General features: G+C 35.5%; 1 protein-coding gene and 2 pseudogenes across 3 annotated transcripts; all 3 read right to left on the bottom strand.

The window, feature by feature from the left end:
• Positions 1–79,915: 79,915 nt before the first annotated feature.
• Positions 79,916–85,883, bottom strand: LOC149542926 (glutamate--tRNA ligase, cytoplasmic-like; annotated as a pseudogene).
• A 3-nt stretch (positions 85,884–85,886) lies between these two features.
• Positions 85,887–116,270, bottom strand: LOC149542925 (glutamate--tRNA ligase, cytoplasmic pseudogene; annotated as a pseudogene).
• LOC149542924 (alpha-(1,6)-fucosyltransferase) lies at positions 116,011–235,606 on the bottom strand. Of its 3 annotated transcripts, XM_089797839.1 has the most exons (9): positions 235,059–235,372; positions 234,637–234,977; positions 183,889–184,138; positions 183,313–183,478; positions 183,041–183,143; positions 161,779–161,907; positions 161,078–161,293; positions 125,785–125,867; positions 116,011–116,573 (listed from the first exon to the last, which is right to left on the bottom strand). In XM_089797839.1, the coding sequence occupies exons 1-9, from the start codon at positions 235,252–235,254 to the stop codon at positions 116,516–116,518; spliced, it is 1,542 nt and encodes a 513-aa protein (XP_089653965.1). In that variant the 5' UTR covers positions 235,255–235,372; the 3' UTR covers positions 116,011–116,515. The 3 variants fall into 3 exon arrangements, with proteins under 3 accessions (XP_089653965.1, XP_089653964.1, XP_089653966.1); XM_089797838.1 differs by lacking the exon at positions 125,785–125,867 and having other exon boundaries at positions 235,059–235,606; XM_089797840.1 differs by lacking the exons at positions 125,785–125,867; positions 161,078–161,293; positions 161,779–161,907 and having other exon boundaries at positions 235,059–235,371.
• Between the last annotated feature and the right edge of the window lie 52,752 nt (positions 235,607–288,358).

Here is a 288,358-nt window from a genome sequence, read left to right as displayed (position 1 = left end):
CCTCAATGATTTTCTCAGTAAATAATGCCATAGGCCTTCCTTCCTAACTCAATACACCCCCTACTACTATATTACTTGAATCACATTCAATGGTGAACAACTTATCAAAAGTAGGTAAGAGTAAGATAGGTTTTGTAGCTACCTCCTGTTTCAATGTTTGAAATGCCTTCTCTGCTACCTCAATCCATTTGAACGTTGTTTTGAATCCTTCTTTGATGGTATCTAGTATGGGTGCACAAATCCCACTAAATTTCCTTACAAAAATTCTATAGAATTGTGCCAAGCCATGAAAACTTCTAACTTCAGTCCCTATTTTAGAGGCAGGCCAATCCAATATTGCTTCCACCTTGCTTGGGTCCACTTTCATATTACCCTTGGATACTAAAAATCCCAAATAAATTAATTCTTGCTACATGAACACACACTTTTCTAGATCAATGGCTAGTTGCTCTTCCTAGATTCTCTTCATGACCAACCTCAAATGTTCAAGTTGCTCTTCTTCTTCTTTTCTATAGATGAGTATGTCATCTTGATACACTACCACAAATCTACCTATGAAGTCCTTCAAGACCTTATTCATCAATCTCATGAAGGTTCTTGGGGCACTGGTAAGACCAAATGGCATTACAAGCCATTCATACAATCCATCTATGGTCTTAAAAGTGGTCTTTCGTTCATCACCCTCCTTGATTCTGATTTGGTGATAACCACTCTTTAAATCCAACTTAGTAAAGTGCATAGCAACTCTTAAAAAATCCATGAAATCTTCTATTCTTTGAATTGGGAATCTCTACATGATGGTGATCATATTAATAGCCCTTAAATCTTTACAAAACCTCCACTTTCCTCCCTTCTTAGATGCTAAGACCACTAGGACTACACATGGACTAATACTCTTCTTAATCAACCCTTGATCCAATAATTCTTACATTTATCTTGCCACTTCCTTATTCTAATTTGGGGTAAGCTTCTAGGCTTCTTTTTTAGGTAGAGAAGCACTAGGTACAAAATCAATTTGATGGTTGATTGCTCTTTTAGGTGGTAGTACTACTGGTGTACCATCTAAAATAATGTCTTTGAAATTATCAAGAATCTGCTGCACTTCAAGAGGTATAGCCTACAACTTATCTTTCTCCTTTGGCTTCACCATAATAGCACATCCTATGGTCTCATTATCATGTAATGCTTGCAAGAACTCTTTACCACTACTAAGTAACATACTAGGTGTCTTAGAAGTTTCCCCTTCATTCTCTATTAAGGACTAAATTTTGAAAGTCCACCCATCCTTCTTGAAAGAAATAGCATTGTCCTCTCCATAATAGATTACCTTCCTATCAAATTTCCATGGTCTTCCAAATAAAAGATGGCATGCATCCATGGGTAAGACATCACAAAGAACTTTGTCTTTATAGGCTCGAATAGAAAATTCCACCCATGTCTACTCATGAACTAGTATACTTTGCTCTTGATTCAACCAAGTCACCTTGTAGGGGTTTGCATAGGGAACCTTTGTAAGTTTCAGATTCTTTACTACTTCCTCTAATATGATGTTATCTATTGACCCTAAATCAACTAAAACCTTGCATACTTTTCCTTGGATTTTGCACCTACCTTTAAAAAGAGCCCTCCTTTGTTTAGGTTCACTTTGATTAGGCTACCTTATTAGTACCTTCCTGATCATTAAGTTCTCACCCATTTCTAATTCTAACTTGCTGACTTCATTAGTGCATGAGTTGTTGCTATCTTCTTGGGCATAGGCTACCCTCTTCTCAATATTTGAGGTTGATGGTTTATCATGACACCTATAGGAAGGGTGTCCAAGCTGTCCAAATTGATAACATTTTATGGTGGCAAAGTAGGAGCTACTTCTTCCTGCTCCTCTTCCTCAATTTCCTTGAGATCCTTTTTCTCTATCAAAAGATCTCCTTGTGCTAATTTCAAAACTTTGTTCTAAAAGTCTACTCTCCCCCTGGTTTCTTGATTCACCACCACTACTAGAACCACCTCTTTGACCTCCTCTAGAGTCTCTACCTCTTCCTCTATTCTTAGAAGTACGGTCCTACTTTCTTTTTTCTTTCTCTTCCACTTTTAGGGTCATTTGATAACATTGATAAACTCTTTTAGCAGTGACAAGGCTCATGTCTTCTTGAATAGACCATTTGAGTCCATTTAAATATCTAGCTAATCTGATGCTTTCATCTTCTACCACCTTAGACCTTAAGCATAGCTTTTGGAACTCTTTAGTATATGAATGCACATCCATATCTTTTTGCCTCAAATTTTGTCTCCTCCTATGCAACTATATTTCATAATCTTTAGGAATGTGGGCTTGTTTTATTTTAGCCACCATTCCTTTCCAAGTGATAGTGGACCTTTTCCTTCTTTTTCCCTCTTTGTTTGAACAAACTTCCACCAGGTTAGAGCAATACCTCTCAACCTTGAGTTTGAAACCATGACCTTTTATGCATTAGATACACCATCACATTCAAAATGGTTCTCCCTTCCTGCAATCCATTCCATGATGAGATCAGGATCCATCTTGCCACTAAATAGAGGGATGTCTTCCAAGGCTTTGTTATTTATTGCCTTGATTGCCTTCAAGAAAGGATCTTCTGGTAAATAGGGTCTGGTATTAGAGTTTCTTCTTCCAACTCAATGTCTTTCTCTTTAGATTCCTTCTCTTCTTTCTGCTCTATCTTGTCCTTGAATTTATCTATTGTGTCTTGGACCTCGTTCAACAACTATTCAAGTTGTTCCAATCTTTCTCTCAAAGACCTGTTGTCTTCCTCTTTCTCTTCTACCTTTCTTTCTTGTTCTTTGACCTTCTTATCTAATTCAGCATTGGTTACCATTGTGTTGGAATCACTAGATTCACTAGGTCATTGTATTCACCTTGCTTTGCATTGCTTTGTCCCACACCTTTGTAGGCTCTAATACTAATCTGATGAGGAAGCTTGGGATAGACTAGCTAGTCTATGCTCCTAATCCTCAAGTGGACCTAAGTGTTCTTTTGACACCTCTAATGGTCTCTAGGATTCCTTCACACTCAAGGATCCCCTAACCTACCCAAACCTACACACTAAGTCAAGAATTTAAGCTCATCAACATTGCAAGTTTGTTCTCTAGAAACCAACTCCTACCTAAAATCTTATAATCATCATTTAGGGTTTCACACTATTACAAGTTCTAACAAGGATTGTGAGGATTTTTATAGAGGTTACAAAACCTATTCCACATGATCAAAGTGATGGAAAAGTTGGGATGATGCCTGTTTGAAGACTTTCTTCATAAAAGGGCTACTAGAGGAGCTCCAATTAGGCCTCCTTAAGGATTTCTATGACTATTACCAACTTTCCCTTAAGGTTTTATCATGACCAGTCTTAAGGAAAATCATTACCATTGACCAACCCTAAAGGATTTTTGGCGTCTTGAGCCACCAAAAGGTCATACAATAAATATGCTAAAAATAAGGGTTTTTAAAGGTTTCAGAGGTCCCCTACTATCTCCACTTTTTAAACACCTTCCAAATCTTATCAAAACTTCTCCTTCACAACATAACACCTCCTAATACTTCTCTTCAATCCCTCCAAATGAATTGGCTTAAAACCCACTCCTCTGCACTCTAGAGCTATTTTGTTGTTGTCCACTCCTAGCTGGATACTATTGTATTCACCTAGGGCAAGCTCAAAGAAATGCTTGCATGTGCATCCAAGGGCCCTACACTTTTTAACAAAGAAAATGGGGTCTACACTTCAAGATTTTGAGGTTCCATGGTTTTCTCATGGCGAAAACCAAAGATATAGCCCCTTATTTACATGATATGCCAAAACTATCAGAATACAACCTATATAGCAAGAATGAATACAAACACTTGTAGAACTTGAAGAAACATAATCTAATGCATGAAAATGAAAGAAAAAACACTATGGACACTATTCCAATTCACAAAGATGACAAACACTTCTCTATTGCCTTCAAGAATTAACAAAAACTAGTAACTATCATTGTTTTCCAATACATAGTCTATTGTATTGTACTTTGGTCGTACAATGGTATTCTCCAACCTTTGCATTAGGGTTCCCCTAGTACTTTTATAGCCTTCCCATTGGTTTTTTTTTATTAATTATTTTTATACTCTTGTAAAAGTTAGAAAAACAAAAAAAAAAGTTGCTAGCAACTTTATCGAAACTTTTTGCTACTTGAGAAACTTTTTCTCACACATTGAAAATAACCTTGTAGGTCCTCCTAAAGTACAAATGTGCTCAAAAAAAAACTAAACACCTATCCCTAAGCTTCTAAAAAATCAATGAACTCATTATGCATTTATGGAGGTATTGTGCCACTTACCAAGAGTAACTATCTGAACTTGAACTTCTAGGACCTAGACACACCAAATGAGATTTTAAGCTCTTATTCTAATTACATACTTATGAGAAGTTCAACACAAAAAAAATTTGTTGATTGGAGCCCTTGGAAGGGTGTTCCTACACCATTCATCCATCTAGATTGGTAGAAGGAATTTCTCTAGTGTGTGGACTTAAAACATATTTTTTTAGATCTCCTCCTAATAGTATACTACTACATTCATGTTGTGTTCCTTTCTCCTTAACTTTTACATTTTCCTTTGTTGTATTTGGCCTCTGTGTTATCTTTTCTTAATTCTCAACTTGACTTTACTATTTGACCTTCTTCATCTCCTTTTTTAAATTACTTTATCTAGATTTCATTTTATTTCTTCATTCTCTCCCAATGTTTGTGCTTTATCTCCCCTTTCCACTCTAAGCGGTGTCTTGCAATCTGTCTCACCCTTCATATTTAATCTCTTCCTTTATTTTATTTCATCTCCCTATTTGTACTACTAACATTCATCTCTACCTTTGGATAATTCCTCTTATCCTTATTCTACACATATATTTATCTCCCCATTTTTGTCATCAATAACAAAGGGTTCTATAGGTTGTTGAATGTGTCCTCGTATTGACATTGTGTGGTTGCAACATGGGATTCACATGATGCCTTTAATTCAATGAGTTCAATTGTTTCACTCCTTATATCATTCAAGAGCTCTTCAAACCATTTAAGTGTACTAATCAATGCTTCTTGTTAGGATTTAACCACAGACATAAATAACAATTACATGCAAATATAAAAAATATCATAAAATAATAGATCACATAGAAAAGAACACAAGACACCAAGATTTAACATGGTTCACCTAATCCCTGGGCTACATCCACCAAACAATAAGTCCAATATTAGTACAATCAAGTGATTACAACTTGATTAGAATATGTAATCCCTTATAGCTCAATACCACCACAAGAATAAATTTCTACATCACACCTTATGAAACAATCCCTAACCCTAAGCCCTTTTATACAAGCATTTTTTCCACTTTAGGGTTAAACATAATTACAACATGTCAGACAAAAATTAGTAAATATAAATAATAGCCAATTGGTGAATAGTATGTATAGTACTTCCTTGATCAATTACCAAAAACTAAAAATCTCCCACTTGGGGACTAATCAGACTCCACACCAGAAAACAATCTCTTGCTTTGAGACTAGTCCTATGGTAATATCGCTAACACATGGGGCTCCCACTAGATTAAATCACCCTGGACTCTATTGTTCTTTTATTCCTATTCAGTCTAGAAGACCAACCAAAGTTGAAGAGGAATTTAGCTTCTCCATTATAACTACTTTTGTAAACATATCTATTGTATTGTCATTTGTATGTATCTTGTCTAGCTTTAATTGTCCATCATCCAAAATTGACTGAATAAAATGGTACTACAGCTAAATAGTTTTTATCTTTGAATGTAGAGATAAATTCTTTGCAAGGTGAATGAAACTCTGACTATGTGTAAACAAAAAATTATCCCTCTAAGGGTGTCCCAATTCTTCCAAGAAGAACTGAAGCCATATCATCTCCTTGGCTACCTTTGTTGTAGTAACATACTCTACCTCTATAGTGGATAAAGCATTAACCTTCTATAACTGAGAAACCTAGCTCATGGTTGCCCCACCAATAGTAAATACATAGCCTGTAGTACTTCACATGGTATAAATATCCCCTACCAAATCTAAGTCAAAATAGCTCTATAAATTAGTAGTAGATCCCCCAAAGTGTAAACACTTATTGGAAGTTCCTCTCAAATATCTAAGAATCCATTTGACTACATTCCAATGCTCAATTCTTGAATGACTCATATACCTACTAACAACTCCCACTTTATGTGTAATATCTTTCTTTTTACATACCATAGCATACATCAAGTTTCCTACAACTAAAGCATAGGGTACCTTGGACATCTTATCTTCCTCTTCTTGTGTCTTGGGACACATCTTCTTAGTCAACTTCAAATGACTAGGTAAAGGTGTGCTAACAGCTTTAGCATTCTCCATAGAGAGATATTGCAACACCTTCTCAACATAATCAGCCTGAGATAGCATCAATTTTCTATTTTTCCTATCTCTACAAATCTTCATACCAAGGATTTGTTTGGCTTCCCCCAAATCCTTCATAGCAAATGCATGTGCTAACTGGCATTTCAGCCCCTTAATGTGATCCATGTTAAACCCAGCTGCAAGCATATCATCAACATATAAACATAAAATAATATAGCTATCATCATCCAACCTATTAAAATAAACACAGTAATGTGAATGACACCTACTCTATCCATGCTCATGCATAAAATTGTCAAATTTCAATTACCATTGTTGAGGTGCTTACTTCAAGCCATATAAACTTTTCTTCAATCTACACACTAAGTTCTCCTTACCTTGGACCTCAAATCCTTGTGGTTGTGCCATATAGATCTCTTCATCCAAATTGCCATGAAGGAAGGTTTTTTTAATATCAAGCTGATCCAAATGTAAATCTTCAGTAACCACAATACTTAAAATAGTGTGAATAGAAGTTATTTTAACATCAGGAGAGAATATCTAATCAAAATCAATGCCTTTTTCTATGCAAATCCATTTACAACTAACCTGACTTTAAATATTTTCTTACCTCCATCCTCTTATTTCAACCTATAAACCCATTCATTCTGTAAAGCCCTTTTACCTATACACAACTTGCATAAACCCCATGTCTTATTTTTTAGCAAAGAGTTTATTTTGTCTTTCATTGAAGACTCCCACTGAATCTTAGTATCCACTTGTATAGCTTCATCATAACATTCAGGTTCACCAGCATCGATTAGTAAAATAGAATACAAAGAAAAAGAAATTTTTTCTAGAGGTTTAATTAGCCTTTTTGACCATCTAGCATTCGTTGGCGTGTGTGATATATGTTTTTGTAGTTGTTGCACATCATGAGGAATTGTTGGAACATCATCTTTTGGAGTATCATCTAGCACTACATAATCATCTTCTTTCTTCTCATGTTGTTGCAACAAATCTTTGTACAACACTTTCTCATTGAATATGACATCCCTACTTCTTATAATTTTACAATTTTCAAAATCCTAAAGCCTATAACCAAATTCATTAATTCCATATCCAAAAAATATACATTTCTTTGACTTGTCTTCCAGCTTGGTTCTATTTTCAAAATCTATATGAGAAAATGCTTCACAATCAAAGGTTTTGAGAAAAAAATAAGTCACCTTCTTACTAGTCCATGCTTCCTCTAGAATACCACAATCAAAAGAAGTAGAGGGACCTCTATTAATCAAATATACAATAGTAGTGATAGCCTCTACCCACATGTTTAAGGGCAACCCAACATGCAACCTCATGCTCCTTGCGCGCTCAATTGTAGTCCTCTTCATGCATTCTGCCACTCCATTTTCCTGTGGAGTCCTTGAAATAGTTTTCTATCTCTAAATACCATTAGTAGAGCAATAATATTCAAATTCATGACTACAATACTCACCACCATTATCAAATCTAAGATATTTTAATTTCTTACCAGTCTCATTTTCAACCAAGCATTTTCATTTCTTAAAAGTTTAAAATACATCAGATTTTTGTCTAAGGAAATAAACCCATAATTTTATAGTTACATCATCAATAAATGTAATATAATAATGAAAGCCACCAAGGAAAGATACTTGAGCTGGTCTCCATACATATGTATGCACAAGATCTAATTTTTCACTTTTATTTTCCTTCCCAATCGTCACAAAACTCACTCTCTTTTGTTTTCCATACACACAACTTTCACAAAAATCTATATTAACACATTTTAGACCTGTTAAAACTTTCTTTGAATGAATTACTTTCATACCTTTCTCGCTCATGTACCCAAGTTAGTTGTACCAAAGTTTTATATCAAAATCTATAGCAGCTATTTGTTCTCCCTATTCAACTACAGCAACTATTCCTAAACATTCACTTTTCTCTGAAACAATTAAAGTAGAAGGAAAAATATGACTTAAACAAAGATATAAGGTACCTACTTTCACACATTTTTCTACTATAAGGGAAACTTTTGAAACTTTTCAATTTTATCATTAAAAGTAGATACACAACCCTCATCACTGAGTTGCCCTATTGAAATTAAATTCTTACTCAGCCTTGGAACATTTTTTATCTCATGTAGTAGCCAGTGATTCCCATTTTGCAACTTAATCTTAAATTTTCCCTTTTCAACAATCTGACAGGGTTCATTATCCCCCAAATGAACAAGCCCAAATTCCCCTTGGACATAATCAATGAAATAACCTCTATGAGGTGTAGCATGAAATGAAGCACCAAAATCTAAAACCCATGAATCATCAACATTTTCTAAAGAAAGAAGCAAAGTATCCTCTTTGGATTTGTTACTTACCACATTTGTCTCCTTGTCTCCATCTTGCTTTTCTCTTTCATTTTTCTTTCCAGTGTAACAATCTTTCTTTTTACGCCCTAGTTTCCCATAGTACCATCAATCATTTGGTCCTCTCGATTGAGACCTCTTCCCTTTTAACTTTCCTCTTGATTTCCCATGATTTCTAGAATTACTTCCTCTCTCTATCATTACACCTTTGCTTTTTGCATTCAAAGCACTTCCTGATGTAAATTCACCTAAAGATTTCCTACCAATTTCCTCACTCAAAATAACACCGATCACATCATCATATTTTAGAGTATTAGATCTAGAAATAGAATTACTCACAGCAATTACCAAACTATTCAAGCTTTCAGGAAAAGAAAACAAAATCAAGAGAGCCTTAATTTCTTCATCGAAAATAATACCCATAAAAAATAATTGACTAGTAATAGTATTAAACTCATTTAAGTGATCCACAACAAACCCACCTTCTGCCATTTTCATATTAAATAAATGCTTGATGAGAAATACCTTGTATGAAGTGGAGGTTTTTTCATACAATTTTGCTAGGTTTTCCATCAACCCTTATGTCATCTTTGCTTTTGTAATATTAACAGCCACCGATGGTGCTAGGCATAATTGAATGATTTGAAGTGTCTTTTTGTCTAAAAGATCCCAATTATCATTTTTCATAGATCCCTAATTCTTTATTTTTCCTTCCAATGGCTTCCATAAGTCCTTTTGATAAAGATAGTCTTCCATTTGCATCTTCCATAACTAAAAGTTTTGCTTGTCAACCCTCAGCCTACCCTCATCTTTCATTGCTCCCACTCAACTATGAGACTTTCTTATAGAAAATAACTAAAAAAAAACCTTTTTCTAATACCACTTAATAGGATTTAACCACGGACAAAAATAAAAATAACATGCAAATATAAATAATATCAAAAAATAATAGATCACATAGAAAGGAACACAAGACACCAAGATTTAACATGGTTCACCCAATCCATAGACTACATCCACCAAATAGTAATTCCAATATGATTATGATCCAATGGTTACAACCTGATTACAATCTGTAATCCATTACAACTCAATATCACCATAAGAACCAATTTTTGCATCACACCTTATGAAACAATCCTTAACCCTAAGCCCATTTATACAAGTGTTTTTGCCACTTTAGTGTTAAAAATAGTTACAACATTTTAGCCATGAATTGGTGAATATAAACAATAGCCAATTAGTGAATATTAGTCATTAGTGAATAGTAGCCCATCATTGGTGAATAGTAGCCCAAAAAAATTTCAAAGAATTTATGAAGTATGTATAGTACTTCCCTAATTAGTCAACACAAACTAACACTTCTACATTATGAATGTATCCTTGTGTTTTAGAAATATAGTCAATTGTAGGATTAGTGACTATGTTGTATGTACTCTTTAATTTATTGAGGTCTTATTGATCTTATTGTAAGGTCTCTAAGTTTGGTGATAGGGAACTTTGATCAAATGCCTTTTGTAAGACTAGTGTTGTGGCCTTTAGTTTTTATACCATTTTATATTTTACTTCCTCGAGAGTGGCCTTCTTGAGTTCCACAAGATTGGCCACTTTTTATATTGCTATTGCTTCCAATATTTTCTCAAATAAATCTTTAGCACTACATAGCTCATCTTTGATAGTATCAACTAGGGTGAGTAGTTGACAGATTAGATCCATATTAGGCATCTAAGCCTAATTCTTCAATTATATCCTTGATCACTACTAGTGTTTTGTCCCTCTACTACTTCTTGCTCACCTTGTATAGATGTTCATGTCTCTAGAAAAGTTGTATATATTCATTGATCTCAATTAGATCATAGTATTCATCTAAGGCTAATTCTTCAATTATATCCTTGCTCACTACTAGTTTTTTGTCCCTCTATTACTTTTTTCTCACCTCGTATAGATGTTCATGTCTCTAAAAAAGTTGTATATATTCATTGATCTTTCTTAGAGACATGTCCTTAATCAATGATTTCTTTTTTTAGTGATAACATCTAGAGCCTTCTTCTCTTCTATTGTATATGTATCTATTATAACCTAAAAATGGTCACTTAGACTATTAGCCCTCTTCTCAGCATTTTGGCTAAATTATTTAATCATTTGCCTAGATCAAATCATTAAAAACTTACTTATTCAAAAATAACCTATGGTTTGACTATAATATCCTAAGTCTATATTTGATTAAAATAACATGTCCCCTTTTAATCAAATAAAAAAAACCCATTCCCAAATATTCCTATGTTACACACATAAGTCATTTCTCCTATTTTCAAATTAAAATAAAATGACTTTGTCTCATATGAAAATTCAACTCATTTTGATTGGACGAGATGAATATACACATGGATCATGTCAGAATTCAATCCCACCCTTGATCATTCACCTCTGATCTTAATCTCAACAGTTTGTACACCCTTAAAAGGGAGAGCACTCTCCTTCTACAAGGATCCCCATTTTGAGCTATTGCTATGTTGCAACTTTACTTACAAGTTTTCTTGAAGCATTTTGTGCAAAACTTCTATTTCTCATCTCATTCTCTCATGATCATGAAAATTTAGATTCATATGTGTTAGCATTAGTTTTCTTTTGCAATAGTATAGCTCATTTAGTTTAATTAGTATAGTTATAACACTTTCATATTCTTATCCCAATTGCATCTTTATATTTCATTATAGTATAGTAGCATTTTCATTGCATTCTTCGAGAATTATTTGACACTAGAATTCTTTCTCTTGTCTAAAGAATCTCCTATTTCATGGTTTACTAGTAAGGGTTGCATCTCTAAGGCTCAACTAAGAGCTATTTTCATGCTTATGCACATGCCTTTGCACTCCATGATTAGGAAGCTCTAAGCCACAATTTAAGCTTTTCAATCCATCAAATACTTTGGATAGAATAGTTTAGAGAAGAGCACAATTCTTGTGTACATTTTTGGCACCCACCATGGGGTAGAACGTTGTTGTTTTGCCTCTCTTATTGTATTTAGTCATTCATTTTATCTTGTTCTTCTATACTTTTTTTTTGTTTTGTAGATGAAATTATCATGTGATATTTTCTTAGTATCTTACAATAGTTTCTTCTACTATGGTGTGACACTTTATGAGTTAAAGTATCATACCCTCTTCAAGAACTATCGCATTGTAGTTTGGAACTCTGTCACATAAGTATTATACATAGTATCACATAGAGAAGAAGTATCACCTATGTCTACTAAAAATTAGTGTATGAAACTCTATCAGCAAAAAGCATCACCCTCTCTAGAATAGTCCACTATTTGGGTTATTTGATCAAATTTTTAATCTTTAACATTCTATTTTTCAAGTTTCCCATAGTTAGTTGTTGTCTAACAGAGGTATTTTACAGTTTGTTGAACTTTTGGCTAACCCCTTAATGGACTGATTCATTTGTTTTGTAGGGCTGCCTAAAAATTGCTTGCAAATTATCATAAAATAATGCATGTCAAAGACCTTCCACTAAAATAGCCACTAACTCTTGTTTGCAGGGATTCCCAAAGCACAACCAAACAACCAAGTGTGTTTGTTGATTATTTCATTTCATGTGCAACATTACACTAGTTGTTTATTTTCCATAGGCACATAAAACATGTGAGTAGGGTTCTTTGGTGGTAGAAAAGTATGTTCTTCACCCTTGAGGTGAATCAAAAATCTTGACATACCCTTAGATCTCAAAAGTGAGTGGTATACTTTTTCTTTTAGCAATTTTAATTAAGCTTCTTAGTGTGTTTTGGGGAAGTTCTTGGAATAGGAGAGTATTCTCTTCACCCTTTGGGTGAGTCAAAAATCTTGACCTCTAAGAGGATCTATTTTGTTGCTATCTCCTAGAGATTTATTACCTTTAGAGGGCCTTCTATTGGTGGAAAGATACCAATAGGAATGACCCAAAGTGGGAACAAGAAAAACCCATCTACCTTGACCCACTATAATCACAAACCCTTTGACAAAGGCCAAAGCCTTGGGAGGTTTAGCACTTGTCTTTGCTTAGTAGAAGTACTTGTGGGATTGGGACCATGAGGAAAATACTAAGAATGAATTCTTAAGGTACTCTTATGGCCATGAGATCCATTAACTACCACAAGGTAGGGTGTCCTATTCATAGGTCCAAGAGGAGTGTTATGAACAGGACCCTATACTATAGGAATAGAAGCTACCTTATTTATCTACTCAACATCTTCGTGAAAAGACCAATCATAGTGGACTACCTAGATCATCCCAAGATTTTACACTCACCATTTGTGTCCCTTTAGTTTTGCCAATGGCACCTCCATGAAAAATCTAACATCTATTGTGGGAAACCACTTTGTGTGAGGAAAAGGGGCATCAAGCATGGACCAAGGTATTGAGTAATGAGTTGTGACCTTAGGTATTTCTTCTTGGAATGTGTTTCCAAATGTGACAAGACCTATGTAAACATTCTCAAACATCAAACATGATGTTAATATGCATAGAGTTTTCTTTTGGATATCACAATTACTTGTGTTGACAAGTTTTCTTTATCCCTTGTTTAAATTCTTGAGACACATGCTTAATTTCCATACTATTTTCAAAACATTAAGTCTATTTATCATAAACAGAAGTTATTTTCATCACTTTTTCATTATGGCTTAAAATACTAGACATTCAAACTGAAACATAGGAGTTTTAGGCATATTTTACACAATTCGCTAGTTCTCTTGCACATCACAGTCCAAAGAAATATTGTGTGATATTTTTGGTTACCAAAAGTATTGAATTGCTTTAGGAAATCTATCACCCATCTGTGTTTGGATCTATCATATTATTTTTTGAAAATTGTCACATGTTGAGAAAGTATTGAATGACTATAGGAAAAATCTTCATGGTTGGTGTTTTCCTAAGTTGAAAAGATGGATCTAGTTTTTTGGATGTGAGATAAAATGTCACTAATGATCACTTTTTGAAATATGGTTACCTTACTATTCTAGGTACTTTCTATTGAGCTTCTTACTCAACTTTTAGTCTATTGGTTAGTGTTTTAAGTTCTTGACCACTCTCAACAAGCCAGTCATTTATTTTATCTTTGACAATAATCATTTTGACCATGTAAACTCTAAATCCAAAAAGATTTTATCTCATCTCATTAAAAACAGATATATCCTTACATGTTAGTTGTGACCAAGCTCCAATTTGGTCAAGGAATTCATCCCTCATTCACTTTTGAATAATTGACAGCTCAAACTAGACATCCTCATAGGAAAACCTATGAGGAAGGACCTATTCCTGATAAGCCAAAAGAGGCTAACACTTGGAATAATCCACTCTATAGTAATGATAACTTCTTTTATACCCCCTTTGACACCCTTAGGGCTATAGACAACATTTCACTCACCATACATCCTGAAGATAGGAATCGTTTCCTAGAGAAACTCTTTACACAAAAAAAAGAACAAACATGTTTAGATAGAGAAAGATTAGAAGAGGTGGGATGCATGGCTTCTAGAGAAATGTCTTATCAACAAACTGAGACTAGCACTCATGCACATGATTTTATGAATTGACATTCACATGGTAACTACAATAATCCTTTCAAGAGAAACCTTGTCAGTAGTAATGATGGAAGAAATATGCCACCTATTTCTATAAGAATACACATAGAAGTATGTTTATCACCACCTAGACCCTCATTATCACATCATGAAATTAAGGCAAATGATGAAATCACTAGTGAAGATCTTATGTGATCCCAACAAGATGATATTTCCCAAAGGCTAATGCTAAAATCCTTAGAATAAAATTATGATCAATACTTCCACTATATGTCTTCTAGGGGATGGAAACCCCCTCATGACTTTGATGTCCAATAAATCATTCAAAAGAGAGAACCCACTAAGGCCAAACCTTGAGGTAAGACATGTAAGAGCTCAAAAACCAACTTTCTCAATTGCAAGTAGCCAAAGAGAAATCAAAGACTTCTTTTATCAACTCTATATGTGCTTTTCCATTTGATAGGAGTCTCTACATGGTCCCATTTCCTAGGGATATGGAGGTTCCTAAATATGATAAATATGATAGAAATTATGATCCCCATTATCATGTATGACACTTTTATGCTCTTAGCCTAGATTTTATGCATGAAGATACTTATATCATGAGGTTTTTTCCTAGAATCTTGATAGGACAAGCTATGTAATGGTTCACTGAGTTGTCACCCCCCTTTAAGTCATTTGATGAACTTGTACAATGCTTTATTAAACAATATTCAACATCCTATCACTATGTTGGACTTGTGCAATATCAAACAAAAGGAGGGTGAACCCTTTGTTATGTACCTACAAAAGTGAAGATCATTGCACTCTAGGTACCCTCACTAGATTCTCAAAACTAAGAAAATTGACATCTTTGTCAACACATTTGTACCTGAACTATGTTATGATCTTAGAAAATAATTATTCAAATCATTCAATGACATGATTAAGAGTTCTTACCATATTGAGGATGTTGTCATCAAGAAGGGTGGCATCATGCTCAATAGAGACAAGAATGGAAATGGAAATGGTAAGGATAAAGGAAAACCTTGAAACAAGAATAAATACATATTCAATGATAGATTCATAGATGCTCCTAAGAAAAAAGAGTCAGCCTTCCATTTGTCTAATGCTATTTATGTTGTTAAGCAACAAGAGATTTCAAAGTCTCAATCCTTTGACAAGAATAAAAATATTCTAAACCAAAATGTATCTACACACTAATGGTTGAATCATATGATGTAGTTTTAGAGACCTTGCTTGCTAACAATCTTATCACATTACCTAATAAATCTAGACCCTATGACCCAACCATCAAGCCTAATTGGTGGAGAGGTGATCATTTTTGCAACTTTCATAGGAGTAAGGGCCACAAAACTAATAATTTTCACAAGCTTAAGGATGTCATCCAAGACCTCATTGATGGAGGAAAGGTTGTTACATATGTCTTAGTCAAGAATTATGATCACAAAGCTTTTAAGAAACCATTACCCAAGTACAAAAAGGGTGGAGTCATCTCATGCTAACAAGAAGAATCATGATGTTAAGATCACCTATGCTTACACTAACATAGACAATGACATAAACATGTTGGAACCCATTGAAAGCATCTATGTGATGGATCCTAAATTCGACAAGGAACCAAACTATGATAATGATGATGAAAATCCTAAAGTAGTCTTGAGAACATGTAACTCTCAAAAAAACTATATAGACACTAGGCCTAGGGTGACTCTTAAAGTGGTAGGATCTTCCTCTTTACATGGTGAGACACTAAATGTTGTCACTAGGGGGGAATCCAAAGTTTTTCTCAAAGTATCAAATGATCCCAAGAATGCCTCTTCTTTCAAATAGGTGGTTGCACTAGCCATATCTAGTTACAATCTTGTTAATCAATTGCAATGAACCCTACATAGATCTATATCTTTGAGTTGCTAGATTTATCTCCTTTTCACAAGGAGATCCTTGAAATGGCTTTTTGAATAGCCAACATTCCTACAAATATTAACACTAAGAAGTTACAAGCTAAGATCAACCACAGCTCCTCACCTCATTATCTCACTTTCTCTAAAGAAGATGAAAAGTCTCTTATTCATCCACACAATCTAGCCCTCCATATTTAAGTCCAAATATTTTGCACTTGAGTTCACTAAGTCCTAATAGAAAATGGTGTTGAGCTAAACATTATTTCTTTCAATGTAATCCAACAACTTGGAATGTCTCAACTTTTCATTGATTCTATAAAAAAAATCACTATCAAGGCATACGATGAAGTTGAATGGTCTTATAAAGGCCTAATTGTGCTACCTATATATGTGGATCCTATAGAGAAGGAATTGGTCTTTCAAGTCCTAGATATCCTGCTTGTATACAATATTTTTCTAGGAAGACCCTAGATCCACAAAATGTAAGTTGTGCCATTAACATACCATCAATGCATAAAGTTCCCATTCAATGGCATAAAGATTATCATTCTAGGAAATAACTCCATGTCCATTAACATGCTTACTACTGTAGAAATAGTAGTACCACATAATTGCTCTTCCTGTGAGATTAGACCATCCCTTATAGGATATGAACAAAAACTAAAAATGATGAGCCTTGGTATGGGAGATAACACTTTAGACTCTATCATTGCATTCCCAATTTCTCCATGATCTTATGGGAAACCCTCTAAGAAAATGAAGCCCTTGGCTTATGCCATAACTATCTTTGGGAAATTTTTTGAGTTATCCATCCCTTTAGAAGAACAAAAGGAAGATCAAGCTATAAGAGACTAGATCTATAGAGAAGAAGATGATGTTGAGAAAGTTATTGTTACTACTCCTATTTCCCCCAAAAAATATGGGAAAGGCTACAAGTTTTTGAATAACATAGGCTATCATAGTCAACTATCCATGAATGGTGACAAAAAGGATCTTGTAGAACCCATAAGTCATACTAAGGGATGAAAAACAAGGATAATGTCAGTCTAGTCTTTGGGTCAGATGATGACTTACCAAAGTTTGATAGAAAGGCCCATGTGGCTAGTGAATCAAAAGATGATGATCAAACCTTTGCTATCTCCACTACACAAGAGGAAGACTTAATGCCTTCTAGTTTCCATATTTAGGAAGAAGAACCAATGATTATCAAAATTTATTTTGAAGCCTCTACATCTAGACAAACTAAATCCAATGAATCTGATTATAAATATCCTAACAAAGGTTGAATAAGAGAAAATATTGCTCATCTACTAGCCTGACAAAGTACCAATTCTAGTGAATATGAATGGAAGTCTCTTTCATATGCCTCTTTTGAATTGGGATTGGATGTAATACATACCTATTTCACCCAACCCAACCTAGTTAACGAGTCTAGTATAGGGCCCAACAAATTTGGCACACAATTTTCTTTAGTGGATCATGTTGATCTCTCTAAGCCTCCTCTTGATTTAGATTCTTTTTGTGTCTTTGAATAACAAAGTAGGGACTAATATGAAAGAGATAGATATCAAGTACCTTAGTTAGAAAATAAAAAGAAAAATGAAAAACAAGCATTCAGGTGGGAAAAACCACTTTTTGCTAGTATCTGAACCTAAAAATAGTAAAAATAAAGACGCGTCCAAGGGTGGAAACCTCTTTGAGGCACCTGAGGATGAGGTTTTTGGTAGTCTTGCAAGATATTTTCAAGATAGTTTATAAAAATTTTATAGAAACAATGTAGCCAATGAATTTAGGTATTGAGGAGTCTCCTAAGATAATTCATGTGACTCAATCCTTATTAACATAAGAGAAGGAAAAATTTAAAAAAAAAATTTAGGAAAAGAAATCAATTTTTCATGTACTTGTGTTGATATGTTGGGTCTAGATATAGAAATCATCATTCACCATCTCTCCATAGCTCCTAGCATCAAACTAGTCAAACAAAATGTAAGGAAAATGTATCCCCATGTGGCATTGTTAGTTAAAGCCAAGCTCAAGAAATTATTAAGTGCCAACTTTATTTGAGCTATTGACTATGTGGAATGGATCTCTAATATTGTGCATGTTACCAGACTCATATTTTTTTCTCCTGTCCTAAGGTAGTTTAGTTGTGAGTTATTTCTTAATCATGAAGTTGAACTTGAAGTTTTAATTAACTTCAAGTTGAAGTTTGCGCTCCCTACTGTCTTTCGTATGACAAATTTCACATTCACTACACAAGTCATTCTTGGTGAAGTCGAAGTCAAAGTTGAAGCCCAATCATCCCAAACTTCAACCTCAACTTCAATATCACTTTTGTTTACTAACATTGTGTTTACATGCAGGCAATTCAATCTTTGAAATAAAAAGGTAGAGTGGGCCCCAATGAAGATATTTTCTAAGGTATGTGACATAATAAATAACAATATTGAGGTGGCACATGTCTTGACATAGCAAGACTTGGAGAAAAGGAAAATTTGTCCTTTCATGATGACATGGAGCATTAATAGGTGTGAAAATTTGATGGGCATTAATTGTTGGAGTTGAGGAAAGCCAACTCTGAAGACGCCAAGATCACCTGCATGTGAAACCTGTCAAAGAGAAGCCATAGAAGGGAAGAGCATGGAGCACGGGCAAAAACCCTAAACGAACATGAGAGACACCATGAATGCAAACACAATGAGAAATGTATTTACAATAAGAAATGATGTTGTTATGATGTTCAATGTGAAAATACAAAGAGGAGAGCTCGAATATAAAGAGCTCATGGAAGCTTGTAGAACAAGCTAGAAGGTGGTAGAAGATAAGTGTGACAACTAGAAGGGAACAAACTCCTGTGTTGTCACCAACTAACCACAACACGCATTAAATATAAAATATTAAATAAATGCATGACCTAAGTAAGCTTAAGCAATAGAATAAATAATTAAATATTAATTATTTACTCTAACACCCCCCCTTAAGTGCAACTTAGGGAAATGCCTTAAGCTCACAAAGCTAAGATGAATGTATAATGGGTCCCGGCAATGAGGCCATTTTAGGTACCCAAGTACAATGCAAGAAGATGAAACCTCTGTAAGCAGGGAAAGAGAGAAAACCACATGGGAAAAACCCTCCCCCAAAAAGAGGTAAGAACCTAGTGAAGAACGGAAGAAGTCTCCAACTAGGGAAATTGTCCCCTAAAATAGGAACTGTAATCACCTAAAAATGGTCATCTAGACTATTAGCCCCCTTCTCAGCATTTTGGCTAAATTAATTTAATCATTTACCTAGACCAAATTGCTAATAATCAATTTATTTGATTATAACCTATAGTTTGACTATGCTATCCTAAGTTCATTATTTGATTAAAAGAACATGTCCCCTTTTAATTAAATAAAAGACCCCATTCTTATAACCCACTTAAAGTGCACACATAAAGTCCTTTTTCTATTTTGCAATTAAAAGAAAAGGCTTTGTGACTTTTGTCTTATATGACAAGTCAACTTATATTCTATTGGTTGATTTGTGTGTGCACATGGATCACTCCTCTTTTCAAATTCCACCGTTGATCATCCACCATCTTCATCTTGATCTCTACCGTCCATACATCTTTAAAAGGGAGAGAGCTTTCCCCTTCAATCCTCATCTTTTGAATATTGTTATGCTGCAGGTTTTCTAACAGGTTTCTTTGGAGCTTTGTGGAGAACTTCTATTTCTTGTCTACATTCTCTCATACCATAGCATTTTAGCTTAGATTCATGTTGCATGTTAGTTTAGCTTCTATTTTGCAATAATCTATCTCACATAGCTTAATATTTGGATTGTAACACTCTCATCCATGCTTAGAATAGCTGCATTTGACATTCTCATTCTAGCTTAATCTTCATTTGCATTGCATTCTTGAGGAACTCCTTGAGACATTTGCATTCTTGCATCTTGTCTTTGGAACCTCCCATTGCATGGTTTACTAGCAAGAAGAGTATATCTAAGGCTCATCTGAGAGCCCTTGAACTTGAAATACACTCTCTTGCACTCTGTGGATAGGGAGCTCTAAGCCGGCATCCAAGCATTCCGAACTCATGGATTCGTTTGGATAGAAGGGTTTAGAGTGGGACACTTTCGAGTGTACATTTTTGGCGCCCACCGTGGGGCTTGAATCAAGTTTCTAGCTCCATTTGCTTTTATTTTTCATCTCTGGTTTTTTATAGTAGCATATTGAATCCAATCAAATGCTTTTGTAGAATTATCACTTGGATTTTAAGGCCAACCCATAAGTAGATTGGTTTGAAGGCCAAAAATCTAGTTGGTTTAAAGATTTGATCATATCTTTTAAACCACTTGGAGTTTGGTTCTGAAATTTTTTTTGTAAGTTGGGTATATGCTCAAAATGTCTCAGCCCAATTTTCAAAGCATTGTGACGTGATTTTAGGGAGTTATGAGTTTTTTTTTATTTTTCATAAAAAAGTCGTTTCTGGTCGCAAATCAGCGTATTTTTCAAAAAAATTTACATTTCTAGAAAGGGCTTTCAATTCTAATAGGGGTTATTTCTTTGTATTTTGAATTTTGAGGTCGTATTAAAGATCAAAAACTCGATTTGAAAAATTTGGCCTGTTTTGACAAAATCAATCTCTAGAGTGCAAATGAAGAGATTTTTTTAAATTTCTTGCATTTTTGGAAAGCTCTCTGATTTTTAACAGGGGTCTCTTCTTTTTATTTTTATTTTTGGATACGAAATCATAGCAAACAAGTCCAATCTTGTTGACTAGGTCAAAATCAAAGAGTAAAAATGAGAGCATTTGTGATTAACTTGCACTTTCTTTGCATGCACTTGGTTGGAAGATAAATTGGATTTTTGAAGAAACTCACCACTTTTTATTGCAGATTTTTATGTTATTTCATACTAAATTTTGGTGCTAACAAGTTGTGATTACAGGTTGCCATCCTTATGAAAAAGAAATTGAAACATTGCATAAAAAGAACGTATGTCAAAGCTTCAAATGCGCAAGGGCTACTAACATTGTTTGCAGGGCTGCCCAAAGCATAAAAACCCAAAATTTCTTGCTTTTTTGTTTTCATGTGTGACATTGACTAATTGTTTATTTTTCATAGGCACATAAAACTTGTGATTGGAGTCTTTTGGTAATAGGAGAGTATGCTCTTCACCCTTGTGGTGAATCAGAAATCTTGACTTGCCATTTGGTTTCAAAAGCAAGGGGTAACTGAATCTTCTTGGCGTGTTTGGGAGAAAATGATTGGAATAGGAGAGTATGCTCTTCACCCTTGTGGTGAACCAGAAATCTTGACTTCCAAAATTTGATCCACTTTGTGTAGTTAGAATCCTTTAGAGGGCCTGCTCTCGGACAACCTGGGAGGAACGACCCAAGTGGGAACAAGCCGATTACCTGGCTCTTCCAACCCACTATAAACTCAAGGCTATCAAGGACACAAAACCTTGGTAGACGTAGTGTTTATCTTCATCTAGTGTGATCGCTTATGGGATTTTGACCATAGGGAGATCACTAGGCAAGAATGCTTAAGGTACTCTTGTGATCGCGAGATCGGTTACTCATCGCAAGGTGAGGTGTCCCGTAATTGGGAGCAAGAGGAACACTATGAACGGAAGCCCGATCTAAAAACTCTAAGTTAGTAACTACCTTTTTTTTAGCCGCTCAACTTCTTGGTGCAAGGATTGATCCTAGTGGACTACCCGGATCACCCCAAGATTTACACTCACCATATGTGTTCCCTTGGTTATGCTTATGGCATTTCCATGACAAAGCCAATATCTCTTGTGGGCAACCACTTGGTGTGAGGCGAAGGAGCATCAAGCGTGGGCTAAGTTGTTGAGTAATGAACCATGACTTCTAGGTAGATATTGCTTAATGTGTTCTCGAATGTGCTATACCTGTGAAAATCTTTTGAACATACACATGACGATAATTCTAGGAAATTCTTTTGAGACGTCACATATGCTTGTATCATGTAAGGTTGCTTTGTCCCTTGCTTGATTGTTTGAAGACTACTCCATGTGTCACTATCTTGCTTGGAAAGAAATTTCTTTTGAACGCCAAATTTACTATGCTATCAATTATTGCCAAACTTTGTCAACCAAGTCAAAATGTCAAGTGCAAAAATTTTCTTGTGTTGCTTGCTAAGGGGAGTCGCATCATTTGATTTTGATTTGCTATGTCTCTAGTTCTTGAACATGCTTAAAATGGCTCTTTGGTCTTAGTGCTCTTGGTCTTTCTATCTTCATGGTCTATGCCTACTTGCTAGTTATCCTTTTGCTGAAATGGTTACCTTGATTTCTTGACTACACTCTTGGGTTGGGAAAGTTGTTCACTTGTCACCCTGCTTGCTCTATGTATTTGGCTATTTGGGCATCTTGCCTAGCTATTGACTTGAGTCATTCATGTCGTAATTTTCTTGGACATATTGTTTGACAAGTCACTTTAATCTCTCTCTACTATCTTGGCAAGTGAACACTCTACCTCCTATAGTTTCAACATCAAGTTATCTTCTAGGCTCTTTTATGCTTGGCTTTGCATCTAAAACTATGGGATCTAAACCTTGTGCTACCAAACTTCAACCAAATCTAGATGATCATGATATCATCCATGTCACTAAAGAGTTTCAAGATCTATATGCACAATACAAAGAACTAGAAGAGACGAATGATCTTTCTTACCTTCATCTCTCTAAGTGCATGATAGAAATGAAGTCTAAACTTGAGAAAAGGTTAGAGGAGAAGATTGCGTCATTACATGAATCTTCCTTAAGGTCTTTACATGCATGTGAGTCACCTTCTTTGAGGTCATCCTCTTCTTCTAGGTCTACATGCTCTACTTCAAGACATCAAATGTCTTCATCTTCTAGATCTAAAGACCTCTTTAGAGGACAAGCAAGTGATACCTACTTTGAGCCTATTCCAAAATTTCATGATGGACCTATCTTTGGCCAAGATAATGATGAAGACATGAATGTATTCTATTCACTTGAGAAACAACAAGAAGATCCTAGACATACTTCTAATAGAACTTTTGCTCCCTTGGAAGATTCTTATGATGACACTTTGCAAAAACTTCTTAGCAATAAGATCATCATGTTACCAAAGTCTAGCTCATATGGAAACCCATTCTTGGATATCTATTGTACTTATCATCAACATAATGAGCATAGTACTTCAAATTGCATTGAGCTAAAACATAAAATCCAAGATCTTATTGATAATGGAATTATTGATACCTCTAATGATTCATGCAGCGAGGATACTTTTCTTGAGCAAGATTACATTAATGAACCTATGTCTAGTAGCGGCTCTATTACATCTTCCACTTCTTCCAACACTCATGCATCTCCCAACACTTCAAATCTTTCCAACATGCCTCCATCAAATAAAGAACCTAATGCTTTCCACATTGACTATGTGTATCCTCAAGGGCTATCTCTAAAAGAAACTCAAGCCAACCTTCACTTGGCTGCAAACCTTTTCCATGCTACTAATCCTAAACATCCTCAACCTTCATGCACTGCTATGCCTAATCCAAGCACTACTCCATTCACTCTTCATTCTCCCTTGTCCTTAGAAGTGGCTCCATGTCAAGAGGACTCTCAAAAAGAAAAAGCTATAAATGTCAAGAAAGATCAAGATCAAGCACCCTTTCATCTCTTTCAAAATTTCACCCCTCCATATCCTATATCTTGTCCACCTCCTAAGTATGATGAAGATACCACTTCCATTATCTCCCTTGAGCTTACTAAAAATTATGAGAAAAGTTCTCTTCATATGCTATCCAAGGCTACTTGGCAAGATCAAAGCAAATTCTCATGTTCTACTTCTCCATATCCACTTCAAAATTATGCTCAAGCTTCAAGTGCTCCTATTAAAAATGGTGTTCCTATCAAAGGTACTCATGAGTCTATTGATGGCTTTGACCACGTTGCTCACTCTAAAGATGTTGATATCCCTTTTCACTATCCATTTGCATCTCCTAAGTCTATCCTTGGTCCTTATCCATCAAAGCTAAAGCCTTCAAACCATCCATCTATATTGGGACCTTATGTTCCTTCATCTCTTACACTTTTCACTCCTAGCTCATTCCCTAGCTCTCTCGTCATACCTCAAGATCAAAAAAGACACTCATCCTTGATGAATTATCACCCATCTATCCACCTAAACCAGTCATATCATCCTTATTCATCCACAAATCCCAAGTCCTTTGGAAGTGAGAATAAACATAAGAATCCATTGAAAAAGAAAGATCACTATGTCCCATCTAATCGATATGTGAATGCTAAGAAGGAGAATGCACAAAAGAGACCGCAAAGGTCCACTATTAAAAGAGCTAAACCAAAGAAAATATGGGTTCCTAAATTCATCATTATACAAATGCACTCTCAAGCACCCAAAGAGCGAGGAAAATCTAAAGCTATGTGGATTCCCAAGTCTCTTTTAAAAGACTTGAATATTGAAAATACTTCAAAGTTGACATTCAAGCTTCCAAAGGCTCCCACTCCATCTTCTTCTAAAATTTTCCTACCACCTCATACATCTAAATCTCAAGCTATTTCATCCATGATTCCTCCATTGTTCCAATACCCTTCAAGGTGTGTGTCAACGTTGATCTTATCCAATATTTCAACTACCCTCATGAAATCCTTTAACGCTTACACTTACTTTCTATACATGAACTCTTATCCTCCATATACTCTTCCTACTACCATTTCTCTTTCATTACCCTATCAACATCTTTGAGCATACCTTTCTATGGTCTTGGCTTATCATGGCTTATCTTTCCTATAAGAGCACTATCTAAATTGATAAAAGCTTGAGCTCTTTCTAAAAATTCAAAAAAAATGAAAAAATGAAAAAAATGAAAATGTGCCTTAGTGAAAACCACATCTTGTGGCACCTTGGTAGCAGAAGTAAAGAGAAATAAATGCATCCTATGGTGAAACTACTTCTTGTGGCACCTTGGATAAGTACCATGATGAAAACCTAGTAAATAGGCATCATGCGTAATTCTTCTATCATCCACCTATCCTCTCTTCTCTCTTTGATCTTGACAATGTTGAGCTATCTTTGCATATTGGCTATCTTATCCACCAGATTTTCTATTGTGCTCTCCCATTCACTCATAGCCTCTATCTTGAGCTTTATTCTTATTTCTCTATCCCATTGCTATACTATCTAGTTGACCCCTTGATCTTGATCATAATAAATGAAACATGGTTCTCATAGGTCTCTTGACATGTCTACTCTTTTGGACTACATGCTTCATGCTATCTCACTTGTTGGCTTCACTGCTTATCCTACATGCTATCTTGCTCATTTCTTCCATTACTTATCCAAAACATGCTTCATATGGCTATCTTTCCCTAGCTTGGGTACTCTTGAGGAGTGTGTCCTTGAGGATTACTTTCACTTGCTTCACATTCCTTTCTTATGCATCTTTGCTTATCTATCGGCTTGTTTCTCCATCGTATCCTATACCTTGCTAGACATTGGGAGAAAATGATGTGATCTTGCTTGAGAACTAGTGATCTCTAAATTATTCTAAAAATTCCAAAAAAAATCATATATGATCCTGAAAAAATCCTAAAAATTAGAAAATGTCCTGAAAAATTTGTCAAGTGGTGAAAATCTGGAAATAGGTGCTACTTGAGACCCTTGCACCTCTATCTATCAGTCTCAATCATCCACTTTGCTACACATTTCCTAGCTTGGAATTGTTTCTTGTCCTCATCTTGAGGGCATAGCTACTTAGCCTATTGAGGTATTCTTGTGCATTAGGGTTTCTTTGACAACTCACAAAATAGTGTTTCTCAACACTTCCCCCACCTTGACATCAAGTGTTTTTCAACACTTTACAGATAGTTTACCTACGGTCTCCGATGTCGCGATATCTCACTATCAGAATCAAGTCTGGAAGAAATGGCCAAGTGACTTACACACACGCACTTTAACACTTAAACGACTGAGCTATGCTGACATTTATCTATTTTGTGTGTTGTCTATGATTATTTCTTTGCTAGGTGTTCCCTCCCTAATAGTCTTTCAAGGATGTCATTGACTAGAAGACTGGGGGCATGGGACATATTTTCTTGATTTTTGCTTGTGGGTATACTTTTGTTTGTCTATAGTGTTGTAAGCATTCATGCTTGTCCTATTCAACACTTTGACTTATAAATGTATCATCCTTGATTGTTTTGCAAGACCGCACTCAGGGTTTATCCTGGCACTTATGCCTTGGTACAGGTGTAATCTTGCTAAATTAAACTTAGGGAATCTAATCGTGTAGTTATCTTGACTTACATGTCTCTGATGCTTAGATTGGATTTTCACATACCTATCTAATATCGATCACATTCATATCCTCATAGTTATACTAGTGATGGTTGTATGATCTCATGATGTCCCTAATAAATGCTCAATGATGAAATTAAGAGTCTAAATGTTATGCACTTCTTGCTGGTAAACCACTTTGCATATTAGCTTGCATTTTAGGTTCATTTTCTAGCTTAGTCTTTCATTCTTGCATATGGGGAGAGCTCTCTTTCTTCATCTTTTTGTGGACATATCGGCTAACTCCTTTCATATATTTATTTACTTTCTTCTTGTTCATGTCTTTTCACCTTCTTAATCTTTCGCTTCATCTCTTTTCTATCTTGTCATCACATTATATAAAGTTTTGACCTCTTAAATAATTTTGACGTCCTAGATTCATTTTCGGGATCAAAATCCAAATTCGAGTTCATCTTGATGGTCAAAATTGTCTTTTAAAATTCTACTTTCTTCTGAGTAGTTAGCTGACCTTTTGAGGTCTAATCTCTGAATCATCACTGGGGCATCTTCATTTCTTCATGTCTTCATCATTTCCATACTTCATATCTACTTCAATTCACTGTTTCACATCTAAATCATCTTTCTACTAGATTTGACCTAATTTTATGCTATATCCTTCAAGGTCAACTCTAGTCAAACTGGGGCATTTTATCAGTTTCTTATAGTCATTCTTGGGTTCTAATCATCTATCTGTCATCTTGGACATTGCTATATTCTATTTTTCTCATTTCTAGTCAATTTTTGCATCCCCTTACCTCATTTCAATTTCGATCCCGAGGGGGCAGAAATACTCTATCACTGCTTAGGAGCATTTGTTTGATCTTCTCACTTGTTCTCAATCTATCTACTTTGCTAAGTGTTAGCATTCTTCTTGAATTCTAACATCATCTTCCTAGTGTTCAGTACTACCGCTATCAGGCTGTACATTTAGGACTTGCTATCTTTTTCTACATTTCGTTCTTCAAAATCAGATATCTATATCTATCATCGCCTACTTGGTTTCAATTTTCTTTGACATAATGTGTTCCCAGATCGATCACGCATTAGTCAAAGAGGGGCAAATGTAATCACCTAAAAATGGTCATCTAGACTATTAGCCCCCTTCTCAGCATTTTGGCTAAATTAATTTAATCATTTACCTAGACCAAATTGCTAATAATCAATTTATTTGATTATAACCTATAGTTTGACTATGCTATCCTAAGTTCATTATTTGATTAAAAGAACATGTCCCCTTTTAATTAAATAAAAGACCCCATTCTTATAACCCACTTAAAGTGCACACATAAAGTCCTTTTTCTATTTTGCAATTAAAAGAAAAGGCTTTGTGACTTTTGTCTTATATGACAAGTCAACTTATATTCTATTGGTTGATTTGTGTGTGCACATGGATCACTCCTCTTTTCAAATTCCACCGTTGATCATCCACCATCTTCATCTTGATCTCTACCGTCCATACATCTTTAAAAGGGAGAGAGCTTTCCCCTTCAATCCTCATCTTTTGAATATTGTTATGCTGCAAGTTTTCTAACAGGTTTCTTTGGAGCTTTGTGGAGAACTTCTATTTCTTGTCTACATTCTCTCATACCATAGCATTTTAGCTTAGATTCATGTTGCATGTTAGTTTAGCTTCTATTTTGCAATAATCTATCTCACATAGCTTAATATTTGGATTGTAACACTCTCATCCATGCTTAGAATAGCTGCATTTGACATTCTCATTCTAGCTTAATCTTCATTTGCATTGCATCCTTGAGGAACTCCTTGGGACATTTGCATTCTTGCATCTTGTCTTTGGAACCTCCCATTGCATGGTTTACTAGCAAGAAGAGTATCTCTAAGGCTCATCTGAGAGCCTTCTTATTCTTAAAATATACTCTCTTGCACTCCGTGGATAGGGAGCTCTAAGCCGGCATCCGAACATTCCAAACTCATGGAATCGTTTGGATAGAAGGGTTTAGAGTGGGACACTTTCGAGTGTACAGGAACAAGAAGTGATCATGAAGAAGCAGCATCATTGAAGCATGAAGAAGCCGCAAATCTGCCAAACTGCTGATCTGAAGTAACCTCCATGGAAGAAGAAGGCACGAACTGAGCATGTCTATATGGTAGATGATCCATCTCACCGAAATGCATAGGTAGCCAGCCACTGCAATCGCCTTGTACATAGGATCAACCACTGAATACATAGTTCACACTATCGAACCATCAAACCATGGATGCATTAGAACATAGCATAACCCCCCCTTAATGCAAACGGGGTGTGATGACAGGAAACTGAGAAGGTGAGCCGAAATCTCCTGCAAACGAACCAAGAACGAGGAAAGAGGAAAAGAGATACAGACACCGATAAAGACACGGTCTAACTGACTCTGCATGGGCTAATGTCATGGAAGGGACACTCACTTGACAAAGGGAGAATGCCTAAAATAGCAAACAAATAATCCCCCCCATGGTGCTTTATGAAATAGTGCAAGTACAACTGACTCAAAACAACGTTCATGACTCCCAGAATGCAAAAGTGACACTTTATCTCAGTGCGAGAATAAAAAGTGCTTCAAAAAGATAGCTACAATGATCAAAACTAAAAAAGAGCTGAACCAAAAGAAAGTACAGCCGAAAAGAAAGCAAACCATGCCAGGAAAATGATCCTCGGGCCTAAAACACTCAAAATATCCACCATAGAGAAAAAATGCCAAAACTATGATAGAAAGAGAAAAGGCCAAAAACAAAGAAAAAGGACTACTTTTCTAAAAATTACACACAACCAGCTTTCCATAAATATAAAGTTTTCCAAAAACAGACATGGGACGCAAAAGATATGCATGCCGGAGTCAAAAATAGGACTTCGGACTTCAATAGAAAAAATGAGCAATAAAAAAGCATCAAAACCAAAAAATACCTACACCAAAATCTCCGTCTCAGAACTAGCTTTCCGGTGCTTCTTTTGGATTGGAAAAATACCTCCGTATGCAAAAGTTATGGTCAAAAAACCACAAGTAGGTCCAAAAGAGAACTTGAAGGAGAGTGCAAGCAAGGATGATGACCTAGGGATGACATCATGCTGACGTCAGCAGACCCTGAGATTTAAATTGACAGCCTGTCAGCTGTCGCAGCAAAAAAAGAGTGCCACGTGGCATAGCCACGTGGCAGCTGATGTGGCAGGGGTAACGTGGCGGGTCCACGTGGCAAGGTGCCACGTGGCGCCCATGCCACGTGTCACCCCCGCAGTGGCCACAGATTGCTGACGGGCTGCAGAGGTTTCTGCACAGCTGGCGGGTGGAGGCGGCCGTAGGGGTGACGGAATCGAGAGGTGGTGGCCACAGGGCAGCGAAGACGGAGGAGCCGTCGGCGGAGGGCGGAGGACGGGCGGCGGCCGGGAGGAGGCCGGGCCGCGGCGGAGCGTTGGCGGCGCTGCCTACTGCGGCCACTGCGGGCTACGCGCAGGTGGCCCAGTGGTGGTCCAACGGTGGCGTGGCGACGGCGCTGCCGAAAATATTTTTTTTTTTTTTAAAAAATCAGTCGCAGCGTCCGTACGATCGTACGGCAGACTCCTGGAGGCCTCAAAAAATTGCCAAAATTGCCCTGTCTCCAAAAATGACAAGTTTTATATGAATCCTAACTGCAAACGGCCTTCCGGATCCAATGGTGATTTCCATTTGGTCCCAAAGTGCTCTGTAAAATCGCTGATCCCCTGATTTGAAGAAAAATTGCACAAACAAACTAGGGTTTGTGACTTCAAATCACGGCTTCAAAATTTCTTCAACAAAGCTGCAGCAGGAAGGCTCTGATACCATGTTGGAGTTGAGGAAAGCCAACTCAGAAGATGCCAAGATCACCTGCATGCGAAACCTGTCAAAGAGAAGCCATAGAAGGGAAGAGCATGGAGCACGGGCAAAAACCCTAAACGAACATGAGAGACACCATGAATGCAAACACAATGAGAAATGTATTTAAAATAAAAAATGATGTTGTTATGATGTTCAATGTGAAAATACAAAGAGGAGAGCTCGAATATAAAGAGCTCATGGAAGCTTGTAGAACAAGCTAGAAGGTGGTAGAAGATAAGTGTGACAACTAGAAGGGAACAAACTCCCGTGTTGTCACCAACTAACCACAACACGCATTAAATATAAAATATTAAATAAATGCATGACCTAAGTAAGCTTAAGCAATAGAATAAATAATTAAATATTAATTATTTACTCTAACATTAATAACAAATCACTCAGTCATCTTTTCTGATGTGTGGCACATAAATAGTAATTATTATATTTACTTGCCACATTTGTACTATGATTTCCTTCATAAGTTATCCCTTAAATGCATTACTTAGCCATTTCACTGCTCATTCCACCATTTGCAAAAAAAAATCTTGGCACCATCTGGTAGGGAGAACGTGTCATAGGATAAGCTCTATCAAACTGTAAGTGCACCGCCATTACCCTCTACAATTTTTATTATGCTTTCTTTTGTTTTGAAATATTTCTATTTGTGTCTTTTAGACCTATCATCCCATAGCAAGCCATGACATTTTTTTGCCCCAAAATGCCCAAATTTGAAAAGCCATGTCTCCTTAGCTCTTTACTTGAAATTCATGACACATTTCTAGTTACCAAAAATTTGATCGATGTCATTGAAAGAGCCAAAAATACCCAATTAGGTCCCATGTACCAGAGACTAGTTAATAGTGGCTTGCTTGAAGCCACTGCATCTCCTACAGCAATTGCATGCCTAAAGCTAGGTATTGAATGTGAAAATCATTATGAACCTAGCATGAGGTGTATCAAGAAAATTTTAGGGGAAGTGATAGTTAAGATCAACAGAACCGGTGTTTGTTCATCCTTTAGGATCCCTCACAAAGAACCCTATAAATCCTAGACATTTGAGGAGGTAGAACACCTGTATGCTGAAAGGAAAAGCAATTATGACAATAAAGTAGCCCAGTCTTGTCTCCTAAAACCAGCAGAGGCTGGTTCAAGGTTGCCCAAGTCGTTAACTATTGAACATTTTTTCAAGGAAATTGTAGACATTGTGCTTCTATTGAATAGAATCAAGGGAAATGAGCATGCATTTTATTGGGAGACATGGATATATTTCTTCATCCAAAAGATTTTTTAAGGGGATACGTTCATTGATTGGGCTAACCTAATTGCTAAGAATTTAGACAAGGGTTTAGTGGTCATCAACAATTTTGGTACATTTTTCCTATTCCTTTTTTATTTATGTCTTAGTAGTGTCTAAAGTATGGGAAAGCCTTCCACATTCACCATGGATAGATGAGATGCCCATTCACCAATACTACAATGATCTTCAGGAAGCCACTTTATGTAAAGAGTTCAGAAGAGTGAATGATTTCTTTCTGGTAAGGCTAGTCTTTGAGCTTCAAGGTCATGAAAATAATAGACTATATAAGGAAGCAATGCAAGCTATACAAGTCTATGGTTGCTTTTACATTCAGTTTCCTAGGTTCACATATCTCAAGATGGGTCATTTTTTAGGTGAACCATTGAAGTTGCCTCGTTATTGCTTAGACACTGTCATTTTATCTAAAATTTGTAGATAATTCATCTCTCTGATAGAGTCTTTTGAGATTTCTAAGAGGTCTTCTTCTATTTTCTTTCCTACTAAAATCGGCTACTATAGATGTCCTAGTTTAAAGCAATCCATGTTAACAAAAGCATCATTGAACCATCTATGCTTTAAGCCCTTCTCTCCTTAGGAATATTTGATTACACAGGATTCATCAGGAACAATGTTAAAAATGTAGTCTCTCTTGTTCACATTCCACAATTAGAAGACTATTGGGAAAATTGTCCTAATGAGTTTGAAGTAAGGAAAAGGTTGTGGTCGAGGTTAACAGTTAAGAAAATCAATATGTTTAATAATGATCTTGACACATGTGGGCTAAAGGAGAAATATTTAGAAGAAGTGCTTGACCTATTTTACATTGACCAAATTGAATGCATGCCTATTCCTACAATTGATTAGGCAAGAAGAGAAGAGGATGATGTATTCTCTTGCACTAAGGATGTGCTGGCTAGGACTAAAAATTGGATAAAATCAAAAAAAAAAATTCACCTTTGACTTGACTAGGAAGTCTTCAAAAACCAAAAGTATAAAGGCCCCTCAAAAGAAAAAAGTTATCACTAATCAAGATGTTCATGGTCCTATTGTAAGTTTGGTTGAAGTTGAAGCTGAAGTAGTTCCATAACCACTTCAACTTCAAGTTCAATCAAGAACCCCTAAAGCTAAAAAGGTGACCCATTCAAGCACAAAGAAAGCATCAACAACCAAAGGCAAGAATACAATGAATGTTGATCTTGGGGTTACAAAAGAACCAACTATGGCAGATAGTGTGCCTGAACCCCAAAAGTCACCAGTGAATACTAAGAACCAAGAGAGTAATCTCACCTTGGCTAAGTTCTCCCCTACCATTGATAAAGAACCAGTCACACCTAAATGGTTGGAGACTTCTATTGAAAAGAACTGGAGCATGGTGCCCCTTTCAATTCCAATTTTTGATTTAGTTAGTAAATGCTTGGGAAAAACACCTCAAGTGAAGAAAGCCAGGATAGAATCGAGGATTAGATTTGATAAAAACTTAGGGCATTGGTTAGCTAAAATAGTCATGTCACTAGATGGAAGCTCACGCAAATCCCTAGCCCCTCAAGACTTCCAGATAATAAAGGTCAATTTAGGAAAAGGAAACTGTGAAATGGATATGGAATTCTTCAAAGCCTCTAATAAGAAAATTGCACATAGGGTGTGGAAGGATGGACAGGATAAACAAGAGATGAAGGAGACAATAAAGAGTATGGCATAGTATATCAATGTCATCCTTCGTCCTAAAGAAAAACCTATTAGTGAGATGTCAAAAATTGTTGATGTGTCCTCTACAACCAACCAGTAATCTCTTGATAACCTACAAAAGTGCAAAGAAATCACAAAGGTAGTAGGGGAATGGGTGCAAGGCATCCTAGATGACACTATAAAACACCTAGGTCTCCTAGATAAGGCTTCAAAAGAAATCTCCACCATCACTAAAAAGGTAGAACTGAGCAATGAAGGATATGAGAAAGAAAGAAACAATTGGGCAAAGGTAGTGATATGGCTAGAAGATATCCAAGAATTTAGAGTTTAGAAATTTCATGCCAAATGTCTTGTGGTAGGTCTAGATGAGTAAGCCTTCTATGTAATCAAGGATTGTATTGAATAGAGGAATGAAGCATTAATACAAGGTGTAAGGTCATACACTAAATAATTGTTTGTCAAGCATTTCATAGGTAAAGAAGAAGACTTTGTCGTTCAATCTAAGGAAGTGATAAAAGAGGTTCAGAAGAAATTCTAGGAAATCCAAGACAAGAAGACACCAAGCAAGACCTTTTGAACATAGCCCACACTAAAGCCATGCTAATAATCAACCTAAAACACTTGGAAATGCATGAAGAAAAGATAGCCAAATTGAAAAAGGAAAAAGAAATTTGGAAGCAAGGGCTCACCTACATTGGTCTGCCTCATCAATCCATTATTTCAGCATTTTCAACTACCTACAAAGCATGGAAAGCGGAAAGAAATGTGGCCAGCATCGATGGTGCTACCTAATCAAAATATATAGTTATAAATAGTCACTTAGTTGTTTTTTTTGTTGTTTTACTTTTCTTTCATTTTAGTTAACACATTTGTGTTAATTAAAAGACTATTTTACTCCTGGCAGGTTAATTTTGGCAACTATCTAGCCCTATGCCTTATAAATATGTAATAATTAGAATGGTATAGGTTTAATCTCCAGCAGACCGATAGAGAAAACTATTTTTTTTTAAGGTTTAATCTTAAGTTTTAGAAGATAGCATTTTAGATTTTCAACAAATATAAAGAGAACTCTATAGTTTGATTTTGTTAAAATATTTGGAGGTAGATATTACTATCTTCTTCTTTGAATCAATATTTCTAAAGATACTATTTATATAAAAGCTTTTGTTGTGTGCCTATTCAAAATTTGAGAAGCTGTGAGAAATTAGTTTTATTGTATCTGCCTGCTTGTTTACTTGACTTTCAATTATGTGGATAATATTGATAGTTAAGATCAAGTGGTTCTTTAGCATTAAAATCTATTTTATATTGATGAAGTAGAATAAGTTGATTCAACATTGTCAGTAGATTGTATTTTGAAAAGATCTTTCTATTGAGTTAAAGATCAAAAATCATTATTTGCAATAAAGGTAGTTGTGCCTATTTTATTGAAGAAACTTTAAGCATATAATTCCTTAGCACTTTATAGTAATTCAATTTTTGGTATGCATTTTTCTCTATTTTGACTACAAAACCATTTGATAAAAACTATTTACTAACAGTTCCTATTTCAAAACATGACAAATCCATCTGTGTATGCACTAATATTAGAGATCTCAATAAGCATACCCAAAGGATGATTTTCTACTACCTAAAATTGACATGATAGTGGACATGACTATGGGTTATGAAATTTACTCCCTAATGGATAGTTTCTTCAGGTGTAATCAAATCAAGATAGTCCAAAATACCAAGAGACAACAACTTTTACTTGTGCATGGGGATTCTTTTGCTAGAATATAATGTCATTTGGGCTTAAATATTGGCACTACCTATCAAAGGGCTATGACCACTATCTTTCATGATATGATGCACAAAAACATGGAAGATTATGTTGATGACACTTTGGAAAAATCTAAATAAACAAGCACTCACTTGTTGAAGCTAAGTTTAATACTAGATCGTATAGAATAATTCCAACTTAGGCTTAATCCAAGAAAATGTGATTTGTGTGTCACATCAGTAAAATTTCTAGGGTACATAATCTAGACTAAGGGCATAGAGGTAGATCCTAAAAAGGTACAATCTATCATGGACATGCCACCTCCTAGAAACATTAGTTGACTAAGGAGTCTGCAAGCATGCCTTTAGTCAATCCAGAGGTTTGTCTCTTAACTTATTGGTAGGTCACAACCTTTTAATAAGAATATACGTAAGGGTGATTTTGGTTATGGAATGAGTAATGTGAGAAAATCTTGGCTCAAATAAAGGAATATCTAGTAAAACCTCCTATTCTCATGCTTCTAATTTAAGGGAAACCTTTGATCCTTTATATCTTAGCTACAATAAATTCTCTAGGAACTTTATTGGCACAACAAGATGAAAATGGGAAAGAAAGAGACATTTATTATATCAATCACACCTTGATAACCTATGATCTTAAAAATAACAACATTGAAAAGGCTTGCCTAGTAGTAGTATTTGCATCCCAAAAACTCAGACATTATATGCTTACAAATACAATGTAGTTGGTTGCAAAGATAGATCCTTTAAAATACCTTTTAAGAAAAGTTCTGCTTATGGTTTGACTGGCCAAATGGATGATGATTCTTTTATAATTTGGCATTTAATATGTTAAACCTGAAGCTATTAAAAGAAAAGCAATTGTTGATCAACTAATTGAATTTCAAATTACAGATAGTGCTCAATTGCATATTAATTTTCTAGACACCTCTATTATCTATGGCATTGAAAGGACATGGAAGATGTTCTTTGATGGCTCATAGAATAAAAATGGAGCTGGTGTTGGGATCTTGTTTGTCACACCTCATGGCTACACAATCCAAAATTCCTACAAATTATTGTTTCCATTCACTAACAACATGTTGAGTATTAGGCTTTGACTAATAGAATTAATTTTCTCTTAAATAGAGAATCACAAAATTGCATATCTATGGAGAATCTAAACTTCTCATTAATCATGTTGACGATGAATATTAAACTAAGGATGAAAAGTTTGTACCTTATAAGAAGTTGATTGATGCCCTAAGGAATTATTTCACATTTGTAACATTCCAACATATTCCTATGACTGAAAACAAGGATGCAGATGCTATGGCCACTTTAGCATCTATATTACAATTGCAAGAATATGATTCTCACATCAAGTTCCTAGTGGAAGAACTACAACACCCTTCCTATGAATCCCTTGACAACCACATATTCTTCACTATTTTTTTCCATGACTCTTTCCACTATTCCACCATCTTTTCCCACATGCACAAACAAGTTATTCCTAAAAAACCTCACGTGTAATAAAAAAATTCCAACTCATTCATAATGCCTCACATTACACCCTTATCTCTAGTGATTTGTATAGGAAGGATCTTAAAAAAAACCTTCCTAGGTTCCTAGAGATAGAAGAGTCTAAAAAGGTGTTAGCTAAAGTCCATGATGGTATTTGCAAGTCAAACTCTAATGGCCATGCACTTGCTCAAAAATTTCTTAGGGTAGGTTACTATTGTTTGACTATGTAGGCTAATGCTATCTGGTATGCCAAGTGATGCAAATGTTATTTGCATGACAACTTGAGTCATGCTCCTGAGTGTGAACTTCTTCCTTCTATCATATATTGGCCTTTTCAGCAATGGGCCTTTGGTCTAGTCGGTAAAATTCACCCAAGCTCATCTAGTGGACCAATTTTATCATCATAGTGACTGAGTACTTCATGAAATGGGTTGAAGTTTTTCTACTATCTGTTGCCACAAGAAAACATGTTTCCCTATTCATACTCAATCATATCATCTATCAATATGGTATTCCATCCTCTATTGTCACTCATAATATAGGGTAATTCAAGAATAATGACCTTAGGAAATTATACAAGAAATTCAAGATTAAGCAACATTGGTCCTCTATCTACTACCCTCTAGGGAATGGCCAAGTTGAGGCCTCAAAAAAAATACTATTGAAAATCTTGCATAAAATAGTTCACAAATTAGGAAGGGATTGGCATCTACCAATGAATCTACCACTATGGGCTTATGGAACTACTATACATACTGCTACAAGGGCTACATCCTTTTCATTAGTCTATGGCTCTAAATTTTTCCTCCCTATAGAAGTCAAGATTCCCTCTCTATGATTCTCTCTACATGGTTTAATTTATGATGAGGACCATAGAGCTATGAGGATCCATGAGCTAGAAACCCTAGATGGGTGTTGCAGAGCCGCTTTTGGTCATATGAGAGCATATCAAAAAATAATGTCTACTACCTATGACAAGAAGGTTCATCCTCATGAATTTTAAGTGGGTGAACTTGTTCTCAAAGAAAATCACAAGAACCAACAAAATAGAGAATAGAAGGGAAATTTCAAACCTAATTGATTGGGCCCTTACATCGTCACTGCTACATTTGGATCTAGTGCTTATTAGCTTTCTACACCAAAGGGAGAATAGCTCTCTGGGCCTATCAATATCCTAAATTTGAAGAATTTTTATGCTTAATTCTCTCATGGCTTAGCTATTTGTACATACCTTATGATCCTAAAAAAATCCAAAATTCATATATGATGCTGAAAAAATCCTAAAAAGTATAAAAAGGTCTTGTAAAAATGATCATCTTAGTGAAAACCTAGCAATAGGAACTTTTATGTATCACCAAAAAAATATAAAAATATAAAAAGTCCTAAAAAAATTTCCAAGTGGTGAAAACTTGGAAACAGGCACCATTTAAGACCCTCGCACCTATGTCTATCAATCTCACTTCACAATTATTCATTTCACAATAGCTTGGAATCAACTATTTTCTTTATCTAGGGAGCATAGTTTCTTAACTTATCAATGTTTCCTTGTGCATTAGTGTTTCTCTAGAAACTTGTCTAGATAGTGTTTTCAACACTTCCACTTGACATTAAGTGTTTCTCAACACTTTTTGGATACCTTAGTTTCAATCTAGGATGTTATGATATTTCTCACTAGAAAACTTACATCCTAAATAAATATCCATGCAACTTACATACATATACTTGATCAATAAACTTGTTGAGACTTTATTGAACTTTATTTTTCATTGTGTGTTGTCTATGACAATTTCTTCGCTGAGTGTTCCCTCCCTAATAGTATTTTGAGGGTGTCATGGACTAGAAGAATGGGATCATGGGGCATGTTTTACTTATTTTCTACTTGTGGGTGGTATACTTTTTTAGTCTAAGGTGTTGAGAGCCTTTGTGCTTGTCCTACTTGACACTTTGGGCCTACAATTTATTATCCTTATATGTTTTTGCAAGTCCACACCCAGGGGCTATCCTGACACTTATGCCTTGATACAGGTGTAATCTTTCTATACTAAACTTAGGGAATTTAACTACATTTAGTCATCTTGACCTACATGTCCTTGATGCTTAGGTTGGATTCCCACACACCTATCCTATATAAATCATATTCATATCTTCATAATTATACTAGTGATCATTGTATGATACTCTAATGTCCCTAATAACACTCAATGATGAAATTAGAGTCTAAAAGTTATTTATCCCTTGCAAGTAAACCACTTTTCATATTAGTTTTCCTTGTGGGATCATTCTATCATAGTCTTTCATTTTGCATATGGAGAGAAGTCCCATTATTCTATAGGAAACTAGACCATCCTACTTTCTCTTTACTCTATAGTTGGAGATCTCATGAGAACTTAGGAGATATCATTGGTTAAGCTAGTTGAAGCATGTTGTTAGAAACAACTCATCACTTTCTTAGTAGAGTTCAAGTCCATCCCAGCTCAATTCACTCCCTCCTATTTTATTTCCCTATGAGGTAGCTAGACTAAAAGGGTAGCTCATTCAAAAAGAAGTAGCATCCATCCAGACCATCACCTATCCTTTCCTTCTCAATGTGTTGGACTCTCTCTTAATCTTTCACAGACATGATAGCTAATTGTGTTCATTTCCTCTCATCCTTCCTCTTGATCATGTCTTCTATTACTTGTTGATAACATCCACTTTCTTGCTTCTTCTATATCTATCATCACAAGGCATTAATCTAATTATCAAATCTAATCTATCCATGTATCACATTTTTAAAAATTGAGTCTACATCATAAAAATGAGAGCTAAAACATCTATGAGAGAGATATTTCCATGAGCATATAAACATGAGTGTGAGAATGAAAACATATGAGAAATATCACATGGAAATATAAAGGCAAGTGTGAATTCATCACATGAGAAAAGAGACAAGTACAAAATGAAGATCAATCAAATCTAATCACTCATATATATCAAAATGAATCAAAGTACATGTATATGTGAGATCCAAAAATCTAGATAATTGTCTCAAAATACATATATACATCATAATTTATCACAAGGAAAATAGCCTAGACATAGTCCTAGACCTCAAATTGACTTTCACCATATTGGGCTGGTAGTGGTTGTGGTGGAGGAACTTGTCTCCTATTTGATGGTTGTATCACACCCTTTGATCTCCCCGCCCACTCTAAGTAGTTAGGAAGTCTATGTCTTGAAGCTATCATGCTCATGTATGCAACATAGTAGTAAGCTTCCCATGAAACATGATGCTCTACCTCACTACATGCACACTCATCAATGAGATTGTCCCAGACAATGATGGCAATTTGTGCCTATTAAGCCTTTTCCTCCAATACCCAATTCTAAGCATCCCTTGGGTCCTCCCCATCTCCCCCTATAGGTTTCTTCAATTGAGGCTCATCCATCTACTCTCTCATGTGTCTCACTAGCCTCTCCTCCTCCTTAGACTCATCCTCCTACTCCTCATCCCCATCCTCCTCCTTGGCCTCCTCCCTCATGACTTGGCTCCACAATCATGTCTACCTACCTACAACTCTATGGGAGCTATTCCCAAACTTCATCTACATGTCTCATTTGCCTCCATCACCTCACCCATCTCCACCATTCTATAAATGTCTTCCTACTTGAGGCAATGCATCCAGTATAGTAAACTAGGGAAATGGGTGCCCTTGCATCTCATAAAGGTATGTTGTCTATGCCCCTACCCTTGCATTTACAATATTGGGATAATAGTCCTAGGTCTCTCATTGTAATTTTGTAGTATCCCTCAGGGTGGACTAATAGTATAACATGGGTAGTCACCTCTGACCCTCCTCACCCCTTAATCATGAATGTGTCATAGTCTCCATAGATATGCCTTTTCAATGCCCAAACTATCTCTATACCCAGCTAACACCAAAGTACTTAAAAATATTTGAGTGCCTACCCATGAGCAGTCTACTATAGCACATATACTCTAACTCCTAGGCATTAGACCACCTCACACACTATTGATAAGGCCTCTACACAAATGATGATAACTCATCAAAAAGTCTCATGTAATATGTTAAATCCCCATTGTGTGTCTAAGGGATAAAGTTAATATATCTGTAAATGAATGGATGTCTATTTTCTTGTGGTTGTACCCATGGTCACACCACTATTATATGCTCCCATGCCCAAATTAGGGCCAAAACTGCATTGCAATCCCATGTCCTCCCATCTCAATATACAATCTCATGGAGCTCATGGTACATGTCAATGAGGATCATTGGTCCTTGTGCCATCCTCTAAGGATGCCTAGTCATATCTGCTACTAGTCAACCCCAACCCAAAGGGAACCCCTTCTGGCCCTGTCTATGACTAGATCCTGAGCTACTAGAGAGCAGACAAGGAAGGCTACATGATACTAATCCCTATACTCATCTATCAATTGCTCCTAGTTGAGATGCCAGTCCAAGATGATGACATCCTTAAATAACTCTTATACTTCTAGCCTCCCCTCTATCGGGGTCTAATTGTAATATACCTATGACACACAAATGCTCATGTCAAATATTCATCATATGGAAGTTATAAATCAAATCTACGAGCTTAAAGTACTTCTATCATACATATTGGATCTTTTTCGTAGGGTATGCAAAGGATGTGATACACATCCTCAAGAGTGATAGTGGCCTCACAAGTGGGGAATTGAAAGGTGTTATGCTCATTGCACCACATCTCTACCAAAGCTATCAATAGGTTATGGCTTGATTGGATATGGGGCATATGAAATAGCCAACCAAAGCCCATGGTCTCTAGTACTATGGTCTCATCAACATCTAGATGTTGTATGAATTGTAACCCCACCACCTTGGGGGCTTTGATAAGCAATGCCATAAAAATCAACTACATAACCAAAATAAGAAACAAAAGAGCATCAGTACTAATCATGATGTATCAAGTAACACTATAAGAATCTAAGCACATAAGAAAACAAAACCAACATGATCAAATTATGCTCCTAAACATGCAAAAATTCCCAAAAATTAATTGTGTGACACTTTTCATAATAGTTGTGATACTTTTGGTTGATAATCTATCAAGAGATACTTATCACACAATAGGTGTGTGATATTTTTCTGTCATGTGATACTTCACATAGTGTTGTGTGACTAATGGGTAGACCCCATATGATACTTCTCATAGCATACATGTGATACAATATAATTGTCAAAAGTATCGTGCAATAGTTCTCGTAATAGGCATGTGATACTTTTAAAGTATCACATAGTACTTCACACAAAACTATTAAAAAATTAATTAAAAATGCTAAAATGAGTAATAAATTACTGAAAAGGCTGAAATTTTTGATGACCTACTGGGGCACCATACTATAGAGGTCAGTTGTACAATGGGTTGAGCTCGAACCAGTGTTGGTCATTTGAAATCCCTACCTGAGTCATTGCTATCTCTCTCCAATCACTCAAAGCTCTTAAAATCACAATAGACAAAATGAGTTGAAATTGACCCTTGGAACCCTTGTATATTCCTTTGACCCATTTTTCAAACTCCTTGGACTTCTACAAAAATTGCACCTCTGGCTAATTTTAATGCCTAGGATCCATTTTTTGAGATCAAAATCAAAATATCAGTTCATCTTGATTGTCAAAATCACATTTTAAAATGTTGCCTTCTTCTATGCACTTAGCTAACCTTTTGAGGTCTAATCTGTGAATATTCATTGGGGCATCATCATTTCTTCTTTTCTTCATCATTCATTACATTTCACTTCTATATCATACCTCTACTTGATTTTACTTAGTTTTCATGTTTTATCTTAATTGGTCAAACTAGTCAAACTAGGGCATTCTATCACTCCTTAGTGGTCACTCTTTGGTTTTAATCATCTATCATTATGGAACTTTCTTTATCTTAGTTTGATCATATCTTTCTCATTTTTGCATCCCTTATACCTCATTTTGATTTTGATCCCTAGGAGGCAAAAATATTCTATAATTGCTTTCTTTCTATGGCTATCTATTTCTCATGAGCATATGCTTGACCTATCTATTTTCTCTTGATCTATCTGCTTGATATTAGTACTCTTCTTGATTCCTAATATCATCTCTTTCTCCTAGTGTTACTATCACTACCAGGCTATGCATTCAAGACTTGCTATCTCACTCTGTATTTTTGTTCTTTGAAATCATATCTCTCTATTTGTTGTTGCCTACTTGGCTTCATTCTTTGATGTAGGATAGTAAAAGTACAAAGTTGTGTCACCTTTTAGGCTAACTTATCAAAACAACTGAATTTGAATATTTCTATCCAAAAATCATTTTTTTCAAACATATGATCTAGATAAATTCATTCTAGCTAAGTTATATATGGGCTCACACTTTTCCAATTAGAAATGTTCATTAAATGAATGTTTTATATTACTTCGTATCCAATTACTAAAGAAATAATATTATTATAGAAAATTGACATTTCAATATCTCTTACTATTTTTCATGATTTTTTTTTAGTAAAATTTAAAAACCATTTTATAGAGCTTGAAGTCAAGAATATTCTTATATAGAGTTTATAGTGTTTTAATTAGATATAATATATTGTAATTAGAAAGTTCTACAAGCACATATTTTAACACTCAAAAAAAATGTCAATTTTGAGAAAGAAAAAAATATTAAATCATATCAAAAAAATTAAAAATTATATGACGTTCTAGAGGAGAGAGTCCTCTTTCAAAGCGTATAATTTATCTTCTGGTTAGAATAGATTTATTTATAAAAATATGGTGGGAGATGAAAACTATCAATTTGGGGTGAGTTGAAATTTGAATCACTATCAAAGAGAAAATATAGGTCTAAAGTCAATTTTTATTGCTGATTTTTCTAGAGATATGTGTTATCTATGCATAGTCCAAGTTCAAATAGAAACACATTTATTCCCATATAGTTTTATGGTGGGAACTAAACCCCTAACTCTTAGCATTTTTCAGCAACTAAAAAATTATCTATAAAAATTAGGAAAATATATAATTTCTTATTCCAAATAATTATTAAATAATTTAATCCTTAACTTCAACAATTTCTACACATTTCATTAGTTTACTTCATATTCAAATTCTAAATAAAAATACTAGTTTTGTATCATTGAAGGTGAACAGTTATACTTTTGTTAGCCTTTCCTTTACAAAAGGGTGACACAAATTTGAGCTTTTACCTAATGTGTTCCCAAGTTGATCACACATTAGTTAAAAAGGGGGAAATGTAATCATCTAAAAATGGTCACTAAGACTATCAGCCCCCTCTTAGCATTTTGGCTAAATTATTTAATCATTTGCCTAGATCAAGTCATCAAAAATCAATTTATTCAAAAATAACCTATGGTTTGACTATAGTATCCTAATTCCATATTTTATTAAAAGAATGGTCCCCTTTTGATTCAATAAAAGGCTCCATTCCCACATATTCCTAAGTTGTGCACATAAGTCATTTCTCCTATTTTCAAAATAAAATAAAATACTTTGTCTCATATGAAAAGTCAACTCATTTTGATTGGAGGAGAGGAATGTGCACATGGATCATGTCAAAAGTCAATCCCCACCCTTGATCATTCACCTCTTGAAATTAATCTCAACCATCTGTATAGACTTAAAAGGGAGAGATCTCTCCTTCTCTAAGGATCTCAATTTTGAGCTATTGTTATGCTGCAAGTTTTCTTACAAGTTTTCTTAGAGCATTTTGCAAAGAACTTCTATTTCTCATCTCATTCTATCATGATCACGCTAGTTTAGTTTCATATGCATTAGCATTAGTTTTTTTTGCAATAGTATAGCTCACTTAGTTTAATTAGTATGGTTGTAACACTATCATATTCTTATCTTAGTTGCATCTTTGCATTTCATTCTAGTATAGTAGCATTTTTATTGCATTCTTTGAGAATTATTTAACAGTAGTATTCTTGCTCTTGTCTAAAGAATCTCTCATTTCATGGTTTACTAGCAAGGGTTGCATTTCTAAGGCTTGAATGAATGATATTTTCATGCTTTTTTGTATGCCTTTGCACTCCATTACTAGGAATCTCTAAGTCATAATCTAAGCCTTCCAATCTATGGGATTCCTTGGATAGAATGGTTTATAGAAGTGCACAATTCTACTATATAGTATCATCCTTCTCAAGGAATTCTCCTTCATCTTTAGATCTTTATGATGTTGATGATAATGATGAAAAAGATAATGTCAAATATTTTCTTTGTCATCTTTTCTTTCTATTATGTTCTCCTCGTGTTGTTCTTGACATGCTTGGTGCACTTCTTATGTATTTCTTTCCAAGTTTTATACTCTCCAACACTTTAGATCTTGAAGATGTTTGACCTAATGTCAATTATCTTGTCTCCTCATTTTGTTCTTCTTCCTCTCAAATATCAAATGTGCATTCCTCTAGTATCATATGTTGTACTTGCTCCAATTCTAGAGACTTTTCATCTAGGGAATCTTCAACATGTACCTATATAAGCCAGGTGACTTCTAATTTTCTTCTTTATTCTTCTCAGGTGAACAATCAACTATTATGGTGGAAAATTTGATGCTCTCATCAATCTATTCTTGAGTCATACCTCCTAGTTCCTTTACCTTTTCTTCAATATCCTATTTGGTATCAATTGTGACCAATGGAGCATCATCCATTTTTAAATATTTTTAGTTTGAGTCACAGGTATGCTTTTTTGTGCTTGAACTTCTTGAGTGGCTTTTTTCCCTCTACCTTTTTTCTCCTTTTTGTGGACTAGGCATTTCTTGTCTTTGTCATTTAGTGTTTATGTCTATGTATGTTCTTACACTTTGTTCCTCATTTTTTTGTGTAACTTTATCTACATCCTTTCTCTTTGAACCAAATGGATCCTTGATACTACCCTATGGTTGATTACTTTAGATCAAAGTGTTTACCTCTTGATTCATTTCTCTCTAATGTTGGTCTATACTTGCTTGAGCTTTATTTATATGATTGATGATAATATCAATCATGTCTTGGGTAGTGTTGAAATTTCCTCTATAAATTGCCATACACATGGGCTTATAGGCTTCTAACAAGTTAGGCCTCATCTTAGGATTATTTTACCACTGTCCCATGTAGTTTTCTACAGCTATGCTCCATTTTTCATTGATTATCTTATTTAGATCTATGGGTATCCATACCCCAATATCTTATGGTTTTGTACTAGTCTCTCATACAAGATGCAACAACCCTTATAGATTTTTTTTTATTATCTTTACAGAACTAAAACTATATATTCTTCAATATTGAGTAATTGTGTTCCTTGACAATTATTTCTATGATTTCATCAATAAAAAGTGATTTATATTTATTCTCACCTTTCTTTGATGTCTTTTCTACATCAACTTCAACTTCCTCTATAGCTTCAACAATTACCGATGTCCGTATTGCTTCATCATCAATTTGAGTTGTTGATGAATAATTTTCTTGGTGTGTTAGTGCTCTCTCTCTCTCTCTCTCTCTCTCTCTCTCTCTCTCTCTCTCTCTCTCTCTCTCTCTCTCTCTCTCTCACCCACACACACACACATACTTGATTTGAGTGTCAAGGACTCCTTGCAATTTTTTCTTTCTCTCTTTAGTACTCATTACTTTAAATGATACCTTCTTGGATGCTCTTGGAACTTGGCTTCTCATTACCCTTTGTGAGGCCTTTTTCTAATCTTTATTCTTCTATCTAAGAATTATATTTCTTATTTTAGTGCAAGTACTAAACCTTGGCAGAATTGACCTTTTTTCCATTGCCAATATTTGTTCTGTGTATGGCTTTGCTTCTTCTTCCTTCACCTCATATTTGAATGGTGTCAACTAGTGGGCTCTTGGTTGAACTATATACATGATGCACTTATTTGTCCTTGCAAAACAATAAATTTCATTTTTGTAACTATTCAATACACTAGTGGGGATCCTTTCTTGTTGATATATTTCCTTCTAAAAATTCTTGAAGTAGTCTCATAGTATGGCATTACCTTTACCTTCAAACTTCCTATAGATCTCACTTACTTATGTGGTTATAGGTTGGTCTTCTCTCCACTAATGAAGTGGGAACCCTAGGAACTCTCCTTTAAGATAGAATAATATGAAAATTGATATTAAACCAAATCTTATACTTTGATGTTTGTGATCATTCATGATTTTACCTAGATTCTCCATGAACAATACTTCTTTCATCCATCATAAAAATTTCCCTACTTTGTTCAGCACTTCTTTCTAACTAAAAAAAATTATGGTGTAGTATCTCTAGATTTTTATTAGTATCATCAATTCTATTAATAGGTGAATTTTTAGCTTCCTGCATTATTGACATGATTCTCAAGTGTGCAAGAACAACACCATCGCCAGCTAGTGTAGCAGTTTCTAGTTTTGTAACCCTTTTCCTTAGAAAAATTACTTAGATTTCTAAATTATTATAGAGTTTAGATTTGATTTATATTCTCTATAAACATGTTTGTAATTTTGTTTCAAATCCTAATAATCCTTTTTCTTCTAATCTATAGAGCCTTTTACAAATAATACATGCTCTGCAAATCCTCCTACCACCTCATCAATGTATCTTTCTCTAACCGTTTATAGATTGACATTGTACCTCACACTTGTGCCATTAATAACTTCATTTCCCCATCTAGAGGGAGATAAAGACCAAATAGAAATAGTGTAATAATCCTTACTATAATAGATTCCCTTCATTGCCAAGTCAACTTTCTATGGCTTAGATCCATACCTCTTTATGGTGTTTCTTATTGTATCAAAGGCAACATCATCTATAAGATCTTGTTTGAGGAAGATTAAAAAACCTACATCCTTGAAAATTTTTCTTCTTTCCTCTACTAATATGGCTTGAAACATTTGGTTCATTTCATCAATTACCTCATTTGTGATCACTTCCTTGAGAACACTAGGCATTTTCTTATTTCTTTCTTTAAGCCTCTAGAGATACTCATTAATATTTTATTGCCACAAGAAATGTTGAAAAGAGATGGACTTCACAAAATTTTGATCATGCATGAATGCTTGACATTCTTCTACCCTTAGGTCTCTAGGTAACTTGCATTTTATTTCCTATACTATCAATTCACAAACTCGGGCAAAAAGAGTAGGAGGAATTCCCTCTCTTAATAGTTCATCTGGGATAACAATTGGATCCTCTGCTACATCATCATCTTCTCCATATTTAGGGACCAAATTTAATTGATAAGTTTTTTGCTTATAAATTTTACCAATTATCTCACTTTCACCTTCCCCTTATCATTAGGAATAGTAACTACCTCCTTCTCACAATTCTTTTCACATTTAGCAACTGAATTCACTTGGATAATTTCCATGTCCTTATCTTTGTTTATTTATTTACTCTTTAATTTCTCTTCATTTATAGGAATGATATTTACCCCTTTAGTTAGAAGATCTTCTTTTTGGATAATCTCATGATGGTCTCTTGTGGTTGAGTAAATAGGTGGAGGAGGTGGAGAAGGGGATCTCCTTGGTGGATTTTCTACCTCATGAATGATGACACTAGTAAAACATCTCCTCTTAATAGCCCTCTAGTATACCATGATTTCCTTCCCTTTCCTCTTTATTTTGGATAATTCCAATTGTGTACCTCCATGTCCAATCTAGCTCTCAAGGGTTGTTTGATCTTCTATTTTTTATGGTTGTTCAAGATCCTTAGTAGATTCTACAAATACAACCTTATCCTTCTTGGACCTTCCAAAATTATCTCTTAAATTACCATATACCTCAATAATATTATCAAAAAAAAAAATTATTTTAAGGAAAATAGTCTTAATAAAGCCAAAAGTCTTAATATACCTTAGTACAATGGATCAAATTGATGAATATGATCACTCATTTTCTTGTATGTGATCCAACACTTTTTCTTTTCATCCTATACCTTAGATCAAACTCATTTCTAATTATGTACTCAAGAAAATAAACCTTTTGGGGAATCTTAACCTCCTTCATTATTTTCATGAATACTGCATAAAATCCCTTAGCATCATTCATTCTATAAAGGCCTACTTACATCTTGTATGTTATCAAATCTCACCAATCCCTTTTCATCCACCTTTGAGCATAAAGAAATTATGGAACATAGCTAGTTCTAGGAAGAGGTGACCTTTTTGTCCCTAGGTAGAAAATTTGTAAACCAAATCTCTCTCATCTATCTTATGATCTCCAAAAATCCCAACCTTAGTGGAACATGAAAGGGCATAACCAAAGGAATGCTAGTAAATCCATATAATATGAACACGCTACCAAACAAATAAGGGATAATGTCTCCCCAATTATGTACAATAGAAGGAATTTACTTTAAATAAAGAGGCCTCAAGAATCAAACTATAGGAAAAGGCATGCTCTATATAGATGTCACTAATCTCTATCTCAATGCCTAGGCAATTTGATCTTATCAAAAAAATTAAACCCCTCCTTAGGCCAATTGGGTATATAACTATGGATGATAGTTGTACTTGCAACTTCTCACCTTCCTCCTCTATACTCAAATCCATGGAGTCTCTAAAATATATAATATTCTTGTATAGAGTCGTGTGTTAACAGGGAGAACTATAGGAATTTTGTTGGAAATCCATTATGTTATAGTGTTAACCCCTCATTTATCTTTTCCTCCACATAACTAGGATAATAAAAAATTATAGCAATGTTTGGGGCTTGAATTTGAAACATATCCACATTATCTCCTTTATAATACACCCATCATTGAGAAACCCCAATACTTGACATAGAGAGGTGTGAGTTTCAATAGTTTCCTTTATGAAATGACTGACCTCGAAAGGCTCTTATCCTATTTTTGCTAGAGTGTGTTTTACTTCTCCCACTATGTCCAAGTTTTCTTCAATAACACTTTTCATAACCTTTGTAGGGGTATGGTTATAAGTATTTTTAATTCTTTCTAAGTCAATTTCCTTGAGGATGGTTGATGTATCATTTAATTTATTTTTACATATATGTCTAATCTCATGTAAAGAAATATTTATTAGAACATCCCCTTCTAGATCCCTAATTTCTTTAGTGATGGGGTCAGATTTCTACGCCAACATAAGTAGTAAATCAACATCTAAGAAGAAAGTAATAACCACTAATTCCCCCATTTTATATTGCCAATCATTCCAAAGAGGGTTTCCATATCCCATTGAGCATACTATTGTCTAAAAATCTCTAAACCAAGTGTTCACATATAACAATCTTGGACCTAGCAATATTTCTCTTAAGGATTAGGGCACATTTATGTTCCTAATTTGGTCCAATCCATAGTAGATAATCTCTCCATGCTTGATCTAGGTAACTGATCAAGAAAGTCATGAAATATGTTCTTTTAGGAGGCATAGCTATATTTTTACACAATTCAAAGCTCCTAGGATTTGTATACAATAGGGGAGTATCACAAATAGAAAATTTTAGGGATTTTGAACCTTGATTCTTGGCAATAAACTTGCAGAAAATAAAACCCTAGCACATAAAAACTAAACCCTCTCAAAAACAATTTTAAAATTAGGTTAGGGTATTTACTTGAAAATGTTAGTTAAAGTTTTGCTCAATTTTTCAAAATCAACAAAAAAAAAAATTGGAGCTCTAAGATGTCAAGTAAGTTGTTTTTGTGAATTAAAACTACAGAAAATGGTTTTAATATCCCTCATCAAGCTCTTAGAACCATGAAGCATGCAAATAAATTTCATGTGGTGGAAAAAATGGATATAACTTGTAGAATTTTCTAAACTTTTTCATCAATCCTCGTCTACCTCATGATTTACGGCCTAGTTCCAAGTTGACCACCATTGATCATCCACCTCACAAAAAAATAGAAGAAAGAAAAATGCCTCACATATTACCTATTGTCACAAAATCTTGCACCCTTGTCCAAAGCTTTTACCTAAGGACAACCTTGTGAAATATGGAAACAACCTCCAAGATGTGGGACTTGAACTATGAGCTTGAGTCTTTGGAGAAGGTCAGCTTCCTCTTCTACTAGGATGCACTTAAACTATTCTTGAAGATAGAAGGGAGAAGGAATACATGAAAGTAACCACCTAATCTATTCTAAAGAGGTGATGCATCAAAATAGGGTATTCAAACCAAATTATACCCATACATGCACAGTACCATTATCATGACAGTCCAAAGATATAAGGATTCAAACTTTCTTTAATCTATTAACTACATATAGATCAAACAACCACATGAGTGACATAAGGAAAAAATTCTTCACTTCATATCATTCACAGGCCAACAGAGATACAGAAATGCATATTATAGATATCCACAATACATTGAAGAGAGGTAGACAAGGCTTGCACATTACATCGATAGCTAAAGGAGATAAGACAGGATGTCATATAACTTAGAGGAAAAGAGGGAATTTAAAGTAGAATACTATGGAAATACCAAAGAAACAAAGAAGATCCAACCCTAAGAAAGAGTACAACATCTTCCTTTATAGTGTAAGCATAACTTTAGATAGCTTCCAATCTAAGATAAGACTTAATAGCTACAACCAAATCTATAGAGAATAATCACTACAAAACTGAACGAGGTCTAATCATAGCACAAATCCATACACGAGGAGATCACTTTCTCACCAAACAAAGCTCTGAGAGGTCAAGAATGACAGTTATTAACTTCTAACTGAATGGGTGGATCAACAAGCGGTGATAGAGTGTCTCTTCACATTTATTAGATCTAGGGAATGATGAAAATGGTTGAATGAGATCGAAAATATTGGATTCATCATCAAGGATCTACTTCCACTGTCATTAATTTTCCAAATTAGTCATTTTATTTAGTCAACTAGAATTAACCATCAAGCCTTACCATGTGGACCAAACATCACTTACCATTCTACCACTCTATCAATAATTCAACTTTATACCTTGTGTTTGACCACTCATGATCGTAACTTTTCCACCACCTTTCTTCAATAATAGTTCTTACTTGCGAAACTATGACCCATTGGTTATCACTGCTACACAACCTGCTCTTAACATTATTTATTAACTACTGTGACTTTGTGAAGATTGAGTTCCTAACCACATCTAAACTATCACCACCTTAACCCAAGGTTAACCTTCTAATCCTTGCAACCAACTGAAACAAGGGGATCACTTGATTGCAACTCAAACCTTAACCACTTCTTAACCTACTGCAACCATGCACTAGTCATAGATCTAAAAGATCTAATAGTGCAAAATGTGTCTTTGAAACATTGAAGATTTTCCCTTTTCACACTGTCATGACTTGAGCCATAATATGTCAATATAACCATACAATCAAGCAAAAACAAAGAAAATGTGCCTTCACTATCCCAACCTTGGTTAAGCCAATATTCTCTGCGATGATCCAAACTTTGCCATCTTGATCCTAGTTAGCACTTAACCAACTGTGACTGTGTGAATCACATGGTTGCGACTAAAAATTTTCTAAGGCATAACATGAAATAAGGAATATAGCCAATGTTAAATTATTTCATAAAAAACCCTAGGAAACCATTAAATAGATTATTATTTGAATTTAATTTTTTGGTGGGAGGGCATTTTGGTTAAAAAATTTGGTGACTCAAAGGGGATACAAGCCTTCTTGGCACATGACCAATGACCATTAAAAGATCTATCAGCCTATGGAGTCTCCAAAACCATGAAAACTCATCAAATTCACCACTTCTACTACATTTTGAGCCATAAAACATACCCTTCTACCTCTATAACTCTATAAAATTGGAACCAAAACTCTCTATTTACAAAACAAAACATGTACCCACACACTTCTTGGAAAACAAGAAAGACTAAAAAGAAAACTAACTAACTATGTACATGAACACTTTATTTCTTCCTAAGAAATAGGGCTTGAGATATATTCTATTTACTGGAATAGTCAAGATTTTACCATTAGGCCTGCTTAACTAGAAAGCATTGGCTTGCTTGTAACTGATGATTACATAGGGACCACTCCATAAGGCATCAAACTTTGAGCATCGCCCTTCTTTTTCCATGTCTGTATCCTACTTTAGCAAAAGATCACCTTCTCTAAAAATTCTAGACTTATCTTTCTTATCAAAGTTCCTCTTCATCTATTGTTTGTGTATTTCTAAGCTTTGTGTGGCCTGATTTCTTTTCTCCTCTAGCTCCATCAAATCTGCCATTCTTACATACATAGCATCATTTTCAATTAGTTCCAACTAATAAGTTAGCTCAATAGTAGGAAACTCTAATAAGATAGGAAGTCTATCTTCCCTACCATATACTAACATGAATGGAGAATTTCCAATAGCCCTTTTAGGCATTATTTTGTTAGTCCATAGGGTAGTTCTCAATTTATGATGCCAACACCTTAGGTTATCTTCAATAGTCCTCTCGATGATTATGATCAAATTCTTATTGGATGACTTGATCGAGCCATTGCCTTGAGGGTAGTAATTATAATATATGCTTAAGTAAATGCCATGATTGATTGCACATGCACAAATCTGAGCTCCTACAAATGATTTTTCATTATCTGATATTATGGTGGAAGGAGCACCAAATCTTCTGATAACTCCATTAAGGAATTCCACAACTAAAGCTTCTATAGAATCCTTCAAGGCTACTGCCTCGATCCATCATGTACAGTAATATGTTGCAGCCAAAATCCACCTATGACCAAAGTTGGAAGAAATATTAATAGGACCAATAAAATTTAATCTCCACTGGGCAAAATTTTGATCAACCTAGATGGAGTAGTCGAAGGGTTGCAAGTCTCTATTTACTCAAGAATAAAGTTCTTTTCACACTTCCTTACATGTCTATGGTAGTCATGGAACAAGGATGGCTAATGGTAACCAGATCTTATGATTTTCATTGTAGTGGTTCTTGGTGAAAAGTGGCCACCATTAGGACCATCATGAAACTCTCTAACGATCCCCTCTTCTTGATCTACATTAATACATCTTAGCAAGGCTCCATTGAAGTTTCTCCTAAAAAGAACACCATCAACTAAAGCATAGGGAATTGACTACAGTCTATACTATCTTCTTTTAGCTTTATCTAACCCTTGAGCATATCCATTCCTAGCTAAGAAGGTCTTCATGTCATCTATCCAACTCCTTGAATTATTATCCCTTGCCTCATGCTATTCTCCCAACACCAAGACAACTTCCTCATTAGGCTCATGAGATGAGATCATCTACTTGCACAACCCTTTCCCCCTTACTAGTCTGGTAATCTGGATGTCCACATCATACTCCACCACCTTCCACCACCTTGGTGATCCAACCTACCTTTTTTCACTAATATCTCTTCTCAACAAGAAATACTTAACACTTGCATGAGGAACCAACAAATGGATTTTGTTATGAGACAGTAGGTGTTTGAATTTCTTCAAGGCTCTTATGACCACAAGGGCCTACTTTTCCACATAGTTGTACTTATTTTCATATTCTTTGAGCCCTTCACTAAAGAAAGCAATAGGTTTCTCTTTACTTTTTTCATTTGATTGAGTCAAAATAGTGTAAAGAATGAAATCCTTATCAAAATTTGGATTGATGAGAGTAGGGCCTAAAGCTATGGCCACTTTGATTTCTTCAAAAATTTATTTCCCTTCCTTGGTCCATGAGAAGATCATACTCTTTTTAAGCATTGTTGTAAGAGTTTTCACCATGGTAGCTAGATTAGGAATAAATCTTGTCCCAAAATTTATTCTACCAAGGAAACTTTGCATACCCTTCTTGTGACTAGGAAGAGAAAGGGCAAGTATTGTATTTGTTCTTTCTGGATCAATGGCTAGACCATCCTTAGATATAATAGGTCATAATAATATTCCTTGGTTAGTGTAAAATACACACTTTCTTGGATTCAAAGATACTCCATACTCTCTACATCTTATAAATACTTGTCTAAGATGACCAAAATGTTCTGCTACATCTTTTGAATATACTATGATATCATCAAGGTAGACCGACACAAACCTTTTGATCATATTTTTGAAGTCCATCTCCATTGCCTTTTGAAATATGGCACTTGCATTTGTTAGTCCAAAAGGAATTTTACTATAGGCATAGGTGCCCCATTTGGTAGTAAAAGTAGTTTTATATCTATCAACTTCTTTGACTAACACTTGATTATAAAATAAGAATCCATCCAAGAAGGAGAATCTATCTAAACCACTAACTTTAGACAATATTTGTTCCATGGAAGGGATATAATGATGATGTTTAAGGAAGGCTTGGTTAAGATCCCTAAAATCTACACATAGTCTAGTCTAATTTCTCCATTCTTTTTATTAACAAAGACAAAGTTTTCCACCCAACAAGAATGTTTAATAGGGAAAATGATATTGGCCTCAATTAATTTGGATAGCTCATTTCTCATTAGTGTCTCAATCTTGGGATTTACTATTTTTTCCTAATAGGCTTGACATTATCCACTAGATCTATAGTATGTTGAAATTGATTAGGGTCAAAACCCTTTAAATCATCATATATCCAAGAAAATATATCATTAAATTCTTGAAATAGATGGACAAAACTCTCTTTCTCAGTTTTAGAACATACCTTCCTCATGCTAAATATCCTTCCATTAGCAACTATAATTGGCATATGGTCTCCTTTTTTTGTAGCAAGATTCATGCCTCTATCCCTTGCTTGGTTATTAGGATTGAAGAAACTCTAAGGGGATGATACCCTTAGGAAACTTATTGGAGCTAAGGTTGATGATTTGATCACCATATTGATCATGCAATCTTGATTGATTTCTATTCAAGAACTCTACTTCATCTTGCAAGAAACTCATAATTTGTGCATTAGATTCAAAGACCTACCAATTGATATTATTATCAAGGATAACAGGTCTAACCACCACTTTAATATTTTCTTCTTCTCATCTCCAAGGCTTCTTGGGACATCATAAGATGCACCCACTGCCATAGTTCTATCAGTATGTCTATTTCCTCTTCAAGGGATGCTCTGAATATTAAATGCATTGAAACCTTCAAGAAAATCCCATAATCTATGTTTGTAAGACCTGAGCAAACCATTCTTAGTGATATTTTGATTCCTCACCTGATTGACTACCAACTCACTATCTCCATACACACTTAATTCTTGAATTCCTCTCTTTTGAGCAAGTAAGAGACCCTAAATCAATGCCTCATACTCGGCCACATTACTAGTCCAACTAAATTGAAGCCTAAATAAGAAGTAGTATCTTTCTAGTGTAGGAGAAACCAACATTACACCAGCCTTTGGTCCATTTTTATTCCTATATCCATTGCAAAACATGCTCCATATCCCACTTATGTCTTCTTTGATTTTCATTAAGTTGGGGACAAGAGCATCCTTTTCTAATATACTATAGGTACCAAGGCTTGTCTCTAAGGTTTCTGATATTGGACCAAATTGATATCCATTAGCCCACTCATTCAAGAGGAAATTAGGTGTCTCAGCTAAAGAAGTGGTAGGCTCATTTGTTGTGTCATTTTCATCTATTTCTAGGATGGTACAATTCATATTGATGAGATTTAGAGTGTAGGGCTCAATATGATGGAGGGCTAATGGTTATGCTTTGATTGAAGCTTTGGCCTCATATATAATTCTAAAAAACATGTATGACCAATCAAAATATATGTAACCACCTATTTGGGTAGTGGAATCTCTTGAAATACAAATGGAAAGCGTGGCTTAACCTCAGCAATTAATATATTTTGAACTATAATACAACTTGAGCATGCATGTAAGGCCATTTCAATATTTCTAAGGATTCCCATAGTATTGATAGTACTACCATCTAACTGTAATGCATCCTTAACAATGGCTTCATATTTAACTTCTAAAATATCAGCAATACATTTAGGTATTACTGAACTACTAGCCCCTAAATCAATCATGCACTTGTGGACTAGCTTATCTCCTATAATCAGAGAACATAAAATGCATGGGGTCTAACCTTTTTACTTACTTCTACCTACTTTTATGGTTGTACCAAACTCATGAAATTCTCCATGTTGGGTGGCTGATCTCTGAGTTCAACGCTTTCCAATTCCTATTGCAGTAGCCTCTTTTGTGATGGTATAGTAGCAATAGCATCCCACATAGAAACGTTCACATTGGTCTTCCTCATTTGATCTACCATACTAAAAAAATCATTAGATGTTTTGGTAGAATCCCTAGAAGTAGAAGCTTGAGGTGGAATAGCCTAAGGGTTATTCACATATCCTCTACTTTCATTTTGCCTTTTTTTTTTAGGGACATTAGTAGGTTGACTAGTATTTTTTTTTGGGAAACTGCTTGTTCATGTGGCACTACACTTGATGTTGAAGTCTGATTATGAGGTTTAGGAGTAACCTCTTCTACAACTCTTCTCTTACTCCTAGTATTGTAAGCATAGGAATCTTGGTTTACATTACCATGCTCTTCCACCAAGCGCTTCATGAAAAAACAATCATCCTACTTAAAAGTGTCAACAGATTGAATAACATTGTGTTGTTGGGCAACTGATTGCTCTGGTATAGTTAAAACCAAGAAAGATTCTACCTTTTGACACATGCAATATCCATAAGAGTAGTTACAAGGAGGGCAGAAACCTTGATCTTGGGCAAATTTTTTCTGAGGGACTAAAGCCCTATTTAGGTTGGTGTTTGAAGACTAGGGGTGGTCAATAGGTCCATTCTAATTGTGAGGGTGGTTGATAGGTCTATTTTGATTGTAGGGGACATGATTCTAGGTTGGAGGTCTACCATGAATGGGACCTTGACTTTGGAGTTGGAGAGGCTTATTATTTTGAGCTTGTTGCCTCTTCATGGTCACCAACTCATTTCCCATCTTTTATACTACTACAATATTGTCTTCCATCTTCTTTTCTTGATCTAGCATCCTCCTATATACATTTTGCATTAGTGTCTACATCATGGCATCAATCCTATCAACTCCATTAGAGAATGTAGAGGTTATTCAGACCACAATAAGAGGCTAACTTATAGAGGAAACATGAATAGGGACTATAGTAGGCTTATGATTGGGCATGTCAGGGAAGAAAGGAATTGGGGACCTTGGAGATAACTTCCTTTCTTGTATCAAAATATTTTTTGCTCTTATGGCAACCTCATAAGTATTTGATAGAGTATCCCCTCCCATAGATTGCAGAGTAGTAGCAATATCATTGTTGAAGGCTCTAAGATAATACAAGAATGCATCACCAAGAGAGGGCTTCACTATAGTAGATATTTTGTCCCATGTCTTCTAAAATTTATAATTGAAAGCAATCATGCATTCATGGGGGGCCCTCTTGATAGTTGTTAGTTGTTCTAAAATTGATAGGTGATCACTTTTGTCCTCAAAATGCTTGCATAGGGCTTCCCCTAACCCATCCCAATCAATAATAGAGTTATGAGGCAAACCTCTATACCATTGTAGTGCCTTCCCTTTCAAGGATAAGGCCAAAAGCCTAAATGCTACATCATCCTCAGTGATACTATGAATATTGCAAATGTTAGATAGCTCTTGAACATGCTCAATAGGGGAGATGAAGGTTTCACTAGTAAACTATACTCTTAAGAGTTAATACTGGCATGTCATACCTTTGGGCTAATAGGAGGAGGCTCCCACCATTAAAGGTAATAAAAGCATGGGTCTAGCCATGTAAGAAAGTGATCTATTGATATGAGCAGATGGTATTCTAGTATAGGACCTAACAATAGGAGGAATGGAGATAGATCTTGCAGGGGTATGTGTTACTGTCGCTCTTGTAATTGGTGATAGAGATACCATAGCCTTTCTTCTTAGACTAGAAAAAGAAAGGTCTTGGTATTGGAAATTACCTTTGGAAGATGCCCCTGTGTGTGTCTTGGGCATGAATCACAAAAAATTTGGTCTAGAAACCATATTGTGTTTGAATTTTAGAGTCACCAAGTACTTTTGAACAAATGAGCCTCTTGAAGGCTTTATACTAAAGATGGTACTATCTCCTTAGCATGAACATGGAATCTTTCTTCAATGCCAATGAACTTTAAAATTTTTAATATATTGTCCCACCAGGTGTGCCAAAAACTATTGTCACAAAAGCTTGCACCCTTTTCCAAATTTTTTACCTAAAGACAACCTTGTGAAACATGGAAACAACCTCCAAGATGTGGGACTTGAACTATGAGGTTGAGTCTCTAGAGAAGGTTGGCTTCCTCTTCTATTAGGATTTAATTAAACTATTATTGAAGAGAAAAGGGAGAAGGAATACATGAAAGTAACCACCTAATCTATTTAAAGAGGTGATGCACTAAAATAGGGTGTTCAAACCAAACTCTACCATACATCCATGATACCATTATCATTACAAACCAATGATATACAGATTTAGACTTGCTTTAATATATTAACTACATATAAATTAAACAACCACATGAGTGACACAAGGAAAAAATGCTTCACTTCTTATCATTCACAGGCCAACAGAGATATAGAAATGTAGATTATAGATATCCATAGTACAAAAAAAGAGAGGTAGACAAAGCTTGCATGGTACATCGATAGCTAAAGGAGATAAGATAGGATGTCATATAAATTAGAGGAAAAGAGGGAATTTATAGTAGCATGCCAAGGAAATGCCAGAGAAATAGAGAAGATCCAACCCTAGCAAAGAGTACAATATTTTCCTTTATAGTGTAAGCATAACTTTAGATAGCTTCTACTCTAAGATAATACTAAATAGCTACAACCAAATCTAGAGAGAATAATCATTGCAAAACTAAAATAGATCTAATCATAGTACAAATCCATACACAAGGAGATCACTTCCTCACCAAGCAAAGCTCTAAGAGGTCAAGAACAATAGTCATTAACTTTTGACTGAATGGATGGATCAACAGGTGGTGATATAGTGTTTCTTCACATTTATTAGATCTAGGGAATGATGAAATTGGTTGTAGTAGATTGAAAAGATTGGATTTGTCATCAAGAAGCTACTCCCAATGTCATCAATTTTCTAAATTAGCCATGTTATTTGGTCAACTGGAGATAACCATCAAGCCTTGCCACATGGACCAAACATCTCTTACCATTCTACCACTCTATTAGCAATTCAACTTTATACCTTATGTTTGACCTCCCGTGATCACAATTTCACCACCACCTTTCTTCAATAACAGTTATTGCTTGCAAAACATGACCCATTGGTTATCATTGCTTCACAACCCACTCTTAACATTCTTCATTAACCACCATGACTTTGTGAAGACTATGATCTTGGTCACATTTGCACCATCACCACCTTAACCCAAGGTTCACCTTCTAATCCTTGTGACCAAGTAAAACAAGGGGAATCACTTGATCACAACTCAAACCTTAGCCACTTCATAACCTATTGTGACCATGTGCTAGCCATAGATCTAAAAGATCTAATAGTGCAAAATATATCCTTAAAAAATTGAATATTTTCCCTTTTTTCATTCTCACAACTTAATCTATAGTATGTTAATATAACTGTGCGATCAAGAAAAAACAAAGCAAATGTGCCTTCTCCATCCCAACCTTAGTTAAGCCAATATGCTCTACAACAATGTGAACACAAGGCAATCGTCCCTTTGCCATCTTGATCCTAGTAAGCACTTAACCAACCATGACTATATGAATCACATGGTCACGAATTAAAATGTTCTAAGGCATAATATGAAATAAGGAATATAGCCGATGTTAAATTATTTCATAAAAAACCCCAGGCCATTGTTAAACAGATTATTATTTGAATTTGACTTTTTTGTGGAAGGGAATTTTGGTTAACATAATCTTTTATTTTGACAATTGAATGCAACTAGGAGGACTTTTCCATGTAGCACACTATCACTTGACCAACTTCTCTTTGAAGAATAGTGTTATCAATTGATCTGCTTCTACACTTTAATCCTTTGTCTTTCCTTCATCTGTCAACTTTTGACCACCTTTTCTTTTAGATTAAAATATCTTTCTTGACATCTACATGTGATTAAAGATGGTCATTTAAGTAACTTGACAACTAATCTTACACTATATTTATCTCCCTCTGACATAGGTACATGTGGCAACATCCTATGAGTTCGCATAACTTAAAGGTTGATTATCTTTTCATAGAAAATATGTGACACCCATCCAATCAATTATAAATATTAATGATAGTGATCTCACATCTTCTCATATCAGAAAACACCACTCATTTTTTTATGCAAAGAAGCGGTGACCATTAATCTGAACTTAACTATTGATGCATGCAATGTGGCAACATTGAACTAATTTGTAAGACTTGAACTCTGATTAAATTTTCAATGCAAGAAAGCTAGAGCCATCAAATGCAAAGACATACATGCATGATATGATATGATAGATTTTAATGATGTCCACAAGGATAAAGTAGCCTATGGGACCCACAAGATCACCCCCCAAGGTAGGAGTGGAACAAATCTAGCTGCAAATTTTAGGTAAACTTGTCTCTCCTTCATTTAAGTTTGATAATCACAGTTGATGTTCTCTTCACTTGATCCTCCTTGAATAAGTAGTACAAGTCCCTATTTAGTAATATCTCAGTATAACTAGATCTAATGTCACTGTATGCTAGGCAATCTTTAATAAAGTGTTACTTCATATTTGACACTCCCATATTATAGAGTAGACACATTCTATCTGCCCACTCTTCCTTTGGAACTTGCCATCTACCAATTTCACATCGCAACTGATGTGAACTAGTCATAAGTTGTGTTATCAACATTTTTTCTCTCTAATTAATAGGTGCTCTTATATAGGCATTTTCCTCATTAGTATAAGTGGGGTTAAATTCTTTAATGAAATAAGATTTTTTTTGCCCCAGGTGCCTTGTCCATAAAATATTGCAAAATTTTTCCATGAAAAACTTCTTTATTTCTTTAATACTATTCGGGCAAGTATGGATTTTTTTATCCCATTTTTGCATCCATTTTTCATTTTGCTTTATCCATGTTCTATTATGCCTAACAATTTCTTCATCTACGACTAGCTTGGGCTAGTTATGTGTTTCTAGGCCTTGGATTTTCTTTAGACAACCTGGACCATTGCGATGGCATTTAAGAAAAAGGAATCCACCTTAGCCAATATGATCTCATATGGCACCATGGTCTTGACTTTAAGATTGCATGTGATGGAGTGTTTCTAAATTATTTCTATTTCTCACCATTTTTGTTCAAACATACTGCCACCCCAAACTTCACATCTATATAGAATAGTCGGAGTGACCAAAAGACCAAAAATATTTTTCACGGTCATCCAATCCCATAATTATGTGTTCCTACACCTATTTTGTAGATAATATAACACCTTCTATCCCCCTTGAATCTTTTTTGATCTGCACATATCCCAATTGAGTTTGTTATAAGAATCTATGCCCAAGTATTTGTACTATTCCACAATCTCAAGAGGGTTACACTCAAATAGGAACTTGTCTTGTATACCCATATTCTTTTTCAATGAGAAGATCATAACTTTTATTTTTCTAGTGTTCATTTGCATTCCCACCTCATGGAAAAAACTTTCTAAAGCTTTCAAGTGTTCTTTTAAACCTTTAGTCATTATAGCAAGTATGATGAAATCATCTACATATAAGAGCAATCTTATCACAAAGTAAGCCAACTGCACCCCCTCACCATTGGTCTTGTTTATCCATTCTTCTAACTTTTCAATTTAAAACCCGAATAATGTTGGAGATAGTAGACACCTTGTTTAACCCCAATGTTGCTACCAAAATCTTTTAATAGCCCTTCCATCATTCTAATTTTATCTTTGACATACTCATATAATCTATGAATAGAAGACCTAAGTTTTAGGAACTTCTAACTCTTTCATTATGTCCCAAATTTTGTTATGTGGCACTCTATCAAATACTTTTTAAAGTCCATGAAACAAAAAAAAAAAAAAACCTTGGCTACCTGAGTGTAGCAAATTTTCTCTATCAAAATCTAAGAGTGATGACATGATCTATAGTAGAGTGCATAGATGGAATCATTTTGCAATAGCAAAAATAAATTATGATGTTGGAAAGAAACATTACGAGAAAGTAGGAGCATGACACATGGATAAACCAAGATGGTAGGAAAAGAAAGTGTGGGCAACATAAGACATAGACTTGGGGAAAATTAAAACATGGACCATGGGCAACATAAAATTCATAAGTCTAGGAGAATATAGCTCCACTGACGTAACTTAAACCCATAACGTAACTGGCTAAAAAAAGTAATGCTAAAATATAAAGACTTAAAATGAAATCAAGGCTTATGAAGGGTGTTTTGTGTTTTTTTTTTTGGTTTTTGGTTTTTTTTTTTTTTTTTAAAGCTTAGAACATAGTTTTAAAACCCTGGTATAAGGAAATGCAAGGATAATTATTAGGATTTTAGAAAGAAAAAAAAATGGGACTTAGTTATTTTAGTAAAATCATACTCTTTCTATCAATTTCATCTAGACTAATCTAATATCTTATTTGCATTGAAAAATATTTTTAAAATAGCTTAATCTTGCATTTCATTCAAGTCCTCTATCTTGATGAAGCTAAGTCACTAGTATTGCTTTAAAAATATAAGAGCATGCATAGTCACATTGATTTGGAGGTAATAGATAGAATTTTATGGTTTTGTATATTTTTTTATCTAATATCACTTGACTAACCATGCATCTAATGATCTATTGAAGTGTTTTTGATCATCATTCTTGCAAGTAAAAATTTCCCGCACATAGATCTACATAATTCTTTATCGATGCTTCTTGATCTTTGTGTTAGCTTATTGCATTGATTTATTTAATTTATTGTATCTTGGATCACAAGTTTTCCCTATAGTAGGGGCTTTACTCCTTCAAGCTAGGTTCCTTTCTACTACTTGTTTCGACTCATATCTTTGTGTAATAAGGTTTTTACTCCCTCAAGTGACACTCTCTCTAATTACTAATCTTAGTGTGGTAGGGGTTCTCCACTAAGCAAGTAGTTACTTCTCTTACTTGTCTCAATTTCAATTTATCAATCTTATCTACTTCATTGTTTTTAAATGTGGGAACATCAAAGTGGATGTTCTCATGAGGAAAACATCTATATGACCCTAATAATTTTCTATGTTTCAATATGTACAATTGATGAATGGGAACTAAAACAACAAAATCTAGAATGTTTGATATTCTTTATAATTTATTTTGTATAGTAAATGGGACTACATAGACATGCACAAACATTCACACAACACATTATTATCTAAGGTCAAGAGCTTTAAGTTCATCCATTAAGTATTTTACATTCTTTATTTTTCATTTATGTAATCAAGAAAATCATAATAATTGTAATCTATCAAATATCTACCTTTTTCCTAATTTTTTAAATAATAGTGGAATAATGTCATTAGGTTGATATATTTGTGTTTATATTAAGTTTCATTTGAATTTGTTTCCATTAATTAAGAAGATTGTAGCAATGCATTTATTAGTTAATTTGAAACCATTCACCCTATGTTTGCATGCTTGTAGAAGTGAGATAGCATAAGGAAGGTTTTTTCTTTGGAAGGTAGAAATTCTTATGGAATACAAGATAGGAGAATCTCCAAAGGAGATGTCCTACTCCAACAAATAACCACACATTGGAAACACGATACAACATATAAGATCTGATACCAAACTCAAATCTTTATTCATAAAAAAATTGATTACATGCAATGTGTCCCTTCCTAGTTATGGCCAAATACAAAGAAAGTAATAGTTTTGCAAGATCCCTCAGATCCAACCAAGCCCTAGCTAGTCAAGATTTGTAACACAATAGCACTATAGTAGAAACCTCCAATGAGATCTAAACTTGTGCTCACAAGCCACCAAGTAATCTCCTTGTTTCCCAATCCATAGCTACTAGCTCTTCTCAACTTCGCTCCTCTCAGCCACTCCATCCTAAATTGAATAATGACTTAAGAGTCCACAATACCCTTACTTATACCCAGCTAAGCCATGAGTCATCCTAGCAAGTTACAAATTAAATAAAACCTTACATTAAATACATGTTGAGTCACAAGTTATCCTACAAAAGATATTAAATACAAAATGCTTTAGAAGGCTTACAACATTCTTTAAATATACCCAAGACAAATAATCAAGACCTAAATAGGTCCACACACACTCCCACAATTGATCCACATTGCAATCTCAATCTTCATGCAACAAATGCACCAAGTCAGCCAAGAAAATCCATGGGAATTCCATATCACAAGAAGCCACACTATTGAACATTAGCAACCACCAACCAAGCACTATTGAGCTCCTACAAGCATTTTTGAGCAATAACAGTTCATATGGAGCAATAGTATAAGCTGAGAAACATAGAGTATATGTCAAGCAAGCATTTAGTGACTAAGCTCCTTCAGTGATTGAGCTCTTCGGCCAACACAAAACCTAGTGATGACCAAGCACCACTCCTTTGGTGACCGAGTCCTCAACTCCAATGATAAAATCCCTCAAACATGCAGGATTACTAACTACCCTAGGATTCTCTTGTATCAAATTACCTTGCTCTTTATTAAATAATAGTCATAATAACAATAAAGATATTATAAGTAGTAAACAAGAAATATGTACAGAGGATTCAATCTTAAGAAGTACAAAGGACTTGGTCTTAGAAACAACAAATAGATATAATCCAATTGAGAGCAATGTATTCAGTAGCCAATGCATGAGTTTAAAATAGTGTAAATGAACAAAAATAAGAAGTGCATGTGATGAATTGATATACATAGACCAAGTGACAAAGATCTTATGAAAACCATCCCAAAAAATTCAAATGGAACACTTACAAAGAATTGAAAAGGGTAATCTATGTAGCACCAAATCATGGAAGAGACAATCTGCTTGAAGGTAAAAGTCACTCTTCACAAAAAGCTTAAGCAAGAAATGCCAAAATTGTCACAAAAAGAAGCAAACAATAGGAAATGTTGTCATTAAATTCAAAAAATCCTAAAATGATAAAGGACAATCATAAAGAGGGTATTAAAAATGGAAGTAAAAGGCACAAAAGGTAGCCAATAGAAGGATATAACAATCATGAATAAAAAGGGTTTAACATGAAATCATCAAGAAAATGAGTAGTTATATGAATCCAAAAGGTCAAAAGTGGAAAATGTTGAAGACAATGATAGAGAATGACTATTACAATGCATCAAAGTAATGGTCACTAGCATAAAAATAATAATAATAAGGTTGCACTACAAAGCACCATCATGAAAAGGCAGTATTGAACAGAAGATCAAACCAATTTATTTATGATAGTGAAATATAAGTTGATCCTTCTCTTCCAAGTCCTTTTCCCCACCCTCTTCCTCTCTAATCCCTATTGTTCTAATCATGGAAACAATTGAAATTGTTTCCCCTCTAATTCAAACAAATTTTGGCATCATCCTTCTTTTCTAATCTTCATTTCAGCCTCCATAAGAGCACCCATTGGATCTTCCACCATGACCTCTTCCCATTTCCTACTCTCAAACTTTTTGTTCTTATTTTCCTCTACTCTTAGGGAAAACTAGTATGCCTCTTCAATACTAGTCATTCTAACTAGACTCAACTCCTCCTGAATACTTGGTCTCAACCCATTTAGTTAATAGCAGTTTTCTCCTTGTCATTTTTTGCATGGTCTATTATGATGAGGACTCGATAGAAAAATTTTGTATAATCCTTAATAGATCTTCCCACTTGCTTCACCCCTTACATTTTATTTAGTAGATCAAACTCATAATCAATGGGAATGAATTGTTGCTTAAATTTATCCATGATTTGATCGCATCTTATGATTTTCTCCTTTCCTCTTCTATTTCACTCCAACTGAATCTACTGCCACCAAATCTTCACATGACTCTTTAATTTGGCCTTTACAAACTTGACTCTAGTAGGCTTTTTGATAGCTTTACACTCAAAATATTCTTCTGATTCATTAATCTAACTGATCAGTTCCTTTGGGTTAAGACTTCCTTAAAATGTAGGGACTTCAATCTTGGGTCTTTCCCCAATCTTGGAAATGGCCCTAAAAAGCCTTTCTTCCTTTTGGTTCCTAGCATCTTCTTCACCTTCCTATTCAAGATATCCTTCTTCCATGGGTTCATCCTCACTTTCATCTCTTAATTCAATATCCATCCCTATGTGAAGCTCTACTTGCAATTCTTGCACTTGTCTCTAAAGGGCTCTAAAACCCTTTCATGTCACACCTCCAACTCTTTAGCCACATTCCCTTTATGGAGACATTTTTGTGCTTATTGCTAAAACCCTAAACCATGGTCTTGGTGTAAATTGCCTCATAGTCGATGATCTATCTATACACTTATAAACTCTCACTCTAATACCACTTCATGAAAGGTAGTCCCCTTTATACTAGAAACACATAACAAAAGAGAGAAACAAAAATTTGCAAGAATTGAAAATGGGCTTCTTATTATCTCCAAAAATATGGAATTACAGAGTTTTAGAAATACATGTAAAGCCACATGGGTTTTTCCTTACAATATTTTGTAAGCCAAAGCCATGAACAACCACCCAAAACTATCCTAGACAACACAATAGGCATTCCTTATATATATAAAAATTTCCATCGCCTATGAAGGTTCTCAAAGTTATCCCTAATCCTTAAGGGTGACCAACCCTAATTTATTTTATTTTTCACATTTTATTGCACAGATTCAAATCAAAACAATTTCAAATAATAATTTTAGGCAGCCCTACTTCCAGAGGCCATAACATTTTAACTATAGCTTTGATTAGCTTTTATAACAATGTTTTAGAAATGACAACTTCTTATCTACAACACCTCTACAATATAAGCATCATCATATGGGGTTTGACCTCATTTCATGCCTCTAAAACCTTCAAAATTAATCTCAAAGGTTTTGTCCTAAAAATCATTAGTAACTTCACCTACACAAATGGTTTGACAATGAAACTCAACTAGCAAGTTAATATATCTAAAATGAACCTCCATCTTTGAAATTAGAACATTTTAAGCTCATATGGCCAACTTATTAAATATATTAATTTTCCACAAATAGAAACTCTGTTTTGAAACAAACCTTGTTGAAAAAAAGATAGAAACGAGAAGATTTTTTGGTGATGCAAGATTGCCTTCATACCCAAGATGCTCCTAGATCAGAAAGTTACTACAAATTGGAAGAAGATAAAAGACATCAAAATAAAGTCAAATGAAGCTGGAAAATTTTTCACCAAAGTATTAGAATATTCAAATATTATCAAGGATCTAGATTAATAGAAAGGTGAAGCACAAAAGGAGTCAAAGAACATAAGTAGTCAACTTGATCAAGTTTCAAGCTCAGCTACATCATATAGTGGAGAACTCAAGAAGATTTTTATAGAAGATGAGGTAACTATAACAAGATCAAGACAACAAAATGATGAATTTATTGGAGTTATAATCCTATCTATCATCTACCATGGAATTCATGCAATGAACCTTGAAGAAGGAAAAATAACTAATTACATTACTAGATACTAAGTTCTTAGACAACTTGGATGAGACATAAAAAAAATTGCATGAGCACCAGATTATTTCTCTAAGTCATGTACAAAAGACATTGGAGATATTTATGGAAGTAGCAAAGGTAAACTATAAGGTGATATTTGGCATGTTGTAAAATTATTACAAATTATTGATCATTACACATTTGGCATAATTGTCAAAGGAGGAGAATAAGAGATGAGAGGAGACAGAAGAAAATGAAGGAGAAGTAGAAGAGAAGAAAGCGAATAAGCTCATAGAGATAGGGAGAATAAGCTAAGGGGGAGTAAGTCAAAAATATTATTTGAATTAAATTATTTTACCGTCAATGTCAAAAAGGAGATTGTTGGCATTATAGTGGAAGATTGCTACAAAACATAATGAATATATATAGTTGTCATTGATGGAAACTATGGTGATGACTATGGTAGAAAAGTTGGGACAAGCACATGATCAGTGAATGAAGGAACGTGATCAGTGAAGGTATAAAATAAGTGAAAAAAACTTATGATTAGTGACTAAATCATAGTTTTAGACAATATACAAAGCACCTTCACAATGGTCAAGGTAGAACAAAAATTCAGAGATGCAATCACATGTACAAAGTCTAAGTGATTGTCCCATTGCACATTTACAACTACAACCTAATTTTTTGACTACTATAAATAGCTTGAACTATTTTAGGTGTCAAGAAAATGAAGGACACTTGAGGAAAGTTACATGAATTTAAATCATTGAAAGGTACAGTATGTGTGATCCTATTGGATAATGTGGAAATCAAGAGTGAAGGTTATGAGATGTTGAGTTGACATTAGTTGGTTATGAGATATTAAAGAGGTCTTTACAGTAAGGAAAATATGGCAATGAATTGTGAAGATTAGTATAGTGTATGAAGGTTGTGATCAAGATACAAAATAGAGGAGTATAGAATAGTTGTGGAAAAGCATAGAGCTAATCAGATTGTTAGACGAGTGTCATATCTAGATTAGTGATTTACTTATTTCCTAATAGTTAAAATAGAAAAATCATTGAATCAAGTGAACCCTAATAGATTCTACCTATAAATCCTTTAATTGGGTAAGCTCTTAAAAGAGTAGTTAAAATTCTTTAACAAGATAGATCCTAGTAGATTTTTTTGTACCTCTAACTAGGTACAAGTCACTCCTAATAGTGTCAACCCTCATAAAGCATAATTGTATGTTCCTAACAAGGAAACTCAATTACTGCAATACTAAGCTTTTGGGTATCATTCCAACCATGGTTTTCACCCTCTAACAAGGGTTTTCACAATACCAAAATCACCATGTTATTTGTGATGACTATGTGGTAGTTTTAAATGTTGATATGTTTTACCTATTAGCATCATTTGTATACTTTAATGTTTAATGGTTAATATTTAAAGTTAGAAGATCTATAGTTGAAGTTCATAATTACCTATTTTTACAAATCCATGCCCCCCCTTACCCCTCTTAGTAATTAAGAATCCTAACATATCATGCTTTACTTTCTTAGGATTGGCAGGATAAGGCTTATGTGGTGGAGGAAGGGTGGACCCTATTTATTAGAAAAGGCCATAAGAAGTCCCCTCCTCTTTTTGACATTACTCTACGTTGCCAAAAGAAAAGATGCAGAGGAAATCTTCTTCTTCTTCTTTTTCTTACTTGTAGATTCCTAGTTTCAAAACCCAATGGGCACTTTGGGCTTTCTATTTAGTCTATTATGTTGGCTTCATTTATTCTTGAACAGTGTTTTTCTTTGCACTATTCATTTTTTTTATCTTGTGTTGCTAGTCAGTTTCTATTGGCATCATTTTATCTTGGGGTTTTTGTTGAATATCTTTATGCTCTAATAGTGTAAAGGGTTCCAAGTCCCTTCAACACTTGTTAATTTAATCAAAAACTATGCATAAATCAGAAAAAGAGATAAAGTTTTTAAGTTGAGCATGAGAGTTATCCTATCTCTTTTATCTCCTAAAATCACTCAAAAAGAAATGTCTCAACTCAACTTTCACCTGTTAAAGCATTTGATCAACTCAACCTACATGTTTTCAACTTAGTTTTAAGTCAACTTTGGATTAATCTTGATTTTTCATCTCAATTAATATTGAATTTTGATTCTACTTGGGGTTTCTATAGATTCATAGCTCCTCCCCTTGTTTCTCATTTACAATTGAAAAGAAATGTTATCAATATGTTTTTACTATAGTGATATTGTGCATCAAAATTATGAACTTTTCTTTATTGTCATCTTAGCTTTATTTTCATATCATATTATCTTAGAATTCATGTCTTTTCCATAGAATATGTTAACTTGCATTCCTTCTATCAATTTCATCTAGATTAATCTCATATCTTATTTATATTGAAAAATACTTCTTCTTTTAAAAAAAAAAATTAAAAAACTTAAATCATTTCATTCAAATCATTTGTCTTGGTGTAGTTGTAATCACCTAAAAATGGTCATCTAGACTATTAGCCCCCTTCTCAGCATTTTGGCTAAATTAATTAATCATTTACCTAGACCAAATTGCTAGAAATCATTTTTTTTGTTTATAATGTATAGTTTTGACTATGCTATCCTAAGTTCATTATTTGATTAAAAGAACATGCCCCCTTCTAATTAAATAAAAGCCCCCTTTCTTCTAACCCACTCAATGTGCACACATAAAGCATTATTTCTATTTTGCAAATTCAAGGAAAAGACTCTTTTTGGTCTCAAATTCAAAGTCAACTCTTTGTTTATTGGTTGACTTGTGTGTGCACATGGATCAATCTCATTTTCAATATCCACCCTTGATCTTCCACCATCTTGATCTTGGTCTCCACCATTCATGTGACTTTAAAAGAGAGAGAGCTTTCCCCCTCAAAGGATCCCACATTCTTGACAACTATTATGTTGTAGGTTTACCATATGAATTCTTTAGAGCTTTTTTGGAGAACATCCATTTTCTTTTCTACATTCTCTCATCCATGGAATTTTAGCATAATTACATGATAGTTGAGTTTCCTTTACTATAATCTAGGTCAGATAGCTTAATAATTGGATTGGTAACACTCTCATTCTTGTTAACATAGATGTATTTTTCATTTCACGTTAGATTACTTCACATTTGCATTGCATTCTTGAGGCATTCTTTGTGGAAATTTGCATTCTTGCATCTTGTCTCTAAGAGAACCTCCTGTTGTATGGTTTACTAGCAAGAAATGTATTTCTAAGGCTCAGCTGAGAGCCTTCCTATGTTTGAAACATAATTTCTTGCACTCTATGGATAGGGAAGTCTAAGATGACATCCAAGCATTCCGAACTCATGGAATCACTTGGATATAAGGGTTTAGAGTGTGATACCTTTTGAGTGTACATTTTTGGCACCCACTGTGGGGCTAGAACCAAGTTTCTAGTTCTATTTTTTTTAATATTTTAGTTGCATTCTCATGTCTGATTTTTTTACAGCAACTTATTGCATCTAATCAAATGGTTTTGCAAGTTTCTTGCTTTGGTTTTAAGCCTTACTCTTGTGCAGATTTGTTTAAAGGCCAAAACCTTGGTTTTGAAAGATTTGAGCATATCTTCCAAACTACTTTGAGTTTGGATCTGAAATTTTTTTGTAAGTTGGAGGCACAATCGAAATGTTTTAGTCCAATTTTTATATTGTTTTGAGCTGATTTGTGTCCACTATGATTATTTCTTTTCTTTTCATAAAAAACTATTTCTAGTCACAAATCAATGAGTTTTTCAAAAAAAACTTACACTTTCAGAAAGGTATCTAAATTATAGAAGGGGTTAGTTGTTTTTTTTTTTTAATTTTTTAACTCATATTAGGGCTCAATAATGTGATTTGATAAATCTGGTCTGTTTTGACAAAATGGGTTCCTAGGACACAAATGAAGAGATATTTCTAATTTTCTTGCATTTTTGAAAAGCTCTCTAGTTTTTAGTAGGGGTCTCTTCTCTTCATTTTTATTTTTGGAGACAAAATCATAGCAAAAAAGTCCAATCTTGTTGACTATGTCAAAAGCAAAGAGTAAAAAAGAGATCATTTTGTAATTAGCTTGCACTTTTTTTGCATACACTTGTTTGGAAGATAACTTGGATTTTTTAGGAAACTAACCACTTTGTGTTGCAAGTCTTACTTGGTTATTATGCCTTAACCTTGTTTTTTTTGTAGTGAGTCTCTCATTTTATTGCTAAAAAGAATGCATGTCAAAGACTCAATACACAAAGGCTAATAACACTTGTTTGCAGGGCTACCTAACACATAAAAACCAAACACTTGATTGTATTTATTTCATTTTATGTGTGACATCTTACTAGTTTTTTAATTTTTTAGGCACATAAAACTTGTAATTTGGATCCTTGGGTGATAGGAAAGTATGCTCTTCACCCTAGCAGTGAATCAAAAATCTTGACTCACCTTTGGATTTTGAGAACAAGAAGATTAATTGAAGCTTTTTGGCATGTCTAGGGGAAAAAATCAAGATAGGAGAGTATGCTCTTCACCCTTGCAGTGAATCATGAATCTTGACTCTTGAAAGTGGATCCAAGTTATTGTAGTTAGAATCCTTTAGAGGGCTTGCTTTTGGGCAATCAAGAGGAACAACCCAAGTGGGGACAAGTGAACCTGGCTATTCCAACCTACTATAATCTCAAAAGATAGAAAACCTTGGTAGACATATTGTTTTTCTTCACTTAGTGCTATTACTTGTGGGAATGGGATCATGAGGAAAATTCTAAGCAAGAACACTTAAGGTGCTCTTGTGGCCATGAGGTCTATTACCCACCGCAAGGTGGGGTGTCTCGTAATTGGGTGCAAGAGGAACACTACTAACAAAAGCCCTTTCTAAACACTCTAAGTTAGTAGCCACCTTTTTTTTCCGCTCAACTTCTTGGCACAAGGATCGATCCTAGTGGACTTCTCAGATCACCCCAAGATTTTACACTCACCATTTGTGTTCCCTTGGTTATGCCAATGTCATCTCCACAAGAAATCCAATATTTCTCATGGGTAACCACTTGGTGTGAGGTAGAGGGGTATCAAGCATGGACCAAGTTGTTGAGTAATGAACCATGTCCTTAGGTAGAATGTGTTTGATGTATCTTTGAATGTGATATACCTATGAAAATATTTTGAACATACACATGACGATAGTTTTAGGAATTTATTTTGAGATGTCACATATGCTTGTATCATGTAAGGTTTCTTTGTCCCTTGCTTGATTCCTTAAAGGCTACTCCATGTGTCACTATCTTTCTTGGAAAAAAAGTTCTTTTGAACATAAAACTTGCTATGCTATCAACTATTATCAAAACTTTGTCAACCAAGTCAAAACATCAAGTCTTAACATTTTTCTTGTGTTTCTTTCTAAGGGGAGTCTCATCATCTGACTTTTCTTTACTATGTCTATAGTGCTTGGACATGCTTAAAGTGACTCTTTGGTCTTAGTACTCTTGGTCTTTCTATCTTCATGGTCTATGTCCACTTGCTAGTTATCTCTTTTCTGAAAGGGTTACCTTGATTTCTTGACTACACTCTTGGGTTGGGAAATTTGTTCACTTATCACTCCACTTGCTCTATCTATTTGGCTATTTGTCTTCTTTCCTAGCTCTTGACTTGACTCACTAGTGTCATAAGTTGCTTGGACACCTTTCTTGACAAGTCACTTTAATACCTCTCTACTATATTGGCTAGTGAATACTCTACCTCTCTAATTTGGACATCAAGTGATCTTGTGTCACCTTCTTAGCTTCCTCTAGTCTCCTTCATTCTTGATTATATATCTATCACTATGGCATTCAAGCCTTGTGCTACCAAAACTCAACCAAATGTAGATGATCATTATATCCTCCATGCTACTAAAGAGTTTCAAGATCTATATGCTCAATACAAAGAACTAGAACAGACAAATGATCTTTCTTACCTTCATCTCTCTAAGCACATGATAGAAATGAAGTCTAAACTTGAGAAAAGGTTAGAGGAGAAGATTGCATTCTTAAATGAATCTCCCTTAAGACCTTTACATACACATGGGTCATCTTCTTTAGGGTCTACATATTATACGCTAAGACATCAAATGTCTTCATATTATAGATCTAAATACCTCTTTAGAGAACAAGTAAGTGATACCTCCTTTGAGCCTATGCCAAGCTTTCACGATGGACCTACTTTTGACCAAGAAAATCATGAAAACATGTATGCATGCTATTCACTTGGGAAGCAACAAAATGACTCTAGACATACTTTTGATAGAACTTTTACTCCCTTAGAAGATTCTTATGATGACACTTTGGAAACACTTCTTGGCACCAATCTCATCATGTTAACTAAGTCTAGCTCATGTGGAAACCCATTCTTGGATATCTATTGTGCTTATCATTGAAATAATAAGCACAATTATTTTGATTGTATTGAGCTGAAACATAAAGTCCAAGATCTTATTGATGATGGGATTGTTAATATCTCTAATGACTCATGTGGTGAGGATACTTCTCTTAAGAAAGATAATATTAATGAACCTATGTCTAGTGGTGGTTTCCTTGATAGCTCTACTTCTTCCAACACTCATGCATCTCCCAACACTTCAAATCTTTCCAACATGACTCCGTCAAAAAAAGAACTTGATGCTTTCCATATGGAATATGTGTACCCTCAAGCGCTACCTCTAAAACAAACTCAAGAAAACCTTCACTTGGATGCAAACATTTTCCATGCTACTAAGCCTAAAGATCCTCAACCTTCATGCACTACTATGCCTATGCCTACTTCAAGCACTACTCCATTCATTCTTCATTCTTTCTTGTCCTTAGAAGTGGCTCCATGTCAAGAGGACCCTCAAAAAGAAAAAGCTATAAATGTCAAGAAAGATCAAGATCAAGTACCCTTTCATTTCTTCCAAGATTTTTCTGTTAGTGTGCTTTTAGCACTTGCATTTAAAACTTCAAAGTTCCCCATAAGAAGATTCTCCTATTATTTTTATTGCTAATGATATTATTGTAAATTTTGATTTGTGAAGAAGACTGTGTTTTGAAGTTATGTTGAACTTTAACTTTGAACCTCAAAGTTCAGAGGTTCAAGTTCAGAGTTCAAGATTTTCCAGTTCAGAGGTTCAAAGTTCAAACATCAAAATGTCAATCTTGGTGTGTGGGAAATATCTCCAAATTCAACTGTTGGATTTTTCTCCATTTTGCATATGTTATTAAGAGACAATTTTTCCACATTCTAACTAGAGCAATTAACAATATTTTATAGGTTGTAAAAGATATTGATGTTTTAGTATGAGCCTATCAAAACAAACAGACAGCCTGAAGTTCACGTTGATCATGAACCTTGAACAACCAAGTTCAAGTTCAAGTTTGATGCTTGAAATGTGGTGGTTTGAAGTTACAAGAAGCCCAGTGGTTCAATTTTTGAGGAGAAACTAGTTCAAATGGTTCAACCAGTTCAAGTGTTTAGACAGTTCAGAATCATCTTGGTTCAAAAGTTCAGGTTGGAAAGTTGTCATGTTGAACTTGAACATTGAATAAACATGTTAAAGTTCAAAGTTAAAGTTCACATGTTCAAACTGTCCTATTTTTAATAGCAGCAACTTGTAACTACAGATTTTCTAACAAGAAAAAAAGGGTCTCAATGTGGGCATCATAACTGTTAATCCAATCAGTGCATTGAACTTATTTTTGGATATGATTGAGAAAACCTAGTTCTTTACATCCTCTCCAAAGTGTTTGTTCATATTCTCAAAAAAGAAAAATGTTACACATGTTTGACTACAACAATGTCAAAATTATCTTTAACAGTTACAAAATGCTGACAAAAATGTCAGTCTCAGTGTGGTGGTCATATCTCTCATCACTGTTGGATCAATCTAATTTTTGGATATGTTTGAAGAAACCTAATTATCTAAATCCTCTCAAAAAAAATTGTCATCTTCTTAACAGATCAAAAGTTACACATGTCTGAGTGTAGCATTGTCAAACTTATCCATAATAGTTACAAAATGATGACAAAAATATGTGTCATTTTTTGGGGGGCATAGATTTCAATCCAACTGTTGGATTGAGTTGATTTTTTGATATGATTGAGAAAACATAGTTCTTTAAATTATATCCAAACTATTTTTTCATATAACTTATAGATTAAAAGTTACAAGCATTGGTGTAAACTATCAAAACTATCAATGACAATTATGATGTTGAGATAATGGGTGTTACACACATTGCATAGTATTGTTATATTGTATTATTTTATTTTATTATGTAATATTGTAACTAGATGGATGTACAACATGTAAAGATTCCCATGGGATATTCTTGATAAGTTGTATTGTAACATTGTGATAATATTTCATGTAATTATTTAATATTGGTGAAAAGAATTAAATTTTCAATATTAAATGTGGGGTCAATGGGTTAGGTAGCACATGGTTTATGTAATACCACTTGGTGATTTTACAAGACTTGCTACTTTATAAGCAGCCATAAGGGTAGTTGTTAGTATGTGAGTGAAGGAGGAGACAAAAGGAGAGAGTCAAGCAAGACAAGGCTTGACAAGTTAGACAAGGTAGCATTTGTGAAGGTTGGAAGCATGGCATGGGATGTGTGGATTCATGCTTGTTCACATGGATTGCTTGGTTGTGCCTATGGCTTTGAAGGCTTCCATGGTTGTATTGCAATGGTATTTTTTTTTAATAATACATGGTGATGGATGCTTTTGGAGGTTGAGTTTTTCCTTCAATGAGGGTTTCTTAGGGTATATCTTGTGTCACATTTTTGTGATTACGTTGTATATTCTCTTGCATGTGAATTTTAATTCCATGTTTATTTCAAATTTTTTATGGGCTATGTAGAAATGGTTATATTCTTTGTTGCAAGTTTTCTTAAAAGTGGTATCAGAGCTATTATTTTATAATTGTAACTCTAGATTGAATCCATGAGAATGCATAAGAGGATAAAAGAAAGGGCAAGATATATTAGTGATTTATTGTTGATCTGAGGGTTTTGGGTTTGTTGTTATGATGGGTTGTTAAAAGATTTGGGCATGTAAAATTTTTGATCAAAAGGATTTTTTGGATGCTTCATTTCAATGAGGGTTTTAGGGGGAGCTTGCATAAATGACCTCTTGGGTAAAAATAGACCTCACCATTAGATTTGGGTTGATATTTTCATAAATTTTTATATATAATATGCCCTAGTTTGGCCATGTTCAAAGGAAATGAAAGATTTTTTTAGTTTCAACTCATGATGGCCGTCAAATTAAATCTTATTAGAATTTTTGTCACAAAAAAAATGAAAAATTGCAGTGAAAATGGTAAAAAAAATTGTCTTAGTTTAAAATGGCCATAACTTTCTCTCAGGATATCGAATTTTAGAGTTCTTATAGGCATTGGAAAGCTAATTCAAAGCACTACAAATTGGCATAGGTTTGGTTCTATGATTATGAAATTTTGTTAGGTTTTAAGAGCCTAAAAGTTAGATATTGTTTATTTTAAGCACATATTAGGGAAAACTTGGGCATATAGAGTTAAATTTTGGACTTTGAGTAGTCAACAGAAAGCTCTTGGAGAGCTCTACACATTGATTTAGATTTGATGCAAGTTTGGCATGGTTTATATTGTGATATATTAATCTGAATAGTTTAAGGTATATATTAACTATGGTAACATTGTGAGTTTATGACATTGTATGCTTGGAGATATAAGATTTTATGTCATTGTATACTCAGTTTATATTTCAGAGATATGATTATCAATTTTTGGTTTGGATATGTATGATGACTTTTTAGGTCTACAAGTTGTGCAATGTTGTAAGCGATCTATACTTACAGGTTGCATTTATAGCTTGGTTATGGGTTGTCTTTTCCCATTGATCATTCATTATTGATGCATATTTAGAATAGTGACTTGGATTTGGGTTGTCTATGCCCTAAGTCACATGATTCGCTAATTTTATCTTCATATAGAAGTGATGTGATGTTGTTACTAGGTACAGTCCACTAGTACATTTGACCCCATTTTTAGACCAAAATTTTTTACCATCTATTAAAATGGGGTCAAATTGGTCAGAATAGGCAAGAAAAAATGTGTCTTTTTAAAAATCCATGCCCATGTTGGTCAAAATTTTGACCAACACTAAGAGTTGGTTGAAATTTTGACCAACACAAGCTTCATATTGTTTTGAAAATGTAAAAAATCGTGCCCTATTTCATTGTTATGCACACTCTAGATCATTATGTCGAACACGAGCTTCATACCTAGTTTGTCGAATGCTTAATCTAAAGGCAATAGTTGGAAAGCTTGGCACAACAGAGATCAGAGGATTGATCTGACTTGAACAATATTGATAATGCTACTATGATTATCTAACTAGGCCTTTTCTTTTGATATTTTTTCTTCGATCATAACCATGTTTGAATGTCTTTGGCAACCTGAGCGAAACCCATCTGGACATCAAGACGCCACTTCAAATAGAGAGACTTATTCAGAGTTTGGTCGTGACTTAATAAAAGAGCTATGGCAGAACAATGATCAAAAATATTTTTTGTGGATACTTTCCCATCTTACAATCTATGAAATGTAACGTATATATATTTCTAAATCATTTTGTATGTGCATTTTTAGCATCGAAGTTATCGCATCATATTTTAAGATTCAATAGAAGTTTCGAATCATACTCATGATTCATCTTCAGATTTAATGAGAATGAGAACTTATCATGAAGTATTGATTCCAACCATCGATGTTTAAATTATGTCTTGATGTTTTTAATTGATCAGAATAGGGTTTTGTTTAGGGTTTTTTTTTTATGACTGAACACTTGAATTGATCTCCTGTGCAGGAAAGTCTTCAAACAAAGTGGGTATAGTTTTGGGTATTCTTGGGGGCTTCTTGTTGATGTTATTGCTATGACTATTTGGATTCAGAAGAAGATTCAAGTCTGTAGCATTAAGGAAAGGTACTTTTGAGGTGATTGTTTTTCGATAAATTGTTCTTTCAAATGTCAACAAAAATTCTGGCTAGTTGATTATATAAGAGCTACTCACTCAAAAAGGAAATAAGGGAGAAAAAATTTCATTTATTTTTTCTTGTAAAATAAAATCTTCTCTATACAAAATGTGTAATAACTTTACCATGCATCAATCAGCAGAGAATCCTGATACAGAGGTGTACTCTGCTATTGGGAAGGAGCATGGAATTTTTCTCAACTTGGAAAATATAAAGGCTGCAACTAGAAATTTTCATGATGATAACAAGCTTGGAGAAGGGGGATTCGGCTCTGTTTACAAGGTAACATAACTCTGACCACATTAAATATGCTATTAAATTGAACCAGGTTACTTCTTTGTTCTCCACTGAACAACAATCTACAGACTATTTCATAGAGAATGAAAGGGTGGGAATATGTCCTGAAGTCACACAAAATAGGCATTTTAATTTTGAATTTTAGGACTTTCATATATTATTAGAATACACTCTTGTACAATTGCTTGAAGTATAAATTCTAAAATGTTCCCTAGTATATGTTCTGCGGATACCTTCCCATACAAAATAATTTAGAACATTGATAGTTATGAGAGCTCCCCTACCAGTGTGTATGTGACACAGAGCCAAATTGGACATCTTTGTTCGAATAGACTCCTGAAAGCTATATCAACAGCTTGCAATGAGAGTCATATTTGGACATCAATGTAAAATACCAACACAATGTACAGAAACATACATAAATTCATCCATTATTGACCATAAAGGTTTTGAGTTAGTGAAAAATATACCTTCTTTTTAGTAATCAAATGCTCAACTTCAACAAGTGACAAGTTGACAAGCTCTGAAATCTCTGGTAGCCAAGTCAACTTTAGCTTTGTTGTTTTGACTAATCCTTCAAGATGGAGCATGCCATGAAGTCGTACAATAATACCCTTTGAGTCATTCTCAATATTTATTATTATGGCATTGCCTGAATCCATCAGTGTTACCTCTTCACCTTCTGAGACAAGAGCAGCATCAGCACTCTCCAACCAAATGTGTTTTGTGTAAGTAGTTGCTTTCTTGCCAGCACCTTCATACTTTTTATGCCTAGCCAGAATTTTGACAAAAGGTTCTTCAGGCCCATTTGTTAAGCATAGAAGAACACAATTTTCAAAAAGAGCAGTGTGTCTAGGATAGACAGGGTCAATGATTTTTTTATTCATTGTCCATTAGATTTAGATTTTTTGATTTTTTGATGCTCCTTGAAACAAAAGTGCCAAAGAAAACTTAGATTTATAATTTTAATTGGTATAGGTTATAAGAATCTGTATGGAAACCATAGAAAATTAAGTGAAAAAAAAAAGGTGTTCCAAAGAAAAAGTCCAACATTTAAACTTGTGACAGAATAAATTGCTTTAAGGCCTCTACTGTCAATCCCCTTCGCAATGTTCCTTGCACTGTTGGGAAGCGAGGATCATCCCAACCCTCCACTTTTTCATTATCTACAAACCACTATAGTTTTCACCTGCTCTAGAGAGTATAAACAAAATTCAAATGGCTAAAATCCCACACATTCACTTTCCACAAACCCATGTCTTCTAAGACCCTATAATATTGTTCATTACAATCATGGTACTCACTTGACCAGAGAGCATGTGTCACACCTTCAATGTTATCCACATATGGGCATGCAAAATCATATGTTGGATATATCTTGTATTTAGATCCAACATGGTGATGGTGGACAGGATTGCATCTATAATAAATAGGATCTCACAATGTTTTGTTAACATCTTGCATATCTAGCTTACCTTTTAGACAACATTGCAACCCCCTCTCAGTAGCAGCAATCATTTCTTTCCACAGACACATATTTTGCTCCATAGAGTTATTCCTATTGATGGACTCAATTCCATCCATTCTCTCTTTCTACATCTGCTCTCGAGGTGTGTCATCCACATATGTCTTCCCCTCATATATCAATTTCTTAGCCATTTCTACTAACTACGAAAAATAATCTAAAGTGTATGTAGGTCCTTCTCCTTTAATGCCTAGTGTATCAAGGTCATTCAATATGTTCTCTACAAACTCGTTGCTTGCTTTAGCAGGGTTTGTGTCATCAAAGCATATAATCAAGTGCCCTTTATACCTTTGAGAAAAATATTGGTTTAAAAAATGAGCTTTTGCATGTCCAATATGAAGATATCCACTCGACTTAGGAGGAAACTGAGTACAAACTTTCCCAATTTCTACATTTGATAGATCAATGTCAAAAGAACCTTCCTCCTTTTCTTTCTCATTTCTTTCCACAGACACATATTTTGCTCCATAGAGTTATTCCTATTGATGGACTCAATTCCATCCATTCTCTCTTTTTGCATCTGCTCTCGAGGTGTATCATCCACATATGCCTTCCCCTTAGAGATCAATTTCTCAGCTATTTCTACTAACTGCAAAAAATAATCTTAAGTGTATGTAGGTCCTTCTCCTTTAATTCCTAGCATATCAAGGTCATTCAATATGTTCTCTACAAACTCGTTGCTTTCTTTAGCAAGGTTTGTGTCATCAAAGCGTATAATCAAGCAGCCTTTATACTTTTGAGCAAAGTATTGGTTTAAAAAATGAGCTTTTACATGTCCAATATGAAGATATCCACTCGACTCAGGAGGAAACTGAGCACAAACTTTCCCAATTTCTACATTTGGTAGATCAATGTCAAAAGAACCTTCCTCCTTTGCTTTCTCATTTATTTCCACAGACACATATTTTGCTCCACAGAGTTATTCCTATTGATGGACTCAATTCCATCCATTCTCTCTTTCTGCATCTGCTCTTGAGGTGTGTCATCCACATATGCCTTCCCCTCAGATATCAATTTCTCAGCCATTTCTACTAACTGCGAAAAATAATCTGAAGTGTATGTAGGTCCTTCTCCTTTAATGCCTAGCGTATCAAGGTCATTCAATATGTTCTCTACAAACTCGTTGCTTTCTTTAGTAGGGTTTGTGTCATCAAAGCATTAAATCAAGCGCCCTTTATACCTTTGAGAAAAGTATTGGTTTAAAAAATGAGCTTTTGCATGTCCAATATGAAGATATCCACTCGACTCAGGAGGAAACTGAGTACAAACTTTCCCAATTTCTACATTCGGTAGATCAATGTCAAAAGAACCTTCCTCCTTTGCTTTCTTGTTTCTTTCCACAGACACATATTTTGCTCCATAGAGTTATTCCTATTGATGGACTCAATTCCATCCATTCTCTCTTTCTACATCTGCTCTCGAGGTGTGTCATCCACATATGCCTTCGCCTCAGAGATCAATTTCTCAGCCATTTCTACTAACTACGAAAAATAATCTTAAGTGTATGTAGGTCCTTCTCCTTTAATGCCTAGCATATCAAGGTCATTCAATATGTTCTCTACAAACTCTTTTCTTTCTTTAGCAGGGTTTGTGTCATCAAAGCGTATAATCAAGCACCCTTTATACCTTTGAGCAAAGTATTGGTTTAAAAAATGAGCTTTTACATGTCCAATATGAAGATATCCACTCGACTCAGGAGGAAACTGAGCACAAACTTTCCCAATTTCTGCATTTGGTAGATCAATGTCAAAAGAACCTTCCTCCTTTGCTTTCTCATTTCTTTCCACAAACACATATTTTGCTCCATAGAGTTATTCCTATTGATGGACTCAATTCCATCCATTCTCTCTTTCTGCATCTGCTCTCGAGGTGTGTCATCCACATATGCCTTCCCCTCAGAGATCAATTTCTCAGCCATTTCTACTAACTGCAAAAAATAATCTTAAGTGTATGTAGGTCCTTCTCCTTTAATGCCTAGCATATCAAGGTCATTCAATATGTTCTCTACAAACTCGTTGCTTTCTTTAGCAGGGTTTGCGTCATCAAAGCGTATAATCAAGCACCCTTTATACCTTTGAGCAAAGTATTGGTTTAAAAAATGAGCTTTTACATGTCCAATATGAAGATATCCACTCGACTCAGGAGGAAACTGAGCACAAACTTTCCCAATTTCTACATTTGGTAGATCAATGTCAAAAGAACCTTCCTCCTTTGCTTTCTCATTTCTTTCCACAGACACATATTTTGCTCCATAGAGTTATTCCTATTGATGGACTCAATTCCATCCATTCTCTCTTTCTGCATCTGCTCTTGAGGTGTGTCATCCACATATGTCTTCCCCTTAGATATCAATTTCTCAGCCATTTCTACTAACTGCGAAAAATAATCTAAAGTGTATGTAGGTCCTTCTCCTTTAATGCCTAGCGTATCAAGGTCATTCAATATGTTCTCTACAAACTCGTTGCTTTCTTTAGCAGGGTTTGTGTCATCAAAGCGTATAATCAAGCACCCTTTATACCTTTGAGAAAAGTATTGGTTTAAAAAATGAGCTTTTGCATGTCCAATATGAAGATATCCACTCGACTCAGGAGGAAACTGAGTACAAACTTTCCCAATTTCTACATTCGGTAGATCAATGTCAAAAGAACCTTCCTCCTTTGCTTTCTCATTTCTTTCCATAGACACATATTTTTCTCCATAGAGTTATTCCTATTGATGGACTCAATTCCATCCATTCTCTCTTTCTACATCTGCTCTCGAGGTGTGTCATCCACATATGCCTTCCCCTCAGAGATCAATTTCTTAGCCATTTCTACTAACTACGGAAAATAATCTGAAGTGTATGTAGGTCCTTCTCCTTTAATGCCTAGCATATCAAGGTCATTCAATATGTTCTCTACAAACTCGTTGCTTTCTTTAGCAGGGTTTGTGTCATCAAAGCGTATAATCAAGCACCCTTTATACCTTTGAGCAAAGTATTGGTTTAAAAAATGAGCTTTTACATGTCCAATATGAAGATATCCACTCGACTCATGAGGAAACTGAGCACAAACTTTCCCAATTTCTGCATTTGGTAGATCAATGTCAAAAGAACCTTCCTCCTTTGCTTTCTCATTTCTTTCCACAGACACATATTTTGCTCCATAGAGTTATTCCTATTGATGCACTCAATTCCATCCATTCTCTCTTTCTACATCTGCTCTCGAGGTGTGTCATCCACATATGCCTTCCCCTTAGATATCAATTTCTCAGCCATTTCTACTAACTGCGAAAAATAATCTGAAGTGTATGTAGGTCCTTCTCCTTTAATGCCTAGTGTATCAAGGTCATTCAATATGTTCTCTACAAACTCATTACTTTCTTTAGCAGGGTTTTTGTCATCAAAGCGTATAATCAAGTGCCCTTTATATCTTTGAGAAAAGTATTGGTTTAAAAAATGAGCTTTTGCATGTCCAATATGAAGATATCCACTCGACTCAGGAGGAAACTAAGTAAAAACTTTCCCAATTTCTACATTCGGTAGATCAATGTCAAAAGAACCTTCCTCCTTTGCTTTCTCATTTCTTTCCATAAACACATATTTTGCTCCATAGAGTTATTCCTATTGATGGACTCAATTCCATCCATTCTCTCTTTTTGCATCTACTCTCGAGGTGTGTCATCCACATATGCCTTCCCCTCAGAGATCAATTTCTCAGCCATTTCTACTAACTGCAAAAAATAATCTTAAGTGTATGTAGGTCCTTCTCCTTTAATGCCTAGCATATCAAGGTCCTTCAATATGTTCTCTACAAACTCGTTACTTTCTTTAGCAGGGTTTGTGTCATCAAAGTGTATAATCAAGCACCCTTTATACCTTTGAGCAAAGTATTCGTTTAAAAAATGAGCTTTTACATGTCCAATATGAAGATATCCACTCGACTCAGGAGGAAAATGAGCACAAACTTTCCCAATTTCTACATTTGGTAGATCAATGTCAAAAGAACCTTCCTCCTTTTCTTTCTCGTTTCTTTCCACAGACACATATTTTGCTCCATAGAGTTATTCCTATTGATGGACTCAATTCCATCCATTCTCTCTTTTTGCATCTGCTCTCGCGGTGTGTCATCCACATATGCCTTCCCCTTAGATATCAATTTCTCAACCATTTCTACTAACTACAGAAAATAATCTAAAGTGTATGTAGGTCCTTCTCCTTTAATGCCTAGCATATCAAGGTCATTCAATATGTTCTCTACAAACTCGTTGCTTTCTTTAGCAAGGTTTGTGTCATCAAAGTGTATAATCAAGCACCCTTTATACCTTTGAGCAAAGTATTGGTTTAAAAAATGAGCTTTTGCATGTCCAATATGAAGATATCCACTCGACTCAGGAGGAAACTGACTCATACAAACTTTCCCAATTTCTACATCTGATAGATCAATGTCAAAAGAACCTTCCTCCTTTGCTTTCTTATTTCTTTCACTTTTGATACCATTAGGCTCACTTTCTTTCAGACTTACTAGCTTTATCTTACCAATTCCTCTTCTACCAACATATTTATCAACTACTTGACCAAGTACTGGATACTCTAACAATATTGAGTTAAACCATCTAGCTAAACTTTGATATTTCTTTGATTTGTGGATACCTTCCCATCTTTGTTCTCGAATGTTCACCGGTATATGTTCTACAGATACCTTCCCATACAAAATAATTTAGAACATTGATAGTTATGAGAGCTCCCCTACCAGTGTGTATGTGACACAGAGCCAAATTGGACATCTTTGTTCGAATAGACTGCTAAAAGCTATATCAACAGCTTGCAATGAGAGTCATATTTGGACATCAATGTAAAATACCAACACAATGTATAGAAACATACGTAAATTCATCCATTATTGACCATAAAGATTTTGAGTCAGTGAAAAATCTACCTTCTTTTTAGTAATCAAATGCTCAACTTCAACAAGTGACAAGTTGACAAGCTCTGAAATCTCTGGTAGCCAAGTCAGCTTTAGCTTTGTTGTTTTGACTAATCCTTCAAGATGGAGCATGCCATGAAGTCGTACAATAATACCCTTTGATTCCTTCTCAATATTTTTTATTATGGCATTGCCCAAATCCATCAGTGTTACCTCTTCACCTTCTGAGACAAGAGAAACATCAGCACTCTCCAACCAAATGTGTTTTGTGTAAGTAGTTGCTTTCTTGCCAGCACCTTCATACTTTTTATGCCTAGCCATAATTTTGACAAAAGGTTCTTCAGGCCCATTTGTTAAGCATAGAAGAACACAATTTTCAAAAAGAGCAGTATGTCTAGGACAGATAGGGTCAATGATTTTTTTATTCATTGTCCAAAGTCTGTCCCACTCCATTAGATCTAGATTTTTTGATTTTTTGATGCTCCTTGAAACAAAAGTTCCAAAGAAAACTTAGATTTATAATTTTAATTGGTATAGGTTATTAGAATCTGTATGGAAACTATAGAAAATTAAGTGAAAAAAAAGGTGTTCCAAAGAAAAAATCCAACATTTAAACTTGTGACAGAATAAATTGCTTTAAGGCCTCTACTGTCAATCCCCTTTGCAATGTTCCTTGCACTGTTGGGAAGCAAGGATCATCCCAACCCTCCACTTTTTCATTATCTACAAACCATTATAGTTTTCACTTGCTTTAGAGAGTATAAACAAAATTCAAATGGCTAAAATCCCACACATGCACTTTCCGCAAACCCATGTCTTCTAAGACCCTATAATATTGTTCATTACGATCATGGTACTCACTTGACTGGAGAGCATGTGTCACACCTTCAATGCTATCCAAATATGGGCATGCAAAATCATATGTTGGATATATCTTGTATTTAGATCGAACATGGTGATGGCAGACAGGATTGCATCTATAATAAATAGGATCTCGCAATGTTTTGTTAACATCTTGCATATCTAGCTTACATCTTAGACAACATTGCATCCCCCTCTCAGTAGCAGCAATCAGTTCTTTCCATAGACACATATTTTTCTCCATAGAGTTATTCCTATTGATGGACTCAATTCCATCCATTCTCTCTTTCTGCATCTGCTCTCGAGGTGTGTCATCCACCAATCTGGGTCGCATAAGAAAACTTTTAAATGAGTTGTGTTAATATAACTTTTTAAGGATTGGTTACAACCAAAGTCATAAGGTTTTTGACATTGGTGGAACTATAGTACACTATTAATTAAATGGTAACATATTCTACATAAAGGTGAGTTTGTTATTTGGAGTCCCCTGGTTGCTTTCTCAAACTAATCAACCTTGATTTGATAAGTGTTTCTGCTTGTAAACTACAGTGTTAGAATTCTGATGTGGAATTTCTTCTGCATGCAGGCTCATTTGGGGAATTTTTTTAAGGCATATGGAAAGGAATAGAAGTTGCAATCAAGATTTTACTAGAGCAAGACTTGATAGAGGAGAACATGGAAGATTTCTGCAATGAAATATCACTTTTAAGGTAGCTGCATAACATTCTATTCAAAATACTATAATCATCATTAATTTCTCCTACTATCTCAAATTACTTTAAATAAAGAGGTTGGTAGGACTTTTCTTTCTCATACATTTTCTATTTTGTTCTATATGCATCTTGTCCATCCACTTGCAACATTAAAATGGTACTTTCCAGCTCCCTGTCTATAGCCTGAAGTTATTGTTTAGAAAATTTAAAGTAGGGTGAAGTTTTCTTCTAAAGTTCTCAAAAATTGTATACAATTGTATGTTGTGTTTATCATATAATTTGATGCTTTGGTTTGGATATCTTGTATGTGTAAATAGTACAATGCCTATGAGCTTGTTTAGAACTCATGCAATGGTTGCATCACAATTTGTGTAAAATTGCTTGTATTTTTTGCCCTAAAATGCCCTAGATGGTTTGTATTCACCAAAATGCTAGTATTGAAACCATGCAAATGCAATCAATATCATCGCCCAAGCTGTTTGCATCCAAACAGTGCTATGCAAGGAATAATTATGCATTTTTGTTGAAGCAATACACACAAATTTGCTCCAAAAATCACCACTTTACCTTTAGTGTTGAAAATGCATGGTATAAAGTCATAAAGGCATGCTTTTTGAAGCACTTTGCATTTGTTTTTGTATGTAAAATTGACACTTAGTCTTCTTAGGTACTAAGACGGGGTTTTAAATGAGAAACGCACATGTATATGCATTCAAAATCGACACTTTGGAGTCTTTTATAACTAAAGTTGATAATGATGTGCTTTTCAAAACAATTTGCATGTGTAAACACATCTGAAAAGTGCCACAATAACTTAACACTTTCTTTTTAGGAGGTTTTACATATGGTTTTCATTTTACACATGTTTAATATATGCAAGTTTATAATACACAAACAATGTGCTCTAGTAGCATTCAATTGATGGATCACGGGTTTGTGTGATATGCATGCATAGAGATTGTTAACGATATCTATAGTTGGGAAAAAGTTAGCGGAGTACTGATTCACCCCCAAGTATTCCCTATTTCTAACAATGACTATTTATGGTCTAATATTCAATCCAAATCTAATAGAAATAATGGACACAAGCACACTTGTAGCTTGAATTTACTTAACATCAATGTATGCACATCCATGTATCTTTCCTATTGCATATCTATGTATCATCCTTTGCCATTTTAGTTTAGCTAATCTCTAGTGAAGAGAGGCAATACTCTCATCGTGAAAGCCTATGCCATGAATGAAGGAATCTGGTACACAGAATACTATTAAGGTTTTGAGAGATGATAGTGGAGGCTCCTGAAACACCGTACTGGGAAAAATGTGGCCCTGCAAAACTTCCTGGCCAAAATGGTAACTGTGTTCTATATAAAGATGCTTAGCTTGAGCAAAATTCATTTTCTTTTGGAATATGTACACAAAAGGCTCTAATTTCTCAAGAAAATAGCATTTACCTATAGGTTCATGGTTGTCCATTGAGCATCTAATATTTTAAAAGCTTGTTGTTACCAATAATGCCTGAGGTGTAGTTTATGGTCATCTTTCATTCGAGAGCTAAAAATAATTTTATTTTCTAAGGATTTTTTCTTTTCAAATATATCATGCCTATATATTAAGTAGTGATCTCCAGCTTTCAACTCTGTAGAAATCCCCTAGTAAGTCTGTTAGGGTTAGGCTTCCACTTCCAAAGTAGATTGTGGAGTACAAATTTGGATCCCAGAATGGCAATGGGGTTTTACATAAAGATGCTCATGCCCAATTATTTTGATGGCTCAAGCTTTGTAAAGCCTAATTAGGAAAATACAGGAAGCCATTGGGCTCTGCTGACATGTCCATTATGGCTAAAGAGTACTTCATGGTCTTCTTTGCTTGAAAAAGATGTTGTTTTTCAAAGAGGAGTTAGTTGTGTCAGAAGTTTGCTTTGTTTTTTCTTTTGTTCTTTTGTTGATTGAGGGTCTCTGTTAAAAAATGAGTTGATTGCTGTTTAGATTCCTTGTTAATATTTCTTCCATAAACATCTTGATAGAAGTTTTTGAATCTTTATATCTTAAGGTAACTTTTCTTTTGGTCTTTTTTAAATATGGTTCTTGGAATTTGTTTCTGGTTCACAATTTGATATTTTGAGTTCGATTTCGTTGTTATTCTGACAAGATCTTAATAGTATGAATTAGATAATTGTTCAGTAGTTTTTCACCCATTATCTTCTCAGCATAGCCTATGAATTTGAGATGGAACTGGGTATATGGTAAGTACACAAGTGAACTATTCGACAAGGTTTATTGTTCTTGGTAATAGATGTCAAAAGGCCTTTTCTTGTTACTGAAGTCGAATGGTTGGGAATGAGCTCAATAGAGGTCAAATATCACATATGAGGCCCTCAATGCAATAAGGGATGAGGCTGGGATCATGCCCTAGGCAACTTTGGCAGAATGGGTACTTTTCAATCCTTTACTCTTAGGCCCTTAGTCTAAAAGGTAAACTTTTGTGAAATGGGTACATTTGAATCCTTAACTCTTAGGCTCTAAAGCTTAAAAGGACAACATTGGTAGAATTTCTTTTGTTCAATCTCTCACTCTTAGCTGAAGAGATTATCTTAGACTTGTGCTTCTGAATGAGGTTGCAAAAATGACTTGGGTATGGAAAGCCCTCTATTAAGAAAACCAAAAATGGTAATAGATGGAAAGTAACCATGCACTTGAAAATTTACTATCAACTTTTATCTCACACTTTGTAATCTATCATTATGAAAAGACTATGATAAAAAGGTTGCCAAAAAAGCCATATGTATACACAATATGCTAAATGAGTGGTGGAACCACAGAAACCTAAGGAAACAGCTGATAACCAATTGAGGAAGAGTGGGAATATAAAATATGTTAAAAGAATGGTAAATATTGTAAAAAATGTTATGAAGAGGATATGAAGAGAAGAAATCATTTATTGTGCATGTATACTGAACTAAAAGGAGAAATCATCTATATCTCCATCATGTAATCTCAGTCTTTATATCCATTTTGTAATCTCAATCTTGTTAGTTTATGTTTCCGTTATTTATTTTTACATTTTGTTCCAGTGTATTATTTGCAACATAGCAATCTCCTTATTATTTCCCCACCATATCATGTTTTAGTATTTTACCACTTTTCCTGTTCTTTGATTTTTCTTTTTATAATCTCATGTTCTCTTTTAATCGGTTATCATTTATTTGCTTTGGTTTTTTTGCCCCCTTTATCATTTTGCCTCTTCATTGATGCTAATGCCAAGTATTTTTTTCAATGGGACCTTATCCCTCCATTGAAGCCAATGCCCAATTTTTTTGTCAAGGAACATTACTGTTACTGTCAATCATCAATAGTTAAAAATGGACTTTTTATGAACCACAAGATTTGTGTTGAAAGAAGCTCTTGAGAATGACAACACACTTCCAATTTTACTATTAGAATTTTAGATCATGCTCATTAATGATAATGCTAGATTGTTTGTCAACAGAACCTTGCCCCTCCAATGCCACTCACAAAAATTTGTCTGCCAATATTGCTTCCTAGGTCATTCCTTTTTTTTTCTAGCAGCTGATGCCCTTGGCTATCTTTTCAAACATGCTCTCTCTTCCAAAACTGTCCATCATATCTCATTGCTTGGTAATGCTATAGTGCCTAATTCCCAATGTTCTAATTACAACATGTTTATTTAAAATTTAGCTAATGAAGTAATACATACCTTAGATATTTGACAATGTTTCTGCACTATCTCAAGATCCAAGCTTGCAATTCATTAAACTGAATTTATTATGATCTTCCCTAACTCACATCCCCATTGGATACCTTAAAATGTTGCGTAAGCCTAGCCTGATTACTAGATAGCTTGGTATACCCTTTGCTATTAGAGTCTCTCTTGAAGATTTTTGGAAATGATTCATGACCAAGTTCAGAGACAAACTTGTGAGTTGGACTTTGATTTCTTTCCATGACTGGTTGCATCCAAGTCACCAGTAAAATTCTCTTTGCCATCCATGTCTAAATTTCATCATTTTGATTGCCCTCAAAAAATTGCTACAATGAACGAACTTAATTGTTTAGGTATTTTATTCAGGCCAAAGGGGGCAAGAAGAAAGGTCATCCCCCTACTTCTTGGCTTCATTGTATCCAACTAAAGGACAGAGGTGGTATGGGGATTTACTGATTCATACACATAAGGGATTCCAAGATACAAAGGGAGTAGGCTTTAGAGTATTAAAGAGGTAAGATCATCCTTCTATTTTTACACGTTGTAGTTTTTTTTTCTAAGAAATAAACTTTCTTAGTAGAAAATTATTACTTGAAGACTCAAAGATACAATTTGAAATATCTATCGTGTTCATCTTCAAACCATTTATTTTAGTATTACATAATATTTTGCACTAAACTCTTGATTTCATATACAATTCCAACTTGAAGTAGATGATCTAGTGGTACCTTCCAGGTAGAAATAGTGGATTGATAGTTGTCATGAAGAAAATGATATTCATAAATAAGTATTCCTGAAAAAAAAATCTTCATATTGGCAGTCTTAGTATGGTCTTTCCCAAGACATGTACAACCTCTACATTGTTTACCAAATCAAGTTGTTGCAGCTCCTCATATTCAACATTATCTGTTACAATTGGATTTTTGAGATGATCACTTGCACCTTCCTTATGTTCTTCATTTATGATATGATATTTTATGCTCTTAATAACATGGGTTAGAAACTTCTCCCTTTCCATGCTTGGAGCCACATCATTGTAACTATAATGTGCTAGACAATTATTACAGGTGAGAGCATAAAACTCACTTTACTTGTACTAGTAGAAGAATTGCAATAGATATTCTAACAAAAATATTCTTTCTTAGATTGCCTACCTTTGACTAGATTCCTTGAAAAGTTGACAAAACTGATATTACAAGAGTCAATGCTCCATAGGTATATGTGTGCTTCCTTAAGTATTAAAAGATAAGAAGAATAGATTGGAAGTGTTTATAAAGTAATAGTAGAAATAGAGGAAAACACATAAGGATGACCAATAACAATAGAAAATTTCATTCATCTCCCTTGTTTCCATGGTAGGAATAATATGATATAATATCTTCAGTCAGTAGAGAAACTCAAAGGAATAAGGAATATACAAATAATACTCAAATATGTCAGAGATGTGGATATATGAGACCAAAGAGATTTTCTATTATTAAATCTTCAAGTCTCAATGGCCAGTGATGCTATGAAGTATTTCAAAAATATGATTAAAAGGTTGAGACTACAGCTGGAGAAACATGGAAAGATATGATGTATATGTTTTAGTACTAGAAGTAGTAGATGTAGTCGTGGTATAGATTCTACAATAAATATGGAAAAAATAAGAGTGTCATTTTGTATTGATTTCCTATTTTGGTTTATGTTGCATCTTGGAAGCATTTTCCTTGTCAAAACCTCAAAGATCTTCCTAGGCGGTCAAAGGTGGTGAAATAGCAAAAACATGGAAAACAACATAGAGATAGGTAGAATATGATTGGAGAAGTCTTAAACATGCATTTTACATCCATTTGTGGCAAGGAAGCCAAAAATTGTCATGAAGATGTCAACTTTGCAAAAATTGAAAAATTGCAATATTGCAACTTTGTGCAACTTGGTGGGCTTTCATATAAAAGCTATCTCTGCCCTTCTAAAAGTTGGAATGATCACTAAAAAATATATAAGCCTTTTCAAAAGGTAGTTGTATGGGTTGGAAGCAAGTTATTGCACAAGATTGAATGCCAAAGCTGAGTTTTTGACAGATTTCATGTTGTTTGTAACCTTCAATCATGTGAACAGTCATTAGTTCTAAAATTTCTTTGTAAATAGGGGTTAGTAATATGTGTTAGCTTTGTTTTGCATAGGTTTTGATTGCATTTTATTGAGCCTCATATGTATTTTCTTCAAGGTCATTGAATGCTACCAGTTTTCCTTCATAACTTGGCAATTTTTACAAAATATAGTCTGTCTCTATTTTCGACGACTGAAAATTGATGAAACCTTGGGGAAAAGAAGTAGACTCATTTTACTTTACAATGCAAAAGGTTGGAGCTAAAAAAATTCAGTTTGTGAATTTTACCAACAAGCCCTAGGCGGGTTGACAGTGAATCTGACTAGAAATGAATGGCAAAATAAGCTTGGTAAATGTATAGGAAGGAAGATTGTGACATGGTTTCTTTTGGAGATGAAAGAGAAAAAAATGGAGGCCCATACACAATGCCTTTATCCCTATGTTTTCTACAGTGAAAGTTTGTGGTAAATATTGTCCATAATTACTAGGAGACATAAGGATATTGGTATTGATATGAGGATTGAAGTGTAAACCAAATTAGGGTTTGTAATTAAATGATTAAGGAGACAACTATTTTATTTTTAAATGAAATCATTAGAAATTGTAGGTACCAAAGATGGAGTTTCCTCTCATCTATGATTCCATCACATTTCATTGCACACACTATTTGCATGATGTGTTTTCTAATATTAAATAAGGATCCAATTATTTTTGTAGATAAATTTGGTAATTTTTTAGCATCTATAACCATACACTTGGATACATTAGATCTCACCAATAATTTGGTCAAGGTTATATTTGAATCGATGATACCTTCTCTCATAAGGATCTTGATTTAACTATAGGTTACTGTGCCCTGGATTGCACTTGGTATGGCAGGTTTCTGTAGAGAGTCCTTTCTGCACCATCTTGCATTGCTATGCTGTAGAATCTAGACATTACCTTTTTCCCCAGAAGCACACAAGCACATTTTTCATTCATTTGAATATTGAATATTTGAGAAAAGCTTGGACAATAAAGCTAAAAAAAATGCTCAACAATATAAGATAGTTGGAAAGAAAAGAATTTTTTAGCGGTTTAACAGCAGCAATTTCAATTTTTAGGGTTTGGTATCTAAACAATGTAAATGAGAGGAAACTTAAATACAAATGCACACCAACCATTGATTAAGTTTTCAAACTACATCTCCAAGCAATCATTAGTGAATTTGACCTGTTTTGTTTACATCTGGCAAATATGAAAAGAATCAAAAAATTATTTTTTTTGTAGATTTGTGGTGCTATTTACCATGAGATAAGTTGGCAAAATTTTTTGATTCCCACTGAGAAAATTGTGAATTTCTTCCACTGATTTGATCCATGAGTCTCTGGCAGGAAAAATCACACCTCCAGCAAGAACTTTATGTGTTTGTAAACTATGGACCTAAATTGATATAGCTCTGTTCAAACAATCTTAGCTTCTAATCTAAACTTTTGTTCTGTACTCAATAAATTGGTTGTGTGGTAGCACATTTTTTGATTAGCACTCATGGCTTTTACCAGCAAATCATTAGATGTGCTGATAATTTATTTTGAGTATTTCGTTAAATTTTATATCAATTTTCTGCTAGTGTCTTGTTGAAGAATATGACTTATCCTATTTTGTTAGAGATAATTACAAGAAAGGACTAATTAAGAAATAATTGTGTACAATATATTGAATTACCATTTTGGTCTTTGATTGTGCTATGATTCCAATCATTGATCAAGAATATTTCTTACATTCATGCTAGTGATTAAGATTTTTCTGTCATATATTTGGAACCTAAATGGTAATAGTACTAAATGAATGTTTAATTTTACTGTTTAATAGGTATAAACATGGTATTTGTCCAAATGGAGCTGATTGTTGATATAGGCACCAAAAGATGCCTCGTCCACCTCCTCCTATAGAAGAAGTTTTCCAAAAACTTTAGCAGTGGACGACAGTGACAAATGGTTCCTACCCAAACAGATATCCTCAGCACAGGCAAAAAAATTATTATCATCAAGCAAAAAAGGCTCAACCTTCACCTAGTGCTTCTCAAAGACTACTAAGAAGTTCACCTTCAGGTGACAAGACCAAGAATCAGAAGCAGAAAAGGTCACAATGTGTACCATGGTATCAGACAAATCAAAGTCAAGGCTAGCCACTGAACCCTTCAGCAAATGGATTCTCAAATCAACTAAATGTTGTATCTGTTACGTTGCCATTGCCACAAGGAATTTCTAGGTTCTTTGACATGACTCAGTGCATGGTTGTTCTTCTATGGGACTATTGTATTGCAATTTAATTCCTAAGTCTGTGATGTATGCGTACTTAATTGTTTGTTGCCTTTCCTCAAGTGATGTTGGGGGTGTGCCATTGGAATTGGTTGTTAGAATTATATTGGTGCTCGATGTCTACATTTCAACTTCAGAAGTTCTTATATGCACCAATTTCATTTTTTGTGCTTCATTTAAATGTACATGGATACCAATCAATATGAAGATATTGTAAATTTTGTTGTTGGAGCATTATAAGCTTTTCCTTTTAAATAATAGTTATACAACTACCTAATCTGATGTCTGTGAAACTTTTGAGTAATTTAGTCTATTCCAGGAAGTTTTATTATCAAAGCGACAGAGTTGATTACAACTCATTCTACCATATTGAGAATAAGTGTGGGCATTAGGTTCTTTTTGTTGTAACCCATAAGCCTGCCTTTAGTTTGGAGAGATTTCCATTATATATACATTTGATCACATTATTACATTGAATTTCATTTTGCTAATTGGGCGGTGTGGGTGGTGAAAAATCATTCTTCTTTTAGAAGCTCTCATATAATTCTCTTAAATATTGGTTATTTTGAGGCAACATTAGTTATTGTTTTTTATTAATACTATATTGATTTTTTTATAGCAAGAATTTCATACTATTTATTAATGGGTGTAACATTGTGATTATATCATGCAACCATGGCTGAGTATGTGTTCTGTTTATTTGAGTAGTTGCGAAGATATCTATTTTATGCTTCTTTTCTATTCCTCTGTGTCCTCAAATGTATTAAAAATAGCTGAGGGCACTCTTAAGTATACTTCATAGGTCTTCTTTAGTGCATTGGTTTTTATTTGAGTTAGTATTAGTAACATATAGCTTCATAATTGTTACTTATATTATGACTTATTGACATTAGTGGTCAAAAGCATTGCAGGATACAGCAAAGATCTTTGTAAAGCCACAAAACCCTTATTTTTGGGAAATGTGTTGTACAAGCAGTATCAAAGGTCCAAACCACCAAAACCCTTTACAAAGTCCAAATGGGTATCCTAAATTGTTGTTTGTCTTGTAGTTTGTTAAGAAAGTTTACAAGATAATGATCAAAAACCTACATAGGAGGGGTAATTACAAAAAGGGTTGCAAAGAAATATATTGCTAGTTTGGAAAGCGATTGGAAAAAGGAGTTTTGAATTGTTTTTTTTGGTCATTCTAGGCCCAAATAAGTTAGTCAAGAGTATGAACATCTTCTACAATGCTAGATAAGCACAAGTACAAGAATTGGCAAAACAAAACTTAACAACCATGTTTACACAAGATAAGATAAGTTTGTGACTTGGTGAGTTGACCTAGGGGGCAAACTTGGTGAGCGAACATAAAAAGTCAACTTGGTGAGCGTACTTGAATTGTCAGCTTGGCAAGCTGACTAGGGGAGTCAGCCTGGAGAGCTAACATGGCAAGTCGACTTAAAGTGGCAAGTTGGTGGGACAAGTGGGGGTGACTTGGTGAGCTGACCTGGACAGTTGGCCTAAGGGGCAGACTTGGTGAGTGAACTCAGGGAGTCGACTTGGTAAGCATACTTCAATTGTCAGCTTGGCGAGTTGACTTGGGGAGCTAGCCTAACGATCTAACATGGTGAGTGGCCTTAAAGTGGCAACTTGGTGGGGCAAGTTGGTGAGCTGACTTAGTGAGGCCACTTAGAGATGCGACATGGCGAGCTAACTTGGTGAGAAAGCTTGATGAGTGGACCTAAAGATTGACCTTGATGAGGCACTTTGGTGGGGTGATTTGATGATCGAACTCAAAGAGTCAACTTGGTGAGTATACTTGAACAGTTGACTTGGTGGGGCAAGTTGGCTAGCCAACTTAGTGAGTCCACTTAGTGAGGCGAGATGGTGAGTCGACTTGGTGCAACAACTTGGCGAGCTGACTTGGTGAGTGGACTTAAAGACTAACCTTGATGAGGCACTTTGGTGGGGTGACTTGATGAGCGAACTTAAAGAGTCAACTTTGTGAGTGTACTTGAACAGTCAACTTGGTGACATGACTTGGTGGGCTAGCTTGGCGAGCCAACCTGGCATGCATAATTGAACAGTAGACTTGGTGAGCTGACTAAAAGAGTCAACTCACTGAGGTGACTGGGTGGGAGTGACTTGGTGAGCTAACCTAGAGAGTGACTAAAGTTAAGAGCCTCTATTATTGAATTATCTTCCCTATCACCCATATTCATTTCCTTTGCTATTCATGCTTCACATGGGAGTCTTTTTATATGATGATTTATCGTCAATCATGTCCATTTGCTACCAAACAATTCATATTCTACAAATTCAAGACGCTGGAACTTTTTTGGATGTGCAGGCCATTGGAACATATTGTAGGGAGGATGATGAACTTATTCTCAACTGTCAGACTCAGGCACGTGATACAAATTGTAGAATCTTAACATATGGTTGTTCAAATTCTGTATCTCCTAAATGATTTCCTTTTAGCATATAACTTGTTGTGCATAGTTGCCAAGTTTTCTTATTGTATCGGGCATATTAATGAAGAAGCATATTAGTTACTGTCGATATTTTTTCAGGCATTCTATAAAATAGTTCACATGCCTTGCGTATGATATGATATTTTGCATGCATCCTGCACTCTCTCATCCGACTGATGATGGATTACGGAGAGTGATCTGAAACGATGATGCTAAAACACACACAATCAAATCCAAAATGAACTTGCATTACAAATGGATTGTGGAAATCTGATATTGTTGATTTTGCATGCATGTCTACCAGGGCAATCACAACTTAAACATATATATATATATATATATATATATATATATATATATATATATGTTTAAGTTGTGATTGCCCTGGTAGACATGCATGCAAAATCAACAATATCAGATTTCCACAATCCATTTGTAATGCAAGTTCATTTTGGATTTGATTGTGTGTGTTTTAGCATCATCATTTCAGATCACTCTCCGTAATCCATCATCAGTCGGATCAGAGAGTTCTGGATGCATGCAAAATCTCATATCATACGCAAGGCATGTGAACTATTTTATAGAATGCCTAAAAAAAAATTTACACACACGCGTTGGTAGAAATTTCTACCTTCATTGGTCAAAATTTCTACCTTCAATGGTCAAAATTTTTGACCTTCATTGGTCAAAATTTCTACCTTCAATGGTCAAAATTTTTGACCTTCATTGGTCAAAATTTCTACCTTCAATGGTCAAAATTTTTTACCTTCATTGGTCGAAATTTCCACCTTCAATGGTCAAAATTTGCGACCTTCATTGGTCAAAATTTCTACCTTTCTTGGTCAAGATTTTCTACCTTCTAGATATTGTTCTAGATGATTCTTGGTTGGAGACTTGGGTATCTTGATGAGTATTTTCATTCCCCACTCTTGGTCTACTCGATGGTATGCTACTTGAGAGGTATACTCATTGTTTCTCTCAGTTACATTATATTTATGCTTGTCTTTCATGGATATGGATCTTGAGCTATAGTACATGAGTTAGTTCTGGAGGGTTCATTTGAGAGATGGTTTAGCATTGGTTATTGTATGCCTAAAATGTGGGCACACTTCTATGAGTCATTATATTCAAGATTGCTCAAAAATTAGGTCTCAAATGGTGGCTCATAGCTCTTTATTCATGGAGTGTAGAAGTTTGTAATGGAGGCCCTCAATTTGACCTAGTTTGTGCCCATGCAAGTACACCATGAAACAAGAGATTCAAGGATCCAATATGCATGCGAATGGAGATGAAAAATAATCTAAATGATAACAATGTAAGAAGGGAAATGTAATAACAATGCAATATGAAAATAAAAATGGATCTAAGTTAATATGAAAATGCAAGGATGAAAACTCATGATGGAAGCCATGCATGCAAGAGAGAATAAGACAAGAAGATAGAAGTTCTCTACAAAAACCTTTAGTATTCAAACTCCTTCAAAAAATATCTCTCCAAACCTACAACATAACTATAGCATAATAATGGATGTCCAAAATGAGGAGAGGACTCTCTTTTATAAAGAAGATTGGATGATCAAGATTAAGAGGAAAAAAGATTTAATCAAAGGTGGAGAAAGAATGATCTCTATGAAATAAAGATCCACCAATGAGAAAATAGGAAAAGAATTAAATGGAGAAAAAAGTGGAAAGAGGAAAAAGACAACTCCCACATTAAGTGTAGAGAAAACAAAAAATAGATTTATTTAATTTTTTATTTGTTTGATTTCTTTTTTCATCAAAAAAAGATATTTAAGTGGAAATTTTATTTAATTAAAAGGGAGCAAGTTATTTTAATTAAATAGGAAATATTTCATTAAATTAAAGGAAGGGTTTTTCTTTTAATTAAATGGGGACTTATTTTATTTAATTAAAAGAGAGATTTTTTTTTAATTAAATAAGACTTAGGATAAAATGATCAAATTTAAAAATTTAAAAAATTGAATTTGATCAAGAAAATTGATTTAAATTGATTTAATAAAATATTGCAAACCATTGATTCAGGAAATTTGATAAATTGAATAGTGGGGGCCCATAGTCTAGGCGACCATTTTAGGGTGCATACATTTATCTCCATTTGCATATGTTGTTTTGTTGGTTGAGTTTGGAAGATGGTTTTATATTGGGCATATTCTTTGGTTTAGGAATGGTTTATGAGTTTGATCTTCTTGTGAGAGGCTTACATCCATGATTAGTTATATGGTATGGTTTGGGTGTTATTGAGGCTTCTTGGTTGGGATTTTATGGAGGAGATCATACTTGCATAGTTTACATCTATAGGTGTGTATAGAAGGACATGATACAAGTTATGATTTGCATGGTTTCTTTGGTCTTGGTTATCTTCCTAGATGTTTGGTTTCACTTACATTGAATTTGAAATTGGTTAGAGATTGTGATCATTAGTTTGTGCTCATGTATGTCATGCGAGACATGACATGATTATTCCTATATCTCTTTCCTCTGTTGGTTGTGGAGAACTTGGGAGAGTGTTGGAGACTTGTTATGAGAGTTATTCTTGCAAGTTATTGGTTTATTGTGTTGTGGATGCCCTTGAGACTACATGGATTCACTTCTTTGAGATGTTGTGAACGGATTGGTTATAGATTTGACATTATCTTTTACAGTGGGAGCTTCTTGGTATATATGTGGTAGGTATTTCTCTTGAGGCTTGTGATTGCAGGTTACAGATTGGATATTTTGATGATGTGAGATTCACTTGGTATACTTTTGGAGTTATGGATAGTTGGATGGGTTTGGCACTTGCTGTCAGTACTATCTTAGCTATGGATATTTTGACAACTATGGATACATGTGATTACTTTTGGATCACATTTTTGTGGTTGGAATTTTAGTTGGTATAGGATTTTATGATCTTCTAATGTGACAGGTTGGGTGGTTTTCTCTTTGGATGGCTTCTATGTATGTCCAGTGGCAGTGGCATAATAGAAGGTGACATCATTCCTACTCGAAATGTTGGATACTTTGATTTTGTTGCCAGTACCAGGATGGAGCACATGGCTTACTTTGATCCATGATGGTGGACGTGCTGGGAGGGATTGTTCCCTTGTTCATTTATGTGGCTACAAATTGACCCTATGCAATGTATACAACAAGTAGGAGATTGTTGAAATAATGGGTGTTGCACACATTGCATAGTATTGTTATATTGTATTATTTTATTTTATTATGTAATGTTGTAATTAGATGGAAGTACATATATAAAGATTCCCATGGGATATTCTTGATGAGTTGTATTGTAACATTGTGATAATATTTCATGTAATTATTTAATATTGGAGAAAAGAATTAAATTTTTAATATTAAATGTGGGGTCAATGGGTTATGTGGCACATGGTTTATGTAATACCACTTGGTGGTTTCGTGGGACCTGCTACTTTATAAGCAACCACAAGGGTATTTGTTGGTATGTGAGTGAAGGAGAAGACAAAATGAAAGAGTTGAGCAGGACAAGGCTTGACAGGTTAGCCAAGGGAGAATTTGTGAAGGTTGTAAGCATGGCATGGGATGTGTGGATTCATGCTTTTTCACATGGATTGTTTGGTTTTTCCTATGGCTTTGAAGGCTTCCATGGTTGTATTACAATGGTATTTTCACTGAATAATACATGGTGATGGACTCTTTTGGAGGCTGATTTTTTCCCTCAATTAGGATTTCCCAAGGTATATCTTGTGTCACATTTTTGTGGGTATGTTGTTTATTCTGTTGCATGTGGATTTTAATTCTGTGTTTATTTCAAATTTTTTATGGGTTATGTGGAAACGGTTATATTCTTTGTTTCAGGTTTCCTTACATATGAAATTATGACAGCATCTCATCACCAAATTGCATATTTTGATAGATGCATTTTATAAAGTAGAAAAATGAGGAAGTTGAAAAGAGGAGGGAAGACAAATGAGAGGTTTTCCAAGAATCAATTATGATAATTGAGAAGTTTCCCAAAAGCTAAGAGGATAACTATGCATCAAAGCTTCAAAACAAGGGTTCTTCTTTTTCACAAGTCGTGTGGCTAATGGGAAGAAGACATTTTTGTTTGTAAAGGGAATAGGGAGAGTTGTTTTATTTTCTACAAATTGATTGTAATAGAAAGGATGAAATAATAGTATTGTTGTTTTGTTATGTTTTTTGGAATATAAGGAAATATATTTACATGCCAAATCTTGAGGTCTAGGTACTTATTTCTTTGGATGAATTAGACCATACGGTCTTTTCTTTTCTATTTCAAATGCAGTCCTATTGCTCATAGCTTGTAGAAATGAAACATTTAATCTATTTCATTTCTTTATTTACGTGAAAGGTTCAGTAAATGGTCATGTGACTATTTTGTATACTTTCCTTCTTTGTCATGTTCTTAAAACTTGTAATCTCATTCGTTCCATGTTGATGGGCAGATGCTAGAAAACCTTTGTGTCTTAAGGTAAAAGACATAATCGATCATTTAATTCATTATAAATCTTTATAAGAGGGAGTTGTACCTCTCAATTCAGAGGATAGTTATTAATCAATGAGAAGTCATCCAATTGTTAGTATCTTTTTGTTCTTCTATTTGGGCATTTTGAATCATATATTGTATTTCTTTTCGAAGGACAAATCTGGTTAGCATGTTTTTAGAACCCGCATTTAAAACTTTAGAGTTCCCCATAAGAAGATTCTCTGGTGATTTTTATTGCTAATGATGTTGTAAATTTTGATTTGTGAAGAAGGCGGTGTTTGAAGTTATGTTGAACTTGAACTTTGAACCTTGAAATTCAGAGGTTCAAGTACAAAGTTCGAGATTCACTAGTTCAGAGGTTCAAAGTTCAAATTCAAAATGTCAATCTTGGTGTGCGAGAAATATCTCCAAATTTAATTGTTGGATTTTTCTCCATTTTTCATATGTTGTTGAGAGACAAATTTTCCACATTCTCATCAGAGTGATTAGCAAAATATTATCAGATGTAAAAGATATTGATGTTTTAGTATGAGCCTATCAAAACAAACAAATAGCTTGAAGTTTGTGTTGAACTTGAACCTTGAAAAACCAAGTTCAAATTTAATGTTTGATGTTCGAAATGTGGTGGTTTAGAGTTACAAGTAGCCCAATGGTTCAATTTGTCACAAGAAACTAGTTCAAATAGTTCAACCAGTTCAAGTGTTCAGACAGTTCAGAATCATCCTTTTTCAAAAGTTTAGGTTCGCTAGTTGTCATGTTGAAGTTGAACCTTGAAAAAAGAAGTTCAAGTTAAAATTTTAAGTTCATAGGTTCAAACTATCTAGTTTTTAACAACAACAACCTATAACTATAGATTTTTTGATAGGAAAAAAAGGGTCTCAATGCAGGCATCATAACTATTAATCAAATTGTTGGATTGAGCTGATTTTTGGATATTATTGATAAAACCTATTTATTTAAATCCTCTCTAAATAATTTTTTCAGATTCTAAATAGATCAAATTTTACACATGATTGACTACAACATTGTCAAAATTATTTTTAATAGTTACAAAATGCTAATAGAAATATTAGTCTTAGTGTGGGGGTCATATCTTTCAATCTCACTATTGGATCAATCAAATTTTTGGATATGTTTGAAGAAATATAATTATCTAAATCCTCTATAAATATTTTTGTCATATTTTTAATGGATCAAAAGTTACACATATATGAGTGCAGCACTATCAAACTTATCCATAATAGTTACAAAATAATGACAAAAATATGTGTCATGTTTTAGGTGGGCATAGATTTCAATCCATCTATTGGATTGAGCTGATTTTTTGATATGATTGAGAAAAGATAGTTCTTTAAATTCACTCCAAATGGTTTTGTTAGATAACTTACAAATTAAAAGTTATGAGCGTTGGCATGAATTGTCAATGACAATTATAATAGCATCTCATCACCAAATTGCATATTTTGACAGATGCATTTTATAAAGAAGAAAAAGAAGAGGAAGTTGAAAAGAGGAGGGAATACAAATGAGAGGTTTTCAAAGAATCAATTATGATAACTGAGAAATCATCCAAAAGCTAAGGGGATAAATATGCAGCGAAACATCAAATCAATGGCTTTTTTGGGGCTGCATGTGGTGTGGCTACTAGGACAGGGGGCATATGTTCTTTTTGTAATAGGGAAATAGGGGGAGAATAATTTATTTTTCTACAAGTTGATTCTATTCATAGGGACAAAGAAATCATATGCTTTCTTTTGTTTTGTGTCTAAAATGAAGAGAAGGTTATGTTGTGTAGATTGTTATGTCTGAATATATCTTTCTTGGATTGATGTTGATTGTGTGGTCACATCTTTTGTGTTTTGAATGCAGTCCTATGGTTACCTATAAGTTGTAGAATAAACAATATTTTCTTTTATTTCCTCTACAATGTAAAGAAGGATTAGATAAATGGTCATATGGATATTTTTGACCTTTCTCTCTTTACTCTAATCTAAATCTAGCATATCACATTCATTTCATGTTTATGAATGAATATCAGAAACCCTTGGTATCTTCAAGTTAAAGATACATCCTATTATTCAATTCATTGTAAATATTTCTAAGAGGGAGTTGTACCTTTTAATTTAGAGGATGATTATCAATCAATGATAAATCATCCAACTGTTAGTATGTTTTGTTCTTCTTTTTAAGCATATTGAGTCATTATTTACTTTTCCTTTTTCAAAGAACAAATCTATTTACTAACACCCTCCATGTCCTATATCTTATCCACCTTCTAAATATGATGAAGACACCACTTCCACTATTTTCCTTGAGCTTATGGAAAATCATGAAAAAAATTATATGTCTATGCTATCCAAAGAAACTTGTCAAGATCAAAGTATTCCTTCTTGTTCTACTTCTCCACATCCACTTCAACACTATGCTCAAGATTCAAATGCTCCCATTAAAAATGATGCTCCTATCAAAGCTATTAATGAGTCTATTGATAACCTTGGCCATGTTTCTCACTCTAAAGATGTTGATATCCCTACTCACTATCCATTTGCATCTCTCAAATCTATCCTTGGTTCTTATCCATCTAAGATAAAGCATTTCAATCTTCCATCTATATTGGGATATATGTTCCTTTATCTCCTAATTTGACTCCTATCTTATCTCCTAGATCTCCTATCATACCTCAAGATCAAAAGATGTTCATCCTTGATAAATATCCATTCATCTATATATCTAAACCAGTCATATCATCCTTATTCATCCACAAACCCCAAGCCTTTTGGAAGCGAGAATAAACTGAAGATCACTATGTCCATTGAAAAATGAAGATCACTATGTCCCATCTAACTGACATGTGAATTCTAAGAAAGAAAAAAAATTCAAGAGATTGCAAAGGTACACTACCCAAAGAGCTAAATTAAAGAAAATATGGGTTCCTAAACCTGTTATTGAAGAAATGTGCTCTAAAGTATCCAAATGAAAATTTAAAGCTATATGCATTCACAAGTCTCTCTTGAAAGACTTGAATATTGAACATAAATCTAAGTTGACATTCAAGCTTCCAAAGGCTTCTACTCCATCTTCTTCTAAATAATTTCCTCAAAAACTTCCAAAGGCTTCCACTCTATCTTTTTTTTAAATTCTCCTACCACCTTATACATCTAAACCTCAAGCTTTTTCATCCACAATTCCTCCATCATTACATAACCCTTCAAGGTGTGTGTCAATTTTGATCTTGCCCACTTTTTCACCTACCCTTATGAAATCCTCTAAAAGTTACACTTACATGTTATACATACTTCTACAATCCTTTCAAGACATCCTCCATATACTCTTCCTACTATTATCTCCCTTCCATCATCCTATCAACATCTTTGAGCATACTTTTCTATGGTCTTGGCTTATGAATTATCTTTCCTATAGGAGCACTATTCAAATTTGAGAAGTTTGATCTCTTTCTAAAAATTCAAGAGATGAAAAAAAACAAAATTTAAAATGTGCCTTGGTGAAAACCACTTGTTGTGGCACCTTGGTAGCAAAACTAAAAAGAAATGAAATTCATCCTATGGTGAAAACTACTTCTTGTGGCACCTTGGATAAGTACCATGATGAAAACCTAGCAAATAGGTGTCATGTGTAATTCTTTCATAATCCATCCATTCCCTCTTCCTCTTTGACCTTGACATTGTTGAGCTATCCAAGTGCATTGGCTATCTTATCTATTGCTCGCCCCATCCTTCTCATTTTCTCATATCTAACTTTATCCCTATTGTTATTATAGAAGTTGATGAAATCTAACTTCATAGTGTGCCAAGATCACCTACATGCAAATAGCTTGTTGAAGAGAAACTGAGGGAGCAAGAGCTTGAAGCAAATAATGCAAAAGAAAATATTTCACAATAGGAAAATAAAATTGTTATGTGAATGAATTTACAATGAGTGAGACTGAATATAAAGGCCTCAAAGAAGATCTTAGAAAAAGCTAGAAAGTTTTAGAATATAAGGTTGACAATTAAGCATACATTCACAAAAGGTGGAATATCCTCGATCAAGCTGAGAAGATAAGTATGACTAGATAGGAACAAACTCCTATGTTGTCAACAACTCATCAACTACAACTATTAACTAAATGCATTAACCTAAGTAAACTTAAGTTAAAGAATAAATAATTATTTACTCTAACGCCCCCCCTTAAGTGCAACTTAGGGGAAAGCCTTAAGCTCACAAAAAACTAAGATGAAATGCAAAATGGGTCCCAACAACGAGGCCATATTAGGTACCCATGTACAATGCAAAGAAATGCAACCTCTAAAAATGGGGAAAGAGAGAAAACCTCATGGGAAAAATCCTCCCCCAAAAAGAGGTAAGAAACTTAGTGAAAGACAGAAGAAGCCTCCAACTAGAGGAATGTCCCAGAAAATAGGAACAAAAAGTGATCATGAAGAGCATCACTAAAGCATGAAGAAGCAGCAAATTTTTTCATTAAAAATAAAAATTTTCTCTGAAGAACCTCCATGGAAGAAGAAGGCACAAACCGAGCATGTTTATATGGTAGATGATCCATCTCACCGAAATGCATAGGTAGCCAACCACTGCAATCACCTAGTATATAGGATCAAATACTGAATACATAGCTCACACTATCAAACCATCAAACCAAGAAAGCATTAGAACAACAAAATAACCCCCCTCCATGTAAATGGGGTGAGATGATAGGAAACTGAAAAGGTGGGCCAAAATCCTCTACAGAAAGAACCAAGAACGATGAGAGAGTTGAAGAGGTACAAACACCTATAAAGACATGGTCACTGACATTGCATGGGGCAAAAAAAAGGAAGATGGCACAAAAATGGCAAACAACTATCCCCCATGGTGCTTTATAAAATAGTGCAAGTACAACTGTCTCAAAACAATGTTCATGAACCCGAAATGCAAGAGTGGCACTTTATCTCAGTGCATGTACATAAAGATGCTTTAAAATGATATCAACAATGATTAGAAAAGGAATTAAGCTAATACAAAATATAGTACAGCCCAAAACAAAAAGATCCCATGCCATGAAAATGATCCTCGGACCTAGAACACCCAAGATATCCACCATAGAGAAAAAATGCCAAAAATATGATAGAAAGAGCATGGCATAGAATCTGAAAAAAATGATAGCATTTTTGAAAAGTAGACACAACCATATTTCCAAAAATATAACGTTTTCAAAAAATAGATATGGGACGCAAAAGATATGTTTGTCGGAATGAAAAATAGAACTTCAAACTTCAACTACAAAAATGGCTTATAAAACTACATCAAAACCTAAAAATATTTGATCAATGTCTCTGTCTTGGAACCAGCTTTCTAGCACTTCTTTTGGATCAAAAAAATACCTCTGTATGCTCGAGTTATGGCCAAAAAATTGCGAGTAGGTCAAAAAGGGACCTGGAGTGCTAGCAGGGGTGCTCATGCAAGCTGACATCATGCTGACATCAACAAATCATGAGCTTAAAATTGACAACTTCGCAGTCGTCGCAGCAAAAAAAAAATGCCATGTGGCAAAAATGCTGACGTGTCCGAAGGGTCAACTGACATGGAAGATCAAGAGCTTGAAGCAAATAACACAAGAGAAAATATTTCACAATAGGAAAATGAAATTGCTATGTGAATGAATTTACAATGAGTGAGACCGAATATAAAGGCCTCAAGGAAGCTTCTAGAACAAGTTGAAAAGTGCTAGAAGTTAAGGTTGACAACTAAGCATATGTCCACAAAAGGTGGAATATCCTCGATTAAGGTGATGAGATAAGTATGACTAGATAGGAACAAACTCTCATGTTGTTAACAACTCATCAACTACAACTATTAACTAAATGCATTAACCTAAGTAAACTTAAGTAAAAGAATAATTAATAAATAAATAATAATTTACTCTAACAATTATTTTATCGCTATTTTATCCACTTGACCCCCTTGGTCTTGATCACAATAAAGAAAAACATGGTTCTTAGGCCTCTTGACATGGCTACTCTTTCAGACTACTTGCTTTCATAATGTCTTTCTTTTCATCTTCCACTTCTTATCCTATACTTTATCTTTCTAATTGCTTCTATTGTTTATCAAACACATGATTCATATGGCTATCTACCATCTTGTTGCTCCATCATGTCCTATACCTTGCTAGACATTGGGAGAAAATGATGTGATCTTGCTTGAGAGCGAATAATCTCTAAGTCATTCTAAAAAATCCTAAAAACCATATATGATGCTGAAAAAAATCCTAAAAAATATAAAGTGTCCTAAAAAAAATGAGCATCTTAGTCAAAGCCTATTCATGAATACTTTGATGTCTCGCCAAAAAGAACATAAAAGTTCCTTTCACCTATGTCTATCAAGCTTGTTGCATGCCCATTTCCCATCTTCTTTACTATTCTATCTTCCCTTTTCAAGCTTGGAATTAACTCTTGTAATAGTCTAGGGGGCATAGTTTGTCTGGCTTATCAAGGATCTTCTTGCGCAAGGAGATTTTTCTTTGACAATATCTTCCAAAACAATGTTTCTCAAAACTACCCTCCCATTGACATCAAGTGTTTCTCAACACTTTTTTAGATAGTGCCTACGGTCTCTAATGTTGCAATATTTATCACTATCAGAATCAAGTCTTGAAGAAATGGCCAAGTGACTTACACACAAGCACTTAAACATTTAAACGACTGAGCTGTGATGAACTTTATCTTCTTTCTTTATTTTCTATGTTGATTTCTTTGCTATGTGTTCCCTCCCTAATAGTCTTTCAAGGATGTCATAGACTATAAGATTGGGGGCATGGGGCATGTTTACTTTCTTTTTGCTTGTGGGTATACTTTGTTTGTCTACAGTGTTTAGAGAATTCATGCTTGTCCTACTTGACAATTTGACTCACAAACGTATCATCCTTGATTGTTTTTGCAAGACTGCACTTGGGGTTATCCTAGTGTTTATGCCTTGGTACAGGTGTAATCTTGCTATATTAAACTTAGGGAATCTAATCGCATAGTCATCTTGACTTACATGTCTTTGATGCTTAGATTAGATTTCCACATTCCTATCGGATATCGATCATATTCATATCCTCCTAGTTACACTAGTGATGGTTGTATGATCTCATGATGTCCCTAATAAACTCTCAATGATAAAATTAGAGTCTAAATGTTATGTGTTTCTTGCTGGTAAACCACTTTGCATATTAGTTTGCATTTTAAGTTCATTTTCTAGCTTATTTTTGCATGCTTGCATATGGGGAGAGCTCTCTTCATCTTTTTCGGACATATCGACTAACTACTTTCATATCTTCTACACTTTCTTCTTTATCACGTCTTTTCATCTTCTTGATATTTCGCTTCATCTCTTTGCTATCCTATCGTCACATCTATATAACCTTTTGACCTCTTATATAATTTCAACGTCTTGGATCCATTTTCGGGATCAAAATCAAAACCTGAGTTCATCTTGATAGTCAAAATTGCCTTCTAAAATTCTACCTTCTTTTATGCAATTAGCTAACCTCTTGAGATCTAATCTTCAAATCTTCATTGGGGTATCTTCATTTCTTCATGTCTTCATCATTTCTACACTTCATATCTACTCCAATTTACATTTTCATGTCTAAATCACTTTTCTACTCGATTTGACCTAATTTTCATGCTTTATCCTTCATGGTCAACTCTAGTCAAATTGGGGCATTCTATCATTTTCTTATGGTCACTCTTTGTTCTTAATCATTTATCTGTCATCTTGGACATTTCTATGTCTCAATTTTCTCATATCTAGCTCGCTTCTGCATCCCCCTTACCTCATTTTGATTTCGATCACGAAGGGGCAAAAATACTCTATCATCGCTTGCTACAGCTATTATTTCTTAGGAGCATATGTTTGATCTTTTCATTTGCTCTCAGTCTATCTACTTTGCTTGGTGTTAGCATTCATCTTGAGTTTGGACATCGTCTCTTTCCTAAGTGTTCAGTACTATCGCTATCAGGTTTTAGATTTAGGATTCGCTATCTCTTTCTGCATTTCTTTCTTCAAAATCAAATATCTCTATTGATGCCTGCTTGGCTTTTGTTTTCTTTAACGTAATGTGTTTCCAATTCGATCACATTTTAATCACCTAGAAATGGTCATCTAGACTATTAGCCCCCTTCTCAATATTTTGGCTAAATTAATTAATCATTTACCTAGACCAAATTGCTAGAAATCAATTAATTTGCTTATAATCTATAGTTTTGACTATACTATCCTAAGTCATTATTTGATTAAAAGAACATGTTCCCTTTTAATTAAATAAAAGCCCCCTTTCTTCTAACACACTCAATGTGCACACATAAAGCATTCTTTCTATTTCGCAAATTAAAGGAAAAGACTCTTTTTGTCTCACATGCAAAGTCAACTCTCTATTTATTGGTTGACTTGTGTGTGCACATGGATCAATCTCATTTTCAAACTCCACCCTTGATCTTCCATCATCTTGATCTTGATCTCCACCATCTGTATGACTTTAAAAGAGAGAGTTTCCACCTCAAAGGATCTCACACTCTTGAGTATTGTTATGCTATAGGTTTACCATTTGAATTCTTGAGAGCTTTTGTGGAGAACTTCTATTTTCTTGTCTACATTCTCACATCCATGGCATTTTAGCATAGTTGCACAATAGCTTAGTTTCCTTTACTATAATCTAGCTCACATAGCATATTATTTGGATTGGTAACACTCTCATTCTTTTTAAAATAGTTGCATTTTGCATTTCATATTAGATTACTTCACATTTGCATTGCATTCTTGAGGCATTCTTTGTGAAAATTTCCATTCTTGCATCTTGTCTCTATAAGAACCTTTCATTGCATGGTTTACTAGCAAGAAATGTATTTCTAAGGCTCATCTAAGAGCCTTCATACATTTGAAACATACTTTCTTGCACTCTATGAATAGGGAGCTCTAAGCCAGCATCCAAGCATTTTGAACTCATGGAATCACTTGGATAGAAGGGTTTAGACTATGACACCTTTTGAGTGTATAGTAGTCAAGTCATTGATATTGCTTGAAAAGTCTAAGAGCACCCATACTCACATCAATCAAAAGGCAATAGATTAAATTGTAATGATTTTCTATATTTATTTACCTGATATCATGTGAGCAAGCATGCATCTAATGATCTATTGAAGTGTTTGTGGTCGTAGTTCTTGTAGGCACAAATTTCACACACACACACACACACACACACACACACACACACACACACATCTACACTAACTCTGCGGATCTTTATACTAGCTCATTTTATTGATCTAGTTAATTTATTGTGTCTTGGATTGCAAGTCCATCATATAGTATGGGCTTTACTCGCTCAAGCCAAGTTTATTTCTACTACTTGTGTCATCTCATATATTTGTGCAATAAGGGTTTTACTCACTCAAGTGATACTCATTCTTATTGCTAATGTTAGTGTAGTAGGGATTCTCCATTAAGCAAGTAGTTATTTGTCTTACTTTTCTGAAATTTAATTTATCAATCGTATCTACTTGGTTATCTATAAAAGTGGGAACACCAAAGCGGGTGTTCACTTAAGGCAAACCTCTATATGATCCCAACACTTTTCCATGTTTTAGTGCGTGCAATTGATGAATGGGTACTAAAAATACAAAATCTAGAATGTTTGATGTTCTTTACAACCTATTTTTTTCTAGTAAATGGGACTACATTGAGACACACATATGTGCACATGATACATTGTTATCTAAGGCCGAGAGCTTCAAGTCCATCCATTAAGTAGTTTGCATTCTTTAGTTTTCATTTATGTAATCAATAAAATCATAACAATTATAATTTATCAAATATCAACCTTTTTTGTATTTTTTCATAATAGTGGAGTGGTGTTATTAGGTTCACAGATTTGTATTTAGATTTAGTTTCATTTGAAGTTGTTTCCTTTAATCAAGCAAATTGTAATACATTCACTAGTTAAGTTGAAACCATTCAACCTGGCTCTGCATGCTTGTAGAAGTGAGGTAGCATAAGGAAGATTATCTCTTTGAGAGGTAGAAAATCCCTTGATCTACAAAAAGTAATAGTGATACTAACAATAAAGATATTATTAGAAGTAGTTGGTCTTAAGAAGTACAAAGGACTTGATCTTAGAAACAACAAATAAATATAAGGCAATTGAGAGCAATGTGTTTGGTAGCCAAAAAATGTGTTTCAAATAGTGAAAAGGAATGAAATAAGTTCATGTGATCAATCAATATAATCAAACCAAGTGACAAAGAGCTCATGAAAATAATCCCAACAAACTCAAATGGCACACTTTCAAAGAATCAAAAAGGGTAATATATGTATTGCCAAATCATGGAAAATGATCTAGTCGTCGTGAATTGATGAAAGAGACAATCTACTTGAAGATAAAAGTCACTCTTCACAAAAAAACCTTAGGCAAGGAATGACAACATTGTCACATAAAAGAAGCAAACAATAGGTATTGTTATCATAAAATCCAAAAAGCATAAAATGAGAATGGACACTCATTAAGAGGGCATTAAAAATGGGAATACAAGGCTTAAAAGGCAGCCAATAGAAGGATTTATTAATTATAAATAAAAAGTTATTAAAATGAAATCAAGGAGACAATGAATATTGATTCAATGCAGCTAAATCAAAAGCGTAGAATATTGAAGGCAATGATCAAGAATGACTATTACAACACATCAAGTAGTGGTCACCGACATTTTAAACAAGGTTGTTATACAAATCACCATTATGAAAAGGCATTATTGGAGAAAAGTTCCAACAAATTGGTTTGCAACAACAAAAGGATGAGTTGTACATCGTTGCAAGAGAAGTTCAAGACCTGATTAGGGACATTTTCTGACATGTCTATCAATTTCCTATCAAATTCTAATTGAATGAAAAAAGAAAATTGAGATAATTGAGGAACTAGAATAGAGAGTTGACAAAAAGAAAATTTTCAGCATTTAAAACCTCACAAATGTGTATATTGACTACAAAAGTGTATAAAATTTAGATAATGCCCAACAAAATTGCTCGGGTATAATTTTCATATGCAGCTATTTTTTATTTTCCACCTTCAACTCTTCCACTTTCTCTTTCCCAAGCCTACAATTCAAAGCACAACCTGTTCATCTCCAACTTATTGTAACAAAACTTTTAATGTGTTGTACTCTCTTTTTCACTTTTCTACATGTCATGTTTTCTTTCACCGCTATTTTTACACATTGCATAAAATTGTATGCCCATCTGAGAATTAGTTTAGAGAAGAAAAATGATTAATATTTTTTAAAGACCATCTATAATTCAAAAATACTTGAGAAAACCCCTCTTTTTAACATTTAAACCTTTTGAACTATCTAAATCCATTAAACCCTGGACATCTAACATGCCAATAAAAAAAGCTATCAAATCAATCAATTTCATAGACAAGTTCTTGTTTTGTAGCCTTGCCTCTTCCTCCTCGACACCTTTTATTGTCATATCAAAACCAACAATTGCAAACATGACTTCTTAGTATTACGGTTAATACTAGTTGTTTATGTTATAAGGTTTCTTCCTTTGCTTCATGATTTCTTGCCTCATGTTATCTTGCGCCACTTTATTCGACCCCACAACAATTAAAAAATAACATCCTTAAGTCTATTTAAGTATTCCATAAACATAATAGATTCATAATTTTTTTAATGCCAAATAAATTTAAACAAACCTAATTAAACCCTTATATTTTGGAATATATTTCGTACAAACCACCTTCTCCTTTCATGGTCTTTTGTATTCCCCTTCAAGCCTCTTTCTCCTCCAGTCAGGCAGAATAGTTTCAGGTGAGAAAGCTTAGCGTGTTATGCTCTCTACATTGATTAATTATTCTTGTCCATGTTTTTCTTCCCTTCATCCTATCTAATGTACATGGTTAAGTCAACTTAATCACTTCTAGCTTTTTGGTTGACATCTTTTCGAACCATTTTGATCTCAGCCTTAGATAAATCAAAGTAACAACATTCTTTGAAATTTGTATATGTACCCCATTTAGTCCTTTTTGTCTACATGCATTTTTTCTGAATGGTTTTATTTGTGCACACATGTTATTGAGGTACAAAGTGACATTTTATGGCTGGAAAGTTGTGTCCCCAATATGCAAGAAGATTTATGTAAAGCATGGTTTAGTTCTTAAAAGGGATATTATCTTGCATGGTTTGCTAACAATCTTCCTCTTCTCTCTAGTCTTGCTCTCTTTATGATATGGATCAGGCCACCCTTGGCCACCCTAAACATCATACACTAGGAAAAAATTAAACTTGAAAAAAACTTAAGTCAACTTTGACTATTTAACACTTTTAGTCTAGGAATGAAGCCTTAGTGTATGATGTTTAAGCCGTATGTATGGATTGTGTAGCTTATCATAAAACATTGTGAAAAAATATTACACAATCAAAACCAAAAACATGTACAACAATACAGCAGACTGAGGAAATCATATAACTTCAACAATGAAACTATTTAATCCTCAATGTTACTGTATTTTGTTCTTCACAAATAATTATATTACCTTTCCTTTGCTGGGGGCCAAAAGACATGAATTTTGGGACAAGAGTGATTCACAAAGATAAGGTTTAATGTAGAATATGAATCAAGCTCTTTTGAAAAGAATAAGAACTGTGTTAATTTGCATACATGACCAATCATTTCTTGGAAGTTTAACATTTTTGGTCTGCAAATCTACATATGTATTTGCAAGTACCTGCCAACTATAACATTAGCCTTTAAAGGTGGCCAATGGATCTCCTATTTATTATTTTTGGTTATAGTAACATCATAATTGGAGTAGTGAATAGTGGTACTAGTTAGAATTACTTTCATGATTTTTAGCTCACATGACTAACTATAATAGAACTAAATCTCACGAACAATGTTTTTCAATGAAAGGTTGTGTTTCATTTTAATAAAATAAATACTTCTTGTAGAGTCTGTGGATCTAGTAAATACTCAATTAAATAAATAAGAAAGTCTCTCGCCTCTCTTTTAAGCCCCAAAAAAAATGGAGAACTACGTAATTCTCTTTATATGTGACATTTGAAAATTTGAAAACTTCAAATTTAAAAAATCGTAACCAAAATCTGGTGAGAATCTCTTGCCGGCAAAACATTACAACAGCCCATCATTAGACCTATCACAATTTGTTCCAATCCACTTAGTGCTTGTAGCAACTTTTCTAGTGTGCCAACTCCCATTATTTATCATTAAATAAAATTAGTTTCAAACAAACAGACTGTAATAATTTGAGTAGTCATTTTATTTATTTATTAGGAAGTCTTTAACCAATCCAATGGAAGGCAACACCTGGAAATTAAAATCATTTTCAAATTATTTATCAAGGTAGGCAAAGGAAAATAACTAACATGTCAAGTACACTACTCACCAAAATTAAATGCAAAAAAGGCGTGCTTGGCAAGTACTAATTTGGTTGTTTTTCTATTAGAAATAATTGAAATTGAAAGACTGTCATAAGAGGGTTTTTAATGCAGTATGGAAATGATCAGTGATATTAAAATACAAGAACAAATGTACTTCTGTGAAAGAATATAAACTCTACGGCCACCTAGAATAATATAACTCCCCTGTATATTTCCCAGTCCATGAGTTCCAACCACACCAACAGCAATGCTGCCAGCTGAAATGTATTCCTTGAATGCATTCTTAGGCATTTAACAACATTCAATCACAATTTGTTACCAAAACCTATCCTTGTTGACGCTTAAGTAACCTGCCATCACTTTGCCACCAGTGCTCCTCATACCATCTATAAGGTAGCACCATGTTGATCCAAGAGCCCCCACAAAAAAATCTGCATCAGCAGCCATCAAGAAGTTCACTAAAGGATAGTTGGTACTGGTTTCCCTTCCTAGACTGGCCTCATAGGCTGGCATGGTCATGTTTCCAAACTGTCGTCTCACATTTGTGAAGTAAAAGTTCCACCCAGTGTAGGATTTTGACTGTTCAATGACTTCCTGCCATGTGAAGAATTAATATCATTAAATACAACTCATGAACTAGTACCCTTGCATATGATTAGAAAATTGCAAATGAAAAATCCAATAAAACTTCTGCAGATAACTTTCTTTAAAACTTGCTTCATGCTATGGAAATTTCTCAAGTACCACGTATTTCTTAGCTGTAATGACAAAATATTTACTATAGGAATAGGAAAATGAAATGCAAATTTGCATATTGAAGATCTTTCTGCCTTTGATTTTCTTTGCATCAGATAAATATAATAATGTAGCTTAAGATTTATTTATTTCAATTTATAAACTGGTTATCTAAATATAAGATGATTGTACTAGTCCTGAAGTGGAAATTCAAATCTACCAATTTATGATCCATTTCAGCAGCCTTAAACATGTAGAAAACATGGACAAAAAGTATACAATATCGGATTAATCTATTTGTCTTATGATATCCACTTTGCATTATACCATACAAGGATAGAGAGATCTGACTTGAGTACTAAGGAAGAGTGCCACTCCATGGAAGTTACAATATTATTTGAGTCAACTCATGTGAAGTCAAGACAGTGGTTGATGTCTCCAAATATGATAAAGAAAATAGAAACGCAAAGATATTACCGTGAATAATGAATTAAGTCGGAATTCTGATGCTGTGGGGGAATAATTAATAACTAATACATAGATTATCAGGTGATGGGCACGTACAGTGATTTGAAGGAGGGAATGATAACATGTAAGGAGGAAGAAACTCAGGACAGTTACTAGTCGAAGGCTTCAATTTGTTGTGACTACTGGTTATTCTCCGAAACGATGCAATTAAGCAAAGAGGTATGTCTTACAAAAGGCTGTGTCTATTTGAAGAAAGCTATCTCTACGAAGATGAAGGCATTAAAGGAGATGGAAACATTCGTTGGAAACTTATATCTTCTTTTTATCCATTTTTGGATCTGCTTTCTTGAGCATCTCCAATTGGCATTAACCAGTTGCATGTGTGCAAAGCAAGATTAGAGACAGCACTGTTGTTGCAAGGGTTAATCAATTGTATCAGACATGGAAGCTGGTACGAACCATTGCACCAAAACCCCAAGGTGCTAGTGAAGGCCTTCCACCAAGATCATAACATTCCACCACGCTCTGCAGTCCAAACTCTGGGCTGGATGTGCACCCATATCGTGGGCCCTCCCTTGGCCGTATGAGCCCCGGACGAACACTGCAATGCCGGCATTGCCACCTGCTTTGAGACTCGAACCTGGGTGGAGGCTCTGGAGTATGATACCACAAGCTACGAACCATTGCACCAAAACCCTGAGGTGCTAGTGAAGGCTGCCCACCAGGATCATAACAGAAGCTTATTCCAAATTGCACAAGCATGTCATCATATCAGACACTACAAGTGGTAATCAGTTGCATGATATGAAAGATTGTATCAGAAACAGGATCAGTACTTTGTTGCAGAAATATATATCAATATCTGAAACAGCAACATATCACTTCAAGCAATATTGTCATACCTATAAATTGCACATATTGAAGGTTTTTATCCAAAACAGCAATTGAAGTACTATAAGCATTTATAAGACAATATTATAGCATGTCTCCCATTGCCAAATAAGAGAGCCAGGAAGATGCAGAATGAAGAAGCACAAGTTGCAGCTAGTAACAGGACATTAAGAACAGCAGTTTTTTTGAAACCTTCCAGTCATGAATCCTTCTTTCTTCTTTACATCTTCTCCAAGGCGTAACTTACGTATTCAAAAACATAGAGGTTATGAATATATTTCTAAATGTACTGCTAAACTCATTAGCAGACTGCAGTTTATACAACTTCCAGAATTCTGATCTGATTGTCTTATTATGCAGGTATCAGCGATCACGATACTAATTTAACATTCAGGTTTGAGATGTAAATTCTGAAGATTATACTTTACTTTTCCTCTGATATACAAGGTGGAGATAGTACTGTTTATCAATTTCAATGGTGCTATCTCTTGTGTTTTCATCAATATATATAACCCTATGAAAGGGCGGTCATGTCTAATCAGAATAAGGAGGCATGACGGTTCAACGTGATTAGTTTCCAACAGCCCCAATCCTAATCGGGTGTTAGGAGTTAACTAATATTAACACCAAACTCATTAGCTTTTGTTTGGATAACAAGTAAAGATTGATCTATATAAAGCAATGAATGTTTATTTAAACAATGCTTGATCGATTTGCATGATTTCAAGAGATAATCACAGATTTCATACATGGCAAGATATGCAGAGTCAGATTGCTGATGGAAGGGATAGTTATTTAGATCATATATATGATTGTGTGTGTACGCATGTATATCAGTTCACATGGTGAACTGGTATACATGCATGCATACACAGTTATCAGTTTCATCCTTTCACACTGACTGACGCTACCATATTTTAACACTCCCTCTTAGCTAGGGAAGACAAGGTATGAATCAGTTTATAATCACCTAGCACATGATATCTAGGAGTATACAAAATATCAAGTTAGCATGATATTTGCATATCCTAGTTATGGTATGTGCACTAACACCACGTCGCATGATGTCTACCATAACATGTCATGGCATGTCCACGGACAATACATCACATAATGTCCACCATGATTATCTCATTAAGACTAAATTATTCTACAACAGATATCAAGTCAGCATGATATCGATCAATTAGTCTAAGAGATATTACCTATCAAGAATGTAACTTTCCATAAATATCAAGTCAGCATGATACTCATCATGATAGTAGACATTGTAAAGTCTTCACCTTACAATGTTGAATACAAGTGTACATTATCAGAAAGATCGTCACCTTTCAGTAATATAAATAGGGGAGGCCCATAAGGTCATAGTCACACATATGATAAAAGAGTTTACACATTAAATGTCTTTAAAATATATATTAGTACAAATAGAAAAAAAAATTGAGATTTATTCTCAAAGAATTACATTTCAACCATATGAAGTTTCATTCTGAAGTGCTCCACTTTAACTCTAGAGAGAGGCTTAGTAAGGATATATGTTGTTTGATCATTTGTACAAGTATATTCTGGCTGAATTGCTTTCCTTTTAACCATATCCCTCGCATAGTGATAAGGGATCTCTCTATGCTTGGATCGCTCATGGAAAACAGGATTCACTGAGAGTTCGATGCTATTTTGATTAGTGGATAGTAATAGGTTTCAAGAATTTTCCATATAATCGCACAATCAAATTTCAAAGCCACACCGCTTTAGCTCACATGGCGGCTGCAATGTATTCTACTTCAGTAGAACTTAGTGCTACGGAAGACTGCTTCCTGCTTATCCAAGAGATCATGGTATCATGGTTGATCCCAAACAAAAACTTTTTGATGTGCTCTTTCAATTAGTCACACTTTTGGCCCAATCTGAATTTCAGTATCCACGCAAGTCTAAATCAACATTCTTATATTTGAGCCCATATCCAATAGTACCTTGTAGGTACCTCAATATGTGTTTAGTAGCCACAAGGTGTATTTCACATGGTTCACACATAAATTGACTCAAGGCATTCACTGCATAGCAAATGTCAGGTCATGTGTTAACCAAGTATATCAAGGATCCAATAATTTGTCTATAGAAGGTAGGATCTACAAATCTGGATTCAGTTGCTGCCTCTTTCAGCTTGTGTAAGTTTTTTTCCATGAGTGTGGACATAGGCCTACAGTTTAGCATTCCAAATCTTTTTAGAATATCAAGAGTATATTTTCTTTGATTTAAAGGGATACCATTAGGTTTCTGCCAAACTTCCAATCCTAGAAAGTAGTGTAGGATACCCAAATCCTTCATATCAAATTCTAAAGCCAAATCCTTCTTGCATTGAGAAATGAGGTGATCTTATCTTCTAATCAGTAGGTCATCAACATATAGAATTAATAGTAGCATGTCACCTTTGATAATTTAAAAGTAGAGATTTGGATCTGCATTATTCTTAGAGAAACCTAGTCCAGTAAGGTAGCCGTCAATTCTCTCTTACCAAGCTCTGGGAGCCTATTTGAGTCCATACAGAGCTTTCTTGAATTTGCATACATGGGATGCTGCATCATGAATCACAAAACCATCAGGTTGTTCTAGATAGACTTCCTCTTCGATAGTTCCATTGAGAAATGTCATCTTTACATCCATCTGTTGTATCTTCCAGCCCTTGACTACAGCAATGGCTATAACTACTCTAACAGATGTATATCTGGCAACCAATGCAAATGCCTCCTTGTAATCAATTCTCTCCTTCTATGAGAAACCTCTAGCAACAAAATGTGCCTTATGTTTCTCTATACAGTTTTTTCCAGCACGTTTAATTTTGAAGAACCATTTAGAGGAGACAATGGATTTCCCTTCAGATCTAGGTACTATATCCCACACATTTTTTAGAATGGACTGATACTTTTATGTCATGGCATCTTTCTATACTTGGTGTTTAAGTGCTTCAATTACACTAGGAGGTTCTCAATTTATAGTCTCGTTCATTAGTGCCACGTAGTTTGATAATATGTTAGGCCTCTTTCTCTCTAAAAGTGTCTTTTGGTGCAGCAAAGTTTTTCGCTTCCTCAACAACCTATCTAGCCCAAAGTGGTTGTTTCCTTTTGTTAATATTATGATTTTGCTCCCTTTGAATTCCAAGATTAGTATGGTTTTCATTAGGGGTTTCTTCTAATCGTTCCCTCAGAGGCTTAGAAATAGGTTCTTCCTCTATGTTCTCAGGTGAGTCCTGAATTTCTAACTGATTTGAACTCTTTGACCTTTTGAAGGCAATGTCTTCCTTGAAGGTGACATCTCTGCTTAGCTCTACTTGGCCTTGATCAGGTAGGTATATCCTATAGCCTTTAGAAGTTTCATTATAACCTACAAAATCCCTTCTCCCAGAAGGTTCTAATTTTTTCCTTTTCTCTTTAGGTACATGTATGTATATAGGACACCCAAATATCCTAAGATAGCTTATATCAGGTTTTATCCCAGTAAAGGCCTCTTTTGGCATTTTATTATCGAGATGTGAGTGGGGACATCTATTTTGTATGTAGACAAATGTTCTTGAAGCTTCTGCCCATAATGTAGTATCAAGATTTTGGTCATACATCATTGACTTTGCAGCTTCCACGATGTTTATGTTTTTCCTCTCAGCTACCCCATTTTGTTGAGGATTATAGGGTACAGTGAACTCCCTCTTAATCTCGGCATTAATACAAAAAAAATTAAAGATTTCTTAAGTGAATTCTTTCCCATTGAGGTTTTAACTTTCTTTCTAGATGAGTTTTTTGTTAGGGCCTTGAATTCTTTGAATTTCTTAAGGATCTCTTCTAATTCTTTCCATTTTAGGAAGTAGATCCAGGTCTTTCTAGAGAAATAATCCACAAAAATTGCATAATATAGAGGCCTTCCAATAGATGGGGTTGACATACGTCCACATAAGTCTGAGTGGATTAATTCCAATACATTTTCAGTTTTGCTTAAATTATTTTGGAAGGATCCTTAGTGTTCTTCCCTAAAGCACACCCCTTACATGTCCCATTATGGATTGAGTTTACTTTGGGAAGTCCTATCCCTAATTTTTCCATAGATGTTACGGCTCGAAAATATACATGCCCTAATCTTCTATGCAAGATTTCATTGGAGTCATAGGTTTCATGAATGAGCGCTTGTTTTGACTCGGTGCAGAGTTTGTATGGGTATCCATGTCTTACACCTATTGTTTTAGCCTTCTTTAGAGTCGCATTCTTTGGCCATGCCAAGACTTTTCCATTCGTGAAAGTGACTCTATATTCATTATCTTTTAGGCTAAGTTGTCAGTTTGTATTCTGGTTCGGATGCGAGTTCGACATTCGAGTTTGAAATTCAATCTAATTTTTTCTAGCTTGGGTTCGGGTTTGTTTTGGGTTTGTCCGTACAAGAATTTTTTTTTAATATATATGTAAAAGTATGCTGCAGCAAATAAGGTCATACACCACTATACTAATATACACTATAAAGAAATTTAGCAAAATACACCACCACATATATTAACAATTTTGTTTGAATGGCATGACAAAATGTCAAAATACACCACCATATGAATGTTTTGGTTCAAAAACTTTAAAACAGCAATGCCAACATTACTAATCAATAACCAATAATCAGTCATAAGTCATTGACTCATATGTGATCAAATGGGTATCAATGTATCAAAAATCATCAAATAATTCATCACTAGCCAGTTGCTGATTAGAAGCACAATTAGTGCCACTAGCATCAGCAGTCTCAACTGTAGTCTCAGCCGTAGCCTTAAGATCAGCTCCATCAGTACTATGTATCTTGGTATCACCATCTTCAATTGCAAGTGCATCAAAGTGGACTTCCAACTCCACAGCCTCTAGGTCGGCATCCCATTGTTTTGCCTTCCCCTTTTTGTAGGTATTCTCTTTGTGAGTTGTGAGCCTCAAATTTGAACGCACAAACACCAAGTTATCTACTTTCTTGGAGTTTAGTCGGTTGTGTTTTATTGAGTGGATGGAGTATGTGCTCCAATTCCTCCCAAATGATGATGAACTAGCAACCTATCAAGATTACAAATTTACCAACACGAAACTAGAAATTAAAGTTTTGAATATTTACCAACAAGAAACTACAAATTAGAAACTTAAGATTAAAGAACTTCCTATGATAAAATTTTGATGGCAATGGGTTGCAAATGTTGATATCTTTGTCTGTGGAAGTACCACCATTTATGAGCATCAACATTGTTCTTGTCTTCAAGAGCATCAATACCACAATCATCAATGCTCACAAAACTCATAAATTCAAACCTCACTCACGATGTAGGTGCTCAGGAAAGAGTCTTTGAAGGGCTTCCTTTTACCCTTGAGCAACTTCAGGATCTTTGTATTGGGTAACTCTAGTGGTACTTCCCTTAAGGATCGATTGGCTATAGAACCTAGGCCTCAATGCAAAGGCAAGTAGATGCAAAGGGGTAGTCATTTTGTTCCATTTCTCTACCATGATTACCTATAGCTCCTTGAAGAACATTTCATGAGGATCTTGCTCTTTCTCATTAATGATATTTCTAATGTCTTCAGTCATGGAGGCAATGCCATCATATACCTCTCCCAAGCAAGGCCTATCCATGTCAGTGTATCAGATCATGCTCAATAAAGGCATGGTAATCTTCAGAAGGTACTCAACACAATCCCACCAAGATTATTCTATTATCAATCCCCTTATGTGTAACAAAAAATGGCTTTTTATATTTAAAACAAAGATGGATTAAACTAAAAACTTCCAACATTCATAAATAGATAACTAAATCCTGTTCATATGACATTAACTGCTTTTAAAAATTAATTGAAAATAACTGTATTTATGATCAGCTGTAATAACTAGATTAACAATTAACTATTCACAACTATATTCATGATCAGTTGAAATAATTGAATTAACGACTAACTAGCATAATTGTATTCATGATCAACTATAATAACTAAATTTATGATTAACTATTCACAACTATATTCATGATCAGCTGAAATAACTAGATTAACAACCATCTAACATAACTATATTCATGATCAACTAAATAAAAAACCTTACAAGTAAAATTAAATGCTTGAACAAGAAAAGTGGGAATGGAATATACAAGTGTCATCGGAGGATCTTTAGCTAGTTGCGCAAGTCTCGACTTTGGTGAGAGGAGAAGCATTGACATAGCTTAACCTCTTAACCTCGGACCATACTTATCCCCACACATTCTATTAAATTAGAATGGCCCTCCCTACCTCAAGATCAGACTTGGGATGTTCTTCAGTCCAGCCACCCAAGCATCTTGGTGTTTTGAATGTCCGCTCACTTATGAAGCGGACATGCTTACATAATTGGTGCTACTGACATCAAGTGATTATTAGAAGGCACACATGCCTATAAACTACCTTGGCCAAGGCTTTCTGACAGATTCAACGACCTAATCACCACCGCTCGACTTGACAACAGGTTACATTACAGGGATGAGCATGAGCTATTAAGTATATTATCATTTAAGTTATCCACATCTGATTTCTCTTTTTCTTTCTTATAGATTTATTCCACCTCTTCACCATTCATGGCTACCTTGCTGGTGAGTCCCAGGTGCACTAAAAGTTTATGAGCATTCTGCTCTTTTTTACACCTCTTCACCATTCCATGGCTTCTTTGTCGATGAATCCCAGATGTATTGGTAGTTTATGAGCATTCTGCTCTTGATATCTTTTATCATAAATTTCAACATTATAAAACTTGTTCTTGAGATCAGTAACAATCATATAAGTTCCTTATACATTTAGAAACTTTTCTTAAAGGCATACAAATCAACTTCTTTATGATGATTCTAGTTACACTAAAAGTAAAAAGACAGTTCCTTATGAATTGTAGTGATTATTCAACAAGTTAAAAAATAATATGATCATAGACAAAGAAAAAAGGTTGGGCTGCTATAGAAAATGGACATATTGGAATGGTAATCACATGGCCTATTAAGGAGTAGGTAATGCTTGATAATCTTGAACTTCTGATCAGTTCTCTTCAGCAAATTGAAATGTCACCTACAGTGCTCACCACCTCTAAATCTTGGCCAAAATTACTTGCATGAAATACTGTAAAAAAAAAATACTATAATACTAAGATGAAGTCGGGTTAAAGGAGTTTGGAAACAATGTTGCAAAAGGAATTTAGAAATGTGGAGAGCATACGGGATGGTGATACGTCCACCTCCTCTATCGGCTTCCCTATAAAGGGATGAGCCGTGACTTCTTGGCTCCCTCCATTTTTAAAAAGATAATATGCCATTCGAATTTCCAAATATTAAATCGATTGGGAAAAGAGAGGGAAAAGAAAATAAAAAGGTTGGAAGAGAAGTTGGAAAGATTATAGTTTCACTATTATTATAATATATACTTACATACGTTCATGTAAGTATATCAATGGGGTGACATCATTATATTAAGTTATTATAATTTAATGGTGTCACTTCATTTTTATATTTATATGTATGTATATAAATATTTATTATAATATTATGATGAAAGATCAATTAAAAATCCCTTTAGATATGTTTTATGTTTTAATTTAGATTATTTTATGTTGTCTTAGATAATTTTCTTAATAGCTCATGCAGGTCCCATAAATGTATCATGTGATCAAGTTGTTGCGTCCTTTCCAAAAAAGTTTAAGGTCGTACCTGCCGATCCTAATGACTGAACTAAACGAACATCCCATTCTGATGATCCCATTTAGCAATGCTTCCCCCCTCTTCATCTTCTCCTACAATCACCCATGAAAAATACTTTCACCTTAATAACAATTTTATAATAATTTCATATAAACATACTAATCATTATATTTAAATCAAGCAATTGCTAATCCTCTAATAATAGTTAATGGTTAACGACCATCTTCATTAACAGTTAATACAACGTAAATAAATAACTACCTATTTCACATGATCATGAAAGAATAATCCGTTAAATCCAATGGTTATGAATAAGTTTAAAGTTAGGTCAAAATTTTGGGATGTAACATTATGCAAGCTGCCTTGGCACAATTAATTTGCCTCCATACACTCCAATTAGCACTAGCTACCATTCTAGTCAATGTGTCTTTAACCTTGATAAGGCATCTCAACACAATAGTAGAGGCAAAGTGGATCTCAGCAACCCATTTTAAAATCAAAACAATAATAGATTAAAATTTTGAAAACATAGAAAGTTTACTAAAGTGACTAGATTTCTAAAACTTGTTTAAATTTTAAACAATTCAACTTACCTTCAAGAGCTCCAATTTCGAGAATTGTCTTAATATGGCTTATGTCATATGGTGGTTCATGACAAACATTTGGATCTCTTGTGCCTCTGCATACTTTTTTTTATCCACTCAACCTTAGTGCCAATTTTTTGCAGCATTAGGCTAAGTGAGTGCATAGCACAAGGTGTCCAAAAAATGTGTTCATAATACATATCGCTCCTCAAACAATAAGCCGGCAGCCCTACAATTCTTTGCATTATCTGTTATTACTTGAACAACATTGTAAGGGCCAAATTGCTCAGTCGCTTGGATGAGAATGTTCGCAATGAAAGGACCATCCTTTACCTCTCCTTCACAAACCACAGCTTTCAAAAACATTGCATATCTTGTAGACACTACAATAACATTCACCAAATGATGGTTCCTTGCATCTTTCGATCCCTCTGATACTATTGTCAAACATGTTTCGACCCATGAATCCTTGATGGGCAGCATGGCATTCTCTATACCAGCTACCTCATCATCTAATAAAGTGGTGTGTATCTTCTCATAACCAGGGCCAATGAACCCGGTTGGAGCCTCATTAACTACCTTCATCATGTATTGCCAATACAGTGAACGAACAACATTAAATGACAATCCATTTGCATCAACGCATCTGGCTATGGCTTGATCAACAATGTCTCTAGCTTCATTTTGGAATGATGATTCCAAGGGTCCCACTGCTCACTTACAATTTGTTGTTGAGGAGGATGCAAGAATGGATGGCCCTCTGCAGGTGGCTCACTAGGAGTGGCAGTTGAAGACATAGATGATGTTTTTCCTTTCTTTAGAGGCCTACCACTTTCCAACGGATGTGAAGAATTTGCCCTCCTAACAACTTCTTCTACTTGCTTCTATTCTTGGATGTATTTGTTTACGATGTGATTTGAAAAGAAGGTTTTAGGTAGCAGTCTGTTTACTCTTGGCTTCTCGATGCAAAATTTGATGCTTTTTTGAGGAATAAAGCACAAATGTGTTTTTACTCTACTATAAGAGCTACTAAATTACTCCTTGCAGTGGCTACAAATCCATACATAACCTCCACCGGGCATTGGTCAAATCATTTGCACATGTTTCCAAAGTGGGGAACATCTATTGATTTTGAAGTGGAGGTTATTGGCACACGAGCACTTGCAACCATGATAGAATCTACAAACAAACAAAACAAGTTACAACAATGAGAAAAGATTCGAGAAAATAAACCAAAACAAACCACTTTCAAACTTCCAGCCATACACAATAGATCAAAATGCATGTGCAATCACAAATTAATAACTTAATACATATGCTCTCATACATCTTACTGAAATAGACTAAGTATAAATAATAATTTATAAACTTAAAAATTTAAAAAAACCAAAAGTTTAATCTATAGGCTATAGTTGTAGCAAGATGAACATCCTAATGAAAAGTTTGAATACCAGACACAGGTATTTGAATTCAATGGTAGACAAGTATTTTTCATCTAGCAATCAATTCGAATGCATATGCCATTCAATAATAAATAAATAAAATTAAATAATAATAAAATATATGCTCCTTGCTACGCTCCCTGCTACTTTATTGTCTGCTTCAATGCCCACGTTTTTGTTTGCAGATTGCTTGAGCGCCCATGTTTGCAAGGGGAGGGTCGCTAGAGGTTGCAAGTCGAGTATGCTTGAGCGCCCACGTTGACAATGAAAATCCAAAACGCAAGTTGAAGTATGCGATTTGAGGTATGCAGTTGGATGTTTAATATTAAGTGTGAACACATATTACAATCTAAGCCGACATCGTTTTGGGCCTAGGAAAGTCGACCAAAAAGCACTTAATTAAAATTTAAAACATTAAAATGTCAACAAATGTGGCTGCTTTCCCAATTTCGCCGTAAAGTCGCTAGAAATTCCTCCCGAGTACATTAGAGCATTACCAAATTCGCTTGACATTCCGTCAAAGTCGACCAAGGCACAAAAAGGCAAATTTACAAGGAATTTGACAGGGAATACCAAATTTGACATGAAATCGGAACCAAATGTGAATTCCAGTCGAATTGAATGTTGACTTTTCCCTTCCAAGAGCGAATACGATAACTTAGCTTCTACGGAAGATAGAGATATTGGGTTTCTTTTAATTTCTAGTACAAATAGTACATATTGTAGTTGAATAGTAATGTTCAAATCTAATTTGATGTTACAGGTCCCCACTCCTTTTACACGATGTGTTGAGTCATCTCTAATGGTTCCCACTTCCTCAATTTTTTCAACCATAGTATCTAGATGTTTTCGAAATTCAATAATATGTCTAGATGACCCACTATCAATAACCCAAGTATTGATAATATTTGATACATGATTTGATAATGTTGAATAGAATAGGAACTTCTCAGGATCCTCTTTAGTATTTGTTTTTGACTTGAGCATAGGATGCTTGTTTCTTAAGTCTGTCAGGGCATTTGGCAGCATAATGTCCATATTCATCACATCTAAAACATTGGACTTGTGAAGCATCTCTCCTTTTCTTGCCCTTTCCATGAAATTTTTTCTTCCTTTTGAAGTTCTTCTTCCCTTTCTTATGATGTCTGGCATTCACAACATCAAGATCTTTGTTTATAAAAATTTTGTTTGATTCCTTTTGGTAACTACCTAGCTTCTTCTTGTAGACAATCGAACCTTAGGCAATCTAACTTTGGGAGTTTTGCCCTTGCACTTATGCCTTGTTTGAATGATTCCCCTGAGTTGGGTAGTCCGCATAGAGCTATTAGGGATAATTCTTTGCTTTCTATCTCTATTATTCTCATGAAGTAGGCAGTCACAAATTCTCCTTTATTCATAGTTATGTGATTCACTTGTGTTTTGAGAGCAAGGGTTCTGTCTATATTATTTATCTCAAAGATGTTCTCTGGAGATTTTAGCATGAGGTATGTAGTTGTCTGTGTTGGTTCCTCCCAAAACCATCGATTAGAAATCCAAGAGCTTGTCAATTCTCCAATAGGATTCCACAATCAATTTTGACTAACGAACAAGAATGACTTCAATTCCCCTACAATTTAGGCTCCGCTACATCCAAGCGGGTAGACCTTAACCTCAAACTCTAACTGCTTGGTTCAAGGCTTTTCTATAAAAAATTTAAGCTTTGCAAGTTCTCCGGTTGGCAAGGTCTTCAAACTCGATCAAAATGAAATTGAATGTTGAACGTTTGAATTGAATGAATGTTTTGTATAATATTTGTCAATAATGAATTTGATGCTTGTAAGGAAGATATAGATTTTCTGACTTCAAATATAAACCCAATAATAATACTTCAATGATTCAAAAGACTAGTGCCTTTTCTTATTCAGGCAACAGAGTCAACTACAATGATGATTTTCACGTACAACTTAATAAAATTCTATGCACTTATGTTGTCAACAATTTAATAATCAAGATGCAATAGATCAAATATATATGCAATCTTAAATTAGTCTAGATTTAACTTTAACTCCTTTGGTAGGGAGACAAACTGGACACAAATATGGAAACAATTTGATATTTCACTATATCTATAATGATCACATCTAAGATGCTAAATGACCATGTCCACTTATTTGATATTTAAATAGTTTACGGAATTTAAAGATGATAATAAAGGAAAAATCAACTGCAATTTAATTCTCTATGCCTTTTTTGAATTAAAAAAAGTAAAAAGGGCTTTTATTTATCATTAAAAAGTAATATATGAATTTATATTACAAAACCATATTTTAAGCTCCTTATTCCTCCATACAATTATTCTTCTTCTTATAAATACTTTTCCGAATGTGTTTTTTAAAGGTGTCTTGTTCCGAATTTGTCCCTTTTTTGCAAATGATTTACTTCATATTTATATCTTGAATATAAGGGACATGTCTAAGCTTTAAAAGTTGTCTTTTTGAATTTGAACCCTTATATATTTGCAACTTTTCAAACTTATACCAATTCCTTCATTTGTTTTTCGTGACTTATTCAAAACAATTATTTTGATGATATTCATAATTAGTCGATAAATTTTCTTCATTACCCAGCTTCAGTATTAACGATTCATGTCTTTTTTGTTTCCAACCTCGTATTGAACTTACATCCATTTCACATATTAGTGTTTTTATTGCATTGTATATGGAAAAACTTCTGATAGTTCATAGAATTCGCCTACATTACTCCTGTTGGACAATGAATCCACTATCTACAATGATGAATTGCCACGTCCACACAACCCTCCTCTTCAATCTAATTCCTTCATGGCGTATCAAGATTTATAGACTAATGATCAACCTTTAATATCATTTGATAATATTTGGCATTTACACATCCATAGACTTATTATGCAATAAATACAAGCATTTATAATAGTTTCCAATCTAGGCAATGTTTCCAGAATAGTTTTGTCCTTATATCGCTGCCAATCATGGTCAATTTGCTCCGTCTCTGTAATTTTTCTTTTCTTCCACAAGACGAGTCGCCCTTCAACCAATCTGTGCATACATATTTCTTTTCGTCATTTGTATCACTAATTAAGATGGGTTCCTCCGTATATCACCTCATTTATATTTGATGGAAAGCAAACTATTGAATCCCCGTCACTTGTACTATGGAAGTCGTATTTGGTCTAAACTTGGATGCATGTGTTGTCATAACATCTTTCTCTTCACGGACATCGGACAAGGGATTTACAGTTGTCATTTATCAAGGTGTTGTCTTCATTTGCAACTCTCTTCATACTCAACGGCATTAACATAATGAATGGTTCAATAAACCTTTCATTCATATGTCAACCAAATTTGTCCTTCCATTCACCTCCATGGGTTTGCTACCTCTATCTTGTGTTTCTTGCTTTATATCTTTGCGTTCACTCCTCCCAATTTATAGTCCCGAGATCACTATATAGATGGCATTGAAGTTGTCGATTGAAGGTGTTATGTCCCTCTGGTCCAAAAGCGAATTGTCCACCAATCCGCAAAATGTCCATTTATCTTTACTTGGTAGAAAGGGTTGTTGATTGTATAATATCGTCTCATCTTCTATGTCCAGTCCATTTGTTTGAGCCAACGTCTATCCTCAATCCATGCCTTAGGAAAAATTGAGGTCTGTTATATTGAAGTAACGAGAATAAAAATCGGATCAGAATCCGCAAGGCCGAATTGAATCGCGAATCGGCCATGAATCAAATAAAAAAACCCTTGAAATTTAGAGATTTTAACAATTCAAAACTTATTTCATACACCCTTTATTGAATATAACTTAAACACAATTTAACATCATCAAATAGAAGTTGACATACATAAACATGGAACATAAATGATAAATCCATCACATACGTAACTATGTTACACGTAAAATGTGAATTGTGGGTTGTCACTGAAGTAAATAGAAATCATAGGATCATAATGATTCAAATCATAGAATGTATGTTAGATAAAGATCCATAAGACATCAAATCATAAATGTATGTAAGAATCTAAGATGAAGATCCATGAAACATATGTATGTAAGATGAAGATCCATGAAACATATGCATGTAAGAATCTAAGATGAAGATCCTCTCTTCTACTCATGCTAAACAATTAGAAGGCCCTTTAGGGTTAAAACAAAGAGGAAAGGCTAAAAAAATTTTAAAACATGTGTTTTTATTAAAACACTTTTGGCTGCCTGCGCCGATTCATCAGGGGGATTCATACAATTTTTTGCATGAACCTCATGAATCAGCGATTCATGCAATTCATGACAAAAAATAGGTGATTAGATTCACCAGCTCCAATAAAATCGCCATGCATGAACCAAATCGCCAAACCAGCGATTTTGGCAATTTTAGGGTGATTCTCAAAACTGTGTTATATACTACTCCATCCCCATCGATGATATCATCAATGGTCTTCTTTGGCATGGTGTATATATTTTGTTATCTTTCTTTTTCTATTGGATGTTGCTATTTGTTTTGAATCCTAATCTGCAGGCTTGTTTTTAACAGTGAATATCTAGGAGCATTTGAAGAATCACTGAGTATCATTGGGACCAATTATCGCTGTATATATGTTTGATGAATTTATTACTGTAGCTCAGAGACAAATCACAGATTGTACCTTTGTCTTCATTGCTGTTGTATTTAGCTGTTCCAATCTGAACTCACTGTTCTTATTTCTGTTTATTAACTTCTTTATACATTAATGACCATACTTCATCAGGTCTCAAACTTTATTTGTCAAATGGAGGCCCTACTTTTTTGCACAAAATAGGGCTCCATCAGTCTGCATTGCTAGTATAGGTACTATGTGGTCTCTCACAGAATCCACTATCAATTTCATAGCTTTCTTGTTATTTTCAATTCATTGGGATTTTTCTCATCCTCTGGTTCTGTTCTCTTATCTTTTACAAATGAATCTACTTTGTTCTCATGTAATATCATCATGATTCTTAATTTCCATGCCATGAAGTTGTTGGCTCCCTCAAGGCGATCCTCAAATCTGATTGGATTTGTCATTCTGAGTGATGGAAGTGTGTCAGAACTTTATCAACGTAGGTACTCTGATTTCTCAAGTTTACATTTGAACTTCCTAAATTGGCTCTAATACCATGTAAATGTACTAGTAAACTTATTGGTACCCTCAAAGCGATCCTCAAATCTCATTGGATTTGTCATTCTGGGTGACGGAAGTTTGACAGAACTTTATCAACGTAGGTAGTCTGATTTCTCAAGTTTACCTTTGAACTTCGTAACTTGGCTCTGATACCATGTAAATATGCTAGTAAAATTATTAGCAGACTGCAGTTTATACAACTTCCAGAATTCTGATCTGATTGTCTTATTATGCAGGTATCAGCAATCACAATACTAATTTAATGTTCAAATTTGAGATGGAAATTCTTAAGATTATACTTTGCTTTTCCTCTGATATACAAAGGCAGAGAAGGTACTATTAATCAATTTCGATGGTGCTATCTCTTGCGTTTTGATCCATATATATAATCCTATGAAAGGCCAGTCATGTCTAATCAGAAGAAGGAGGCATGATGGTTCAACATGATTAGTCCCTATCCTAGTTGGGTGTTAGGAGTTAACTAATATTAACACCAAACTCATTAATGTTTGTTTGGATAACAAGTCAAGATCGATCTATATAAAGCAATGCATATATACTTAAACAATGCTTGATTGATTTGCACAATTTCAAGAGATAATTGCAAATTTCATACTTGGCAAAATATGCAGAGTCAGATCACTGATATAAGGGATAGTTATTTAAATCATATATATGATTATGTATGTATGCATGCATACACAGTTATCAGTTTCATCCTTTCATACTGACCAACGCTACCATATTTTAATAATATTCATTCTTGAGCAAAATGACAAAGAATGGCATATCGATAGTATGTCTAGAAGCCTGTGTTTGCTGTAGTATTGGTTGAGCTGAAACTATCGTTTCTATGGGAATAATCTGCTAATAATTGCCAAGTTTCTGTTATTGCTAAATTATCGAACCATTGTGAATAATCTGATAATAATTTGGCAGGCTTTTGTAGTGCTTAAACTTTACATGGTTCTTTATTATGTAAACTAATATGCTAGAGAGGCGTGAAGTTACCTCTAGCGAAGCTGAGAAAAGAACATAACTGTTCTTTTCGGTTCTAAGTCTCTTGAAAGAGCAACTTGCTTAACTGTTGAAAACTTGCATCAGTTAATTCAAAACAGTCAAAATACAAAACTAATTCTTTATCTTGAAAAGGGTGATATGTCAGACAGTTAAACTGAACAATTCATGTGACAAGAAACTATGGAAAGTCCTTCTGAAAATGTACAATCAACTTCATCAAGAGGCCTGCAAGGAATGAACTTTAGATTCACATAAATTATCTAAAGCACTTATAGATTCAGATATGGCCATTTGAATGTTAACAGTTTGAAGCTTCTTACATCAACTGCTTTGGTTCTTGGGTTGCCTAAAGGTTGAAGAAAATACAAATATTTGTGAAGTATGTGCAAAAGGGAAGCATGAAAGGGAATCATTTCCAAAAGGCAATACATGGAGGGTCCATCACCCACTTCAGCTTGTTCATTCAGATATATGTGGTCTTATACAAACACAAAGTTTGGGTAAGTCATTATATTTTATCACTTTTATTGATGATTACTCACACGTGTTGAGTGTATTTTCTGAAGACTATGGACGAAGCCCTCAATACTTTCAAGAGGTTTAAAGCCCATATAGAGAATGAAAAAGGGAAAACAATCAAATGTTTGAGAATGGATCGTGGCGGAGAGTATTGATCAAGGGCTTTTCAGAATTTTTATAAGATGAATGGAATAAAAAGACAACTCACAACTGCATACACATTTCAACAAAATGGAGTGGATGAAAGAAAGAACTGCATTGTGATAGAAATGGTCGGGAGCGTGTTACAAACCAAGGGTTTGAACAATTCTTATTGGGCAGATGCACTTGCTACAACTATGTATATTCTCAATAGGAGTCCTACCAGTACCTTAGACAAGACGATTCCCAATGAAGCATGGTATGAGAAAAGGCCTAATGTAAATCATTTTAAAGTTTTTGATTGTTTGGCTTATGTTCGTATACTTAATCCGAATAGACAAAAATTAGATGCTAAAAGCGAACCATTCATTTTTGTGGGTTATAGTGAGGTTGTACAATCCTATTACTAAATAGATTATTGTCTCAAGAGATGTGATTCTTGATCAAGGGGGGGTTTATGGTCATCCCAAAGGCCATGTTGAAAAGCCGAAATTTGTTTGGAATGATGATATTATTGATATTAATGATCATGAGAAGCCAAATAATGGTTCCATTTCAAGCTCTTCAAGTCCACCAAGAAGCCTCTCATCGAGTCCAAGCACAAGGCCAAATTCAACTCCAAGGCCTATGAAGAAGATGAAAAGAATGAGTGATATTTATCAAAAAAGTCAAAATCAAGTACATGAAGAAGATCCAATAGGTGAGACAGTAAATTTTGCATTACTTGCTCAAGCTGATTTTGAACCATCATGTTTTGAAGATGCATGTTCTAATGATGTTTGGATGCAAGCGATGAAAGAAGAGATGGATTCAATTCATAGGAATGACACTTGGGAGCTTGTAGAGCTTCCACGTAAGAAGAAGAAGAAGATTGGAAGCAAGTGGGTATACAATATTTAACTATAACAGTGATGGGAGCGTTAAAAGCCATAAAGCAAGACTTGTTGCCCAAGGCTTCACACATAAATATGACATTGATTATGAAGAAAGAGTGTTTTGCACCAGTAGCAAGACAAGAAACTATTAAGATGTTGATTTCACTTGCAGCTCAAAAGAAATGGATTATTCATCTTATGAGTTTATGGTCATCAAAAAGGTCATGTTGAAAAACCAAAATTTGTTTTGAATGATGATATTATTGATATTAATGATCATGAGAAGCCAAATAATGGTTATATTCCAAGATCTTCATGTCTACCAAGCAACCTATCATCAAATCCAAGAACAAGTCCGAATTCAACTCCAAGTCCTACAAAGAAGATGAGAAGAATGATTGATATTTATCAAAAGAGTCAAGATCAAGCACATGAAGAGGATGCAATAGTTGAGGCAGTAAATTTTGCATTATTTGTTAAAGCTGATTTTGAACCATTATGTTTTGAAGATGCATGTACTAATGAGGTTTGGATGCAAACAATGAAAGAAGGGATGGATTCAATTCATACAAATGAGACTTGGGAGTTTGTAGAGCTTCCACATGAGAAGAAGAAAATTGGCACCAAATGGGTCTACAAGATTAAGTATAACAGTGATGAGAGTGTTGAAAGACATGAAGCAAGACTTGTTGTCAAAGGCTTCACACAGAAATATGGCATTGATTATAAAGAAACGTTTGCACCAATAGCAAAACAAGAGACTATTAGGCTGTTGATTTCACTTACAAATCAAAAGAAATGGAGTATTCATCATATGGATATGAAAAGTGTCTTCTTGAATGGGTGCTTAAAAGAGGAAGTATATGTAGGACAGCCACATTGTTTTGAAGTTCAAGACAAAGAAGATCATTTCTACAAGTTGAAGAAGATCTTGTATAGTCTCAAGCAAGCACCACGAGCATGGTGCGCTAAATTGATGGGTATTTCCAGCAGAATGGCTTTCAAAGAAGAGTAAACCTACCCTTTACTATAAACAAGAAGGTAATAATATTCTCATTCTAATTTTGTGCGTTGATGATTTGTTATATATCGGTAGTTGTTCTAAAATGAAAGATGAATTCAAAGCTGCAATGATGAATGAATTTGAGATGAAAGATCTTGGTCTCATGAAATATATTCCTAGAATGGAAGTTTATCAAGGTAAAGATGAAATTTTTATTTGTAAAACAAAGTATGCAAAGGATATGTTGAAGAAATTTGATATGGTTGATAGTAATCCATCCCCTACTCCTAGTGCTTATGGAGTTGTGTTGTGTAGAGATAAGATAAGATAAGATAAGAGAATACTATTAATGTCCAACAAAAAACCACAAAGGTTTACGGGACTTGAGCATACAAACAGAAGAGCCGGCAACAACAAGATCACCAAACGGTGACAGAAAAGAAACAAAACAAAACACAAGACCAAGAAACACAAGGCAAGGGCTAAGAATCCTTCCTTAGTACAAAGTAGTCAATCACAAAAGGATATAACCGTGCACGATACAAAGTGATAGATCGCCGCTGAGACCCACTGGAGGAATGTCGCTGCCTAGAAAGACTGGTAGAATGTTTGACCAATCTAGGAGTGATGTTGGAAGGCCTTTTCACGCCCCGTGTCTGGACAAGGGGGTGAAAAAGGCGGTGATGAGCTGGTCTGAGGTGTGGTCCTAAAACGTGGCTGACTGAAGGGTATGTTCACGAAGCTGGGTAGCCTCCCGAAGATAAAGTGCAAGACATCGCTAATCAACATAGCTGAAGAACTCTGAAAGAGATAAACAATCTCTGAAAAGACAACAAAATCTCTCTCTAATCTCATAGTAGATAGGCCAACGAAATATGAAATGGGTCTCAGTCTCGACCTCTGCCAAAGTACACAATCTACAAACCCAAACTTCTATGTCCAAATGGTGATCAATCTGGACCCAAAGACGATGAGAATCAACTCTGAATGAGCCCGACGAGAATCGAAGGGCGTGACACCAACTTCAATAGAGATAAGAAGGACGCACAATAATACCATTCTGAATCTCAAGAAAATGCTCTGCATAAAATGTTATCTTAGGGCGTAATCCACCAAAACAAGTACACCAAGTAGTGATAATGTACTACTTGTAGATATCTTGTCTAACATACTCATTCAACTCCTTACGAGAGGGGAGGAGATGAGCAGGAGCATTCAGCGAGAACTGGTATGGAGGGAGATGATCAATGTCAATCTCGATCAAACCCAACAGAGATGTGACCAGGACGTACCAACAGCGAGATCTAGTGCTAGTGTCAGATCTCACAATTTGGACAAAAAAGCAGTATACCAAATGAGAGAATCTATGACAATCAACATCAAAATCCATGAAACCACGAAGCCGATGGAGAAACCAGATCAAGTCAAAAATGGTCGCAAACCTAAAAGGATGAGCTCCAAACTCGGCTAGGACAATGTTGTTGGGGGTGAGTCTGTGACATCTAATGATGTACAGTAAAAATGACGTTTGAACATGCTCAATAGAGGCCCAATCGGAAGCAAGAATAGAAGGCCTCCAAACCACCGAGCCATAAAGAACGGTCGGACTAACCAAGGAGTCCAAGAGGGACAGCTTGGACGAAATGTCCTGAAAATGATGTTTGAAACACTGTCTCTCAATCATGGCCAAAGATCCCATGCCTTTACTGATTTTGGATAAATAGCAAGTCTCAAACTGAAGCGGGGTCCCAAAAACTTAACTCCAAGATACATGTATGAAGAAGTGATCTCAACCTCCTACCCTTGGAAAAAGAAATGAAGATGAGAGGTCTTTAAGCAGTTAAAGATTGACCACAAGTTGACTCTGATCAAAAAAAGTGGCAATATCATTAAGGAGTCTCTGTAAGCTATTAGAAGAAGAGGCCAAGAGAACATCATCAGCAAAAAGGAGAATGGAGATCAAAACCTGATGCAAATAACACCCATCACCAGGATGCAAGGAGTTCACAAGAAAATCCTCAAGCTCGTCAATATACAATCCAAACAGAGTAGGAGAAAGAGGACAGCCCTGCTTCACACCAACTGTGCTCTGAATCGGATTAGAAAAACCCTCTGGAGTCCTGAGTCTACTGGTCACCTTCTCATGCAGTCTCATAATAGCAATCAATAGCATATATGAGATCCCAATCTCTCTAAGTCTCTGAAATAAGGCTATCCTAGAAACAAAATCAAAAACCTTACGAAAATTCACAAAACAACAGTTGACTTTCTCAGAGTGACGCCTAGCCTCCACAATAATAGCCCTCATTGTGAAGATGTGATCCATAGTCTGATAGTCAGCACGAAAACCAACCTGTCCTTCAGCCCTAGAACCTCTCCTGTCCAGCTCTCTAAATAACATGGTGTTTAGAGCAATGGCGTAAAGTTTGGCAAATGTATGGCCGATCATGATAGTCCTGTAGTTACTTGGGTCCGAAGCAGGCCCAGACTTGTGAATAGGATAAATCACATGCCGCGACCAAGTCTCAGGAAACCCAGTGCAAACCACTCTATTGAAGAGTGTAGGAAGATATAAGCCAAGGACTGAAGCACCAAGTTTGAAAAGTTCTACCTAGAAACCGTCCTCATCCGCAGCTCTACTGCATCTCATGGATCTAATGGCCTTAAAGATACTGGAGGAAGTGAAGAGATGGCAATAAGGAGGTGGAGTGGAATGAAGGGAAGGCTGACCTAGAATGTCATATAGCGAAATGGTGTGGGAAGTCAAAGAGTGGAAGTCAAGGACAGAGTGCAGGGGGGGACAATGAGGGAAGAGGGTATGCCAAAAACTCTAGGGATTTTGGATAAGCATGGAGCAAAGGGATCTGCAGTGAAAAGAAGTTAAAGAATGTTTTTTTTGGTGAAGAAAGCAGAGATAAGATAAACGTAGGTGAGCGAAGACAGGGGAGTGAGTCTCAAAAGCAGAGCGAACAGATCGATGAAAAGCTTTACAATCGTCATTAAACCATTTATTCATATGACAAGTATTCCGACGCTTAGACCTAAGAGAAGGAGGGGAGCGATGAGGAATAGAAAGTATAGCGGACTCCTGAATGGCAGAAGCAAGTAAATCAAACATGATCGAGGCTGCTTGCGAATCACTAAAACTAGCTAGTGTCAGAAGTCTCTTCAGATGGTAGGAAAAAAGCTCTCCATCACCTTTAGAATAGCAAAATCGAGTAGGAGTGCAGATAGGGACTGACAGGATGGGGGAGGGCTGCAAAGAAGGCGACAGATGAGAATAAAAGCAAATATCAATACTAAGAAGAGCATGGTCAGCAAAGGAGAGGCGAGAAATGGTGAAACGGTAAATGGAGGGAATGAAGGAAGAAGAGGTGATGATATAGTCCACAACACTCGCACCACCACAGTGAGGCCAGCAAGTAAAGAGATCGGAGCCTAGGAAGAAGGATAACCCATTCAGAATCAACAGCCCAGAAGACTCACAAAGCTAAAGGAGGTGACAACTGTAGCAAGAAAGAGGTCCAAAAACATCATCAGAGGTGCGTTGGAGTCCCATACTGGTCAGATCTATCCTACAAGTACAGATCAAATCAGAAACACGATCATGTATAGGAGGCTGGAGGTTCCTAGTGTGTGCATTGAAGTCCCCAAGAATAATGATATCACCCAAGGCAGTAAACTACGAGACACACTCCTGAAGGTCATTAAAAGGATCGCCATCCTCAGCATCATTAATGGCATATGGAGAAGAGGTTGGTGGAAAATAACAAACCGCAAGAAAGAGGTCCCTCTCTCCGTGATTACGATGCCCAATACAAACCCACATGAATCTGGCAAAGGCATCAAAGTGCACCATTGAAATAAACCTGAAAATATCATCTCTAATCAAACACGCAACTCCACATGACCCATGGACCCCACCAGAAGTATGGACCTCATCCCTCCAAACAGATAGCCACTGGTGTCCATGGTATCCAGGAAGAGGGCGCATGGGACTCTTGCGAGTCTCAGTAACGACCAAAATATCAACAGACCCCATCGCATCGTGAAAAAGGTCAGGCAATGACCATAAAGAGTCATTACCATTCTAGCAGTTGACAAGAAGATAAGGGAATTTCCTCTTGTCAGATTGCTGTTGAAACCGTCATGCAGTTTTGGAGGTCGTCCTCTCTACCCACCCAGTAGGAGGAGAATCACGAACAACTACTCTAAGATTCATAATAATAGCCCACTTTCCAATCCGCCTAGCATCTGCCACAATTTCCTGTGCCTGTTTCATCTCTATAACCTATGCCTTCGTGAGATCTTCATCAAGATAAATTTTAGAGGGGAGAGAGAACAATTTTCTCTTCGCTCTAAGGGCCCGAACTCTGTCAAAAAAAGAGAAAAACCTGATAAAGAGAGTATCTCCAGTACCAAACCAACACTTATCTAGGGTGATACCAAATAAACCGAGTTGGTTAGAGGAAAGAATGTCCAACAGCAATAGGGTCAGCAGTAGGTAAGAGACCTCAAACACGTACGTTGAGCTCATGTGCACGACATACACACTCATCATCAATCTTTCCTTGTACAATCTTATCCAAGCTCCGTCAGGGTGCAATAGCATTTGTGTTGGTACAGAGAGAGGCCCATGATTTCACCTTCTGTTTAGTTTCAGCAACAAAGAAGAGTGTATTGTAGCCATTTCAATTTGTTGTTCCCTGATTTTATCCAGCCCTTCAAGTTGTTCAATAACAAATTCAACATTATATTTTAAACCAGTTTTTTTAGAGATAAAGGTATATGAAAATTGTTTGATGTTCGAGGTATTCGATTTTGTAGACTATTTGAGGTCTGCAATTTCCATTGTCAATTCAGCAACCTGTTCTCTCATAAAGGAGTTATCAGTCTCCAGCTTAAACACTATCACATAAACGTTGATATGTCAAGGTTTGATTTTGGGGAGGGCAATTATCTCTTGTGGTCATTGTAACAACCAGCAAAACCAAAGTTTGGAGCTATGAAGATACAAACCCTTAAACCTGGGCATAACAGAGAGAAAACCAATAAAACCCGAGCAGACAAGCACCCTTAAACCTTGATCGTGCCAGCAAGTACACACACCACAGCTGTTGTCGATAAATTCTATATTGTAGCCAACAAGTAGAAGTGTATTTGAAAGTGTGCATGATGATTGAGTCACCCATTCGGGAAAGTATATGTACACAGTCCAGAAGGGACTTTGGAACATCACTGTAATCATCATAATCATATGGTAAGCATTGGAGTGCATATTGTGTATATGAATAAAGTATCTGTTCTATCTTACTGTACTACATGCGATACGTATCCTTTTACCCTATAAGGTAGACATTTGGCACCATTGCCAGTCAAAGCTGGAACGAAGGAAGTGTTATGAAGATTAATGCCAAATCTGCTTAATAAGGATAGGAATAAGATAAAAGATAAAGATGAAATACGCACAGCACAAGAAGTTTTAATTTTAGCATAGTAGGCGGAGCGCAGACAAAAGCTTTAGTAGATTATCGATGGACACTGAGGGGGTGAAGGAGCACAGACGGAGGGAGTGCATTCACCTAGCAAGCCGAGGAGTGCGGAGGAATTGCTAGAAGACACTCAACAGCGATTGAATTTGGTGGAAGAGACAAGGGAGGAGTTCCTTAACTTGTATACGCCGAGGGTAGAGAATCCGAACGGAAGGGAAGAAACTCGCACGGCTCGAAGTGCCGAAGGAGCACGAGCATGAAGTGAACTCTCTATTCCCGATACACCCGACGAATGTATACAGACAGAGAATCAAACAACTTTGCTTGAGGAGGGTCCTTTCTCACCAAGTAACGCAATTGTTGGAAGTAGAGCGGTTGTCCAAAGCAACGCGGTTGTTGTAATGTCCCCATTTTAGCAGTTGACCAAGTGTGTGTGCGTTAGCCTTGTTCTACATGGTCCCGAGGGCTAACGAAGGGTTTAATGGGATCTTGGAGTGTTTTGGCCTAGTCATTTCCAGTTTGGGCCAAAACGAAGTTGATTTACTCAGTTTCAGGCATACTTACTATTTTTAGTAATTCGGCAGGACACAGTGCAGGTCAATTTTGGTGATTGGATTCGATACTCCTCGGTGAGAGCTCTCCGATGAGCTATCACTCGCATTATTCAGAGTTCGATTGCTAATACATTTTAATGCCTGAAGTTTTATTAAAGTAACGTCTAATTTAATTGTAAAATATTAAAGTGTTACTTTAATATTTATTTTATGGTGATGTGTACCCAAGGGAGACATAAGGGGTATTTTAATATATGTTTTATATTACACATCTTTTATCCCACATTGCCCATATGAGTTGAGCGGACCCGTGGGAATAGAATAAAAGGAAGCATCTGTGGCTTCATTAGGCAGGTTGAATATGAGAAGAAATTGGTATGTGAGTTGCAGCTCAGTTCTTGGCATTTGAGGACGTCTATCCTCTCTTGTAACATTCTAGACGTCATTCCCTTAGGGTTTGGCCTTTGGAATTCTCTGTTTTTGGCTTCATTATCAGGCAGTTTAGTTGCATTTTCGGCTACAGGTAGATTTGGTATTTTGCTCATATCTTCTTCACTACTTGTCCGACGCTTATGCCGCTTTGAGGGAATGGTATTACGAAGGTAGTGGACTGATTGAAGGACAAAGTATTGCAGCAGCAAGTTCGTAAGCATGGGCTGGAGTATTATGACAATATTGCTGAAGTAATTAGTGAGTTGATAAATCTGCCATGTATTTGGTTTTATGAATTCTAAAAATAACATTTTATTAGCAGCAGTGCATTTCCACTTTGCATATTATTGTAGTTCCTTTCTTGTTTATGTTGTATGATACCAATTCCATGCATGAAACACAACAAACAAATAAACGTTTGATTTCCGGAGTTATAAGGGGTTTTAAGAAGTTGAATGCAAACTGTTTGACATAATTCCTTTCAGCAATTTGGTTTATTTTTTGGGACATCCAGGGGTGCCCATTACAGTTGTGCAAAACAACGAAGGTGCTCAAAATAGTCTGAGTATGTAGAACAACCCGAGTGCGTAGCAAGCACCACCACTTCAGAAGAAAGTAGTAATGGAAGGACCAAAGGAAAAATTGCCGAAGTTCAATGGTGATGGAATGGCATATCCGATCAAACACTGCAAGACAGGTGAAACAATATGGACAGCAAATGGTGTAACGAACTAGGATGACTGCATTCGACAATTTCTAGCGACCTTACGAGGTGTAGCAATTAATTGGTTTGTGAATGCCAATCCTCAAAAATCAACTACATTGGCAGACGTTAGGAAGGAATTCGTAGCAGAGTTTCGACTGCTAAGGGACGATAAAAAAATTGTAGTAGAAATATACAATACAAAGCAGGGAAAGAATGAAACAATTCGTGTATATGCAAGAAGGCTGAAAGAGTTGGTGGGGAAGATGGAGAGCCCACTAGCTGACGGATTAAAGAAACAATGGTTTGTTGAAGGGCTACGGCCAACACTAAAGAAGAAAATGAAGATTGTACCTCCAGCATTGTACATAGATGCATATAATTGGGCGATGGATCTGGAGAGTGAGCAAAAAACAAGCCAGAGATTCATCTTCCGAAAGTAGCAACAGCAACGAAGAATCAAGAAAGTTCGAGCATTGCAAAAAGATATGCTACAGATGATGAAGGAATTTAAAAATCTAAAAAAGAATCCTGACTCGATGAAAGGGGAATTGTGGTGTATGGACTATAAGGAGAGCCACACAAATGGCTCCTACCCGAAAAAACAATTTTGTGATATATGTCAGATTGCGAGACATTCCACAAAGGAATGCCCGTTCAATATGAAGACAAAGGGACATCAATAGGTGCTACTGACGCAGGAAATATCCGCCAAAGCAAGAAAGAGCACAAACAATAACGACGCAACCTCGGAAGGATATCGCAACAATAACCCGCATGGAAGGTGTGGTAATAACAATAACAATGGAGGCTAAAGTTGGATATAGTATAATTCGAGTGGATGGTTGATGATACAATGTCGTACATGCAACCTCTGGGGGCACTTCGCCAGAGATTTTACCACGAAGGAGACATTGCAACTGTTATAGAGATGGTGTGGTCCGAGAGACCACGAAGATTCAAAATGCCCGAAGCAAGGTGTGAACTTGTTAAGCATTGAAACATGTGATAAGGAAACACTAGTCATTATGCATGAGCAAGCAAAGAAGGTAAAGTACCCTGATGCAAAGGAAGAAAAGAGGTTGCAGTAAGCACAAACGGAGTTGGAAAAACAGATGGAAACGGGAAAGTTGCAAGCAAAAGACATTGCCGACACCTCGAAGAGGAACCTGACTGAACAAAACATGATAAGGTAGGTAATGCAAACAGAAGTTCCTATAAAATTAAATGACCTTACAATGCCTCAATTATGGACGACGATTTTGAATATGACACCACTCTTGAAAGCAACAGAGGAAACAAGAAAGGATGGCAGTGGAACAACTGCAGAAAACCCAATGCTACTAGCACTCACGACGAGAAGACATCCGGTAGTAGTAGAGATGGGTATCCTGGGAACCGTAGTTACAGACAATTGTGGACAGAGGTTCAGGTGTAAACATGTTACCAGAGGATATATAGAAAAAGTTGGGACAACCTACGTTGTGGCCACCTACATTTCAGTTACTCACTACGGATCAGCACGAAATCAAGCCATTGCGAACCCTAATAACGCAGCCGGTAAACACTAGAACACAACCATTTCTATTAGATTTTGTGGTCATTCCGCTAAAAAGAAAAGGGTATGACGCTATCCTTGGACGGAGTTGGTTGGTGCAAGCAAAAGTGAAGCATGATTGGAAACAAAATACCCTATCCATGGAGCACAAAGGCCGAAGATTTATAATTTACCTGTACACACAGATGGTAGGTGAGGAGGCAATGTTGTCAGATTCCAAAGGTTCGTGTAATTTTGGATATGCCACTGTCGACGGATGTATCTGAAGTAAAATCATTCCTCAAACACATTGGATACTACCGAAGATTTATCAAGAACTTTGCGAAGATATCCTACCTACTGGACAAGCTAACCTGCAAAGGCGAACCTTATAAATAGGAAGCGGAGCAAAATGAAGCTTTCGATGGATTGAAAACAAGATTGGCCACAGCACCAATTCTAGCCTATCTAGACTAGGATAAGGAATTTCATGTTCATGTTGATGCATCAAACTATGCAACATTGGCACAAACAGGGGATCACTGATTGGACCATCCAGTATATTTTGCAAGTAGACTATTATCTAAGGTAGAGAAAAATTACAGTACAATGGAGAGAGAGCCACTAGGGATGGTGTACGTAGTACAAAAATTCAGACATTATTTATTGGCGATGTCATTTGTATTCTATGTAGATCATCAGGCACTACTATATCTTGTAAATAAGCCAATCATTCAGGGAAAGATAAGTCAATGGTTATTATTGTTGCAGGAGTTCACATTCAAGATTGTGGTGTGGCCAGGAAAGAGTCATATAAGTGCAAATCACTTGTCAAGGATAAAATTAGGAGAGCCACTGGAGGGAGTCAATGATGATTTTTCTAACGCGCAGCTATTTCACATTGCAGTACTTTCATCCTGGTATGCACATATCGGAGAGTATCTATTGACGAGACAGTTTCCTAGCAAAATGTTGCTGAACAAGAGGAGGAAACTAATGCTAAGGAGCCGAACATTTCAATTGATCAACGGATTACTGTACAAAATGGGACCTAATCAAATTCTAAGGCAATGCATTCTAGAGGAGGAAATTCCGAAGGTGTTGAAGGAAGCACATGAGGGACCAGCAAGAGGACACATAGGGCCAGACACAGCTACGTGGAAGATACTTCTGGTAGGATTATGGTGGCCAATCGTGCACAACGACACCAAGGAGTAGGTTGTTGCATGCGACACATGTCAGAGAGCTGGAAAACCACTGAAAAGGGACTTCATGCCTCTGAATCCTTCACACACATAAGAGCTTTCTGAAAGATGAGGATTGGACTTTGTCAAACCCCTTAAGGTAAGCAAAACTAGAAGGTGCACGTACATCGTGGCGTTGATGGAATACCTAAACAAGTGGGTGGAGGCACACGCACTACCGGACAACTCTGTGGTGAGCACAACTAAATTTATTTATGAGCAAATCATCACTAAGTACGAAATTTTGCTGCAATTGACAAGCGACCGGGGAGGACACTTTGTCAATCATGTTATCCGATTGCTCACTACCGAGTTCAAAATTTATCATTCACTGTCAAGCCCGTACTACCCAAGAGCCAACAGACAAGCAGAAGCTACGAATAAGATATTGGTCGAGGTGATTTATAAATCTTGTGCAGTCGAGGGAGAAGATTGGGAAGAAAAACTACCATTAACATTATGGGCGTACCACACTTCTTATAAGGTAACCACCGGACACACTCTGTATCAATTGATGTATGGACAGGAGGTAGTGGTACTGACAGAGTTCATGGTACCGAGTTTAAGGATCGCGATCAACAAGAAACTGGGCGATATGGAAAGCCTGAGGGAGAGATTGTATAACTTGAATAAATTGGATGAGTGACAACTGCAGGCACAACGGGCCACAAAAGTTACACAAAATAGGCGTAAGGTATGGCATGACAAGCATTTAAAATTGATAAAATGTCAACAAGGACAACTAGTTTTGAAGTATAATGGACAGAACAAGATCAGACCAGGAAAGTTCAAAGTGAAGTGGGTGGGACCATACAAGATACGCGAAGTTGGCGATAATGGAGCAATCAAATTATGGGCATTGGAGGGGAAGGAGGTGCCTGATGCAGTAAATGGGTCGAAGTTGAAAATCTACCACGAAAGAAATAACACACCTTCACATCCGAACAAATTGGAGAAAATGTAAAAATAGTAGATAAAGAATGTAAATCTGTAAGATAGGTAAATGTAAATAATATATATAGAGTTAAGCAAATTTCCATAGTACGGCCAAGAAGTAATAAAATAATAAATTCAAAACAATGAGTACCGTACAGCTATTAGTCTTATATTAGCATATGAGTAATGGAGATGAGCCTTTTATTAGCATACCACAGAGAGGATTGACTCGAGAATAGCTTCGCATGGCATTCGGAGCATAGTGAACGACTAGAAAAGACACTGTACATTGGCAACAGAGGACAACGAGATACTTAAGCACCGTATGGCAAATTAGTAGCACAATACAGCATTGGCAGGAACTGGTACAGGGAAAAGTGTAATGTATGGTCCATACAAAGGACACAAGAAAGGAATAAATCTTGCAAAGACACCGTACAGCCTACTGTACGATAAGGAAGCCAAGTGTAGAATCGTACGGACATAAAAGAGCATTGTCTGTGAAGGAGAAAGCACTATACGGCTCAAGGAGCAAACGATCAAAGCACCGTACATCATCACCGAACATGAAGTGAGAAGTGCCGACATTGTATGGCATGGAAGGTCACAGAGAAAGATGTCGTACAGTCGTACGAAGAAGGAAGAAGTAAGCATCACAAACAAACATCATACGGACTTCCAGGGAAAAATATATAGCCGTGCACCCATGCCAAACAAGGAGCAATAAAGTTGTACTAAGGTGTTTGTCGTACGGCATACGATCGTCTTGAACATAGAAGGGCATACCATACGGTGTCATACGACAAGTAATTATAAAGGGCAACGCATTTTCTAAAGGTTGTATAGTACGAATAGTGGAGCACCATACAACCGTATGATCTCACAATAGAAGATTTATAGCAAGAAACGAGTGGAAGGACAGCCATATAAACTCTAGAGAGCAATATTCCATCCGTACCACAGTAGATAGAAGAATGCAGCCATACAACAGTGGAGCAAAGGCAAACTTAGAGTAAAGGAACTATATGGATTCATACAGACGCCAAAGACAGGAGGGAGGTAACTACCTAACAGATTTTTGTTTTTTTTATTCGAGCAAAACGACAAAGAGGTAACAGTTATGCATTCAGTCGGCAAGAGAGCCTGGAAAAAGAAATTGGACGAAGATTCAACAATTGCAACCATGAACAAGAATGTAAAGACTTTGCCATCCGGAGTCCGTGTAGCAGGAGGAACAAGTACAAGGCCAAGCAAAAAGAAAGTGAAGCAACCAACACAATCGGCTGCGATAGATAATCCCACAACATAGAATGTTGCATTTGACGCCATCCAATAAAGGCCAGCATTCAAAAGGCATAGGTTGAACGAGTGATACAAATGCTTGTGTTCTATATCAGAGATTATGAAGGGTTATTACAACTCAAGATAGAAACGCATGATAGGTTCTCTCGAACCAGTACATTTGCTTACCTTGGTTGCAACTTGGTGATATCATTCAAACCAGCTAACTTCACACGGGTATTCGAGATACTTGGTCATGCACAAGGGGGAAGGAAAATAGATAGCAAACCAAAAAATCTGAGTCGGGAGATAAAGACACAATTGATATATCTCGTATCTAGGGATTTGATGCAGGCGGAGCAAAAAGTTCTCACGAACACATCGAGGGGTAGAGGATTGAAGAAATCCAACGTGCAGGAAGGTCACTGACATCTTATGGACGTCGTGAAGAGTCACCTCATAGGCTCTAGCTGCACCTCAGACATTTCATTTCCACAGGTAGCGATGATGAATGGGATTCTGCAGGGAAGAGTGTACAACTAGGCTACATGGTTGGCTGAACGGATGTATGAATTTATGACATTACAACACAAGACATTCTACATGTCGCATTATGCCATCAACCTATTCTTGGAGGCAACAATGCAAATGATTCCCAACGATGCACTGAAGGCCAAACCAGGACCACTCGCGCTAGGCGAACCCCCGATCATGCAGTGGAGACATCTTGATACACTTTCCACCAAGACCACAATCGGACAGAAACAACTGAGACCAAACGGTGGAAATACTGACAGTGGTCGAGAGGAGACTTCTTCTGAGGAAAGTGGGACCAACAGGGAAGAGGAAGAGGACAAGGTAGAGGTAATTACAGCTACACCGTTGACATTCCCATGGCTTGCACTTTCAACGATGGCACATTTGGCTCCCGTAGGTATACATGGCATTTCGGGGTTTGGTCAGTTCAGGCAGCCTGTAGTGATGACTTTGGCTTTAGTTGCAATTCAGCCTATCGTGAAGACATGAGTTATTCCCGAAGCATTAGCAAAGACACATCCACCACCAACGAAGACAGCTGTTCCGGAGGTAATGATGGAGCCCGCTTGCAAGGTTTTACCAGAGGCTAGGGCTGAGGTACTTGTACCTGATGCAAAGATGGACACAAAGGAAGGAGTAATGGAGATACCGATAGGCAAAGGATTGAGGGCACCGGGTCTTCATTTAGACGTAGTAGGTTCAGATGCAGTAGTTACAGTGGATATGGCATTGTTAGCATCGTCTAAGCCAGACAAAGAGAGCAAAACCTAGAAATTGAGCACGTACCTGAGGAAGAGGTTCCACCATACCCCAACGCCTTGAGTGACATACCTACATACACCTACGCGAGAAGTAGTTTCAGAGGAAGACCCTTTACAAGCACGAGTGGAGGAACTGGCACAGAATGTGGACTACCGCATAACGTTGTTGAGCGGATGGCGGAAGTAGTAGAGAGGGCTATGGCTATGCAGCAACAGCCTCCAATAGCGCCAAAAATAGTGGTGAGAGAGGCATTCTTCGCTGATATAGCAGCTCTGGCAACTCGGGCTTGCCAGGTAGTGGCTTCTGTAGAGACACAGGCTTTGGACTTAGTAGTAAAGGAGCTGGAGAGAGTAGTACCCTTCATGAAATTAGGATGCCCGACTACCTTTACAGTTTGTTTTGAGGAATGGGGATGGCCGAGTGTGGAGTCTACAGAGATGCGATAGGATTGGGCCATGACGAGAGATCCAAGCATAGAGAGCCAAGTCGAGGTTTTGACTCAGGAGATAGTCGAGATACACAGGGATGCATATTACACCCTTCAGAGGAGCCAAGTGGATTAGGTAGCAATAGAGAGGGCTCGAGAGGAGTCAGCTACGAGGCTAGCCATGGAGAGGGCAGCCTGGGAATCTGAGAGGGCATCCTTGTTAGCCAAACAGAGTCAACTACAAAAGGTGGTAGCAAAGAAGGAACAATTAGCAGCGAAGGAGGAGTGGGTGGCAGATGAGAAAGAGAGAGACCTGGGAGAAATTGATGGGCTGATGCAGTCAGCTTTGGAGCTTTGGATGTAGGCTAAAGCGGAATTGAAAGTTCAGAAGAAGCAAGTGTACAAGCTACGAGCAGAGTTGAACAAAGGGCACGAACGACCACTACACCAGGGACGCATCCCTCTACTTAGTATCTAAACATAGATGTAATTAATTGTCTTAGTGAAATTTGAGTTGTGTTGTCTTTATTTTGTCGTCCAGAGACAACTTTACTTTTGGGGGGATGATGTTGTCAGTAAATTCTATATTGTAGCCGACGAGTAGAAGTGTATCCAAAAGGGCATGTGACAGTTGAGTCACCCCTTTGGGAAAGTATATGTACACCATCCAGAAGGGACTTTGGAACATCATTGTAATCATCATAATCATATGGTAAGCATTGGAATGCATATTGCGTATATAAATAAAGTATTTGTTCTATGTTATATCTTATTGTACTATATGCGATAAGTATCCTGTACGGTAAACAATAGCAGCAAATCCGAGTTTATCTATCAGGCAAAATATGCAGGTCCGGCAAAGTAAGGAAGGAAGAAGCAAATCATTCAGGCAATGTGAGACAAAACCACGCAACACAAAAATGCCCAAAATGAATCACCCAAACAACCAAAACAAAAACAAGAATGAAAAACCCCACTGAGAAGCTTGAGAACAACCGGCAACCCGAGCACAAATGAAAGGCCCTCTGTAGACCGAGTAAAACAGCGACGAGGTCAATCACTTGAAGCCAACACCCACGGCCGGAAGAAATCAGTCTAAACAAGATGTCGAAGCCCGCGAGTAAGAGAAGATGGTGCTGAAATTGTTGATGAGTCGTCATATAGGAGTATTGTTGGGAGTTTGATGTTTCTAACCCACAAGAAGACCTGATATTGCTTATTCAATTTCTCTTATTTCAATGTAAATGATAAATCCATAAGAGATACATATGAAAGAAGCCAAGAGGATTTTGAGGTGTGTGAAAGGAACTATCAATTTTGGTATTCATTACTAATCTTCTAAAACATTCAATCTTGTTGGATTTAGTGATTCAGATTGAGGTAGTGTGGATGACTGTAAGTTAACATCTAGAAAATGTTTCTCTTTTGGTTTAGGTTTGATTACATGGAGTTCAAAGAAGCAAAGCATTGTTCCTCTATCATCCACAGAAATAGAGTATGTCGTAGTTACTTGAACTGGTACACAAGCTCTTTGGCTTAGAAAGGTTCTTCAAGAAATTGGAGAGAAGCAAATTCAGCCTACAGTAATTTATTGTGACAATGTAAGTATTATTAAGCTAGCAAAAAATCCAATTCATCACAGCAAAACAAAACACTTTGATTTGAAGTATCATTTTATCCGTGATTTGGTACAGAAAAAAGGAAGTTGAATTGAAACACATAAACACTCAAAATCAGCTAGTAAATATCTTCACCAAGGCAATTGAAAATAATCATTTTTTTCTTCTTTGTGATCAGATTGTGTTAATGTTTGGTAGCTTCAATTGGATAAACTCATGACGCTAAGCTAAAGACATATATATTATATATGTCTGTGCGTATAGTTAAATAATATACTATTATATTAATAAAATATTAATGAATAGACATGTCCCATGAAGGGACGTGTCTATCTATATCTCATCCACAATATAAAGAGAGATCGTTGCACTTGGAAAACGCATACTAGGAAGGCAGTACTATTACTTTTACAGTGATCCAAGAAACTCAACATGGTATCAAAGCAAGCTACAAATGCAATCATGGACGTCGAGGAGAATAACACTTAGTATGGTCGGAAGGCATACATATGAACCACATGATGCAACAGTATTGCATAGTTGAGAATATAAAACAGAATGCAGTGCTAGGAATTTCACCTGAGACAGTCATCTGGTACAACTAGTTTAAAAGTGAGAATGATAAGCCTGTGTTGTTTCCATCTATCTGTGTGCGAATTGGATGCTCATCTCCCTACATGCGAACAAGAAGTATTCATAAATTATATGATACATTGTTATCGCCAGGAAAATAGAGTGGGCCACTTCCACCTTGAGTATATAAAAGGATTCTCAATGATAATACATCATGGGTGATTAATTTATTTAAATTGGAATATGGTGGGAAGCCCAACGTAGAAGAGAAGAGTAGAATAAATGAGAATTTCCCTCATCAATCAATACATTGATAGACATTTTGAACACCAGCCCTAGATACTTTCCTGAACTTGTGGACTGGATTGTGAATTGTCTATGGGAAAGGCTGTAGATGCTCTCTGAGGAAGACTACAGAGCAAGGTTGCAATTGTCACTGGTGGATCGCAAGGCATTGGCTAGGCCACTATTCAGTTATTCGCAAAACATGGAGCGAAAGTCATAATCACAAATATTTCAGATGATGCAAGCATGAAACTTGCAGAATCCCTTTCTCCTTGGGAAAGATATGTCCAATGCAATGTGAGCAAGGAGAAAGATGTAAGTGCAGCCTTGGATTTGGCTTATAAGGAATGCTTGGCAAAAATACTCTTATGTACTTTTGAATGGTTAGGCTATATTTAAGATTGATTGAATTCAATTATGTAATGTCTCTATATATACTGATACAAAGGAAGCAATCTACTAAGAATAAGTTGTCTAAGTTGCAGTTGACAAAGTCTACCTATTAAATAAGATTTGTAGGATTTGACATTACCAGCCAAATGCACAAGTCCGTTTTTCGTATTCACTTCCAAACATATCTTGATAGCAATTGATTTTTTACCATGAAAGCTTCTAGAATATATGTCATTATTTTCAACCATGAAATTTAAACTCATGTAAAATGGCTATACAAGCCTGGAGACTAATTAAAATGGTGAATGAAAGGGCATAGAAGAACAAGATATCCACATTTGGAATAAATATTCCATAATCACATTTATTATAACTATTTTTTATTGTTTTAACAAAGAGAATTTGTATTTTTCACAGGACATAACAGAATATCCAAATCAAAGATCTCAACTTTTTGACTTGGGTGTCCTATGGATAGCGACATTCCTGGCCAGGTTCACATGTAAAATATGCTTCTTCCAGAAGCCCTTGTTGCATTTTGTACACCAATGGAGATCACAATGCAGTCCAACGTGTAGGGTGGACCCATCTTAACTTTAGCAGACCATGAAATGGTGGAAATTTAAGATAAGGAAAAGGAAAGTAAGCTGAACCCACTGATTTATGAGCAAAGTGATATGACGCAAAATCAAAGTAAATACAAAGGACAAATGATTTAAAGAAAAGTAGATAAATGTAGTGGTAAGGATAACGACGACTTTGAATAAGGTATTAAAGGTAAATATGATTTATTTAATGAAATAAGTATAAATTCAAATAACATGTTTATGAAAAATATGTTAATATTTATAAAATTATAAATATTGAATTTCTAGGAGTATATGTCATCTAAAAGGAAGTCATATATATATATAAGAACTATTTGTATTGATCTTTTTCGAAAATGTTATTGCAAGAAAAGGGAGATTGATTTCAGACTCAAAGAGGGTCTGACACTTTTTCAAAGGTAAAGGAGCTCAGAAGATTGATGTTCAAAGGGAGTCTTACTCATTCGTTTGAAGGAGTGGATAGAGGATATGTTTCAATTGCTCTTTAAAGATCTTAATCATATCAGATTCAAAGGTAGTATGAAACTTCATCAAAGGCAACTTTGGTTGAGGAGCTTAAATGATTGATTTTCAAATAGAGTTTGAAAGTCCTTGTGTGTGATTGTACGACCTTAATGGGCCTATCCCTTGTGTACATCATAAGGAAGTGAGGACTTCCAAACGATTATTACTTGTATTTGCAAAAGTAATTGAAAGGTGACAATCTTACAATAACTTAATTTTCTATTATGATAGATATCTTATGATGTCTATGCAGATGATGATAGATTATAGTGTGCATGGTGGATGTTTATATGGTATGCATCATGGGAATGCGTGTGCATATCCCTGTTAAACATTTTGAGTACTTGGTGAATATCGTGTTGATATTATGGAAGACTAATGATATCAAATGTGATATCAAATCTTATTGAGTACATGGTGAATATCATGTGTTGATATTCTGCAGGCCATTACTCAAAGAGTATTTGGTGAATATCATATGTTGATATTCTGGAGGCCAATACTCATGATATCAAAGTGGTGAATATCTTATGTCGATATTCTGCAAACCATATTCTTATTTGAGTACATAGTGAATATCATATACTCACAGAGTGTTTGGTGAATATCATATGTTGATATTCTGGAGGCCAATACTCATCATATCAAATGCGATATCAAAATGGTGCAGATCTTCTGATCAATGATATCCTAAAAATTTGTCATTCGTAATATTACCAATGGATATTATCATGAGTTTATCCTCCCTAGCCAAGAGGGAATGTTAACGTTTGGTAGCTTCAGTTGGATAAACTCATGAGGCTAAACTGAAGTTATATATATTATATATGTGATATATAAATAATATGTGTATGTATAGTTAAAAAATAAACTATAATATTAATGAACAGACATGTCCCAGGAAGGTAAATGTCTATCCATATCTCATCCACAATATAAAGAGAGACTGCTGCACTTGGAACATACATACCAAGAAGGCAGTGCTATTACATTTACAGCGATCCAGGAAACTCAAGAGATTGTGAGTCCATCCAGCATTAAGGGGGAATATGTGGATAATTGATGCTGTTGCAAAAAACAGATATTTTTTGGAGAACATTTTTAGTCAGATTTTAATTTTAATGCAAATAAAAAATGTGCTTAAATATGCATATCTATATATATAGGATTTAGTTTTATCAGTTTTTAGTTTCATTCCCTAGTAAATAAAGCATGTTTAGGTACATGAGTATCTAGTCATTTGCTTGTTTTAATGTGGCTGTGAATTCTTTTTATTCAGCCCTTCATAATTATTTTCTCAAGAGCTGCAATAAAGATATACTTTCAGAATTTTATTCTTGTAAAAAATCTACAGGTACTTCAATTATCAACAAATTACATAACTGCTGAAGTATAATCAAGAACATGAAAGCTATATTTCAACCATAAAATCATTACACCATATCAAAGCTTACAACTAAACATCACATCTTCTGATCAGTGCATTCCATACAGAGTTTCAGCTTGTGTCAATTTATCTAATGAGGTCATTAATGAATTATTTGCTTTCCTCCATACTCAAATATCTTGATCGATGTGATCTCATAACTGAAGATTCCGCTGTGGTAATTCCTCCAAGTTGAATGTGGCTACTACTTCAGAGACAAGGTCGATGAAGCATTCCCTGGTAAAATAAATTTCACAGACATCACAGAGTGGTTCATATGATTTCCTTCCATTGTGCAGTTGTGCTGACGCTCCCATTAATTATTATGCAGTCAAGTAGAGGGGTCGAACTTGTGAATTGAAATCAAAAGTAATACTGGAGGCTTAGTGCTTGCTCAACAAAGCTTCAATATTGGATTCACTAGAAGTGTTGACTATATCATTCAGATGATTGGAATTGACGGAAATCATATCCCTTGAGCCCGACACAGGATGCCACTACACTACGATATTCTTCAAGTTATTGCTAAACATAATTACGGATAACGGATTTTTATTTTGGAAAATACAAGAGCAGATTATATTTCCTTAATCATTATAGTGAAAGCGGTAGAGGTAATAAATGCATCAAGTTTCCTCTCCTAATACTATCATGAAAGACCAAGGGACCAATTGAATCCAAAACACTTATGTCCCTCAACAAGTGTAACAATACTGGCTAATCCATCGAGTATACAGTCCCCTATACCATCTTCTGCCATGACTGCGAACCGGTTGAAGAGATTCAGTGGACTCTGTCAAGGAATTTTGGTATGTTCTCACACCCGTAGCAGCAGGAATCTAGAATTCTATTGTCATTCTACAGTAAGAAATTTGATTTCTAATTTCATGATCAAGATTAGTCATTCTGTTATTGAAAGAGTGTTAATTTTCATTACAATCTGGTATCGCATAATTCTGCAATAAGTTGCAATACAAACATCAGCAACATTCAGATCAGTCAAGCAAATTATTCCACAAAATTATGATGGGTAAAAAGTTGTTAATTGGTCTGAACATTGAAAGGGACATTACAATGATATCAAAGCTGGAGATCTTAACAACTTGTTGAGGAGATTGAGAGTTTGGGGGTCTAGATCAAAATATGGCACCAAGCATTGGAATGGAAGATGCATACACTGACATGATAGCCTTATTGAGTGAGTTAACAAGAGGACAGAGGCAAGCCAACTAGACCCTAATCAGAAGACAACACCAGTTCAACAAGACCCTGGCAAGAAGAAAATAGCAGATTGGTGAGACTCTCAGCTGCTTGATGAAAGAGGAGTAAAGGGGAACAATTTAGACAACAAGAGATCACACACAAGGCCAGTAATGCTGTCTTCCCTTGGTGAAGTTACAAGATCAGTTCTGGCAGGATTGGCCTGATGGAGGGTTCAAGCCATAAATGTCTATCAAAGATTACATAGACCTAAGGATAAGGCATCCAACCTCCAAGGGTAACAGAGACTACAACAAAGATCCAAGACATAAGAGTGGCAATGAGGATGACAGACTACATGGTACCATGAGCCCTAAGGAGCATAAAGACATGATCACCAGTGCACTTCAGCCACATGAGGATATTTTAATTAAGTCGTCCTAAAATTAAATTATTGGAGACGTTACAGCAAATAACTATTGGAGTTTGACATCTCTTTGTTCGTTCGTTCGAGCTTTGCAATGTGGGGTTGGGTATAGGCTCAGCAATAGCCCATTTGATCATAGATCAATGGTTCATATATTTCTGGTCCAATGAATCACATGCAATCAGTCCATCTGGGCTCAAGATGTTATATCATTTTGAAGATCAATGGTTACTCAACCAAAGGAAGTTAACTTCCCTTTTGATCATTCAACGAGACATCTGATCTTTCTTGTTTTCTCCATCTAACCTCATCATTCAAGCAACATGTCATCACATTGTGGGACCAAACTTACACATAAGATTTCACCATGTGTCGAATGTAGCCCATCAATCTAGTTTTATCTGTTAAGAATAATTTGTAGAGGACATTGCTCAACCGCCTTCCTCATAGGAAAACAATAAAATAATTCGGAGGTTATGATCATTCATCTCTGTAACAGTTGCTTCTTTAAGGTGATTGTTGTCTGGATCCCACCAAACTGTGTTAAATGCTAAAGCTGAGAAATTATTAATTCATACTGGTGTAACTGTTTCATTAACTGTAATACTAATTACTGAAATTCTGTAACAGCACATTCTATATCAGCAACAGGTGTCATGTCCCTTCTCAGTGCTAAATAGAGGAGCATAATTTAATCTATCTCCACATCCGGATGGATTAAATATTATTTGGCAGGATGTTTACCAGTCACAACAGGAGTTTAAAGCGACCTCACTTCAGAACTTCATTAAAGTGAGAGGAAAAATTAAGTCATTTCAATAGTATAAGCTATGCACTTTATAAAATGTCTTAAAGGCACTACAGGACGAAAATGTGGTTTTATCCCACATTCCTCATGCCAACGTCTTTCCCTCACTTCGAGGTTATAAAAAGGAGAGCCTACATTGGGATTGGACACAAGAAGAATGATATTTAATGTTCTGATAAAACTTCTGGTTGCTTGAATGTGACTGGACTAAGAACTGAGAGGACGAAAACCCTCCAGTCTGGGAGAAACTAAAGAATTTGGACGATACCCCAATATTCCTTTCACCTAGAAGGGCCACAGATGGGCAGAGTATCGGCAAGGCAGTGGAAAAAAATGCAAAGAAGGTCAAGATTATAAGCCTGAATCAGTAATAGCAGATACCGACTGGGTTATAAGCAAAAATCTGGACGATATATATTACAGCACGACTCCATATCGAACGTCTTTTAGGCGTCTGTCAGTGCGGAAAGTTGGGTGTTGAAGTAATGCGTAACCTCTGATCATACAGCGCACTTTCGAGCTAGAGTCGTGTTCAAACTTCAACGGGGGAGCCAGTTAGCAAGGTCGCGGATTTACTGCCCTGAGGAAGGTATTGCGACGTTTCACATTCCAGCGTAGGGCTGGGGACACGGGTTACTGATGCACGGGATGTGAAATTCGTTCAGTTTTGTATAACAGCATTGTTCCAGTAGAACGTGCCGTGGATCCAAGATTCCTAGCCAAAGACTGCTGATACTCCTCGTACATGCATTCCTGGCGAGTGACTACTCAGCCGCAACCTTCAACCCAAATCGGGAAATTCGCCTGATAGCAGTATTTGGAATTAATTTCATGTCAGTTTATTACATTGTCTCAGCTTAAATCTGTACTGGAAATTGTTTCATGTTTTAATCTTACTATCTTAATGTGGGTAAACACATCCAGCTTCAAGTTACAGTTATCTTAGTGGTGATACAATTTCAGTGGGTTTGCTCTGTTATTAAACTTTGCTTAATACTGGTGAAGCCAACGATTTGTTTGACAAAATTAGTGCATCCGTCATTCAGCAACAATTTTTGAATTGATCAACTTCTGGAAACAGATTAATCTAGTTCTAAATTAGCTCAGATCATTACAACAGGTTAAAAATCGGATTTTTCTTCATTCCATACAATTCCAGATTAATAGAACAGAAACCTCTATTGTTCATTGTATACACTTTCAACTGTTTGAATGAGAAATGTGCCAAGTGTTTGACAAAATTCCCCTAATCAGCTCTGTCATTTCGAATTTGAGTTTATAATGTATTTGTGGTTTAAAGATTCTGTTATTGTTATTCCAAGTTAATACCATAAAAAGAAATTATTCTTTTAATAACTTGGATACATAGTGTTTGATGGAATGTCAATGAACTAAAATAAGAATTTGCAAGAAGTTTTAATGGCACAACAGATAAGGGTTCTTACAATAAGATTGATACATTTTAGGGAGATTGATAGAATGGGTAAATAAAGCTAATTAGCATAGAACTTAAAATGCTTCAAATCTACTTTCTAGGAGAGTACCTTAACAAAGTAGAGGACTGCTTCTCATTCTCAGCCAGTGAAAACTTATGTTGGATATGGAAAAAGTAGGTGTATCTAAAAGTTGTTTCTGAGTAGAGTTTTACTGATAATCTAGTAATTTAAAGGCTGATTCAACTTTTGGAGGCCAAAAACCAAAACAGATGAGTCTACAGTGTTTACCTTTGGGGAATGTACAACACCAACATACATGGCCAATTAAGGCCCAATAAAACAGCAATCTATGGAAACAAACATGCAACACATCTAGATGAAATTAGCTTTTCATGGACAACTCTTGACAACAAGATACTAACACAAGGGCCTACTCAAAAAGGGGGCAATTGTGGGACAACGATTTGCTTGAGTCACTCCAAGAGGAGGAAATTGGAAAATAACTTTCTGTTGGGTGCCTAACAGCCCAACATGTTTAGACGCATTGTGAATCCATGTTTCACATCAAACTAAATCCTATTGAACACGTTTAGGAAGAATCAAAAGATTGTGTTAATATAATGGCCACATCCCATTCCTAAAATCTATCCATAAAATTAACCCAAAGTAAATCTTGTATATATAGAAAGAGACAACTCTCAAATATTAGAAAATAGATCCAAGGAGTCTCTCGTTGGAGTCGTGGAAAACTAAATCATGGCCATGACCTATATTCTCATTAAGAAGAAGAGGAGACATGCATCCTCATAAGACATCCACAACTTCATTATTACTAGACAATGGAGATGATCACAGGCAGCTTACTCAAATACACCCAAAAACCAATTGTGCTTATCCAATTAACTAGATCAAGTTAAATTTTGATGGAACCTCCAAAAATGACCTTGTTATAACAAACATGGGAGGAATCCCAAGGTGCTCTTTTAAGACATTTTGTGGTTTTCTATACATCATACTTGTGAAGTCAAAAAAAAATAGCCAAATTGTTACTGCTAGAAGGTGGGGAGGTAGTGGGCAGTCCACGTTGCAAAGAAAATGAGAATTGAACACCTCATTACAAATGATTATATAGTAATCATCAACCAACTTCAATATCCCCAATTCAATTGGCAAATTCATCTTAGATATTAGAATTAACTGTGTAATACACTTTTTCATCCGCAAACATATTGTATCCAATATTATGGACTGTGTAAGTAAGTCTTGTAAAGAGAATCTCAAGACATCAAGTACCATCATCAAATCAAATCCATGAACAAGATTGTGGATGGCCTTGATGGTGAAGCGGGCTCTATTATTAAAAAGTTCAATTAAATATTACCTGCATCTCTGTTGACAGCCAAATATTTTTTACATCTGGAAAACGATTTTGGATTTGTTTGGCAAGATTCATGTAGCTTTGGAATCCAAATATCTTCATTTCTGCTGCTTTGTCCCCAAGTCTAACATGTATGCTCAAAAGAGGTCTTGGAGCCCAGGGCTTGTGATTAGCCCAGACATAACGCTCAACCTCTGATTCAGACTTTGTGATAGCCATCTGTATGACAAATATTGAACTTAACGATTTCAGTATCACATCCAGGCAAGCACCCTAGTTAACAGAATATAAATGAAATACTAATATGTCCCTTGAATGCTGACTCCAACTCTATATAAATCACCTATTCAGGACAGAAAAAAAAAAGGTACCTTCTAAAAAATATTGAGCTTTAGATAGGAATAAGCCCACCAAAGTAACACTAAGGATTGTGTAATAACACTGATCATTTCAATATACAAAAATCAAAGAAGACAAATAGCAATTTAGAAAATTGAAAGTAAAACTAGTTCCCCCATCCTTTTCTTTCCCAGTACTCTGGTTTTCTTCCCCCTCCAAGATGATTGCAAGACCAGTACACACACATGCACTGCACTTTAAACTGCAGGTGTGTGTAAATCTTACAACTCATAAAGCATATTTCATTGTGTGCTTTGGGAAAGAAAAAGTGCAAGATAATTCATGTGTCCTAAAGAGAAACAGACCTCTGGCCATTCAGGAGGCAGTGTCTGCAGAACCATTTTTGCAGCCTTTGTTCCAAATGCATGGTGGCGGGCAATATTCAGTAATTTGCAAGTGTGCTCAGTTTGAAATCTCATCAGATATCGTACAGCCTAGATAGAAACATAACAAATTTATTTAGTAACTATCATTATAAAGAATTTGTTAAGTCTACAACTCTACAACATATCGTACTGATGAATAGATGAAAAACTTGGGTCAAGAAAAATGAAGAGAAAAATCAATATGTATGGTTTGCATAAGGTGTTAAAGGAACTCAACTTAAGGCAATCTCAGGACATATTAGATATTATGATCAGTTATTTTAAGTTATTTGTTGCTTGAGAGTCCACAAAGATCACATATGATAGTTGAGATACATCATGGATCACAACAGATGGTATTGAAGATTAAGTGACCAACCAAGAATTTTTTGTAATATTAACCAGTAGTAAATACCCAATAGAATGTTGCAAAAGAGAAGATTCAACAGTGAGTTATGTAAGAAATTATTTTTTGTTAGGTGATATGCATAGTAATCAAGAGATTAAAACCATCTCTAATGGCAACCAAGAATCCAGTTAAATAACTGCTAACATTCAATTGGTATGTATCTCTAAATTGGTGTTGCTAAAGAAGCAAAAGTTAATCAAATGGTGTGAAGGAAAAGAAGCAAAAAGATAATTGAATGGAAAATTTGGCACAGATAATAAGGAAAATGGATGCAATAAGTATGAAGCAAAAAATGTATTTTCCTCTACAACTGCCCTCTCACCCAATTTCTAATTGTAATATTTTATAAACAAGTTGCATTATTGCAGTGCATCATATTATGTAATATAGTTTCCATCCAGCCTACACCAACCCATATGTCTGAGCCAGTGATGTTCTCGAGGGAAAGCTCAAGGACAAACCAAATGCGGCTAATGTAGCCATTGTTGATGTTTCACCAAATACTAATGGCGGCAAAGAATATGTCAAAGAGTTTCCTATATTAAGAAGTACACACTTCAAAGAAATAAAGAAATCTAGTGTAGATGAAGCTCAACATGAATATCTACCCAATCATTTGAGGCAAGACTTGCAATGTTGAAATTGTAGATGGTGTCTCGAGGATCGAAATAATGTCTCAATTGGTTCATGTTGCCTGCAAAAAAAGGTACTTGTAGTAGAAATAAAGTCACCCACTAGTCTTTGGCGCAAATGGTTAGGTCATATTTGTTTGGGCTATCTTCTTGCCTTGAGTAAACTAGATATGTTGCAAGGACTTCCTTCCTTGAAGACAAAAAAACTAGTTTTTTCCCTCTAATAGTCTTGTCAAGAAAAAATATTACAATCCTAATGCAGAGGGTCTAGGTTACTTAGAATCTTTTAGGTATAAACTAGGTGTGGTTTCCCTTGTGTATACCCTAGGGTATATACAAACTATCCAAAATGTTAAGTTTATAACAGTGATAACATACTGGTCTGAGAGTGCAGACCACACCATAGTCTTCTTCCTTCTAATACCATTTAAGGCATTATATATATCTTGCACCTCATGCAAGGATGAGCGGCGATTTTTGGGATATGTTAATGTTAACACTAACTTAACAAGTAATGTTAGTTTATGTTTATGTTTAATCATCTCCATTAGTCGCCGATTTCTAGGAGTGGAGTATGAGCTGACCTAGAGAGGGTCATGTCCCTTTGAGGGCATGCCCTTTGGTCATGGTAGTAAAGGTAGGTATTATTGTAGTTTGAGGACACACAATAACCACAAGTTTGCTCCCTCAAGCAATAATACCTGTTCGAATATATTGCAGATATAAATAACATTCAGATCGGAGTTAAAGGTGATAACTCCTTACTTCAAAATATTAAGATCATATTTAGCAATAAAAGGATATTATACAAGTCTGAGATTTTTTTAGTACAGAATTTGCAGAAACTTTACATGGTATCAAAGCTCTGGTAGTCGATACACAATCAGACCCGAGGACATATTTGATGGGAAAGAACACTTTAATGCCTGGAAATTCAGAATCATGATGATTCTTGAAGAAAATAATGTAAAACAATTTGTTGAATCAGCATCCAGACAACCTACAGTTGAACCTCATAAATCCTTCTGGATTAAAGGGAATAGGAAAGTCATTCAGGTCATATTAGATGGAGTGAAAACTGATATCGTACCCATGCTTACAGAACATCAAATAGCATTTGCTATGATGAATGCACTACTAAATGCATATGAGGTTAACAATGCAACTAGAGTTCTCGCACTAAAAAGGCAACTAAATCACATTCAAATAAAGAAGGGAGAATCGATGAATTCATATTTCCTAAGGGTTACCAGCCTAAGAGATGAACTTTCAAGTATAGGAACCACCATTAGTGATACGGAACTAACATTGATGGCTATAGATGGATTACCAGATTCATGGAAAACTTTCACACAAGGAGTAAGTGCCAGATATAAACTTCCTAACTTCAACAAACTTAAGGGAGATTGTCTTCAAGAAGAATCCAGAAAACTAAAGAAAGGAGGGAAATTGAAAACAGAAGATGAAGAACTTCATGTTCTTAATACAAACTCCTATAAGGGCAAGAAGAAGCATTTCAAGAAGAAAAGGGGAAATCAAAAGAATGACAAATCTAAGAAAGATCTATCCAAAATAAAGTGCTTCAAAAGTGAAAATTTTTGACACTACAGATCTAATTGTCCTGAGAATCCTAAAAAACAAGTGAACTGTACAAATGTCACTGGGGAAGAAGATAACTATGATCCTGAGAATCGTGTATTGTATTCATCGCTATCAAATGAAGTCTCAAATAAAGCAAAATGAAGTCTCAAATAAAGCATGGGTGATTGATAGTGGATCATCTAGACATATTACAGGATACAAAGAAGCACTAGACTCTATATTAAAAAAGGTTAATGGCGAAGTCACCATCGGTGATAATTCAGCACATTTCGTTAAAGGAATTGGAAATTGCACCTTGAAACTAAAATCAGGAAATTCTCTTCTTCTCAAAGGAGTACTCTTTGTATGAGGAATAAAAAGAAATCTAATCTTAGTTACAGCACTTGAAGATGATGGATATAATGTTGCATTCATGGACGGTAAAGTAATAACCTGGGCAAAGAACTCCTCAATTAAGAAAGCGAAGTTGATTGGTCAGAGAAAAAGGTATTTATGTGAATTAAATTTAGAAGCTAGTCAAACTCTTCAAGCTTTAATTCATGAAGCTGCAGAAATAAATGAAATATGGCACAAAAGGTTAGGACATCTAAATTTCAAAACTCTATCAACTATGGAGAAGATGCTTATTGGTTTACCTAAACTAAATAAAGACCACTCAAGCATATGCAAAGGGTGCGCTCTGGGTAACAACACCAAAAGTCCATTTCATGATAGCACTAGAAAAACCAACAATGTTTTGGAATTTTAATTCATTCAGATTTATGTGGACCTATGTCTATTCCTTCTCTTGGAGGATTCTGATACTATATTTTGTTCATAGATGAGTTCTCTAGGAAAACATGGATTTACTTCTTAAAGTGTAAAAAATCAAAAGAAATCCTAAAGAGATTTAAAGAATTCAAAACATTAACTGAAAACTTATTAGGACATAAAATTAAAACTCTTAGAACTGATAATGGAGGAGAATACACCTCAGATTTGTTTAAAAGGTTTTGTAAAGAAACAGGAATTAAGAGGGAGTACATTGTTTCTTATAATCCAGAACAAAACAGGGTAGCAGAAAGAAAGAATAGAATAATTATAGAAGTTGCTAGAGCTATGATATTTGATCAAAATCTAGAATATTATCTTTGGGGAGAAGCCTCTTGTACTACTGTCTATATTCAAAACAGAAGCCCTCACTCCTACCTTAGAGATAAAACTCCTGAAGAAGTCTTTACTAAGGTTAAACCCAATATAAGTCATCTTAGGATTTTTGGGTGCCCTATATATAGTCATGTTCCAAAAGAAAAGAGAACTAAGTTAGAACCCTCCAAGAGGAAAGGAATTTTCGTAGGGTATAGTGAAACATCTAAAGCATATAGGATTTTCATACTTGGATAGAAAAGTATTACACTTAGTAGGGATGTAATTTTTGAAGAAGATCTAGAATTCAAAAGAGCCCTAAGTTCTAAAGAACCCTCTCCTTTACCTAGTTCTGAAAGAAATATTGAGTCTGAGTCTCAGAAGGAGAACATAGAAGAAATTGAAGATGAAATTCAAAATCTTAATCTTGGAGAAACTCAAAACTCTAAGAAAAGGCCACTTTGGGCTACTAAAATAGTCGAGGAAGCACAAGACTTTGTTGCACCTTCTAGAACAGTCAGAGAAAGCAAAAGACCCAAAAGATTTTCTAGTTATACAGCAAAGATGAATGATTTGTCCAAAACATAACCAACCAATCTTTCAGATGCTATTGAACATACAGCTTGGAAAGAAGCTATGACAAAAGAATACCAATCTATTATGAAGAATGATGTTCGGGAAATTGTTCCAAGACCTAAAGGAAAATATGTTGTTTCTTCCAAGTGGATATTTTAAATTAAGCATGTTGTTGACTGTAACATTGAGAAATATAAAGCCAAATTTGTAGCCAAAGGATTCTCTCAGAAAGAAGGGGTTGATTATGAAGAAACTTTTGCTCCTGTTGCAAGATATACCTTTGTAAGAGCAGTCCTAGCCATTGCAGCATCGAAGGGATAGAAAATACATAAGATGGATGTAAAAACAGCATTCCTAAATAAAAAGATTACAAAAGAAGTATATTTGGAGCAACCTGAAGGATTTGAATCTTACGATCCTAACATTTTTGTTTGTAGGCTCAAGAAAGCTCTCTATGGGCTTTAGCAGGCTCCAAGGGCTTGGTATGAAAAAATTGATGAGTATCTCACCGGCTTAGGATTCTCCAAAAATGAAGCCGATCCAAATTTATATTATAATAGAGATAAAGATGATATAGCAATTATGATACCGTATGTTGATGATTTACTAATAATAGGTAATGATCATCTCATAGATCAATGCAAGAAAGATCTAATTAGAGAATTCGAGATGAAAGACTTGGGACTCCTTGTAACATAAGAATTTTTACTAACTAATTTCAGTCTTGATCTAACTGATTTCCAACCCTTATTCACATCACTAAGATTTCTCAACGGCTATATAAACTGAAATGAAGCTATATTACAATGCTGAAATATCAAGATTACAAATTTAAAACATTTACAACTAATTCAGCTGAAAGTAATTATTTAACTACCTCTAGCTTTTAATTGAAAATAAATGGCAGATGTTCTTGAAAAGAAATTCAAAATGAAAAGATCTTTTAACTATCTCAACGTGGTAACAATCTTTAAAGTAAATGACTTTCAAACTTGAATAGAAATACTAACTTACAGGTTTTAAAGAACATACAGATTAATTTGTGATGCTTCCTTAAATAGTTGTCCAAGCTCTGGCTTTGGTGAGAGAAGAAGCAATGGCATAGGCTTAACCTCCCAACCCCGGACCATTACTTATCCCCACAAGTTCTAATTTAATAGAACGGCCCTCCTTACCCCGAGATCGGGCTTGGGATGTTCATTGATCCAATGATCAGAGTATCGAGGTGGATTGAGGTCCCAACAGTTATTCGAAAAAATAACTGAGGCATCTAGAGACCAACAAGATCAATTGTTTCCAGCAAGTCTACCTAATTCCACCCTGGCTAAGGATTTCAAAATGTGGGTTTAAAACCCGATCTCCACCACTCAGCTTGACAACTTATTTCAGAAGTGGAACTTGCATGAGCAATGTGTTTATTAATTTATTATTTATTGTTTTTCTGATATCATTCCTTTATCTTTTTACATGTTCATCTACACCTGCTCACCATAATCAGGCCAACAAGTCGGTGATTCCTTGGTGCCTTCAATTTGCTTATTGATATGCTTCGCACCTTCTTCACCATATTCTGGCTTTTAGCCTGGTAAATTCCTTGGTGCTATGGTTAATTATCTCATCTCAGTTATCAAATTTTATATCAAATAGCATAATAAATGTTATCAGAGAAGATAGACTTTTAAGATGAAATCAGAAAATTGCATATTATGACAATAACAAACTTCAATAAAATCATTGCTATGGCAATCGACTAATTTCTAGCAAGTTATGATGATCTTGATAAATGTTATAGACGGCTTCATTCCTATCACTGTAAAAAATAAGGCAGACTGAAAATAAAAATCGTTTGGCTCTATCTCAGATCGATGTCTCAAAAAGAAACTAACTAATTGTCATGAATGATGAGAATTCATACACGTCTACTACAAGGACGATTGCATATTAAAAAGCAAACATGGAAAGAGTGAAAAGCTTTTCTATGAAATGCATTAGACGTTCTTGTGTGACTCTACCCTGTGAATATGTAGCTTGGGTATTGAACGAGTTCTCCAACCCGCGGCAAGACACTCAGCCATATGCACAGTATTACTTGTTGTTGCCTCTTCAATTTATTTTGCACGCTAGCTGAGAGGTTTGAATGTAAAAAATGGCTAGAGAAAGCTGAGAGCAAAGATGGACGCCAAGCTAGAAAGGAATGTCGAGTTACGTTTGACGGTTTCATTATAAAGATACGAGCCAGACCTTTTGACTTCCATTGGTTACAAGATCATATTCGAATTCTTTATCAAATCGGCTAAAAAGAAGAAAAATAGAAAGGAGGGAAAATTTGAAAAGAAAAGAAGATGATGAGTTTTTAAATAATTAATATCATTTATATTTGTTTTATCTTCTTGATTAAGTTTATAGGTACGTAATGGTAAGGTGGCATCATTGGATTAATGTTTTTAATGTAATGGTGCCACTTTATTATTATTTACCTATGACCATAGTCGAGAGAATAAAATAATATTTAAATGGTATTATTATTTAATAATTTCTTAAAGGTAAGGTCTTATGTTTATTTTCTATTGTTTTTACTTATAGCTCATGCAGTTCCACCATGAAATTATGTCGCCAAGTCCTAATAACCTTGCCAGGTTGGTTTTAGGTCAAACCTGTCGCTTCTGATGACTGAACCTTATGACCATCCCCTTCCGATGACCTCGTTTCGCAATGCTTCCCCCCTCTCTCTCCAGTCTTCATCCTGTAATCATTCATAACAACATTCTCGCCAAGACATCAATTCAAGATTTATAAATTGTTAAAATAGTGACTGTTAGGAATTTCATCAATATCATAATAACTAACTTGTTCATCATATATATACAACGGCTACAACTAATTGACTCTATTTCACATGATCATGAATAAATTAATACAACGGCTAGAATTAATTAACTCAATTTCATATGATGATTAGATCAATACAACGGCTATATTTAACTAACTCAATTTCACATGAACATAAAGAGATAATTAACGGCTATAACTAACATGTTATAACAACGGCTATAATGAACTAACTCAAATTCACATGAACATGTAGAAGTAATTTTGGTTCAACGGCTATAATCAATTAAAATTTTAGGGCAAAGATTGGGATGTAACACTCCTTCATTACTTCCTAGGACTAAAAGTACGCCAGAATTCTGACAGCATTATACTTAATCAAGGGAAATATACATCAGATATTTTAAAGAGATTTGGAATGTGGAATTGCAAGTCTATGTCTTCTCCAATGGAGACTAATCTACATGAACTTAAAGAAGCAGCAGCAGAATCACCTTCCATAGATTCTACTCTCTACAGAGAGATGATCAGATCCCTTATGTATTTGGTAAATACAAGACCTGATATTTTCTATATTGTTAATGCCTTAAATCAATTTATGTGTGAGCCAAAGGAGATTCACCTAGTTGTAGTTAAACACATTATGAAAATCTTACAAGGCACTCTTAATTTTGGGCTCAAATATGAGAAAATTGATTTAGATTTGCATGGATTCACCAACTCGAATTGGGGTGGAAGTGTTAAAGACAAAAAAAGTACTATAGGATGTTTCAGCTTAGGATCAGCAATGATATCTTGGATATGCAAAAAGCAATCTTCGGTAGCACAAAGCTCCACAGAAGTCGAATACATTGCAGCAGCGATGGCCTCTCAAGAAGCAGTTTGGCTTAGAAAATTACTTGTGGGATTATTTGGGCAAGTCATGAATTCTATGATTATTCATTGTGATAATCAGAGTTCTATCAAGCTTTCGGTAAATCTAATTTTTCAAGAAAGGTCCAAGCATATCGAAATTCCTTACCATTAAGTAAGAGATATGATAGACAGGAGTACTGTAAAATTAGAATACATTTGCACTGCAGATCAAACAGCAGACATTTTGACCAAACCTGTCTCTAGAGTGAAGATAGAACACTTCAAGAGAAAACTTGGTATGGTTAAATTGTAATTCATTTGTATTCTTTAAATTATTAATAAAAAAAATTTTGTCAGGCTATTGATTGTTATAGGTTCCACCATCTGTATTCATTATTTAAGAGGTGATGATCTCTGAGGTAATGAATACTTGTATAAAAGACATTATGAGAGATGATGATCCCTCAGATAATGTATTGAACAGTATAAGAACTATTATTAGATCTAGGTGAGTTCAAGATCATTTGTGACATAAGCATTTCTATGTCTATTAATCACAACTTAGATAAAGGAAGAATTTATTTTTTAGACTTTATCCTGTTTTCTGGTATATCTTAACTCAAGATCAAGTTGTGATGTAGGATTAACAGTTCCTATGAGTCACAACCTAGATAAATGAAGAATTTAATCATTCTCCGGATTTTATCCTATGTGTATTGCATTATATGTAATATTGATATCACTAGTATAAGTGATGAGTCATATCACAAGATGGTTATATCACTCAGTATCATGTGTTTCATGATGCTATTTTCTCAAGAAGATTCAAATAGATATAGGGTATCAATCTATGCTTATTCATCATAATTGATGATGCTAGATATGTTATCTCTCAGTATGATTATCAAGTTAAGAGGAAGTGTTAAGTTTATAACAGTGATAACATACTCGTCTAAGAGTGCAAACTGCACCATAGTCTTCTTCCTTCTAATACCATTTTAAGGCATTATATATATCTTACACCTCATGAAAGGATGGGCGGCGATTTTTGGGATATGTTAATGTTAACACTAACTTAACAAGTTATGTTAGTTTATGTTTATGTTTAATCATCTCCATTAGTCACCAATTTCTGGGAGAGGAGTATGAGCCGACCTAGAGAGGGTCATGTCCCTTTGAGGGACATGCCCTTTGATCATGGTATTAAAGGTAGGTATTATTGTAGTTTGAGGACACACAATAATCACAAGTTTTCTCCCTCAAGCAATAATACATGTTCGAATATATTGCAAATATAAATAACATTGAGATCAGAGTTAAAGGTGATAACTCCTTACTTCAAAAATATTAAGATCATATTCAGCAATAAAAGGATATTATACAAGTTTGAGTTTTTCTTTAGTACAGAATTAGCAAAAACTTTACACAAAACACCAACTTGCACAATTAGCCTACTAGAAGACCTGGTAGCAATTAGCCCTCCACCTCAATTTTCAACCCCCAACTCCTAAACTGTCTTAACAAGGGCCCAAACAAAATGCATTTAGGGTTACCTTTTTGGCCCCTCTATACAATATTCCAAAATTGGAACTCGGTTCTATCTTTGACCTAGTCAAGCAAAAAGTACCCAAATTAGGCTTAGGGGCTAGTCTATTGGAACTCTTCACCAGTCAATGTATCTTGATAAATGGATCATGAATCCACGTTTGTCCATGCTCAAGGAAACTAGAACAACTTTCATTTCGCACCCACACCCCCATTTGTTATCTCTACAACTCCAATTCTTCCTCTTCCTAGCTTGTCACATCCAAATGCCAAGCCCAGGGCATCACACCAAAAATCAAGGTTTGTGTGGACTGGTCCAAAACCAACTATATCTTGTAATATACACAAAGACCTAACATTCCCCAAAGAATTGGCCAAATCCATTAGAATCCAAAAACATAGGTTTTGTAGAGTTCAATGACCTATCTTCACTAAATTGGATGGATCTATCTTGAATGTGCACTAAATGAAACCAAATTGCCTACAATGGAAAGCTTATTCAAAATACTACACAACCATGACAATGGATTTGGTTGGCCAATTAGGGAATGTCTGTACAAAGTCAGAAATCATAGAAAATGCAATGAAAACTTGTCTAAAATCCTCCTTCTGATTCATTGAAACTCTATGTTACATCATATGTTGACCATATAGGCCTTATACCTACTTATTACACATACCCAATAGGTTCCAACCAAATGTCAAATTAGTTGGGTGTCAGAGTACCTAATGACAATAATTTGTCAATGTTGTCAACTTGGCAACATTGCAACTTTTACATCAAATGTGATTCTCCCATTACAACGAGGCTAATGACATGACAAATAGGTCACAAAATGACCCAAATGACCATAAAACAACATCAGACTCCTTCCTACCAACATATGTTGGTCGTTGGCCAAGTTTGACCACCAAGACCCAAATGCATTACAACCAACTTATTGGCTCCAATGAATGGCTTTATTGCATTACATCAATATTTCAAATGGTTCATATGAAACCTTATTACATCATAGGACATCACACAATGCTCGATTTGCCTTCAAGAATCCATCAAAGCCTTGGGTGCCCTACACAAGATCTCCACTATAAAAACATGAGCCTATAGTCCCCTAGAAATGATGCACACTAATCTATACAAACCCATGAAACTTAGCCATGGTCATGCCCAATATTTCAGATTTTGTTGATTGTTATACCTAAATAATAAAGGTATATTGCTTGATAAGCAAAGATCAAGCCTTTAAGAAACTGAAGTAAAATGTCACATTGTTGCCCGCTCAAGGCCATCCACTCAAATCAAGTGAGGGAACTTGCCAGTGAGGGTTTTTCAAACTACCTTCAGCATGGAATCTAGAGAGAGTTGACCAGAGCACATTCCACAAAATGGTGTTGGAAAGAGGTATAATTTTCATATTATGGAAATTATGCGACAAACTTAAAGGATGCGAATTCACTTCAGGCATTCTAGAATGAAGCAATCCTTACAATTATGTATTTATTGAAACAAACACCCATCAAGTGCCAAAATATATCACTCCTAAAGAAGTATGGGCTAGGATGAAACCATCCATTTTGAATCTAAAAGTATTTTAGTGTATAGATTTCAAGCGCATTCCTAAGTTTCAAAGGAAATCTTGATTTCAAAATCCAATATAAAGAAGATGGCAGCATTGTGTAATGTCTCCTTTTCGCCACATTAGAAATTAACTAGAAAATTTTAAAAATTAAGTTGTTGAAATATAATGAGGATTTAATTATTTAATATAGCAATTATAGTGACTATTTTTATCAACCAGAATTATAAAATAATGTCAACAATCTAGTTATCATTAAGAGCTCTTAGTAAGTGTATGATGCAACAAAGAAAAGACTATGTTTGTTGTCAACAATTGTTTGATGTGACAAATTCCAAATCTTACATTATTCTCTTGGACAAAGTGAGGCAGAAGAAAATCAACCTTTTTTTTTTTTGCATCTCAAATAAAACATGCCAATACATCACTCAAGAATTCGAGATAGAAGATTGCAAGCCCATATTGACACAAATGGATACAACTGCAATTCTCTAGACACGATGCATCACCTCAAGAGAAAGACACTTATTCCAATTAATCGGATGTCTCATTTACTTGGTTTACACTAAGCCAAATATTAATTGTGTTATCAATTATCTTCAAAATGTATAGAAGAATTTTAAACTTTCACACTAGAAAATAACAAAGCAAGTTTTGAGATAAATCTATGATATGGTACAGTATGTCCTAGAATATAAATAAAATGATTTTTCCTCTAGCAAGGATGTAATGGAAGCAGACTGTGCAAATTCCTTGGATGATAATATAGCTATCAAGCTTTGTTTTCTTTCTAGAATCTATAATGATATCATGGGAGAGTAAAAAGAAAATCATCATTGTCCACTCTTCTATAGGAGTAGAATATTGCATCATAGATGAAATTGTCTGTGAAGGGATTATATTGCTAATGCATGCAAAGGTAGATCAATTGTGGGAGGATATAGTTGCTGAAATCTAGGGGAGAAATGAACCATCCCAGGTTGTGTGGGCTCTATTATTATAAGGGGCAAATACTAGGGACATGATAGCTTCACATAAATAAATGTACCCTAACACACAACCTACAGTTTTATTTCAAGACAACAAAGGAATGTTGAAGCCTATTCATAATCTAAGTTTTCATTAAAGCACAAAATGTGTTGAAGTTTAATGCCGCTTTATCCATGTACAAGCACACCAATCAAATATTCAGCTCCAATATTGTTCAGCTCAAGAGTAGCATGCAAACATTTTCACAAACCTTTTGCTACCATCGAATCTGAAACTTTACGTGGCTGGTTTTTGTTGTACTCTTGAGAAAATGATGTAATAAGAAGAATATTGTCTGAATAAATATAGCATATTAAAGAAGTGTAATAACTAGAAACAATACACGCATTCTTAGTTTTCTTAATATCTAAGTTACCATATTCGTTAGAATAAGCCAAAGTCAAAATTTGATTCACTTGGAATTCAAATTCAGTTCATATTAGGTTAAAAGTCACTTCCGTTTTGAAAAATTCGCTACACATTCATTTTTTCAAACCCTGGCTGAGTTTGGAAGGAATTCAGCAGCTTTTCAAACCGACACACAAGCCTGGACAGAATTACACCAACTTCAGAGCAAATTTGGGGGAGAAAACAAAATTTTGTTGACTTTTTATAAAGTGCTTTGGTATATTCGACTTCTCAAGACCTAAAACAACGGATGAGATTGTGAAATAGTATGTTTGTTATGAAATGTATGGACGGAAGCAGAACTTTTATGAGGCAGCAGCAGTTTTAACATTTGGGAACTAGAAGACAGTTTTTAACTTTTATGTAGGTAGCGATTTGTATATGCACGAGACAGTAGTATCTGTCCTTTCCCTTTGACTGCATTCAAAGTTGCAGGTTAGGCAGCGATTATCATTGGGCCAATGGAGATTCATTTTCTGGGCCTGCAAATCTGAGGTTGTCATTATGTTAAAGCCTTTCTTCTGAAAATAACAGAGATTAAAAAAGAGGTAGGGTTTTGTGATTGTCTATATTCATTGTTGATTGTTTTTAAAAGTTTTTTGTATTTTAAATTTTTTATTGGAAAATAAAATGGGTTTTCTAAGTCTAGTTTAAAACTGTCCACATAAATGGTGGTACTTTTCTCATCTGTAACTCCCAATATCATTTAATTTTGTAATAAATTCATAAATACCACCATTTATGAGCATCACTTGATTCACGAGAATCATCCATAGAAACAAACTAAACTTTCCCATATTCATTTGCATCTGTTGACTAAGAAAGTATTTTTTGACATTGTTAATGTGATGTCTTTACAAAATGAAATGAATTTTTTTCATTTTTGTTTTATTTGTTGTGTTGTTTGAAGAATCAAACATGCTTGCAAATGGTTCTTGTCGTGCCTTTCCCATTCGATTTATGTAAGTAGTCGTCCTGATGGACACAGCCTTGATGATCTTGCTCCGTAACTAATCATGATTGGGACCCGTGAGTGGTCTACACCCCTGAGGTGATTTGATGTGTATTGTATCAACAGGATTGATTATGCATATGCCTAATTCATGTGTTTATGAAGTGCTAAATGGTTTCACTGAGGTCTGTGCCAATGGTTTCATAGATTTATATGGCATCATGATGTTGCTCCGTGATTACCCTGAGATGTGTGTAATGATTCCACTGTGTATTATTGTCCTACTGCACTTGACTAAGTTCCTGCAGCAATGTTTACTCATGTGTTGGACCATGTTGACTTATATGTTTATTGTGTATTTTGTGTTGTTGAGTAATTGCTATTAATTCCATTATTAAATGCTTAAATTAATTAGAAAATGATTTATTCGTGTTGGATTCATTGATTTATTGTGCTACAAATAATTACCTTGTCTCTTCAATAAATTTACGTAAAAGGGCTATTTAAATGATTATTTAAATGAGATTAATTAGATGCTTTAATTACGTAATTTAAGTACTTGTTGCTTCAGCTATGATATATTGTGCATCTACACTTGATTGTATTTGTTTAGTGTGCAGGGCCTATATCCCCGATAGTGGCATATGGAGTTAGCGATCAGACCTTTCATATTGAGCCAATATCGTCCATGTATGGACGATGTATCTTTTATTATTACTTTAACCCACTAGTAATTGGTAAATCCAAATTCACAATGCATTATGTGATTAGACCCGTGAGCGTGTCTATGCATTTAGGATTCTACAGTTGTCATGGAAAAGATTAAATTATATGACATTTAATGGGTTAGAGGAATTTTATTATTTGATTTAATCTTTATTTTATTGCTGGCTAATTTGTCGTAGTTGAATTCCAATTTAATTGGAATTGCCTAATTTAATTTGGGAAAGGGGCCAATTGGTTATTAAGTTATTTTAATAACCTAATTCATAATTCACTTTGGAAAAGTGCTTATTTTGGCACATGAGAACCTTATTTCTCACTTCTCTTTTGGTAATTCATGTTTGGAGAGAAAATGGCCAAACCCTCTTCTTGGCATTTTCTTGTTTTGTTCATTGAGTGAGATTGGCTCGGCAGATCATCGTGAGGTCGATCTCATTGGATTTGTAGCAGGAAAATCTTGCTATACTGAATGAGCGCATTCGGCGGGTCCGTTATTTTATGGCATCATTTCCCATTTTAGCCATTTTGGCTATGAGGTAGGGCCTTCTCATTTTTATGGACTCTATATTTTAGCTTTTGTTTCTTGTTGCTAAATGTTAGGGAGTGGAGAACTAGTGTTCCCCTCTGTTTTTATGCAATTCCATCACCCGATTGGATTGGTGTGAGTATTTGATGTTTTCAACATGTGGGTTTGGGGGTTTTCCTGCTGTTATGTTGTTGGATTTCCATGAAGTGTTTGGATCCCTAATTTTATTTGAGAAGTGTGATGTTGGGTGGATTTAGACCAATGGGTTCTAATTTCGTCATTTTATTTGATGTTTCAATTTTGGGTCTTTTATTCTTGCCTCGCTTTGCATGCCGCCCATATTTTGTTGGGATTTTGGCATTATCTTCTTGGATTACAGAAATGGATCGGATTCCATGTTTCCTTGCATGTTATGCTTTTACTTCGTGGACATCGAGATTCAAGTTGAATCCACACTCCCGGATTTAGGTCGGTTGAGTGAGTTCATAATACTTGGTGTTTTGTTGCCTCTTGGGATTCATGTCGAATCTATACACATGGGTATAGGTCGGTTGAGTGAGGTTGTTATAATTATATCATTTTTTGCATTTCTCATATCCAACCCTTGTATTGGTATTATGTGATTACATTCGTGAAGTTGGTTATGCCCACACACGAGCACATACACATGCGTATGACGAGATCTTGCGAGACCCAAACTCCCGGATATAGTTCAGTTGAGGGATTGTTCATTTGGGAGTTGGGTTGGGAACTTGCATTGCCTACGGGCGCTCATCATGTGATGATCATGGGTATGTAGGGTAGGCAACGGTGTGGCTTCTCTCGTGTACCATGGCCCGAAAGTGGCCGACAAGTAATGTAAAGAGGCAAGTGATAACCAAATTAATAAATGGGTAATAAAACTTAATGATAAGATTAGAGAACACTTGTATTGAAGCCCCTGTATCGGGTCCAAGGGTGTGTGCCTATATGGTAGGCCTATATCAGGTCCGATGGCATAGTGTGTGGCCTCCCTAGGGAGTTGATTTACCGCACAAGGTGCATAGCCTCCTGTTGGAATTGATGTTACCACACCGGGTATGTGGCCTCCTAAGGGAACTGATTTAAAATACTAGTTTAGCTTGGGCTTTCCGATGCCAAGCGACTTACACTCCACTTGAGTCCCTCCATAGTTATCCTTAGTGGGTCTGACCAGTGATCTAATGTACTGCATTGTCTTCGTGATCACATAGATGTTGGTATCATGTTCTTGATTGGCATTTGTGTTAGCCATGGGTGATTGTCTTATGTGATTGTGGTCGGGTCATTATCTCCATGAGCAAGGTGGGTGTGGGCCTATGGGTACCATATGGTTGGGATGCGTAACTACCTATCCACTATTGGGGACTGGTGTACAGAGACAGCTTGTTAGTAAACAAATTTGTCCTTCAAAAAGAAATACACAATATGACTCAAAACGTCCAAACCGAAGAACAAAAGCTACTAACAATTGGATGAGTTATCATTGATTGAGAGGTACAACAGCCTCCTAGAAAGATTTATAATGAATCAAATAATTGGTCATGTCTTTTACCAAAAGACACAAAGGCTTCTTAACATTCACTCATCACTATGAGACGAATGCGATTATCAAGGTTACGAACTGGGAGATGAAAGAAAAACTAGAAAATAGCCATAAGACTATCTACGAAGTCTTTCACACCACAGAAGAAGTTAAAGGAATAGCATAATATGTTATACAAATTGCAAATTTATCAGCGAACTGACTTATAAATATACTCATACTTGACATGATATCACAGGACTGTATTCAAGAATCAAAAAGAAACAATCACATGATCAGTTTCAATCAGAAAAATAAATGTTCGGACCTTAGGATCCGACATACAAATATTCACCTTTATTCCAAGAAAACACAACAAAACAACTATAAAATCATTATGCCCCTGTTCATACAATTGAGCTGTAGAAAACAAATCCCCCTATATTCTCTCCATCTTCCTCTGTTATAATACTAAGAAAATGCTTCCTCTCCTATAGCCATATGATTGTCCAGAGTAAAAAGAAGAACCTCGGCTATGTATTTCTTTCTAAAATATGTAAGGTCTTCCCAACCATTGCTAAGCTATCATAACTGACTCTTGAAAATGCCTTTACATCTCAATATCCACCTTTTTATGCTATCCCTTCACTATTCATTAGATTTTCTCTATTCACCATTACATTAAGGTTGTGAGAGAAATAACCAAGATTCTTATCTATTAACAAGATGAGTGTATGTATATTGAGATAAGTGGCATCTAATTTATAAACCACGGATTCTGCACTTGTTACTCACTTTCTCACCCAAGTATTTGTTTGTGCCCCAAAGAGAAGTCCAAAGTGATGATTTGGCCACCGGTTCTGACTGCGCAACTGGATGAATACAACTCTTTTTGAAAAACTATTTTTAACAAAAACCAACTCAAAAGGAATATGTTTATGATCTGGATACTGACTCGTGCCCTTCATGTATTGTTACTAAGATGTATTGGGCATACACAATTTATAAAGATTTCCCAATGTATTCTCTATGTTCAACTATAGAGTAAGGGTTATTATACAATAGAAAAACTTCTCTGTGAGAAGAGTATGTTGTAGTCAGTGCTTTGACTCGAAGGAAGGGATTGGGTCCCTCTACTAATTATTAGTTTTCCACATGGTCAAGGAGAGTGAAGGATACCGACTTGGTCAAATTAGCATGCCGCCTTCATTTGGAGTTTCTTACATTTCCATGTTGGCACATTATCAAGCATCTCGTATTCTTCCTTGAAGCAGGGCAAACTGGATTTGAAACACTCGGTTCTCACTTTTTAGCTACATTGGCATTCGATCAAATAGTTGGTGTACATTCTCCATATGAGCTTGGCATCATTGTTTGGGCATAACCACCTAAGATGTATGTTGTGATATGCAAGAACAATGTGGGATGTCTAGGGCTATACATCTTCATCAATCCTATTAATAACCCAAAGAAATTGGAGAATTCAAAGGTATGTGAGGATTTAGATTTAATTTGGAGTTCCTCACAACACCGGCGGTGGTTCCTATGTTTCACCATCACCGTGTTCTTTTCCACTCGAGCACAACTTGGTGAGGATTGCCTGAAGTTATATGTGTTTGTCGAGAAGAGATGCCCTTTAGATGAAACCTTGTGGTATTGCCTCTGATACCATTAACGCACTATGGACCAAACTACTCTGTTATGGGCATGAGAGAGATCAAGCTATTGCATTTGGGATTGCATCTAATTCATATGCAAATGCCCTACAGTATAATTACCATGGCCTTCCTGATCTTTGAACTCAGGCAATTCATGGTTTCCCTTTTTCTTCACCTCAACCCTCATCCTACAAAGCTTGACTTGAATGCAAGAACAAATTATTATGGATTAAGGCACCCAACTGACTGTGTATGGCTCACAATGCTTATTGTGTCATAAAGATGAAATGTCACCCAAACTTGTGAAGCTCTTCACCATGCTCCAATAGGCTTTTCATCAAACATTTCACAACCCTCATATTTGATCAAGCTCGAGCATTTTGATTCCACATCAATGATAATCTATTGCACCTGTATATACACATTAGATTTTGGAATTACCATATTATCCATCTCACTAATTGAGTTTTTATGTAGAATAGTTTTTAGATACGTGTCATGGAACATACGTCTATCATTGCAAGTGTCAAGTTGCGAATATGGCTTGGTTTGATGAAGACATGCTAGCAATAGGCCCGAACACACTTCAGCTGATGATGAATTCTAGGTGATTCAAAGGTTCACACATCGGCTTTAGGTAGGTAGTTTATTCATTTTTTATGATTTTCAAAGTAGAATGAAATTTATTATTTCTCATATAATCATCGGGATTCTTGCTTGGGTATCACCACCCATTTCCTTTTAGTGGCTTATATTGCCTAGATTTTACCATCATCCCCAATGATGATTACCATCTAGTTAACCTTTCTACATTGATTGATCATGTTGATGGCATTCGAGAAGCATTCCATTCAAAGTTCTTTGCACCTTCAAAACCCTTGTGAAAAACACCTTCAAACTTACCAACATAATCCACTAAACTCAATCTTCAAAAATGAGTCTTTGCATCTGAATCAAAGATCCATGATTTTAAACTTAAACCTTGAATTTGAACTTGTACCTCTGAACTTGGACTCTAAACCTTTGAACTGGACCACCTAAATCTACATGCTGAGATTTTGAATTGAAATTTGAATTTGAACTCCAAACCATGCATTTGAACTCTCAAACTTTGAACTATGAAGCTGAACTCTGAACTTGAATTGAAACCAACTTTGGATCTTCTCTTTAAATTTGTGAAACTTGAACTTTGAAACTTGAGGTTCAATTTCAAGTTCAACATGATCCTGGAACACTACCTAAGTTTCACAAAAACATCATTAGCAATAAAATTAGCAACATATGGAAATGATCTCATAGGTTTCCTTCCATGGGGCTTTGTGTCAAAATTTTAAATTTTAAATTTTATAAATTTTTAATGGTGCATGGACAAATTTACCAATACCTGCAACCCATTGCCATCAAAATTTATCACAAGTACTTTAATCTTAAGATTTTAATTTGTAAATTCTTGTTGATGAATATTCAGAACTCTTAACTCTCTAGTTTCAAAATTGTAAATCTTGATAGGTTGCTATTTCATCATCATCTGAGAGGGAACTAGAGCACATTCTCCATCCACTCAATAAAATGCAACCGACTAAACTCCAAGAAGGCATATAACTTGGTCTTCGTGCATTCAAACTTGAGGCTCACAACACACAAAGATAATACACACAAAAAAGGGTAGGCAAAACATTGGGATGATGAATCAGAGTCTATGGAATTGGAAACCCACTTTGATGTACTTGCAATTGATGATGGTGATCGCAAGATACTTAGAGATATTGAAGCTGAACCCAAGGTTGGCCCTGAGGCTGGTAGTAGTGATGCTAGTGGCACTATTTGTGTTTCTAATCTGCCAAATCATAATGGTGATGATTCATTTGATAATTTTTTATGATATTTGATCCCATATAACTAATTAGTCATGTTGGCATTATTGTTTTTGAACTGAAACATTGATACGGTGGTGTATTTTGACATTTTGGTATGTCATTCGAACTAATAGTTAATATATGTGGTGGTGTATTTTGCTAAGTTGCTTTGATATTAGTATAGTAGTGTATGTATTTATTTGCTGCAGCATAACTTTACATATATATAATTTGTTTATTAAAAAAATTTAAAATAAAAATAAAAACTTATACAAACAAACCCAAAAAGAACCCAACTCCAAACAAGAATCTGAATAGGTAACTTAGCTCAATATCTATACATTAAACAGGTGGTTAGTCCTTTCCATTTTCTAACCCAAATTTCTCATTGTATGTATTTCAATCTCTCAACACTAATATTACTCATTACATTCCCAAATTCATTAGATGCAATATTTATAAGGTAAACCCTAGACTTAACCAAAATAACAGAACAGACAATAGAAAAAATTAGACCAACTATACTCTAATAATTGTCAAGAACATAGCAAATTTTTCAATTGAAATAAGTTAATAAGTAGATATAGGTGAAACTTCCCGTCTGAGAGTATTTTTGGCATGCTATCAAATCATTACAAGTCACAGAAAAACATGTTGAAATAAATTTTATGACTTACTTTAGATATTGATGGACAGACAAATTTCTCTCTAATTAATATTCAAGAACTTGCTCATGTAATAGTTATTTATCACAAAGTAAATGTTTGTCATTTGCAAAAATGACATTAATGGTTTCCTTTAAATTAAACTAAGGTTGTCAAACACCTATACAAGATATTTTCAACATTTCCGAATAAAACTGCCTAATATTTGCTTGAATTGGATCTCACAGAAAATAAAAGAAGAGAGAACATTACCACAGATGTCCCCTGTATGTGAGCTAATTTATATACAAGTCTGATCTCGTTTCAGCTTTGAAAAGATAATAACCAATAAGCATTACTTCTTCTGCATACAATTTAATCTAAGATTCTAGGACTAGTAAATGAGCAATAGCATACAGGAGAAACCAATAGCTGAAATGATGTTACAGTTTATAAAGAGAATCATCTATATAGGTTAAACCTTGAAAAAATCTGGTTTGACAGGGGAAAATTTGAAACAAAATGAAAAAGCATGAAAATTCTAAGGCAAATGAAATTTTCAGGAATGAATGTTATACATAATGAATTTTACACATAAGAAGCATTCAGTTTCAGAGCTTATCCTCAACAGCCTCCAAATTTATGAAAATTGTGCTTTTAACAAATTACACTTGTTATTTTCTTTTTCAAATCAATTCCCATTACTCACATACCTGAGCTCGCCACCATCTCCTATCTCTAGCTCGATGATGCTTAAGCAATCTGCTTTGTATCTCAGTTGTTGGTTGCATTCTCTCCCAAGGTTTACCCCACTTCCTGTATATTTTTATTAACCAAAGATTAGAAGGAAAAATATTTTCTCTTAAGATTATGTCTAAGCACAGTCTTCACAGCATCCTCGTAGCTTGACATTGCAAAAGCAAATACTATACTACATACACTCAACTCTTGATCACGAGACTAAAATACGAAATTCCATATTCACCTAGGTATCTTCCCAACCCAGATTTCCTTTGTAGAATAATTTTGCTTGGTCGTTATGAGGCCTTGCTCCCACGCCTCTGCTTGTGAGGCCAACTCTAATGCACGTTTCCTACACTCAGCTGATGTTTCAGGTAAAAAGTAACATGACCATTGTGAATGGACAGAACCTGGCAATAGAGAGACAGGATGGATAATTGATTATGAAGAAACAGAGAAATACAAAATACTTGTTACACCTACATGATTGTATACTGTATGGAAACCATCTTAGGGCCTGGATGTAGAAGCAAAATAACAGACAAATTTTGGACAACCAAACAACAAAAGCTCTAAGTGTTCATCCAAATCATGAAAAAGAACAAAAAAAAGAAATATAAAATCAACCATGCATTTATAATTATAGACTCCAGTATTCTCATGCATGAAAAGGATATACAGCTGGACTTCAAACTTTAAGCATGGCATTGAATTTCAGAGATCAGACCTTATTTATAGGCCTGTCTATTTCAAGTGATCAGTAGGATGAGAAGAGTGTGTGTGTGTCATGTGTAACTACACATCAGAAGAAAAAAAGTACCTGCACAGCCCTCATGGTCAGCTCGATTGAAATAATTAGTAACCAAAATCCTCTTCTGGTTAACAGCAAGAGCAAGCATTCCTGCCATACCAGCTATCTGCGCACCAATCCCAAATCCTGGGTTGCTTTCCCAGTCAGTTAAAAGAAACCTTAAATGAGGATCTCGGCAGTCACTTGGATGCTGTTGCAGCCATAAATCCTGCTGCACATGCTTGGTCATTGGTAGATTATCCTCATCTGCCCCTTCAACCTAAGGTTATTACATGTTACCAGGAGTCAGTCATGTTTAAGATGAATAAAAAAGCTTCATCTACAATATCATATTTTTGAGGATTAAACAAGTTGATGTATACAATTAAAGGCCTATGATAACCTTCTCTTAATCATAAATTGAGTAAACTTTTTCCTTTGGCACTATCAGTATGCCCAATAATAGGAATTTGAGGAAGGATTTAATTCTAAATAAAAGCAATAGTGTCAAGCCATAGAAGCTTTGCCCAAAAAAATTAAATAAATTGGCAGACACAAACTGAAAAACAAGATAATCTGACTTCAAAACATAATTGGGAATTAAATTTAAACAAAGTAACTAATGAATTTTTTGGATTATTTCAATAAACTTACCATTGACTCATCCTACACCTATGATCCTAATGTCTAATCCAGGAAATACATAGAAATCCATTATTGATCCATTAATGTTAAAGTTGATTAGACTTTTTGCAGATTGGAATATATATATCTTTCAATTTTCTTGAACAATAATCTTAGTAACAATTTGTTTCCTTTGCAGATTATAATCAGAATGAAGGTAATTATTATTTTGATTAGATCTTGGTGATGTGTACTTAGCCATTTAAGCTTACCAATCTGTGCTTCTAGGTATATGGAGTTTGCATCAATGCATATGGACTTCACTCTTTGACCATTTCTTCCCAATGTCATAGATCTTGACTCTTCTTCAATGGCAATTCTTTTCAGAGGTATGAAAATATGTATGGCAATATAAGATATAAAAATGTAAAAGAGTCAATACTTGAACATTGCATTGAATTGGAACATCGAACATCAAACATAAATAGTCGAATCTGCAAATAGTCAACATTGGGATGTCCCCCATCCTCGGTGGAGATGGCGGAATCTGGTGGTTCCGCTGGGGACGAGGGGATGGAGTCCCCAAGTCCTCGGTGCCTTAAGTCTCTAAGACGTGGGGCAAAGAGGGGGCGGGGGGCATCCACGTGTTACAATGTTATTTTCCAATATTGATATAAATCTGAACCAAGAATGGTAAGTTCTGACTATTGCAAGGTCACCAAGAGATGAGGCGACTTGGAGGTCTTTAGTACTGGTACTGGTACCAGTACAACAATTTGTAAAAAATAGGAGAGGGGCTTGGAGACGGCAAATTTTCTTTTAATAGTTTAAAGAGTCTAATACTATATACAAAATAGTAATACAGTAAAAATAAAAGACTTAAAGTAAATAATAATACTAATGTCACATTAATGTAGAGTCAAATATTTCAAAACTCACGTAACACATTACCATATCTCATAGTCATACTTGTTTTCCGAATATTGCATATGATCATCACCAACTCCCTTGTATGACAAAATAACTTTATTCAACATATATATCTATGTGGACTGGTCATGGCGGGTGCATTTGGAGACTTAATACTATTTTCATGCTCCACATTATCAGCAGATCACTTTTCTTCTTTATATTTGTATGGACTTCCTTTACTGCATAATTTCTTATGTCCACATCATTCGCCAATGTCATTTTACTCGCTTTCCTATGTTCCCTTTATCTTCTTATTTGAATTTCATCACTATCACTATATTTCCACCTATCGTCGATGACTATGATAGTCGGGTCACCTCTAAGTTTCTCAAACACTGAATTACATCTGGCTTTCACTGTATTTTAATTTGATGAATATAAATTATTCAAATTCCTTATCATTCTAGCAAATCTTTGTAGTTGAAGGGACTCCATGTCCCATCTTTCACAAAAATCATCTTCATTAGATTTTGATGACTAAAAAAGTTGAAAGAGAAGTTGACTACATAATTATATGCATGAAGCAGACAAAACTGACAATTTGCACCATCCTCCAGTGTAATCAGCTTTATTTTAGATTGATGGAGATATATTCCTTCAATGGTAGAAATGCCAATCACTGTACTAGAATCCGCTTATTAGTTTTTTGTAAATCAACAGTTCATAACATCCTTAAAGTCTACAAGAGAATTGAAATTCGTATTGTCCATCAGACTCTGAAAGCATTTATTTGTTTGTGAAATGGCAGGACATCAATATTTAAGGATCTGTGTTCTTTCTTAAATGATGATGATGTTCTCTGATTTTGATCTGAACATTTTTCCACATTATCTGTCCCACTGCCATGGTTGAAATGTTCTTTGATTTTCTTACATTTGCAAACCTAGTTCTGATACCATGTTGATTTTCATGGATCACTGCAAATGTAGTTGTATTGCCTTCTCGGTATATACCTTCCAAAGACAACGATCATATATTTATATAGAGAAAGAATCAAGAAAATAAACATGTCCCATAAAGAGAAAGAATAAAGAAAATAGACATGTCCCTTTATGGGACATGTCTATTCATTAACATAATGATAATTATAATAGTTAATTACAAGGTTGCATGGGTACTCGTACCCACCAAGTACCCACGTACCCAAGTACCGGGTACACGTATCCCACGTACCGGGTACTTGGTGGAGAGCATCATAGCTAAGGACCTTGACTAAGATTCTGATTTTTCTTTTGGTTTTTTATTTTTGTATTAGCTTGTTGTTTATCAAACTTAATTCAATACCAAATCAGTTTGAATCTTTGATACTCATTAACAATAAACTTTATCACTGTTCAAGTCATAAGTTTATCATTTTCAATATGTCATTGTTATATGACTTAGGATCCTCTTGTTCATGTTTAAAGTCTGCCTTCTTTGTTATGCATCTAAGCATTTATCATGTATTATTATTTCAAACATGTAGCAAATCTGAAACTGAAAACAATACATTACATTTGAAAACTTTATCACTGTTCTTGTTTTGAAAAACCATTGTCATGACTCATAATTTCAGATTTTTTATAAATATAAAGGTATAATTTTTAAATAAGTTTGACATACCTAAGTACCTCCGTCCCCTATTATGAAAAATACTTTAAACATTAAACATTCAGCAATAGCATATATATATATATATATATATATATATATATATATATATATATATATATTTCAAATTTCTTGTTTTGAATGCTCAATGTCATGACTCATGACATATATTTTGATTTTTATATTTTCTATAAAATATTAATTATATAGAAAAATAGGCATACACACATACCCCCGTCCCCTATTTTGAAAAATATGAGTACCCGTACCCGTTCCCGTTCCCATACCCACGTACCCGTGCAACCTTGGTTATATATAAATATATATATATATATATATATATGAATCATTGTATAAATTTCTCTAATGATTATATATAAATATATATAATCAATATACATATATATATTATATCTCATACATATACATATATATCTGCACTTTAGTCTCATAGTTTATCCAAATGAAGCTACCAAACATCAACTGCTCTGTCCTCTTCTTTTAAGCACAATCTGGTGATTCTTCGCATTCCCCTTCCTATCTTTTGTCTTCTTTTGTCACCTTGTAATTGTCTTTTAAATATTAAAAATGACATTTAACATTTTGTATTGATTCCAATAAAGCCACTTTTAATATTTTATGAAGTTGGCTTTTTAATTTTTTAATGTCCCTGAAAAAGGGACATTACAATGTACCCTAAAAAATTATCTAAAACAACTCAAAACACTAAGGAGTCAAACTACTCAATAGGAATGACAAAAAAATGACTATATTTAATGAGTCTATCCATAATAACATAATTCTAACTCTTACTACCCTGAACCTTAGGAAGAACTGAGATCAGATTCATGTTGATAATCGCCACTTTTGTTGTGATCAATCTTGACTACAAATTTTGCCATACCAAAAATTGTCAAAATTAGGCTAAGGCATGAATGATAGACAACATTTTTTATCATATATAAAGAAGCTACATCCCACATCTTTTACATTCCAACTTTCAAAGGCAATGGGGTGCCCTTTTTACTAACAGAACCTATTCCTTCCCCTACTGCATCACATTCAAGGACAACTGGAATAGAAAAGTCCAAAACAAAAAATACTAGGCAAGAATGATTACTTCCTTGAAGTTTTATAAAGTGGCTTGGGTTGTTCAAACCATTTCAAAGCTCCTTTGTTAGTTCAATCAACAAAATAGAAGGTTTTGAAAAACCTTTCGTAAATCGACTATATTAACCACTAAGTCCCTGAAAATCTCTCAATTGTGTAAAAACAGGTGGGTGGTGGCAAGTCTCTTATTCCTTAAATCTTCTCTTGATATATTTGTACACTCTTTGAGCAAATATATGTCCCAAATAAAATAAAAATTATACCAAAATTACACTTGAAGTGTTCACAAAAAGGGTTTGCTGCTCAAGAATTCTGAATAGTGCATGCAAATGTTTTAAATGTTCATCCTATGGTTTTTCTTAACACCAAACTATGCATTCTCATAGTATCATCTATTTTTTAACCATCAGTACTAAAGCGGTAAAAGGCCTATAACTAGAAACAACTCGATTGTTTTTTTATTTCCCCTTTGAATGATCTCAAATAGCAATACGGGTAGTCTTAAAAAGTTTCGGACCTAATCAAGCTCTGTGATTAGTTGAAACCCTCTATATGGAGGCAATCCTAGAGTTAAACATCTAATAGTGTACCATGCTTGTCTAAACTAGCTCGCTTATCAACAAGGTAAGACCTCTTGCCATCGAATTACTGACATATCCCAAACAAAGAATTGAGTTTCCCACTCCATTGTTCCCTCACAAAAAGCTCTCTCCATTCTCCTAATTGAGGTTGATGTGAGAGCATAATGGCATACCACAAAGAACATCATCTTTAATTTCATGTTGGAATTTCAGCTCCATGGTTTTGTAATTGTGAGATTTCTGTAAAATAATAGAACCATTATATTCCTAAAACCAAATTTATTTCTCCTATTCCAACTACATATTGTCAATAATTTTAGGTGTACCGAATGTATTCTCTGAGTCTTTGACCCTCCTAATGCATGATATAGTGTATCAATCTTCCAAGGTAACATTGAGTATCTAAAAGTCTTTTATTAGTAGTCTCCTTCGTTTTGTCAGGCTCTCATCAATAAAATTGAGGGTTACCCCACTACCAATCAATACTCTCACCTTATGTCCTTTGAACACTACATTAACTATAAATTTGTGATACCCGAATGAGCCTGAGAGTACAACTAAGCCACTACTAATACAGTCTACTCTCCTTCAATCACTTTTGCTTCTACTTCTTTAATGCAGCTCTTCTTACTTATGGAAGACACTTGTGACCTAGATCCCAAAGGCTCTTTGCATGAGAAGAAAATTTTCTTCCTTGTGAGTTCATTCCTTGACTCCATTTAATTAGTAGTTATTGGAAATTCTTTATTTTGATAACCTTGCTGAAATGGTTTCTTTGTTACCCAATTGTGGTTGTTGGGTGTCCATAATTATCTGATTACACTGCTGAAATGGTTTTGTTTGCTGTGATAAGGAACTGATCTAGATCGCCCATAGGGTACTGATCTCTTCTGTCTTGCACGATGGAATCTAGCTTTGAGGCTCAAATCCAAGACATTTTCAATAGCTTTCCATAATGAAGTGGGGTTGAAAGCTTTCACTAAGCCTCTAATATCCCTAACTAGATATTTGCCTCAAATCTCTTGATGAAATCTCAGAAATTTAAAACAATAAATTTCATGCAATGCAATTCAAATTTAACCAGCAAAACCCATAAAATATCCAGATAAAATAAAGTCTCTGAAATGAATATTGCTATTAATCTCCAGCAGAAATGCATTTCAGAAATTATATTGCATTTAATTTCTTCAACAAAACATCACATATTCCAAATGTAGTTACAAATATACAGCAGGATTGGATATCAGAAATGAGAACCTTAAGTGTTAGTGAAATAAGATTTGTAACTTGTAATAGCACTTGTGAAATTTTATGTGTTTTCCAAGTTACTCTTTGAATGAGTATATATGTGATATAAAGAGGCATGCCTCTTGAAGAGACATGTCTCTTTAATATATTAACTTACATTAGTTATAACACAATTAATATATCCTTAACATATTATAATGGTTATATATATATATATATATATATATATATATATATATATATATATATATATATATATATATATATATATCACTCTTAATATAAGTTAATTATAATATTTGTCATATATTATATCTCATATATATAATATAATTTATCCGACAGAATTATAACATTAACACTCCCTCTTAATGAAGAAAGATAAAACACATCGATATTACACCATAGGTAATATTTCAAAAATAGTACATATAGGAAATCTTTGATCAGAAGATTTCTAGAATATGATATCATGTAAGTATTGGCCTATCAGAATATCAATATATGATATTCACCAATTGCTATTTGATATCATATTTGGTAACATGAGCATTGGCCTATCAAAATATCAATCAAATGATATTCACCAAATACTTTGAGTAATGGCCTATCAGAACATCAACTAAATGATATCCACCAAGTACTCAATGTGGTAGTGGCCTATCAGAATATCAAGGCAAGATATACACCAAATACCGAAAATATATCTATAAAAGCAACTTGTAGATAATCAAATTAATGATATCAACTGCCTAGTTGTTGATTTATAAGATAAAGCCTTTACATGAATCAATTTCGCAAAAATGAATCATGCTACAAGTTATTGTAAGGACGTCACTTTACAACAACTTCTCCTAATACAAGTGATAATCATTTAGAAGTCGTCACTTCTTCATGATGTACACAGGGGATAGACTCATACATGTATGACATCAAAATTTCGCATGAAGTCACCATGAATACTGTCATGTGGTGTTGTCACAACATTCACCATAAAACACATCAAAGAATAAGGTTTCTCCCTCTTAGTTTGATATCAGCTTTTCTGACCTCTTAGCACAAGGTTCTTTTCGATGAAGTATCAAACTTCCTCTAAATCTGTTATCATCCTTCTAACCTCTTGGTAGCAAGTCATGTCATGCTTCCCTAGTTCAGTGGGTATCCTGATAGCACAAAGCCTTCCAGTCTACATACATGAGACTTTATCTCATGAATCATAGTCTTTTAGCTATTATTGTTTCTGACTAGTGTTGAATCCATCAACAAGGTCTACTCCTTCTGAACCAATATCATCAAAAATCTGATTTAAGCAATTTGTTTTCTGCTCCCTCTCTTTCTCCAAGGTTGCCTCTAATGAATTGTCAAACTCCCTCTCATAATTTCAATCAACAAGGATATTTGCTTCAAGAAACTCACATTATCCAACCCAATTATCAGATGATTCGTGACTCCTAAATCACAGCTTCTTTGAAGTTACTATCATAAGATTGGGTCTGCACAATATTTGGTAGCATGCCTAACGTACCAATTTTATTTTCTTGCAAGAACATCCTCAGAGACAAAAGAAAAAAAATCAAGACAAATAGCTCTTTATAGTAATTATAGAAATACAAAACAAGAGAGAGACTACAAAGAGTAGATACATGCAATACCCTAGGATAATAAATACTTATCTACAAATATAAGTTGCTCCAATGAAGGTCCATATGCATCAGATCAGGAAATGCCTCCTTGTAAGAATAAAACAATTTGAGTATGTCTTTTCTGCTCCCATATAAGAATGGTTCAAATGGGAATAGAACATTGATTATCATTCCCCCTTACAATGTTGGATTCCCACTCTTATATTATTGAACATATAAGTATGCCAACAATGTTGCATATATATGGACATACAACCTATCTCTTTGTAACTCAAGCCACATTGGTATGGCTTTCACAATATGTCCCATGCCCATGTATCAAATAATGCTTGTTTACCACCATTTCTGAGAAAGAAAATCATTATTAATATGCACACCATCTAGACATCAATGTTGTTCCACCAAATACATGAAATCTTTCTTATTCAGATCTCTCAGTGTTTTTCCGCTGCAGCTTTGACGGTTACCAAGACACTCTCTACGCTCATTCTCTTCACCAATTTTACAGAGAATGTGAGATTTACGACATAGTAGATTTTATCTTTGGCAACATAGCGGCAGTTCTACAGAGCTGCAAAATAATGGCGAGGAAACCGTTGGAGAAGTAGATCATTACAATCACAGCCCATGGAAGATAGGATCCCAACGAGTACACTGGATTTTCTATCCATGATTGCACTGTCACCAATGCCCCTGACTATGTTCCCGTGCCAACTTATCTGGGAAGGCCATGGAAAGAGTACTCTCGAACTGTACTCATGCAAAGTTATTTGGACGGCATCATTGAGCCATAGGGTTGGGCGCCACGGAATTCATCAGACTTCGCAATAAACACTCTCTACTATGGGGAATACATGAACTATGGACTAGGCACAGGCCATGCCGAGCGCGTTAATTGGTCTGGATACAACTTCCTCAGCACTTCAGCGACCAATGAATTTACGGTTGCTAGGTTCATCGAGGGCAACAAGTGGCTTCCAATTCAAAGTAGAGTCCTTGTAACCAATAGGCATCCTCCTTAGTTCAACATATCTGGACATATCAAGCAGTCCTTCTACTCAATGAAGGGTCTTGACAGCGTAGAAGCAAAAAGTTTCCTGTGCAAAGAAGTTTTAGAGAATGCCAAAGCAATCTTCAGCCCAAAGGTGAATATCGATCGTTTGATGAGCATGTGTAAAGGTCTCCCACTGGCTCTAAGAATGGCTGCCTCTTACTTGCACCAAAATGATGACCACTACTCGGCCTGTGAACATTTGCTTCAACACATGAAAAATAGCCTAGCGACCGAGATCATTATCTGCTTCAGCGTAGTTGATTTCATATTTGATAGATTGGAAGAGGTTTATAAAGAGGCCTTCTTAGACATTGCCATTTTCTTCAACGATTGGGAATGTCACAAGTTGGTTTATATTTTCTCTGACCTACGGCTCAGTGTGCTGGAAGAGGCGAGACTCGTAGTGATCACTCTTGAAGGTAAAGTGCTCGTCCACGGTGTGGTTAGAGAATGGGCAATAATATTATCAGGAAAAGCTAGAATTTCAGATAGGAAATAGTTGAAGGATGCTCTCCAGCGTGAATTTGTAATACTCATTTCTTTGATTTGTGGAATGTTTTAATTTCTAAAATAAGCTGGGCTTTGTACAATTTCAAGCTCTTCTTCAATGTCAAGGCACAATTCTCCCTAAATGGAACCTGCTCTAATACCATGTTAATGAAATAAGATTTGTAACTTGTAATAGCACTTGTGAAATTTTATGTGTTTTCCAAGTTACTCTTTGAATGAGTATAAATGTGATATAACGAGGCATGCCTCTTGAAGAGACATGTCTCTTTAATATATTAACTTACATTAGTTATAGTTATAACACAATTAATATATCCTTAACATATTATAATGGTTATATATATATATATATATATATATATATATATATTTTATAATATTTGTCATATATTATATCTCATATATATAATATGATTTATCCGGCAGAATTATAACATTAACATGAAGCAATATGTGGAACACTTGCACAATGTCTCCAACCGACAATGGGTTTCCGTCCACCATTTCTAAGCTCCAAGGTTTTTTTCCTTGTACCTACTAAATGATGAAGCTTTCCTAGACTCTCCAAGAGAGAAAATGAAATCCAAAATCATAATGTAGCAAATGAGCCCTCTTTCCTCTTTGAAGCCCAACCTGGTGACTCTTTACATTTCTCTCTCTATTTCTTTATTTCCTTTTTAAAATAATACTTTCTCCCACTTAAGAAAATAAAGTGCTCTGAGATAATAAAGTGGCATTAACAATATAAACTTATGTTTTAAGGTCACTTTATCAATATACCATTCAAATCTTGAGTTATTAAAATCACTAATTAGACGAACTCAGATAAGCATGTAAGATGGCTTGATGGAAAGGTCTTGATGAGATGCTCCTAGTCAAATACTAAAATACCAAGAATGTTGAGCATGTTGACTTACTAAAAATAGTAAGTGCCTGTAAACTGCACTTAAACAGCCCTGATTGGCCAACAACTGAAACTGCCTATGCCAAATATCGATTTGATCCTTGAGAAATCCCAATTAGCCCTCAAGACCAAGGCAAAACGAGCTAATGGTGCCACGCATTTAAGTGGCCTAGAAAAGGGGACATGACAAAGCCTCTAAGGGGTTCAGCTAAGCCTTCAATAAGCAATACCACAAGGCTTCATCTTGATACATCAAGCACAATAACTCAAAGCTTCCAAAAATCAACATGTCCATCAATTGTATAGGATTGTCCACGTTGAGCTTATTCACCAAAATGAATTTCTAAATCAACTATAATATCTCCATTAACTTGGTGCTAAACTCACTATAAGTGTGTATGTGATTGTGTCCTAGCGTGATCAGCCAATGATACCACAGGTCATGTACTACACCTTCCATGTAAATGAAGGGTGGTCAATTATATGGCTTCATCCTCCATTATAGGTGCCAAGATTGGAAAGTATCCATTTTTTGTCCACAAAAATATCGTGTACACTTACTAAATCAATTTTCTCAATGAAGAGGGAATCAATTTTCTCAATGCCTATTGGAGATTCCTTTGATTTGTTTGTTGCCTTATTTCAGCTCTCCCACCACCCCAATTTTTCTTCAGACCCACAAAATAAGTGAGTGATAAGATAAGATAAGATAAGATAATAATATTAATGTCCAACAAAAAACCACAAAAGTTTATGGGACTGAGCATACAAATAGAAGAGCTAGTAGAACTAGGATCACCAAATGGTGACAGAAAAGAAACAAAACAAAACAAGATACAAAACCAAGAAACCCAATGTAAGGACTAAGAATCCTTCCTTTGTACAAAGTAGTCAATCACAGAAGGATATAACCGTGGACGATACAAAATGATAGATCGCCGCCGAGACCCACTGGAGGAGTGTCGCTACCTAGAAAGATTGGTACAATGTTTGACCGATCTGGAAGGAGTGATGCTGGAAGGCCTTTTCACGCCCTGTGACTAAGACAAGGGGGAGAAAAAGGCGGTGATGAGCTGGTCTGAAGTGTGGTCCTGAGAAATGGCTGACTAAAGGGTATGCTCACGAAGCTAGGCGACCTCCTGAAGATAAAGTGCAAGCCACCGCTGATCAACATAGCTGAAGAACTTAGAAAGAGAGAAACAATCTCTAAAAACAATAAAATCTCCCTCTAATCTCCTAGTAGATAGGGAAATGAACTAAGAAATGGGTCTCAGTCTCAACCTCTGCCAAAGTACACAATCAACGAACCCAAACCTCTCTGTCCAAATGGTGATCAATCCGGACCCAAAGATGATGAGAACCAACTCTGAAGGAGCCCAAAGAGAATCGAAGGGCATGATACCAACGCCGATATAGATAAGCAGGACGCACAAGAATACCATTTTGAATCTCAAGAAAATGCTCTACATAAAATGCCATCTTAGGGCGTAATCCACCAGGAGGATTACACCAAGTAGTGATAATGTATTGCCTGTAGATATCCTGTCTAACATACTTATTCAACTCCTGACGAGAGGGGAGGAGATGAGCAAGAGCATGCAACGAGAACTAGCATGGAGGGAGATGATCAATGTCAATCCCGATTGAACCCAATAGAGATGGCTAGGGCATACCAACAGCAAGATCTAGTGTTAGTGTCAGATCTCATAATCTGAACAGAAGAACAGTAAGCCAGATGAGAGTATCTATAACGGTCAATATCAAAATCCATGAAACCACGAAGTTGATGGAGAAACCAAATCAAGTCAAAAATGGTCATAGGCATGAAAGGTTGAGCTCCAAACTCAGCTAGGACAATGCTGTGAGGGGTAAGTTTGTGACATCTAATGATGTGCCGTAAAAACATCTGAACACACTCAATAGAGACCCAATCTGAAGCAAGAAGAGAAGGCCCCCAAACTACCGAGCCATAAAGAATGGTTGGTCTAACCAAGGAGTCCAAGAGGGACAACTTGGAAAAAATGTCCTGAAAGTGATGTCTGAAACACTGTCTCTCAATCATGGCCAAAGATCCCAGATATCGTCACCCTAATTTTAGTTGGTAAAGCCTAGATCCTTCACAACCAATTGTCTTGTCATTTGCTATGGATATTGAGCTTTTGGCTCAACAATTGCTTCCTATCTATGGATGAGAATGGGCTGGAAAAGTATTACAACATAACCAACAACTACCCTTCGAGTCTGTTGATGGATATTTATCCCTACTGAATTACCTTCAAAATTATATGGCCCCACTATATTGTTATTCTACATGGTAGGGACAAGTAGTGCCAACAGGTCAACTAACCATTCCTATCCTTGAATAAATCTAATCAAATAGGCACCATAAGTGTCACTATTAGTATGACCCTTTGCTTCTCCTTTTCTGGAAAGTTTTGTGCCTTACTACTTATAATAATTTGTGTTTGATCCGAATCTTCCCTCATTTCCCTTCAGTAATATCTCAGTTCTCTCTCACTTCTATAAATAAAATCAATTTTCAATTTTTTAAATGTTTTCCCCAATATTGCCAAGATAATTGCTCTAATATTACTATATAGACCCTTTTCAAATATTTCAAAAAAAATTATACAGAAACATTTTTTCTCATCTTTTTTCATTTGCAAATTTAAATAAATAAATGCTAATAGTGAAAAAAATGTTCACATGATATTTGTTTAAAGGTGTTAGTTTAGGAAAATTTTCTAAGATTCAAATGACATTAGAACTTGGCATAAGATGGATTACTAATTTTGATATTTTTAGACTCTTCTAAATTTATCATCATCCTTGCCACATCAATCACTAAATAGTATTACAGGTGGTGGCTAATGTAATAAGCCCAACTAGTTATAACTTCAACAAACACCAAATTCTTTTATAATTCAATTGTTTGACATTTCATCAAACACTTTGCAAGCAAGCTTTGATACCACTGTAATGAGCCTTGCTGGCTCTCAAACAATTTGTGATGAAGAATTGATTCTTGTTTTTTGTTTTTGATGTTTTGCAATTTTAGATACAACAATATAGCAGCAAAATAGAAGATATTGCAATGAAAATTTGAACTCAAATATTTGAAGGTCACATAGGGAATATACAGCTGAAAATTCCAGATTTTAATACCAATTTAGATACTGAGTATTTTCACAAAATATCAACAACCTAGTTGATAAAATATCCCCTATTATCTAAATCAACAATACCCAGAAAAATTAGAAATTACAGTCCACGAACTCACATGTAGACATGCTTTGAAAACCCTTTGAAATGAAGACTAGCAACAACAAAAGAATTCTCCAATAAACAAATACAACTGCAAAAATGTTGCTCCCAGAGTGCAGATAGAAAATAATGCCAAACAACAGATATAAACGATGTCCAACCAACTCCAAATTAACCAGCACACAATTTGATATAACAATTCCAGTGAATGCCTTCACAAATTCCAATACAATCTCCAATAGCAAGAAAAATTAAACTTCTCCTTAGCAACAGTTAATTCAACAGGAGAAAAAGGCAACTGTATACCTTAGCCCAATTGCAAATGCAATCCTTAAAATGAAAACTCAGAATTAAATCTACAATACTTCAGCTATAGATCCCAAACCCTTATACTTCAGCAAGGGCACAAAATTTCAAAACTTCAGAAGTGTCACAAAGACAACAAGAGAAAAAATATATTCAATTGAATGCTTTACTCATCAAATGGGCTCATATTTATAATCTCCAAATAGCACAAAGTTTCCCAAATGAACTTCACTTAAAAAGCTTCCCACATACAACATTAAAATATAATAAAGAGATTATAAATTAATTTATTAATTGCTTTTGACTCTGAAAATGACCTTTTTCTACCATAACTTAAAATTTTGACACGTGAGGCCATTGTTTCTTGTTCCCATGATTTAAAACTTTTCATCCCGATTCCAACGAGCTATGATACTAAGATGAAAAACAAAAAACACCAACAAAAATAGCAACTTCAACGTATTTAGATGAATAATAATAATTCACTCGTCTTGCGAAAACAACTAAAGAAGCATCAAAATCAAAATTTGAAAACACCAAAGTGATCCTGATAAAGAGAGATGATGAATGAACCTGACGAGGTGACTTACTATAAATAGATGCTCCCTCCAAGATTCTTGGAGCTCAAACTAGAAGCCCGAAATAAAAATTGAGAGCATCCTCCAACTCCTCTAACTCAACAGAGCTCATCGGAACCAACAAAATGACTTACTATAAATAGTAAGTACCTCAAATGGAGCCAAACACACCATAGGTTGTTGGAAAGCCTATAACCACACAACTGAGACCCTCAAATCCCACTGTCAGCTCACGAGGGTTGCAATGGTGAACTGACCTGGCCAACTGCAGGAACCTGCTAAAAATGGGGACATTACAGGCCTCCCTTCCTAAGATTGCTTGTCCCCAAGCAATCCCAGAGCAAAATGAACATCACAATCCACCTAGATCCCAAAGGTAAAACTATGTACTATTCCTCCTATGTACAAGCAAATCCTGTAGCACCAACACCCAAATAATGCACACCAACATCAGAATCATCTGAAAACTAACCCGGGGCACTAATGAAGGCAACAACCCATCAGAACTCAACCCAACTGAAATACCAACTCTGTCAATGCCTAAGTCTCCATCAAACTGGTACTCACACCCAACTGCACTGCGGAGATGGTAACAACCATAGGTACCTAAAACACTACTACCAACTCCAACCTCTACCAAACTGTCTTGGGTGTGTAGATACTGCAAGGGGTCTAATTTGTAGCTATCAATCCCATCTGCAGAAGATGGTGCTCACCCATCCCATAGCGGATGGTATGAAACTGGAGCCAACCCACACAAATGCGAAACCAAATCCTTTATCTGTAGGTCAAAATAAAAGTGATGAGCACTCCTCATAGTGTAATGTCGATAAAAACTCTCAATCTCTATCAAGGGCTCATCAATATCAATCTACAAATTAGAAGGTGGCTCCAATCTTTGACTCTGAACTACTGGTCGGGTAGGATCCTAGGCAATCCTCTCAGCAAACCCAACCTCAAAATCCCTGTGGGGAAGCATGGTAGACAAAGTCTCTATAATCTTTCCCGCCAACCTTCGAATAGCATGAGAGCCTTGGATGAGAGTACCCTTAGACACTCTATATGAATCCTCCCACACATCTAAAGTCTCCAAAAGATACTCCATGAAAGATTGTACAGTAGAAATTATGTGGAAGCATCAACCTGTTCCCCATGACCAACAGCTGATCCCTCTGCAAATGTGGCACTGCCAACTGTCGAATGGTACCAGCTATATGGAATGAAGAAATACATTCGCTTTCGACAAAAGGACGAAAATCACCATGACAGCTCGTCTCCACCAACGCTCTCACCTCCTCTGGACCTACTGCACCCATATGTTGGACGAATGTGTCAGCCACATTATCATGTTCATCATCCCCAACTGTAGAAACAAACTCACTACCAACCACAATATGCAGCTGAATTGGATCTAGGGCTAGTGTGGTCCGAACATGCTCCAACTCCACGGTCACCTCATCCAATCGAGACTGTGACTCTTGAAGAGCCAACTGAGTACACTAAACAAGCTCTTGGGTGAGCTCAACCACATCCTCTTTCTCTAACAATGTCTCATAACAGGTGCTACCCCACTCCAGAAGGTAATCCCTATCAGCAACTAGCTACGAATAGTTATGCTTCAAGATCTTGACACCCTCTCAAAGCCCATGAACCTCTACTAGAGAAAGATTACTATCACCGTGCTCATCAGACATAGGAGCACCCCAACCAGATGTAGCTAGCATCTGACGGATCGCATCATAATGCTCAAAAGTCGAAGAGATGTCACTTTCATTCACCTTCAACTGACTGGTCACATGATGCCTCTGTAACCCTTGCCTCCTATGCAAGCCTTCTGTCTCACTAACTGCACTGTGATAGGAAACCAAATCAAAACTACCCACCACAAGATTACTCACTGCATGTGAGTTATTGACCTTGCACAACTCTACATCCAAGATACAACTACTATGTACCTCAATCAACTCATCTGAAAAAATGGAAGCCCTCGCAATATCAATATCCCCGCATGTCTCAGCTTCCACCTCAAAAGATAGATCCTATAAACATTGATCCTAGGACCCATCCAAAACCTCCTCGGAGTCATCAGTTGATACTTGGCAAGGGATATCATACCCGATGCAGCTCATAGCATCATCAAATGGATCATTTGGTGTGTCCATACTATCTGTATCCACATCTCCTGACTTCGTTGTAACACCCATATCACCAACATTGCAGTTAGGTGACTCCATACATGCCTCAGTCCCACTTAAAGAAGCAATTGCCTCCTGTACTGGAGCAACACTTTGATATCTGACATATAAGTCTCCAATAACAACTCCCTCCTTCGGAGAGTCTGAATAGTCAGTGACAACTACATCATCAACTGCCTCTGAACTAACCATAGCGACTACTTTGGGAGCCTCAACTTGTTGAAGCTCAGTGTTGCTATCCACCACGGGCACCAAAACATCCACACGTCCCTGTGAAATGAGTCCATCATGAACACTGCGGATAGGACTAGCAGGTGTCGTACTAAATATAGGTACATCTGCATCATGGACACCTGTTGGAGAAAACTCAAATTTTCTTCCCTACAACCTCGATGTTGGCCTTTTAAAGGCGGAAACCATATACCTCACTGCCCTCTCAATTGTCTTTGGATCCAACAAGCTCTCTACCAACTTCTATTGATGAAGCTTAAGTTTCTCCATACTCTCCTACAAAGCATTTATTTTTGTAGTAACTTCCTCATTACTACACCGACTTCTAGAACTGTCAGTCCTATGTCTGTCCATGGCTAGAAAATGCTAAAGTGCCGGTCACTCCAAATGCAACAGCAAATCTGAAAATAAAATAATTTTTCTACCTCACAAGATGGCAGGAAACCGCTCTGATACCACTGTAATAACCCCAATTGTTTATAACTTCAACAAACACTAAATTCTTTTATAATTCAATTGTTTGGCATTTCGTCAAACACTTTGCAATCAAGCTTTGATACCACTGTAATGAGCCTTGCTAGCTCTCAAACAATTTGTGATGAAGAATTGATTTTTTTTTTTATGTTTTGCAATTTTAGATACAACAATATAACAGCAAAATAGAAGATATTGCAATAATAATTTGAACTCAAATATTTGAAAATTACATAGGAAATATACAACTGAAAATTCCAGATTTTCATACCAATTTAGATACTGAGTATTTTCACAAAATATCAACAACCCAATTGATAAAATATCCCTTATTATCTAAATCAACAATACCTAGAAAAATTAGAATTTACAGTCCATGAACTTACATGTGGACATGCTTTGAGAACCCTCTTAAATGAAGACTAGCAGCAGCAAAAGAATTCTCCAACAAACAAATGCAACTGTAGATATGTTGCTCCCAAAGTGCAGATATAAAGGGTGCCCAACCAACACACAATTTGATATAACAATTCAAACGAATGCCTTCACAAATTCCAATACAATCTACAATAGCAAGAAAAATCAAAGTTCTCCTTAGCAACAATTAATACAATAGGAGAAAAAGGCAATTGTATACATCAACCCAATTGCAAATGCAATCCTCAGAATGAAAACTCGAAATTGAATCTACAATACTTCAGCTGTAGATCCCAAACCCTTCAGCAAGGGCACAAAATTTCAAAACTTCAAAAGTGTCACAAAGACAACAAGACAAAAAATATATTCAATCAGATGCTTTACTCATCAAATGGGCTTATATTTATAATCTCCAAATGGCAGAAAGTTTCATAAATGAACTTCACTTAGGAAGCTTCCCACATACAACATTAAAATATAATAAAGTGTCATTATAAACTAATTTATTAATTGCTTTTGGCTCCAAAAATGACCTTTTCCACCATAACTTAAGATTCTAACTTGTGAGGTCATTGTTTCTTGTTTCCATGATTTAAAAAATCTCGTCCCGGTTCCAATGAGCTATGATACTAAGGTGACCAACAAAAATAGCAACCTCAATGTATTTAGATGAATAATAATAATAATTCACTTGTCTTGCGAAAACAGCTGAAGAAGCATCAAAATCGAAATTCGACAAAACCAACCTGTTCTTGATGATGAGAGATGATGAATGAACTTGACAGGGTGACTTACTATAAATAGATGTTCCCTCCAAGATTCTTGGAACTCAAACTGAAAGCCCGAAATAAAAACTGAGAGCATCCTCCAACTCCTCTAACTCAAAAGAGCTCATCGGAACCAACAGATTGACTTACTATAAATAGTACGTACTTCAAACAGAGACAAACACACCATAGGTTGCTGGAAAGCCTATAACCACACAACTAAGACCCTCAAATCCCATTGTCAACTCATGGGGGTCACGATGGTGAACTGACCTGGCCAACTGCAGGAACCTGCTAAAAATGGGGACATTACAGCTAAATGTTCTAAATGGCTCACAGTCCTCATTAGCCTTCCTTAATTCGCAAATCCCATAAATCTTTGACACAGCCTTAGCACACAAGAGGCAAAATGAATGGAAGATAGTGTGAATATGCAAAAGGTGTGAGACAATGAGATTGGTTATTTTTTCGCAAATGAGACTTGGTCAACAATGCAAAGAAAGTATATCAACATGAACTCGTCTCCTCTATAAAAAGAATATTCTTTGTGAATTGACCTAGACAATAGTTACTTAACCTAGGCAGTTATGTCCTCTCCTTTAAGTTTTGGCATTTAGTTTGTTAATGATAACAAAACCCCCAACTCCTCAAATTAGATCAAGTCACTTTATAACAGTTAAACATTTTATTCTTATATTTTATTGTAAGAGTTTTTTAAAGGTTTATGCAAATTATTAAGTTCTTGTAATGAGGTCGTCTTCTTTTTTTGGTTGTAACTTCAAAAAAGACTAACAGTAAATTTGAAGTGCGAATGGTCATTAGAAAGCATTTTTTGAGCCAATTCCCATAAGTAGTTGGAAGCCTGACTCTGATCTCATATTAGGAAATGTTTCTGATTTCTGGTGCATATGTACTAAAAATAGGTAATTTTACAGTCATTATTTATTTAATTACTTCTAATAGGTAGCTCAAAAGTAACAATTATTTTTTGTCAAAGTTACTATTTTAACATTTCCCACACCAATGGACTTTGTTACACTATAAAAAGATCTAAGTTATAAAGTGCCAAAGACTAGGGGGTCGTCTAATATTGAATCAGTGGAGTTGTCTTGGGTTGTGTCTCTGAGCACTTCTGCAAGTCACTCATGAACACTTTCACACCTTCATTACTTGTATTCTACTTGAAAGTTGCCTTAGTCATACCTTTGAGCACTTTCGTGAAATTGTACCTTTCAGAACTTCGATGCCTTCTTGAGTGTTAAGGATTTACTAACTGTGTGAGAGATCCTTTATTGGTGATGATCTGTTGTGAGTTTTCTTAGAAGTATATTTGTAAAGACAGGTTGTGATGATTCTTGTCTCTCTATTTTGTTCTAGAGTTGTAGATATGATATTGTTTCTTTTTATTAGTTCTTATTGAGAAGAGGCTCATCATTCTTGAATTTTTGGTTCTGGATGTCATTGTATGTCTCTCCTTCATGTTCATGTTCATGTTCATGCCTTCATCGTGTTTATGTTGTCTTCTATATTTCTTACAGGAGATGTTTCTTTCATATTTTACTTGTATCTTTCTCATGGTAAAGTTAGCACGACATGGTGTCAAAGATGTGTTGAAGTGTCTCATATTGTATATCTGAGGGGATTCTTAATGGATATCATCCACTCTCTCGACCGTGTGTGCATTGAAGTTGATGGTTTCAATTATTTAGTTTTATCTGAGTGGCAGAACTAAATATTCTACGCGGCGACATACCTGGCATATGTATCAAGCTTTTTGTAATCATGTCTTACATACCACATTTGTTGGATGGGGTTTTAGGAGAACAGTGATTAATCCAACATTTTCATGTGAGAGATCACATATGTGAAAGTTTGCATTCTCTGTGACTGTAGAATGTTGCATTCTATGTGATAGAGCTTTGTGTATGAGATGGAATTATTCTGTAAATGAACTATTGTAAGCATTTTATTATCAACAACATTTGTGAGATACTTTAACTATTGTATGTTTTGTATAGGCATAGCAGATTTGTCTGAACTGTTCAAAGGCAGATATCTAGTTATTTTATCTCCTAATAAAGCTTGTGAGCTTTGTATTGAGTCCTGTGATCATTCAATAAAGATAAATTTTGGGTGAGGTTCGAAATAATATGATAATAGATAATTGTCTATTATTGGTTAATGGTAATCTATTTGTAATCTATTGTAAATATTAGAATGTTTCTAGTATTTAGTTAGTTGTAGTTATCTATTAGCTTTTTTAGCTTTCTTTTAGCTAGAATAGAATGTTTCTATTCTTTACAATCGTTTCCTAAGGAAATATCGTTTTTATTTTTGTATATATAGACCTCTCGGTCTCTATTAATAACAAGCAAGTATTTTACCAATTACTTCGTAATATGGTATCAAAGCCAATACTTCAAATTTTTCAAAATAATTTTCACATTTTTTCTCAACAGCTCATCTAGGGTTTCCATTTTTTAAAAATTCGTCCGTACAAACTTGCTTCATCATACCTAGTTTCGGTTAGTGTTTGTGGAGGGTCTCTGCAAAATTGCAACTATTTTTTTGTGGCTCCCGACTGAAAAAACATCTGCAACTCACGATTTCATTGTTACTAAGACAATCGCAACTTCAAGTTAGTGCTTTCTCTAGTCACTTTCTCTGCAAACCACGGGCGTCCATTAAACATCACTAAAGGGGCTTCGTGTGACTGGAAAATCGTGCCACACAATCTCATCTGCCATTTTTTGCAAACATTTGGTGTCGTTTTTTTGCAATCATTGGAAGTTTATTGGTGTTGTTTCTATCTGATCCAGCCTACTCACCCCTCTTTGTATCAAAACCGTCCATTTTCAGGCTTTTTTTTACCAACAATTGATCATTTTCTCTGCAAATCCAACCTCCATAGCCACCAACTAGGGTTTTCTCTAGAACCCTAGTTTTTTTGACCTCGACAATTTTTAATTAAAAAATCTTGTTGGGTTGGGTTGTCTGTTTTTTCTAGGTGCCTCAATTTTTGAGCCAATAGATCAAGAAATCGATAACATTCTTTCTAGGTTTTTCAAGCTCTCTTTTGAATCATCCTTCAAATTTTCTAGGTCTTCCATTTTTTTGCCTCAAAGAATGTGCCTTCACAAATTTTCACATTTTTCATTGAAAAACGTGACATGGCATCTCTGACAATCATACATCACTAAAGGGGCTTCGTGTGAATGAAAAATCGTGCCACACAATCTCATCTGCCATTTTTTGCAAACATTTGGTGTCATTTTTTTGCAATCATTGGAAGTTTATTGGTGTTGTTTGTCTGATCCAGCCTACTCATCCCTCTTTGTATCAAAACCGTCCATTTTCAGGCTTTTTTTTTACCAACAATTGATCATTTTCTCTGCAAATAGCCACCAACTAGGGTTTTCTCTAGAACCCTAGTTTTTTTGACCTCGACAATTTTTTATTACAAAGTCTTGTTGGGTTGGGTTGTTTGTTTTTTCTAGGTGCCTCAATTTTTGAGCCAATAGATCAAGAAATCGATAACATTCTTTCTAGGTTTTTCAAGCTCTCTTTCGAATCATCCTTCAAATTTTCTAGGTCTTCCATTTTTTTGCCTCAAAGAATGTGCCTTCACAAATTTTCACATTTTTCATTGAAAAACGTGACATGGCATCTCTGACAATCATTCTACTCGAGCACAACTCCAAATTCAATAGTCGAAATAATGGCACTTGGAAGCAGCGGATCATAGCAATCTTTGAATATCGAAATACTGATCAAATTGTTTTGGGGGCTACGAAGCGTCCGACTACTCGTACTGATCAAGATACATGGGATTTGAATAATCGCGAGGCGGTGATGCTTCTCAAATTATCTATGGCTGATGATTAGCTCTCTCAAATTGCATCCAACAAGATAGCTATCGAGATATGGACACATCTCAAAGGTCTTCATGAGACTTCTGACAAAAGCAAAGCTTTCTTCTTGAATAACACTGTTTTCTATTATCATGGATGAGCGAACGTCGCTCCAAGATCACCTGAATAGGATTCAGGAAATTCGTGATCAATTGCTTGCTACTGATTGCAAGATGGAGGAAAAGGAGATTGTGTTTATCACTCTCCGAAGTTTACTAAAGTCCTATGAGCATTTTATTGAGACTCTCAACATTACGTCTTCTGGTGCTGATCTAAAGTTTGCTAATCTCTACACACTTCTGCTTCAGCAAGATCTGTGGAAACAACAGTTTGGTAGCAGTTTTAGCTCCACCTCCTCAGAGCAAGTCTTTGCTACTAAATCCTTTCAAAAGGATAAAGGCAAGTTTCAGCAGAAGTCTTCTACTCCAGCTTGCAATCGGTCGCAAGATGGAGGAAAAGAACATTGTAGTTATCACTCTTCGGAGTTTACCAAAGTCCTATGAGCATTTTATGAAAATTCTCAACATCACGTCTTCTAGTACTAATCTGAAGTTCACTGATCTCTGCACACTTCTACTTTAGCAACATCGGTGTAAACAACAATTCAATAGCAATTCTAGCTCCACCTCCACAAAGCAAGCCTTTGCTGCTAAATCCTTTCAGAATGATAAAGGCAAGTTTCAGTAGTCATCTCAGCAGAAGTCTTCTACTCTAGCTTCAAACGGCTCCTGGAAGAAGAACATTCAATGCAACTATTACCACAAGTTTGGGCACATGAAGGTTAGATGTTAGAAGCGCTTAGCTGCTCAATCGAAGCAATTAGGTTCACAGCCCAAAGCGAACAATCACTGAGCAGATGGAATCTGCCTTTTACGCATTCATGGCTAAAAGACTTGCCAATCATATGAAGTCGTATGCCTGGTACATTGATTTAGGTGCCTCTCGTCGTTTTACCCGCTGCCGAGATTGATTTATTGTCTACCAACCTTATTCAGATTCTGTTATTTTTGGTGGTGGAGAAGAGTGCACCATTGTCGACAAAGACAACATTCAAATTTAGTCTGCTAGGAGGAATCTCATTTTCCTTGATGTGTACTATGTTCTAGGGATGGAATTAAATCTATTCTCAGTCAATCAGTTACTACGACATTCTCCACACTTGGATGTCACCTTCAATTCACATCAGTGTACCATCACTGATCGAGCGACTCAATCTACTGTTGCAGTGGGTCTTAAGGATCATGGTCTTTTCCTACTTACTAATTCTGGTGATTTTTGAGACATAGCTATGGCTGCTCAGCGATTTTCTATTAGCACACTCTAGCATCAGTGATATGGGCACTTAAATGTGCATTATCTCTCGCAGCTTGCTTAGGATGAGCTTGTTCTTGGATTGTCAGAGATTCAAACCCAGCAGCTTGGAATTTGTGAGCATGTCAAGCTGGGAAGCAACATCACACACCTTTCACCAATGGCGATTCATGACGAGCTTCTCAGGCACTTTAGCATGTTCATGCCGATATCTGTGGCCCTATGATCACTCCTGTTTTTGGGTCCAGGTATTTTCTATTATTTGTTGATGATTTCAGTAAAAAAATGTGGGTGTATTTTCTTAAAAAGAAATCAGATGCATTTCCTAAATTTCAGAAGTTTAAACTTTTAGTTGAAAAAGAGTCTGGGAAATCAATTATTACTCTAGGGTCAGACGATGGGGGGAATTTTGTTCTAAAGCATTCTCTAGCTTCTTGGATACTCATGGCATTAAACATTAATTAACCACACCCCACACACCACAACAGAACAGTGTAGTCGAACATCGGAACAGAACAATTACCGAGATGGCTTGATCAATTCTCAAACACATACATGTTCCGAAGAAGTTCTAGATAGAAGCAGTTAACACTACAGTTTATTTGTTGAACCGGTCACCCACAATGGCGATCAAAGGTAAAACTCTAAAAGAGGCCTGGTCAGGTCGCAAGCCAAAAATCAGTCACCTGAAAGTTTTTGGTTCCCTTGCTTTAATTTGGATCCCTGATGTGTCATGCACCAAGTTGGATGCCAAGAGTCAGAAACTCATGCTTGCTGGATACAATAGTCTTCACAAAGCCTACCACCTTATCGATGTTGAGACATCTTGTCTCATCTACAGTCATGATGTAGTCTTTGATGAGTAGTGAGGACCTTTCATACTTGTTTCTCCTACTCCTGATCCAACAGACCAGCCTATGAAGGCTAATAATTTGGGAGTTAGGCTTCCATTAGGTCCACCTGATGGGAGGGCTCCAATAGCTCCTACAGCTCCAATTATACCAGTGATCCCTGTGCAGACACCTCCAGCTTTTCCTGCAAGATCACATTAATTTATAGATGCTTTACCTGAGTTTGATTCAAATTCTTCTAATGAGGAATTTGATTACCAAGCGTCTCCTAATACTAATGTTGGTCATTCTCCTCTTCAGCCTAAGTGGTGGACTAAGACACTTGTCAATCTTTGTGATGATGAGCTCATTGATGGGAAAACTGCTCAGAAAAAGAGCAAACTACAGAGACTATTAACTTTGCTCTCATGGCCAACATTCATAGTGTGTTTGAACCTCAAACATATTCCAAGGCTAGAAGAGTTCCAGAGTGGGAACAGGCCATGGCATCTTAATGTCAAAGCCTATTGAAGAATAACACCTATGTCCTTTCTGATCTTCCACCAAGGAAGAAACCCATTGGCTGCAAATGGGTTTACAAAATCGAATACAAATCGGATGGTACTTTGGATAAGTACAAAGCTCGTTTAGTTGGCATTGATTATGAGGAGACCTTTGCTCCTATTACAAAGATGAGCCCCATCAGATTAGTCCTAGCCATGGCAACACAATTTGGCTAGAAGGTTCATCACATGGACATCAAGAGTGCTTTCCTGAATGGTGATCTCCATGAAAAGGTCTACATGATGCAACCTCATGGTTTCAAGGTTGTTAGTAAAGACCATCAAGTTCTCAGATAGGTGAAAGCTCTCTATGGCTTGAAGCAGGACCCTCAGACATGGTACATTAAAATTAATAAGTACCTCAATGTTCAAGGCTTCAAGAGGAGTTCTTCAAACTAAAACTTGTACATCAAGACTACTGACAATGACATCATCCTTCTAGTTATTTATGTGGATAATTTGATCATTACTGGCAGTTCGACATCTTTGATTCTGGGAATCAAACAGAATTTATGCCAGTCTTTTGATATGACTGACCTTGGGCTGAGCATTATTGCCTACGTGTTGAGGTTTGGCAACAATCTTCTGGTATATTCATCTCTCGGTCGAAATATGTCAGGGATCTATTAGACAAATTTTGTACGCAGGATTACAAGCCTGCATCTACACCCATGGAGAAAGGTCTTAAGTTATCAGCCAAGTCTGATTCTCCTCCCATTGATTATACTACATACAAGCAACTAGTAGGCAGCCTCATCTACCTCTCTGCTACTAGGCCTAACATCAGCTTCGCAATCAACTACATCTTACGCTTTATGATAGCTCCAAAAGTTGATCATTGGATGGCCGCAAAGCCTGTGCTTCGTTATGTGAAGGGCACTTCAGAGTATGGACTTCTTTACTCTCCAAGTTCTAATCCTAAACTCAGTGGGTTCACAGATTCAAATTGGGCAAGCTCTGTTGACAATAAAAAGTCAACTTTTGGATGTGTTCAATTTGGGATCCGATGCAATCACATGGACCAATAAGAAGCAGTAGGCAGTTTCTCTCTCCTCTACAGAGACCCAATGCAAAAGGACTGTTAAGGCAAGATGTGAAGTTGTTTGGCTTCGTTGGATGCTTGGGGATATGCAGATGTCACTAGCAGGACTAACTACTTTGTTGATAACGAAGGCGTTATCAAGTTAGCCCAAAATCCAGTCTTCCATGAACAAACCAAGCATGTTGATGTTCACTATCACTACATACGACAGTTGGTTGAAGATGGGACAATAGATTTGCAGTATGTTCCTACCACATATCAAATTGCAGACATTCTCACCAAGCCTTGTGGTCCTGATAAGATTGTCAAATTCAAAAGACAGCTTGGTGTTGTAGATAGATTAACCATTAAGGGAGAGTATTACGATAATAGATAATTGTCTATTATTGGTTAATGGTAATCCATTTGTAATCTATTGTAAATATTAGAATGTTTCTAATATTTAGTTAGCTGTAGTTATCTGTTAGCTTTTTTAGCTATCTTTTAGCTAGAATAGAATGTTTCTATTCTTTACGATTGTTTCCGAAGGAAACATTGTTTTATTCTTTTGTATATAAACCTCTCAATCTCTGTTACTAAAAAGCAATTATTTTACCAATTACTCTGTAATAGGGAATGTTCCAAGGTATCTCGTGTCCTTATGTTTCTTGTTTTATTTGTTCTCTGTTTTATGCTATTCTAGTTCAAAACATTAACATGGTAGCAAAGAGGATCCAAGGAAACAATCCAAACCAGAATAAAACATTTGGGTTCTAGAAGAATTGTAATGTCTATTGGGTGTTAAATATGCTATTAGAAATGAGGGATACTTTGAGATCATCTAGCTAAAGAAGCCTTCAAGGCAGATGTGCTAGTGTTCGATTTTTTCTCTCTATCTGCACTACAATTTTGTGATGGTGAAAGATCTTTGCTGGTGTGAGAAAATGCAGACAATAAAGAGATGAGTATTTTATGATTATATCTTTGAATTGATCATGAATTTTATGTAGTTAATATTAATTCATGTTTTTCACAAGGAATAGTGTATGCTTTTAGCATTGATCTGGATATTTCTCTTTATAATATGTTGATCCTATAAATTATTATTAATCTCTCTTGGTTACAAGATAGATCAAGAAGCAACAGGATGATGAGAGATTTCACTTAAAGTCATATGGGCTGAAGAAATGAACAAACATGAGGACTCTATTTGCAGTCATGGGACTGAGTTGGTGGCACATTACTTCATTAAAGAGGAAGAACCCAAACAATTTGTCATTGAGAGAAAAATTGGATTCAAAGGGAGCTTGCGTGGCAGATGCAGAATGTCAAGTCCTTGCAGAGGGTCAACAAGCTTGTGTGGTAGTGTGACTCCAAAAGCTCATTGTTCGACAAACAGTGGAGCAAATTTCCTGGTATTGCAATAATCAGAGCTATGAGAATACTGCCAATGTTGAGAGGGTGTCTCAGCATTTTGATGATATTTTATGTGTGCTTTCATGAGTTCTTCTTTGAAAGGGAGAAGTTAGAGGTGAATTCCCTTGCTAATGACTTCTTCTCCGTGAGAGAAGTTTGAGGCGAAATCCCTTGTTAATGAGTTCATCTCTGTGAGAGAAGTTCGAGGTGAAATCCCTTGCTAATGAGTTCTTCTCCATGAGATAAATTCTCAATTGAAACTCTTGTTAATGAATTCTCTACAAAAGAAGTTTGAGGTGAAATCCCTTGCTAATGAGTTCTTCTCTACAAGAGAAGTTTGAGGTGAAATCCCTTGTTGATGAGTTCTTCTCTGTGAGAGAATTTCAAGCCAAAATCCCTTGTTCTACCCTGTGGGAGTAGCTATGGTGGATCCACCCTCTGGGAGTAGCCATGGTGGAGGTCATGTGTGTGATTCCATGACTTTATTATTCCCTATTTTCTGATTCACCCCCTAGAAGTAGCTATGACGAATGTTGTTATACTGAGATTATAATTATATATCAAGAAAATCTGTGATGAGATTTTGTTATTGACACTTTTTTTGGTTGCAGATCTTTGTACGTTGCATGGGATGAAAATATTAATGATATCTCTTTTTGTATGAGGGAGTATCAAGGATTTTTTGTTGTGAGTTTTTTCAGAAATATATTTCTGAAGATGCGTTGTGATGATTCTTGTCTCTCTATTTTGTTCTGGAGCTGCTGAGATGATATTATTATTTTTTTATTAATTCTCATGAGAAGAGGCTCGTCATTTTTAATTGGTTCTGGATGTCATCGTATGTCTCTCCTTCATGTTCATGTTTCTGCCTTCACTAAGTTCATGCCTCCTCCTATGTTTCGAGGGCAATGTTTTTTTCATATTTTACTTGTATCTTTCTCATTGTCAAGTTAGCATGGCATGGCATTGAAGATGTGTTGAGGTGTCTCATGTTGTATGTCTCACATGATCCTTAATGATTCTTAATGGATATCATCCACTCTCTACCGTGTGTGCTTTGAAGTCGACAGTTTCAATTATAACAGTTTTGTCTCTTTGTGTGACCATGAAGAGTCTCATCGTATTCTTGGCCATATTAATTATCCAAGATGAGCAGAAGAAGTAAATATCTACTTGACGGATACCTGAGATATGTATCAAGCTTTTTGTAATCATGTCTTCTATACCACATGTGCTGGAGGGAATTTCAGGAGAACGGTGATTAATCTAGAATTATCATGTGAGACATCAGATATGTGGAAGTTCGTATTCTTCATGAATATTTCATTCTGTGCAAGAGAGCATTGTGTATGAGATAGAATTATTCTGTATATAAACTATTGTGTAAGAATTTTGGTATATGTAGTATTTGTGAGATGCTTAAAGTATTGTGAGTTCTGTATAGGCATAGCAGATCTGCGCTAACTGTTAGAAGAAAGATACATTGATTGTTAAGAGTTAACAATCTCTGGTTATTTTCTCTCCTAATAAAGCTTCTGAGATTTGTAGTCGATCCTGTATTTATTCAATTAAGGATATATTTTGGGTGTGGCTGAGTTTTTCCCTCGAGTAGGAGGGTTTTCTCAAGGTATTCTGGTGTCCTTGTGTTTCTGGTTTTAACTGTTCTCTATTTTCTGCTATTATGGTTCAAAACATTACCATTGAGCACTATGGTGATGAACAATGTAGCCCTATGACATGCATTGCAATCTCGTCACTGCTGCATTATATTGAGATGACCAATGTAGTCCTTTGACATGTAATGCAATCTTATTATGTTGGTGCTATTTTTGCCACTACAAAACATGCATAATAGTTTTCAGCACTGCAGGTTTGGAAAGCAGTATGACGACATTCAGTCTTTGGATCATGTGCAGAGTTCGGAGACATTCATAATCTTCCTTTACAAAATGGCAAGTCATCTTGCCCACATTTGTGGTGTTGTTTAGTATGCATGGTTCATCTTCAGCATTAGTATCAAGCATCTACCAAAACTACAGGGATCACATTATGGGAGCCTCCACATTCTCTCAACTCTCTCCTATTGGATGGAACATTATTTGTACACAATGTTAGAATTAGTCCTTGGGGGGTTCTAATCAGTCATATAACCTATCTTCTTCATTTGTACATTCGCATTGTATCATTTCTCTTTTAAAGAAAATATTTGTGCGTGCTATGTTTCCTCTTCTCTATTTTATTCAAGATTTTTACAAGGGTACATTACATGGCCAATAGTTGGGACCCATCATCGCCACTGTTTACATTGCTTCCTAAGTTGTGCTTAAAAGGAGGTGTTGGTGAAAATAGTCACTTTATGTATCTAGTTTTCCTTTAGCTTCCTTAGGTAGCATCCTATTCACATTGTTTGAGTCTCAATTAAGGACTTTTACACATTTGTCTTGCCTCATGTGGTTGACACATATATACTCACTCAGTGAGCCATCTATTTCATGTGCATTTGCCATTTGCTTCACACTTATCAATTGTGCTCACAAATGTTCCACATATGAAGGGGTAGTTAGTCATCATCTCCTTTTCACCTCACTTGCCTAAATACAACTGGGCATCACATAGGAAGATCTTCAGTTTAGACCTTGGATCATCTCTAACTCACTATTATGGAAGATTAGATTTGGCAAGGATAGATTGAGTACTATGTTACCCCAAGTTTCCGGGACAGGGGGACGGGGGGGCGAGGAAACGGGTTTCTGGAACCGTTTTTTTTTTGGCTGAAATAGGGGACGGCAGGGGATGGCTATATATATATATATATATATATATATATATATATATATATATATATATATATATATATATATATATATATATATATATTGTTGAAAGACATTTTTAGCTAGCCGATTTTATAGCTGACCTGAGCAACTTAATTTGGTGCTGCGTTTCAGCACCTTTGTAATTAATTGCACTAGGATTTGAAACCTTCATTTTGGGCCATTATAACTTGGCCATCATTTCAAGGACGACTTTGCATGTTTGATATGTGTAAACCCTATACTTATGTTTTTTGGACAGCAGATTTCTGGGCAAGTCGAGTATCAAAATCTGCATATCCATCTCTATTTTTTCTTAGAAATAGTAAGGAAGGTTGTATTTCAAGACTGAAATTTCTAGGGCAGATATTAAGATTATTGTATGTTTCTAAACTCATAATATACTCTAAAAAACTGTCTTTAGTTGATAAACTCAGATCTGATTCTGACATAATATCTGAGCTGTAATTGACGTATTTGAATGCAAATAAATATTCAGAATGTTTGTGCCCTAGTTTATAATATTTGTTATCTTTTCCTAGCATCCATATTTGAAAATATTACACTATAACAGCTTCAAAAGATGAAACTTTAGCATAAAATATTTAGCTAATCATGAATAACAACTACGTAAAGTAGAGTGTGAAATGTTTTCTCTATTGTACCCCTGGGAAAACAATAAAAGTATTGTATATTAACAATTTAATAGTGAAATTTTCTAGGCAGATACTAAGATTATTGTTTGTTTCTAAACTCGGATTACTGTTATGTTTCTAAATATTTAACTAACCATGAACAATAGCTAGGTAGAGTGTGATCTAATATTTTCTCAATTACACCCCAAGGGAAAACAATAAAAAATTGCATATCACTAGTAATGTTTTTTTAAAGTTGAATTTTATTTTAAAATTCGAAACTTAGAGCAGTCCCCAGGACGGATAGGAAACAACTACGGAGTCCCGGGGACGGTCAATACCATCTGGAAACGCATTGACCGTTTCCAAATTTTCGAGGATGGGTTTCCGATTTTTTTGCTTGGGTGGGGACGGCTTGTAAACGTTTCCGGCCGTCCCCAAGTCCTCGAAACAAGGACGATTTCCGAAACTCAAGGCTTAGGGCAGGAAACGCGTTTCCGAGTAACATAGATTGAGTAGCTCATTATGTCATGAATCAACATTTTTCATCCATCATGAATTGACAATTTGGGGATGGGAAGGATCATATTTGGGTGCCTGCAAAGGAATGTCAACAATTTCATCTCCAAATGGATTGATAATTTGACCTTAACAAGGATGGGCATTTTCATGGCTTGACGATGGATCTTAATTTCCATCTTGACAACGATGGGTAGGTTACAAGGGGTCAGGGATTTTAGTGTTGGGTGGAATTTTCCTTTTCGTGCTATTATCCCTGCACTTTTAGAATTACCTCTAATGTCCCCACTATTAGAGTCAGCTTGGGACAAGTAATACCTACAAAATAAATGTAATAATTTAAACAATAACAAGTCTAAATATACTATTAAACCTTCTATCTAAACCCAAACCTTAAAGACGTCTCCAAATCAGAATTTCCAACCCTCCTAAGGATCTTCAAGTCCTGAATGATATATCATCAATTCTAATACCATCCTCGGTTACTTCTCTATCTTCTCTGAAGTGCTCCCTCTAATGTCCTTCTTGGAAGAGATAACCTTTGTCCAAGGCCCTTATCACATATGCATATGTTACCTTCAATAGAATATTCTGGCACATGAAGATTATATTAATCTCAGGTATGTCAGTCAGATGGAATTATATCAATCTCTCATACCAACATTATAGGAATTTTAGAAATCTCAGTTGTGTCGATCAGATGGAGATGATAGCGATCTCTCATACTAACATTATAGGAATTATAGAAATCCTAGTCATGTCAATCAAATGGAGATTATTGTAATCACCTAAAAATGGTCATCTAGACTATTAGCCCCCTTCTCAGCATTTTGGCTAAATTAATTTAATCATTTACCTAGACCAAATTGCTAATAATCAATTTATTTGATTATAACCTATAGTTTGACTATGCTATCTTAAGTTCATTATTTGATTAAAAGAACATGCCCCCTTTTAATTAAATAAAACACCCCATTCTTCTAACCCACTTAAAGTACACACATAAAATCCTTTTTCTATTTTATAATTAAAAGAAAAGGCTTGTGAGACTTTTGTCTTATATGACAAGTCAACTTATATTCTATTGGTTGACTTGTGTGTGCACATGGATCACACCTATTTTCGAATTCCACCGTCGATCATCCACCATCTTCATCTTGATCTCTACCGTCCATACAACTTTAAAAGAGAGAGAGCTTTCCCCCTCAAAGGATCCATCCTCATTTTGAATATTGTTATGCTGCAGGTTTTCTAACAGGGTTCTTTGGAGCTTTGTGGAGAACTTCTATTTCTTGTCTACAATCTCTCATCCATGGCATCATGGCATTCTAGCTTAACTTAGCTTTCATTTTTACATGTAGCTTAATCTCACATAGCTTAATAATAGGATTGTAACACTCTAATCCATGCTTAGCATAGCTACACTTTTCATATTCATTCTAGCTTAATCTTCATTTGCATTGCATTCTTGAGGGACTCCTTGGGACATTTGCATTGTTGCATCTTGTCTTTGGAACCTCCCATTGCATGGTTTACTAGCAAGAAGAGTATCTCTAAGGCTCATCTGAGAGCCTTCTTATTCTTGAAATATACTCTTTTGCACTCCATGGATAGGGAGCTCTAAGCCGGCATCCAAGCATTCCAAACTCACGGAATCGTTTGGATAGAAGGGTTTAGAGTGTGACACAATTCGAGTGTACAATTATTTCAATCTCTCACACTGACATTATAGGACTTATAGAAATCCTAGTCGTGTCAGTTAGATGGAGATTATATCAATCTCGCATACTGACACTATAGAAACTAGATTAATATTCTTCTCCAATAAGAAGCTATATTGATCTCTCTGTAGAATATCCAACATCTCTCAATATTCAATTAATGAGCATAATATCAGAATTTAATAGTCATTAAATATTATCTTTTTGAATTAATGAGAATTTTCAAATAATTTATATTTACTAAAGAATAGAAATCTATTATTTACTAATTTTAATCCATACTCTTTTTCACCTTACTCATGAGTCATAACAATTTAAGAAATATATATTAATAATATAAAATTATAAATCAAGAGAATAAATTTACTACTTCTATAAGAAGGGAATTCTTATTCTAATTTATTTTACTTTTAATAAACTACTCTCTCTTATATTATTTGTTCTTGTTAGTTGCTACGTTCCACGTATTATGTCTTTCCCATATATCATATCTTTTCCATATATTACTTATCCTTGTTATAATAGTCACTAAAATCTAAACATGAAATGGGCGTGGAATATATACCTTTATATACAGGGTCTTTCTATCTTTCTTAAGTCCAAACTGTATGTGTTTTGCTTTGAACATAGAATGAAAATATATCTTTTTTGCCACCTTATTATCGTGCTTTGACTTTTAATATATGAGACGGATTTTCTTTTTCCGTGTCTATTATTTTCCGCAGATGTCAAAGTTATCTTCCTTTATTATCTCTTTTACCTGTGATCTTCCTTGGTTCTATCATATATCAAAATTGTCTTCATTTCCATAGCTGCCTCTCTGCCATGTAATTACTTCCCATATTATATGATTTAGAACTGTTCATTGGGGGTCGATGGGATGTGCCCTTTTTAAACCGCTCATTCATTCTTTATTATTTATTTAAAGAATAGAGATCGACTCATTACTAAGGCTATGTATGTCTGGACTATTTAAATATATATTTCTTAACAATGTTTATTTATACTACTTGACAATATTAATTGTTGACAATCTATGTTTTAATATGATTTACCGTCTATGTTTTAATAACATAAATAGTATACTATGAGTTTCACATTGAATTTATAACTTAATTAATTATTTATACTGATTATAAATCAATTTTTGTTATCTATGACAACATTCTTATTACTTGAACCTATTATAATACATTAATTCTTGTCTTAATCGAGGGTCATTGCAGTCCCCCTGTCTCGAATTTGCTTGTCTTCAAGCAACTTAAGGTCTTTTCTTTTTCATTCATCGAATCTTACCTTTTTGCTAGAATCTCCATCTTCCTTAATTTCTTCTATCTTATTCATTTTCCCCCTTTTATATCAATGCCCACAACCCCAGGGCTCCTTACATTTAATACTTATGTTTTTTTTCAATCAAATCTATTCTCTTTTGACATCGGTGATCCTTGCTCTATGGTTCTTTGCATAAATTACAGAATCGTTCTTGCTCGTCTTTCTTCGACTCTTCATTGTGAGGGGATATTTTGAATGTGAAGCTTTTGGATCTTTCCTCAGGTGTATTGGACTCAACCTTTTTTGCCTTTCTGATGGCTTCCTCAAGGTTCTGTGGTTCAAGAAGCTTCACTAAGCTCTTAGTGGAATCTTTTAATCCTTTTATAAACATATAGATAAGCCTCTTCTAGGAAAGATCAAGAATCATAACGATAATTATAGGAATTTGCAGGCAAATTCTTCCACGGTTCCCATTTGTTTGAGGCGGACTAACTCTTGGAAATACCATTTAGAATTTGTATCATCAAATCTATTGATAAGTTTTTGTGTGAATTTATTGAAAGTGGTGATTTTTTTGTGGCCTAGAGTTTTGATAACGTAGTGCCACCAATCATGAGCTGACCCTATTAAATGGAGTATGGCAAACCTGATTGCATTCCCTTTAGAGATTGGACAGAGAGATAGGTATGTATCCAATTTCTAAACACACAATTGAGGAGTTTCCTTCCCGATCCATTAAAGCATAATGTTGGTACATTCTTATCTTTGTTTTAAAGTCTTTGTTTACATGGCTTTCCTTTTTGTTTGACAGTGTTTTGGTTTCGTAATACTCTTTAAAGGGAATAAGATTCCTGATCTCTAGGTCCATCCTTGCGTACATTTATGCAATTTCTTCCACACTATTGGTGGTTGGTTCCTCTTCTTCCGTAATCAGTTCCTCGCTGGGAAAGAGTAAAGGAAAGGTGTCTTGAGGAATTGAATCTTGTGTCGAAGATTCATTTTCGAACGATTAGAGTGATCATCCCTCCCTAAATTTGGATTGGGTCTTTCACTATGATTATTATTGCTCAATTTTTGTATATCTTTGAGGATCATTTTGTTTGTGCTCTCGAACCTTTCATTGGTTTGCTCCACGAAGCTTCTTAATCCTTGTGCTGGTTGTTTTGCCATATAGTTCTCTAACCTATTGATGGGTTTGTATAAGCCAAACTTCACAGGATGGCGGGATTATGCTTTGATACCACTATAATGCCCCCATCTTTAGCTTAGCTTGGGACAAGTAATACCTGCAAAACCAATGTCAAAATCTGAACAATAACAAGTCTAAATACTATTCTACCCTCTATCTTAACCCCAAACCTTAAAGACGTCTCCAATTTGGAATTACTAACCCTCCTAAGGATCTTCCTAAATGATATATCATCAATTCTAGTACCAGCCTCAATTACTTTTGTCTTCTCTCGAGTCCTCCCTCTAAGGTCCTTCCTGGAAGAGATAACCTTTGTCTAGGGTACTTATCACATATGCATATGTTACCTTGAACAGAATATTCTAGCACGTGAAGATTATATCAATCTTAGGCATGTCGATCGGATGGAGATTATATCAATCTCTCCTACCAACATTATAGGAATCATAGAAATCCCAATCATGTTAGTTAATGGAGATTATATCAATCTCTCGTACTGACATTATAGGAACTATAGAAATCCTAGTCGTGTTAATCAGAGGGAGAGTATATCAACCTCTCATACTAACATTATAGGAATTATAGAAATCCTAGTCATGTCTGTCAAATTTTGATGATTTCAATCTCACATATTGACATTATAGAAACTAGATTAATATTCTTCCCCAATAAGAAGCTATATTAATCTCTTCTTAAAATATCCAACATCTCTCAATATTAAATTACTGAACAGTATATCATATTTAAATAATCATTAAATATTATCTTTTTGAATTAATGAGAATTTTCAAATAATTTATATTTACTAAGGAATAGAAATCTATTATTTACTAATTTTAGTTCATACTCTTTTTCACCTTACTCATAACAGTTAAAGAAATTATATTAATAATATAAATCAAGATAATGAATTTACTACTTCTAAAAGAAGGGAATTTTTGTTCTACTTTATTTTACTTTTCATAAACTACCCTTTCTCTAATATTATTTGTCCTGTAATGCCCCGCTCGGGAACCTAAGAGAAATAAACCTAACATGTTACAATGTTTATTGAACTATTTTTTTTTTTTTTTAAGTTTAAACAACATCAAGATAACATTAATGTGGAAGCAATATGAACATACACATCAAATACACATAATCAATTACAGATATAGTTTCAATTCCTCAAGGGTTCCTTTACGTTGAGTCACATTTAATAATTTTAAATTAATTAGTTTAAGTTCCAAGTACAATGTCTCAAGATCATAAAGGAATAACAGATACATAATCGCATAAGCAAATGCATAAGTCTAAACAATACAATGAAAGTACATCCAATTAATAACATCCACTACACATGTTGCAAGGTATGTGAGAATAGATACAATACATCAGAATACATGATAACATATATATACATCATCTGAAACGAAGTCTCTGAGATAAGAAATAAGAATGATAAAGGTACATCTTCTGCAATGAACATCCAACAGCTAGCAATGTGAAGGGGGACCCAAATGGTAAGAAGACACTACCTCCCAACCACGTGGTTACCTAGTCAGGCTTCCACTCCCATCGTGCAGGGAAAATAATGAACGATCCACATACGGCTATCAAACATAAAACATTCCTAGGCAAGGTACCCCTAATAGCCAAAACTACCTCCAAGGTAAGACATGCTACACAAGAAGATAAAATAATCCAAAAGTAAGAACACTCAATCCAATACCGACACCACATAACCAACCATCATACATGAACCAAGTATAAACCAAATACCAAGATCATAAAATAAAGTCAACGAAAGATAACCAGCTCAAGTCAAGAACCACATGTCAAAAGTACATCATCCATGAATCACCAATCATCATCAATGAAAGTAATAACCACAATAAACACATCCAATAATAAGTACACCACCAGAGGTACACACAAAATCTACAGAGAAGACTCAGGCTACATACTAGGGAGTGTCATCACATGGCTGCTTGAGTTACCCTGGACTGATCTCTTAATAGACCCCGGACCCTCAAGCGTTGAGTTACCCTGGACTGGTTACTCAAAACCCCGGACCCTCAACATCACACATGTGGAAACTAGAAAGCCCTCTCAAGAAGACGAGGCACTCATCCCATTCCCATCCTTAGTTTATACAAGCACTCAAGGCATGGGTAGATCAAAAATCTCTAACTTATCTTTTTAGTGTATTTTCCCCCCAAAAGTTTTAATTACTAGATTATCACTTATTACATAACTTGCATTAGGTTACCCTGGCACTGACCACTTTGGGTCCCGGAGCCCTATGCAAGCCACTCCCAAGTCACGTACCTAGACAACCTCTCCTAAGCACATAAAAACACAGTTGTGTCCCATACCACAACACCCATAAAGATCAAACTTGGTTCCTTAACAGGCAACCTGAAAATAAGATGGTTCTCCCATCCAAGTACACATAAATGCTCCACCAAGTAAACCTCATTAACGCAATTTTCAATTTGAATCACAAGACATATCATGACATCCAGCCACATAAATGGTATAAAAGAAATTCCATTAAAACCTCTGGTGTACGTCCTAGACTGGTCAACATCTAATCGACTCCAAAATCCCAAAGTATAGACAGTATAAGCAAACAGTAAAGTCTCATAGTTTAGGTTTGATTTGATAATACACAATAAAGTCAAAAGTAAAGTTTCAGTTTTGTGTTCAATGTATGTTTCAAGTGTAGGAGGTTCTCAGTTTATAATAACCCATTCGGTTATTCGACTCAAATATATGTAAAGTTATGTTCATTTTTCCTAAAAGGATAGTCTGAGTATACCCATTTATTTCTTTAAGTTATAAAAGTAACACTTTACTAATTTTAATCTAATCATGATTATTAACGACAATGGATAAGTTTACACATTCGTTAAATAACTCTTGCTATTAATAAATTCTTAATTAAATCCAAATTTAATTAAGTCAATTATTAATTTTACTTAACCATATTTCAATTATTAATAATTTATATAATTATTATTTTAATAATGAATTTTAATAAATAATAACATAAAATTATTAATAATTAATAATATAAATCATTAATAAAATTATAAATAATTAATAATATACATTTAATTTAATTTTAAAACTTAATAAAAATCTTAAATGAGAATTTTAAATTTAACAATTAACATATATATAATAAAAAGTGCTTGCTTCTATTTGCAAGCGGAAGCCTTAATAAAGGCTCTGCCGCAGCAGGCCTGCGGTAGCTCACCTGCGTCAACAGGGACTGTTGGCGGCCGTACGCCAAAGGGGAGTGGGGGAGGTCGTGGCCTCCACTTTCCAATATGATATTTATTTTTTTTTAATTTAATTTTTTTTTTATATGTAAAACAAAAACCATTCCCCCCATAACAATTAAATTTTAATTATATATATATATATATATATATATATATATATATATATATATATATATATATATATATATATATTTTAACATATCTTGCAAATATGGTCTAATAGAAGAATTTCTATCAACCATATATATAAATATATAATTTACAAAGTCCTATTTCAATTTTCAAATTTTGCCCAAACCATTCGATAAAAAGGTTTGTCTATCATTCGAATTTCTCAATTAATTTTATTTTTAAACCTCAAACCCTATTTCAATTATCCAATAGATTCTCGTATTGTTTGATTTCTTATTCAATCTTATACAATCCTCTAAAATAAATTCAACGAAGTATCCATCTAAGCCATGTACAGATATTTCTCAAACAAGAACAATATTGCATACCAGAAAAACAACACATGCAAAAGACACAGAGCAAACAGAAACTTGAAGAGCAAAAAACTACTATACAATTAAACCACGAGATCCTACCTGGATCTGATGCTAAACTCTAGTAGATAGATAAAGATTCCTACTGCAAGCGAAATCCTTCAAGCTATGAAAAACTTTCCTTCTTTTCCAAACCCTCTGATTTTCTCTTCAAACCTGTGTGTGCAATAATGACTCGAAAACCCTCTAATATAGAATCTAATTACCTTTTAGGGTTTCTGTCTCCACAATCCTAAAATTATAATTATTTTATTTAATTAATTCTTTAACGCACAATTAATTTTCTTTTAATAAGACAAATGAATTATTAAATTATTTTATTTAATTTTCCACTTGACTTCGCTTTAAATTAATTTATTAACTTTTTTTAAAATCTCATGCGCACTTTAAAATATCTTTATTAAGTTCACATATTTTATCTTTTAATTAATTTTCTATATTTTAAACTCATTCATGCGAACTTAAATCTTTTTCATAATTTAATATCTTTTCACTTTTTAATTTATTTTTGAACGTTTAATTTGATAAATATTTATTAACTTAAATAACAATAATATTTAGCATTTATTTAAAAATGAACTCTAAATATATTATTATTAAATTAAATAAATATTATCACGTTCTAAATTTATTCTTATAACTTTTATCTTCAAATTCAATTCTTTGTATTTAATTAATTTCTCAATTAATTAAATATAATTAAATATTAAAATGTCATAATAATTTCCATTGAATTAAATCATTAATTTAATCTTTTAATTAGACTTAATTAACAGAAAATTCATCAAAGACTCCCAAAACAACATACGCACAAAATACTCACGGGTTTTAAAAAGCGTAGACAGTCTGTTACGAGTCCTCCTTGCAGGACAAGTATTATAGGCTATGGCTAGGATTGGACCTGATCATTATCTTCCCATTCTCACCATTTGAGTATTTGTAATAGGGCACGCTCATCCTGGCAATTTAGGGAAGTCGATGCCCGGTACCTGCATCCTGCATAAAAGACGAGCATGTACTAGTATATAATATATATAAACTAAACAGACAATGGCAAGGAGTGGTTCATCGTGTAGATCTCGACTAGCAGGTGACTACGACTCCCTCCCTTAACCACATCAAACACGTCAGACAAAAAGATAAAACAAACACGCGCACCATACACATGCAAGTATGGGGTAAGTATCATAAAAATCACAAGTCTAATATTCAATGCGTACAGATAATAATGCATCTCTATCAATACAACATAATCATCATTAAAGACATCATGTTAACATTTTTATGAAAGAAACCACATTTACTAACTAGGAATCATCAAAACATCATTAACGTCATGTGAAATGAAATCAACTAAACAATTATAACCGATATATTTGTAATTCAAGACATGAAATAATATCATAATATTGCAAATCCAGTATCTCTAAAACTAATCAATGCATAAAATCAGCCTAAGGAATTTGACAATGATAACAGAAATGCGAACTATGGACAAGCACTACATGTCCTTATTAGTTTCTACTTTCCACGTATCATGCCTTTCCCATATATTATGTTTTTTCCATATATTACTTATCCTTGTTATAATATTTACAAAAATCTAAACATGAAACGGGCATAGAATACATACCTTTACATACGGGGGTCTTTCTATTCTTCTTAAGTCCAAACCTTACATGTTTTGTATTGAACATAGAATGCAAATATTTATTTGTTGCCACCTTACTATCGTGCTTCCACTTTTAATAGATGGGACATATTTCCTTTTTCTGTGTCTATTATTTTCCCCAGATGTCAAAGTTATCTTCCTTTATTATCTCCTTTACCTGCGATATTCCTTGGTTCTATCATATATCAAAATTGTCTTCCTTTTCATAGCTGCCTCTCTGCGATGTAATTACTTTCCCTTTTATATGATTTAGAGCTGATCCTTGGGGGTCAATGGGATGCGCCCTTTTTAAAGTCGCCCATTCATTCTTTATTATTTATTTAAAGAATAAAGATCGACTCAGTCATCATCGAGCCGATGTATGTATGGACTATTTAAATATATATTTCTTAATAATGTTTATTTATATCACTTGATAATATTAATTGATGACAATTTATGCTTTACAATGATTTATCATTATTAAAAATATAAATAGTATACTATGCGTGTGTTAAAGACTATTTATACATGTTGAATTTATAGTTTAATAATTATTTATACTGATTATAAAAGAACTATTGCTATCTATGACAATGTTCTTATTAATTGAACCTATTATAATACATTAATTCTTGTCTTAATCTGGGGTCATCACATTACCACCTTAACATTAGTAAGCTCTTGTTGCAATACTTGGGGACCATTACGCATTTACATACTTCGTGGATTTATCCATTTACTTCTTTTATGCCTGCCATTGACAAAATGCCAATCTACGATTTATTGACTTAATCTTGATCCTGAAATCAATATTATATCATCATTTGTTCCTCTTTGCATGTTTTTGCTATTCCTGACTTTTCCAATCAAAACAAAACTTGATATATTATGTTTGTTAACTCCACAAAGAACCCAAGAACGGACCACACACACACACACACCTATTTTGCTCTTGAAATCAGTAGCTTCTTTGGCTATACCCTTCAATTGACCTTCCTAAGCAGTCTTGGCTCAGAGCTCAGCTGCTTATCAATGGCAAAAATGAGAAATACTATTTGAAATAGGAACTGTCTGTGCCTTATAAAGGGGAGAACTAGATTGAAGGCAACTCAAGGGATCGGCAATTTCAGTCTTGGAACATTAATCAAAAGCTAGATCCAAGAATCTACCATAAGATCAAGCACTAGACCAAACATGAATATGACCATTCTGGGATTAGAAAAAAATACCCTCACAGTCTGCTCCCTCTCACTGTGAGGGGCTTCTTGTCCCAACTTTGCTTAATGTCTTTATACTTCACGATACCATTTAGACCATTGAAAGAGCTACCAGGTCAGTCTTGTGTTGTTTTACTTCTCCAACATTCTTATCCAATAAAACATCTAGCTGAGCTACCCAGGCAGTAGCATGCTTGTTTGCTTCTTCAACATTCTTATCCATGGAAACATCATTCTGAACATTTGACTGAGGTAACATATTTGTGTTTTGTTGATTTATTGTCCACCATTATCATCTGTCAAAAAAATATGCTGATTCTCTGTTTGAGCTACCATGTCAGTACTATATTGCTTTTCATGTTGAGCATCTACATCCTCTACAACAGAATATGACCATCCAAAGTGACCATTGGGCCACTCTCTTGTTGCATGACCTGATCGAAATGCTCACCATGTAAAGCAGCAGTCTGCCAACATGGAGATTGGTCAACTATTACATCCTCTAAAATCGAATTAGCTCCATAAAACTTAAGTAAAACAAAAGCCTTTATTTTAGTAACATTTTCCGAATCGTCTACCCCTTCTTTATCTTGACCAGGACTGCTAACCTTCTCAATACTCTCCTGGGCTTGTGAAAAAGAAAAATGATCATCAAAAGATTTGTTGTTCCAGCATTGCAATATCATTTCCTTCAAATGAAATTTCCAAGGCTTCTATGACAACTTTCTCAGTTTCTAATCTATATACATCAACTTAGTGTGAATCTAACTACGCTAGAACAGGGTTGTTGTCATTGATATCATTTGTTGAGCTGTACTTTCCTTACATTCCTGTAAGAGTTTCTGCACATCATCTTGTTCCACAAGCAGATTTTCAGATCGAATTTGTAGTTGTCTTTCAAGATCTTTCCTCAATTTCATTACCTCCTCCCAAATTGTGTTTTGTTCTCTTAACCAACTTTTCATTCATTTTCCAGAAAGTCTTTGCTTACCTTTACTTGATTAAATAGTTCTGACACACATTTGGGAATTTGATTAATTTGCTTATCTTGTTTGAAGAGATGCTTAAGAAACAACAGGATGCCAACAAATGAAGCTTAAATTTTGGGATTCAAGAGAAAATTTCCATGTCTAGGGCATATTTGGTACAGTAAAATGGCAAGTGGCAGTCTGACAATATCCTTCAATCCAGGGATTACACCAATCAATCACCAATGAAGGTGGACAACAAAGCACAACAATGATGCATCTATCATGGCAGCAACATAGCTTGCGACAATCATTGTGGCATTCAGACTTAACAGTAAGTTGCAAATTAAGTACGATTTCTTCCATGAACAAGTTTCAATCCACAAAATTTCTCCCATTTATCTTCATTGTTTTTCTTGTATTCTTTAGAGAATATCACAAAATTACGGCAACCCACAAAACTACAAATTAACTTACCACACAAGACAACAACAGCAAACAAAAGGATGAGAGATAAAGCTGCGGCTAAGAGCAGCACACCGGATGATACAAACCACAAGTCTGCCTTTTCTTCCAACCCTGGACTTACTAACATTCTACAAAGTGTGGAGTTTCGTAGCAGTGCAAATCGACAGACTTACAACCAAGGCAAGTACATAGTCCCATCTCCCTTTGATGCTTGGCATTGCCATCCCATGCAAAACACATCCAACAACCGCATACCAGTAAATGCCAGCAGCACTGCAGTAGACTATCGAGTTTGCAAAACACAAGAATGGAAGGCAACACAGATCTACACTTGCTCACAAATTCCAATTCAGAACAGCCAGTAATCAGCTCAACCTTGAAACTCCATTTCCCAGTAAATCTGTCATAATGAATCTCTGCAACAGATTGATCAACCTCATTTGATGAAAGCACCAAGCCTAGCAAGTGGAAATAGGTAATGAGGGAAAGAAACTACTGAAGCTTGCAAATAGTTTTCAGGAGTTGTAATCCTTTAACGCAAAGTTCTCACACAAGTTCTGAGAATAGCAATAGATTGTGAGTTGAATGTCCATGCTAGCCAAAATTACATCCTTTGTAATCAGCTCAACCTTGAAACTCCATTTCATGGTAAATCAGCAAAAATGAATCTCTGCAGCAGATTGATCGACCTCATTTGATGAAAGCACCAAGCCTAGCAAGTGGAAATAGGTAATGAGGGAAAGAAACCACTGAAGCTTGCAAACAATTCATGAGGAGTCGTAATCCTTTAACGCAAAGTTCACACACAAGTTCCCAGAATAGACATACATTGTGAGTTGAATATCCACGCTAGCCAAAATTACATCCTTTGTAGCCACAAGCCTATCAATATACAACACATCTTCCGATCAAGAGCCCAAATCCCAAAGTAAGAGCATATGTGCCAACTATAGATCAATAAGGTAAATGTTGGCTATATAACTCAAGAAAGCAATGCTCGATCTCAGTTATGAATCACCAGATTTAAATTACTAATAACTTTTATGCCCAACACTGTGACAAATATGGATTCCATGGGGAAAATAAGTTAGAAACCTTGAGCCACCCATCATTGAGTTTTTATAGATTCAAATGCTTCTTTACGCCTTAATAAACCTTTTCACTCTCGTGTTATTTTATTGTTTCTACCAGAAAGATCCCTCAGACCGAACTTGGCTTTGATACCACATTAAGTTTAAGTGCTTGTTTACCATGAACAATGATTTGCCCTCCCAACCATATACAATCCACGATTGTCTCCCCGAAGCAACGCATCTGCTTAATAAAGAAGAACATCTATTTACCAATTTTATATATAAAGTCGAGAGTAATCCTGACCTTATAATTACGCAAAAGTTTCGGCCCCCAATTAATTAATTATTAGTATAATAAAATTGGGCCCGCCAATATAATATTATTATTATATTATTATATAATAATAAGATTATAATATAGTCACATAATACAGTAATATAATCACAATAATATAATTATTATTATTATTATATTGTCTGTATAATCATTACATTATTAATCACAATAATCAATATAATTATTCTATTACAATAATTATATTATCAGAACCTTTATGATATCTATGCCAACCAGAAGGGTTCTAACCATAGCTCCAATAACATTTACTCTAAATACTAACGTCACATCCAAAAATCATTGAAACTTTACATCTCCCATCATTTAATCACTTTCAAAATGGTACTTGGACATTTTAACCACTTTCCATCTTCATCATTTCGCTCTAGGTCAAAGCTAAGCAAGTTTTGAATTGCAGCTGACTTATCATTATGCATTACATTTTTTCTTAGATCCGTGGATTCAGGATATTTTTTTCCCAATTATGATTCGTGGAGGATTCGTGTGTGTGTGTACTAAAAAATAAAAGAAACATACATAATTCTAAAACTAAATCATTTCATGGTATGAATCGATGATTGTAGCATGGATCTATGAATCTAGTGTACTTGATAATTGATCTATTTCCACGGTTATAAAGAATATCAACACATTCACACTGAATTACAAAATGAAATTATGAAATTCAAAATACAGATCATTGAACTTCAAGTTTGTCATAGAATTCACTCGTAAAAGAGTCAAGAGTCAAAACTAAAGTTTTTGATTTCAATCATCAAATAGATTTTCAAGAAAATCCGCATCAGAGGGGTACTGACGACCTACAAGTGTCATATCTACATCACCAGAGGAACCCAAACCAACTCCACTAGTACTAGAGGGGATTGTGAACTCATAATCCGCCTCCTCGTCATCCATATCAGCCAAAGTGGATCTAGCAAGATCCCGGATGGTCATATCTAAATCAAGAGTCTCGGGTGCTACATCCAAAAGCTTTTCGGGCCCCTTCTTGTACCCACCGTTTTACGTTTTTGTGCCTCGTATTGCCGCGGATCTGTGCTAGATCCTCGAACTGTAGCTTGGATCCTTGAGGATCCGGGCAGGATCCTTGATTCTGTCTGTAGATCCGTTAAGATCTACGGCTGACAGATCCACAGGCAGAATCAAGGATCCAAACCCAAATCTAGATCCGGATCGGATCTAAATCCGGATCAGGGCTGTCTAGGACAAATCTGACAACTAAGACAAATGCCATTGGGCCTAAATCATAAACACAATAATGTAATTTATTCAACAGAGCGCCAACTAAATATTTGAGCAGTATTACCCTTAAAGAAGCATGGTCAAAATAAAAGCCAAGTTAATTTTGGGAGCATATCCTATTGAATCACCTCAAAAAATTGGGAGCATATCCTATGTCTTCATTCTAAGGAAGCAAAAGAAGCTTGATGGAACTGGATTTACCATGAGTATAGTAGTGAATCTAAAATTTAGATTATGTCGCTAGTTAATCCTACAACCTAGAAAATATGCATGTGCAAAAATGTGATCTTTGTTGAAGTCCAAATACAAAGCCATGGACAATTCTAGCTTGATTTTTTTTTTGGATTAGACTATATATACTTTTTTCTTCCTCAATCTAAAATTCAGGTTAAAAACAGCCAGGGAAACTTTGCCAACTCATCACTCACCAACAGCATAAAGACCAACTTGGAAGGTGCAAGAGAATCTGAAGCAACAAAAAGGCATCCCAAGCAAAGATAACTCTATCATTGATGAGTTATGTAGTTCTTTCCTCATTATCCAATTCTATCAACAAGACTTTTCATTCAAAAGAATGGACTAAGTGATGCATGATCAAACGGATCTCATCATTCTGCCATCTAGGAAGAAACCCCCCAAATGGAAACAAACATTTCACAAAAAATAAAAAGGATGATGGCACCATTAATAAACACAAAACTCATTTGGTTGTAAAAAGAACATCAACAAGAGGGAATTGACTATAAAGAGACATCACTGCCAACAACTAAGGTAAAAAGCTAATAGAATTATGTTCTCATTTGCAACACAATTAGGATGGTGCATTCATCAAATAAATGGAAAAGTGAATTTCTAAATTGTTACATCCCAAATTTTGACCTAATTTTAAAATAATTTATAGTCGTTAGATTGAATGGATTTTTCTTTCATAATCATGTAAAGAGGGTAGTTAAATATATTTGTTGTATTCATTATGTTAATTGTTTAATGAAGATTATCGTTATCCATTATTTGTCATGTGATGATTAGCAGTTGCTTGTTTTTGGAATTATGGTTAATAATTAAATTCTTTATCTATATTAAATGTTATTATGGAATTATTATGGAACTTGGTATTATCATAGAAATATTGCACAAGTGATTGCAGAAGAAGATGAAGGGGAGAAGCATTGCTAAACGGGATCAACGGAATGGGATAGTAGCTTAGTCCAATTATCAGGTTGACAAGTATGACCTTTAATTGCCTTGGTAAGGACCTAGCAACTTGAACATCAGGATACAATCGATAGACCCACATGAGCTATTAAACAAACATTTTAAAACAATAATTATTTTAATTAAAAATAATACGTACCTCAAATAGTTTTTGATTGATTTTCCACCGCATCATTATAATGTATACCTATGTATGTGCACATAGATATAATAAAAGTAACACCATAATATTATTTTGATAAATAATATGATGCCACCTCATAAGTACATCTACATGCAAGTAGATAGATATAAATTATAATTATCTTCGATATATAACCTTCAAATCTTTTTCTATAATTATTCATTTTTATTTGCTATAAACCGAAATGAACATTTGGCATATTTTATTGGTGATCAAGAGCCAAGTCTCTTTTTTTTATGAGTTACGACTTCTTGAAGCCAAAGAGACTTCGAAACCTTCTTATATTATGCAGCCGTGAGAGACAGAAAGCATGAACACATCACCCGACCTCTGTTTCATATCACCCGACTTCTTTTTCAACACCCCGACTTCTTTTTCAACACCCAACCTTTGTTTCATATCACCTAATACCCCTACAAATATCACACGATATCTCTGCAATATACCACTTGATAATCATTGCATTTTCCTTCCATGATTTGCCTTTTAATATTGATGTTTTGATGAAGACGTGATTGATAATCACACTAGGATTTGCGCTTGAAGATTTCTTTCGTGAAGGGTGGGGCTGATAGATAGCGTCCAACAAGACTCCATTTTTCCAGATTTTAGTAGGTTATGTGGTGTCCATATTCCAAGCATTGCAATATGTTTAATTATCAGATATTACTGCATTCCAATTTACTATAGCAGTAAGATACAGTCTTGTATCATGATGCAAATCATCTTGCTTAAATATCATCGATTAGACCTTCTCTAGGATAGAGTTGTTTATGATAAATAAAAGTCAGGTATCCATGACATGATTTCATATTTTATTTATGCCACTGAAAGTCAAAATCAAATGATATTTATTATGCGAGTCTTAGAGATTACATTTCTCAGATCACAGATTGTGATAAGCTAGAAACATATAACATTCATATATCAGTTGAGGATCAACAAACGGAGTCAAATGCTCTGAGATTCGAGCACCTAAGACTCACCAGCTGTATAGCGATGAAAAAGGTGAAAAAGTGAGATGAATCTGCAATAACATGGAAATAAAAGTCAGACATGACATATCAAATTTAAATTAATTTCATTTAATAGCTCATGCTTGTTCTTACTATTGTTCCCCTGTTGTCAAGTCAAGCGATGGTGATCGAGTCATTAAACCTATCAGAAAACCTTGGTCAAGGTCGTTTAAGGCATGTTTGCCATCTATGATCACTTGATGTCAGTAGAGTCAGTTATTCAGACATTCGTCTATAACTGTGCAGACATTCTAAACACTGGAATGCTCAGGTGGCTAGACTAAAAGTATCTCACGCCTGATCCAGGGTAAAGAGGGTCTTTCTATTCAATAGATTGTGTGGGGATAAATATGGTCCGAGGTTGGGAGGTTAAGCCTAAGTCAATGCTTCTCCTCTTACCAAAAACCGAGGCTTGCACAACCAATAAAGACTCACCGGATACTTCTCGTATGTTCTTTCTTTTTCATGTTATGCATTTACTTTACTTATATGCATGGAAAGATAGTAAATCGTTATTTCTGTTATATCAGTTAATACAATTATTACAGTTAATTATTGTTATAGTTATTTCAATTTAACGTTATCATAGTTATTTCAATTAACCGTTATTACAATTATTACAGTTGATCATTGTTACAGTTATTTCAGTTGATCATTGTTATAGTTATTTCAGTTGAGCTAAGTTATCTCAGTTAATCATTAGTAGTTAAAAGCAATTAATGTCTCATGAAAAGGAATTCAATATATTTTGTTCAATAAATAGTTGAGGAAAACTCTTTCTAGGTCACCTTTATTTTGTTATGAAAATCCATTTGTTACATAAATGGGGTTCTTTATAATAAAGTGTACATAAAATAACCGAAGGATCCAAAGTTCAAGGAAATGGACAGAAAAGTGTGCCCATTTATAAAGCCACAATGCAGGTTGAAGCAAGCACCTCATAAACAAGAATTTATGAGCACATCCATTGGCAAGAAAATGAACCCCTTTATAGATAACAAATTGTTAGCTTTGTAACATCGCAAATACTTAACCAGATCTAAGCTATTATGTGAATTTATCTCTTTAGGCTCTTGACAGCGGCTAACCAAAACAAACTGGAAGGCAAGGCTACAAAAGAAGTTATGAGATATGGGCTTGATACTTTGTGCTTTGGACTGCAACAGTTCTTACGCTTAGCGGTTACGTTCAGATTAAAGAAAAAGACTACTACTGGTTATTTTTATGACGTGGGCTGAAGAAAGGTTTCGGTAACGAAGTACTTTCACTGAAACGGGGTCCTAGGAAGAACAAACATCCATTTATATAGAAAGTCGGCTTTGTAGATTCTTGGGTGATATGGTTTCCCTTCTAACTAACAACAATGTACCGCAACGAGCTTTATCCATTGACACTTGACTTTATCACTCGCACTCTCGAATTTTTTCGATCTATCGAAGTGTCCTATGGACATTGAAGAATCTCATAGTGGATGAGTGGTCCTAATACATCGAGGTTCATTGCCACTGAATCATAAAGGAGGTTCAAAACAATTAAGTGTAGATGCAGTTCGTCCCCACTCAAGCTCAAATTCTGGATAGATTTACAAAGCCATTGCCTTTTATCGAATTCATAAGATTTCGAACTGGACAAAATTAGATATTAACATTGTCTAAAATAACTAGAGTATCTAACTAATACTTAGTTTGCAGTCAGTTGGATACAGGTTGTTAGTTTAGACCCACCCTGCCGAGTTTGTGACTATTATAAATTAAAAATTAACCCCTTAAAATTCGAAGTACTCCCATTTACCAAGATAAATGTTTCCTAAGTACAAAGCGCCGATATTTATAGCTTTTGTCCATCATCTCATGGTGATGGGAAGTTAAGATAAAGCATGTGAAGCTCGTATGCTTACCCACGGAGGATGGGGAGCTTGAGATATGATATTAGGCTCTCCCAGCAATGGCTCTTCTTTTAGGTCTTTCCAAAGTGCTACTCCCAGATACCCTTTCCAAATGCTCCAATGCGCCCAACCACTGTCCAATTGTTTGCTGACGTTTACATAGGCTTCGCAATCTTGTATGTGAGGCGCCTTAGGCACTTCTCCAACCCCCTTTGCAAGGAAAGAACTCCCATTCTTTAGATTCACATAATGTGCTTCCCACAGAGACAGTAAATAATCTATCTTCTTCTTGTCCTGCCTGCCTTGCTCATATTGGAGCCTAGCAATTTGAGATTTCTTCCACAAATTTGACTCTGCAAGAGTGAGTTGGGTAAGGAAATTGAGGTGGAATGCAGTGTGCAAAGTAATTGAAAAGGAAAAGAGCAAGTGAGTACCATTGTGTTTGTCTTTGTGTGAGTATAAGGAAAAGGTAGAAGAGGTGAAAGCAAATAAGGGGTAAGAGAGACAGACTCCACAGAAGAAGGCGAAGACAAGTGCATTGCAGTAACAACTGCCCTTCGTCCTTTCCCTCACTGAATTCGCTCGCTCTATTCCGCTGCCTCTACATTTTTGAGACCCCAAGCGCTCCATTCGACTACCGCTTTCATGTCCTCCTCATTTTGGCTGGGAACGAAGCATATTACGCTCTTTCGGGATCCCCGCATGTCGCTTTCCTTTACAGTTTGGCATCTAGTATTTAAAGGGATTAAAGTAAAAAGCCGCAGAACCAAGTACGTTACAGTATTGGCAATCATAACCTACGAATACGTTAAAACATGTGGGTCAGCCGTTAGCAGTATTAAACATCATAATCATAATACTAACAACTATCACAATATGGCAACAGTCGTAGAGGGGGCAAAAAGAAAGTCGCTATGATTTTAGCGAAAACATGCAGAACTTGTTCCTTAACAAACGGATGAGGAGGAAACTAAAGAGAATTCGTCGCTGCGAGAAGATAGGAGATGAAAACACAGTAAAGTTGAAACTAGTTCAGCGGGCGCAGGAGAAAACAACAATAAAGACAAACAATCGTAGGCTTCTTCTATTCTAATAGGTAACGACATAAAAATACAAATTGTGATGTGAATATCAGGATTTAACTGTGTGATTTTTGAGTCAAACTCGATGACCCATGTTTCATGAGTAGTGATTCAACATGAATCCATCTCTCATGAGAATAAATGGAACACTTAGCACTCATTGGATCTAGGTGATGCTCACAGGGGTGAAGCATCGGGACTTCCCGGGAGGTCACCCATCCCAGTACTACTCCAGCCTGAGCGCGCTTAACTACGGAGTTTCCTCCACAGTTAAACCCAAAGCTTGCAACCCCATTTGCAAAACCTTCACCAAGTGTTGTGCCTTATGAACCATTCATTAGAAAGCCCCTTAAGCTCATCAATTGATAAGTAGGAGATGATTTCCACAGCTAGTCAAATTGTGATGTGAATATCAGGATTTAACTGTGTGATTTTTGAGTCAAACTCGATGACCCATGTTTCATGAGTAGTGATTCAACATGAATCCATCTCTCATGAGAATAAATGGAACACTTAGCACTCATTGGATCTAGGTGATGCTCACAGGGGTGAAGCACCGGGACTTCCCGGGAGGTCACCCATCCCAGTACTACTCCAGCCTGAGCGCGCTTAACTACGGAGTTTCCTCCACAGTTAAACCCAAAGCTTGCAACCCCATTTGCAAGCTTTGGGTTTAACTGTGGAGGAAACTCCGTAGTTAAGCGCGCTCAGGCTGGAGTAGTACTGGGATGGGTGACCTCCCGGGAAGTCCCGGTGCTTCACCCCTGTGAGCATCACCTAGATCCAATGAGTGCTAAGTGTTCCATTTATTCTCATGAGAGATGGATTCATGTTGAATCACTACTCATGAAACATGGGTCATCGAGTTTGACTCAAAAATCACACAGTTAAATCCTGATATTCACATCACAATTTGACTAGCTGTGGAAATCATCTCCTACTTATCAATTGATGAGCTTAAGGGGCTTTCTAATGAATGGTTCATAAGGCACAACACTTGGTGAAGGTTTTGCAAATGGGGTTGCAAGCTTTGGGTTTAACTGTGGAGGAAACTCCGTAGTTAAGCGCGCTCAGGCTGGAGTAGTACTGGGATGGGTGACCTCCCGGGAAGTCCCGGTGCTTCACCCCTGTGAGCATCACCTAGATCCAATGAGTGCTAAGTGTTCCATTTATTCTCATGAGAGATGGATTCATGTTGAATCACTACTCATGAAACATGGGTCATCGAGTTTGACTCAAAAATCACACAGTTAAATCCTGATATTCACATCACAATTTGACTAGCTGTGGAAATCATCTCCTACTTATCAATAAAAATACAAAATTATGAGGAGAAAGTTTGGAGAGCGGCGATGCGATGTGCCAAGGGGAATATCGGCGAGACTCTAAAATTGGTAGACGGAGAAATTGAAAAGCATTCATGGTGACCAAGCAAAACAACCTTCCGTCTCACGAACATATATAACTGAACTGAATCCTTTTGAGTATTTTACATTTATTTAACTTTTCAAGGGATGAAACTATATCAAGTATAATTATCAAGAAGTAAATAAAAATATAAAAATAAAATTGTAAAAAATTATAAATAATATTTATGTGAAGAACACATAAGATATAACTGAATTGAATCTTTTTAGTATTTTATCTTTTTAGTATTTTTTTTTTTTTAAAGGCGTGAAACTATATAAAGTATAATTATCAAGATGTAAATAAATAAATAAAATAAAATGTAAAAAATTATAAATAATATTTATGTGATATTGTTATTAAGATTTAATAATGTAAGTTTTGATTCAAATTCATTGATTCATATTTTATCAATAGTGGTTCATACAAACTTATTTCCAATCAGAATAAATGGAACACTCGGATCTAGCTTATTAGAATGAGTGAAACACTTAACATTCATTGAATCTAGGTGATGCTCACATGGGTGTAGCACCAGGACATGTTAGCAGGGCATCCATCTCAGTACTACTCCAGCTTGAGCACGCTTAACTACAAAGTTTCCTCCATAGTTAAACCCTTTGTGTTTGTAACCTCATTTGTAAAATTTCGCCAAGTGTTACTATTCATTAGAAATACAATTGAAGAGCACCAATCTAGACTATAAGATTAATCAACAACTCAAGAGCATGAACCCCTCTCAATTCACAAGCTCCAATCAACTAGACAACTAATTTGGAAGAAATATAGAATTTAATAATACTTCTCAAATTTCAATCCCAATCTAGAACTACACAACACTTTTGTATTTCCAATAATATATGTGTCAATGAATACAAGCTTGCAATAGGCCAAAATCATTAAAAGAAATTTGTTTCTTAAAAGTTAAACTAAAAAATGTCTTTGTACAAAATGCAAACTCTAGTTGTAGAAGAACATAACTATCTATATGCAATAGCCAAACTCCATAGTTTCATAAAAGTGATTCTCCTTACATATAATCAAAGTACCCAACTATTATTAGAATAATTCACATTTCTCATCTCAAATAATACATATTCCTAATTTATTGAATGATTAATGCTCCTTACATATATAATGGCATCAAATCATGTTTACAAACTCATAAATCATAAGCTTGGTATAACAAAATGGATGGGGAAGGTGTCCATTTGGCAGGGTATGTGGTGAAGCTTATTTTGTATATTGATGATCTTAGTTTATTTTAAGATCAAAAACTGCTCAAGGGTTAAAATATCCTTTAATGGCATTGTACTTTTGCCAGAAGGTTGGGATGCAAGTGAACGTCACCAAAACCAAAACCATGAGCTCTTTATGGAGAAAATAAAAGCATCTTACATTCCCTTTTGAAGGTAGACTGGTGGAAATTGTGAAAGAATATAAATATCTTGGGATTGACTTTCATTATAAAGTCAGTTGACAGACATTTAGAGTGAAATTGATATAAGGAGGTGGAAATCCTTGTATTTTCTCGAGAATATATGTGGAATGGTTGGACTCTAATAAAAAAACCAAGTAGATTCTTTTTTATTTGCTAGTCATAGGTGGTTCTCTATGGCTACGAGGTTTGGGGTGGTAGCATGTTAACTATGGTCGGAGACAACTGGAGATAAGTTAGAAGCATCTAATCACAAGAAATATCAAAGTTTTAGATTACGATAAAAGCAGGTTTTGAAGGGACCCTGAAACCCTTTAACAACAATGGAAAAGATATAGCAATAAAACCATCAAGAAAGAAGTCCTGAAACCAACAACAAAATTAGGTTTTACAGGGACCTAAAACCACAAACATAGTCCAAAAAAAAGGAGAACCTAGGTTTTACAAGGACCTAGAACCACTAAAATAGTTTAGACCAAAAACTAGTTAACAGGACCAAAAACCAGTACCAAGTACCACATCCACAAAATAGGACCAGAGCAAGACAAAACCAAAGAACAAAAACCCAAGGCAACTATTGTAGCTCCATAATCATCTTAATAGCCTCTTTACCAATCACAGTAGTATCCTGGATGGAATCAGTAGCCGAAGCAGCAGCATCTTTTAGGGCTTTCTTCCTCGAGCTCTGCCTTGTTCTTTTGCTTGGACCCTCAGGAGATATAATTTCTTTATTAACTATTTTGCCAAGGCTCGCAACAACAGCACAGATACTAGATGTGACCTGTTCCATCAAAGTTATTACCTTTGTTCCTTATGATATTCTTTTAGCCAAAGTTGGGACTTTTTTGATTGGAAGTATTAGTGATAACTCGGTTACTTAGTTACTTAAAGAATGTTGAGAACATATATGACCAATGCTAGCAAAAAATGGTGAAGGAAGAGGATCTTAACCATAGAAAGAATACATGGATGAAGCAAATTAAAAAGTGATTGAATAAATAGAACATTAAGCTACATAAGTGTACTCGTATAAATGTGGACATAAATAAGTTTTTACATTGGTTGAAAAAATACTTACTATATTTAAGAGTTCAACGCAGACATCTATATGCACAAGCTCTAATTTCTCATTTTTCTTTTCCTTCCCACTCTTCAGAAAATTAGCTCTCTTTTGCTTTCCATTCACACAAGTTTCACATAAATCCATATTAACACATTTTAGACCAGGTAAAACTTCCCTTGAATGAAGTAATTCTATAACTTTTCACTCATGTTTCCAAGTCTATTGTGTTATAGTGTTGTTTTAGAATCTACAACAAATGTTTAATGTTCTTCCTACTCAATTACAACAATTGTTCCTAAACATTGATATATTTCTAAAACAATTAAAGTAGGAAGGAACATTATCACATGTGCAAAGATATAAGATGCCTACTTTCACACGTTTTTCTACTAAGGAACCTTTTGAGACCTTCCAATTTTTATCATTGAAAAAAATTGTGCAACCCTCATCACTTGATTTCCCTATTGAAATTAAATTCCTACTTAAGCTTAGAATAAGTGTTAACTCTTGTAGTAACCAATGATTCTCATTCTGCAACCTCATCTTAAATTTTTCCTTTCTACCTAATTAGCCCCAATTTCGACATACTTAGGATAATAGATAAAATGTTTTTTATATACTTTCAAGAACCTTTTCAAAACATTTTTTTTTGGAACTAACAATGGGGGGGGAGAATCAACACTTCAAAACTTTAACCATAAAAACATTCACCACACATCCATCTCACAATTTATCATGTAAATTGAAATAGTTAGCTACACATGTTCATCCATAATGTGAAATAAATAACACATGACACAATAAGTTTGTTACCTAGAAACCGTCCAATGAGAAGGTAAAACTAGAGTGGAGATGGCACCCACAAATCTTTACTATTGCAATTGTAAAGTGTAGCCAGTGAAGCTTACAATAAGTTTAACCATTAACTATAATCTAGCCTATGAAAGATCTATCCAATCAAAGGCTTACAAAGACTAGTAGGTCTCACTCTATTAAAGGATTTAAACACCTTGCTAGAAGCATGCCTTGTTAGAGGACTCAAATTTGCAATAAAACAAGCACTTGGTTAAGAGATTTACACAAAAGTTTGTCAAGACTTGAAACCTGTCAGGGCTACTCTATTAAGATATTTTCATTGATTCACCTATTAGAATGTTTCAGCATTGATCCTTTAGTTAGCACCTCTTTGTCAAATATTAAGTCTTCCCTTTCTTGATGTCTATTTGATCCTCTTGATCATATGTATCCCTTCTGTCCTTTAATTACTTTGTTTTGTTCTCTCTAACTGATTCTACAATTATAGCATGATCATAACCTCCATAACCACCATGAATTCTCTCTCTACACTTATCATTTGCACTTCTCTTCTCATCTGCACACAAACTCTTTAGGGTTTTCCCTCCTTAAGAAGACTTAGGTGAGCTAGGGTTAAGTAGGATCAACAATTGTGATTCACCATTTTGTCACTTAGAACATCCCTTAATCTGATTGGTTGCATGCAGTGCATAGGGATTCTCAATATACCTTCGTATATATCTTCTAGAATCTTAAAACAATCCTTAAGTTGGCCCAAAAATGATTTACATAGGAGTTTGTGTCATTACAAACAACTATGTCCAAAACTGTTTACTTGACACCTAAAAGCTCTAATGCTCAGTTTTCACTACATCTTCAATGTTGAAACTCGGCTCCTGAATGTCTTGGCATCAACTATTTTACTTGCTATATATGTCTTGCTCGACACTTGAGTGACTTAGCAAATACCATTTGCTCGATACATAGTAATGCTCGGCACTAACTACATATATTGTTTGACATACACTACTTACTTGGCACATATAGAGTTCTGATAAGTAATGACTTAAATGTTTTGTCACTACCCTGTCAAAACCAAAATGAGATCAATAATCTCCCCCTTTGAAATGAGTGGCAAAAATACTTTGTCATGCATATACAACCTACCTTATGTGCATAAATCAGATAATATGTATCTTATACAAAATTTCAAAATTTTGCACAGCTAATGACTTAACCATCATACCTCTCCAAAATTTTATAACTCCCCCTGATTTGAATATTCCTTGTTGTGTTTGAATTTTGTATAACTTCTGCTGAGTAAATGTGCTCTACTGTTGTTGTCCCTGTCTCAAAATTGTACTCCCCTTGCTTGCAAAAACCTTATAATCTTCCTTTTTGACATTTATGTCATTTAGGTGGTACACTTATAGTGTGTTTCTCCATAAATGTTTTGTGGACCTCCATGATTATTTTCAATGATGCATCCCAATTATTGCATGCTACCTCTAGAGATAGGTGTTGAACATCTAACTAGGCAGCAAGGTTAACTAAGCCATTATGTATAGAAAGTTGATTATCTTTCTTCAACAATGTTTCATCGAAGGCTAGTTCCTTATACAATACTTCCATGTGTGGGGTCAACATGGACTGGATACTAATCTAGGTAGCCCTGACGTTTGCATCTTGTGAATGTAATGCTGCTAGTTGACCTTGAGTAGAAAGTAACCTCAAAAAATAAGTCTGGCTTTGACCAAGAGAAAGCTTCAATATTGTACCTGTAGATTGTAGATCACCTTGCATCCGTTCAATAGCCCTCTATGCTCCTTGTGTGAATAAATTCACATCACAAAGCTTTGTGTATAGAGAAAAGATATTCTCCAACACTTTTTTCACATCCTCCATTTTGGTTGCTAAGTCAACTTGTCATAGTGCAATATCACAAGAAATCTTTTCAAGTACCTTAGGGAAACTTCTTTTCAAACCATTTTAGAAGTTTAACATTGTAGTCTAGTTCTTCATCCCGGATCTTATCAACTATATTGACTAGTTGTTCAATGATTGGTTTCTCTTTACTTGGCTATGGTAGACTAAATGCATCAAGAAATATCTCTTTGATGTCATGAAGCACTTTCTTCTTCTTATGCTCTTATCTAGGAAAATCTTGATGTTCTTCCTTTCAAGAATTTCCTATAAAATACTCATTTGTTCTATGGTGATTGATGCAAGATCAAACTTTGGTAATTCAATCACCTTAGCTAAGTTGACATCTCCATAAGATGTACTTTCAACAAACTTAGATGTGCTAGGACTAGGCCTTGATATTTGTAAGGGTGTAGCATCTATACTTGACTATTGAAGAGTTTGACTAGTAAGAGGTGATATAGAAGATGGTAGGGTAACCAAGGTCTATATAGCAATTTGTTCCTCTATCTTAGTAGTCAACATTGACTCCTTAGTCCTATCTTTCTCCTTTTATGTGTTGTCATCTTCACGTAGCAAATGTGAGGTAGGTGTAGGGTTGGCTTCCTAACCTATGTGGACTTCTGTCCCATCTTTATCAATAGTCAACACTACTTGCAATGAAGGGTTTGGCACTAATGTACTGACATTTGGTGTCACTATACCCTTTGCCTGATATACCACAATGGGCATTGCAATTTGTGCTTATGTAGATTAAGGGGGCACTTTGGATGATTCTTGTAATTTCTCCTCTACAGATGCCAATTTTTCCTTCTCAATCTCATCTACTCTCACCAATACAGGATGACTACATAATTTTGTTGTGGTGGTGGATTCAACCAAAAGTTTCTTCATGTCTTCCTCTCTCAAGTGATTGATATTTTGAGCAAAGTTGTCAGGAACATCCTTAATTTGTATTGAGCCCTGGTGACTCACTTGGTCTACATGTGGAGGGCTAACACTCAGCACTTGTATCTCCGATACACTTTGATCATCCTATTGTTTGTCATCAGCCATGGCCTCTATTGTTGTTGTTATTTCAATACCTCCCCATGACCATATTGACTTGGACTTTATGTCCTTGTTCATCTTTCTTATCTCCTACTTCCTTAGGAACTTGGTCACTTGGCTTTGTTGTTGTTGACCCATAGATAACTTTCCATATCTGGGAACTCTATTTGACAACATCTTCAACATTAGTTTGCAAAATATTAAAAGCTCTATTTTTGGGGGCAAATCTCCCCTTGAATTTGTTCATGGCTCTTGTCATCATCAAAACTTGTGGTAGTATCATTGATAGTGCACTAGATGGGTCTCCCTTGTATGCTATCTCAAGAATAGCTCAGAAGAGTGGTTGACTAATCTCATCATTGATTAATTGAACATTGAAAACTTATTCTTCTTCCTTCCTAACATTCACAGAAGAGCTAGATGCCATTTATGTAACTAGGGTTTGCAAAAACTCAAACAACAAAACTTGACACATGATAAATACCTCATGAATCTGATGAATGATGGCGAATAATAGTTAAATCTAGTTCACAAACACCTAAATCTTTTCTCCTCAGTTCACCTTATGCTCTTCGTGTAGCCTTTAATCTTCGATGAATGCAAATGAGTCAAAAATTGACTATATAGCCCTTGATATTGGGAAATAAATGCTTAATGGTTATACAACTGTAAGCTCGATTATCATAGGATTTCCACTCAGTTTGCTTACACATGATTTCCACTACAGTCGATAACCACAACGAGCTTTGCAACTACTAATATATTTCTATCACTCGGCAACAACATGAAAACTTACAAAACTATAGATTTCTTCTTAGTTCTAACCAATACATTGCATCTTAATTCATGCATATATTATCTTTTTAGATCTTAGATTCTTGGAATTGATGTATGAAATAACTTTGAAATATCAATCCCACACATACCTTTTGATTGCCTAGTTGGGGTGATGTGATCACCTAATCCATTGGATGAAGTTACCTCATCTGAACTTGATGTACTACAATCTTCCTTCTTCTTCCATCTTTTGTTCATCTACACTTTGACCTTCTAAACATTGACCTTCTCTTTGCCTTTATTATTTCCATTACTCAGTGTTGGTGATCTGGTTGGACAGTTTCTGCTGATATGACCAATCTTCAAATAGCTAAAGCATGTAGTCTCACTCAACCATCTATTGTAGTTGTCTCTAAAATGAGTTATAATGCAATTCTCAAGAACATGTCCATACTCTTGACAATAGTGACTGTAATCACCTAAAAATGGTCATCTAGACTATTAGCCCCCTTCTCAACATTTTGGCTAAATTAATTTAATCATTTATCTAGACCAAATTGCTAATAATCAATTTATTTGATTATAACCTATAGTTTGACTATGCTATCCTAAGTTCATTATTTGATTAAAAGAACATGTCCCCTTTTAATTAAATAAAAGACCCCATTCTTCTAACCCACTTAAAGTGCACACACAAAGTCTTTTTTTATTTTGCAATTAAAAGAAAAGGCTTGTGAGACTTTTGTCTTATCTGACAAGTCAACTTATATTCTATTGGTTGACTTGTGTGTGCACATGGATCACTCTTATTTTCGAATTCAACTGTTGATCATCCACCATCTTCATCTTGATCTCCACCGTCCGTACATCTTTAAAAGGGAGAGAGCTTTCCCCCTCAAAGGATCCAATCCATCTTTTGAATATTGTTATGTTGTAGGTTTTCTAACAGGTTTCTTTGGAGCTTTGGGAGAACTTCTCATTTCTTGTCTCATTCTTTCATTCCATCATATTAGCATAAGATCACATGGCATTCTTAGCATAGTTGCATTTTAGTTTAGCTTTGATTCTTGCAATAATTTCACATAGTTTAAATAATGGTATTGTAACACTCTTATTCACATTCTAGCATAGTTGCATCTTGCATTTCCATTCAAGTTTAGTCTTCCATCTTGCATTGCATCTTTGAGAAACTCATTGTAGACACTTGCATTCTTGCTCATGTCTCAAAGAACCTCTCGTTGCATGGTTTACTAGCAAGAAGCACATTTCTAAGGCTTGGCTGAGGGCCTTTATGTTTGAATACTAGCTTCTTGCACTCCGTGGATAGGGAGCTCTAAGCTGGCATCTAAGCATTCCAACTCATGGAATCGTTTGGATAGAATGGTTTAGAGTGGGACACTTTCGAGTGTACATTTTTGGCACCCACCGTGGGGCAGGACTGTACATTTCACCCTACATTTTCTTATTTTCGCTTGCATTTACCTTACTGCTCTGCATTTTTTCTTTTTTTACAGTCGCAGTGTTGGGCGACATTTTTCCAATATCGCGACAGTTCACAGTACGTCGTGCGACACTTTTTTTTGGAAATAGTGTCACGCTTGCAGCCTGCATACTGTCGCCCTTTGTGCAAAAATCTATTGCACGACTGAAGAAAAATTGTTGCCTGAACAAAAATTTTCGCCTCCGTGTACTGTGAAGTATCGTGCGACATTTGTTCAGCAAAAAGTATTGCCTAACTTTTTTTTGCTCATTCCTTGAGGGATTTGATCAAATTTCTTCTTAGCTGGCTGACTGTCATTTTTAAGAAGATTTATAGGTTTTTTTACAGAGGTTTAATTCACGATTTTTGTGATTATTTTGTGCTAACTTGTGGGCTAATGAGTTGTGATTGCAGGTTGCCCTCTTTGTGAAGAAAAAATTGAAACCTTGCATACAAAAGAACGCATGTCAAAGCTTCAAATGTGCAAGGGCTACTAACATTGTTTGTAGGGCTGCCCAAACTTGCTTGATTTTTGTTTCCATGTGCGGCATTGAATAGTTGTTCATTTTTATAGGCACATAAAACTTGTGATTGGAGTCTTTTGGTAATAGGAGAGTATGCTCTTCACCCTTGTGGTGAATCAGAAATCTTGACTTGCCATTTGGTTTCAAAAGCAAGGGGTAATTGAATCTTCTTGGCATGTTTGGGAGAAAACGATTGGAATAGGAGAGTATGCTCTTCACCCTTGTGGTGAACCAGAAATCTTGACTTTCGAAAGTTGATCCACTTTGTGTAGTTAGAATCTTTTAGAGGGCCTGCTCTCGGACAACCTGAGAGGAATGACCCAAGTGGGGACAAGCCAATTACCTAGCTCTTCTAACCCACTATAAACTCAAGGCTACCAAGGACACAAAACTTTGGTAGGCGTAGTGTTTGTCTTCGCCTAGTGTGATCACTTATGGGATTTCGACCATAGGGAGATTACTAGGCAAGAATGCTTAAGGTACTCTTATGGTCACGAGATCGGTTACTCATCGCAAGGTGAGGTGTCCCATAATTGGGAGCAAGAGGAACACTATGAACGGAAGCCCGATCTAAAAACCTTAAGTTAGTAACTACCCTTTTTAGCCGCTCAACTTCTTGGTGCAAGGATCGATCCTAGTGGACTACTCGGATCACCCCAAGATTTACACTCACCATATGTGTTCCCTTGGTTGTGCTTATGGCACTTCCATGACAAAGCTAATATCTCTTGTGGGAAACCACTTGGTGTAAGGCAAAGGAGCATCAAGCGTGGGCCAAGTTGTTGAGTAATCAACCGTGACTCTAAGGTAGATTGCTTGGCTATTGTTTTCGATGTTTTGACCAGTGTTAACATTCTTGCACCATAAACATTTCGATAAAAAGTTGTTAGGAAGGCCATTCTGATATCCCAAATGCGTATTGACAAGGTTGTTTTTACCCTTGATCAATTGTTTTGAGACATGTTACAACACTTACTATTTGCAAACCTTGTTGTTTACTGATACAAACTGAAACGAAACGTTGTCTGATTAAAATGACTGTCTGATTGACAAATTGGAACGAACTTCAAACCAAAAAATTGACTTTTTTTGCACAAAATTGACACTCTGTCGCATGCTTTCAGAAGAAATATCGCGCGACATTTTTTTCAAAAAATTTTGTCGCATGTCTTGGTAAATTCTGTCACACTGTGTGCAAGATTCTATTGCACTCGGGTCAAATATCTGTCGCCTGAGAAAAATGTGTCGCACTGTTCCTGAAATTCTGTTGTGCGACACTGTTTGCTGAACTTATGTCGCCCTCCTTTTGAGAAAGTATTGCCTAAAGTCATTTTCGGTCAAAAATAGAGTTTTCCGTTGGATTTGTTTGGTCTAAGGAGCATCACGCTGGTCACCCTCGATCCTGGCTACATATCAGTGTGTGAAGAATTCATCCTAGGTTGAAAAGATGGGTTTAGTCCGTCGAATGTAAGTCTTGAAACGTCTTGATGAATCACTTGTCAAAATTTAGCTATTATTTTATTCTAGCTATCCGCTATTCAGCTTCTCGCTCGTCTGCTCAGCTCGAGTCACCCGTGCTGTAAGATCTTGAGCACTGTTTGACAAGCCATCTATCACATTTTGACAAGTGACTAGTCTTGATCGTAAAAGCTTCAAATTTGGCTCGCTTTTATTGTCCTACTAAACAAAGACAACTCTTTATATGCCGGTCACAACTAGATATCAAGTTGGTAATGGTAGCCACACGCCTTTCATTTTCAAGCAATTGGAAACACCACCCAAACATCCTCGCAAACAACCTTGTGATAAGAATCTCAAATTTGCTCAAACACAAACAGCTAACGTTTGGCACAACCCACTTTATAGTTTTGAAAATCCATTTGGTACACCCTTTGAGACACCCGAGGGTACGAGTGGTATAGTCACTATGGTGCACCCTGATGAAATTAAACGTCATTTAGAAGAACAAGCATGTGAAACCCAAAAGACTTTGGAGGCTATATACGCTATGGAGAGAGAAAATCAACAAGCTGAAACTGACAATCAGGCACGCTATGAAGGATATAAAGGAACTTGTCCTTGAAATCCTTTTGAGAACAATGATGGTAATCACGCACCTCCAAGGACTCCTAGAGCTGCCGCTGGCACATGTCCTTCACCTAAACCATCTCATCATGATAGTGATGAAGAAGTAACTAGCAAAGACGTGATCAAATTTCAACAAGATGGCTTCACCCAAAAACTAATGCTCAGAGCTTTAGAGGAAAATGGAGACCAATACTTCCGATACATGACAGCTAGGGGATGGAAACTCCCTCAAGGTTTTAATGTTGAACATATTATTCCAAAATGAGAGCCCACTGAGGCTGAAATCTTAAGGGAAGAAATACAGGAACTAAGGAAACAATTTGCACAACTACAAACTTCAAAAGAGCCACCTAAGACATCATTTGTTGAATCAATTTGTGCTCTTCCATTCAATAGGAGTCTATACATGCTGCCATTTCCTAAGGATATAGAGGTTCCTAAGTATGACAAATACGATGGAAATGGTGACCCTCACGACCATGTGAGACATTTCTATGCTATTAGCATGGACTTTATGCATGAAGACACCTTTCTTATGTGTTTGTTTCCTAGAAGTCTAAGAGGACAAGCTATGGAATGGTTCACAAAATTGAGTCCTCCTCTTAAAACATTTGATGAACTTGCGCAACACTTCATCCAGCAATATTCATACAACATTCTACATCCTGTGATTGTGCTAGACTTATGCAACATCAAACAAAAACCAGGAAAATCTTTTGCAATATACATCCAATGATGGAGATCTTTATACTCTCGGTATCCTCGGCAAGTGCTTGAAGCTGAAAAAATTGACATTTTTGTCAATACGCTTGTACCCGAATTATACTTTGATCTAAGAAAATAGTTATTCACATCCTTCAACACCATGGTAGAAAGTGCATATCGCATTGAGGATGTTGCTATCAAAAGAGGTGATATTGCCATAAACAAGGATAGAGTTAACAATGGAAACGGTAAAGACAAAGGCAAACCTTGGAACAAAAACAAGTATGTTGTCAATGACGGAGTAGTGGACACTCCTAAGACTAAGGAACCCGCATTTAACCTTTCCAATGCCATCTATGTAGCAAAGCAACAAGAAGGTTCAAAACCACAAACCTTTGACAAAGGCTCTAAATTTGCAAAGAAGCGACGTGTTTACACACCTATGTTTGAACCTTATGAAGTGGTTTTAAAAACCTTAATTGCAAACAAATTGGTTACCTTGCCAGACAACTCACGTCCTTACGATCCACCCGTTAGACCTCCATGGTGGAGAGAAGATCATACTTTCAACTATCACCGAAGTAAGGGACATAACACAAAGAATTGCTTCAAACTCAAAGATGTAATTCAAGACCTCATCGAAGCTGGCAAAGTTGTTACAGATGGCCTTGTTAAGAATACTGATCATAAGGCTTTCCAAAAACCTTTACCTGAATACAAAAAGGGTGAGACCTCAAGGGTAGCTGCCAAAAAGAATCATGACGCCAAAATTATTTATGCTTACGCTAACACTGATAATGTTATAAGCATGCTTGAGCCCGTTGAATACATATGTATGGCAAGCTCCAACAATGACAACTAGCCAAATTATGATGCTGAAGATGAACGACCAAGAGTGGTCTTAAGGACACGATCCACTCCTCAAGATTATACTGATACTAGACCCAAGGTGGTACTCCGAGTGGCTGAGTCTTCATCTTCTCAGGGTGAACCACTTAACGCTGTCACTAGGGGGCAATCTAAGGTTGTCCTAAAAGTTGCCAATGATCCTAAAAATGCTTCATCGTCTAAGAAACCAATTACTTCCAAGATCTCCAAGTATGATCTTGTTAGCCAACTGCAACACACATAAGCACAAATCTCCATTTTTGAATTGCTAGAGTTATCTCCTTTGCACAGGGATATCCTTGAGAAAGCTTTACCTTCTGCTAATGTTCCCATCGATATTGATGCAGAACAATTCCAAGCTATGGTGAACCACATCTCCTCGCCTCACTATCTCACATTTTTTGAAGAAGATGATCGAGCTCTCAGTCATCCCCATAATCTTGCTCTTCATGTCAAAGTTCAAATCTTTCATACCCGCATCTGCCGAGTCCTGATAGACAATGATGCATGGTTAAATATCATTTCGTTTAATGTAATCCAACAATTGGGCATGTCTAAATTTTCCATCGATCCTAAGCGCAAGATCACTATAAAGGCTTATGATGAGGTTGAAAGGCCTTCTAAAGGTCTAATTGTACTTCCAATCAGAGTTGGTCCAGTTGAGAAGAATGTTGTTTTCCAAGTTTTAGACATACCACTTGCATACAACTTGTTGTTGGGACAGCCATGAATTCATGATATGCAAGCAGTACCCTCTACATACCATCAGTGCATTAAGTTCCCTTTTAATGGTACTGAAGTAGTTGTCCCCGGCGACAACTCTATGTCTATCAACACATTATTTGTTGTTGAAATGCTAGTCCCGCACAATCACTCTTCTCATGAGCTAGCACCATCTTTCACAGAATGTGAACAAAAACTGAAAATGATGAGCCTTGGTATGGATGAGTACACTTTGGACTCTATTGCTGCCTTACCAATTTCCCCTCGGTCCTATGGGAAACCAACTATTGCAAAGAAGTCTTTTGCTTCTGCTATGACACTTTTTGGCACTTTTGTGCAATCTTCCATACCACTAGAAGCAGAGAAGGAAGAACAGGCCATTAGGGACTGGATCTATAGAGAAGAGAAAGATGAGGAGGTTACAATGACTACTCCTATTTCTCCTAAAAAATATGGAAAAGGTTATAAATTTATGACAAAAATGGGCTACCAGGGCCACGGGTCCTTAACTAGTTGTAAGAACGCTCTAGTTGAACCTTTAAGTCACACTCAAGGTCGTGATGCTCGAGACACCGTTGGTCTAGGCTTTGGGCTAAATAGTAATATACCAACCTGTGATCGAAGATTGCTCATGTCTAGTGAATCAGTAGTGAATCAGAGGATGATGACTCTCCCGTAATTACTACTACTGCACAAGACGAAGACTTTGTTCCCCTCACTTCCCTGCTTTGGGGAGAAGAAATAGTGACTGCTAATGATGAAGAAAATTCTACCTCCCAACAATAGGAACAAGAAGGGTCTACTTCTGAGGACATAAATAGAGGATGAATTAGGCAGAATATTGCTCATCTCATAGCTAGGGGTCAAAGTACAGATTCTCATGAATATGAGTGGGAAAATCTCTCTGATGCATCTTGCGAGCTAGGGGTGGATGTCATTCATGCCTATGCAACCCAACCCGATGTAGTCGAACGGTCTAGTATGGGGTCGGATGAGTTTGACTCAGAACATGTCTCAATGGACCATGCTAGTTCCTCCAGGACTATTCCTGAGCTAAAATCCTTTGCGACATTTTTTATAAGCTCAACTTCACAGGTCACCAGAGATGACTCCTTCCATATCAATCACATTGAAACTTCTCCCTCACTCTCGCTAATTCACCCAGATCTCATAGATTGGTCTATCCAAAATCAAAGACCTAAAATACGGTCTTTCCAAAATGACTATGAGATCGCTTTTTATTTGAATGCAATTGAACCTGTCATTTCTTCCACTAGTGAACCCGCGGTTAACATGAAGGAATCAGATATCAAGTACCTCAGTCAAAAAATTAAAAGGAAAAATCAGCGATCAGATGGCGAAAACCTCATTGTGGTGGTGTCTGATCCTCAAAAAAGTAAAGATAAAGGCATATCTAATGGTGAAAACCTCTCTGAGGCACCTGCAGATGAGGTACTTGGTAGTCTGCCAAGCTATTTCCAAGATAGATCTTCGGTTCTTGTTGAACCTACACAACCTATCAACTTGGGAACAAAAGAATGTCCTTAGATTATTCATGTAGCTCAATCTTTGATAGACGAAGAAAAGACACAGTTTGCTCAATTCTTTCAAGACAAGAAGGTCAACTTCACATGGACATACTCTGATATGCCAGGGCTTGATACAGATCTCATCATGCATCATTTATCAATCTCACCAGATGTCAAGCTCATCAAACAGAAGTTGAGAAAAATGCATCCACATGTGGCCCTATTGGTCAAGACAGAGTTAGAAAAACTATTGAATGCAAACTTCATTAGGGCCATTGATTATGCCGAGTGGATTTCCAACATTGTACCTATCTCCAAGCATGAAAAATCCATACGAGTTTGTACTGATTTTAGAGATCTCAATAAAGCATGCCCCAAGGATGACTTTCCACTACCAAACATCGATATGATAGTGGACATGACTGCGGGTTATGAGATGTACTCGCTCATGGATGGATTTTCTGGGTATAACCAAATAAAGATAGCTCCAGCAGACCAAGAAAAGACAACTTTTACATGTGCATGGGGTACCTTTTGCTAGAATGTCATGCCTTTTGGGCTCAAAAATGCTGGCACCACATATCAAAGAGCAATGACAACCATCTTTCATGATATGATGCATAAAAACATGGAAGACTATGTTGATGACACATTGGCAAAATCAAAGAAACGAGATACACATCTCCAAGACCTTAGTTTGATATTGGACCGTATGGAACAATTCCAACTTAGGCTGAATCCAAAAAAATGTGCGTTTGGTGTCACTTCTAGAAAATTGCTAGGTTATATCATTTTAGCAAAAGGCATTGAGGTTGACCCTGAAAAGGTCCAAGCTATCATGGATATGCCTCCACCAAAGACTATCAGTTAGCTTAGAGGTCTGCAAGGATGGCTACAATCTATAAGAAGATTTATCTCTCAATTAGCTGATAAGGCTCAACTTTTCAATAAAAATTTGCATAAAGGATCTACCCATATTTGGAACAGTGACAATCAACAAAGCTTAGATCAAATCAAAGGCTACTTGGCAAAACCACCAGTTTTGATGCCACCCATTTTGGGAAAACCTTTGATTCTGTATGTTTTAGCTACAAATTTTTCTCTAGGAGCACTCTTAGCCTAAAGTGATGAGACGGGTAAAGAAAGAGCCATATACTATATCGGTCGAACTTTGGTGGCTTATGAACTAAATTATACAAGTATAGAGAAGGCGTGCCTTGCTGTAGTTTTTGCCTCCCAAAAACTTCAGCATTATATGTTGGCCCATATAGTTCACTTGATTGCCAAGATAGACCCTTTGAAATATTTATTAAGTAAAGCCGCACTTACTGGTCGCCTTGCTAAATGGATGATGATTCTTTTCGAATTTGACATTCAGTATGTTGAACGTAAGGCAATCAAAGGACATGCCATAGCTAACCAATTGGCTGACTTCCCACTTGAAGATGTAGCACCTATGAAAATTGAATTTCTAGATGCCTCGATCATGAACATTACTGACCGAACATGGAAGATGTTTTTTGATGGATCCCATACACAGAATAGAGCAGGAGCAGGGGTGTTGTTTGTTTCCCCTCATGGTTATACGATCCCAAAGTCCTACAAATTATTGTTCCCATGTACAAACAATATTGCAGAGTATGAAGCATTAACAAATGGGATCAAAATGGCCCTTGAATGGTGAATAACTGAGCTACACATCTATGGGGATTCTCAACTGGTTGTGAACCAAGTGAATAATGAATATCAAACAAAGGATGACAAGTTGATCCTTTATAAAAAGTTGATAGACGCTCTAAGGAATTATTTTACCTCTGTAACATTCCAACAAATTCCTAGAGCAGAAAACAAGGCTGCTGATGCTATGGCCACCTTAGCATCTATCCTCCAATTACAAGAACATGAATCGTGATTTGAGTTCCTAGTGGAAGAATTGCGTCATACAACCTATGATTCCTCAGATAACCAGGTGATCTACACTGTTGTGGGTCACGATTCCTCCCGCTATGTGGCTATTTTCTCCTACCTATGTGATCAGGTTATTCTCGAAACCCTCACGCGCAACCAAAAATGCCAACTCCTTCGTAATGCCTCACACTACACTTTGGTCTCTGGTGACTTGGATAGGAAGGGTCTAGACGGAACGTTGCTTAGGTGTTTAGAGCTAGAAGAGTCCGAGAAGGCACTTGTCGAAGTCCACGATGGCATTTGTGGGGTACATTCTAATGGCCTTGCACTTGCCCGAAAACTGCTTAGGACGGGTTATTAGTGGCCCACCATGCAAGCTGATGCTGTGCGCTATGCAAAGTCCTGTCAGAAATGTCAGCTCCATGGCAACTTGATACATGCTCCTGGGTGAGAGTAAATCCCTTTTGTGATATATTGGCCATTTCAGCAATGGGCCTTTGACTTGGTAGGAAAGATTCATCCAAGCTCATCCAGTGGTCATAAATTCATCATCACAGCAACAGAGTATTTCACTAAATGGGTTGAAGCTGTACCATTATCTGTTGTTACAGGCAAACATGTTGCCCTGTTTATATTGAATCACATCATTTTTCGATATGGTATCCCATCCTCTATTGTTACGGATAATGGAGGGCAGTTCAAGAATAAGGACTTAAAACAGTTATGCAAAAAGTTTCGAATTAAACAACACTGGTCCTCCATTTACTATCCCCAAGGGAATGGCCAAGCTGAGGCCTCTAATAAAACACTGCTGAAAATCCTACACCGCACAGTTCACAAGTCTGGGAAAGATTGGCACTTGCAAATAAATCTGACACTTTGGGCCTAGAGAACCTCTATTTGTACTCCTACAGGGGCTACACCCTTTTCTCTAGTCTATGGCTCTGAGGCCGTTCTCCCATTAGAAGTTGAGATACCTTCTTTGCACGTCTCCTTACATGGGTTAATAACCGATGAAGATCATAGAGCTATGCGAGTACAAGAATTAGAGACTCTGGATGAATGTCGCAAGGCTGCTTTTGATCACATGAGAGCTTATCATAAGCGCATGTCTACATAATATAACAAGAAGGTTCACCCCCGTGAGTTCCAGGTTGGTGAACTTGTGCTTAGGGAGAATCGAAAAAATTAGCAACATCGAGAGCAGAAAGGGAAATTTGAACCTAACTGGTTGGATCCTTACATTATCACAACAACATTTGGGTCTGGTGCTTACTAGTTGTCTACATCAGAGGGTGAAGAACTTGCAGAGCCTATCAACATCCTACACTTGAAGAAGTTCTATACTTAGAGGCTTGCTGCTCAGCTATCTTGTATATATCTATGATCTTGAAAAAATTCCTAAAAATTAGAAAATGTCCTAAAAAAAATAAAAATAAAAATAAAAAAAAAGAATTGAAAAAAGTCCTGAAAAAATTTGTCAAGTGGTGAAAACCTAGAAACAGGCGCTACTTGAAACCCTCACACCTATGTCTATCAGTCTCAATCATTCACTTTGCTACACACTTCTTGGCTTAGAATTGTTTCTTGTCCTCGTCTTGGGGGCATAGCTACATAGCCTATTGAGCTATTCTTGTGCATTAGGGTTTCTTTGACAACTCACAAAATAGTGTTTCTCAACACTTCCCCCACCTTGACATCAAGTGTTTTTCAACACTTTTCAGATAGTTTACCTACGATCTCCGATGTCGCGATATTCCTCCCTATCAGAATCAAGTCTTGAAGAAATGGCCAAGTGACTTGCACACACGCACTTTAACACTTAAATGACTGAGCTATGCTGATCTTTATCTACTTTGTGTGTTGTCTATGATGATTTCTTTGCCATGTGTTCCCTCCCTAATAGTCTTTCGAGGATGTCGTTGACTAGAAGACTAGGGGCATGGGACATACTTTCTTGATTTTTGCTTGTGGGTATACTTTGTTTATCTATAGTGTTGTAAGCATTTATGCTTGTCCTATCCAACATGTTGACTTACAAATGTATCATCCTTGACTGTTTTGCAAGATCGTTCTCAGGGGTTATCCTGGCGCTTATGCCTTGATACAGGTATAATCTTGCTAAATTAAACTTAGGGAATCTAATTACGTAGTTATCTTGACTTACATGTCTATGATGCTTAGATTGGATTTCCACATACCTATCTAATATCGATCATATTCATATCCTCATAGTTATACTAGTGATGGTTGTATGATCTCATGATGTCCCTTATAAATGCTCAATGATGAAATTAAGAGTCTAAATGTTATGAGTTTCTTGCTGGTAAACCACTTTGCATGGTAGCTTGCATTTTAGGTTCATGTCATTTTTTTCTAGTTGCACATTCCTACATGTGGGAAGAGCTCTCTCTCTTCATCTTTTTCATGGACATATCAGTTAGCTACTTTTATCTTTTGCTTCTACTTGTCTTTTCACCTTCTTAATCTTTCGCTACATTTCTTTGCTAACCTGTCATCACAAGGGGTTAATCCAAAAATCATCACATACGATCTATCCAAGTGTCACATTTTCACAAAAACATTTAAATCTATACCCACCCATATGAGAGACCAAAAACAATACACATAAGCATATACACATACATGAGCTGAAAACAAAAACTGAAACATCACATGAAAGCTGAAACATACATTTTGAGACAAGTACACAAGAATATCGATAAACCCAGTATCTCATATATATCAAATGTGTCATGGTACATATACAAATGTGAGATCCAAAATCTGGATATATGTCTCAAAAATACATAAGGTACAAATCAAAACACAATGTCATGTCTGACTGCCACCCTCTATGGCTAGTGCTGGCCCTGGTGGAGGAGCCTGTCTCCTATCTGGTGCCTGCACTGCACCCTCTGATCTGCCCGCTCGCTCCGAATAATCAGGAAGACCCTATCCTGGTGGTACCACACTCCTATAGGCAGCATAATAGTATGCAGCTTGGGCACCATGATGCGCTGCCTCTCACCTCGCAATATCCTACTCTCAGCGTAGCTCATCTACTCGTGCTCGCTCATCCATCAGCTGCTGATCCCGTACTACAATGGTCACCCGAGCTGCCTGCAGCTCTGCCTCCAAGGCACGGATCCTCGCAACCTGCTCCTCTCCTCCAGCTGGCTGCTCTGCAGGTGCCTCTACCCTCACCGCTCGCTGTCTCCTCAAGGGCACCTCCTCCTCTCCACCATCAAACTCTGAGGACTCCTCTACCACCTGCATCGCCTGTGCTCGCATCCTCCTCTGCCCTGCTCAAGAACTCTCCCCCTCCATCTGCCTACCCCCTCTCCCTCTCCCTCTCCCTCCGCCTCCTCCTCCTCCGCCACCACCTCCACCTCCCACTCCTGCAGGTGCTGCATCTGGATGTGTGAACCGAGGGAACGGGTGCCTCTGCATCTCATAAAGATACCTCGAATTAGCCCCTGCATCTGCCACATTTGGGCGATAATCCCAGGGAGTCACCACTAGTGCTGCGATATCTCGAACTGCTGTCTGATAGTCCAGCATCGACAACCATCCCAATCCATCATCTATGTGCATCCGGGCATAGGTAGTGGTCTCCACTGACACCACCTATCGCTCTGCAAGCTATCGCCATACGCGACTGATCACAAACTGCTCCACAATGTCTGTAATCCAACCCACCAGCGGTCTGCTATACCGCATGTAGTCTAACTCCCATGAATCTGACCACCGCTGACACTCTCGGTATGGTCGCCATGTGAATGCTGTTAACTCATCAAACAGGCATCGGTAATAGGTCACATCTCCACTATGCCTTTGTGGGATGAAACCTCTATAGCAAAAGATGTACGGCTGGCTGCGCTCTTGTGGCTGCACCCGTGGTCGGATCACAACAATGTGCTCCCAAGCCTAGATCTACGCTAACACTGCTCCGCATGCTCATGACCCACCCTCATGGTATACTATCTCATGAAGCTCATGGTACATCTCTGCCAATATTGCAAGCCCCCATGCCATCCTACATGGTCGGGAGATCAGATCATATACCAGTTGACCCCATCCTAGTGGAAAGCCCTGCTGGCCTCAGTCTGTCACCAGGGCCTGGGCTACCAAAGAGCATAACAAGCTGGGCAAAGGATAATCATATCCATACTCAGTCATCGATCTCTCCCAACTCAGGTGATGGTCCAGAATGGTCACATCCTGGAAAAGCTCCTGCACTCGCGCTCGCCCCTTTGTCAGGGTCGTATCATAGTACACCTGTGCCATCACCAAACTTAACATCAGTACACCTGGCACCCAACATTGAAATGGATAAATCAACAAACTACTAACCAAGTAATTTATCGGCTCGCCATGGCATGGCACTCGCAGAATGCGATATACGTCCTCCAAAGTAATTGACGCCTCCCCGGTCGGTAAGTGAAATGTGTTATGCTTGCTATGCCACCTCTCTGATAGCGCAGACAACAAACCATGGTTTGCCCAAATATGGGGCATCCGTACAACCCAACGCAAGCCCATAGCCACTAGCGTAGTCTGCTCCTCATCGCTCAAATGCTGCACAACGCGCAAACCAACCACCTTGGGAACTCTAATATGTAATGCCGGGAATACCTCCTGTCCAGGTAAAACAAGCAATCATCAGTAATAGTCACATGACGAAAAAAAGCATTCAAAAAAACAACAAAACTAGCTGTGCAAAATTTTTTACAAAAAGAGTGCGACACATTTTTTGAAACAGTGTCACGCGACACTTTTCTAAATAGGAGTGCGACATTTTGCACCATGTCGTGCGACATTTGGGTATGGCCCGCACGACACATTTTTTTGAATGGTGCGACACATTTTTCAAAAAAAAAGTGTCGCACGACAGTATTTCTAAGCCCGTGCGATACTTTAAAAGTATTGCGCGACTTTTTTTCAAAAAACTTAAAAACATGCAAAAAACTCGCAAAAAGCCCGAAAAAGCAACAAAAAGGTAATCACTTACCGGCGCCCCATATCGCTCTGGCCGGTTGTGCAACCGGCTATGCTCGAAATAGTGTCGATGAAGAGGAATGTTTTCCTGAGCCATGATGCTATGTGGACCACACAAAATCTCTCAAATCACAAAAAGACAAATGAATAGTGAAAATGACACTTGGACCCCTTTTATAGCCTCCAACCTCATTTTGACCTAATTTTTAAACTCCTCAAAATTGCGCAAAAATTGCACCCCTAGCTAATTTCGACGTTCTGGACCCATTTTTGGGATCAAAATTGAAATCTGAGTTCATCTTAATGGTCAAAATCGCATTTTAAAATTTTATCTTCTTCTAAGCAGTTAGCTGACTGTTTGAGGTCTAATCTTTGAATCATCGCTGGGGCATCTTCATTTCTTCATGACTTCATCATTTCTATGCTTCATATCTCCTTCTATTCACCTTTTCACATCTAAATCATCTCTCTACTAGATTTGACCTAATTTTTATGCTATATCCTTCAAAGTCAACTCTAGTCAAACTAGGGCATTTTATCAATTTCTTATAGTCATTCTTGGGTTCTGAATCATTTATCTATCATATCAGACATTGTTATATCTCAATTTTCTCATGTCTAGCTACTTTCTGCTTCCTCTTACCTCATTTCGATTTCGATCCCGAGGGGGCAGAAATACTCTATTGTTGATTGTTACAACTATCTATTTCTTAGGAGCATTTTTTTGACCTTATCACTTGATCTCGATCTATTCGCTTTGCTAGATGTTAGAATTCTTTTCGGATCCTAACATCATCTTCCTAATGCTCAGTAATACTGCTATCAGGCTCTGCATTCAAGACTTGCTCTTTATTTCTGCATTTCATTCTTTGGAATCAGATATCTATATCTATCATCGCCTAGTTGGCTTCAATTTTCTTTGACATAATGCGTTCCCAAATCGATCACGCATTAGTCAAAGAGGGGAAAATGTAATCACCTAAAAATGGTCATCTAGACTATTAGCCCCCTTCTCAGCATTTAGGCTAAATTAATTTAATCATTTATCTAGACCAAATTGCTAATAATCAATTTATTTGATTATAACCTATAGTTTGACTATGATATCCTAAGTTCATTATTTGATTAAAAGAACATGTCCCCTTTTAATTAAATAAAAGACCCCATTCTTCTAACCCACTTAAAGTGCACACACAAAGTCCTTTTTTATTTTGCAATTAAAAAAAAAGGCTTGTGAGACTTTTGTTTTATGTGACAAGTCAACTTATATTCTATTGGTTGACTTGTGTGTGCAAATGGATCACTCCTATTTTTGAATTCAACCATTGATCATCCACCATCTTCATCTTGATCTCCACCGTCCATACATCTTTAAAAGGGAGAGAGCTTTCCCCCTCAAAGGATCCAATCCATCTTTTGAATATTGTTATGCTGCAAGTTTTCTAACAGATTTCTTTGGAGCTTTGTGGAGAACTTCTCATTTCTTGTCTCATTCTTTCATTCCATCATATTAGCATAAGATCACATGGAATTCTTAGCATAGTTGCATGTTAGTTTAGCTTTGATTCTTGCAATAATCTCACATAGTTTAAATAATGGTATTGTAACATCTTATTCACATTCTAGCATAGTTGCATCTTGCATTTTCATTCAAGTTTAGTCTACCATCTTGCATTGCATCTTTGAGGAACTCATTGTAGACACTTGCATTCTTGCTCTTGTCTCAAAGAACCTCTTGTTGCATGGTTTACTAGCAAGAAGGACATTTCTAAGGCTTGGCTGAGAGCCTTCATGTTTGAATACTAGCTTCTTGCACTCCGTGGATAGGGAGCTCTAAGCTGGCATCTAAGCATTCCAACTCATGGAATCGTTTGGATAGAATGGTTTAGAGTGGGACACTTTTGAGTGTATAGTGACAACTATACCTTGTGTTGCAATCCCAATGGTAGGATTTCCATTGTGTTGTACCTTTTTCTACTTGTTTGATGTCCACTTGCCATTAGATCTGCATTCATATGCTTATGTCCATACTTCTGAAAATTATGGAAATATCTTTCAAATCTTTGTGTTCTAAAGGTATTGGTCCTGCATCATGTGCCAAATGTCCTTGCTTTTTGCACTTGTGATAGTAGCCCATAAATTTCTCCTTAGGGTTCTGATTTGAATTGTCACTTCTGCAAACATTTGTTGTATGGCCTAACTTTCCACAATCATGACAAGTGATTTTATAGTTCTTACCTTTGGTATTTCTTTGTTCACCACTTTTAGATGATTCTCCTTCTTCAATGCTAGTGTATCCCAAACTAGTAGTATCATTGTTAGATCTAGGAGATCTCATAAGTTTCTCAAAGTATTTGATGGCTTCACTAGGTTTGTTGAAACTTTTAGTAAATTTCTTTTCTTTTCTTAGTTCATTCCTCAATTTTTCATTTTTTAACTTTAGGGTTGTTATCTCAATGTCCTTTCCATTCAATTCATGATTGGCAATCATCACTTGATTCATTGTTTTCAGTTGCATGTTAGCAATCCATTGTACCTATGATGTATTCTCTTCCAGTCTGTTGGTCAATGTTCTTTTGTAATCTTCAATCATGACTTTGTCTTCCTTAGCTTTCTTTTTCTGCTCAATCATCTCGCATAGCAAGATTGATTGAACTTCTTGTTCTATCTTAAGATTTTTGACCTCTTTAGTTAGGGCACCATTCTTTTCCATCAGATCTATAACTGTTGCATCAAACTCACTTGAGTTTCCATCTGCAAACAATTCAGTGGTATCTTCCTCTTGATAATGTGTTTCATTTTCCTCAATAGCTATCTTTTTGCTTCTCTTTAATGAGTGCTTCAACTCATCTCTTACTTCATTGAGTTGGTGTAGGGAAAGCTAGATTTTAATCATTTGGTTCTCAATAACCTTTCCCAATTTGTAGAATTCCATCTCCAAGATCTTTCCTCAAAGATACAAAGCTTTTCTTTCTAAAGAACAAGGCTCTAATACCAATTGTTGGAATTAACAATGGGAAACAAACTCTGAGATGGGGGGTTGAATCAACACTTCAAAATTTTAACCATAAAAAACATTCACCACACATCCATCTCATAATTTATCATGTAAATTGAAATAGCTAGCTACACATAAATAACACATGACACAATAAGTTTGTTATCCATAAACCCTCCAATGAGAAGGTAAAACTGGAGTGGGGATGACACCTGCAAATCTTTATTGTTGCAATAGTAAAGTGTAGCCAATTAAGGTTACGATAAGTTTGACCATAAACTATGATCTAACCTATGAAAGGTCTATCCCGTTAAAGTCTTGCAAATACTATTAGGTCTCACCCTATTAAAGGATTTAAGCACCCTATTAGAAGTGTGCCTTGTTAGAGGACTTAAACTTGCAATAAAACAAGCACTCGATTAAGAATTTCACACAAAAGCCTATTAGGACTTGAAACCAGTCAAAGCTACTATGTTAAGAGATTTTCACTGATTCACTTATTTGAATGTTTTAGCATTGATCCTTCAGTTAGCACCTCTATGCTAGATATCAGATCTCTTTCCTGATGTGTACTTGATCTGCTTGATCATATGTATCTATTTTGTCCTTTAACTACTATGTTATGCTCTCTCTAACTGATTTTGCAATTATAGCATGATCATAACTTCCACAACCACCATGAATGCTCTCTCTACACTTAGAATTTTCCCTTCTCTTCTCATCCATACACATAAACTCTTAAGGGTTTGCCCTCCTTATGAAGACTTAGGTGAGCTAGGGTTGGGTAGGAATCAATGATTGTGATTCACCCATTTTGTCACTTAGAACATTCCTTAATTTGATTGGTTGAATGCATTGCATAGGGATTCTCAATATACCTTCATATATATCTTCTAAAATCGTAAAAAAATCCTTAAGTCAGCCCAAAAAAGGTTTACATAGGAGTTTGTGTCATTACAAACAACTATGTCCAAAACTATTTTCTCGATACTTGAAAGCTCTAATGCTCGACATTCACTACATCTTCAATGTTGGAACTCGACTCCTGGATGTCTTGGCATCCACTATTTTACTCAACATATGTATCACTCGGCATATATGTCTTGCTCGGCACTTGATTGACGTGACACATACCATTTGCTTAGCACTAATTGCGTATATTGTTTGGCATACACTACTTACTCAACACATACAGAGTTATTATAAGTAATAACTTAAGTATTTTGTCACTGCCCTGTCAAAACCAAAATGGGATCGAATTTTTTTATGCTATTACACAAACTTTGAGTATTAATTATGGACAATATGTGGACTCTTATAATTCATGTTATATACTAATGTGAATATGTCTTTATATTATGCCAAGCTTAAATACTTGTTGTTTTGATGATAATATGGAATGTGTTTTCAAATCACTAGACTTAGTATCTCCTATAGCCATTATCATTATGAGTCTTGCAACCACTATGGGAATTACTGCTTGAACTCTATTTATATGGATGAAATGATGAATCATATGAAACATTTATATTGAGTTGATTCAAGATTGTAGGATTACTAGTTAGAACGTGCAAGTAGCAGATGTTGAGGAGAAGGTGGAGTTATCACTTAAAGACTTCAGTAGGACCATGTCAAAGAAGGACTCTTTAGCAATGGATAAGGAAGTGATTGATGGATTGATTGTCACTTAGTGAAATGCATTAAAAAATGCTAAGAGAGATTCATCATTCACCATAGATTAGCAATAATGTTTCTTTGTGATCCGTTAATCTAGAGCAGTGGCTCCTTCATTCCTCCAATTGTTATGACTCTTTCCTCTTTCTCACTATGATCATTCTTCATTTTAAAAAGGATAAAATTGTAATAAACATTCCCCTATTTCTTGGGAGTAATTAGTTAGTTAGTCAAGATTTCTTGAATAAAAGGGTCATGTTTACTCTTAGAAGGACAATGATGATGGATTGATGTACATTGGAATTGTAATTAAGTTGTGAGTAAGCTGATATATTGGTTGAATCTATTACTAATAAAGTTATGAATTTTTTTACCTAGATCTTATGTGTTAATCCAGACACTACCTAAGGGGGTCCGCTTAGGAAGTTGTCTTCTTTCATTTCCATTAAATTTGGTTATTTGCCAATATTTTCAATTATGTTTTTTGTACTATTTTTCAGCAATAACTTAGTGTGACTATTCCTCCTACCAATAGAAAATACAGAGCTATCTATTATTATTACAGCCACTAGGAATAGAGTCACATTTTTTTCTAAAAGGCAAGTATAGGTTGATTTCTTGTAATAGGAGTTAGATCAATAATTACATTCTAGTATAATGATTCTAGGTAGACTCTATGTCTGGAAATGGAACTTAGTGCATATACCATGCTAACCCATTTCAAGTTTATGTCTATGGGTTGATGATTAAATGATGTCTTACGTTGTAAGTTGATTGCTAGTTGAGATGTCCAATCACTGAGTAGTAGGAATATATGTTCCTAATTCATAAACCATATCTAGGACATTACATTTTTGGTGTCATTGTCAGGGATTGTGTCAGACTAAGACCTATATTTAGACATATAGTTGCATTTTCTAATTTTCATCTTTAGAATTCTTGTGATTAGTTTATGATTACTTTTACTGCATGCATAGAAGAAGAGACTGCCTTGGGAGATTTATTCTACAAAACAACCCCTTTGAAGTAGAAAAAATTGTTGAACCTGGGTTGGAAATTCCCCAAGAAGAAGAAGAAGAAGAATTGTTAGAACATCCATTTGCTAATGCCCAGGAAGAATGTCTTCACCTCCATCCTCATTAGGATCACTACATTTGAATGACTTTTTTTATGAACTAGATTATCAAAATAACTAAGCCCTTTTTGTCCATTAGTTGGGACAACAAAGAGGACCACCACCTCCACCGCCCAGGATGACACAACCTACGTTTCCCTTTCCTATCCCTAACCTGCATGACAATAACAATTTGAAGAATATTACTACTTCTAGACTTCTAAAGTTGTATGGCCTCATTACTGAAGACCTTGACACCTTCCCTTTTAAGTTTTATATTCTTTGTAGGAGTTATGATTATACAACAGATGTTTGTAGACTAAAGTTGTTTCCCTCAATTTTAAAAGAGTCAACTCTTAGATGGTTCATGGGATTAGGAGCTAATGTTGCTACAACATGGGAAGATATGAAGGACTTGTTCCAGGAGAAGTATAAAGAATATTGTCGAGGAAGTGATATGAGAGGGGATGATATTTTTAAGATCTCTCAACAAGAGGACAAAAGTATGGAAGACTATGTCTCACAATTTTTGTTCAATCTTCAGAAGAATACTCAACATGCCTTGAATGAAGAATCACATAAACCTCTTTTCCTAAAAGGATTTAATGATACTTGTGTAGAAGCTCTGGACCTCATGATGGGAGGTGACATTTCTTACAGTAGTTGGGATGTCATTAAAATATTTGTTTAAACTACTTAAGAGCAACAATGAATAAGGGAAGATGATTTAGGCCTTCCCTTGGCAAGGCAAGTGGTTCTGGCATATCAGAAATGGAGATTTCCAATCTCTTGCCAGATCAACTATTTTTCTACTCAGCTAGATACAATGCATGCTAAGAAGAAACAAGAGGACTTTGAGGCAATTTTAGTTGAGTATTGTTTACACTATAGTCAAAAGAAGAGAAATTATCGGTGCAAGACACTAGCCAAGGTGGAAATTCAACCAATGCCCACAAGGTTTAAAGCTATTGATGAGAATGGTGAGGTTCTATATATTTCTACAAGTAGGCCATAGGCCCAATTTCAAGGTATGCCACTTAAAATTTATGGTTCTTATAATAATAATAAATGGTAATACCAATATCCCCATAATTTTAGTCCACAAGCTCCAAATTGGAATAACCTTTGGCTCACCCAACAACAATGGAATAATCCCTGGCCCAATCAATTCACATCTTAGAATAAATAGCATAACTAGCAACAACCTTCTTCCAACCAATGACAACCTCCACAACAAAACTAATGACACCCTCTATAGGGGAATTAGCAATAAACTAACTAGTGGAGGGGAGACCAATAGTGGAATAACCAGTCTGTTGGGCACCTGCAACAACCTCAATAATAGACCATTATGCCTCCTCTTATTTCCCACTAGGGTAACAATCCAAAGGAAACTCAGTTGCCTAGCCAGCCTCCTCTTGATCCTAATAGCCATCTCCAACAACAACAAGCCTATTCTATAAATCCTAACCAATAACCAACATATGCCATTAACCTAAGGTCTAGAATTGTACTACATGCACCTACTCCACCTACAATCATTGAAGTACTAATTGAAGAGAACGAGCCAATCAATACTAATAAGCCAATTCGAACTCAAAAGTTTTTCCAAAGTGCTTCCATTCTCACTAATTCCAACACAACTTTGCCACTCTTTTGCACAAGGGTTGCTAAGTGAAGTTGTGGAAGAAGTGAATGACTTTGCTGCTAGCCTTCTAGACCAACTAAAACAAATGAGTGTGAAAATACCTTTATTTCAGTCCATAAATGAAGTATCCTATTTATAACAAAGCCATTAAGGAAGCTTGTCTTAAGAGGCCAGGAAAGAAGAAGAAGGACCCACAAATTGTACATGTCCTAGGAAAATTATTACATTTGATGCTTGATAAGCTTACCATCCCAAAATAATTTGACCTCTAGAAGTCCTATAATAGAGATATCAATAAAATGAGTCAAGATTAGTAATGCATTGGTAGATCTTGATGTTTCCATCAATGTCACTACCAAGGATCTCATGGTCCAACTAGGTAACCATGAGCTGAGAATTATACATATAGTCTTACAATTAGCTGATAGCTCTACCATAAAACTTGATGGTGTGATAGATCATGTAGTTACCCTAGATTCATGGGAGTATCTTGTTGATTTTATCATCTTGTCAGCTAAACCTATCTTGGAGGGGTATCCAATAATCATAGGAAGACCTTGGTTGGCTACGATAGATGCTTACATAGGTTTTAAGTCTGGTAAAATGCAAAATTTGGATGGAGATAATATGAAGAAGCTAAGTCTCTATGCACCAACCCATCCTCAACTTGAATTAGGAGATGTAGTGTGGCTTGAGTTAGGCAATTATGAATAAGAAGTGGAGGTTGACATTATTACCAATTTGATGATGATTACAAGGTCCTGATTCATTGAAAAGGAGGAGGAAGAGGAAGTGCTTTCTAATTGCTTGAAAATAATTATGGCATGGACACTCCTCTATGTGGCCACAATCCATCTTCCTTGCAAACTATTCTTCCATCATCCATATCATTCCATTATCCTACAACCTTTGATTATTTGCATACCCTACTTCCTTATGAGGTGGAAATTCCCTCTCTACCTAAAGTCTCTATGATCAAATTAATTAAAAAACTAGAGGTTGGCAAAGGTAAAATGTTGAACATTAACATTAAACTCACTATAGAGGAAAATGAGTCTCTTGTGCAAATGCTTAGTACCCATAAAACAACCTTTGCTTGGGATTATAGTGACATGAAAGGACTTGACCCAAAATTGTACACCCATAGGATATTCATTAACAGTGAGTCCAAACCAGTTAGACAAGCTCAAAGAAGAGTTAATCCAGCCTTAAGGGAAATAGTCAAGGAGGAGTTACAAAAGTTACTTCATGTTGGTTTTATTTACCCTATATCACATAGGCAATCCGTTTCTCCATTGGTTATTGTACCAAAGAAAGGGGGTAAATGGCAAGTAAGTGTGGACTATAGGGAACTCAATGCAACAACTAAGAAGGACCATTTTCTCCTTCCATTTATTGATCAGGTTTTGGGTAACTTGTTAGGTAAGAAGTATTTCTCCTTCCTTGATTAATAGCTATGACCAAATAAAAATAGCACCAAAGGACCAAGAAAAGACCATGTTCACATGCCCTTGGTTTACATTTTCTTACTTAGTCTTACTCTTTGGACTTTGAAATGCTCTAGTAACCTTCTAATGAGTTGTTCTTAGCATCTTAGTAGATATTTCCCATAATTACATGGAGATTTACATGGTTGACTTCATTGTGTATAATTCTACATTTGAAGAAGCTAAGAATAATTTAGCCAAGGTATTGTAAAGGTATAAGGACCATAATCTTTCTCTTAATAGTCAAAAATGTTTTATGATGATGTGATAAGGCTTTTTATTGGATCATTTTATCTCTACTACATGAATGCAAGTGGATCCATCTAAAATTGAAGTAATTTCTAGTTTACCTTCCCCTCTCACACAAAAATAACTCTAAATTTTATTAGGTCATGCTGGTTATTACAAAATATTCATCAAGGACTTCAAGCAAGTTGCACCACCTTTGTACAACCTACTCAAGAAGGATAAGGCCTTCAAGTGGACACCAGCATGTGAAAAAGCCTTCCTTGATCTCAAGGTTTCTCTTACCAATGCTCTAGTGTTAAAAGGGCTAGATTGGTCATTGTACTTTCACATTCACATTGATGCTTTAGATTATGATGTTGGAGTTGTTTTGGGAAAAAAAAGTGGTTAAACTGAGCATGTCATCTACTATGTGAGTAAAAACAGACAAGGGGCATAATTGAATTATATTGCACAGAAATGGAGATGTTGGTAGTCATATATGCACTTAATAACTTCCGACACTATATTACAGTGTCTCCTATTTTTATTCATGTTGATCATGCAACCATTTGGTGTCTAATGAATAAAAGCCTAATCAAATGCAGATTGGCAATGTGGTTGCTATTAATGCAAGAATTTGATATAATAATAGTGGATAAACATCGTAAGGCAGATATAGTTGCAAATTTCCTCTACAAAATTCAAGACAAGGTGATCCTACAACCATTGAGGATGCCTTTCTTGATGAACACTTGTTTTTTTTATAAAAGACATGCAACTACGGTATGCAGATATTGTTAATTACTTAGTTGTGGGAAGAACTACCACTACTCATGTCTCACCTAAGGAAAAGAGATTTTTGGTTGAAAAGAGTTTTCATTTTTCATAGATTATAGATTGTATGTTCTATATTGGACCAAATCAAGTTATGAAAAGACATGTAAGGGAGGAAGAAACCTATGAGATCTTGTATGCATATCATGACGAACCCTCCGGTGGACATTTTGCTACCAAATGCACAAACATGGAGATCTTGAATATTGGTTATTATTGGCCAAAATTGCATAAAGATACCACAAAATACACAAAACACTCTAATAAGTGTTAGAGGATGGGGTGACCTACTAGAATTCATGAGATGCCCTTATTTCCACAAGTTATTGTTATACCTTTTGATAAATGGGGACTTAACTTTATTGGTCCTATCAAACCTACATCAAATAGTAAGTCCTATATCCTTGTCTATACTAATTATGTAACAAAATGGGTAGAGGCAAGAGCCATGAATCATTCTAGGGATAATATAGTGGTAGATTTCCTTTATGAAGAACCATTTACCTTATTTGGTGTTCCTAGGAAATAATAATAGATTAGTGAGCTCAATTTACTTCCACATTAATCACAACCTTAGTTAATCAAAACAATTTAAGGCATAGAAAGTCTAAACCCTACCATCCACAAGGCACTGACCAAAATAAGATAAAAAATAAGGATATTGAAGCAATTCTTACCAAGATGGTGAATATCCATAGAAAGGATTGGGTCGACAAGTTACCTAAAGCCATTCAGGCTTACTAAACAGCTTTGAAAACAACCACATAGTTCACACTATTTGAGATGGTGTATGGAAAGCAAGATGTGATGCATATTAAGTTTGAACATAAAACCTTAAGGACTAATTTATAGGTGGATATGGATTTAACCACAACACAAAGGGAAAGAATCATGCAATTGAATGATTGGAAAAGATAAGAAAAATTCCACTACAACACACTAAAATGATTCAACATCAAAGGATTAAGTTGCATGAAAAATTTATTAAGGAGAAAAAGTTTACTGTTGGAGATTAGGCACTATTATATGACTCTAGATACAAGGATAATCAGGGTAAATTATAGACAAGATGGTTAGGTCCATATGATATTATTGATATGTTTGATAATGACGCTATGTAGTTTCAAAAAATTAATGATGTCAGGTTTAAGTTGTTGGTTAATCAGAATAGACTAAAACCTTATCACATGCCCATTAGTAGAGATGAATTTCTTCATTAGTTTCAAGAATCATAGGAAGTGGTAGTTCCTACAGCCAAAGAAACTAAGCCTCATCTCAGTTCCCAAGGAACCACTAGAAGGTTTATACATTTTGTATAATAAAGAGGGTTAATTTTTAACCCTTCTCTCTATTCATTCCATTTCACACTCTATACTCATTCATCCCATTTCTTTATCTTCTATGTCATCCATCTCCAATTCACCATCATTCCACTTTCTTATTAAACTCCACATTTTAAAATGACTTTGCAAGCAGAGGATTAATGTTCTATCATTAAATTTTGAAGGTACACTCACATCTAAAATTTGAATTTTGTTTTATTACTTCATTCATCACTTTTTTGCATTTAGTTTTATTAGTAAGTGCTCTTCATACGTGACTGCATTTCTTATAATTAATTTTGCACACATCAACTTTCATAATTTCCCATTCCCAACTTGAGACTTGTTTCCATGAATGTACAATCTATTTTTTCAAATATTTACTTCTATTAGATGGTATCATGATGAATTATAGTTAACTGAGTTTAATAATTCACTTCTGTAACACTTTCTTTTCATACCTACACTATTGTATACTAGACACTTGTGCTATGCAAATCTATTTCTCTTCTTTTTTGTGTTATTGAACATTGTTCAACAATTTTAGTTGAGGGAAGAGGTCAGTTTCATCTTAGTATTTTTTGGGGTTTTGTGTAGTTGTGTTCAAAAAGTCATTATTGGTGGGGGAAGTGAATTGTGGTGAAACGAGAAGTGGATTTTCAAATATTTTTTCATAGAAGAAAGATGGGTGGTAATCCAATTCAGCATGAGCCAATGAATCATCATTTGATTTTGCAAGATGTTTGACATTTGCAGATGTTATGGGGGGTATGGTTGGATTGATTATTTCCTCAAGTTAACAATGTTTGATGAGGATATTGTAGAAGAATTCATGAGAATCTTTCATAATGGTAGGGAAAGTGAAAAGGGGGTAGTTGCTTATGCATCAATCAACCAAATTGTGCAGGTTTCTAGCTTGCCAAATGAAGGGGAATTATTTCCCCAAAACAAATATGCAATGAGTGCCCACACTAAATTCACTTGACCTGCAGATGGTCCTCTTGACATAGACAAGTAAGGGACTAAGAGGGCCAGTCTTCTAGAAAAATGGAGCCATAGGGTGATGAACATCATCAAGCATATTACTTGTGAAGGTAGGTTCTCCATTTTGCACTCCTATCATTTTAAACTTCTATCACATTTGAGACATAGGAGAATGCTGAATTTTCTTGACCTTCTTTACAATTTGAAATTTTGCTAATGAGTATAAAAAGGGTAAGCTAAATTCTATGTCACACCATTTCTTAATTAAATTTCTTATTGAAAGGTCACTTAGGGATGTCTATAAGATGATGTGGGAAGACTTTGTAGTTTATAGAAGATATGACCCTAAACCATACAATGTTGGTCCTTGGGGAAAACCTCTTACTCAAAAACATAGGGGTTTCTACATCCAAGACTCCTCCACTAGCGAATCCTCTTAGTTTGCACCTAGTTTGTTTGAGTCATTAGATAATATACCCCTATTTGAAAGAATGGATAAGTAAAAACCTAAGGTTGCATCTCTTGAGGCTGGCCATTCCTCTTAGAAAGGAAAAGAAAAAGTGCAAGAACAAGGCCCCAATATTACCTCTAAAAATGGTAGTAAACAAAATCAACCAAAAGAAACACTTTCTCTTGCAACCACTCCATTCAAGAATCCTAAACCAATGTCTACCCCACAAAGAAGAAGAAGTAGGATATATCGCCAGTCAAAACCAATGCAAGAAGCTATAGAATTACATTTCAATTCCTTGTCACATAATTCACCCTCCACATAGCCTACAAACCCTTACTCTCCTCAACCAAAATTTCTACATTTTATACATGAGGAGATGGAACAAACTATGGAGGCAAGAGTTAATCCTGATGTTGGATTAGGTACTTTGATGGAGGCTTTGCAACAGATACAAAGTGAATCACAAAGAATGACATAGGTGAATGAAGGGGTGGATACTAGATCTAATCATAATCAGGTTATGCAAGATTAGTAGTTTCTTGAAGTAGTTATCATTGCACCAATTCATCAATGTGTGAAAGAAATACCAAGGGAAGTTCTTGCAGCTTAGCCACAAGAAGAAATTGCAAAGCATGTGGAGCAGTAACCAATCTAGACGAGTCAGTATTGAGGCTAGGTGAGGATTGGATGTAAGGGAGCAGATTAGCCAGATGGAGGATAATGAGATAAATGATGTTCCATCGGCGCAGTCACAAAAGATTAAAGCCCAAAAATGGTCTAGAAAATATAGATCCTAAATACTAAAGAAAAAGGACAATGAGATATCAATCAAGGACATGGAGACAATAAATTGAATTAAGAGGAAGATGTAAGAGAAGATGCCATTAGGCCACCTCTTCATCTCACTACCTTTTCTGCAAGTATGAAATGTTATAAGGAAATGATTGATCAATAGAACATGTATCAAATAGAAATTTGTAGGCTAAAAAAGGTGATTCAGAATAAAGATGTGGATATAACCAATCTCAAATAAAATTTTAATTAGGTGATCAAGTTGGTTCTATGGATGCTTGAATGTAGGTCACCTTCTCTTATTTATGCACTTTATCTCCAAGAGTTATATTTGAATTTCCAAATGATAAGGTTATGGAAGGGAATAATCCCTCATTAACAACTCCTAATGAGTTTTATGAAGCATATAGGGACTTAGTTGAACAGCTTAAGCATTTTCTTTGTGAATTTTATTGAAATAAAGTTGTTCTTCCACATAACACCGATTGGAATCATATATGTTGTATCAGCTATATTTATATCAATGCTTTAATTTCTTGGATCTAGAATGAGATAACTAGGGGAGAACAATTTCACACTTATTAGTATGAAGAATATATGAAACCCCTTTTAGCCAAAAAGGAATCTAGAATTGGTTGCAAGATATACTTTGACTAGTAGAAGTTATGGGCTAAGCAGAGAGCTAGACCACACATTGAACCTCTCAGAAAAGAAATTTTGTATCAATATGAGAGGGTTGTGAATGCTAAATTTTAGGTTGCTTTAGATTATTTTCATGATAGCTAAGGGGACATGACCATCCAATTATAGTCCTACTCTCTCAATCTTCTCCAAAGCTACCACAATAAGAGCCACTAGGTTTATATAGAATGGTTTAGAAAAGAAAGAATATTGGCTCTCATTGATAATACAACCATCCATCCTTATGTGGCCATCATTTTTCTATCAGGGGTGAGAACACTATGTATGAAAAAGATGAGAGGAAAAGAACTGGCAAGAATTAGAGTAGATGAAGGGACATTTATGGAGTTTCGAGGAAGATGAGTGTGGACAACAACTAAACTATGACTTAAGGGAATTTGCAAGGAGAAAGAACCATCAAAGGACCAATAGTTGAATCAATTAAGGGGAATGATGAGCACCAATTTTGGAATACTTAGGCTAATAGATAAAATGATTTTCATATACTTTCAATAACCTTTTCAAGAGCTTTTTATGCTATTACACATACTTTAAGTATTAATTATGGACAATAAGTGGAAACTTATAATTAGTATTATATTTTAATGTGAACACATCTTTATATTATGTCATGGTTAAATATTTTTTTCTTTGATGATAGTATGAAATGTATTTTTAAATCATGTGCCTAAGTATTTCTTGTAGCCATTATAATTATGCGTCCTACAACCACTATGGGAATTACTGCTTTAACTTAACTTATGTGGAATAAATACGTGGATGAAATGATGAATCATATGAAAGGTTTTATGTTAAGAAAACTTGAGATTGTAGGATTACTAGTCAAAACATGTAGATAACAGAAGCTAAGGAGAAGATGGAGCTGCTACTTAAGTACTATTGTAGGACTATGTCAAAGAAGGGATTTTCAACAATGGATAAGGAAGTGGTTGATGGATTCACTTTCACTTAGTGAAATGTATTAAAGGATGCTAAGAGAGATTCATCATTCACCCTAGATCTAGCGGTAGTGCTTCTTTATGATCCATCAATCTAGCGCAATGATTCCTTAACTTTTCCAACTGCCTTGACTCTTTCCCCTTTCTCATTATGATCCATCTTCATTGTAAAAAGGATAAAACTATAATAAACATTTCCTCGTGTCTTGAGAATGACTAGTTAGCTAGTTAGTTAAGATTTCTTGGATAAAAAGATTATTTTTCACTCTTAGAAGGACAATGATGAGGTATTAATATACATTGGAATTGCAAATAAGTTGTGAGTAAGCTAATGTATTGATTGAATCTATTATCAATAAAGTTATGAAGTTTTTCACCTAGGTCTACTATGTTAATCCAGACACTACCTAAGGGGCCCCACTTAGGGAGTTTTCTTCTTTCATTTCTAGTAAAGTAGGTTAATTACCAATATTTTCAAGTATGCTTTCTATACTAGTTTTCATCAACAACTTATTGCAATTGTTCCTGCAGCCTATAGAAATACAAAGTTGCCCATTGTTCCTGTAGCGACTAGGCATAAAGTCAAATTCATTCTAAAAGATGAGTGTAGGTTGATTTCTTGTAATAGGATTTAGATCAATATTTACATTCTATAAATACTATTCTTCGTTGAATCTATGTTTGATAAGGGAACTTAGTGCATATACCATGTTGACCCATTTCAAGTTTAATGTCCTTAAGTTGATGATTAAATGATGTCTTAGGTTGTAACTTGTCTGACAGTTGAGATGTCTAATCCCTAAGTAAATGAATACTTGTTCCTACGTCATAAAACATAACTAGGACACTCCACTACCAATTTGATAGGGTTCATTATCATCCAAATTGATTAACCCAAAATTCTCTTGGATATAATCAATAAAATAAATTCTATGGGGTGTAGCATGAAATGAATCCCCTAAATTTAACCCATGAATCATCTACATTTTCTAGGGAAAGAAGAAATTCCTCTTCAAATTTATTACTTACCACATTTTCCTTCTTATTTCTTACCTGTTTATCTCCTTCATGATTCCTTTGAGGCTTGCAATCTTTCTTCTTGTGATCTGACTATCCATAGTACCAATAATATCTTGGTCCTCTAGTTTAAGACCTCTTTTCGATTGATTTTTCTCTTTATTTCTCATGATTTCTAGAGTTATTTCCTCACTATCATTTTGTCTCTACTTTTTGCATTCTAAACATTGTCTGACGTAGATTTACTTGAGTTTTTCCTACAAATTTCCTCACTCAAAATAACAGAAACAATATCATCAAATTTTAAGGTATTTTAACAAAAAATAGAGTTAGTAATATCAATTACAAATCTATTCCAACTTTTAGGAAAATAATTAAGAGTTGAATGAGCCTTGACTTGTTTATTAAAATTAACATTTATAGAAAATAATTGATTGGTAACTATATTAAACTCATTTAAATGATAAAAAATAGACCACCTTCTACAATCTTCATATTATATAAACACTTCATGAGAAATACCTTATTCAAAGCATAAGGCTTTTCTACAACTTCCTTAGGGTTTTGTTAAATATTTAGTTATCATCACTTTTGTAATATTAAATGTCATTTATTGTGCTAGGTATATTTGAATACTTCCAAGTGCTTTTCTATCCAAATATCCCTGTCCTCATTTGACACATTTAGTGCTTTCTTGGATTTTTCTCCCAATGGTAATCATAAATCCTTTTGATAAATATAACATTGTTATAATGATTTAATGATTTAGAATAACTGAGAGGGGGGGGGGGGGGGGGCGGCGCGGGGTGGGGGGGGAGTGGTGGGGGAATCAGTTATCCTCAGGTCCAAATGTACCAATTCAACTTTTAAACACTTCAAACAACTTAAACAAACTCAGATATCTATTAGGTCTCTACAACATATCATAAAAAAATTAACATTCCATGCAATATCTCAATTCTCTGTCTCTATATGTGTCGACTGCCAATAAATAAACTACTGTAGAATATAACATGAAAAAAAAACATCGACACATGAAAGTAACACTTTGACATTGATATTTAACATGGAAACTCAATTTAGACCAATTAGTCTCTGCAATTCTTTTTATAAGATCATCTCTAAAGCTCTTACTCTTAGGATTTTGTCTTTATTACCTAATCTGATTTTGAGATAGCATAATGGGTTTGTTCTAGGTAGGTAGATATTGGATTCTATTATCTCGGTGCATGAAACTATTCACTCCCTCACCAAATTCAAGAAAGAAGGATTTTTATTAAAGTTGGATCTATCCAAGGCTCATGATAGGGTGGATTGGGAGTTTTTAAAGTGTGGTCTAGAAGCTTTTGGGTCTAACAAAAGATTTTTGGATTTGGTGCATATGTTGGTTTTCTGTGCCACCTTTTATGTTCTTGTTAATGGATCTCCAACTCTTTTCTTCTAAGATTCTTGTGTTTTAAGACAAGGGGATTTGTTATATCCTATTCTTCTCATCCTCATGGCTGAGTGTTTAGGTAGATTTGTGGAAAAAATGGTTCAAAAGGGGGAATTTATGGGTTTGAGACCTTCTAAGGATTTAACCTGTTCTCATTAGCAATTCGTGGATGACTCTATTATGATGGGAGAAGCCTCAGTAAAAAAAATGTGAGAATTATTAAAAAAGCTCTTAAGGATTATAGGTAGGCTATAGGACAAATTATTAACTAGAAAAAAAGCTTGATCTATTTCATTAATGTTAATGTGAATAGACAAAACAAAATTAAAAGAATTATGGGTTGTGACATTGGCAGCTTTCCAGGGTCATATCTTGGTTTACCTCTTTGTCTTGACCTTCCCAAGTCCTTCTAGAGTTCCTTGATTGAAAAAATCCACTCAAAGTTAGCTAGCTAGAAATAATCCCTCCTTAGCTAGGCTGGTAAGATATTATTCTAAAATCTACTTTACAGAACATGCCCCTGTATGCTTTGAGTGTTTTAAAGATACCTAGGAAGTATGCTTTAGCCATTGAAAAAATTCACTAAATTTTTTAATGGATTGGGATGGAAAAGAAGAAAAGAATGACTTTGATTGCTTGGGATAAGGTTTGTATGCCCATCAAAAAAGGAGGGCTAGGTCTAAGAAATATTAATAGCACGAATGATTTCTTACTTGCTAAGCTTATTTGGAGATTTTATAATGAAGATGGAGAATGGAAAGAAATATGGAATGATAAATAGAATAGGGAGAATCAAGGCTTTAATCTTTTCCTTGGCAGTGAGGATACTTAAGGGGGTTTTGTGATTTAGAAGTAGGCTTAGAAAAACAAACAAATTATTAATAAAGGGGTAAGATGGAAGGTTGGAAATGTTAGGTCTATTCAATTTGGAATGACATATGGATTCTTAATCATGCTCTGAGTTCAGATCATAAGTGGAACGGGTATATGTATCAATGCAAGACTATTTTTGGGACATATGTTGCTAATTATTGGGAAGAAGATAAATGGGTAAACCTTACTAGAGTGGATGAGGCTCTTAACAACCTTAACAAAATGTTGAATGTTGTCTTTTTAGTTCGGGAGAAGGATGCTTTAATATGAAAATTTAATCCAAATGGATTTTTTTCTGTTTCATCTATGTATGATAATACTTTTGAAGACTATCATGTGCCTTGCTAGGCTAAAGCCTAGTTTAAAGGCTTAACACCCAAAGTGAACATATTTTTTGGGATTTTATTGCAAGATAAAATCCTTACTACTAACAATTTAATGAAAAAAGGTATGTGTCTTATCAACATATGTTATCTTCATAAGGAAGAGGAAGAGTTGTTCAATCATTTGACCATTTATTTTTCTTACACTAGAAAGTTATGGGAGAGTATTTGTAGACTTCTGGATGTGGATTGGGTTTTCCCCTTCAGTATTGAAGATTTATTCTTAGCCTAGAAGTCTCCTTCTCATAATACTCTACTTATTAATTTATGTGATTTTATCCTTTCATATTTATGTTGGGGTGTTTAGAAGGAAATAAATGATAGGTTTTTCAGGGGTAAGGAGACTACTTCCATTCAGATTTTTCATAAGATTAAGCATATGGTGTGATTGAGAATATTAGGATAACCAGGAATGGTCAAGAGCCTCAAAATGATTGGGAAGCCAAATTGATCCAAAATTGGAACTTGGAAGGAATTAGATACTCTCAGAATGATAATAACCTTAGAAACTTGGCTAGGTGGGATTGTCCACCATAGGGATGGTATAAGATTAATTTCTATGGGGCCTTAAAGGGCGATCCAGGGACAACGAGTTATGATGTTATTATCTTAGATGAAAATGGGGATAGTTTGGGTGTTATGGCTATTCCTATTAGAGATCAAACCAATCATGTTGCAAAAGATAATGCAACTCTCTATGGTCTTTTATTTTCCAAGAGCATGAATTTGGAGAAATTTTGGCTAGAGGGGGATTCTCTTAATATTATTAACTGCCTTAATAAAGTTAATAACCCCTCCTGAACCATCCATAATATTATGTGCAAGGCTAGTAATTTGATTAATTCCTTTTTGGAATGAGTTATCACTCATAACTATAGAGAGACCAACAAAGTGGTTGATTGGGTTGTGAACGTGGCATGCAAAAGCCATACAAAAATTATAACGAATTATGGTAACAACATCTGTATTGATGGACTATCATTGATAGAGTATGACAAGGTTAGAAGTATGCAAAATAGTTTTAATAATGATGGAAATGACATTTAGGAACAATTTATGATTTACAAAGGAATGGGGAGTTGTGGGTTATGATTATATTTGATGAGATAACTCATTCATTACCATACAAATTTGTGGGTATTTTTGCATAAGAGAAAACTTTGTTGTTATTTTGATATAGATATCTCCTTTTGCCTTAGTTTGTTAGGACTATGAGGAATTGTTATAGTTTGAGGATTATGGGTGGTAAGAGAAAGAGGGTTGAGCCCACAAGTTGCAAGGAATGGAAGCAAAAGATTGAAATTTAGGATATTTTAAAACATGGTCAATTTACAGGCTTTATGGAGAAGTTAAATGATAGTACTCTAATCATAACTTGCCAGTTTATCAAGACTTGGAAGAATGGAAGTAGCTTGGTGGGAAACTAGAGAATGGAAGTCACAAAGGACCTTATAGCTAAAGCTACATGTCTTGATATGGATGGGATCAACTTCTATAGGGATAGGAAGTTGTCCAATCGTGCTATTAATGAGTTTGTGGGGATGACCAAGGAGAGAAATAACTTGGTCAAAATTGGCAACTCCTATTTTAGCCCTCATTCCATTTCCAAACCATTGAGGTTTATTAAGTTTTTTGTGATTGAATACCTAACCCTTGATGGTTGTTTTACAAAGATTTTTGGGCACCACTTTATGCTGATAAGTCATTTTAGGCACAGGGTTAGAATTAATTTCCCTTTCTGCCTAAGGTAGTCACTGGATAATACCATTTTAGCTATCCAAAATGACCTTGAGGGGGCTCATGCTTGTCATGAGGGTTTGACAGTGCTAATCATGAATCTTCTTAAAGCAAAAAAAGTGGATAGACCCAATATCACTAAAAAAATCCTAGAGTATGATACTGAGGGGAGTGATCAAGATGAGGTTTATGAAGAGGAAATGAAGGAGGAGGAAGATGAGATGGTTGAGAAGAAGACAAAAAACCTTTCACTTGGGTGCTTGTCTACCAAGAAAAGGAAGAGTAAGGAGGTGGACTATGAGATGGAGACCAAATTTGATGAGGATCTTGAGGAGGTTATAAGGAAGAAAAATAAAGGAAAAAGTACCACTGTTACTTGAACTAAGGCGAAGAAGATTGAAAGAGTTATGAACATTCCCTCAGATGACGAGCCTCTAATAAAAAAGGAGTTGAGAGGTAAGAAAGTGTTATCTCAAGGGAAGGATGAGGACAAAGGTATCAAGGAGGTGGATACTAAAAGAGACACTATGGATATGGACAAGGAAAACCTGAATTCGAGCAAGGACCATGATGAATAGGGGTATATGAAGGATATCTTTGGAAACCTGAGTGTGATGAATAGAGATATCAAAAGTATGAAGGAAAAAAAGTAGGATATCAAGAGGGATTTTGATAAGCTAAGCAAGACTACCAGAGGTGAGAGGACTCTTGGTCAACATTTGGATAGACTCTCTGATGTTATTGGAAATGCAAAAGAAGTCAAGAATTTAATGAAGAGAGCCCCACCTCTAGAAGTGAAGAATAGAGCCATAGAAAAAATGATAAAGGATATACAAAAAAGATGGATGTCATAGGAAAAAAAATTGACAACACTGAGAATGTGGTTAAAAAATTTGTAGACCAGAATTGCTCCATCTTGAAGACTATTTTAGATAACATTAAATCTTTATTGGACAAAGTAGAATAGGGGAGAATCCAAGGTTTTAAGGACATGAAAGAGGATCAAGGCTACAAAAAATGCACTAGGACTAATTCAAAGATGATAGAGGTTATGGAAGACAAAGAAATTGATGAGCTAAAAGTCTCTACTATGAATATCAATATCCTTGCAGATCAAGCTATTGATATACTAAAGAAATTGTAGCTTTCCTAGTGCTATCTTTTTGTTGGCTTTTTGCTGTCTTTTCCCGTTTGTTCTATTAAGGCTTCTTGTCTTAGTTAGTTTTGTTTTTTGGTGCTGATGCTTAGTTCCTTGTGGGATTTCTTTGCTTATTTTGTTTGATATTATGTAAAAGGTTTTGGGTCCTTCAAAACCTATTTTTACTTAATCAAAACATGGCAAACCAATTTGGAAAAAACCACCAAGTAACATGCTACCAATTTTTCACTCTTCTGAAGTAAGCTCAATTAAGAGCCAACCCTATTAAAGGCTTTATAACACACTATTAAATATGACCCTTTTAAAGGATTTAATCACCTTGTTAGGATTGGCCTGGTTAGAGGACTTTAGAACATTCCATTAGAATGTAACCTTGATAAAGGATTTACAAAATGATTGTTAGGTCAACCTTGAATAAAGGATCTTGGATTGATATAATGGTTAGAATGTAATAATAGGTTTCATCTATAAAGTACAACTCACTTTGCAAATTTAGATCTTCATTCACTCATCTATTAGTTCATTGACTTGCCTTCATTAATATCTCCATGACTAATATGCTTGGCACCTCCTTAAGCAATCACACCTTACAAACTCCTCACACTTCACCTTTGTAGTTCTCCTCTTCACATCTTCTTCTTAAAAATGCCAATCAACAATGAACCAACCCACCAACTCATTCCTTATGCCTCCTTAAATAGGTAACTTTAATCTTTTGTCACTTAAACATCATCGTTGATCTTAGGGTTAGGTCAGATTCATTGAATCCTTCCATTTTTTGTTCTCCTTCTCCTTCTAGAAACTTCTGATCAAATCCTTTCCTATGATCACATAATAAACTCTCCTTGTGAATTAAATATTCCAATTCATCAATCCTTATCTTCCACATGCTTTGACTATTTCAAAATTTTGATTGTGTTGGTCTCAAAGTTAAATCTTTCTCAAACAGTAACTTTTGTTGTCACTCAACAATCATTGCATTCTTAAGCTTGGTCATCACAGTGTAGCTTGGAAATCATTATACTTTCTCACTCAACATCAACATGCTTGCTTAACTAATACTATGCTCACTCACAACTACATTGGCTAAATAATAACTAATGCTTGGCTTGAACTATTTTGTTCGGCTTCTACTTAAGTTCCTTAATCTTATGCTTCAACTCCTTTATTGATCGTACAACACTATTACTCACTCAAGCTTATCCTTTTGACTTGTTTCAATTCTAAGCTTCATCCAATTGTCTTCTATAGTTCATGCATGTAGGTTAATAGTTTGTCTCCTTATCTTTTTGGTTCATACCTTGACTCTTAAACAACCTAATGACTTGTGGAGAACAAAGAACTTAACAACATAATGGGTCAATGTAGTAATCTATCAAGGACCCCTAAATTTAAAGGTACACCTCCCATTTGAATGCAAGATATGAAATGAATTTTTCTTTCTAGATTTTGGGGGTATGCTCTTAACCAGAGAATAGAAGAGGCAAATTCCAGATTGCTCAACACTTTGAACAACCTAGGCAATTGAAAAGGGGTCTAACTCATGACATGTAATCTAGTCCGACTCAAATGAAATAAATGAAAACATGCATAACCAACTATGATAATAGGAGAAAAAGAAGAGATGAAAAAATAAGTAATTCTTATATTACATAGTTAGCTGATATTTTAACAATACCTAGATTGTCTATCTCTTAGCTACTCCATCCACCAACTTTTGACCCCCTTTTACAATGAACTACACTAAACACATAGACTATGATGTATAGCAGGAAGAATAAAATGACGCTTATGTTGAAGAAAGTAAAGAATATAGTTTATTGAGTGAAGGAAATAAAGCTGAGTTCATTTGTATTCATTCAATTTTCAACAACGCATTCATTGCACATAGAATACCAAAACTATGGAATTAATATTGGACTGAAAGTCACACACAATAGTCCCAATGATAGGGGTTCACCCAAAAGTAATTTTTTTGATCTCATTAACTTCTCAAAAAGTTACATATATATGCCTTCTCAAAATGATCAGTTACACTAGATGATTGATTCGCAGAGCATCTCTCAATAGAATAAACAAAACATAGGACACAATTGAATCATTGTCCATTACAGAGATTGACAAAATTCCATGAATGGCTACAAAAAGAAAATGAAGAGAGAGAATGACAGATGTTTGGAAGAGCATCAGAACATTATGCCTTCTTAGGAGTAACTGATTTTGCTCTATAAGATTTCATGGTGTTAGTTACTTTGTCCAGTTCTTTGACATTTGGAATGATGATGTTGTCAGCTCAAACCTGTACACTCAAAAGTGTCCCACTCTAAACCCTTCTATCCAAATGATTCCATGAGTTCGGAATGCTTGGATGCCAGCTTAGAGCTCCCTATCCATGGAGTGCAAGAGAGTATATTTCAAGAATAAGAAGGCTCTTAGATGAGCCTTAGAGATACTCTTCTTGCTAGTAAACCATGCAATGGGAGGTTCCAAAGACAAGATGCAAGAATGCAAATGTCCTAAGGAGTTCCTCAAGAATGCAATGCAACTAAAGATTAAACTAGAATGAATATGAAAAGTGTAGCTATTCGAAGCATGGATGAGAGTGTTAAAATACCATTATTAAGCTATGTGAGATTAAGCTACATGTAAAAATGAAAGCTAAGCTAAGCTAGAATGCCATGATGCCATGGATGAGAGAATGTAGACAAGAAATAGAAGTTCTCCACAAAGCTCCAAAGAAACCTATTAGAAAACCTGTAGCATAACAATATTCAAAATGAGGATGTATTGAGGGGGAAAGCTCTCTCCCTTTTAAAGATGTATGGATGGTATAGATCAAGATGAAGATGATGGATGATCAACGATGGAATTCAAAAAGAGGAGTGATTTGTGTGCACACACAAGTCAACCAATAGAATATAAGTTGACTTGTCATATAAGACAAAAGTCAAAAAGCCTTTTCTTTTAATTGCAAAATAGAAAAAGGAATTTATGTGTGCACTTTAAGTGGGTTAGAAGAATGGGGTCTTTTACTTAATTAAAAGGGGACATGTTCTTTTAATCAAATAATGAACTTAGGATAGCATAGTCAAACTATAGGTTATAATCAAATAAATTGATTATTAGCAATTTGGTCTAGGTAAATGATTAAATTAATTTAGCCAAAATGTTGAAAAGGGGGCTAATAGTCTAGATCACCATTTTTAGGTGATTACAGTACAAGACCCCTATATCTAAATATATAAGGTTGGCTATGTTCTCATGGTTACACTTGCAATCTAATCACAACAATGTGCTCCCCATGTCCATATACGACCCAACATTGCTCCACATGGCCAAGAGTATCCCTCATGATGGACAACCTTGTGCAGCTTGATACATATCTATAAGGATCGTTGGTCCCCATGCCATCCTATGTGGCTGCCTATTCAAGTCCATTATTAACCTGCTCCATCCTAGTGGGAAGCTCTTTTGGCCCCGATCAGTAACTAGAGCCTGAGTAACTAATGAACAAATCAAGCACTGTAGTGGGTACTCATCACCATTCTCATCTATAAGTCACTCCCAACTCAAATGATGGTCTAAAATGGTGACATCATGAAACATCTCATGTACCATTGCTCTCCCCTCTGTTAGGGTCTGATCATAATAAACCTATGACATATAATAAACCTTGCATCAATATACCTCACGTGGATATCAAAAACCTAAAAATGCAAAAGAGTAATTGAACATAGAACTCATCAGATCATGTAACATGGTACTTGAAGGATGCAATATACATCCTCCAAGTGATTTTCACCTCTCCAGTAGGCAAGTGAAAGGTGTTGTGCTTGCTATGCCACCACTCAGCTAATGTAGTCAACAACCCATGGTTTACTCTTATGTGGAGAAATAGAGTAACCCACTTTAGCCCATACTCGATATGATGGCCTTCTCGTCATTAGTGAGATGATCTAAAAAATCCAACCCCACCACTTTGGGGGCGTTGATAAGCAATGTGACAAACATCATCTACAAAACAATGACAAAGAAACATCACTAACATCGCAAAATACTGCTCAAAACTTCAAAATTCAACTAAAAAAACACAAAAATCAGCCTGTGTGATACTTTTTCCTATATGAAGGTGATACTTTTTTAATTTAAATATCATGTGATGCTTTTTATAATCCTTGGATGATACTTTTTTCCTAGGTGATATTTTGCATTGGCTCGCATGACAATTAGGCATGGCCCATACAACAAAAGTTTTTAGAGGGCACGATTCTTTTTTCATGCGAAATATTGTACGATATTTCTAAAAGTACTTGTGTGATACTTTTGAAATATCACACAATATTCCATATATCAAACACTAAACTGTGTGAAAAATGTTCATAAATGCATTTAAAATGATTTTTTTGATGACTTACCAATGCCTCATAGCCAGGAGGCTGGTTATGCAATCAATTATGCTCAAAATGACACTTGGACCTCTTATATAGCCTTCTGACCTAATTTTGACCCATTTTTCAAACTCCTCAAAATTATGCAAAAATTGCACCCCTCACTAATTTTGATGTCCTAGATCCATTTTCTAGATTGAAATAAAAATCCAAGTTCATCTTGATAGTCAAATTTTCATTTCAAAATTCTACCTTCTTCTATGCAGTTAGCTGACCTCTTGAGGTCTAATCTTTGAATCTTCGCTAGGGCATCTTCATTTCTTCACGTCTTCAATTCACTTTTTCATGTCTAAAATCATCTTTCTACTTGATTTGACCTAATTTTCATGCTTTATCCTTTGTGGTCAACTTTGGTCAAACTAGGGCATTCTATCATTTCCTTATGGTGACTCTTTGGTATTAATCATCTATCTATCATCTTAGACACCGCTATATCTCAATTTATTCTTATCTAGCTCATTTTTGCATCTCCCTTACCTCATTTTGATTTTGATCCTGAGGAGGCAGAAATACTCTATCATTGCTTGCTACAACTACCTATTTCTTAGGAGCATATGTTGAATCTTTTCATTTTCTCTCAATCTATCTACCTTGCTTGGTATTAGCATTCCTCTTGAGTTCTAACATCATCTCTTTCCTAGTGTTTAGTACTACTGCTATCAACCTATACATTTAGGATTTGCTATTACTTTCTGCATTTCATTCTTTAGAATTAGATATCTCTATCTATTGTTGCATACTTGGCTTCTATTTTCTTTGACGTAATGTGTCCTCGAATTGATCACACATTAGTCAAAGAGGGGCAAATGCAATCACCTAAAAATGGTCATCTAGACTATTAGCCCCCTTCTTAGCATTTTGGCTAAATTATTTAATTAATTACCTAGACCAAATTGTTATAAATCAATTAATTTGATTATAACATATAGTTTTGACTATACTATCCTAAGTTCATTGTTTGATTAAAAGAACATGTCCCCTTTTAATTAAATAAAAGCCTCCTTTCTTCTAACCCACTCATTGTGCACACATAAAGCATTATTTCTATTTTTCAAATTGAAGGAAAAGACTCTTTTTGTCTGATATGCAAATTCAACTTTTTCTTTATTGGTTGATTTGTGTGTCCACATGGATTAACCTCATTTTCAAACTCCACCCATGATCTTCCATCATCTTGATCTTGATCTCCACCATCTGTATGACTTTAAAAGAGAGAGAGGTTTCCCCCTCAAAGGATCCACACTCTTGAGTAGTATTATGTTGCAAGCTTACCATTCGAACTCTTGCAAGCATTTGTGGAGAACTTCCACTTTCTTGTCTATATTCTCTCATTCATGGCATTTTAGCATAGTTGCATGATAGCTTAGTTTCCTTTACTATAATCTAGCTCGCATAGCATAATAGTTGGATTTGTAATACTCTCATTCTTGTTAACATAGTTGTATTTTGCATATTCATACTAGTTTAGTCTACATTTGCATTACATTCTGGAGATATTCTTTGTGGACATTTGTATTCTTGCATCTTGTCTCTAAGAAAACCTCTCATTGCATGGTTTACTAGCAAGAAGAGTATATCTAAGGCTTAGTTGAGAGCCTTCTTATGCTTGAAGCATACTCTCTTGCACTTTGTGGATAGGGAGCTCTAAGCTGACATCCAAGCATTGCAAACTCATGGAATCACTTGGACCTTTTGAGTGTATATAATGGTGTATGGGGTAGATGATTCTTACTTCTAGAATCTTGTGAACTTATCTAAAGATGGCGTCTGAGACCATAGGGTTGTAATTACATTATTTTTGTCTAAAGGGAGTGACTTTATACTTGAGAATTTTATGCTTAAAATCTCCATTTCTAAAGGTTTTTAGGTCCTCATATCCCCAAGAAAATACATCTTGGTATTGTGACAAAAATCCCTTTTCTTTTTCCCTTTCTTCTTTCGAGAAAGTAATACCAATATTAATCATCTTGGGTTTATATTTGGTGCCAATGTTCATTCCTTCATATTCTCTAGAAGTTCCACTTTTTCTTCCCCTTTCCCTTCTAATAAATTCATCATACCTATCAAATATTTTGTTAAGGGAAATAAGATGTCAAGGGATCTTGTTACCTTCAAGTTGTTTAGCTCAAAGCTCCAACTCTTTCTTGTTGTCAGGGAAGAAATATTTATAGGGGCTTTCACTTCCTTTGAAGTACTAATCATTGAAAGGTTTGGAGGCTTCCAAGAAAGACTAGATCTATTTGTCACCGTTAAAAAAATTCCATGTCTCAATGTTGTCAAGAACATTGGGCCTAAATAGAACTTCAACTTTGTAATGATTATTTCAAAAATTCAGATGCAGAAGTAGAAGTGAGGAAGAGGTAGCCAACAAATCTGCCATTGCATTTTGTTCTCTTTGAACAAATTTTATTGAGAAGGCATCTAGGTCCCTAATCTCAACTTAGACTCTATTTCTGTAATTTTTGAGCCTTGCATTCTTTACAGTGTACTAAGCTCAAACTTGATTCACTATAAGTTTTGCATGTCCTTGAGCTTTTAAGACTTTGAGTCCTATCTTTTTTGCACTAATAATACCCAACAACAAGGCTTCATACTCCACTATGTTGTTGGTGTTTTTGAATTGCAGCTTGTAAGCAAGCCGAGTCACATCTCCATTTGGGGATACAAGCACCATTCCAGATCTAGACCTAATAGTAACAAAACTGCCATCAAATTCTAGGGACCAAAACTTTTGGGTCACTAGGAGGCTTTGGTTGTTCCTCAAAACAATTAAAGTTAGAGAACATCATGTAATTTCTAAACTTCATCTTTTGATATAGGATCTATGCCTTAGGGTCATTAGACTTCAGGCCATGAATTTGGCATTATCCCAGGTTCCAACTTGATTTTCTTGCTACCCACATGAATGATTGTGTTAGACCAATCCATTTTGATTTCCCTTCCCATGTCTCTACAAAATATTCTTCTCAAAAGCATACCATAGCTAGCCGAGATATTTTCTACAAGGATGGTTAGCTTCATTCTCTTAGTAGGGTGCACAACCAATGCTACTTGTGCATCTTTCACTTGTCCTAATAGAGGGACCTATTTTTCATCCATGGAGCAGAAATATCTAAATTTTTTGGT

Source organism: Cupressus sempervirens, chromosome 8 (genome assembly GCF_028749045.1).
Source record: "Cupressus sempervirens isolate cs-2001-9-10 chromosome 8, ASM2874904v1, whole genome shotgun sequence".
In the NCBI taxonomy this organism is placed as follows: Eukaryota; Viridiplantae; Streptophyta; class Pinopsida; order Cupressales; family Cupressaceae; genus Cupressus; species Cupressus sempervirens.
The sequence above is the reverse complement of the archived record's forward strand: the minus strand, read 5'-3'. Positions and strand labels throughout refer to the sequence as shown.

What these genes read in the sequence shown, in the direction of transcription:
- LOC149542924 (XM_089797838.1), bottom strand. Translation starts at nt 235,254, where the DNA reads ATGGAGCGCTTGGGGTCTCAAAAATGTAGAGGCAGCGGAATAGAGCGA. An exon ending in GGAGATGGTGGCGAGCTCAG is followed by an intron (nt 161,908 to 183,040) that starts GTATGTGAGTAA and finishes GTTTCTATCTAG; the next exon opens with GCTGTACGATATCTGATGAG. An exon ending in TGCCTCCTGAATGGCCAGAG is followed by an intron (nt 161,294 to 161,778) that starts GTCTGTTTCTCT and finishes TTTGTCATACAG; the next exon opens with ATGGCTATCACAAAGTCTGA.